This window comes from Mugil cephalus, chromosome 15 (genome assembly GCF_022458985.1).
Source record: "Mugil cephalus isolate CIBA_MC_2020 chromosome 15, CIBA_Mcephalus_1.1, whole genome shotgun sequence".
NCBI lineage: Eukaryota > Metazoa > Chordata > Actinopteri > Mugiliformes > Mugilidae > Mugil > Mugil cephalus.
The window spans coordinates 14702739-14946531 of record NC_061784.1 but is presented as its reverse complement, the minus strand read 5'-3'; the positions used below and the strand labels follow the sequence as shown (position 1 = coordinate 14946531).

The 243793-nt window shown below is 41.1% G+C and overlaps 7 protein-coding genes, 1 long non-coding RNA gene and 1 other non-coding gene across 13 annotated transcripts; 5 read left to right on the top strand and 4 right to left on the bottom strand.

Moving 5' to 3' along the window:
* Positions 1–7929: 7929 nt before the first annotated feature.
* Positions 7930–8003, bottom strand: trnat-agu. The gene has a single exon. It is a non-coding gene; the product is annotated as a tRNA-Thr (tRNA).
* Positions 8004–10675: 2672 nt separating this feature from the next.
* Positions 10676–29187, top strand: LOC125021320. The gene is made up of 4 exons (XR_007114322.1): positions 10676–11047; positions 18009–18066; positions 19521–19720; positions 28461–29187. It is a non-coding gene; the product is annotated as an uncharacterized LOC125021320 (long non-coding RNA).
* Positions 29188–30748: 1561 nt separating this feature from the next.
* On the top strand, positions 30749–96641 carry si:dkeyp-23e4.3 (rho GTPase-activating protein 7). Of its 3 annotated transcripts, none has more exons than XM_047607327.1 (17): positions 30749–30982; positions 81342–81413; positions 81508–81589; positions 82731–82794; positions 83221–83837; positions 83928–84132; positions 85324–85716; positions 86291–86619; positions 86984–87157; positions 90783–90942; positions 91509–91707; positions 92135–92351; positions 94226–94340; positions 94423–94677; positions 94878–95107; positions 95735–95908; positions 96333–96641. In XM_047607327.1, exons 1-17 carry the CDS (start codon positions 30853–30855, stop codon positions 96439–96441), a joined length of 3525 nt encoding a protein of 1174 aa, XP_047463283.1. In that variant the 5' UTR covers positions 30749–30852; the 3' UTR covers positions 96442–96641. The 3 variants fall into 3 exon arrangements, with proteins under 3 accessions (XP_047463283.1, XP_047463282.1, XP_047463284.1); XM_047607326.1 differs by having other exon boundaries at positions 86981–87157; XM_047607328.1 differs by lacking the exon at positions 30749–30982 and adding an exon at positions 73687–73921 and having other exon boundaries at positions 86981–87157.
* A 2982-nt stretch (positions 96642–99623) lies between these two features.
* rars1 (arginyl-tRNA synthetase 1) lies at positions 99624–113718 on the bottom strand. Its single transcript, XM_047607331.1, has 15 exons — positions 113555–113718; positions 112122–112256; positions 110606–110794; positions 109909–110017; positions 109607–109707; positions 109374–109495; positions 108924–109044; positions 108693–108822; positions 107900–108004; positions 107399–107577; positions 106661–106770; positions 106334–106439; positions 101599–101771; positions 100807–101054; positions 99624–99915 (listed from the first exon to the last, which is right to left on the bottom strand). Exons 1-15 carry the CDS (start codon positions 113597–113599, stop codon positions 99806–99808), a joined length of 1983 nt encoding a protein of 660 aa, XP_047463287.1. The 5' UTR covers positions 113600–113718; the 3' UTR covers positions 99624–99805.
* A 199-nt stretch (positions 113719–113917) lies between these two features.
* On the bottom strand, positions 113918–149281 carry wwc1 (WW and C2 domain containing 1). Its single transcript, XM_047607329.1, has 22 exons — positions 148234–149281; positions 140928–141037; positions 140620–140823; positions 139307–139383; positions 138532–138611; positions 134611–134740; positions 131365–131511; positions 130934–131004; positions 130610–130855; positions 128071–128160; positions 126821–127491; positions 125198–125315; positions 124931–125101; positions 124370–124562; positions 123408–123548; positions 122962–123005; positions 122636–122843; positions 122379–122549; positions 121698–121790; positions 119315–119545; positions 119108–119226; positions 113918–117915 (listed from the first exon to the last, which is right to left on the bottom strand). The coding sequence occupies exons 1-22, from the start codon at positions 148350–148352 to the stop codon at positions 117849–117851; spliced, it is 3501 nt and encodes a 1166-aa protein (XP_047463285.1). The 5' UTR covers positions 148353–149281; the 3' UTR covers positions 113918–117848.
* Positions 149282–150811: 1530 nt separating this feature from the next.
* On the top strand, positions 150812–164711 carry arl10 (ADP-ribosylation factor-like 10). Its single transcript, XM_047607970.1, has 4 exons — positions 150812–151133; positions 155456–155639; positions 159135–159310; positions 161741–164711. The coding sequence occupies exons 1-4, from the start codon at positions 150840–150842 to the stop codon at positions 161912–161914; spliced, it is 828 nt and encodes a 275-aa protein (XP_047463926.1). The 5' UTR covers positions 150812–150839; the 3' UTR covers positions 161915–164711.
* Positions 164712–166885: 2174 nt separating this feature from the next.
* nop16 (NOP16 nucleolar protein homolog (yeast)) lies at positions 166886–173141 on the bottom strand. Its single transcript, XM_047607795.1, has 5 exons — positions 172924–173141; positions 171611–171719; positions 170322–170385; positions 169589–169695; positions 166886–168529 (listed from the first exon to the last, which is right to left on the bottom strand). Exons 1-5 carry the CDS (start codon positions 173028–173030, stop codon positions 168404–168406), a joined length of 513 nt encoding a protein of 170 aa, XP_047463751.1. The 5' UTR covers positions 173031–173141; the 3' UTR covers positions 166886–168403.
* A 3612-nt stretch (positions 173142–176753) lies between these two features.
* grk6 (G protein-coupled receptor kinase 6) lies at positions 176754–219265 on the top strand. The gene is made up of 16 exons (XM_047606704.1): positions 176754–176967; positions 182705–182800; positions 195940–196052; positions 198035–198112; positions 198508–198608; positions 202165–202257; positions 205358–205421; positions 207943–208083; positions 209324–209514; positions 209613–209650; positions 212414–212503; positions 212643–212851; positions 212951–213088; positions 214037–214174; positions 214530–214664; positions 215982–219265. The coding sequence occupies exons 1-16, from the start codon at positions 176916–176918 to the stop codon at positions 216030–216032; spliced, it is 1728 nt and encodes a 575-aa protein (XP_047462660.1). The 5' UTR covers positions 176754–176915; the 3' UTR covers positions 216033–219265.
* Positions 219266–222298: 3033 nt separating this feature from the next.
* On the top strand, positions 222299–241990 carry LOC125020989 (proline-rich protein 7). 3 transcript variants are annotated; one of them, XM_047606706.1, is made up of 4 exons: positions 222299–223119; positions 226807–227026; positions 234588–235835; positions 240589–241990. In XM_047606706.1, exons 3-4 carry the CDS (start codon positions 235496–235498, stop codon positions 241152–241154), a joined length of 906 nt encoding a protein of 301 aa, XP_047462662.1. In that variant the 5' UTR covers positions 222299–223119; positions 226807–227026; positions 234588–235495; the 3' UTR covers positions 241155–241990. The 3 variants fall into 3 exon arrangements, with proteins under 3 accessions (XP_047462662.1, XP_047462663.1, XP_047462664.1); XM_047606707.1 differs by lacking the exon at positions 222299–223119 and having other exon boundaries at positions 226712–227026; positions 240589–241171; positions 241487–241990; XM_047606708.1 differs by lacking the exon at positions 222299–223119 and having other exon boundaries at positions 226718–227026; positions 234588–234736; positions 235591–235835.
* Positions 241991–243793: the final 1803 nt, after the last annotated feature.

Below are 243793 nucleotides of genomic sequence, written 5' to 3'. Positions count from 1 at the left end.
CTTTTTTGTTTTTGTCCTGTCTGACTGCTTCCTGGGTCATCATTACACACTTCAGGCAGATAAAGAACACTTATGCCCTTCAACTGTTTTCTAAAAAAAAGTCACTAAGGGGAAAATGTGCGTCAGGAAACACTTTTGGAACTTGCAAGTATACACAAATCGTTCATTTTCTACAATAAATACATGGACAGGCGTAATATTTCTCTCTCATTTGTTTGATTGACTTCTATTCGTCTGCTTTCAGGACTTCTGCTGCTCTCTTGAGTTATTTTTATGCAGAAATATAGAAAATTCTGTCTGCAGAAGAAGCAGTGTGAGGCTAAAAGCTAACAAGCTAGCTTTGTAAAGTAACAGGCATTTTGTTTCGAACGAAGTGAGCTCTAATCCGCGGCCACGTGCGTCTGTGCAGACAGTTTTGTTTTTAATTAGCAGAGGTTGCAGATACGGGAGCGGGAGGACTGAGGAGTGGACAGGATTAACAAACAGGAGGAGTGTTGGACAGATAAAAGCAGAAGGACAAAGGGAGGGTGCAGGTGGGGTGGCGGCTTGCTCTAATAAGCTGCCGCTGAGTCACATCATGCCGCCGGATTAATAATCAGCTCTGGATGGCCTAATTGAGAAATCTCATTGTCTTAAATACGCGAGGAACAGTCAGCGGCCAAGGACACTGGAGGAGGAGCAATTTCCTATTTCCTGCAGCAGAGTTTTCATCAGTTATTAAGCAGCATTGATCGTTTCCTCCGTTGTGCTCTATGGGAGTTGGAAACATTCGGGAAGAATGAAGTTGTAGGAAGCAGCGGTGACTTTGCGGCTAGGAACTTGATTTTATGGCTCAAACTCTCAAACTGAGTGCAAACTGAAGCCCCTTTCACACTGCATGAAAATCCTGTGTTGTCCCGGGTCGTAGCGTGTGTTTTCGGCGGCGTGACAGGGTTGCCCCGACATTTCGTCCCAGGTCAAATGACCCTACAGTTACTGGGAATTTAGCGGCTCGGCTCAGTTCGCCCACAGTGTGCAACATACCCGATGACGTCGATGTACCTGCCTGTGCGTTCTGATTTTGTGCAGCCTGTCAGGTTGTCACTGTAGAAGCTCCAGGGGTGCGAGAGCTACTCACTCAGATCTCAAACCAGAGCAAAGTTTTGATCCACGCCCATAAGGTCAGTCAGTCCTGGTGATCCATTTTTTCTTTTTTAAATAAAACAAATCAAATGTGTACCTGCATCTTATTACGTCATGTTCGGGGAACCCCTGGAAACCCCACCAACTGGGGGATCCTGATGTGAACTGCGATATGCAGCGATATGGCACACCTTTCTTATCCATCATGGCAGCACGCTGGCAAGAACAAGAGCTGCTCAGCACCCGCTCAGTTTGTTGTATACTTACAAAATTGCAATGTACGAAACAACAACGCGTAACATTTGACTCGCTGACACCCATGCTGCCGCTGTTTACCCCTCAGTGTTCCAGCGCACATAAATGTATAATGATGGTGTTGATGTGTGAGAGGGAGGAAAAACCCATGACTGCTGGCTGTCTGGAAAAGCCCACCAAGGCCGGTCGTTCCTGGTCAGAAAATCCCACGACAACGCGGTGTTTCCAGTGTGAAAGGGGTACTATAAACAAATGCCTCTAAATGAATATTTTTTTCCCTGAAGTTTCGCCGTCACGCAGTCATTTCGTCTGTGATTGTCATCAGATGTTTCTGATTTTCCAGCTCAGAGCTCATTGACTTATCTCCACTCGTCTCTGGTGTCCCATGGAGACTATAAATGCGATCACAGTTTGTCTAATTCAACTAAAATGGAAAATGTTTAGAACCATGCGGCACAAACAGACACACACACACACACACACACACAGAACTGGGTCACGTAAACAGGCAACTTGTTTATTGACCTTTTCTTTTTAAGTGAACTGATCTTTAATGGACTCGTCTCTGCCTTTCGAGTGCTGACGAACACTCGTAAACATCCGCCATCGTCAAACTCTTGTGTTTTTGTGTTAATTTTCCATTGTCAGTTTGCATCCTAATCTGTGTTCCACAACAACAAACTCGACTAGTAAACATTAGAGAACTTGAATACGCTCCAGACTTGTGAAATGTGCTGTGGAAACTGTGAAGAACACAACGAATCGCTGCCTGAACAAAACGCTTCCCTCTTTGGAAACACGGCTTTTATGTAAATTCTCTCTGGGGCCTCGGCCTTTATTTCTTTTTCTTTTTTGTGTGTGTGTGTTTGTTCTGTAGGTATCAGGCACATGCACGTCCTTCACCTGGCTCCTTAAAGCAGCACGGACCATTTAAAATGTACCGCAGTGGTTCAAACACCAGGCCTGATTCCTTATTGACTTCCCTGCAGCTGTGTTCCTCAGATGAGACAGAAATAGACCAGATTCTGAAAACCTGTTTTTTTTCCAGGAGTAGATGAAGTTTTTCAGGTGCCTGTAGAAACACCTCAGTGACGCATTTTCAGTGGCTTTAAGGGCCAAAATTCACACAGAATTACAGCCGATACACGCACAAAAAAATCTTTGTGCTTTTGCAGAAAAGCTTGGACATCTGTACACCTCAGATGTGCGCAAAACGTGTCTTTGCTATGCTCTTCTTAATCATTTATTTTATAAATCAAGGTGTCACTTCTTCCCAGCCTCTGCTCTTTAGCATGCATGTCCCTACACAGGTTTATTCCCTGCGCACAGCTGTTTTCTGTTGTAGTTAATTATTTTTTGCCACATTTGAGGTTGTTGCTCATTGGTGCCAGTCTGGTACGACTGAGTAATGAGATCTGTGCCTGCGAATTCCTTTATGGAAAGTTTCTCTAACAACGCGCAGACACGTCATTGGCCTTGTTCGCAGAAGTAATTTTGGCGCCTGTAGTGCGACTGATGTTCAGAGAGAACTTTCTCTGGACTTGTAAGAAGCTCTGAATGTGCAGGTAAAAAAAACAAAAAAAACAAAAAACTGTAGAGCAAACAGGACACCGCGTCTCCACTTCCTGTGTCCCACGGGTTTGGAGCCGGAGTCCAAGCAGCGCTGACCCGACCACCTTCACTGGTAGACTCACTGGTGACGGATTAATGCCTGAGCCGCAAGGTCAGACAGATGCAGTCAGTGTTAAGACGGATTCTTAAATTATTCTGGAGCAGAAAATGAAATAGAAATTGGGTAACAGTGTTACCCAGTGGAAAAAGAAGGCTTCTCCATCATTTTTGTTTGGTAATCCTTGATTTATTTTGAAATCGTGCCTTACCCTGTGTGTTTTAGTTAGTAGTACGCTGTCAGTGTTCCCTTCTTCCTACATTATAATTATATGCACATGGTCTAATTATGCAAATAAGGAAATGGCATTGCCCGTCAAGTCATTGTGGTGTCACATTCTGTTTTTATAGTGTTTACTAATCTAAAACAAAACTTCTCAGAAACATATTTTACGTGTTTTAATTTGGGCCAAGAGGTGGAGCTTACGATCTATACTGCAGTGAACCACCAGGGGGAGCTCTATTTACTTGGGCTTCACTCTTCAGGAGCTGTCATGGAGTCCACTTTCTTTACAGTCTGAGGTAAACATGCAAACCCAAGACTGGAGTTCAGTGTCATCTGTTGCAGTTGGGAACATATCGATGGCATCGACAGGTCCAAGTGCAGCCAAACATCTTTGGGAGATTGGCAGCATGGATGAAACGAAGCGATGAATCATGTCAGTGTGGAGCAGCAGCATCCCAGAGGAAGGTTTCCAAAATCTTGGAGAATCTACGGCACCAAGAGCAGAGGTGACTTTCAGAATAAGAGGAGGCCTGTTCATTTTACTTAATAGTCACATTATTGGGAGAATGGATTTTGTTACACATCCAAAAATATCAGCTTTTATTGGTGAAGTCTTAAAAAGAAGAGACTTTTGGCCTGGAAACCAGCCCAACTTCCCCAAAATTAGTCTTTTAATTGACTAATCCTCTTGGTGAACCGCCTCCCTGTTTGGGTTCAGGAGGCAGAAACCCTCTCTCCTTTTAACCCTGACATGTTAAGCATTTATTCTGAATCTTTATGACCTCTCATTATGCTTTCACTATGATCAGATCTCGTTTCAGACCTCCAATTAACATTCAACCAGATCAGTCTGGTCACATGTAACCAGCTTCAGATCTGGGATTTAAAAATGCGTCTCCAAACAGCTACATCCAAATCAGATCTCAGTTTCTCTGCAATTTAACAATGACATAATCTGGGGCGCAGTCGATTATTTTAAACGCTGCTGCCTCTAATGGATCTCTACTGTAGCTTCAGAACCAGCTACCTCGCTGTGTTGTGTGTGGGTGGATTCATGACTTTCGCACAACTTATTATTTGTTGCTCTGAGCCCTGACATTTAGCTATTTTAGAAACCTGCACAAAACTCAGATTATACCTCCAACCATGCAAGTTTCCATTCTCGCTATAATCTCCCAAAATAAGGAGAAATAAAGACACAATTTACTAATTACTAATGAACAGATGTTTTTATTTTTCTGAATGAATGAGCCCTGTGGAGTAGGTGGTCTTTAATGTGACCCAGGTCTCATTGTGTGTTCACACTACCAAAGGAATAAGGTCATGTGTGTCCCATTCAGACCATCTCCACATGTGGATTGAGACCAGACCTCTCAGATGTTCACGACTGGACCTACAGTTGGCCTCTCGCGATGAGATTCCCCAGGACGGATGTTGATGCAAGCTGTGAACTGGGCCTTAGTTTTAAGTTGTTGCTCTGGCGTTTGTTATGGACCTCTGAACCTAAAGCTGCAGGGAAATGAACCCCAGCTGTTTACAGTTCAGTGTTGATTCTCCTCAGCTCCGGGACCGACTGAACTAAAGGCTCTGGTTCAAACCTAGCAGCTGTTTATTCAACCTACTAATGTTTGAAGAGAAGCCTTCGGGGCAAACACGGTGAAGCACATCGTCTAGTTGTAGTTATTATTCATTGATTCCGTTTTTTTTTTTTTTTTTTTTTTTTCCCCACTGATGTGTGCGCTGTATCTGTTGGAGGACGCTCTATCCCACGACCACCCAGCGTTTGTTACGAGCTAATGAAATGTGCGGCTGAACTTTTTGTGCAGGTCCGTCTGTGGTTTGTTTTCGTCTCCGCCAGGTCGCAATTAGCGCTCGTTGTTTGTCAAACAAGCGGCCGTCAGCGCTGCGGGTGTCCCTGGAGAATGCTAAACAAAGCGTGTCGGCCCTGAGATGGCTCGGCTCAGATTGTGTAACCAGAGCAAAGCCACTGAAACCGTACAAATGGACCCCGGCTTTAATGACTGTTCCGTGTTTGTGCGCGTACAGGAAAGACACAAACGCTGTCGTAAAAAAGCAGTTCATGCTGGACAACACGGCGTGCGAACGCAATCGTTTACAGAGTTTTGTTCTGCTTTACAAGACTAAACACAGCGATTGTGTATTGTACAAAGTGAGTTTGAAATGCAGCAGGACTTCGGCTGATGGATGATTGCGAGATGAACCGTTTCCATGGAGACTAAATGATCAGATGCATGTGTTTGCATCAGAACATCGGTCACTGCACTAATGAAGAGGTTCTGCTGACGAGGAACATCGCATCTACCGGAACAGAAGAACAACAGAAGAAGAAGAAAAGTGGAAAAGAGGCATGAAGAGAAGGAGGAGAAGGATGTGAAGAAGATGCAAGAAGAAAAAGGAAGACTGGACTGTCCCCGAAAGTGTCCCCAATTTTAGCTTTATGAATGGGGAGAAAAAATGTTGAGCACCAACCTTTGAATAAATACATGAATGTCCAAATAAATGAAACCGTAATTGTCCCTGTTTCTTCATTTCATCTTCATAACATTTAATTCTTTTTTTTTTTTTTTTTTTTTTTATGTTCGAGCAGTCAATGTCCCCGGATTTTCACATCAGCAGACAGTACTAACATGGGGCCATGCAAACTTATTTTACCACTAGTGTGGGATTATTCAACAATATTGTCTCATCATCACAGTAAAATGGTCCATCCTTAGTCCATCTACTGCATTAATTCCTCTCTCAACCAGTCGAAAGTGTTGTGAACACGGGATTACAAATATTTATCCCAAGGACAACACCGGCAACACCACGGCTGGAAGATGAAGCCAACATGCAGATTGCAGTTCCTCTAATACCCAGTAGAGGCTCCAAAAGTGAGTCAATCTCCATAAACCGCCAGGTCAAAACCTTTACAGCGAATACAAATGTTTACAGCCTGGTACCAAAATAGTTTTGGTCTCTTTTCTCCTTCCAGTACAACTGACTGCTTTGATTGACAGGCCAGTGTCCTCAAAGGTTGCTGTCTTTTGCTTCAGCTCCAGTGAAACTCTACCATTTTGTTTATAATTGGCTAGGAGCTAGTAAGGCAACACGGTGACAGGCATTGACACCACACTAAGGAAAATCTATGGGTAAAGTTGCTATAGACAGTTCAAAAAAAGGTCACTTGGAGTTCTTGGGTTTAGTTCCTGGTGCTGACTGGTAGAGAAGGACTCAGTGATATGCATAAACTCCTTCTCCCATCTATATTGGCTGTTTAAACACTTTCTCCCCCGGGGTGGAGATACCATACGCTGCTAATGCTGAGCAGAAGAACAAGGTCACATTGAGGTTTTGTTCTCTGTGCGCAAACAGCTCTTATCTCCTTAATATATGTAAAATGTACATAAGCCACCACGGCCACGTTGTAACAGGGATGACAGAAGGCAGCGGGGATGTCAAATGCGGGCGAGCCTATTAAACATGCATTAAACCTGCCGACGGCCCACGTGTCTGCAATTCATTTCGGCGAGATACAATAACACGCGTGCCAGGAGAGACTGAGAAGGTCATCGGCAAACAGAGCTACCACAACAATGCTCATTATTATTCATTGAAACTGGCATGTAAACAGGATGGAGGGGGGGGGGAGAGAAAAAGCAAAAGTGGTGCATGTGAGGCTCCGACTGCCGCAAAGCTGCCAAGAGTTAATGAAGAAGCTGCTAGTCGAGGTAATGGAAAACAGACAGTCATGTATATTGGCCGCTGTGTTCCTGCGGCGCTTCACGCGCTAACCTCAACCTCTGGCATCAATCTGTCCGCATCAAAAGTTCTGCTAAAAGCTGCATGTTACATGAATGGCAACAATTACACCTCCGGGATCTGGAGCCGAGCTCTGATACAAAGGAGCCTCGCGTACAATAGGCAGCGTCTCTTTCCATGCAAACTAAACTTTGGCCAACTGTGGCGTGCAAATGTGAGCACATCCAACATGCTGACCATTGAGGGAGAGCCCAAGGAAGAGGATGTTATAATTCTTCTTTCAAATAAGCAACAGCCTTTGTCAACATTGTGGATGTCGTCCCCTGCCTCTCCAAAGCTCCGACACCACATGTTTGGTGAGGGCGCAAAAAAGCAACCAGCAGGTTCTCACCGGGAGACCAAACGGGCAAGGAGGTTTTCTGACTATAAACTCAAACATGTAAGATCAAATGTAAGAATGGAGCTTTAACAGCAGAACTGTTCTTTTGGATTAAAAAGGTTTGAAGCGCACACTTTTACGAAGCAGAATTAGGTTTTTAGGTAATTATATCTTTTTTAACTGTCTGGAAGCACCAAGACTTTTTCTAAAAGTCCACACGTGTGCTGTTGCCAGATCCAGCTGATGGTTTATGGCCCAAAAATCTGATCAAAGACCAAAAGCCTGTGGAGCAATTATCAAATCTTGTTTTAAACCATCTTTATAACCTAATTTTAAAACCAGGCCAAATTTTAACCCCCCAACTCTAGATAAATAGATAAATTGAACCCTTAATTGTCCTACAAAGGATGCAAATTGTGGATTATTTGTTTGCTCGGGCCACCACAGCCACGGACAGAGTGGGAGGAGGTCCTAGGACCCTTTGGCCTCCAAGCTGCACCTAGAACCTCTGCGTAAAAGGCACTGCTGGGATTTGAACCCAGGATCTCCTGTTTACTAGACAGGCGCTTTAACCAACTAAGCCACAGCGCCCCTATGGTCACCTCCAAACCTGGATTTCCGAATGCCTGATCTGGCCAGTGAATGTTCGACCGCCTTTTTTGTCAAACTTCAGTCTTTTTTTTTTTTTTTTTTTTTGCTTTATACGAAAAGGTTTTTGCTTTATAATCTACAAATGATTATCCACAACCACGGAGTAGGAGTGATAAGGAGTTGCAGAACCCTGTGTAATTCATTCTGAAAAGTTTTGCTGAAGTAGACGTCAAGCTCTGAGAATCCAAAGTTGGGTTATATAAGGAAATAACTCCACCTTCTCTCTCTTTAAATAAAGTCTGAACTGAGCTTATTGGGGGAGGAGAGAAAAAAACCTTTGTACAGCAATGTTCATCCTGCAGCTTCAATTTGAGGAGACAACCTGCAGCGCGTCAGCATTTTAATGATCATTCTAAAGTACACTGAAATATCTGGACTAAAACTTGAGGCTCAGTGAACCGCTCATAATGAAGTATGTTTGTGATGCAGGAGAGGGTGTCCTGCCAGGACATGCTTCATAATTCAGTGACTAACCCTATTTTTTATTTTTTTTTTTCATTAGAGGAGGGTGCAGGGGGCAAATACAAGCAAACGCAGCAAAATAAGCACAAGTGTAATAATAATAATCTTATGCAAATACGGTAAAGGGAAACAAAAAAATATAGATTTTACGAACTGATTTGGGGTGAGTTCCTGCTCTAAAAGTTGAAGAATCTCAGGGAATTATTCCCAAATGAGGATAAAATACAGACGAGTAGATTGATGCAGCGTTATCAGAAAAGCAGTTGTCGTGGCCATAGGTTTCTGAAGTGGGAGCTAAGCGGGAGCTAACTAGTAAACTGCCAAAAATAAATAAATAAATAAATAACGAAAGCTATGACAGCTCCTCAAAAGTGAAGCCAAAGCAAGTAGAGCTCCCCCTGGTGGCTGGCTGCAGCATACGTCATAAACTAATTGACTGGCTCCAAGGAAAGTCACCTAAATAATGACGTCATCACCGTATTTGCATAATTGTAATGTAGGAGCAAGGGAACATATTTTATCTTAAAGCCGGACGTTATCAGTCGTCTCAGTCTAATTTGACGAGGCTGAAAAATAGTTGATGGTAAACCTCCTGCTTTCATGGCACCGTGTCTGTCCTTGCTATTTCAGGTGCTTCGTTATTTTCCGTGTGCGTTCTTCCAGAGGACCAGTGTTGTTCTCTCCAACTGGAAACTCAGCCTGAACAAGCGGGGAGAATGTGAAGAGTTTTGCTGCGACGTGCCCGGGGGAGGCCGCTGATCGTGAAGCCTTTTCCTTCACACTTTGAAAAGTTTCCCGATTTTTATTTCATTTTCAGTAGTTTTGGTCTACTCCTGAATAATTTAGGAATTGCCCATGCTTGTCGTGTGCATGGGCTGTGTGCAACACTGACTTCACACATCTGACCTTGTGGCTCTGTAAACACTGAGACAGTCAGCATGCCTTAAGGCAACAGGAGCTCGGGTGTATGAGACAATGACAAAACAGCCGTGTGCAGTGTGAACCAATGAAATAGCTCCTTGGTTTGTCTAAATCTGTCACTCCACAGACTATTGTGGCATAATGTTGCGGCAACATGCCACAGACAAGCGCAGAAATCATGCAAGACGTCTTCTGAGCAGCAGCAGGGATCCTTGGTTTGATTCCAGTGAGTGCACTGGAGTGAAATTTGTCTGAGTCTTGTTGTGGTTTAAGAAACAGTATAACTGCATCAACCTCATATAATGTTGACACCCTGTGGTGTCCAACTATGCAGACAAATGCAGACAAAAAAAGAAAAAAAAAAAAAAAAAAAAAAAAAAAACAGTAGATAAACTCTGTGCAGATAAACAACAGTTTTGATTTAATATACCAACTTCTGTCATTTTACTGTAAACATTTGAACCTTTAGGGTTGTACTAGGGGCTGCACAATTTCAAAAATTTAAAGTCGACCATTGAGGTGAATTTTCTATCCTGATGTAGGTGACGAACGTATGTACCGTGTATTGTTTGCGGTAGCAATGAGGTAGCAAGAGGTACAGAGTCAGTGTGGAGTTCAACCGTTGAAACCTTGGGCAGGGAAATTACATATAAGCAAACAGGAAACAGGTCGGGAACAGGAGGCTGAAAGGATTTACCAGGAGGCAGATGGAGCAGGTGAGTCGGAGACTAGTGAGGGGCAAAACGTCGGTGCTTGTATCAAGAGACAACTTTCACATCATTGGTTTACAGCTTGAACACTTGAGCGCTTTACTAAGCTACACATGACGTCTCAGTGACGATCCAAGATGTGGGTATTTGAAGGAACCACATCTGGGTAGAACTCTAGATACTCTGAAGTACTGGATGACCAGGGCAGCAGTGTATCCCGACATAATCAAACCAGTACCCAAGAATCTATGCACACGTACACAACTAAAATCAAGCCTCATTGTCATTTGGACACACATACTTAGCTAAATAATCTAAACAAGTTAAAATACTCAGTTAAAGTGCACAGTGCCCTTCCCAGGTTAGGTCAGCAGTCTAATGGCTTGTTGGAGAAACTGTTGAGTAGTTTGTTGGTCCTACTTTTGATGCTCCCGTACCAGCAGTTCAAAGAGTTTGAGAGTTTGAGAGTGGTCTCTGATGATATACCCTCCACAGGACCTTCTCGTCTGCATACAGTATGTCGTCATACAGTACGTTAGAACACTCTCCATCACCCTTCTGTAGAAGGTTGTGAGAATCCTGGTGGGAAATGAAGCACACGAAGAAATGAACAGACTCACAAATATCACAAATGTGGGTTATGTTCGGCCACAGCTTCCATAAACGTACGCCGGGTATCATTCTCCACAAAGTGATATTTCGTAGACGTTCTTGTCGTCTGTCTAGCCACCCTCCTCTGTTCTTTCTCATTCTCAGACTGATCCCTCCCTCCTTCTCTGTTATGGCTTCCACGTTGCCGGGCTTCTTCTGTTTTAACGAGCAGAGCGTGGGATTAATGTTCACCAGAGGAGGATGATGGCCGTCCAGGGAGCTACCTGTCAGGACCCTGTGGTGAGTTGGCCTCTCCGCAGGACAAAGGATGTTACACAACACCGGGAAAGTGTGTGTGTGTGTGTGTGTGTGTGTGTGTGTGTGTGTGTGTGTGTGTGTGTGTCCGGGGGGGTTGTGGAACCCAGACGTGAGTCATAAGGTAATAAAATGGGTTAGTGGATACCTACGCAAAGAATCCCATCCGAATCCAAAATGACCCCTGCAGACTGAAATTACCACCAAAAACTAATTTCTGACTAAAATGCTTAATTTATTATGATCTGTCATTAAGAAAATGTTCAGGGACATTTTATCATACTTTTTAAATGTTGTTTGAGGTTGAATTTATGATTAACTGTCTGCACATCTTCAACAGTTGGTACGTTATGAAACAAGTGAAATAAATGCTGGTTGGTTTTTGACTGAATTGACTCCACTGTTATGTAAAGCACCAGAGGAAAGCTTACCCCCTTTAAATCACTTTTTGCTAGCTGGTAATTAGCTCCTTAAACTTCTGCATTTTAAACCCGGTCTCACAGGAGCGTTTCGGTCCGTGGTGGATGGTCTGGGATCGAAGCTCATTACAAAAGAAAACTGCCTCCGCCTATAAGAAACCAAACCTGAGAGCCGTTCTGGGTTCTGAACGTTTGGAATCAGTGGACTTTGAATCAGTCTCCAGCTCCCTTCCAACTAATGCACTCGCTCCGTCTCCTGTCCGGTAGTTAATAAGTTAGCTCCGTGCTGGTGGGGCTGTGTCGTCATTAAAGTTCCCAGACGTTTGATTCACTAATGAGCAAGATTGTTCATGTTAATGTCCGTGTTCCTCTAGCTGCATGTTTATTAACTTATCTTTTGTTAAACTCTAATGACTCTGATGAGTATTATTTAGCCTTTCAGACTCTAAGAGACAAGTTCCTTGTGCAGATCTCCAGTGTTGTCTTCTTCTTCTTCTTCTTCTTCTTCTTCTTCTTCTTCTTCTTCTTCTACTTCTTCTTCTTCTTCTTTGACACTAAGAACAGCTTTACCGGCCTGTGCATTTTTTTGGGCGGTATTTCAAGTTTACTCTTAAACCAGAAACGAAAACACTTTAATTTTTTCTTTTTTTTTCTTTTTAGATCCAAAAATCTGAAACTAATGTGAAGGGAAAATTATCACTTAAGTACAGAGAGGAGGTACAAAACCTCAACATCAAGAAGACTAAGGAGATGATTGATAATTCTTCTTCTTCTTCTGTTCTATTTCCAGAACCTCTTTATCAAAGATGTTTTACAGTTTTGATGCAAACACATATCTGATCCACCTGATCATGTCATTTTTATTTAGTCTCGATGTAAACGGTTCATTTGTTTAATTCACTCGTCCTCACTATTAAGAGGCTTTCTACGGCATCGTGGCTTCAAGGAAAACAAAAATATCCCCCGTCTACAAGCTGGCCGAGAAAGTCTGTGAAGCCAAATGTGTCTGCTGCACAGAAGGCAGAATTAAAACGCACTTTGACTTGCTTTTTTTTTCCCGAGTTTACTGCCGTCCTCGGTTATCTTCTAAAAATGTAGAAACAACTCTTGAAAACAGGAGCCGTGCAGCAGCGCGATAATAAAAGTTTACTCACTTGATGATTTAATGAGATGTGGTTTTGTCGGCGCCGTTCTGCAGAATCCCTGATGAACAGAGCTGATGTGATTTCGAATGCAAAAGAGAGAAACAGGCTCCAGCAGAAAGCGTGAGCGCGGCGCTCATTAGCATGCAGCGTTCCCTGCCTTAACTTGATTACAAATGACTCTGTCGACAGTGATGTTAAGTGTGCGTACAGTCGAGCTTGTCTGACTGTCTTAACCTTTCTGTCCCCCCCCTCGACATCCTGCGCGTGTTTATCAGCATGAAATATGTCCGGAGCGATTCTGACTTGTGTGAAACTACAGGCTGCACATCCGAAAAATAAAAGGAGGAGGAAGCCGAGACGGACACCACGAAGTCACGGTGGGAGGATTTGATTTGTTAGTGCAGCTCTCGCACACACCGAGCCGACCGGCGGTCCCTGCAGACGGACTAAGGGGGACCTGCGCTGCCGTGGTGGCTTACACTCGCTGAACTTTCAAAGGAGAATCCTTTAAAAAAAAAAGCAGAAAAAAATAAAAGTAAAATAATAATCGGGAATCTTCCGAAGCGCCTCCGTGATTAGCACAAAATTTGTCACTGCAACAATTTCCATTTTTGATTAGTGCTGCGCTGTGCTTCATCACCGCCGGCGGGGAGCTCCTTTACCAAAACACCATCATTTGGTTGAGGCAACATCAACACGGAATCGGCACACGGGGAGACTTTTGGGGGGTAGAAAAACACCCAGCTTGACGTCCTAAATCATGAACCACGGCTGCAAAATAATTCCCTGCAATTTGGATGCTGGTGGTTTGCAGCGTTTGTCAGAATTGATGATTTGAAATGGAAGCTTAGTTCACCGTCGGCTCGGTTAGGATTTCTTTCCTCCGTAAAAGTTCCTTGTCTGGAAGGCCCTCAACCTGGAAAAAAAGGGTTCATTTCATCCATCCAAGTACAAAACTCCCACAAAAGTTTGAATTGTCCCAGACCGGACCACGTTCACGCAGCCGACACAAATCCCACGTCGTGCAGAGTGTCCACTCAATTCACATTCTCTATATGCACTGGAGAACTTTCCTTCTATCTACTATGTCTCCAGACCCACTAGAAGAGCGGCCTGCTCTGCTGCGGCTCCACAGGTGACTGGAAACAAAGTGATCCAAGTGGAAAAGACTGCCTGAAACTCCCTCAAACGAATAATCACCAGCCTTTCGTTCCTCTCTCCAAGCCACAAGCAGGCAGAAGTGTTTGAGCATCCTCCTCATCTAATAAACACTTTCCTCAAATGCTCAAAACAACCTGTGCTTACAGCGTTCAAAACTTTCCACCATCCCCTGGACACATGGTGCGTTGCATGTCAACATGAAACACCTGGTTTATTCGGGAGAGGGGTTGATCAGGACACAGCTTGACCTACCTCCTTCATCCGCAGCCGTCCTTAAGCTCCTGTGACGCTTCTCATTGTGGAAACTGGCTGGCGGAGCCTCCACAGTTTGACTTTGATGAGCGCACGTTGTCGTCCTCCGGGACGGTTAGTTCCAGCTCAGTGATGTGTTTAGACGTTTCAGACATCAGGACTTGTTTAGAAGTCTTTCATTGTAGTTTTTGCTGTTGCAGGTGGAGAATTTAACCAGAACACTGTGTAGTGATGTAGTAATGGGTATCGGGGCCGATCCAGGCATTTTTGTGATCATAGGGCTTCAACCAAGTCCAGTCTTATGTAGTTGTATTTTATTTTATATATATATACACACACACACACACACACACACACACACACACACACACATACACAGATGATGCCATGGGAAAAGTGGTTATGCTAATGTGATGATGGAATATGTAGCTAAATATGAGGAATGTCGCTGTGGTTCTACAATTGTACAATGTACAATTTAGTGACACTCAAATTTACAACAACATAAAACATGGAAAGTCAGCTACTGCTCACCTTTATAACACCTTTAATGATTAACCCAATTGTTTTTCATTTTAGCCTTTACTTTATTGAACGGCTCTGGTAGAGTAATATTTAAAGGTGGCGTCACTAATTGACAAAGACTGTTGGTATTGGCCAGATAAACCCACCACTCCCTGCAGAAGCTCAGCAGTCTAACTTCACATAAGCCCATCGTCAACACGGCGTGTAATGTGACTAATGATGCCTTAAGGTCAAACTTTTGTGGTTTTGACATGTGAAGTCGTGTTCACAAAATACAAGGTGTTCAAGATGATGTGAAACGTAGGTCTTGGGTCTGTTGCTAGGCAGTTGTTGGTTTACAGAAGGCACTGACACAGTTTAGTGAGCAAATGAGCTTAATGTAGGAAATGCAAAGGCAAAAGGACGAGGCCTTTAGGAATATGGCGAAATTACAATTCAACGTTCACTTCCACCATTTTTGGCCAAACCAGCAAACTTCTTGAAGGCAACATATCTAATGCTACCTAGGTAGCAACTTAGGGAACTTTGCTATAGTTGCTATCGCTAAGCTAACACGCAGATATGACGTAACACACATACACTTCTTGGTCAGCTGGAATGGTGATATAGATGTGCACTTATTCACATTTTTGACGAAACTTAGAAGACGTGTGAGGCTAGCTTAGCATAACAGTGAAGGCTGAAAGGGAAGGAAATTTTTGTCCATTTTTGTTAAGCTTGTGTCATCATCTCGATGGACACCAGTACCTCCTGACAGCTAGGGGGCGAGGGAGAGTTTCCCCGACTTCCTTGAGGCATCTGTGCTGCTGCTGCTTCGTCTCGTCAACATTTCGTCACCGTCTTTATCCTCAGATATTAGCTCGTCAAAAAATGGTCCTTGACAAGTATTTTTCGTCGTCGTCTACTCAGCTTTGTACCGTCTTTCTTTTGTTTTCAGCTTTTCTCTTGTCTGTAGCAAGGCCGTTGAAATTAGCCAGCTTCACATCAGAGAAAATGTCTGCTCCTATTTCACGACAACCTCTCACCTGGTTCTCATTTTTTCAGCTTTCGGAAGAAGTTGATCTTTGTCTCGTAGGATTTCTTCGGCAACCGTCCGCACGTCCTCGAGCACACGTCAGCAGCCTGTGATCACTCCGTCCTGATCCTGAATCCCAGAGCTGCTCGGCTCAGCTCTTCCTGAACCGAAGAAAGCGTTGAAGGGAGGAAATGTGTATGTGTGTTTCCGTGTTGAACCACAGAAACATGCCCTTCTACCCTTCCTCCATTGTCAGACATAATCTCGGTGGTTACGGGGATGAGTTGGAGGGCTTATTTGCGCTGAGGCCCGTCCGATGTGGATCCCAGCTTCTGGAGGCATTAAGGTAGACACGATGACATCTTACCCACAACTTTCAATTCTCGACCCTTGTTCCCATCCTGAGCCCACAGGAAGAAACATGATGGATTTCAAAGCGAGGTTGTGTCGAGTCTCTGGATAAAAGCAGGCGCTGTCAGACGTCTTTACTGGCAGACCGTCCTTGAAATGTTTGTGGGGGCATGTAGGAAGAGTATGAAAGCCACAAACAACGGAGACAGGGAGGAAAATGATAGAGTGTCAAAGAGACAAAGGGAAAACGAGAAGAAGGCAGAAGAATTAGCGAGGCAGCGAGTAGGTGTTCTAAAATGTGACTGAAGTATCCCAACGTACAATTTGGGAAGAGATTTTAGGATTTAAATAGTCTTCAAAAATGCTCATGACATTCAAATTCATCCCTTTCCGGTTGTAGAAAATTAGACCTTTTCATTTTTTTGGACTCGTATAATTAAAACAACGTCACACTGACATTTGCAGTGAAGCTTATTACGCCGCTCAAAGAGCTAGAAATGACTCACCGGTTAAACACTATTTCTGACCTCCGAAACTGACCGCCCAGATTCCTTCACACGGTGGAAAGGCAGCGTTGTGAGAATGAAAATCTAAATATTTTACTGATGTAATTTAGAAACGTTATGCCGGTGAACACTGACATATAAATGGGTGCATAATACTTGTAATTATTGCTCTTATTCAAAGTCGTCTTATTACCAGACTAGGAAATAAACATTTAGAACTGGAGGCACTTTTACAACCATTATGAGCTACAGAGAACAAACACGTCTTAGATAATAAACCTTTTTTTTTTTTTTTTTTTTAATTGTAGTAGTGGGGGCGCCAGTAGTAGTCAGCCAATTATAGATGTAGTAACACACAGGTGCCACAGATGGCGGTAGCTACATTTAAAGTGCCACATGAAACCAGATTTTCAACGAAACAGTCTCAAAACAACACAGAGCTTCAGCACAGCGTGACGCAACGACGAAAAGTTGACATGAACTTAAAGGAGGATTGGCCCTCTGGTATGTACGGAAGAATATTAGGACCACCCATGAAAAAAGAAAATGGGGGAGGTAGAAATTTCAAGAAAAAAGTCGAAATACATTGTAACAAAGTAGACCTTCAAACCGACGGTACATACGCGCATGGTACCGAGGATATTTCGCCACTGTTGCCATGCAACGGTCCAATATATGCTAATATATCAGCAATATAACGAAAAAAAATAACCACAATACACCTTTTAATTATTAATATTAATTATTTATTAAGCCTCAATACGCGTACGGTACCGCCGGTTTGAAGGTCTATTTTTTTTTACGATGTATTTCGACTTTTTTTCTCGAAATTTAAACTTTTTTCTCAAAGTTGTATTTTGGCTTTTTTTTTCTCGAATTTCAACTTTTTTTCCTCTAAGTTGTATTTTGTCTTTTTTCTTGAAATTTCGATTTTTTATTTATTTTTTTGTTTATTTTTATTTTTTTGGAAATTTTGAAGTTTTGATTTTGAAGTACACCATGAAAAAAAAATCTATCCATCAATTTTCCCAATAAATGGACCTGTGTATTTTTCAGGGTTCAAACTGACGCAAAAGTGTCATGTATTCGTTCATTCAGTCTGACCACATGTATATAAATATATATCAGAGTAAATGGTAGGGAAAACTGAGCTAATATACCAGTACCTGCTGGTATGAAACAAAGGGAATTAGAAATAAAGGCCTCCATCTAATAAAAGCCTGCCTCCAATAATGGCTGGATATTCTGAGCGGCTGAGTAAATAAAGGCCTCCGGACATGTAGACGGATTAGATAATGAGTTGGTCTGTCTCTCAAATTGAACCATGATACATTTAGCTGACATTTTTATTTTAACGGTGGAAAGACCTCGGCCCTGATAAATGCAGCTGAGTACGGAGGAGCTGCTTCTCCGTCCACGCTGACACATTACTGCAGTAAACAGCCAGCGGCCTCTTCTCATGTCTCTATTTATTCCCTCGTTTATTTATTTATTTATTTATTGTCTCTTCTTCTCCTTCATCCTCCCTGCGTCTGATCTCGGGGCTCCTCCTTGACGTCTCAATTCCTAAAGCCGAGGCGGCCGAGGGAGCTCGACGCAACACAACACAACTCAACACAACACAAGTGCGGTAAGAAAATGTCTTCTTTAAAGTGACAACACGTGAGCTGCAAACAGCAGCAGCAGATACACACATGGCGACAGCAAATACACAAACAAGCTGCAAGATGAAGCGCCAAGAGAAATGTTTCCAAGGGATGAGAGATTGAGTTACTGAGGTTTGCTACTAGTCAGTGGAGTTTTATTTATTTTTTTTGTTCAGGTGTGTTGCTGCGTATTAGCTAGTTAGTTCAAATAATCTGACATCAGACACGATTTATTTGTAGACTGGTCGCTTCAATGAACATTTAAACATTTAATTAAAGTGTTTTCATCTTTTTTTTTTTTTTTTTTGGTTTCCATGGAAACGTTTCTCTTGCAGTTTCTGTGTTAGGTGGTGTGTACAAGTCAAGAAGGCGTTTGTGCAGCAAATACACACGACAACAGCAAATACGACACCAGCAAATACACACAACTCCACCAAATGCACACAACAACAGCAAATACACACGACGATAGAAAATACACACAGCTCCTGTAAATACATGCAACTTCACCAAATACACACAGCGCCAGCAAATACACACAACACCTGCAGATTCACACAACTCCTATAAATACACGCAACTCCACCAAAAGTATTTCCACAAAAGGGAAACGCATTCAGTTGGATCTTGTGTCTGCACTGTGTGATCATGTAATCCCACTCTCCTTCTTCTTCTGTAGTATGTGCCCGTATTTTATTTGTGTTTTGTGCGTTTTGCTGAAACCGTTCTGTTTTTTTTTGTGCTGCTGTCTTGGTCAGGTCACTCTTGAAAAAGAGGTTTTAATCTAAATTAGTTTTTTTACTTGGTTAAATAAAGGATATAAAATATAAAATAAAAATACACACAAAGTGAGCAAATACACACAACACCTGCAAATACACACAGCTCCACAAAATATACACAACTCTAGCCAATACACACAACACCTGCAAATATACACAACTCCACCACATGCACTCAACAGGAAATACACACAACTCCTCCAAATACACAGGGCTCCATACAGAAACGCTGTGCAAGCAGTACAAACGACAACAGGAACATTTCCAGGTGGACTCTGAGTAAACGATGCAGTATTTTTATTTGTGTCGTCAGGTTATTTTAAGTTGGCGAGATAATAAAGATGCTTTGATGAATCTATAAGGATACAAGGATATAAGATGCAGCTTGTTTTCCAGTGTTTTGGACGGATGGATGTAAACTAACAACATATAATGTTAAAACACGTGACGGAGCTATAAATGATTTTATACAAAATGTGCCGGTGACTCAGTGTTCAGGCCTTTCATGGCTCCAAGTCTGCTCACTCCTCTCTGTGTGGATTAAATGCAACTAACACATGTCTTGTTTTTGTTTATTTACATGGTAAGCTGATTTAATTTTAAAGATATTTTAATGTTAACAAGTGTCTTTAATTCCCATTGTTAACGGGTTCTAGGTACGGAGGATGAGGCCATGCAGAGAAAAGAGGAACATCTGTAACATCTGTAAATCGCGCCCACTGCTTCCCAAGATAAAGATGACCCCTGGGAGGTTAACCCTCAGCTCTGCTCAGCGTTTGATCCCCACACAGCTCTGCGCCAGTAAATATCTCTTTCATCGCGTGACCTCAAAGCTGCAGATCAAAGATATCCGCAGGTGAGTTTAACGACCGATCACCACCTCTGTTGATCAGATACTCTGAACGTGAGCTGTTCACTACCTGGAGAATCCACCGTACGTGGTTAAGTGTGGATGCTGTCGACAAACCTACGGTAAACCTCAGACAGATTCTGGTGATCAAAGACCTGCTCTGCTCGACTGAACGCTTCACACGTGAAAAAATACCCGACGCTGGGAGCTGTGGATGCTCAGCGATCAAAGCCTTGGCATCGGGATTTTCCACGCTTTCCCCTAGGTGTAGGTTTATATAGTAGATGATATACCAAATATATGAAATACAACTTACAGTGACAGTTCGGTTAGCTACATATAGGTTGTTAATCCTTAGCTCTTTAACTTAGGTCATGCTTTGAGCTAAATGCTAGTGTCAGTATGCTAACAGCTTGAAGCAACAGCAATGATACAGCATCTCCAAAAGAACGAGCTGAAGTAAAGGTGACAGAAGTTTCTTAAACACGTTTCATCCATGTTGCTTCTTCATTTTTAAAAGACTGGTGGTATCTGTAGGTTGCCACCGTACACTCACCTATATTTGGAGGAAACTGTTTTGATCAAACACCAACTTCCCAACATGCTTTTAGAAGCTACTTGAATGAAACGTCTTTAAGAGATTCAAGTTGTCCTTGTTTCAGCTTTGTTTTTGTTTTAGCTGTACAAGAACCTTCCCAGACATCCTAACACAATGTTTCACCATGTTCACCACCTTCACCAGTTTAGCCTGTTAGCATGCTAACGTTTGCTAATAAGCACAAAAATAAAAGCATGGCTAAAGCTGAACTGGAAAAAAAGTCCTGACATCACTAAAAGTTTCGTCAGTGGGGATTTTAAAAGTCCTTAATATATAAACATATATTTGCTCTTTGCTTTGTTAAAAATAAAGGCATAAGCATTTCATATAAATGTCTCAAACCATTCTGGACTCGGTTTAAGTGTATTTTATCACACATTTACTGCATATTTTTTTTCCATTTTCTTCACACCGGCATTTTCCAGTGTACACGCATAATATGGAGAAATAAAGAAAGAAAGATTAAATATACGGGGAAATTAAAAGGATGTTAAGTGGTAAACTTGTGAGGAGGAGAAGCTTTCTTTCCCCGTTCAGACCTTACATTAACATCTAAAAGTGAATGTCCACCTTAAAGCAAATTGAGGATGCATTCGAGCAGTCCGATGTTAGACCACACTTACCTTCAGTTTAACCTCCAGTTTTTGATTTGTCTGTCAATGAATTGACGACGTGTATGGACATTTTCATGGTTCCAATTACAAAAAAACATGTGCCCTTAAAGAGGGAGCTTTGCAGCTTGTTCCAACATATATTCCAAATATGTATTAACTTTCTAAATTGTTCAAACAGCTGTTTATTGTAGTGATGCAGCAATAGGTAGAGACATTCTGACATTATATGTGCCCCAAATTAGGTCTGTGTTTATTTACACACAGAAAACACTGAGATCAGATCTTAAGAGTTAACAAAAAAAAAAGAAGAAAAGAAAACATGGAATCACAGATTTTGTGGAGTCCACTCAGTTAAACATGTTTCCCAGATTAGTTCAGAGTTAACAGATGGAAGTATTAGCTAGTTGCATTAGCATATGGCCAGACGTCTGCCCCTTTCGAATGCATGTGACCCTTAAAATAAACACTGTGGAGACTTCCTGCTCTGGCAGATAGTCTGCTTTACTTTCTGTTGTTCACACTTGTAACTTTTCCTACTGAATGCTGCTGACCCCTCTTGGTACAGCGGCCATAGAAATATTGGTTTGAGGCTATATTTGCTGCACTCACCTAATTCCCACAGTGCTCATAATATCTAATGGACTGACATGTAAAATTAATGTCACTCCAAAAGCAAAGTGGTGAAAATGTGAATTCTACCTTTGAAAAGCAGACAGAGCCAAGGTGAGCTGTCAAACTAAACTTTAAGCGAGCCTCTTCCTCACCTCACTACACTACTATGGAGATATTGGCTAATGGGCTGATTGACAGTCCTGCACACTGGGAACAGTCAGGGAGTTCTCTTTGGTTAAATATTGAATACATCGACCCATGTGACACATGCTGTACAGGTTATGACGTTGATTGATTAAAAAAAAAAAAACTTGAACATCTAACATCTTGCCAATCCGGCCGTCTTTGACCATCTGTGACCCTGGTTGTGTCCCACAAGAATAAAGCTCCTCCTAGCCTCCTAACGTCTCAGCTAATGGTAGCGCCTCCTAGCTTCCAAGCTAATAGTAGGTCCTCCTAGTTCCTAGCCAGGGGTGGACTGGGACAAAAAATTGGCCCTGGCATTTTGAACCAGACTGGTCCACCACATTTGATAACGCAAACCCTTTCAGTCTTTTTTTGGTTTCTTGAATGTGTAGACCAACTGTGCAACTCTTTAAAACCTTGTATCTTAAGCCATTTTTACATAAGGATGAAATTAATTCCAGAAATATTGGATAAACAGGCACACAGCTGCATTGACATAACAATGAACAATATGAACAAAATTATGTCATTTTTTTGTTGTGGATTATTAACTTCTGTCTATGTCTAAAAACTGCCCCAAAGTCATTTTCCCAGGCCTTAAAAGTAGCTTAGCCTTGGCCTCCCACCTGACATGAACGCAGGAGATATGACAACATAACTGACCAACTCTGGTCTGACTCGTCTCCTTAGTGACTCAGTGGAGGGACTAATCCTCCGATCAATACTAAACACATTCTGTCCTCTGAAGTAACATCAGGACGACATAAAGTGCATGACAGGAAGGACACGTTTTTTTTTATGGCTTTGTCCTCAGAACCTGCCACAATCACTTTTCAAAAAAGAACATCTTATCTTTACGAGCTCTATTAATATTTGCAGAATTAAAACTTTAAAAGTGCTTCACCTGCTCTGATAAATTACGGTGTTCGTATTTCATCCCCCCCAAAAATGCAGATTTGCAGATAATTAAAATAAAATGTAATCAAAGCTCAAGTGAATATATACAAATCAGGCTTGACGATTAGAACATGTTTTTACTGCGATGATTAAACGTTCAAAGACGTATAAAAAGAACATGTTGTTTAAAAATACAAAGCAGCGGGGCGGCATTCATCATCTTAATAGGGACTTTATACATTTATTTCTTTATATATATGTATTTACCTAAATCAGCTTGAATTGGTTAAAAAGAAAGTTTTTAACAAAGTAGTTAGAACGCTTCTTGCAGTGTGATTAAACAGCATGAAGTTAACAATCTTGTTCTGATTAATTTTCTGCAGGAACCGTGGATATATTAAAAGATACAGAACTTAACATGGAAGTCAAATAGATTCAGTCCTTTATGCTTTTGGGAAGTTTTACAGAAACACTTTGGATCAGATTGGGGGAGAGGATAGTCCCGCTGGTTATCTGTACTGATATGGACTGGATAATGTGTTAGGAATGAAAGGATACCACATGGCTTGATGGAAATGGAACTTGCCAACCTACAGTTGTGGCTGAATTCAAAGAAACACACAAAATGGACTAGCTGCTCGCTAGTCCATTTTGTGGAAATTTCATAGCAGTAACTCAAAATTGTACGGCCAGTTTGTATGGCCCCCAGGCCTACATGCATGTCGACTCTCACGGTCCTGGGAACATTTCACTGAGCGGTTGTCATTGGTAACTGTCATTCATCATGATGCCACATACTGTTTCTATGGCGTCAGATAACTAAATTGAAACTTGAACATATATCAACATTATATTAACTACCTAAAATGTTCCAAACCATTCTTGAAAACATTTGACATGTATTTCAGTGTTTTAGTTTGGCCTAGTTTGGCATCCGCTAACACGGACAAGGCTTATGACCTATACTGCAGCCAGTCACCAGGGGGACCTCTACTTACTTTGGCTTCACTTATTGGCGTCCACTTTTTTCTATAGTACAGACCATAGACAGTATAAATATTGAACAATGTAATAAAAAAATTTGTTCCAAGGATGTTTGAATCGTTTTATATTTTTAACATAATGTTGATGTATGCTGAAGTGTCAATTTTATTTTGATAAGTTTCCCTTTAGTTCATTATTTGATGCTATAGAAACCGGTTGTGACGTAATGATGTCCATATATTGCCATACCAGCTGTTCCGTAAAGCAGTCCAGTGGGACTGTGACAGTTGTAAAAAACTGTTTGGTAGAGAAAAGCGCAGTGTTAATCAAACGAAAACATGAGTGGGTCCAGAGGAAGTGTCGGTGGAGCGTCGATATTGCACGGCCCCACAATATCGCGGCTACATACACAACAAACTGACATGAAGAACTACCAGCTATGTTGATAATGGTGATTGTTGTTTTAATCGGACTTCCCAGCCTGGCCTTGATCATATATTTTTTTAATCCTTAATCCTCAGAAATGAATGATGAAAATCTGGGTAATCAGCATTTGAATTGTCATAAACCCCCTGACCAATAGGGGGCAGAATTGAGCCACCACTTAATTCAACCACAAGCCACGACTCCCCAATGTGAGGTCACAGCAACAACAATGGCAGAGTGTTTTCATTCCCCCTCAGGTTCCTGTGGAGAGTTTTCTGAAGCTAGAAGCATGAATAGCCAGTTCATAGTACACAGCTCATCAAGATGAGCGACAAGCTCCTGGGCATGGAAGCAGCAGCAGAGGAAGAGAGGACCAGACTCACAACTGAGTCTGAGCCTGGAGGCAAAACATGTGGAAGAGAGGCTTTTAGTCCTCTTGACAATCAAAGATGTTGTTGGGGAGTTCTGAAGAAACTCAACAGTAGAGGTTTTGGATGTCTCAGTGTATTTTATAACTTAGGGAGGTTTAATATACTTTACTGAGGCTTCAGCATCAAAACTACTAGCAACTCATACTCATAAGTCTTGTTTGCATTCCCTTGGATCTCATATGAGGGGTTGCATGGTCTGCAGGTAGAAGAGAAAGGTGTATGAGTGAGGTGTATGAGAGTGTATGATGCAATTATTGCTTATTATTTATCTTAAAAGAGGCAAGTTTTTGTCTCTGCTACCTTCACAATGACCATTTAAATTTTCAATAATGACCACACAGGAAAAAGTGGGGTTGGACTCCTTGTTGTGGTTGTTTGAACTCTTTGCAGTAAAAGGTTTCTCGCCTGTAAAGTGAAATGTGTATCTCATGAAAAGAGAATCTGGTTGAAACTATACGATTATTGATCATCTACGCATGAATTCTATTCAGAGTATTATTTATCAGTGGTTTCTTCCAAGGGAAGGAAAAAAAGACTTTCATCCATATTTTAAGTTATAAAAATCTCATAGGCTGTGCACTGTACAAAATAAATGCACGAAAGTCTACTTGGACTCTAGTATCAGATCGTCAGATCAGACTGGTGGATCAGACGTAGAGGTCTGGTTGTAATCTGGAATAAATCCATTCTCTCTCAGCATGTTTGCTCCACGCGGGGTAAACATCAGGTCCAAGAGAGACAGATCCAAGAGACAGAAACGTGGAGGTAGAAAAACAACCAGTTGTTGAAACAAGTGTTTGAAAAGCCATGCATGCACCAATCCACGTGGACAGCAACGTTGGAGATGTGAAAACTCTTGGTCGTCTACTCTATTAGTTCAGGACTGGACATGAAATCTAGTTGTAATCCCCCTCCATAGACTGTGGACGCCATGACAGTTCCTCTGTGGACCCAAAGCATGTGGAGCTCCCCCTGGTGGTTGAGCCCTTTTCTGTTTTTCTAGTGGGCGGGGCTTAGCTGGAGGCAAAGCAATCCACAGGAATACGGTAGCTAAATCTGACTAGCAGTTTGTGTTGGATTGTTTTTGACGATGGTGAAAGAAAACCCAGGGTTTTTTTTTTTTGTTTGAATATGTACAGTCATTTACTCTCCAGGGCCGTGTTACTCGACAAATTGGCATTAATTGACAGGACCAGATTGGCACACCCTTACGTAATAACACAATGGGTGGAGGATCTGACAAAATGACTTACTGTGCAATGGTCCAATGTGCAATAAGCTCTATCTCTTTGATGTGACACATCAAATAATTAATTCCAAAGATATGTTTGTCATTTTCATGTTGATATATGTTCAGAGAAGTTTCGTCATGGTATAAATTAAAAAAAAAATGCAAAGATGCAACGAGAACAACTAGATTTCATTAAAGATGTTTCCAAGTCTTAAGTTCTAAAACACCAGTGGAAAGTTTAGGTTTTTCATGAGGAACATCTGGGGGTGATGTCCTCGTGACTAGGGTCAAGAATAACTGGTACTCTTGATACTCGTCTTGATACTTGTTACTCCCCTTGTCACAAAGACTGTGGTTAGTCAGATTTCAGCTTAGATTGACTTCCACTTTTTGATGACTGGTAACCTCCAGAAACAGTTCAGAAGCTGCCTGAGAATCTGTCTGATTTTAGCTTTCCTTCATTGATCAGAGATATGAAGTGTGAGTGAGTCAGTACAGCTCAGACTCTGGCTCCAAAGATGGCACCGGCCATATACCTGAGATACTTGCATCTGTTTACCCAATGGGAGGAAGTGGAGATGTCTTCCTCATGTCCTTTTTCTCCTGCAGTCTGTGGTTTATAGTCCTGCAACCGGTCTATGTGGAGTCTCCATCTGTGGAAGCATTTACACCTCTGCACTGGTGTGTCGACCACTAAAGCACAATATGGCTACCGGGCAACTGTGTCAAGTTTCAGTCTGTTCTTCACTCAGTGTAGTCTAATCGATCGACTCATGTTGGAGTAAAAAATGTGGATCACCGCTGCAGAACATAGAGAGGATGAAAAAGGGAAAACTTTCTCAGCTTGTCTGGCTGCCGACAGACTTGAATAAGGAAATGCATTTTGAAATAGTCACATCTGTTGTGGTCGGTATCACCTTGATACCATGTTACGATTCTGGGAAGACGCATCTACAGCCTTCAGCATTGAAGTGACGTGCGACAGTAAACAAAGCCTTTAGAACAAAACAAATATCTTCTTTATCAGCACAAACTTGTGTGTCACTCTGTATTTGTACGTTACTGAGATGCAAACGTCAGACTACTGTTTTTTTTTTGTTTGGCATTTTCTTTCAATCCACTGCGAGGGGAGTTCAGGTTTGTATCATCGCGGCGTGCAACTGAGCGCCATTTAATTACCTGCGTTTTGAGGACTGCTGGGACCGCAGCTAATTTAGGTCTCACTTGAAGGGTAAACAAATGTGCCAGAAGACGTCTCCTATCGCCCTCCCAGCAGAGGAAGAGGATGCTTCCTATCACAAATATTATAATAGCTGCCTGAGACGCAGTAGTAGTGACACTGAATGGGTTTTACTTTGTATAATACCACAGTGAATTGATCAGGCTTTGGGTTGTGCTGATGTTCGGAGAGCTTTGTTCGAAAACACTTGAGGGAAAAGCTCAGAAACAAAAGGCGGAGAATGAGAACGGGACTTTTCTCCCTTTGAGATCCCAGTGCGGAGTTTCAGACCTGCAGGTGTTGCAGCGAGCCATGTTGACTAATGTGCCGGTAGATACTTTCAAGCTTTGACACTTCTGGTGGCGGATGTTTGATCACGGCGCTCGAGGAAATCCTCATTGTTTAAATGTGTAAATTTAATTCGCTGCTTTTTCTTTTTTTTTTTAACTGCAGCTAAATTAGGAACCAAGGGTCTCAGAAGTCAAGGGAAACCTTTGCCGTCAGGTGCAGTTCAGGTGAAGTTCAGCATTTAAAAAATGCAAATTACAAATGGAGTCATACCATCAGTGCAGGAGCTTCCGGCTAAACTGAACCCAAACGCACTAGAGTTATGTTGATAAAGGAAAACACACGTGAACTGTAAAATAACCTTCATGTAGGTTCAAAAATAGACAGTTTCTTATGCTCGCAACAAAAGATTATTTTTTAACTTGAATCGATCAAACTACTAAATAATGAATAGAACAAATTCTTTTATTAAAAGAATTTAAAAGGAGCGGGATAGTTATGAATCAAGAACCCATTTCAAATGTTTTCTTATATTCTCTCATTAATTAGATAGTGTTGACTATGAGTCGTTATCAGAAATGCAGCTGTCTTATCCTGTCACATGTACCCAATATAACTTCACCAGCCTCCAGTCTAACGAGTAAAAGGAAAATGAACTTGTGTGGTGCTTTTCAGAAGGGACTTTAATGAACGTTATAAAACATACACACTGAATCTTAGGTACATGTGAAGGTGATGCTTTAGGATAAAGTGTGTTAATAAACCAAATAAAACAAAATTAAGCAACATAATAAATTATAAAGCACTGAGAAGATGCAGAGTGTTACCAATTGGTCATTAGGCTGTAGGAAACCTGCTACGCAGTCCTTGTGTAATATTTTACTATGTTTTTAGTTTTTTTAATTCACGTCTACCTTACTTATTGACATATTTCATATCATCTGTTGACATCTCAGGGTTATATGTGGTCTGTCTTTAGTTTGTTTTTATTGATGGAAACATTTGACACTTGTACTTTATTATTGTGAAGAGGATATGAGAGGATAAATGATTAATTAACACATTTACTGTGTGTTAATATTAATATAAAGCAATTACTATTTATTGTGCCCATTAATAACCATAATGTAAAATATATGGAAATAGACTTGTCTTTATAACAAGTAACCCTCCCTGCAACCCTTAGTGTCAGTGTGTGCTACGCATGGATTTAGCATTTAGCTTTAATTAAACTCCATTCCTTTTCCTTTGCTCTTGTAGGACTGGAAGCCAGAGAATTAAGTTAATGGACATAAAGCCACTGGCAGTTAACAGGAAGTTTGTTGAACATCGTCCAAAATGAGCTCTCATGTGACCAGAGGGAGATTCATGAAAGGAGCTCTGGTTACTGTACTCACATGTGGATGAAACTTGCTGATAACAGCTGCTCCTTTACTACTGGACTCTTAACTGTGTGAAGGAGCAGAGTCGACTGAGGAGGCCAGGAGGGTTCTATGCAAGCAAGCTGAACAAAGTTCAGTATCTGGTGCAACATCAAACCAACAAAACCAAACGGGACAATTGAGCATCTGGTTAAAAACAAATCGAGTTTCTTTCTTTAAATGCGTAACACATGGAGTCGTTGCTTCTGATCTGAACCCTCATTCTTCACGCTGCAACAAAGGTTCATCCTCCAGAAAACAAACAAAACCATGACTCACACAATGTAATGGTTTTCAAAAGGATTACATTGTTTCCATCGGGAGAATTGGTTGGCCAAGTGTCATTGTTCATATTGCAGCCAAACATAAACCTAATTGAACAATTGAATTTTTGTTTTGTGGTTGTTCCAAAGATTTCGTGCCAACCCATAGAATTGAGCCGCATGCCTGTGAAGCTCTCACTCTGTACCTTTGAATTCAATGGATCATTCAGTGAGACACCGCCGCGTTCAAGTGTTTACATGGCAGCGGCTGCAGCTGTTCGAGTTTTGTTCCACTGCCGTTAAATCTTGTGCAGACTGACTGTAACCCTAACATCTCTAGCAGGGTGACAGTTTGGTTGAATGAACACTAGCTGGTTATTGTTGTCGTCTTCAAAGCCGCTGGCGGGATTTTTGACCACAGGCGTTCGTGTTCCACAGAGGAAATTACATTTTTCACTTGGTGCTATTGTGAGGTCAAAAACATGTCCGACACTTATCCACTGTTTAGTGGTTTACAGAAAATGTGAGGATGTTAAACTGAGAGAACTGTACTCAAAAAGATCCGGGGTTAAGTTTTCTCACGGGACAAAACCACTTTCCGGAGGACTCATTCATCCATTACCCTTACGTCACCCGCGAAGAGTCCTCCTCCTCCTCTCATTCACCATGTTCCTCCGTCTCTATCTTCCTCCTGCTCTTTCCCAGCACTCCTGACCCGCGCTGTTTATTTAATCTGTCTCCTAAGAGAGGAAGTGTGTTTAGACAGATTTTAGCATTAATGATGATGACGGTGATGAGGCATGGGACTGTGATCTAGCCTGCTGCACTCAATTCTTATCGTAATACGAGTCTGGTAACATCCATCTCGGTGGAAGTATGGGGAATGTTTTTGCCGAAACATTCACCTCTGCGCACAGTTGCAAAGTCCTCCAACCCACCAGAGCAACTTTGTTGTAAACTAATTCAACCAAACGGTCTGATTTGTGTGGTAGATCTTCGCTGGAGCGAATTTAGTAGCAAGTAAACGGAAAGTTGGTTCCTGGGGCGGCACAGTTTTGTGGTGGTTAGCACTGGGTGTTGACTGCCATGGTTGGGTTGTGCGTAGACGTTGCGATGCTCCACCGTGTTTCCCAGGTATCATTGTTTGGAGGATAAAAGAATCAGACTTCCATATCACAGCAATATATTTTCTGAACAGACATAAAGAGTTGTAGCGCCTTCATTTTGTTTGTTTGTCTGCATTTAATAGACTTTGAATTCGTATATCCTATGTTTTCAGATCACGTCTTGCTTTTGCAGCAACTTCCATTCGTTGCTTCACTTGTGACAAGTCTCTCAAAGAGACGCCTCAAACACTTAAGTACAAATTCATATTAAAGTATGTTGACTGTCATGTCTGTATGTGTTAGTGATAAAAAGTAACTTCATTTAGAAAAAATAAGCGTCTTTTAAAAAGTTCTTTCCATACAAAAGTTTCAAATTTAAACATTTAGTGTGTTGACTGTTCAGTGTTTGTGTTTATAGTGTTTACCACTGATGTCTTTAACCCTGGCCAGATGTCATTTCCTCTCCTCGGGCCAGACCTCCCACACAAAAACATGAATCGCTCTCACACATGTACTTCCCTCTTCTTTACACTTACACACATATACACACATTTATATTTTTTTATATTTTTTTTCTTACTGCTTGGTTCTCACTAGAATAGACCCTGTAGGGAGGGAAAGGGCGACTGTTTCACAAATTGCATGCAGCCTTTTTGCATCAAGTGTCAGCCCCCCGCCTCCTCTACATCCTCCTCCTCCTCTTCCTTCTCCTCCTTCCTCACTTTTCTCAACTCTTATCCCAAAGCGCACCCTGTGCATGAGCTGAGTCGGAGTGGAAGCTGCCCACATGGCTTAGAAACCATTCAGAAACTTTTTTCAGATTTTTTTTTTTTTCTCGTGTGGGAATATGTAACTTTTGAACATGTGGAATATGGCTCAGACCCCAGCGGTAAAAACTCCACTGCGAAGATCCTTCAGCGAGCATGTGAAGGACTCCACCAACAAGGCTTGGGATGTCTTCTGGAGGAGTGTGAGGGAGAGGCGGCTGTGGGGTGAGTCAAAGTGTGAAGGTTGCAGGAAAGATGCAGTGAAGGTTCTGTCAGTTTCTGACGATCAGCTCGATGCACTAAATTGCTGTTATGATTGACAGGTATGATTACAATGTTGTTGTCCTTTGCAGTTATGTCACAACATCCTCTGTATGTACACCATAGAGTTCATTTCCTGTTAAATGTCATAATCAAGTCATTACAAGTCAAATTATTTTGTTATCTACTTCTTTTAACATTTTGTTTCCATTACCTTAAAGTTGTTTAATTCTTTTCCAAAAACTCTCACTGCCAAATTTTTAACAGACTGATAATGGGGCAAACACCAGCTAGAGCTTTATGCTAAAGTCGATTGAATAATAAAGAAGTGTAGACCCAATGGATATTAAGATTATTTTATTAACATTTGTCAATTTGTAATGTCAGTTACAGAGGTAAAGTAGAAAGTTTAACTGTCTAAATATCCATAGTTTTCAGTGGTTTCTGGACTCATCAGTTTGGCTTTGCTGGTCTCCAGATGTTAGACATCCCACAATTTATCTTCAAAAGCTATTTGTAATACACATATGAACACAGCTACTGCTTCTTGCTATCCATCATATACTTGCAAGGTGGCGGCGTAAAACCGCCAGTGTTTGAGCTGTGACGGACTGTGGTTTCACATCTCATTGAGTCGAGTTTTTTTCCCTGGCTTGTTGCGTCGGTGGGTGATATATGGGGTTCCAGGATTCCTAACATGCGGTCCACGCTGAGGTCTTAAAAGTCCTTCTCCATCATCCATCTGGAGTCTGGGGATCTGGCCGAGATCGACATTGAAGCAGGTTTAAGTACATTGGACCTTGCGTTAACATCTGACCTGGGCGATCTGAAGAGAAATGACCACCTTTAAGTATCTGTGGTCAAGCATGGCATTAATATGTGTCTCCACATGCGTTCCCGGCCAGCACTTGAGATCTGATCTCATTTTCTCTGTGTGTAAATGAACTCCAACATCATTTCATCCACTGGATCAGAATCATGAACAGCTGTTTCTTGTGTTTGCGTCATGACTTGGGGAGATGAACCATATGTTGGAACAAGCTGTGAAGTCTCTTTCTCCACCCTGATGCCCTTATGTTAGAGAAAAAGTGCACAATTTGAATCCTGGAACAAGTAACTAATCTCCACACGACTCCTTGTGCTTCAAGATGGACATTTTTTAACTGACCCTGACCCTCTGACCCTAGAGCTATTATTACTGATAAATGGACATCCCAGTGATTATTCCTTTACAGGTGATTGTTTATACAAGAAACGCTTGGCCAAAAATTTTTGAGTAGGTGGTCTTTAATGTGACCCGGGACTTTCTGTGTGTTTAGACCAACGAAGGAATGAGGTCAGATGTGTCCTGGACCACCTCCACATTTGGTTTAAGATAAGATCAGTCAAATACACCTGACACCTGAACTTTAAGCTGGACGCTTGTGTTCAAATTACCCGGGCCAGATGTTAATGTAAGGTCTAAACGAGAAGGAAGCAAACATCACGTTTTATTTTCCTGGAGACAGGTTTGTGGTGAGTGTGAGTGTGAGTGTGCTGGCTTGTTATGTGAGCCTCTAACTTGAAGGTTGACTCTCTGGAAATGGCAAAGTGACCCTGAACGTGACACTCGGCCTCCAGGTGAGGAAGTGGTGTCACTGAAAAGAAGAAGTTAAAAAAAAAGCATCCTAGCAGTGGTCGACCTGGAGGTTGAGTCTAAATATCTGTTTTCTGCTCAATGTTTGGATGGAGCATGAGAGGAAAACAAGCAGAGGCCGTGTAGCTGTGGTGTCCGTGGGTGTTGATGTATCTTGCAGATGTTTTGCATCAGTTTCTTTCTTTCTTTCTTTCTTTCTTTCTTTCTTTCTTTCTTTCTTCCCTCCTTCCCTCCCTCCCTCCCTATACTAGACTATTTCAGTTTGACCAGAGATGCAAAGATTGATCAACCTTGATCGCCCACCGTTCCGTCTCAGATTTATCTGTTTGAACAGTAAAGTCACAACCACACATGCTAACATGTTGTCAGTGTGGAAGGCTTCAGGTGTGTTGTTACGTTGGCCTTTTACACCTGTTTTCTTTGGAGATATTGAAACATTTTTGATTCATGTATCGACTTGTCGTTGGTCATATTCCTTAGGGACAAGTTTTGTCATAACATTTATCACATACTATACACATGATGAAATTAAAGATGCAAATTTGTATTTTTTAGGGTCTTTAGTTGCCGAGCTGAGTAAGTTGCTTGAGTGATGTTGCTAACTTGGTAACTGGGTCAGATTAGTGGCCCAAAAAGGAATGAACCAGCTGTGACACGCTTGTTATTCAAAGTTTTATGACTTTTATGAGTTGTTTTGCTACTTGTCAGTGGTGCTGGAAATAATATATATATGTACTGTATATATATTCAATTTATTTATCACCACCATTCCGTAAAAACCTTTTGCTTTTTATTCGCTTGTCAGCTCAGTATTTCTTTTGCAGACTGACGCCAATAATAATATTTAAACATTTATTCAGAGACTTTTCATCATTTTTTTTCCCCCTTGGGTTCCACTGGAAACATTCCAGCTTTTGTTTGTGTATTATTTTTGATGAGGATGTTTTCTTATTTTATTTTTTATTTCATTTTTGAATGTGTTTTCTTCAGATGCGATACCATTTTACTTCTTTTTGTTGTGGAACTTTGTCATTGTGCTATTAGTGTGATAATGAACTCACTATTTAAATCGGCTATTTACTTCTGTGTCATTAAATGTCTTAACTGTGGAGACGCTCCACAGCTACTGATTCTATCCCAAACAGCTTCCTGCAGAGATAGAGATGTTATATGTTAGCAGTCACACTCTCGCTTCTTAGAGCTCAGTGACTACCTCTGATTCTTCTTCTGTGTGTGCCTGTTTTGTTCTGACATCTGGTTCTGGTTTCACACTGAGAACTGATCCCTGGCTCCAGCTGTGTGTACGCTGACATCATGTGTGTTTGGATTAAATCAGCAAATGACGTCGGCGCACACACTGCTCACTGATTGGCTGAGATATTATGTAATGTTGTGGTTAATAGTCCTGCACAAACGGGCCGTAGCAAGTTGTTTCTTTTCTTTTTAAGCTTCAATAATTTTTCTAATTTTAAAAAAGAAGATATTCACTGCAAGTTCTGAACCTCATTAGTCCAGCTGGTTGCGGACACAACGTGAAAACCCAGAAATATGCAGCAGATGGTAGCAACTTCACTTATTGTTCAGGTTGTTCATAAAATGTTTAGTATTTAGTTAATTATTCATTCATTCATTTTCTCTGTTGGCCCTTGGAGAGTCGTGGGGAAAGCGGCTGAAGCTTATCCAGTTGGATGTGGAAAACTGTAAAGGCTTGGTTCCCACCTTGCATAGATTTGTTACATAATTTGTGTATAAACTAAACTAATCCCAGCTGCCATTGGGCCAGGGGTACACTGGACAGGTGTCCAGCCTATCCCAGGCCTGACGCAGTGAGACAAACAACCATTCACACCCACAGATAAACCAACAGGGTCAGTGTTAGGGTTAGACCACGTTTACACAAATCCGAATTTTGGGGTGAAACCGCATAGGTCTTGCATGGTTCTGCCTGCTTGTGACGGATCCAGATCTCCCTGAAACCGGAACCACACCTTTTTGAGTCCAGGTCTCAGGCTGAAAAAGAAAAATATGGATCCTGTGCTGAGGTCTGTATCTGAAATAGTGCCATGCATAGGCCTGGGTTACGTACTACAGCCTTTCTATAACTAGATGCGGTTTCGAAATGGATCAACATTTATGAAGAAATACTCGACACAACGCTAAGAAAAACCAGGTCGTTTTCGTACGTGTGGACATGGCCTTAGAATCACTGATGAACCTAACGAGCATGTCTTTAGGCAGTGGGAGGAAGCTGGAGTACCTGGAGAGAACCCACACAGACACAGGAGAACATGCAAACTCCACACAGAAAGGCCTCAGTCGGATGGATTCAAACCCAGACCTTGCTGTGAGGATTCTGTGCTAACCACCACAATATTCTGCCACTCAGATAGTTAATCAAATATGTACTTGTCCTTGTCTTGAAGAGACGTCCCTTCCACAAAATTATCATCGATATGTTTGCAAGAACATAGTGTTGAGGATGTGTCAGAACCTTATACTCTGATTAAACTGACCTGGCTGAGTGAGACTCCTAACAGATGTACTCTTCCATGTTAACTACTCTGCCATAAAATAATAAGGTAGTCATGGTTATTGTGTGTTTACATTGCAAACCAACTACTCTCTAAATGGGCTCAGCTCAGTTCATCTGTTCTGTAGTGGAGTGTGATGGATAATGGGTAAGAGGAATAAATGCTCCCAGATTCAGAGCAACAACCACCTGGGTGTGAAAGAGCTCTAACTTTCACCCGTTTAATTTCAAATCGTAGTTCTGAGTGTCAGAAAGATCTGATCGAATTAAGTAACTTAACCTCTTGAGAGCCAGCGTCCTGATATGGGGATATTATTTTTAATATAGTTTTAGTTTTATATTTTGTTACGCATTGGTGACTTTGTTGTAACAGACAGTGAAATAATCCCAGTGTCCACATATGAGGACATATATTTTTTGTACTTCTTAGATCCTACTAATCCCAAATACCTTGGAGAAATTAAAAATGCATACCAAACAAAAGGTCAGGTCTCACAATCAAAACTGTAATGTGAACACTAGTAGATGATATTAATGTCAGCGTTATTTCCTTGTCATAATCAAACTGTGTGGGCAGAGCGAGGACCCACGGGAATAGTCGCTCTCATTTGTCTCCGGCCACTAGAGTGTTGTCATCCTAATATTTACACCTCCGGGGGGGAAAAAAAAGGAATTACCATAACCTCTAAACCCAAATATGGCCGTCAATTCCAAACCTCACAGGCGGCATTCTTCCAAACACAGTCAGACACACTCTGTAAACTTTGCCGGTGCTTTTTCCTCACGCCTGCACGGACGGATCTCCAAATGTGACAGCGTGACGGTGTCCAGAAACTCCAAACGTAAAGTCGAGCATCTGATGACGCTGGGCAACATGTCCTGGACGTCCCTGTGGGAAAAAAAAACCAGCTTCAAGATCTTTAAAGGACAGGCTGGAGTTTGTAGGACTGATCTTACAGACCTAAAGGGATATTTCTGAGGGCATCGTGTTTCTGGAAAAGCATATTATTAGAATATTATAAGATTATTACTCCAGTAGAATTTCACATAAAATCGCTAAGAGTTGGAGAACCAACTTCGTAGGAATGCATCAGCAGAGTAAAGATCCCGTGAAGTTTGATCCGACGTTAGACTGTGTCACAACTTTTTTGTCGTAAACACGTTTAATTGTTCACACGTGGAATTTGCAAGAACTTGACAGATGTTAAAACTAAACCTCTCTTTTCATAGTTTGGATTCAGTGTTTAATTTTTTCACCCGGAATAATAAATGATCTTAGAAGATGATTTGAGCATGCACTCCGTTGCGTTTTGACTTGCAAGCGATGCTATAGAAGCCATCGTTGTTCACTTTGCATAAACAGATACCAAATTATACAGCGATTTTACAGCTAAACAACCTCGCATAATGAAGTGCTTCTTGTGGATAAAGATGATTAAAACTGAAAATGAGGAGAGAGAGGAGGGAAGGGAGAGACCAAGGCTGTGAGCCAAATGTGATGGAGAGAATGGATGTGAGGGCTGGTGTTTGTTCTGCAGCGATCAGAGACGGGCCAATGTAAACAGCCGAGTGGGGAAAAGTGGGGTGGGAACACACACTTCCTCCTCATGTCTCCGCGAAGGAGAACACACACGTGGTCGCTCGCACTCTTTATCATCGGCTTTCAAACAAACACACACCTTTTGGTTTTTGGTCTCGCAGCTTGTGTGGTAAATGTTTTGGGGCACGGATGACAGAACAAGGGTGTTTACGAGTGTTATCGTCCGTAGCCAAAGCTGCTCAAAGACTTGAGGAAGAGCTCGGGTGAGGGGATGAACCGCATGATTTAACCCTTTATAGGGCATGGAACCATATATGGTCACTTCAGCGCAAATTGGGTCCCTGTGTCTCTCAGTGAGGTTTAGAACCATAGGGTTTTCATTCAGCCATTCAGAGAAGATCAAGGAAACATTCTCATGTCAAATCCTTGTCAAATTTGGCCTTCAGGGTCCACCTCTGCATGAACACTGAGGGTACCTACCATAAAGAAGTGATTCACAAGTGCCTTAATCAGCACTTATGTTCTAATGGGCTAAATCAGGGGTTTTCATTGTGGGACAGTGAGCCTCCCCTAAGAGAACTCAAAAACCCTTGAGTTTTAAAAATTGTCAGACTTTAACAGGATGGCGTGTGCGCATGCTCCACAACTGCTGCACTGGTGTATGACCCCCGAACAAAAACATCCAAGAAAGCTGGTGTGTTCACCGGTTGTAGAAGAGCCACCTGAGAGATAGCGCACATCTTATTTGCACCATAATTAGCACGCACATTACGTACATTACTCTGCTGCATTAGACTTTGGATTGCATTGACGTAATGGATCAACTGGAAAGGGGGCAATGTCAGCCCGCTGTAAAGACACGTATCGCCACCTAGTGTGGTGGAGGAGGACATGTTCCCCATAAGTTATTCGATTTTCTCCTTTTCTTCTAGTTAGCTAACCAGATGTTTGAACTTTTCTTCAGGTTTATTTTTTCTCACGACGCACCTCCCCTGAAGTCCTCTGGCGCCCCCCAGGGGAGACTTGCGTCACACTTTGAAAACCGCTGGTGTAAATACATGTTTCTATGTGTTTACCACTTAGGAGCACAGAAACATATGTGGTCAATTTATTAATCTTGATTTTCTCTATGAAAATTGGAAAAAAAAGAGAAAATTTTCAGAAAAGTAAAAAAAGTTTTCTTTTACTCTACAGTTCTCTCATGCAGTTTAAGGGCAGCATTTGTGAAGACACAGCTACAAACAAAAAAAAAAATCTTTTTAAATGGCAACTGTTACCAAAACTTCTTTTTCATAAGTATGTGAAGGCTGTTTGCACCTGCAGGTATGAAGAGTTATTTCCTCTTAAGTGCAGAGTATATGTTGGCCCTACTAGGTGGTCGTTGGCTGTAGTGTTGGTGGTGAATTTTTGTGGCACATGATCAGTTCCCAACAGAGAGACGCAATTTCCGGCAAGAGTGATAAGTCGAGCTTATCACATGATCTTTCCTTTTACGTGACAAGCTTCGATCTAAGACACAGACATGCATGCATGTACAAAATAATAATTTGCAGCCCTTATATGGATAAAGATTTACATTAAGATTTGTGGTATATAGAAGCATATTTTTAAATCAGGTTTCACCAGAACCTGCTGTTCGGATAAAAGCACCACACATGGAAGTTCTTAATTTATTTCTGTCCATTTCGGTTCTTTCCTTTCATCTGTTTGTCTTTACTCTTTCCCTCTTTTCTTATAAGATGTCTGTTGTCATAGATGTCTGGATTTCATCAGCAGTATTACCTCACCCTGAAAACTGGGACCACATGCCTTCAGCTGATTTCCCTTACTACATTCGTATCCTCTCCTCGATTTCTACTCTACTATTTTCCTTCCCTGTGCGGCTCTGCTCTTCTTTTCAATGTATTCGTGTGACAGACTTGGGGGGAGGGAGGTGTATGCATTTCATTATTTATTTCGAGTTAATAAAAAACCTTTCCAGATGTGGAATGAAAAACGGATCAGCTGGAATAAAGAATCAGACAATTCAGACGGTTTGTTTGTTGACTCCGACGTCAGCAAAGAGAATATTTGAGAATTGTCTCATTTGCTGATAAGTTCCCATCTGCACGTCTTCCTTCACAGTTCACCATGAATATTTTAACGATGTGGGGGGGCCTCCAGATAATTTTTATCGAAAGTTGTTTCATCGGCGAGTGGGTGGGGGGTTCAGAATGAAAACAGATGATTTTTATGGAAGAAACAGAATAAGAAGTTCTGTGTCTAATGCTGCTGCAGATGAGTCAGCGAGCGGTTTGGTTCGTGGAGCCGTTTAGGAGCCTGTTAACTCTGGTATCGACCACTTCTTCCTGGGCGAGTTAATCCTAATGGCTTCAGGGCCAATCACAGAGACCGTTGTGTTTTTCAACCTTTAAGTACGTCTAGGCATTGTTCGATCAGCAGGGGTATGAAAACCGCAACATTTAAGTTAAACAGTTGCCTCCGACTTGTGGTTGGCACAAAAGGGGCAACGATCGCCATTTTGCTTTCCAGCTATTTTCGCTCATCCGGGTGAACTCGTATCCTTGTCCAGGGAAACATTCTCATATACTTTAATTCTGATGTAGCCAACTTTTGAGACAGCTATTGCAGTAACGGAGGTGGCGGTGGCTCATAAGGTACAGGGGGTTGTCCACAAATCAAAGGTAATGGTTACCGATTCGATATTGATGCTTGGTGCGATACGAATACAAGGCCATTTATCTTTCACAACACCTGCATTTGCTCATTTAATACAAATACCTACATTCACTTATCCTAGAAGCCCCGACCCACAAACATCCTGTGGCGGATAGTTGATCTGCCGATGCTATCAGCATTCGGTGATAACGGTGTTTCTTTGAGGTAAACATTTACGTACTAACAAATATATCATCCGAACTTGTTGATGGCTTAAATCAAGAATCTGTGAGGGATTTGAAATGATCTATTGCTCAATGAAATCTCTCTTAATCTCCTGTTCTAGGATGCCAATTCCACCTGACAGAAAACATCTTGAACACACACATTTCCCACTCTGACACGTTTGGTGTCTTGGTATATTGTTGCTTAAAAGTTTGTTCGTAAGAAGTGACCCACCAACTTCTTGGCGAGGCTGACAAGGTGACTCTGAAGTATAATGGAAGGCGCCTGTGGTTGAATGGAGGCGGCGAAGAGACGGGGCTTTTGAAAAGGACGAGGAGGAAGAGGAGAAAATGTGTAGTGCAGAAGCCAGAGTCCCTCATTCCACAGTATTTATTGAGTTGGTTTTATTATCTCGGAAGAAATGTGCTTTCGCTGCTTCCATAGAGGGCTGAGTGGAGAGGAGGTGGACGAGGCCAACCGAGAGTCACGGAAAGAACCAAAATGGCTGCTTTTCTCATCACCTCATAGTCGATGATCAGAGAGAAAAGGTGTGGCAGTAAAACAGGGCACTGCAGAGGAACAGAGCTCATTTCCTGTGAAAAGGGCAACGGAAAAGTCTTCATTGTCATCAATCCCACACCCCACTGACATGGTTTGCAATCATTTACTAGTGCTAATAACTTCAGTTTGCTCATCAGTGGTAATCAGGAGAGTAGTCAGGTGTCTGAACCACTAACTAACCACCTCTACCACCTCCTTTTCCTCTCTCAGAGCTCTTTAACAGTGTAGTGGCCACACTGGACAGATTGTAAACTGCAAAAGAATTAATATTTAATGATACTAAAGTAGCTCTACAATAGTACTAAAGCATAGCTGCTAAGTTACAGACGATTATGTATTAGGAGAACAATAAATGAGGCACATAAAATACTCCACTGTGCTGCACACTGCCTCAATTTTAATCCAAACTAAAAAGATAACACACAAAACTGGGAGAGGAGCACACAAGATGTAAAGTACTGTGCAATAGTTGGTGTAGTTTTTATCCACCACACAGTTATGAAGGAAGGGAGGTAACTGATGGTGTGATTGGATTTATCCTGCAGCAGGTCGGTGAGCCCACACATACAGGAAGAGGAACAGCCGCAAGAAGAAATAGGAGATGCACTAGATGTTACATCCTCCACAGAATCCTGATCTCACCATCATGGAGTCACACTGGGAATTTAGAAAGAAACAGAACTGTTCACAGAAGAACTGAGGGAATGATGCCTCTCAATGAACTTTTCAGTATTTCAAATTTGGGTTTAGACTCTAAAAATAACGAGTAAATAAACAATAGCTTATTTGATTTTGAATTTAAAAAGCAAAAAACGTTTTTAATCATGATGTTTCCAGCAGTGAGTGATTTTGTAGCTGCTTCTATCCAAAAACTGATTTGATTTGATAAACGAACAACTTTTCCCAACACTGGGTAAGGAAAACAAGATAAATATATATATATACACACACACACAGAGGACAAAATAAATATTGAACACATCACAATCTTTCATAGTGAACATATTTCTAAAGGTGCCATTGACATGAAATTTTCACCAAGCGTTGGTAACAACAAAAGTAATCCATACATGGAAAAAAAAAAACAGAACAAATAAGTTCAAGAAATTAAGTTATGTATTATAATGTAAAATAACAGAGGGAAAAAGTATTGAAGACGTTTACTGATATTTAATACTTTGTACATACGCCTTTGTTGGTAATGAAGCTTCAAGACGCCTCCTGTGTGGAGAAACTAGTCGCATGCATTGCTCAGGTGTGATTTTGGCTCATTCTTCCACACAAATCTTGAAGGTTCCGTTGGCCTCTTCTATGAACTCTGATCTTTATTCTTTCCATAGATTTTCAATTGGATTCAAGTCAGGTGAGTGGCCGGGCCGTTCTAGCACCTCTATTTTCTTTCTCTGAAGCCAGTTGAGAGTTTCCTTGGCTCTGTGTTTGGGATCGTTGTCTGGCTGAAATGTCCACCCTCGTTTCATCTTCAGCCTTCTGGTAGATGGCAGCAGATCAAGCTCAAGAATGTCTCGGTACATTTTTCATTTACATTTAGTTTGCCAGTACCAAATGCAGAAAAACAGCTCCACACCATGATGTTCCCAGCTCCAAACTTCACTGTCGGTGTGGTGTGTTTGGAGTGCCAATGCATACAGGCCATGGCCGTTGAGTACATTCCTTATTGTTTTCTTTGAAACAATTGCACCTGCTAATTCCAGGTCTTTCTGAAGCTCTACAGAAGTGGACAACTCTTCTGATAATTCTTTTCACTCCCCTGTCAGAAATCTTGCAAGAAGCACCTGGTCGTGGCCGGTTTATGGTCGAATGATGTTCTTTCCACGTCGGGATTATGGCTCCAGCAGTGCTCACTGGAACGTTCAGGAGTTTAGAAATCCTTCTGAAACCAATGACATCACAATGTTTTTAATAAGGTTAGGAAAGTCTTGAGACAGTTCTTTGTTTTTACCCATCATGATGTTCCTTGTGTGACACCTTGGTAATTACACACCTTTTTATGGGCCGTCATTTGGACTGAACCAGCTGATATTCATTTGCGCTGATGATGGGCAGAATGGTTTTCTGATCACTGAGAGATTTCAGCTGGTGTCTTGGCTTTCCATGCATATTTCCACCTCCCTTTCTGTGTGTGTTCAATACCCTTTTCCTCTGTTATTTTATATTATTATACATAACTTAATTTCTGAACTTGTTTCTTTCTTTTTATGTATGGATTACTTGGGATGTTACCAACATCTGGTGACAATTTAATGTAAATAGCACCTTTAGAATAGTCAATAGCACCGCTGTATTTCTTTCAAATACAGGTGAATATTTAGTCATTTACAGACTCCAGTCACTTCAGTTCCAGATACATAACGGGCTCAGATGGTCCTGTTTAAACCCCAACTCCCCAGCAGTACTTGAGAACCAAAGACTTGGATGATGAAAGGTCTTTAAGAAACTCTACATGTCCTGTTGTCCTTGTTTCAAAGGTTCCGACTTAACAGTTTAATGGATGCGTAAATAAAATGATCTGCTGGAAATAGAAGAGGTTTTCCCTTCAACTTTCTCTCCAGTCCTTTACTCATCTTTAGGGAAATAAAAATTCACCAACATCTTATTTCACCTGTCGAGCTGCGTCACCCGGTGCCATTTGGTGCCTTTAAGCTGATTAGCTCGTCTTGTTGTTTTAATTAATCCCTCCCGTGTCATTGCTCGGCTTCCTGCCGGGGGCCCCAGCATGATTCGAGTTGTTGTTTTCATGTTAGCTGGCGAGCCTTTGTTAGAATTCTCTGACTGCCGCTGTCGTTTCTCAGTGAGAGCTTCCAGCAGCAGGATGTGTGTCTACCTGAACAGGGTTAGAATCATTTCACATCTAGGAAAACCCATCATTTGTGTCTATCTCCATCTGAATAACTTCCCATTCAGCTTCCCAGAGGAAAAATAAATAAATAAATCAGTTTATATATTACCTGCTACTTTTCAAATCACATGATAACGGCGAGGCGGCGGATCGTTGGGACAATGCAGCACAGCGGCATTGTGCTGTCAAGGCGCAAAACATTGCCCCCAAAACAGACCTCATTTTCTCTTCCGCCTGAGTTGGCTTGTTCACACTTTGCTGCTGGGTGGGATGCTTCAATCTGGTTTCATTCAGTAGATTTTTAAAACTAGTAGCTATAAATATCTGGACTCACTTCTCTGCTCGTTGTTTTATTCAGTTTGGAATTGATCCCAGTATTTTTTTAGAAGGCGTAAAAGACTCAGTTGAGTATATTAGTGAATTAAGTAAACTGTTTGCTTTGCCTCACTGAAATTAGTGAAGGTTTTTAACACCCCTGTGCATTTGATTGGAAACTCCTGATCAGTCCTCCCCCCTGTTGGTGTCTTTGGGTAAACTAACTAAATTCTACCATTGTGCACATTACAGACTCTATTAAAATATTGATATGTCCATAAGGCTGTTAAATGTGGCTTGGAAAATGTGAAGGATATATTTTTTTTAAATTTATTTCTCAACAGGCTCAAAGTATACTTAAGTAATTCCAGGTTTACTTCTAATATAAAACAAAAACATCACAATCTGGATTCCTAGTTTTGATGAATTCTGAATTGGCTATGAGTTAATTGGAGTTAGCCAAGATGGCAGCGCCCAGAGACACCACACTGAATTTCACAGCTTTAGGAAACATTCAGGTCCATTCCTTAAAATACACAGTCAATGGTCTTGGGTTGTTAGTTATGATATTAGCATTAACTTAAGAGTGAAGTTAAATTTGTCCCATCTATTAACGAGTTTTGGACAGGGCTTATCCTCCATAGTGCAACCAGCCATCGGGGAACAATCCAGATGAGAAGTTTTGAGTTTTCTTTACCTCTAATTCCATAATCAGATTAGTTCAGTAGTCAAGACATGCTTTTTTAAATTGAGACTTCTGAGTAAGGTGACGTCTTACCTCGCTGCACATGATTTGAAGAGGATCCATTCCATTTAGGTACAACTGAGGTTGTTTTTAAATGTGCCCTAGAAATAAACTTTGACTTGACTCTAAAACAAGGAAGGACTTTAGCTACTCGCTGAGCAGTCCTTCTGTTTTTCTGTATTGATTTCTGTCATTGGTGCAGTTGGATTTTGGTTTTAATTTGCGTTCATGCGCTCAGTTCGATGTTGTTTTCAAGTTGTGGTCGCCCACAGGAAACTTTGGTCGGCTGCTTTTCTTGTCTTTTACCTGCTCGTCATCAAAGGACACAACACTTTGCTTCAAATCTCTGTTCTGAAACCGCTAACGGATGAACAGATGCTAAATGTTTTGCAGAAGCAAATAAACAAGCATCTAAATTCACCCGGCATCCGACGGTGCGTTTGTGACGGGACTGGTTGTTCGACAAGAGCCTCTCAGCTCGAGTACAGACTCTGTCGTGTCAGACAGCCAGAAGACTTATGTCCCTAAAAGGAGTTGTCCTGTCGGGCAAAGATGTGTCGTCGGGTTTGTGTCTGGACAGATGCTCCCACTGAACCTGGCAACTCCAAAACAAAAGCATCACCCAGAACCATTTCTCAGCCTGAGGGTGACTTTCTCTGGAGGCTGTCGTCCTTCGCTGCTCACAATACCTCACTTACAAAGTCCTCTGTTTTATAAAACAAAAAAAAGAAAAATACATGTCTGCATGCGTTCTTACTGAAGGTGAAGAAATAAAACTTTCTAATTTCCCTCAGTAAAAGTTTGTTTTGTGAGAACCTGTTGGAGATTGAGTTTGGTAACTTGAACAAGAACCAGGGTTCAAATCTCTTTTTACTACGTGATATCGAATCAGTCAACTTTAGTTTTACTTGCAGTTTTAATGTTGAATTCACATAATTTCCCAGTGAGGTTTCTCTCTATTTAGTTTTTTTTGAAAAAAAAAGAAAAAGTCTCACCATTTATTCCCCTAAGGAGACATCCGTTTACGTGTTTATTGCTAAATGTTAAAGAAGACACATGATGGTTTACGTTCCATTCTCGATAGCAAACCTGCACTTTCGCAACTCACATCATCCATCTCCGATAATGAGTTTACTCTGATGATGACAGTAGATTTGTCAGAGTTGCTGTGTGGGGTTGTGAGGTGCTCATTTACCTGGAGGAAACCATCTGCCTGTCTAAGCCCCGCTGGGCCAGACTGATCCTTCCACGCAGAGAACAGCAGCTCAGAGTTTGAGTGGAGGATTTTACTTAAAGCTAGCAGCGCTTTCTAGCTTCCACTCTTCCCAGCTAATACTGATTCTTCCTAACTTCCCACGTAAGAGTAGCTCTACCCAGATCCCTAGCTTCCCAGTTAACAGAAGCTCTTCCTAGCTCCATAGCTTCCCGGCTAATAGTAGTTCTTCCTAGGTTCCTGGTAAAACCCATTTCTGAAAGGAAACTTAAAATACCAAATGTTAATTGCCACCTTTTTGTTTTGATTCTAAACTGTTCTGATCTCGCATCACGGTAATTTATAAGTGGGGGCTCCGCGCCTCCGACATCAGTCTTGATCCAGTGCCTCTGTTCACAGTTCTAAGCCGCTGAGGATTACTTGTGTCCTGCTGCGTCTCTGCCTGCGCAAACTTGAACCCCTCCTCCGATTTGTCTTGACGTGACGTGAATGTGGCTGCTGCTGATAAAACTGAGATGTAGCGCCGGCGCCGCGCTCCTCAGCGGGACGGGAGGAGGGTCTGACTGAGTGATTCAGCACCTCCATCTACCGTGCGTCTCCTGCCTCACATATTTGAGTCCGTTCTTTGAGCCACGTTTTTTTTTTTTTTTTTTTTTTTAAACAGTGGTGAATTTGCATAATTGGTCATTGCCGCTGACCCCAAACATGTTCTGTATGATACGTCATAATCTGCCGTTGTGTTTGTATCCGTGAATAAAATCAAACATTAAAAGTAAACAGGTGAAAGAGGAAGCAGCATGACAGGTTGATTACCGTCTTATTATTATCATTACTCCTCCTGACCATGCTGTTAGGGGAAACTGATAAAACCCTCCTCTGAATTATTCCTCATTTTTAAGTGGGCACCCTGCGGGGCCCCACGAGGACCCCCGGGGCTCCTGCAACTTAGAATTTCCCATCTCTCTCTCTCGGTGTGAAACTTCCTGACATACTACTGACCTATTGATGAATATACTTATTTATTTACATACTTATTGTGTTTTGTGTTACATGGTGTTAGTTGGGTCGATGGAAATATTTTGTGTTTGTGTGTCGTATTTGCATGAATCCAGCTTCCTCCCACCGTCCAAAGTCCAATTAGATTAGTTGGTGATTGTAAATTGGCCATAGGTGTGATTGTGAATGGTTTCTGTCTCGTCCAATGAGAGCTGGGATAGACTCCAGCCCCAGTTACAGGAAATGAATGAATGCTGTCGCCTGTCAAAAGCCTCTTCCTGTTAATCACCTGGAAGGAGGGTGTAAAAGACAGCTGGTTGGCGTAGTCACTGGTTGGTGTTTGTTGGTGTGTTGTTGAATTTTATGGTCTCTCGCTGGAGTTAACGAATGGCAAAGAAAGCTTTGTCATGGAATTAATCCTTAGTCACATGCCTCTTTCTAAAAAAAAAAAACAGATTGAAGCCTCCTCAGGTTAAAGTGACAGTTACAGCGACACCAGTGAAAGCATTTATGATAAAACCCTAACCAACCAATTTCCGGGCTGCTTCTCCATCTCCATGATTTCTTAATTGTTTTGGATTAATAAAAAATTGGTAACGTTAACTGAGGAGGTTTGGAGACATTTGTATGACTCATGTTCAGCGAAATTCTGGCAATAGTTTCAGGAAGTAGAAACAAAAGCTGGCAAAAAAGACACGGCGCCAACCAGCCTTTGGGTGGCATTGTTACAGAGCGAGACCGACTGACGAGAGCACAAGTATAAATGACTCACATCGCCAAAGGCTACGCACAAAGGTTACTGCTTCGTGTCCCACAGTACTCTAAATGTGCCTATAGTAACTATAACCCAAGATTTAGGGTGGGAGAAAATAGAGGAAGAGACCGTGAGACTCCAGCCAAGAAGCGTCGTATCATCCAGGCAGTGGATTGAAACACAAAACGCACTACAAACACAACATTTCTATTCTTTGTTTCTGATGCACCTCTGCTGAACCATGTGAGCCTCTGAGACAAAGAAACTTAAGCATCTCTGATCTTTTGTCCAACTGGAAATTTGAACACGCTCCCTGCAGATTATCCTCATATAATAAACGTTAAGGCAAAGAAGCTGACGCTGCAGTTTTTTTTTTCTTTTCTTTTTTTCCTCCAGTTTGCAGGAAGTCGACCTGCTCCTCTCTGCTACCTTCTCTCGCACACCTCTGTTAGGCGACATCCAATTTGCAGTTAGCTCCATTTTCCATTTGCAGTTAGTTGGCTAAATGTGAGACTCCGGGGACGTGAGGAGCAGCCTGAAGCCGAGCTATTGATAAGGCGATTCATTACTTTCCCCCTTTTGGGAGCCAAAAATTCAGAAGAAGGATTGGGAGTTGAAACTTCTCTCGTAGTGTATCTCCTGAAAAGATTAAGACCGAGAAGTTTCTTTTTCCGCTGGTGGCGTAGATTCGTGTGGTGCTCTGGCAGGACTCCGTCCATCCAACCGCCATTCAACCGTTGTCATGTTGAAACAATTGTTTTTTGATGATGGCAGCCAGAGAATAAAAACTTTTTTTTATATATATAAAATAAATCTTGTCACTGTACTGGCTAGTTCCTGCTTCAAGGAAAGGCTGACCAGTTTATTTAGACGTTACTGACTGAAAGAATGGTCTTATCACTAGCTAACTGGACGCCACAGTAATGGAAATCGTCTCATTTTGTGTCTGCATTTTGAAAAACAATATGAAAGTCTGTGAGAATTATCTGGAGCCACATTGAAATATGGGCCAACAGTTGTCATTGGAAGACGGCTGCGTGTTTCTCGGTGGTTTTGCCACCATCTGGGCTTCATGTGAGAACCATCACGCCACTAAGATACTGTGGTTCACGCTGTGTTTCATCGCAGTAGCGTGTTTCTTGTAGCATTGAGCAACTTGAACTCGTAACCCGCCCCTCTGGCCTTCTGTTCTCTGATTCTGGCTTTTTGTTTTCCTTGTTGCCTGTTTTATTTTTTTCTGCCTCTTATTCAGAGCTGGCAGCGTTCAGTGCACAAACTCCACCCAGCTGCTCCATCCGTCCACCTGGCCGGGAGCCCATCAGCGAGCGGCTCCCGTCCACGTGTGATTGCGTTGCATCTGTGCGGAGTCTCTTTCTCCTTCTTTCAACAGTCACCACCGACACATCGCACAAAGCAGACGTGAGCGTCACGTTATTAACGCTTGTTTATGTGTTGTCAGAGCTCATACCGCTGGATAGACTTCAAACACCCATCATTGTTTTCCGGGAAAGCAAAACAATAATTAAAAATCCAGATTAAAAATAAATAAATAAAAAAACATTTAAAGGAAGAAATGATTTCTGGCATGGCAACACACAACTGAGAAACTATTCAGATCTCCAACTTTTTGTGTGGGCATGTATATATGTGTACATTTAAAAGGATGCAGCTATTTTCATAATGACTTCCATTATCATCAGCCTCATCACCGTCATCATCGTCAGAATGTGTGCAGCTTGTGCTGTAATGGAGGGATTCAGTTGAAAATTAGCCTGAATGTATCCCACCATCTGTTAGAGCCAAATTCTGATTGTTATCATCATTAGTGAATAATGGAAAGCTACCAGACAGAGTTGGCCTCTGTCCAGCAGTTTACTTTTTTTAAAAGAAAGTGGATGCTTTCATCCAGTTATTGTGAATACGAGTTAATACAGAAGTGGAACATAAACAGAGTAAAACCAGCTGCAGTGATTGATTGCTATCATTACCGGAGTACTGTTGGCATCACAAAATTTGGCTTATATGAATAATGTTCACTCATCGGGAAGCCAGTGAGGGATCGTTATGGCCCTGTTCAGACCCCACATTAACATCCGACCTGGACAATCTGATCCCAAATGGATAGTTTTCATTATCTTTTTTTACACGAGGCATCAAAATGTGTCTCCGCATGCATCTTCAACCAATCTCAGTCTTTCACTGTTTCGTTTTTGTCCTCAGTGTCAAGAATAAATCTTTGCACAGCAGCGCTACCAGTAAGAAATAATTCTCTGAAGTCAAGACTGTAATGTACGGAATTTTCTCCGTGATAACAAGTTAATTTCCTCTGTTTTCTCGAGTTTTCGAGTTATTTATTTTGTTGTCTCGGGAAAAGATATTTAATTGGAGAGAGTTCTGTCACACGTGACCTGCCATGCTGACTGACGGATGCTCTTAACGCTAATAATGTACTAATACCAATAATAATAGCCTAATGTAATAGCCTACTGTAAGGTGAGCCGTTTGTTTTGTGCTTTGATGTTTGATAGATTGCGATTAAGAGATCTCGAGAAAAGTATTTCTCAAGCTAACGAGATAAAAAGCTTGAGATCTCGAGAAAATAGGAAATTAAGTCGTTGTCACCAGAAAAAGGGCGGAAATAATAACTATGAACGAATGGCCGCTTAGGACTTCAGTAGTGGAGTTGAGCTGCAATATAAATTAAGCTGCAACAGCTGAAAAAAAAAATAAATAATCCAAAGCAAGTGCCAAAAACTGCAATTCACCTAATGTCCACTAGAGGATCAAACAGTCATTCTCCGTAAACTTCCATGTTAAAAACTTCATTATTTTTCCGTCACTTGCTTTCATTCTAAACCGACTAGCTGCAAAGTTACTGAATGCTAGATGGAAAACTCTGCTGGCACTAAAAGAATTACATGTGTGTGCTGCTTGTTGGGTACATTTCATGTGTTTTTTATTTATTTAAAGTTACAGCCCGTGGGTGGACTGAGATAAGGGAACTAAAACATCTCCAGAGCTCATTTGGGATATATTCTTTTTTTTGTTCTCTTATTTGGTGCTCTTGTTTTGTCTGTCTTTTTTTTTTTTTTTTTTTTTTGGCACCATTGAAGTCTTATTTTTTTAACTTTCCTTCAGTAGTCTGTCTACTGCAGACCGATGAATACATACAAACAAAAAACAATTAATTGATCATGCAGTGAGACACCACTGTCCTCCCCCTGATTGATTAGAGGGAAAATATTTCCCTCATTAAAGTCGCAGTCAGATTCTTGCCGGTGGTGTTTTGGTTCTGGAAAGCTCCCAGTCGATGACTGCCAACCAGAGCAGCGCTGTCCGCTCCATCCATGCCAGACATGTTGTTGGAGGACTGTACAATGCAAATGCTTTGGTCCAGTTGATTTATTTCAGTCACGATGAATAGCTTCATACTGTTAAATTAGTCAGTAGTGCGCCAGAAACAAATTAAACTCAAACTGTTGTATTTTTCTCTTAAATAATTGAACTAAATAAGGAAAAAAAATGTGTGTGTGCTTTGTTAAATTTCTGGAATAATTATTATATTATTATTCTGTGTTTCATGTCGTATTCAGTGGGCTGAAGCAGCAGTCACATCATAAGTTGACAAAGTTGTCAACTTTCATTTGTGAAAAGCAAAACTCACACGGCGTCCGACGCAGAAACTTCAAATCTACAGATTGAAACTTTCACATCGCCCTTTTGGCTCACCGTCGACACATGAATCTGGCTTCTAGGTTGCAGTGTTAAATCATTTAATCTCGGTTTATAGTCTTGCAATGGATCTTTGCAGAGCCTGTGCCATTGTAAGCATTCACTGCATATTTGTACGGTGGACTGTTGCTGTGTCGTTCCATAATCGCAGCACTCGGTTAAGTTTCTTTGCCGACTGGAGCTGATCGGGGGGTCATGCTGCAGTTGAAGCTAATAAATGTTGATCAGCTGTCAGTGTTACTGAAATAATTGCAAACGAAAGCAGAGAAGACGTCTGAATAGATGGTGTGGAAGTGCAGGGGGGAGAATTTTCTCAGCTTGTCCTGATGCTGAGGCCTTGTTCAGACCTTCGATCAGTGTCCGTCCTCTGGGATCAGATCACAAGTCACGTGTGAATCGAAGAGATCTGATTTCAGATCACATTCGGAGACAGCCTGAGACACAGCTGACCTCATTCCTTTGGTATTGTGAACACACAATGAGTCCTGGGTCACACTATAGACCACCTACTAAATATATGTATGGATAATCTTCCCAAGTCATGACGCACGCACAACAACAATAGTTCTGATCCAGTGGCAACTAAACATCCATTGGAGACAGCGGCAAACTGAGATTGGTTCTCAAGTGCTGGCTAGGGACACATGTGTCTTGATGTGTCTTAATCTCAGGTGTGAACACGAGTACTTAAGGCTCTGAGCTAGATGTGTGAATCACTGGGGTCTGCGTAGCATTCCCTCGATAGATACAATTAGTAATTGCTAATTATTATTTGTAGTCTGTCCCCATAGACCTTCATGTTAAAATGTCACTTTCTATGGTTTCTATAGGTATGAAGCTATTTCAGACAAACCACCAACATGACAAACTGTAATCCCTCCTCTGAATGCCAAGAGTTTCTTCTTTTATCTGGAACTTTTGGCGCACTTCTTAAGTTATTACAGGTGCTCCCCTTTTCATCTCCTGCCACCTGATCATTGCTGGTTGGCGGCGTCGCCCCAAAATCAGAATTAATAATCTTTTACACTAATGAAAGGTTTTCCTGGCTCTGCTCTGATAAATTTGATCAACATTGTGTGGATCTAACATCTACATCCCACACCCTGACTTTAATGCTCTTGTCTCTCTGACGTCATAGAAAACATGTGGGTTGTGTTGGCTGCAGATTAATGTCCATGTTTTTGGAATGACAGGAAGCTATGACCTGTGGCTGTGTCTGATTCTGGACGTGTAGAATAAGCTACCGAGGGGCGAGGGAGCAGAACCAAAAGAGTTCCTCCTCCTCTGCAGCTGCTTAATCACTCTGCATCGACCGAATGCGATAGGCTCACTTCCAATTTAGTTCCTGACTCAGAGACAACCCTGACTCTGAACCTCACATGAATCCTTCCACTGGCCGGCGTACGTGAAGAGGATGGGGATCACGGGGGTGAGTCCAGGTTGGTGGAAGCTATTCGCCGTCCTGGTTCTCATCACGTCGGGATGTGGCCCCTTAAAACCTCATTCGTCACCTCATTCGAGACGAGGCGGGAGGCTGGAAAACAATCTGCTTTGTCTGTGTCTGAGGATCAGATTTACAGAGCACTGCTGAAGTGAATCATATGTATGAGGATTGTTTTACTTCATATTTGTTGCTGGAAACTTGGTGGAAACTTGGTAGATGGTTTTTCTAACTTTCGAAGGACCTCTGCAGGACGGACGATGAGATGAGATGATCCACACGGATGATTTTACTTTCGACCACCGGGAAAACCAAGGATGATGTCATTGTGATCAGAGAGGAACTGTTTCCATGGAGACTGAATCAGATGATAAGATCAGATATGTACGTGTTTACATCGAAAAACACAAGTCACCGTAGAACTCAGCTGATGAAAAGCAGCATCACGTAAACTGGAAATAGAACAGTCATTGATTTGTTCTCTCACAAAAGTTTCCTCAGCTTTAAAATGAAACAGATTCTTTAAACAGGACTTCTAAATCCACACTGATTTGATTCACTAATTCGAAATGTGGCGTCCAGAGTGAAGAAGAAGAAGAAAAGTTCAGACTTTTTGATTGCCTGACACGAAGCTCAGGAAACCTAGAGGGTTAAAGTTAAAATATAGTTTAACTGGATTTGGTTCCAGCATGGTCAGAAATAACATATCATTTCTTAGTGTCTGCGGGTCCCGGGCAGGAAAAGTTTGGAGAATTGGTTGTAAACCGAGAGCGCGCCGCAGGAGTTTGCGTGTCAGTTCGACAAAATGAAGATCTCTGCAGCTCTGTCGGTGCTCTCCTCCCAGCCATGAAAGAATCATTTTTTCCCTCTCTGCAGTGGTGGATGGTGCGCCGCTCAGACCCACAACTAAACTGAAAACTCACCATGGAGATTTATGATAAAGGCCTGAGAAATCTTGTCTCGTGTTGAGATATTGCTACAATAACAACCAAAAAAAAAAACAAAAACAAAAAACAGGGCTGCTGTCCCGAAAACAAGACTTAGAAGAAATATCAATGATTTATACAAATGAGCTACGCTGGAGACCAGTCAAACGTCCCCACCCACTAAGTTTTTGTGGAGGAAAGTTGGTCTGGTGCATTAAAAAAAAAAAAAAATGGAAGACATACTCCACTTCCTCCCCTTGGCCAAACTGATGCCACCCACGCGTCTTCTAGACTCACCACCGGTTTCAGTTAATTAACACTGTGCTCTGCTCTATCTCCAGTTGCAAAGGAATGTTGGATGGTGTGAAGTTATTATTTATTGATCTCTGCCCTGACGTTACTTATTTTAGACACAAAACTCAGATTGTAAGTTTCCATGTGCACACACATCTCTGGTAATAAAGCCAAATAAAGACACCAGTTATGCTGATATGTTATTTATGTTAGAATCTCACTCGTATGTAATCTGATCTTTATTTATAGGAAAATGAGGTAGCTCCTTATTGTCTGAATTGGTCAGTTTGGGCGGAAAACATTTGCACGTATAACAAAAACTTCTTGGAAATGGTGAATATCGATTTTATTTGCAAGCAAATAAACACTTAAATCAGCACAATTAAGTGTGGCACAGTTGTGCGATGGTTAGCACTGATGCCTCACAGCAAGAAGGTTCTAGGTTTGAATCCACCGGTCGACTTGGGCCTTTCTGGGTGGAGTTTGCATGTTCTCCTTGTATTTGTGTGAGTTCTCTCCAGGTACCTCCCACCGTCCAAACACAAGCTTTAAAACGGCCACAGGTGTGAATGGTTGTCTGTCTCTCCGTGTTAGTCCAGGGTGTACCCCGCCTCTCGTCTAATGACATCTGGGATATGCTCCACACCTCTAACTCATGCACCTCTCCACGCTCGGCCCGTCCCAGCCCGCCGTAAACCTGTGCGCCGCTCTGTTGCTCTTCATGGATCAGCCTTTTTTCCTCCTTCATGAACATGTGCGGGGAATCTCTGCGAGGTGCCAACCTCTCTGCACCGCTGCCTCCGAGGTATATTCACCGCACATTTATCATACTTGTCGGATGAAGCGACTCTGATTCAGATCTTTGTCACTTTTCCTGTTTCTTCCTCGGAGCTTTTCACGTGGAAACGGCCCATTCTCCTCCTTTCTGCAAAAAGAGAAAAAATAATAATAATAATAAAATATCTGAATGGCCAAGCTTTTGCCACTGCTTCTCGTCAGCTGTTTTCTCTTCGTATGACTCCATCTGACCTGCTTATCCAGCAATATCCAGAGGCTGCCGGAGCAAACTGAAATCTATCACGCTACCTGGGCTTCTTATCACATGGAGAGGGGGATAGGAAAAGAATAAGGGGTGGTCCTGACACAGAGGGGCGAGGAAAGATGAATAGAAAATAGACGAGAGAGGGAGAGAGAGAGAGATCACAGATGCGGCGGGAGGAGAGGAAGAGATAAGAGCAAAGAAGAAGAAATGTGAGAAGCAGGGGAGGTTTTAGGGAGAGATGTAGTCTGAGAAGCAGCTTAGGAGCTGTGGCGGCTCGGATAAGGAAGAGATGAGACAGTCTGGGAGGACGTGAGGAAGATGAGATGGACGATAAGCTACGAGCAGCACAGGGCCAATAAACAGGGCAGAGCTGGAAGAGAGTGAAGAGGAGGAGGAAAAAGATGGAGGGGAGGAGAAGAGAAAGAGGTGGCGGGCAAGAACAAAAGGGAGGAGAATGAAGAGCAATATAAAAAGAAGTAGTTCCTCCTCCATGATAGTGTCCATTCCTGAATGTGTACAGTACTTAGTTATTATTATTTGTTCATCTCACAAATTTTCAGCTACACTTCTCTGGAGCGGCTTCACATGGCTGCAAGGATTCAATAACCTGAACAAGAAGAAGAAGAAGAAGAAGAAGAAGATGCTTTTCTGACGGTGGTGTAAGAGATCAAACGATGGTCTCAGTGTAAATTCAACATTGGCCCCACAAAGTGAGTAATCTGCGAGAGTTTGGCCCCCACAATGTAATAAAAACTCTCACACACACACGGATTTCATTTAAGGTCCCAGCAGCCCTGATCGGATTATCCAGACTCAGCCGAGTGTGATGATACCGTTTTGTTCTGAAAGAAACTCACGTGCAGGCGTTTTTTTTTTGTTTTTGTTTTGTTTTTCCATCTGGGGCGGAGGTAATAGCTGTTTAACAGAGCATCGGGATAAAAGATCTGCGCTGACTTTTACCCACTGCTCAGTTTGAGTCTGGGAAGCTTTTCGGAAACAATATGGGATTTCTGAAAGTGGACAAAAACTAGATCACCAAGAACAGAAACACTGTTGTAGATGTTGAAGAATTTAAGCAAGACTTTATGCTTAAAGCTGAGAGGAGCTGCTGTTGGCTGGGAGGCTAGGAAACAAGGATGAGCTACTATTATCTGGGATGTTAGCAAGTTGGGAGAAGCTAGTATTTGCTGGGAGGCTAGAAAACTAAGAGGCACTACTATTTGCTGGAAGGCTAGGAAGCTAAAAGGGAGGCTAGGAAGTTAAGAGGCGCTACTATTTGCTGGAAGGCTAGGAAGTTAAGAGGGAGGCTAGGAAGCTAACAGGCGTTACTGTTTGCTGGAAGGCTAGGAAGCTAAGAGGGAGGCTAGGAAGCTAAGAGGTGTTACTATTTGCTGGAAGGCTAGGAAGCTTCACAAAGCTTCACTTTGAAAACAAATGGAAGAAAGTGTCGATCTAAGATGGAAATGTAATGACAGCAGCGTCTTTGTTGCCGTTTGGTATGTTTTGGGTTGGTTTTGTGTCTCTTTGAGTTGTTTAGTTTTCTTTTTAACTGATCTCTCTGACTTTCTAACGTCAACTATATTAAGTATATTAAGAAGCTCAGGCTCAGGGATTCCTCCACTAATCCTTACATGCCTGTAGTATAGAGAGGGACGCCAGAGAGCTATCATCAAATACATTTCTTGTAAGATATTTGGAAACCACAGAGCAGTAAAATAAGAGATTAGTAACACATTTCCTTCACTTTCCTGTTTTAAAATACAGTTAATCTATTTTGACTGACGCTGATCTCCAGGGATGATTCTATCATTTCTCTTGTAGACTCTTTGATTTTCTGTCACTTTGTCACCCTCCATCACTTCTCTTCTTGTCTGTCCACAGCAAAACTCTCTGTCCACAGGGACAACAGCAGGGACAACAGGACACATGTCAGTCCACTCGTTGTCACAAGCTTTTAAGGGGAAAAAAACAGACAATTAAGACATTGGCATCTTTTCTCTCACTTTACTTCTTTGGGAAATGTTGGCTGTCTAGTGATCAACTGGAAGTTGATCTAAATTATTGTTAATCTTTCCAAACTTGTTCTCTAAAACCCCTCTGTGACAGAAGTAGATTTTTGTAAGTGCAGCTGAGAGCGTAACCTTCTCCCCTGAATATTGAACATGAACTTTTGTGTTTTATTTCAGAAAACCTTTCGTAATTATCAGAATTACTCAAAACAATCATGAATTTACTTGTGTACCTAATTTTTTGGCAAGTGGGGTGGCACTTTATTAGGAACACCTTTGCAATCTAATTCAACTTCTAACACTCAACACTGAGGTGGCTGTGGGTGTTTGTCTGTGATGGTTCTCAGTCACCCATGTCATTGTGTACCCAAAAAACATTTAAGAACGGCAACTAGACTTGGAGAGAACTAGACTTGTTTTTGAGAACACGCTCCAGCCGACTAGGTTCTCCACTAGTGGGAAGCTGAGGTTTTAATAGGAACATGTAGCCCATAGAGAGAACAACGATTGACGGCAGAACTGCTACTCAAAAGAGAAGCCTAAACAAGTAGAGCTCCCCCTGGTGACTGACTGCAGTATAGATCATAAGCTCCACCCCCTCTATGTTAGTGGGCAGGGCTTAGGCAGATAACTAAAACAATGTAATACACATCAAATAATTCTTTTTCAAAGATGGTTTCTGTAATTTTAGGTAGTTAATGTAATGTTGATGCATGTTCAAGTGTCAGTTATTTGGATAAGTTTTGTTTTGGTTAGTTATTTGACACTAATGTAAGGTAGTAGAGACATTGTCCCTATTTTTAAACAGTCGACGGTGTCAGAAACTTGCTTGACATGTTTCTATTAACAACCAGAAACTGGCACAACTAATGTCCATTGGTAGCTAGATACTTACCTGTTGTTGAGAGGGCAACTATTTGACCCTGTCTTCCATCCCTAATTAATGCTTTAAGGACCCATAATCAGTCAGAGGCTCCAGTTTCAAGACAGAAGTTAGGACCGTACTGTAAATTGCACTTAACAGGATCTGTCTTTGTCACGGTTATAATGTTGAGGATGATGAAAACTCCAAGGATCTTATGGCTAAAAATAATAATTCATTCCAAGACTTGATTAAAAAGATAGTTCATGATTTTTCATAAAACGAGTCAAGATAAAAATATAGTTCATGATTTTTCACATAATAATAATAATAATAATTCATGGCAAGACTTGATTAAAAAGATAGTTCATGATTTTTCATATGTTGCGAAAGTGATAAAAGAAAGGAAAAAGATTAAAATGTTAAAATGATGATTGAGTATCTGCTCTGTGTTCAACTGCTTTGGCCTTTAAGGTATAGAAACTCCAATAGTGACAGTAACCACAGTTACAGATAAAATAGTTTTACTTTATTACATACTTTTTTTTTGTTACTCACCTGTTAGGAAAATACACTTGCACAGGTTGTGTTTTTTTTTCAGTCTGTGGCGACAGTAATCGATTGTTGATGCCTGTTTCCATCTTGAGAGAGAATCATGTGGAGAACTGAAGAGTACTGAATGAAAGCTAACGTGTCGTGTCCGAGTAGTTTTCTCTCTTTATTCTCCGGTATTGAGGCGTAACATCTTGAGTGTTTGTTTGATGTGTTTTTCTTCCTTCTCCTCCTCATTCAGTCTTGTTGGTACAGTGTGGTGCTGAAGGGTTCTCATGACACCTAGTTTGTTTGCCAAATAAGAAGAGACCATCGTACCTTATGATGCACAAAAGTGTTTCCAATATTTTGCCCGTTTTCTTCATGTTGATGGGTTGACCTAATCATTTCCATATAAACGTTTTGTCCCCAGCATTCACAGTCATGGAGCTGAGATTTATTGCAGGGGTGTTGTATTAGGATGCATTTATTTTTACTTGTGTACCCTACAAAATGTCTCAGTTTACAGATGCTCCAGCTTTAATTTGCTTTCTTGTCCGTCGAGTCTGTGCTGGGTTCCTTAATGACGCTGGGTAAAAAGCTGACCTGTCATTTTTTGGCTTTTCCCAGCGTCAGACTCGACCGTATCAGCGGGAAAAATCATGTTGACGTTGATGCTTCACATTTGTTGGGGAGGAAACTCTCACCTCGGCGACCCTGCAGAGGCAGCGCACCTTTCCCTGCAGCACATTTAGTCAAGTGCTGTGCTTAGCTATATGTTTTTTTTTTTTTTTTTTTTACACTTCCAATCCACTCCATTTAATTGGCAGCTTTAGGAACTGCTTACTGTGCAGATGCAAGTGACAATTTCATCATTTCATATTTCTCAATTTGCACTTCTCTCTTTACAGAAGTTTACAGAAATAAATTCTGTACAGAAAAGCCATAAACTTTCAAATGTTTCTGCTGGAATTTGTAGTTTGAAGTCCAGTGCATCCAATCATCCAGCAGAAACATGCTTCTGGATGCACCCTGGCTACTTAGTACTCACCTTCAGCCCGTAGTGGCGTTCTCCTGCCAGCAGGTGTCATGTTTGAGTGAAACATCAGAGGAGGTGAGAGGCATATAAATAAAGTGAGAAGTGTAATGAAGGACTTAATTATTAGTCCTGGTAATTAGACACTCAATAGGAAAACTGATGAAACAAAAAGTCTAGCAGGAATGTTGACGTTATGAAGTAGTGGAGAAGTCAAAGCTGAAAGGATTAAACAGAATACACCTGGTGGTCATTCAACTCTGTGGGTATGTTTGTTTTAGGTCACTCAAATGACCCAAAGAAAGATTTTCCAGCTCCTCCTGGTGGAGGACAGACAAAAAGACACAAATCCACTTCTATAGCTCTTCTCTTCAAATCCGCTTCTGCAGCTATTTTCACAGGACGAGTTTCATCAGACGTTAATTTGCAATAACGTCCGAGGTTGTCTGTGATCTTAATCCCGCGTGAATTGGTCATGTCTGTGTCCAAAGCAAATGTCCTCTCCTGTTTCCGGTAACACAGAGGTCCTGTGATAAAACTAATTTATGCTATATTCTACGCTAGCCTCTTGTCACTTAAGGATTCTGAAGGATGTGTCGTAAATCAAAGTCTGGACAGATGTTAGGGTGCAAAGCGGAGATGTCGCTGAGCCATTCACCCGTTCAGACGGAGGAAATCACTAAATCAAGCATTAGTGACGGTTAAGATGGGGCTGATTTAAATACTGACAGGTCGTTGGTAATTTCTTCTCCGGAATAAATAGTCTCATCACGTCATGCTTTATTTTTTATTAAAAATATATTTTTTATTATCAAGTAGAGCTTGTAAAGTAACTAAAGCTGCCAGAAAGTGTAAAATATCCTCTGACGTGGAGTGTAGTGGAGCAGAAAGTAGCAGAGACATAACTATGGATAGTAAATTAGAGTGAAATACAGAGTTGGTTTATCCCGTCTGAATGTGCCACGTGAAACACGTCTACAGGTAAAACTAATCTAATAAGAGAACCATGAAATAATTAATTATTTGGTTTGTGGCTCAGAGTGACACAAACATACTTGCTGCTTTACCGTGTACATGTCTGACATAAAGACTGTGTTTCTTTCTTATCTGTCTGGGTTTACTTTAAATCAGAGTTGGTTTAGAGTCGGACAAGTTGTGCGTCATTCGTTTCGTTCAGGTGTGATATGTCAGACTCCCTCCTCTCCCGTCTTCCACTCCCTTCATACAGTTTTGTTTCTCCCAATATTGATTCTTTAATGTTTTGTTGATGGAGTGCTTTGTGTTGGTCAGCATTTTCACCAACTGCTGACAGTGTGCTGCTAGTTATTCCCACCACCTGCTCCAGGCTGCACACTCGGCCTTTTTCTACAACATTTCTCTCTGCAGAGGTAGTTTTTTTTTTTCTTTTGTTTTGTTTTGTTTTAGTATTTTTTTCTCCGCTAAGGAACAAGGAAAGGGACATTCACTGCACTCATGCATGAAAAGTTGACAAGTTATGTAAAGGTCATGATAGTCTTAATGTTTAATTGCGTCTTGTGGTGGCGAAATGAAAGCTCTACATTTGTCTGAAAACCACTGGCAGACTGAAGGCGCCCCCAAAGATCCTCCGTGTTCAAGCTTATATAAATCTATGGATGAAATGAAGGTCTCCAGGATGTCAGCTGTAATTATGCTCAGGCATGTTCACAGTAATTAGACACCACCATGACACCGTATTCTCCCTGAAACTGACATTTTCTGCAATCACCCAAAGCTTTTGGACTTATTAAAGTTTCCAAAACAGCTCAATCTTGACATGGTCGTGGGTGGTGCATTTAAAAGTGTTCCTAATATTTTGCCTCCTTTAATATTTACGTTACTGTAAATTGAGTTTAGATTTAGTGCAGGGATGTTATATTAGAGTGTATTTCACCTGTGTGCCTAATGTTTTGGCAAGTGACTGTAGTTCTGAAATATTTCTCTTGTAATTTAACTCACTGAGCACTTTATTAGGAACACCGCAGTTTATCGGTTATTTTCATCATAGTCCACGTCGAGGTGGTACTTTTGAAAGCGTTCCTAATGTTTTGCCTCCTTCATTTATGTCGGTGAAGGGGCCAAAATATCTACATCACTGTAAACAGACATCAGTTATGAAGCCCACATATACTGTGAAACTGTGATTCAGTTTATTCAATACCAAAAAAACTTTTCTTAAACAACATCAGCCAGTACGTCTGAGAGTCTTTATCAGGTTTCAGGGTTTGATCGCAGCGCTCTCTGCTAACGCAAGGTTTAACCGACATGCAGTGAAGTGTAATTCTTCAGCCTTTAGCACGCTGGCTTCGTTTCACTGAGTTGAAAATTGATTTTATGGCGAAACGTTGCTCAGCAGTCTGTGCTTTCAAACCTGTTTTCATTAACACGTGGAGCACTACAGCAAATCCTGCTGCAATGAAACACATGGATGCATGTTGCAGATGTCACAGGGGATTTTTACTTCTGTCTGAAAACGACACCAATAGCTAGTGTCTTTTGCAAATTAATTAATTTAGGATGTCCTGTTGTTTTGTATTTGCTTCAGCAACTTCAGCTGAGACTATTGGGAGCTGTTAAATGCTAGTAAATAATAATATTATCCAAAAGATAAGCTGATTGTTGTTGGTTTGTCTTCTCAGAGAGAGGATGTGCAAATAGGCAACTTTCTGCTAACTTCATTTTCAAAGGGAGAGACCATAAACAACCTCAAACTGACTACAAAGGGATGCAGCACAGCAATCACAAAATGATCACAGAGATAAAACAACCACCTAAATCAATACAAAAAGAGACACAAAAAGACCACACAGAGAAAACAATCACAAGCTGACCCAGACTGACGACAAAGAGAGAAATGAAACAAATGTACTAATGTACTGCAAATATGCAAAACACAAAATAACCGGGAATGGCCACAGAAAGAAACAAAACAATCATAAATTGATTACAAAGGGACTCCTAATGAATACAAAAAGAGACAAAAAAACAGTCACAAAAAAACTACACAGAACAATCAAAAAATGATCTAGAATGACCCCAAATACACAAAACAACCACAAAAAAGACTACAAAGATCAAAGAACCACATAAATTAATACAAAAATATGCAGAACACTCATAATATGACCTACAATGACCCCAACCCCCATACCACCACCACCCACCCAAAAAAGACACAAAACAACCACAAAATGAACACAAAAAGAGAAATAAAACAAATTGACTACACAGATATGTAAAGCAACCACATGCTGAAGGCAAAGACACAAACTGATCAAAGAAAGACACGATACAATCACAAAACTATTACAAAGGGATGAAGAACGAATAAAAAAACACGAAGGTGAGAAAATGAGAGAATATGTGTACTGTTGAAATAAAGATATAAAATAATATATATAAAATATGTTTTGTCTGTTCTTAATGTCACCTATCCTCATTCTTCTCTCTCTTTATCCTCTTTTCCCATCCATCCATCCATCCATCCATCCTGCTCTCTTATGGCCTCCCTGCTCATACCTTTAATGTCATGATCTTTAGCAGCCAATGATTTTCAATAACTAAAGGTGACCTGACCTTTCCGTCAAAGCCTTCTTTCTGAATCCTCCTAATAGAAGGAGACAGCTTGTTGTGAGAAAGGGGCTCCCGGCTTCGGCCCCTGGTGACGTCTGGATGTGAACTGTGTACAAAATGTTTGTAAAAAAAATAAAATAAAAAACGTCTAGAATTATGAACTAAACTCTGTGAAGCTGGATAAAAGTTAAGCCCACTGCCTGATTTATTTATTCATTCAGAAGTGAAGATTGAAAGTTTGAATTTCAGCTCTTAAGATCCCACTGGACAAAGCCTCTGTTGCCCCCAAAGTGCAGATAGAAACCGTTAGAAACCAGATGGTGCAGAAAATAGCAGCTAAAGTCGCAGATAAGGGTGCAGAAAGAATGTCAGACAGTGGAAAAAAAAAATACATTTCTTGAAGACTTTCACAGATGACACTACAAACATGACTGTGTCTGTTGTTTCTTCAAAAAGTAGTTTGTTATATCCCCAGTCTATTGCCTGTCGGTTCTGGTCAGTGGTGTGCACTGAAGTTTTCTTCACAAATATGACTTTGGGTAAAAGGAACCTACTCAAAAGCTGGATGGACTTTCTGCCTTGTGGCTCTCTGACCCATTAGACCCATTAGACTCATTCAACAGATGAGCCTCCACCGGATCTGAACTTCTAACTCACCTCTAACGCTGCAGTTATTTTGGTCTGCTTGTTTGGTCACCAAACTTTGATCAGGACTTATCTGGACTGTGGACAACGGACAAAAAAGAACAGTCTCTATTACCTTTGTTTTTGTTTTATTGTTGGTGTTGTGCTTAATTTAGCTCCTTAGGAAGCTAGAGTGAGGTGTACTCACTCTAGCTCTAGCTGGGTATAAACCCAGGAGGGGCTTATACTTACTTTAAATAAACAACAATAACTGTGAGGACAAAATCTTCACATGTATGAATGGATGACTCATAATCACAGAGAAACATCTCGTTCACTTGTAATATCTGCCCTTAAGGGACACGGTAGTCACGGACCAGAGGACAGGAAACCCCACAGACCGGGAAGTACCTACGCATATGAATCAGACGGAGACTATTAATCTGCAGCGAGTCCGATCTAAATTTGGACATAACGCGGACGGCTTTTGCAAGACGGACGCAGGGAACAATCCTGGCATGCCAGGTCCACTCCAGGAATGTCAAGCTATAATTTAGTAATTTGAGAATATTAATTATTAAATCAATACAAGTCATTTTTTAAATGTGCCCAGTAATTATCGGAAAACTGTCTTGTTCATAATACCTGCTGAGATTTTATTTATGCAGTTTCAATATAGTTTGATAAAGAAGAGAAAGTAAGACAAAGGAGAGGCATCAGGAAGGCGGAGAGTTTACAGATTACTCATCACGGGTCTCGACAGCTGACTTCCAGATGAAGTGATTTCCATTTATAGTCCTGGGGTAGTCACGCTGGGCCTACTGTAGATGTACCGTACTACCGTTTGTGCATCAAACAAGGCAGCAAAAGGGATGAAGACTGGAGGAGAAATGTGTTTTCAAAGTGAACTATGATCTAAGTAGTAGATGCATCATTCCATTGGCAGAGTCAGAACAAATTTATAGAGATGGTTAAAGCTGAGATGTGGTCTGTTTGACATCCACGGACTAGAAACAAACCTGACTTCAAGAGTTCATACTGATCTTTCAGCATTGAGTATTGGCCGATCCGATGTTACATGTCCTAAGGTTCCTTCGCTGTCTGTTCCTAAAGTCTTTTCTTGTCTTCTCCTAGAGTCCACCGGACTCAGTCCAATAAATCTTTCTGTCAAAGTTAATATAGCGTGAGAGTGTAGCTTGTACCTTTTGTTCTTTACTCCACAAATGTTCTCGTCATTCAACGCTGCCTTAAACTCCCTAACCCTCTCTGGAAGATTTTTCTCCATTGCAGGGGACTAACATTTGGATATAGTGCAAAGACACGAGCATCATCTGATCAGTCTTTAAGGAGTTTCCATGACATCCCAGCCTTAAACAGTGTTTATTTCTTCAGAAATCGCCACATCCCTTCAAGAGTTTTAAACTTTATTAAGGTCTGATACTGGGGCTGCACAGGGCATTGATCCACCAGCAGTACGCCAGGGTTCTTATTATTAAGTCTGGCATTAAAGGCAAATGTCAGAGGGATTATTGCCCCAAAGCACAGGTACCGAGTCGCCATAGCAATTAAGATAAAAATGAATGTACTCTTACTGTTCCGTCGAGCTGGAAATTTCAGTTTCCCTTTTTTCATCAGTCTCACTGTGCCTCATTATGTTCACTGTGGTTCATGGAGATTGACTGCAGCTCAAAGAGACATTTCCCCCCACAGTGTGTGTTGCGTAAGAGTGTAACTTGGATGATAGGAGATGATCATCAGGAGATGATTAGGAACACAGCATGTCCTAAGTTCTTGGAGCAAACATCTGAAAAGTGAAAAGCAGTCTGGACGTGGTGGTACTGGACTAGTCCACCAGAAACATCTTCGGAGATTAAAACGTTGACTAAAACTTAACACAAAATAAACCTAATAATTAGTTTGCATTTGCAGTTAGTTGAGTTTACGTCGGTCAGACACATGGATTTGCAATTCCAACCATAACCCAGCTTCATTGCGCAAAAACAAATGTCTAAAAGTTATTCGTTCAGACCTTGGACCGTATACCGGACTAATATCGGACTATATCGGAAGCATTGTCCACATTTATATACAGTCTATGGTTCAAACACTATTATTGGATGGTCCAACCGACACCTGTATATCCCAAAACAAAGATCAAGTTTTCTTGAAAATGTTTCATCAGAGTGTTTTTTTCTTCTTCACTTCTGAATGTCTGCTCCAGAGTTATGGACCCTTTGATGCCCAATAATGGAGGTGAAAAGAAGTCCAGCTCTCAATGGCCTTAATACATCGTTAGGGTTGTCAATTTTTTTTTTCTTAACTCTTCTCTCTTTGGGTTTCAGTTAATTGTTAATTGCAAATAAGCTACATTTGTGTATCACATGTTTGTGAGAGAAAACTTATTATATTGAACAATAATCAATAATAACATGGACTTAGCTTATGTTGTCACTTTGTTCACGACCATTTATAAGAGCTTTTCTCTTTCTTTTACTAGTCCTTATAAATAGTATTGATCCTTACAGTATGGTAACATTCATAATTTATGTGTTTATCGACACAATGAAACAAAATAGTAATTTGGCAAAATGTTGCCAGATAATCGTCCAACTAAAGGTAGATGTACTGAAAGTAGGACTGCCTGGAACTAACTGAGCACTAACTAGAAGGTAAAGTTTATTATTCTGCAGAAATAGTTCAATAACTTTCTGAATAACTTTTTATACTTTTTTTTTTTTTTTAACCATGAAACTAGGTCACCATTAAAAGCAACTCAAACTCTAAAGGCAACTAGAGATCACTGTTCAATATTTAAAGTTTAAATTTAGTTGGAGTAGTACTAATGGTCCAGCACGCAAGACAAAGGGAGTATAGGAGAGAGAGAGAGAGAAACGAGAAACCAGAAGAAGACGGAGAGATAGTCATGATAAGTAAAGCTGAAAAACTGAAAAATAATGAACCCAACGAGAGAGACTAACAGAGAGAGATTGAAAGAGAGATTGAAAGTGAAAGAGCTGTTCATATGTTGTATATCCAGGTGAATTTAAAGTGCTAAGAAAACCTAAAAGCAAAGTTCTGTCCTGGGCAGACGGCCAAGTCTGACTTGTCCAGTCTCTTCCATTAACAGCCCTCCCCAAACCCCCCCAAAAACCTGCAGTAGATTTAGTGCAACTTCAGGAAGTGTATATTAAACATCGACAGCTTTAATACGGCTCCCCGTTAACACCTCAAGAAGTGGATTATGAATCACGGATAATGTAGCGGCCTAATTTTTTCCTTGTCCCCGAGTTATCAGTCATTGTTCCCATCAAAGGTTTATGGGGCCCGCGAGGGGACAACGCTAGAGAAGTCGGCCCGAGCCAAAGTAATTGGAAGTTTGGAGTTGGAGTGGAAGTTAGTTTAAGAAACGGAGTGGTTGTGAAACCTCAGTCTAGCTGTTTGATCTGATTTCTACACCTGAAAAACAATTGTGTTTACGCCTTTTGTAGAAGACTTCTTGGACAGCGCTAGCTTCCATCAAGCTAAAGAGGCATTAAGTTATTTAGTGTCAAGGCAGGGAGTGACTCATCAGATATAGAGTGAGTTTCTGCAGCTAGAAATCTCAGCAGTTTAAAAAATAGTTGTTTAGTGACTGGCATTGATCTACAAACTCTATCAACAGTCTGCAGACGGGGATTCTGTGCTATGGGTGCTGTAAAAAAAATAAATAAAAGCACCGTTTTTTTCTACTTTAAAGCAAAGCAGAAGGAAGTTGCACCAATACAGTCCGTGAGACATTGGCCAGACTGGTTTTCAGACATATGGGCGAGTAGACATTACTGTAGAGACAAACAGTCGGTCGATATAAAAGGCTGACAGGCAGCCTCACAGAAGAGGCCGATTAATCACACAGGGATTTCCTGAGCTGGATGAAGCGTTCGGATCGGCGCGTCTACAGGAGGTTGTATTGCTGGGAGGATCACAGCGTTCTAGGCGGAGACTTCCTGCAGTCATGCTACAATGACAGGGACTGTAGATGTTTCCAGTGTTCAATAATGTCTTCTAAGGAACACTATTAAGGGTGATATGTGTCGTCTTTTAACCACACTATCATGAGGATAGTTTTGATTAATTTTGAGAGGTTGAATGAAATCCAAAACGGTAAATCCTGAAACAGCCATTTCTGCTTATTAAATCAACAATGTTGGAGATGGAGCTTAATGGGCTTTTTGTAAGAAGTTGCTTCTGTCTCTTAGTTTTTAGACAACCTTCCTAATATGCTGTAGGTCTCCCTTGTGGTGACTCATCAGAGAATAAACATGGTCTTTCTGAGGGTGTCCTGGGGTGTCTGGCAATAGAATGCTGTTAGTAGGGGTCTTTGAAGGGAGGGTCCTCTGTGGATCATCCCACAGATGCTTGATCAGTGTGGGATCTAGTGAATGTGGAGGCCAGGTCAACACCTTCCTAAAGCCTGGGCATGGTTGCTGCCATCAAGGAGTATCATTGATATGGGGTGTATTTACCTGGTCTGGCTTAAGTGGGTGGTACATGTCTAAGTAACAGGTGTAATTCGACAACGTATCAACAGTCCAGACCCTAACGCCACAGACAGGCTGCAAGAGCTGTGATTGGTCCGCTCGGTAGTAGTGTGTTTCCACTTCAGTAATTATAGTTGCTTCCCCATTTCTGCAATGTCAAATCATGTTTTTCAGATCAATAGCGATGAAGCACACTAAAGATTCACTGAGGAAGTTCAAAGATACAGGCATTCCTATGACTTGTCTTCAGCGAAACATTCAGTCGCCATTGTTGAAAGTGAACCAGGAAGTAGAAGCACAAGTTAACCTGACTGACAAAAAAGACACAGCACGGACTTAGGTTTGCAACCTTTGTAAAAAGGACATCTCTTTGTCTTGACAACATTTTGACCAAGATCTCTGATTTTGATCTCAAGAGCTGCCTGAGGGTTTAGACTTGGTTCTAAGATAAAGATTTGACTTAAATTTAAGCTTTGTGTTGTGATGGTTCAGGGTTAGAGTAAGGATCTAGGAAATGCAACGAGGGTCCTTGCAAAGACAGAAGTAAAATGTGTGAGTATATGTGTGCGCATTTGACTTTTGAAATAATTATTTTATATCAGATTTTTAGGGGAAATTGGGTTCATTTCAATTAAATTTTTTTCCCAGCGTAAATTTGGAAATTAACTTTCAGTTTATAACACTGAGATTAACTTCCCCAGCTGGAGGCTGATGGCAGGAACTACAGAAGATGATGGCACCATTTCCGCCAATTTATGTAGTATCTTTCCCTCAAGTCTTTTAGAACTTTATATTGCAGTAGTGGTTTGTGTTGTATTTTGATGAAAATGTGCCTTCTTTCGGGCATTGCATCTGTAAACATAACAACAACAAAGACTGAATGCTGCATTTAAATGAAGAGAAAAGTTTCCTGGAGACAGCGTCAAGGAAAAAAACATTCCAGATGAAAAATATGCCAATGCTGAACATCAAAGGCTCAGTATAGGATCAGGGGCCAGATTATGATTGGGCAAGATGCGGGGTACACCCTAGACAGGTCGCCAGTCATTCACAGGGCGAGTGTTGTATTACCCTACAGCCAAAATTAGGAGCTAGCTTATCAAAGTTGCCCGTGCTGTGAACCCCATTTCAAGCAAACAGCTGTTCAAGGTTAGTTTGTTGATGAGCCAAAAGTCGATGATAGACTTTGGGCAGCGGAGGTGGTAAAGCTGGTGCTAGGGTGGGATTTCCTGACGGGAACACTCGGATCTCTGACAGTGACCAGGGAGACCTCTGCCAGCAGACACAAGTTTCCATTCATTCGTAGCTTTGAGCGCAACAAGTAGCCTTTAACATGCTCTGCACTTGGACGTTTGTCAGAAGAAGGTGTCGAACGGACGAACCGGCAGAAGCCAACTGTCGCACTTGATGTTTGGAAGAATCTTTGGAACAATAATTGAACTGAAAGTCTGGTATTAACATCTGTGCCAGGGGCTCTGCTGACCCTTGGCAGTGTCCCTGGTTTTTATCCACAGGCCAGAACAAAACAACAGTATATTAATAGCAACGTGTCAGCAAGTACAGCTGGGTTGGTTGTGGGCTGTACAACCGTTCTCTGCATGTCTTTGGACTTTTTTTGAGTAACCATTTAAAGTTACTGGGCATTAAAATACCCCTACATCACAACTCAAAACCCAACTAAAATACTAAAATACACGTCAAACTATCTTTTTTTCAAGGATGGGTTCAGTCATTTTAGGTAGTTGATATAATGCTGATGCATCAGTTGTTTTGTTTTTGTTAGTTATATGACAAAGTCGCAAGATGGCACCAACTATGTCCCCAGGAAAATAGCGTCACTTTGGCCAATGCAAGGAAGTGGGAGCGTATTTTCCATATTTATATACAGTCTACAGTTTAAACTCAGCTCTAATGAAATCCAGATGAAGTGTTACCAGACTCATGGCCTGTCCTCTTAACTGTTGCAGTTTAATTGACTGTGTGAACATTACAGCTATAAATCCTGACGAAGAAAGCCTACTGTAAATCTTGGTTAACTAAACGTTCGCTGTACTGTTTGACTTGATGGGGTGGAACATAAATCAGGCACAGTCTTCAGTATCCATTTAGTGGGAGTCTTATTGGAGCTGCTGTGTGAACTAATGGACCATCCACAACCAGATCATTTGGAAATGTGTCTTTATGATGACTGCATCTGCTAAAACCTGTAAACATTTGGACAATCTTGCAAACTTGCAAACTTTTTTGGGCCCTCGTTTCCTTGCCAGTAATTTCCAAAATATTCCACTTGTTTTTGTGAAAACATTCTTATCTGGATTTAAAGGAATATGCACATTTACAGGCGTGGAATTAAATTAATTTGTGTGTCCATTTAGTTTTGATTTAGCTGCAAGAAAAGGCTTTCTTTACAGGGTGATTGTTGTAAATGAAGGCATGTTTTTCTGGCTTAGGAAAAAAAATTGTTTATTTAATTTCACAATCGCCAAAGTGGGCGATGTCGACACTCCCTACGTTTTTCTGTAAAACAGAATCACAAAGCAGTTTAGAGTTTGATGTTCAGTCCTTACGTGAAGAGGAAACGGAGCTAACGATGACGCTTGGATTTAATAACAACGAAATACTGAAGAACAAAGCTGTTTCCAGCTGTACCTGTATGGAGGTTTTTCCTCTTGGGATCTAAACAGTCTTATCCACTTATTTTTTTAATAATAAAAATGTGCGTCCTTCCAAAGAATTCAAAAGGAGTTTATCCTGTTGAACTGCACTGTTCATCATGTTAGAAGCCCAGACCTTGGTATTTCTTCTGACATTAATAATGAAAGTCAATACTGACTAGGGATGTCCCATCCAAGACATATTGTCCTCCAATCAGAGTCCTAATTTTAAATGTCCTAAAGTTCCTTCCAAGTAGATTCGTAAAGTCCTTCCTTCCTTCCTTCCTTCCTTCCTTTCATCCTTCCAGTCCAATACATCTTTCTGTAAAAGTTAATGCAGGTTGGAGAGGATAGCTCATACCTTGTGTTCTCTACTCCAGAAATGTTCTGGTCATCCAACGCTGCAATAAACTCCCAAACCCTCTCTCTGGAAGATTTTTCTCCTTGATGCTGTCTCCAGGAAGCTTTTCTTTTCTTTTCTTTTAAATGCAGCGTTCACTGTTTGTTGTTGGTGGATTCTTTCTTTTGTGGTATTGAATCGAGGTTCGATTCTCTACCACCACCTCACCAAACAAACATAATTTACTGACTTAAGTACAGTTCTTCCACACAACAGACATGTCTAGTTACAGGATTTTGGTTCCTCATCTTCTACTTTAAATTTTTATAGATTCCACATCACGCAACAAGTACACGGTTTGTGTTTATGGCAGACCTTAAATAAATAACTACAAAACATCAGGCTTGGTTGAAGCCTGATTTCAATCCATACTGATCATTTTAATGATCATAAAAATGCCTGGATCAGCCCTGATGCTGACTGTGACATCCCTCATGTAAACCAGACATGCGAGGAAACACAGATGAAAAGAGAGGCTTTCAATGACACCCAGGAGAAATGACAGAAAGTCAGGGCAAGGGCACACAGTTCAGGACTTCCTGTTCTGCTCTGTACCGGAAATACCACGACGAAGCTTGGGGGCTTGAATCCAGATTAGACTCCACACTCACACATTCACAAAGTAAACTCGTACACACCCCAGAGAACACACGCAAACAGCAACGAATATGCAGTGAGAGCAAACACGTCCTCACACACTGTAGCTGCCTCCCTCAAACACCAAAACACACAGATGCTGTATGTACACATGAACGCCGAACACACAGAAACTCCCATCCGCTGGGAGTATTGTTGGATTCTTCCTCCTTTGACGCCTGGGAGGCTCTTGCTTGGGAAAAGGAAACGCAGTCTTGTGTAACCTTGTTCACAACAGAGAGCTGGAGTCAGAGAGAGTCTTTGTGTTGGCAGAGCCAGAGGTCGGGCCCTGAGCGCCGCTTTAATCCTCTTCTCTGCAGTCGACACGTTGTCAACTCCAGAACAGAAGAGAGCTTCTGTGAGTCTGGGTCGACTGTTGGTGTCTGAAAATGAATAAATACAGGAATATATAGAAACAATCACAGCACAGAGAGCACCTCAGTAGAGTAATGCTGTTTGATGTAGGTCATAAACATAAACCACGTCCTTGTAGCCTCAAAACTTCTGTTTTAATGGCGAGAAAAAATCCCAGAAGAAGAAGAAGAATCAAAATCTTGTGTCTGTCCAGGTCTGCTCCCTAAATTAAGTCAGTCAGATACTACCACCTTAATTCAACAGCTCCAATAAAATGAACACTGATCATCTAAACAGAATCCATGAAGTCCACTCAGGCAAAGGCTGCACTGAAGGCTGCGTTTCAAAAAGAGAAAAGTTTTCTGAAGACAGTGTCAAGGAGACAAATCTTCCAGAGAGGGTTAGGGACTTTATGGCAGCACATGATGACCAGAACATTTCTGGAGTAGAGGCACGAGCTACCCTCTCCACACTACATTAACTTTGACAGAAAGATTTAGTGGACTGAATCCAGTCGACTTGAGGAGAAGACGAAGAAGGACTTTAGGAATTTTCAGGGAACCAACTGTAGGACATTTAAGATCAGATCAGAACTCTCAGAGGAAAGACTTCCTTACATATTTAATTGTTCGTCTTTTTATGACAGAATACATGACTACTCACACACAGCTAATCAAAATCATTATGAAAAACTAGCTGGGGAAAAAATGCTAGCTGAACATAGTTTAATGAGCTCAGGTTCAACTTGTGCCACAGATCACATTAGATAAAAATCATACGAGTAACTTCATTCTTTGACTTAAGAAATCTGTGTCTGAAAAAAAGGAAAACCTATTAAAACTCATGAACCTACAATGTCCCTAAGGATGAAATTAAATACGTGCTAACATTTGCTCGTAGAACTATAATGAAATTTATCCTATTAAACCAAAACTATGTGCTAAACAAGGCGAAAAAGCTCAAAATTTTCACCACAAGTCTCGGATTACATGTCCCGCTGTGGGTCCTCTTTTTAATAGGATGATCTGACGGTGCAGTCTGAATCCAAAATGTTGCAAATGTTTCAGTAAATCACAGATGTTGTAAAATATCAGATTAAATATTGAGCAATCTGCTGCCCGGTCTGGTCAGAGCAGCTGCTGCTTTCATACGCACATATACTGTGGTTAATTCATTAGAGTTAGACACAGTGACGCGGACCTTTTCGCGTCCTGAACTTTCTGACACGTAAATCTTGCGTTTTTAACCTAAACCTTCTCTTTCTCTCCTGCTTCTCTTCTTTGCTCTTTGTCTCGACAAACTGGGTAGAGTCCATTAGCTGTTTGCATACTCCCACTTTCTCCTCCTCCACTGGTGAATTAATGTTGCAAACCCTGCCGACCGCTCTCCTCTCCTTACCTCTCCTCTGAGGGAGTTATTCACATTTAAAAGCCCATAATCAAACACCTACACATTAAATGGAGGGCCATTACTGCTAATGGTATACCTTGGACTGAGCCGAGATGAAACCTTGAGGAACTACAGACTGTTAGGGCACGGCGAGGACTTTATCCTTCTCGCGTTGAGTCATTCAAATATCTGTCTTTCATTTTGTCTTCTCCATCACACAGTCGCCAAGAGGCAATGAGAAGGTCAGAGATCTGGTGGAAAGTGTTCAGTCTCTGAGTCCGTCATGGAGAGATTGGTTTGCATCAGGCCACTTTAAAGGCATGGGGGAATTTCTAACTTCCTACTGGAAATAAAGAAATCACCAGCCTTGTGCCACACTCCCGGGAGTTCCCTTCCGGGGAGGGTCTGCAACTTCCAGATTTTATCTCCCAAATTCACGCTGCTTATCCATGACTCGTTCCAATTCAAAGTAATCTCAGTCTTCTTTGGCAGGGCGCTCACATGTCTGCACCAGTGTTCCCTTGGGTTATTTTTAGGATACACATGCGCCTCCCCCCTGCTCCCCTCTGGTGTTCAGATGGTCCGGTCCAGGCCAGAGGAAGGGGAGTGGTGGCAAAAGGGAAATCTCCAACAATGACTTCATTAACATGATGCCCAACATGACCAGCAGCACTGGACTCTACCGCTCCGTTACAGCACTGGATATTTGACCTTATTTTTCATTTTTGGATTTAATTTTCTATAAGCTTTGTAATCTGAAATCTAAATCGTCTGATTCTGCATCGAGGTCAAGATGGAAACGTGCTGAAGACCTCCAACGTTATGTTGATCACAAGTGAGTATGTGGGAAGATGATAATGAGACGATCAACCGCTCGGTTCTGTTTTCTCTTTGATGGCATCTGACAGTCTGTGCTTGATGACATTCATTAAGGCGATAATTGGTTGATTAGAGCTTAACGAGGACCTGATTGAGGCCTCATTAGACGGATTATGGCGCCCACTTAAACCAACCGCAGATGGTGTAAAAAACAACAACAAAAAAAGCAAAAGTGAAAATGAAAATATAGTACAATTCATGATTTGCGAGGAATCTGAAGAATTCTAATGTCGACTGAGAGCTCTTTCTTTTTGAGAAAGGCCAGAGAATCATCACGAGCTCTGGCAGGAAGAGCGTAGGATTCAGTCTGAATGTGTGTGGGATACTTTTAGAATTTGAGTTTTTTTTTTTTTGTTTTTTGTTTTTTTTTTTAAAGTAGTGCACCCAAAACTGTGCTTTTACTTTGAAATGTGGAATCTCTTGCTTTGTTTTTACACTTGGTCTTGTTGCTTTCAATATTTATGGACCTCACGCTTTCTCTCTAATTAGCGGAGAAGTCATTTATAACTGGTGAAGCAATTTAGATAAAAGTCCTATATGCAGCGACTATAAAACGTACTCAGTCTCCTCCATTTCTTCATGATGGGTTTAATTGAACTTCAGGGTATGTTCAGTGACTTTTTGTGACTTTTACTTACTCAATAACCTTTTCTCTGAGTTGCTTGGAGGGTTCCTTTGTCTTTATGGCGTAGTTGTCGCCATGAATACAGATTAACTAGTGATTTGGACCTTTCAGACACATGTGGCTTTAAACTACAGTCAGATTCTTGAGACTACCAGCACCAATTGTTCAGACCGTCTTTGAATGAGATCAGATACTTTGAGTGGGATGGATTTTTAATGTTAGTGTGTACTTTTCATCATATATTTATTAATTGACTTTGACATGAAACATTTTTCCTACAAGTTGCATTGACCATGATTTAGTTTGTAGAAGCAATAGAAATGGGGGAAATGTGTAGTGGATGGTTATGAATCCACCAAAAAATGAGTCACTTGTCAAAACAACACTGACAAATATCCAATTTTAGCTTCTTAAATGTCAAGATGTGTTGATTTCTACCGTATTAAATCTCTTTTGGAGTTTTGGTTGAATTAAATAAGTAATCTGATTTATAAATAAAGAAAAAATAGCTTCAGTTACAGGAAAGTGAGCAAACTAAAAACTATAAATTATGTAACTGTTTAGCTTTACGATTAGTGAAGAGGGGCTTTCCAGTGTCAATAAAATAAATTTTCTACTAAGACACTATGTTGTAAATGGACTTGCTGTAGTAAGAACAATGAAGGGTTCTTTATTTGCTGTTAATTCGGTTTTATTTCACCAGATACAAGTCCATGAGAACACGTTTCAGCAAGTTGTATATCATAAATAACAATAATATATGAGCTGAGCTTTTTGTTTTGACAACTTAACCAGAATTTATGTTAAAAATATGCCATCAGACTCACAGAGGACCTTGCTTTTGTTTGTTTTGCCCCTGAAGTTAATGAGCTACCGGCGTTTTTACCTGAATGCACAAGTGACCCTTTAGGTATCAAACAAAGGTTTTAGATTCATTATCGAGGTGAGAAATCTGCAGGTAATTACTGAGAAACTTCTAGACTTTGGGGAAAATAAGTCTTTAAACAAAAGAACAATACACAAAACAAGTTAGAAAGGAATAAAACTTTTAGCTAATGGCTGAAGAAAGTATCAAATTGGGAAAAAAAACAGTAAGAAACTTTTATGGTTTGCGAAGTCAAATCAAAGTAAAACATTAAAAAACAACATTTGTTTGAGTAAATAATGTTGTTGCTTTTTCACTTTCAGCAATTCAACAATGCACAAGACTAGTTAGCCTTTCTACCTAATAGCACCTTAAGCTAACGTGAGTTCAGGTTCCTAAGCTAGCTAACGGAGAATGAAGCTCATGCTAATTGGTGAGTGTATTCTCTATCTGTGACCATTAGAATAAAGAAAAAAATGTCATAGTTGGTCTCTTTACTGTTTGTGTTGGAACCACTAGCTTACTGGAGTTGCTGCTAAGAATTCTCACAATGTACTGAAAAACCACAAAATTTCCATTTTGTAAATACATATTATACAAAGGAACATTTTAGGAACATATATTTTGATGACCAAGGTTTAGTTTGTTGCTGTTTACAGTTTTTTTTTATGCTAAGCAAAGCTAAGCTAACAAGCCATTAGCTAGAGCTAAACTATAGCTTTATATTTCCTTTGAACAGAAAAAATCTCACAAATAGCTTCGAGCCTCTATCCAAAAACAACCATTGCATTTCACAAAATGTCAAACTATTGATTTTGGTCATAACTGCAGAAGCATGGCATATTGTTTTCATCTGGTTGTGTAGATTTCCCAGTTGGTAGTAGAAGCGAGGGATGCTTGGTGCCAGCTAGCCCAATGTTCTAGTTGTATTTTGACAACTCCCTGAATTCAAGTATGTGACGGATTTTTTTCTTAAACATGTGAAAAGCAAATTCAAGAACTCAAAGAAATCTCCTCACCAGTTTTGATGGTTTTGACCTGGGGACAGCTGGGTTTCTGCCTGTTGGCACCTTTCTCCTGTGCTGTGTCATATCTGTTTCTGTAAAATGCCCCCGTAGTCCTTCCAACTTACTGTTCGGAAACCTGAGAGTGTTTATCCAAATTCAGCAAAGCCATCTTTCCACTGGCGTGAAGGCTCAGAGGCAGCAGTGTTGTTAGCAACGGAGGGCAACAGTGTGGAGGAAGGATTATGCTGTAATGCATGAGCTAATGCAGCAGTTCCTGCCAGCAGAAGGTGAGCCAAGGTGGCAAAGTTTGAGAGGCCTGGTGTCGTGAAACGTAATGAAAGTCTGAAATGATTGAATTAAAAGAAAAAAGCAAATTAAAGTTAAAGGTATTTATACTAGTTAATAATGACTAATATTTAGTTTATTGTTAATTTAGTTTCCCAGTCACAACAGTAGACAGACATCAGGATCATCATCATAGTAGCTGACTTTTCAGACTGAATGACGCCTTATGATTTTTATCTGGATCACGTTAAATGTGGCCCAAGTCTAAAGACTTATTCATTTTTTGATAGCACAAAAAATTTGATGGTATGATATTGAAATAAAATTGGAAAATATATTAGGGAGAAGCCAAAAGTTTCAAATGAGGTTTATGATAGTAAGGCATGAATTTTAACTTGTGAGAAGAGTTAATAAGAACAATGCAAATGTCTTTCCCTAGCCGTCTGTACTTTGGGCTCCATGCCCTTGCAGTAGCCTTCCTGTCATTATCCGTTAAATTGAATGTTCCTGTATCACATAATTTAATTTAAGTGTTTATTTTGACAGCCTTTTTTTTTTTTTTTATCTTGTCTTAGTCTTCAGAAGAAAGCTGCTTATTAGTCTCATAGACAGTTTATGGCGGAACTGCTCCTAAACTGTGAAACAGTGAAACTGAAGTAAGTAGAGCTCCCCCTGGTGTCTGGCTACAGTATAGATCATAAGTTCCAACTCCTCCATGTTAGTGGGCGGGACTTGGGCCCAATTAAAACACTAAAATACACGTCAATTATTTTTTTTCCAACAATGGTTTCTGTCATTTTAGGTAGTTAATATAATGTTGAGGCATGTTCAAGTGTTTCGATAAGTTGCGTTTTAGTTAGTTATTTGACGCTATAGAAACCAAAGGCGAGTTTGGCCAAAGTGTCAGTTTGGCCAATGGAAGGAAGTGGAGACGTGTAGTCCATATTTATATACAGTCTATGGTTGGTCTCATTTACATTTGAGTAATTTTATCTTTCATAGTTTTAATCAACATAAAGTTGTTGCAGCGTTTAATTATTAATTATTTAATAATTAATTAATTATTTTGATATGAGATTTATCCTAAGCTTCCACTTGCCACCATGTCGACTGCACTGACAGTAATACCATCATCAGAGTAACAGGAAGAAGGAAATATTGCAGGTTGTCTTGACCTCTGGATTTGTGTGAGATGTTCTTTAGTATCAATGAGAACATCAAACACAACAGCGAGCAACCAAGCAGGTGTTCAGTTAACCAGAGTTATATTATTTATATCTTTCTTTATCTCTACACTTACTTACTTATTCATATCAAAGAATATCCTGATCGGTATTGATCTGGGGTAACATTTAAAAACTACCTGTGCAATATTTAAATCAGCTCCACCTTTACTGAGGTGATGAACACATTAATGCATCTTTATAATTATTAAGTGGCAAGAGGCAGAAAAAAGACAAACAAAACCCTTCAAAATAAATCACCTAAGTTTATTTTTTTTCAGGTAAAACTAGTCCCACTTTAGTGTGTAAGAGCTTTATGGCTTTGGCTTCGTGCAGACAGAAACTGACAGTTGCAGCTTAGACAGTCTGTGTTTGTCCAGCTCTATCAAATGATGATGTGAATTTTGGTTCATTTTAAGCCAGGGTAGCTTTTCCCAGTGCCTCTTGAGTTGAAGTAATATGGAGAAGAAAAAAAAAAATAGCCTGAAGTTCTGGTGAATTCTCATCAATCTTTTAGTCCAGGGCAACCTGCACAAACACCAAAACACAAACGTTCCAGTGATCACGTAACCCGACCGTCCAGAGTTCCTCTCAGCCACCAGACACACACTCACTGTCCAGCTTCCTGCCGCTGGCCCGGGTGGAGTCACTCCAATCAGACATCCAAATCTCTTATCAGGGTCCAGAGAGGCCGAATCACAACTTCCTCAGAGACAAAGTCATTTGGAAAGGGAAGAGGCCATTGCTCGCCGTGGTCGTACTCCAACAGTGCGCCCAGAGATAGCATCACTTACGTAAACGTTGAGTGGAGTAGAAAGGGGCCCTTGAACGTGGCGGCTGAAGTGTTTAACCAAATACGTAATCCGAATATAAAACGCATTGTTTTTTCTGACAGGTGTGGAATGAACTCATAATTCTTTCGATAATTAGGTCAGATGTCGGCTATGTTCAGTCCTGAGCCCATGACGGGCTTAGGTATGCGCCCATTGTGTTGTTGTTTGTCCATGTCTCACTGACGTAAAGTGACCAGAGACCTGCCTCCTGGTTTACACTCTAGTCCTGCTTCTTTTTGTTTGGGGGTGTTTCACCCTCTAATAAATCCTTGGTGACATAAAAAATAGTCAAATTTGCCCCATTATAGGGCCTACAATGGATAAAATTGCATTTTTTGTTTGTTTTTTTCATTTTTGTTTTTGAGAAAATAAAATGCCCCTTACTGTAATTCACTGTTCAGAAAACAACAGAAAACAACATTAATCAGTTATAGCATTTTTTTTATAGCAACTGGACATTTTTGTTATTAATGAATCAAGAAGGTAGCGAATTAAACTGATGCCAGAGGATTAAAGAAGTCACATCTTCATCTTAGGAGAGCGTATCTTTGCCTGTCTCCTGATCTAATAAAAGTGTTAAGTCTGTGGTTGTGGTGATCACAGGATCTCAACGTATGTCTCCAAATAGCACGCACAGAGCAGCTTGTTGCAGCATGTGAGGAATCAAAGAAAGTCAAGTTTATTTCTGGGCTTTGTCTTTTCATCTAATTGACTCTTCTGCTTCTGCTTCGCTTTCTTCTGGCCTGCTGCATTTCTATCAACATCTTGCCCCACCGGGGTTTTGGTTTTGAGATAATTCCACTAATAACAGCGGTTCGGTTTCCCCCCTACAGGCTAAAACCTCAGAATAGATCTTTTCTGCAGAAGCCGCGCCTTTAAAAGCTGGCGGGATATACAGACCTGTTCGCTGGAAAACTGGTTTAAATGTCAGCCGCATTCAACTTGTGACCCTTCAGGTTGCAGAACAACAAACCGCGCTAGTAATGATGGATCGGGATGACACTCGTGCCGAGAGACAAAGTGGGTTGGGTGGCTTTAACTCCAGTATGTCCTCTTTCCTTCTCAAATGTCACATCTCCATCACGACGCTGGAAAATTAACTTTATACGAACAAAGGACAAACCTCCCTGTGCTTTACGTTGTTTAACTTTATCACCTGTTATTATTTTTCTCTTAGCGCCGGTTTCACTTCGCCCCAGTGTTCATATATCTGGCCCATCTGCTTTTATGCTGCGCCGTTGTCCCGATTCATGAGACAAGTTTCCGTATCGCTGTCGGGACAATTTTTAGCACAAGCGCTGAAAAGCCGCATAAAATAAAACGAGAATCGGATTCCTTCGCTCCGTGTCACCCCGAGTGAAAGAGTAGGCAGTTAAAAAAAATACAAGCACCAGACAGGAAGCGTTTGAGGAACCGATCTGTCACAGGCAAACGGCTGTTGTTGTTCTTTAGCAGAAACTAATGTTGGTCATATTTCACGCTGTCTGAATATGAAAACAAGAAATGCCCTTGGCGGTATTATTCTAGCTGCTAACTGCAGAGAGAGAGAAGGGGAACGAGAGCAGCGGTGGACAAATATTGTAAGACGTCTTAGAAAATCCAAATCCTCGTCTTGAGCCGCGGAGACAGGCTGATTTTTCTGTCACTGTTTATTGTAAACATCCCGGATCAGGGGAACGGTTTTAAGCTTCAAGTTCAACATTTTGTAATATTCCTCATCAGTTTTCTCATAAATATCAGAGCTTCAGCTGCGTGTCTTGTGTGTGCACCGGTGTTATGAAGTGAGGGGAAATGAATGTGCAGTGAAACGGTTTCGTGTGAAGCCTCCTCCATCATTTACCGGTGGGTCAGGTGCAGAGGTTCTGGTGGTAACCATGGTAACCTTTAATAGTCATCTACTAATAAATAGACACGAGGTGATGATACCAGCTGGAATCCACATGGACAGTAACGATGGAGACTTGGAGACAACTTGGTCGTCTTCGTTCTCCCCATCCGCCTCCTCCTTCAACCTCTTTTCCTCCTCTTCTTCCTTCCTTCCTCCTCTAATTCCTCATTCTCTTTATTCTTCTCCTTCTCTGTTTCCTTCTCCTCCTCGTTCAGTTCTATTTCCAGTAGATGTGAAGCTCCTCTTCATCTATAAACTTCTACAGTGATTGATGTTTTCATGTAAACTCGTGTTTCCGATCGCCATTTAGTCACCATGGTAACGGCTCCTCTCTGATCAAGCTGAAGAATAAAAACAGCGAAGGCACTGAGGGCGGGGCATAAGTTCCCATCCCCGCTTTCAGCCAGTTAGCAGCAATTAAAATGGTCTCTACCAAGAGTCACAGATAATTAATGACCTGGATGTGCTTCCAATTTTTTTCCTCCTCCTCCATCCATGTTTTTTTTTTTTTTTTTTAATCCAAATGCAAATGTAATTAAACTCCATAAACAGACGACTGATTAAGTGCAAATATTTGCCATCTTAAAGCGGGCGGAGCATGAAATGATAATTGAATCAAACCCTATTTTCGTCTCTCTGTGTGTTTGCAGAGATTGAAGCCAAGGAGGCCTGTGATTGGCTGCGAGCGGCCGGCTTCCCTCAGTACGTGCAGCTCTTCAAAGGTAAATAACGATTTCTGCTCAGGCAACCTCCACAATGTTTCTTCAGACATACTGCTGTCCTTCATCTTTTTTTTTTTGTTTTTTTTTTCCCCAGACGGCAGGTTCCCTGTCGACGTTGAGTGGGCCAAGCGTGATCACCCCTTCCTGGATAAGGATGCCCTTGATTCGCTCTGCAGGTAACGAAGCCACGCCTCCAGACTTATACACCTTTTACTTACACATGACGGCTGAAATATGATTGGATAAAAGCTCTAATGCAAAGTTAACACTGAAAGAAGCACCGCAGCTGAGAGACAGACAAGACAAGACATAAAAAGAGTAGGCTACTGGGAATAATTTAATAATATTAATGGGAAAATATTAAGATGTAAGTCCGAGATTTTGATAAATCACCATTGGCCCTGATGATTCACCACTGTCTTTTAATACCAGTGCAACAAACAAAAACAAAAATACCCTTAAAATATAACTAATAATATGTTTATGAAGTTCATAATTACAAAATACCACCTTATTATGTAGGATCCTGCACAAATTAGAGACTGTTTAGATTTTTTTTTACATCTGTTAACATAATAATACACGATGTGCTAAGAACAAAAAGAGTCCGAAAGAACAAAGCTGAAACTAGAGCAGGTTTTTTTTTTTTTTTTTGGAAGACGTTGCATCCAAGTCTATTTTGTTGCCTGGTCGACTGTGAACGCTGCACCGGCTGAAAATCTTTCTCATGCATGAATCTGAGTGGATACAGGGTCAACACTGACCTCTTTTAACCACTGACTCTTAGACACGGCGGATTTCAGGTGGTTCCTTGGCCAACATCTTTTTGTGCCTTCAGAGAGGACGTCTGGATGCAGGAATATAATCAAAAGAGTTGCATCTGAAGAATATAACTGTCTTAAAATAAAAAAAAACCCAGTGTCAGGAAGATTGAATGTGTTGAAACTGGTCTAGACACAATCCTTCACCATATTCTGCCGTAGTTTGTTTCTGAAAGATTAAAATGGGTGATTCTGTTGCATCCAATTTGATTGACTTAGCAGTACAGAATTTTTAGAGAAGCGTCAACAAGGTCTCTGACTCTTTGACTTACAGTATTTGAAAATTCAGCCATATATCTCTTAATGGATGGTGATTTGGAACTGAATGGACTTTGGCGTTTTGTCAGGTTGAAATGTTAAACTGCACAAACTAAGACAAACGTTTGTTCCCCACAAGCTCCTGCTGCAGCCATATCCTAGATGATACCTGGGAGGTTTGATCCGTAACAAACACAGCAGCAGAATCACTCTCCTCCTCTTCTCCTTCCTCTTGCAGGCGGCTGGTCACTTTGAATAAATGTCTGGAAATGAGGCTGGAGCCACGGAGAGCGAAACGCAGAGTGAGTGAAACTCAAACGCAGCAAGACCCTCGTTTCACAGTTCTTAGAGCTGTGAAATCTGTTCATTAGACATCACCCAGTACTCCTCCTTGTCTTCCTCACCATCAGTTACCATCAGTCACCATAATTATCAGTTTCTAGGCGAAACTAAAGTCTGAAAGGCGTAAAAAAATATATATACAAACATGAATGAAATAATCAAGTGTTGCTTTCTTGTATTATATTTAAAAGCCATTAGGGTAAATATGCAATTCTTAAATTAAGCCATGGAAAATACCGTCTACACGCATTGTGTGACCTCATCGTCCATACTGAAGCAGAAAAGGTTGAAAAATACTGACTTTTGGTCCCATTTCTAGGACAACACATAGAAATCCTACAGTTTCCAAAAAGCAACTTGGTTTTTTTTTGTACATCTTCTTCCAGGGGGACGACTGCATCGAGGAGGACTTCTGCGCCATCAGCCCCAACTGGACCTACGACAGGCGGACGCAACAGTGGCGACGCCTCAGCTCCACCGAAGACATCCTCCGTCTGGCCGACAGCTCCACCGGGCTGCAGGATGGAAACGAGCGCCACGACGACGTCTCCTCCATCCACAGCTCCAGCAGCACCGAGAGCGAGGGCCGCGACCGGCACCACAAGAGTCACAGAGAACCCGCCGCCATCTCCGCAACGCTTACTGGAAACACCACAGACGACCTGGAGACCAGCAGGAGCTCCTCCCGCTCCTCCTACACGAACAAGATCCCCTCCCTGGAAACGTCGTTCAGCGGGCCTCCTTCTCCGGGTGGGAGCGGTGGAGGATCGTCCACCATGAGTCTGGAGGCCGAGAGCTGCTTCCCAGACAAACCTCCCAGGAAGAACTGCACCACTCTGCTGAGGAAGATGGAGAAACTGAGGCTGAGGGGATCGGGGGGCCGCCACCATTTGCATCGAAGCAGTGGAAGTAGTAGCAGCAGGAGTCAGGCTCGGCACGTTACAAGTCGGCCGGATCTGGTCCAAGAGGAGGAGAAGATGGAGAGGCTGCACTGCCCTTCAAGGTGAGTGAATGCGAGGTGATCGTAAAAAAAAACACAACCAGAATCTTGGATCTGCTGCTGGATGTTTTTAAACTCCTTGAATGTTTCCAGTCTGCAGGTTAACAGCCGCTCGTCCTCGTCGCACTCGTCTCCTCACACCATCAGCAGCAGCAGCAGCAGCAACAGCCAATCAGAGTGCAGCAGCACCGTCAGCACCCCCAGCCCCGTCACCAGGGTCAGGAGTAACTGCAAACGCTCCAACAGTGGCGCCGGGCTCACCGGGAGGAAGAACCGGAACAACCAGAACCACGAAGAGGTCAGTAACGTCCTAACGTCTCATTTCAGCTTCACCAGAGGAGGGTATTCAGCAAAGATAAGGACTGAGCTCCTGGGTTACTCAACTGGTTGATCCAGTGTCTGCTAAACTAGGTTGTTTGGTTCTCCAGAGACACATTTGATTTGGGCTGCTGGATTTAGTTCAGCTAAATCAAAATCTACAGATGTTTTACAAAACCAGAGGCTGAAATCCTCAGAGAAAACGCCAAGGTGAAAGTGGCAAAGAAAAAGTTTTAACAGAAGAAGAACCTGAAACTCATGTTGGGAGGCCAGATACGTAGAGGCAGTCGAGGCAAGGGAAAAGGTACCATACACTGTTTAAAGATGGACGGTTGAACTGCTCCTGTAAAGTGAAGCCAAAGCAGGTAGAGCTCCCCCTGTTGGCTGGAGGCTGCAGGATAAGTCATAAGCTCCACCTTCTCCATGTTAGTGGGCGGGACTTCTGCCAAACTTAAACACATATGTTCAAGTGTGAATTGTTTCCCAGGAATATAGTGACAAGTTGGTCAATACAAGGAAGTTGAGACGTGTTGTCTGTATTTATATAGAGTCTATGGTTTTAACTAAGCTAATAACATGCTATGACAGTATTAGCACATGAATGCTTGGAGGCAATTGAGAAGAAATAACTAAGCATAACTAAGGGAACTGACTGTAAGTTTAATCAAAAAGTTTTTGTCCTAACCTTAAAACTAGACAGGGTGTCTTCCTCCTGAATCCAAACTGGGCCCTAGTTCTTCAGGAAAGGTTTCTGATAGTCGAAGGCTCTACCTCACATTCTACTTTTTTAAACTCTAGGAACTACAAGTAAGCCTGAACTTTCAGAGTGAAGCGATCTATAAGGGTGATATGTTACGGGGGAGGTTAAACAACTAATTATAAGCACCAATAGCCATTGATTAGACTGTGCCTATATCAATACTGGAAACCATGCTCAGCAACTCTGTAGGTTTGTTTGTGTGATAAGTGACAGATCTGGTTCACAAGCAAATTGTCAGTCGTTACTTTCACAACCTCAGTTTTTTATTTCTGCTCTAAAGGATCTAAAGCAGCGAGCAAACTGGGTGTAGCTAAGCTTTACAACAAACATTTAAAACAAGATGTTTAAGAAACCAACAGCTCGTGTCCAGCTTTCCTGAAACTGATAAGTCTCATCCCTCTTCCACTATAGGACTATAGGAACCAGATCAACAACAACAACAACAACAGCCACGACAGCCTGGTCTTCCAGATCCCCCACGGACACAAACCGGGCACCTTCCCGACTTCCCTCGCCCACAAGAGCGCCATCCTGTCCCCCATCATTGACAGCACTTCCGTCAACTGGAGGACGGGGAGCTTCCACGGATACCAGCGGCGTCACAGCGGGCCCCGGGGCACGTCCTCCCTGGCCAGCGGCGACAGGAACCCCGCGTCGTTGACGTCCAGCTGTGACCGGGGCGTTCCCAGCCCACGCCCGGCACTGGATCACCGGCTGAGCGTTTACGACAACATGCCCGACGAGCGACAGCTGTCTGAAAGCGACGGCGGCAGCGACGCGGAACGGACCGGCGAGGACTCGGATGTGGGTTAAAGGACGGTTACACCAATGTCTTTGCACTTAGAGGCCATGAGGTGTATAGTTCCAGCCACCAATGCAGATTATTCTATATCATCAAAAGCAGGAATATATATCAGTGTTGACTTATTAGCTTCTTATTTTAGCTCTTAACTCTTGGAGAGGGCTCATCCTTAGCACCGAGATAACATAATATATTGTAAATCCAATAATAATATAAGTATCGATAGTACTGATTCACACAAACATCATAATAAAAGGCTCTTCCCCTCGTTTACTTTCTACAACAATAAAACCTTAAATGACCATAAAATGCCTATAAAAATACAGGTAATTCTGTCAAGGTTAGGTGGAAAAAATAATGGTTATTTTTGACTTACTCTTACAATATCAATCAAAATACCAATTTTTTTCTTGTTTTCTGAAAATGTTCAAATATGACTTAGGCAATTATCTTGTTAAGACTAACGATATGATAAAAATCCATGAAGGCCACAGAAGGAGATAAAGTTAGTGTGTCCACAAAAGACACATTAACGAGAGAAACGTTAATATTTATTGGACACTTTTCCTCTCTCAGGTGAGTCGGCTGCTGGCAGGCGAGGACGTTTTCTCGGCTCTGGACAGCGTCCTGGAGAGAATTGGCAAACTCCAACAACTCGTCTCCTCGTGGTCTGAGAATTTATCCGAGGACGACTGTCAAAAAGGTTCCACCTCGTCCTCCTCCTCGTCCTCCGCCTCCTCGTCCTCCTGCTCTTCCTCGTCCCAGGACTCGCCTGCCCACGGCTCCTCGGCCGCCTCCCCCTGCCCCTCCTCCCCCAGCCACATACACCTGGAGGTCCAGCGTCCTGAGAAGGTATCGGCGAACGAGGAGGAGCCGAAGTCCACGTCGCCTCCGCCCAGGAGCAGGTGAATGTGAAGCGATCGAAGCCAGATGTATTCAAAGAGCACGGCACATTTCACAAACCGTATAACTCCAAGTGTTTCAGGCTCATTAAATACAAACACAAACATATAACTGGATGTTTAAAACAACCCTGCATAATGACATTTAGAGGGATTCATTCCCTCAGGTGTCAAGTAAAAGAAATGTTAATGTGAGGTAGTAAAGATAAAAGAAGAAACCTCGTGCTGCAGATTTGTTTTTATATATGGAGCGGTTATAAAAGCTGTGGGGGATAATAATTATGGAACAAAACAGTCTTTGAGCGTAAAAGCAGAAATGTTAACGTCTTCTTTAACAACGTGTCCTCCGTCCAACTCTGTCCAGCAGGGTGAGCCAGCATCTGCACTGGTCCAGTGAGCAGAGTCTGCCCTCCCTGCCCTCCTGCCCCGGAGTCGAGAGCCAGTCGGCCTCCCAGTTCCTCCTGCTGCAGAAGCTGTCGCTGCTCAAACTCACAGCCCTCATGGACAAATACTCGCCGTCAAGCAAGCAGGGCTGGAACTGGTAAGAAAGGATGATGGGTAAATGTAGGCGGAGGTCGGGGAGTTAGGAAACCCGGTCGATAGTTTGTTTTTAGGCTCCTGACTCGAGAAACTTCTTCAAGGGAGTGGGAACTGGTGAAAGTAAATATTTCAAGCAGACTATTTAGAAAAGTCATTCATTATTCATGGGTCAAGTGTAACCTTGGCTCGGATAAAACAAGAGGAATAGACTCCGGAAAACCACAGGGAGGAGTGAGGTGACTCACCTCGGGCCTGCGTTTGGTTCTGTCGTCCTCTCTGCTCTCTGGTTACAAGCTGAATCACACTAGTTTTATTGTGGGGGGTTTTAAAAATGTCACCCGCTCGACCAGAATTTCATAGATAATACCCCCCTCCCTCCCCAAAAAATAAAAAAAACATGTGCTGTCACTGCACTGGAAAACAGCAAATCCTTCTGAAGCAGCAGCTTTGAAAAACGTTTTCCTTCACACTGAGCTGTATTCAGCAGATCATTTAAATTCTGAAGTGAGTGCAGCTCAGGTGAGGAAAAGTTTGCTTGACTCGAGGTCGTATTTGCAGAAAAACGTGGCGAGCTTCAGTAATCCTCAATCACTCATTTGGTATTTAATTGTCAGGTTTGATCATAATAAGAAATTATCCTTTTAATCACAGTTGTGTGTGAAAGTGTTGATAATTAGATAATATCTTCTAGAGATAACAGAAACCATTTTCTTCTTGTTTTTTTTTTTAAACATTTGACACAGTAAATGCGCAAATAGAGAAAAGGACACCAGACCTTCATACTCAGGTCTGATTTTTTTTTAAAGTGACGATAGATTAAGTTTTTTTTTTAGTTGAACTTTTATTTGAGTAATTATTGTGACGGTGAAGTCTTGTTTAGTAAAGTCATTGTTATTCTTTTTAGAATTCAGCTCCCTCCTGACCAGGGAATAAAATCTTTGAGAGAGAGTATCAGAGAATCTCTACTGATCCTCAACTACGGAGGCTTTTATTGTCTCCTTTTCTTGCATCTTCAGTCTCTACATGACCCACAATCTTTCTTCTTGCTGCTGTATTTTTAAGGAATCTGAACAACTAGGAAAACAGTGATGGTGGTACAGGAGACAATGTCCACTTTATTACTTTTCTGCCTTGAAAGCATAGACTGTATATAAATATGGACCCCACTTCCATGCTCTGACAAAACTGACACTATTTCCAGTCATCATTATGTCCTGTTTCAAGAGCATCAAATAACTAACTAAAACTAAACACACAAAAAAAAAAGATCCAAGGTCCGCCCACTAACATGTAAGTGGGTGGAGCTTATGACCTATAGTGCTGCCAGCCACCAGATGGAGCTCTACTCGCTTTGGCTTCACTTTCGAGGAGCTCTTACTCCATCCGTCTTCATTCTGTCTATGATTCCCATCCTCGTCCGTGCATGCTGTAGTCAGGGTTGAAGTTCTCTGTTTGAAATGTCCAGTGCAGGTACGACAAGCCCATCGGGGACAATAAGGGGCAAATAAGGGAACAGCAAAATTTATCGATGAATGTCTAACCTGCAGCTCGTTTCAGATGTAGAGACGCTCTTATTATTGACACAAGTGGATTTAATGAGATCAGTGCTTTGCCTCCTACGCTGTGTTTTCAGAATAAGCCCTCAAATCCATTTCTCCGTAGTTATAATAATAATAAAACATCCACGTTTTCATCTTGTTTACTTTGCTGAAGGTTCGTATTTCATAATAGAGTAAACACAGCTTGTTTTGTGCTTTGGTAGAAAACCAATTTGATATTTTGCTGAGGGTGTTATGCTCAATGAGATAAGGCTGAACATGGCAACCGAGCACTGAGCAGAAAACCCCACTGAAATGAGTCCTCGTAAATATTCCTCTTCTAATTTCCAGGATGAGATGTGTGTTTGGAGGGAGGTGGGAGAAACGGGCGTCGTACGCCGGCGCCTGGAAGGAATCTGCAGTGTGCTGTGTTTTAGCATTTCTAACTAAGTTTTAACTTTAATAAATCACATGGATGATGAGGGGAAGCGTGTAAGAAGTGACTGATGATACGATGAGTTTATTTTGTTTATTTGTTTGTTGGCTTAAATGAGGTGTAGCTTGTGTTCCAACTCAAATTAGGAGGCAATTTAGAGATTTTTGTCCCTCTGAAAATGTGAATTCCGCTACTGTTTGAAAATAATGGAGTTCTTTGAAAAGGTCACATGAATAGATGGGACCTTTATAAAAACATAGAGTGCTCTTCTCTTCCTCCCGTTGAATAAGGTGAAGCTAGAACTGTGGGTTATGTTTGACGCCATCTTGAGTTTGGACCATAGACTGAAGAAAAAGTGCACACCATACAACTCCTCAAAAGTTAAGCCAAACCATATGGAGCTCCCCCTGGCTGGCTGGCTACAGTATAGACGGTACTTATCCGCCCACTAATTTGAACTAAACATTTTTTTTCTGTCGTTTTAAGTAGTTTATTTAATACTAATGAGTGTTCAATTTTCAGTCAAGTCAGTTTTTATGAGAAGTTACATTTTAGTTTGGCACTGCAAAAAAACAGGAAGTGACATCATGATGGACAGCTGTGATTTGTGTTTGAGTGAATGTAAACTGTGCTAACTCACGCCAAGGATCTGAGGGATCTTAGCAGTTTTTCAGTTAAAAGTTAAACTTTTGTTTTCTGAGATTGTCAGTGAATTGATGTAATAAAGTAGCTAGCTAAAGCAACCGACAACTTGCAACAAAACTGCAAAGATCCCTGAGGTCAGTGAGCACAGTTTGCAGCACAATTACTTATTTAGTAGGTTTCGAACAGACATTCCTACTCTAGGTACAAATCACAAAACTGGCTGTCATGATGTCTCATCCTGTTTTTATAGCGTCAAATAACTAACTAAAATGAAGCTAATCAGAAAACAACATCAACATCATATTAACGACCTAAAATTACAAAAAACATCTTTGAAAAACATTAGTGTTACATGTACTTTAGCGTTAAACATGGAGGGGGCTTATGACAGCAGCCAGCCACTAGGGGGAGCTCAACACGCTCTGGCTTCCCTGTTGAGGATTTGCTGTCATTGCGTCCAATTTTTATACAGTCTATGGTCCAGCCACCGAGACACATCGACAAGTTGTTGAATATTTGTAGCTATGATTTAGACGTGACTCCAAATGAAGCTAGATATTACAATACAGCAGTTTAATTTGCAGCATTAGAGGCTAAAAATCTCTTTCCGTCTAGCTCTGGTAGTACAGAAAAGGACGCTGGTATCAGCTCAGAAACACGAGCAAACTTCCTTCAAACAAAACAACGTCTTTGATCAGCGTCCATGGTTTCTCCACAGTTTTTTTTTTTTTTTTCTGCAGTGCTGATTTGAATGGCATACACAGTGTACAGTGATCACCAGGGGCTTATGTAATCAGAAAATGTTTATTTGGCTCTCCCTTCAAAGGAGAACACATCCAACCACAGCCAAGTGAAGCTTGAGATTACAAATTCCCAGGTTGTCTGCAAAACAGTTTTTGAGTATACATTAATTTCCATAACTTTTCCCTTGGCGCTAGTCCACACTGCTCGACTGCTTCCTGAAACTCTGAGGATTTAGGGGTCTGATTGGTCTTTCTTGCCTGCAGGACTGTTCCCAAACCGCCAAGGAAGACCAAGGCGATGGAGGTGAAGGCCCAGAGGGTGTTCGGTGTTCCTCTGCTCCTCAGTGTCCAGCAGACGGGAGAACCGCTTCCTCCCTGCGTCCTCAGAGCCCTCATTTATCTGAGGACCGAGTGTTTGGACCAAGTAAGAGCACCAGACCTGAATCAGTTTTTTTTTTGTTTTTTTTTAACCATTTTCACAGCATTGTATATCCTGTGATACTGGGAAAGCAACTAGAATATGTAGAGAAAAGAAAAGATTGTTTATTGTTGGTTTTAATAATAATCTAATGGTAATCTAATTTAATCTATATTAATGCACACTGTACCAATCGAAGTAAGCGAAACAAAAGCACACAAACTACTTCTGTTCTCACGGTTTCATTATTAATTTGTCAAATACTACAATCTTAAGTGAAATTAAAATATGTGTGTAAGGTTGTAAAGTCGGCTGGCTTTATTACACCTCCCCTCTTGTATTTAACATGGTACAGTCTGATAACTCCTGCTACAAAGAGAGTTCGAATCTTCCACTTCCTGTATGGATACTTTGAATTTGAACTGTTGAGCACACGCAACATTTGGTAAAACTAACTAAACATTTGGAACCTACGTGCAGTCATTGCTTTCACACATCAGTACAAGACAATACAATATAAACGACTAAATACAAGTTTTAATTGGTTTCATTTGTGTCGTGCCTTCTCTCAGGTTGGTCTTTTCAGGAAGTCAGGGGTCAAGTCTCGTATCCAGTTCCTCCGTGAGATGGTCGAGTCCGACCCAGACGGAGTTTCGTACGACAGTCAGTCGGCCTTCGATGTGGCCGACATGGTGAAGCAGTACTTCAGAGACCTGCCTGAACCCATCTTCAGCAGCAAACTCTGCGAGTCCTTCCTCCACATTTATCAATGTGAGCCCACAATAATCAAATTAAAACATGCTAAAGCTACTAACACTTGTTTAAAGGAAGCATTTCATCTAGTTCTTCATAGTCATAACTGGTAAAACTGTCTAACATGCTAAGCCCTAGCTACCTAAAATGCTAATGGTAATACAAATGTTCGAAGAATTATGCCAGCATTTGGCACATCAGTATCCAATTATTGACAACATTTTATCATGAAAGTCGTAGTACATTGGGGTGCTAACATTAGCTCATTTGTTATTCAGATCATTTTGAACAATACGAACAATTAACATGGTTTATATGCTAATAGCTAAATTGTTGCTGCTTCCTGTTTTATGATACATTCAAATATTTAAATTAATAATAATTATAATAACAACAACAACAACAACAATAATAATAATAATAATAATAATAACTGTGCCTGCAGATTTCCCAAAGGATCAGCAGCTGCTAGCGGCTCAGGCGGCCATCTTGCTGCTTCCCGACGAGAACAGGGAGGCCCTGCGAACGCTGCTCTTCTTCCTCCGGGACGTTGTGGCCTGCGTGGACGAGAACCAGATGACTCCCACCAACATCGCCGTCTGCCTGGCGCCGTCACTTTTCCACCTCAACACCTTGAAGAAGAGGGACGGCAGCGCCACCAGGTGAGCACCCATATCTAGTCCATGGAGCTAAAACTGATCAGGAACCAGCTTGTAAAGAGTCAATAGAAGAAGATGGAAACAGATGAAATTGAAAAGTTGTTCTTGTTTAAACGACTTGTATTTAAGAAATGTTTTACAGATCTTAGCCTATTACGGCTAATTGCTAATGTCATATGTCATGAGTGCAGTTTTTGATGAAATTGTAGCTCGGCACAGTTGACGCTACGAACTCGTTGCTCCACCAATTTAACGTCTGGCCTCAGCTTCACCCCCTCGTAGGAAACATGTTTTATTTTTTACTTGCTTGCTGCTTCCAGCCGAGATTCTGATTCAGAAATGAGAGAAAAGAAACTGAGACGAAGAGATGAAAGAATCTAATGATTGAGACCGTCCAGAAAAATGACATTTCACACGTTTGTCCAGTTTTCTCCTCCTTTCCTTCTTCTTCTCTCTTCTTTTTCTCTTCTTTGCCTCTTCTTTTTCTGCTCCTTTTTTTGTTTCTTCTCTTCTTCATCCTTCTTCTTCAACTCTTTCATCTCCTCCTCGCTTTCTTTCTCCCTCTTCTTCTACTCTTCTTTCAGTCTTCCTCATGCCTCTAAGACATGTTTGGTCTCTTCTTTTCTCCACATGGATGGAGATTGTATCAGAAATCATTTCACTCTCTGTGGTGGGAACGATAATTTCTCCACATATCTATGAAATCCCGTTGAGATTTATATTTTTTTAATGGTCAAATCTCACGTCTCGGCCGGTTATTTCTTGCCATTTTTTCCCTTCACAATCTTAAAACATAAAAGTTGAGGCGCAGGACTTCCTGTCAATCTGCCGGGCAGCGACATCAAAGCCCTCCAGAGGAACCTGAATTTGTCGGCCGCAGTAATTGATTCCTGGAACAAACTGTTGCTCTTCGTCTCTTTTCCTGCCTGCAGCAAATAGAAGAGTATATGGTAGAGAGCTTTAAGACTTTAGGCAAAAAAAAACAGTAGAAAAAAAGGTGATGTGTTACTCATCAAAACGCACTGGCAATCGCTTCTTCATTCTATTTCTAACTTTTTTTTTTAAAAAAAAACAGCCTTGACGAGCAGAGAGACTTTATTCATAAACTTATTTCCTCTTACTTTGGCTCCATTATTAACAACACAGTATACACCCAAATCCAGTTTTTGTTAACTTTCTTCGTTTCTTTATTTCTTTGGATCCATAGTTAGCAGGTATATATTATAATCCTTATTTTCTAATAATGTTGAGATATGTTTTAGTCCTAATTGTAGTTAATAAGCTGCTTGTGTTATATATGCGAACGGTGGACCTGCTCCTCTAAAGTGGAGCCAAAGCAAGTAGAGCTCCCCCTGGTGGCTGGCTGCAGTATAGGTCATAAGCTCCACCTCCTCAGTGTTAGTGGGCGGGACTAGGGTCAATTTTTTTTTCAAGGACTGTTTTTGTTATTTTAGGTAGTTGATATAATGTTGACGCGTTTTGAAGTGTCAGTTATTCGGATGGGTTTCGTTTTAGTTCATTATTATTCCACCATTTGCCATGACAGCCACTTCGTAAAAAGGTCGTGGAACCATGAAAAAAAAAACATAGTTAAAAAACAAGAATTGCAGTGTATTATTCAACATTTTTTTGTAACTGGTGGAGGTGGAGCAGAGCGCCGCCCATATCCCCGAGCAAATACCATCACTTTGGCCCAAGGGGAGGAAGTGGAGATGTGTTGTCCATATTTATATACAGTCTATGGTTTAGTGACAGTGGGACTGATTCTGTCAGTCTCCTGGAATAAAACGCGTGTTCTGACGGGAGCAGCATCCAACAACCAAAAGATTTACAGAACTTCTTGTGGAAATAAAAACTCTGCTGTGTTGTCGCTGCAGGTCGAGTCACAGGAAGTACAGCCTGGGCCGCCCGGACCAGCGAGACCTGAGCGAGAACCTGGCCGCCACCCAGGGGTTGGCCCACATGATCACGGAGGCCCAGAGGCTTTTCCAGGTACCACCGACCCCGGCGACCACAGCCAGCCTCTGAACGGCAGAGTTTTAGTTTTCACATCTGAACAGAATCTTCTCTTCAGCTTCCAGAGTTCTGGCCCGGCCAGAGTTTAAGTTTCCCCACGGAGGATTACCTCTCTGAGGAGTCTGCAGGAAGAGGAGGAGGAGGAGGCCTGGTGCCCCACAGTAAGAGAGGGGAGGAGGAGGAGGAGGAGCAGGAGGAGAGAAGGATCCAGCTGCAGCTTAACACCCAGCAACTCCTGAAGGAGGCCAGAGAGAAGAGCCGAGGCTGGGAGAGTCACGCAGCTCCAGAGCACGTGGAGCTCTCCTTCAAGAAGGTGGAGTAAAAAAATATAAAAATAACTCTTAAAAGCGTTTATTTAGTCAACGAAGAGGAAAAAGAAACAGCTGAACTAAGACCAGACCTCAGTCTTCTTCTTCTGGGGCCAGTTTTGACACTACTGGTTTTATTTTACTGTTTCATTAGTTTACATCCATCAACACTGCTTTAACACTATATTATATCATATCTTCTTAGGTGGACGACGGCCTCCCTCTGTGGATGTGGCGCGGCTCCGTGGAGGTGGAAGCCCCACAGGAGGAGCTGCTCCGGCGGCTGCTGAGCGAGCAGAGGCTGTGGGAGGGAAACCTGCGTCAGGCCGCCGTCGTCCAGACGTTATCAGAGGACGCCGACGTCTACCGCTACCTCCTCCAGAGCCAGGGCCACGGCCTGGGCTCCCAGCCCCTCCAGGAACACCTGCTGCTCAGGTAACCACCGTGTGTTTGTCAAGGTTTGACTCTGAAGATGAAGTAACCGTAAATATACTGCAAACTGAAGAAGACAGTCAAAGGTTTAAATAAGTTTTATTTGTGTATATTCAGTATGCAGTGCACTGAAGATGAAAATGAAGCTGAAAACGTATTAGTTATTCATGCAGCATCTGAGCGTCAGGTTTAATGCAGAGCAGCATTTTCTCTGGTTGATCGGCTTCTTTCTGGTGTCTCAACTAAATTAAAAAATAAAGTTTTATTGCTACTGTTCACATACTTCAGCTTGTTGCTGTTGTAGTAGACGTCTTTTATTAGATTTAGTCCTTAACTGTTGTTAAAAAGCAGTTTGCGTCTAAAGACATAGAGACTCAGTGTTTCAGCTGCGTGTTAATCTGCGTTTGCTCTTTTCTCATTTTGCCAAATATAAAAGCAAGAGTTCAAACTAGATACTAGAAAGAAACTCTCTTATAAACCCTCGTCTTCCCGTATGAATGTAACTAAAGTTATGTTTCAAGCCACCGAAAATAGGAGCAAATTAAAAATTAAACATTGTTGATGCAGGACATTTAAGATCAGACCAGGACTTTTTCCTCATGAATCCTCCTCCTCTTCCTCCTCCTGTAGGACCTGGCAGACGGACCCGTCCTCCGGTCCCCTCTACCTGTCCTCCGTGTCCACGGAGCACCCCGAGGTGCAGGCCGAGGGAATCAGGGTCCACGTCCACTCCTGCCTCTACCTGCTGGAGCCCACGGGAGCCAGGAAGACCAGACTGACCCACCTCTGTCGAACAGACACCAGGTGAGACCGACTGAAACTAAAAACCAACGAAGCTGCAGGAAAAACCGAGTCAGTGTCATGAATCCGAACCTCCCTGTAGACGAACGCATGGAGCAGCTGATTAGAACGCATCCCAGCCTTTTTGCAAAAAAACTAAACAAAAAAATGCCTATTTAGGACAAACCCAAAGTAAATTTGGGGTTGTCTGTTCATGAACATTTTGGAGCTGGTGCATGGTCTTGCATATTACATGTTTCCCATATACAGAATGTTAAAAGTCTTCTTCACATGTCTGGTGTGAATCTACCTGGTTTACTTCAACAAGTCTATAACAGCTTTCATGCTAGCCATTAGCATTACCATTAGCATCAGCTCTAGACTCCACCCATCTGCCTTTTCATCATGAATGCATCTTTTCTTTTTTCTTTTTCTTTTTCTCTTCCAGGGGTCGGTCGCAGGAGTGGCACAGCAAAGTGAGCGGACACCTCCTGGCCTCGGGTCTGTTGTCGATCAGAGATTCCTTCAGAGCCGAATACAAAGAAACCAAGATATGAGCCGCGCTAACCTGGAGCTGCTCTCCTCCTTCACGTTAAACTCCGCAGCCTGCAGGACGTGGCGGGGAGGGGGGGGAATAAAAAGGAACACAGCTCCATATTTTTGTTAACTCTTTGCTTTTTGTTCTTGTTGGTGACCTTGGACGTTTTGATTGGTTGAAAAAAAAAAAAAAAAAAAAAGACGTGGGGCCACGTTCCCATCGTCCAACTGTTCCCTGTAGGAAGAGGAAACGTGTGGAGGACAAACACGGGAAACGAAGGCAGAAAACATCAGGAAACAGACTTTTTGAGGCGGCTGAATGAAACCTGACGACAAAGAAACGTCCCGAGAGGAGGAGGAGGAGGAGGAGGAGGAGGAGGAGGAGGAGGAGGAGGAGGAGGAGGTTAGTCCAGAGTTTCACCTGCAGCTGTTCCTGGGTTTTGTGGTTAATTCTGGGACTTTTTTTCTTCCTGAACTCAACTTTAATCTCCAGCGACGTCTACCTCTCCACTGGACGACGCCACAGCGGTTAATTCTTTTTGTTTGAGCTGTGACGGATCTCCAGCTTTTTTTTTGATATTTATTCTCCGCTCTCGTTTTATTTCTGCCGAGCTTCCTGCAGATTTAGGATCTAACTTAACGTTCGTCTAAATACTAAACGTTATATCCAGACGTGTTTGTGTGCGTGTGCGTGCGTGTGAGAAATGGAAATTTATCAGCCAATTAAAATGTTTATTTCCTGCTGTTTTCCCTCTCTGCTCTGTGACTCGTCTAAGTGCCAAACAGATTAACCGGCGGTAACAGCAGGCAGGTTGAAGACGAGCTGCCACTGAAGCGCAAGAGATTAATAAGTCTAACAAAAATAAATAAATAAATAAAACTAAAAACACAAGACCCTCACCTCTTCCCCCGACTTGCTTCTGATTTGCATAAGGCTCATTTCCATATCTTATGGATTCATCGCTGATAAACAGAGGAAACTAAAGACGGTGAGGACATCACGCCCTGGTCTAAACAGGATTTTAAGGATGAGGAATAATTTATGCAAATTACAAAAAGAAGAACCTGCGGGGCTGTTTCATCTCTGCGCACGTCTGTTCCTTCCATATGGAGCCAAGACGCCGTGACCTGAAATCTGGATGAACTCGAGGTCAAAGGTTAAACCACAGTTTATGGCTAAAGCCTCTGTTTTTTAAAAAGTGCAGACACGGTAAATTAGCTAGCATAGCCCAGCATTCAGATGGTGGAGATGAAAAATGGAGCAAAAAAAAAAAAACGCAGATATTCTACAAACGTGGCTGAAACTGAAGGATCAGCTGCAAGGTCAAAATAAATGAGATCAGAATGAGTCTGCTGCCTCCTAGTGGACAAAAATCAACTTGTATCTGACGTTAAGCTACTGAAGGATTTGAAGAGTCCAATAAATATTAGCGATATTTACAAGCACTTCGATATTGAATATAACCAGTTATTTAAATGCAAATAAGTAAAATGTATTGCAAAAAAAACGTCCGAGCGCTGCTGGTGTCCCTCAAACCGATGGTTCACTAGTAAAAGGAACAAAGACTGAAGGAAAATGGAAAATTCATGCAGAAAAATATCCAGACACCCAAGTGGGTTTGAAAGTAAAAGGCCTTTAATTTAAAGGGTTGGAATAATTAAAAAAGCACCTACACATTTCAGCTTGCGCCTTCTAAGGCCAAAAGTAAAGGCCTTTTATTTTTTCCTCCAACACAACCACTGAGCGTTCGAAAAAGAGGATTTTTACGCATTTTTCCACATTTAATCAGTTGCACAATAAAACATTGACAGGAAAACGCCAGGAGGGAACACTTTACCTGCTGATGTATCGAAGCATGCTGCATTCATAAAAGAAAAAGAAAAATGAATCTCGAAATTTCATAATGAGGTTTAAGAGCTTCTCTCAAATTGACAAATTGCGGATCTTAAGATTTTCCGGTCTGGGCTCAAAATTATTCATATTACAAAAATTTAGGAGTGCAAGGATCTGTGTGCGCCCAGCAAATGCAAAATGTTGCTATAAAACCCAAACCACGAGCCAATAGATGCTAAAAAGACGGTTAGTTTGAACTGTAGTTAATATAAAAATATTAAATAGGGGAAAATATAAAAATTGTACAAACCGTGAGTCGACAACTTCACAAGTGAACCTTTAAGACGTAACAATGCTATATTTAGATCGGTGTTCCTGAGGCGGGTTAGGGTTAGACTGACTGTCTCTGACAGCATCCATTCAACAGCAGCTCAATAATAATAATAAAATATTAAATAAGAAGAAGAAGAAGAAAGAAGCTTAATGCATCTTTCAGGAAGCTGCGGCAAGAATTACTGCCTGAGAACGTACCGGTAGCAGCTCTAAAGTCCTGGGACATTCAAGAAGAAGAAGAAGAAGAAGAAGAAGAGGAAGAGGAAGAGGGGTAGATACTTCAGAAAGTCTAATAGATGGGTCACATTCTTTTTAACAATTACTGAGCAACTCATACAACTTTCATATCCCTGGAAATGCACGTGTACGAGGGTACACGCAACAACTTCAGAACGCCTCGGAGAGTTTGTGATGTATAATTAACTTCATCAAAAGGTTTTGTTTGACTCGTTCTTTGGTTTCACTGCAAACAAAGCCCACTTACCCCGCGGGGGAAGTTTGTTTCTACCTAAAGAGCAGCTCAGGTAAAAATGAGGAAGCAGAGGGCGGATGAATAAGTGCGTTCGAAAATGAATCCACCCCAGGAAAAAAAACCCCTAAACACCAGCCAGGAGGTTCAACACAATAAATACTTGTTAGTGACCTTTGTGTCAGGGCAAAGTCCAGAGGATGTGAAATCATTATCCAGAGAGTTCATGTGTTCACACAGGGTGTAAACGGGGTCTTAACGAGCAGCGACACACGTCATTTTTAATGGAAGTGTTTTGTGCAAAACGTACTTTTACTGACTCATAGATTTATCTATTCCACACAGATTTATCAACACCCTGTATTCTCTGAACGGGTGCGCGCATCAAACCATATGCATTTTATATTCATATATAAATTACATTCCTTCATATTCAGTCTTTGTATAGAAACGTATCAGACTGAACCATGAGGCCGTATTTCATCTCTAGACTAATGTCAGCTGAAACGGCTTCTTCGCAGGAGTCAATCAATAAACAATCAGGAAGTCGTCGACAGCAAACTGGGTTTTGGTTTCATAATGGTTCTTTAATAAAAAAGATCATTACATAACTCGTAAAAGTCCAGTGAGTTTTGTTTTGAGTCGGAGAGACTTTTCTTCATCTTCCCTCTCTGTGGGTTATTCCGGATTCAGCTGAACTGTGACGCAGGCGAAAAAAGGGATGGAGGCGGAGTGGCGGGCTGTGACATCACATCCTGTGGACGGGGTTGATGCCCAGGATGTCGAAGCATTTGGCCATGATGGCCGCCGTGGCTTCACAGAGCAGCATCCTCCACATGTTCACCTTTATCACCTCACCTGGAGACGAACAAAGCATGAAAAATACATTAAAAGAACCTGTCAAGAAAACCTATAGCATTAGCATTCTTTGTTAGCGTGAAAACTATAGTTAAGCTGAGAGAATTCATTTTGGAGGTGTCCCGTCACAAACTGTTCTGAAACTGAAATGCTAAATATTAGCATAATATAATGTACATCACATCAGTCCGCTAGCTTAAATCTCAAAACACTACAGATTTACAATGATAACTGGTGAAATACTAACTGTAATTTATTAGCATTAATTGTGATAATATTAAATAATTTAACTAGAAATCCAGGCAATATTTGCCGGAAATTGGCCAAACAAGTCTCGTGTTTGGTTGGACGTTCTTTTATTTTTCCCACTTGAACATAAGGAGGTGAAGTCACACTTTTGTGCACGTCGTGTGCATATACTTTATAGAAAAATAACATCAAATAATCACCTCCAGCTGGAGCTCCTGCCACAGCGCTAACTCCGAATTAGCATAATTAAACAACTCTAAGTCTGAAGTGTTAGCACTCCAGCACCGCGGGGATAAAATGCTTAGAAGAACAAGTGGAGGGCGACCGGCGCACGGCTTTTAGTAAAAACCCTCTCAGAGTGAGACTCCCTGTTAATTGGACTCCCATCGAGAGGAAGACTCTGAGGAGCCTTTGCTCTTTTGTTTTCTCTTTTGACCTAGAAGTCCTACAAAAGAATCCATCATCAGGAGAACTCTGGATGTAAATGTTTAATAGGTCTACATTTTTTAGAAAGCTTCAAGATCCCAAAGATTAATTGGAAGACGTTGCCAGGACCTGAGAATTTATCAAAACACTCGGTTTAATAATTGTGTGCAGTGCTTCCTGTTCAGCGTGTAGCTCTATGTAGCCACCGTAGCTCACCCGTCTGTCTGTCCTTCTCCACGCAGTAGCAGCTGTCGTAGAACTCTGTGAAGGTGGTGGCCAGCTCGTACAGGTAGTCGCACAGCGTGTGGAGCAGCAGGTCGTCCAGGATCTTCTGCAGAATCTCCGGGAAGCGCAGGATGCACTTCCCCAGTTTCCACTCCTTCTCGTGGTCCAGGAGCACCTCGGTGGTCTCCGCCGCTTTCTTCAGAGTCTCCTCGTCAATGTTGGCCAGACGAGCTATGGACCTATGGGAGGGTCAACGGCGGAGACCAAGACAACGTTAAAGGGTCCGTTCAGTATTAACACATCAATTTATTTAGTTAATCTCTGATTACAATGATGCATCCAGTTAAAAACATGCTGTACATGTAGACGCAGTGCAACGCCTCGATCTTGTGGCTGGAAGTTCAGAGCCTCTGCCTTTCTCTCGTTCTCCTCTGGCTCTTGAAGAACCACCAGTTACTCCTCTATTGACTGAAAGCGGCTCCTCCCTCGTCGCTCGGATCAATACGTTTGATTTCCAATGTGATCAAAAAGAACATTTTAAGAACCATCTCTAAAATCAAAATGCTATTCCGAGAGCGAAGCAGCATCAATTCAAATTACAGCTGAGGCCGACAGAAAACTCAGTCAGTTTGAGGGGAGTCACTTTATAAACGCTACCACCTCTGAAGTGTCTGTGGCTATAAATCAATTCCACTGATATAGAGTTGGACCTGTGACAACGGAGGAAGGCGCGTGCCGTTTCCATGTTCTTAAAAGTTCGGCTTTATGAAAGTGAGGCATCACCTGATGCGGGTGAAGGCGTAGAGGAGGTACGCCGCCGTGTTGCCTCTGTCGTCCAGCATCTTGTCGAAGGAGAAGACGTAGTCGTTGATTCGGTTGTGGGAGAGGTCGGCGTACTTGACGCAGCCGAAAGCCACCGACCTCTGGGCCTTGGTGAGCTCCTCTGGAGTCAGGACCTGCACAGAGATTAAGTTTTATTCATTAAAGATTTCAAATCGTCGCCTTTCTCAGCCAACGCTCGGCTTCAAAACTGTCGTTTTTTTTTTTTTTTAATCAGCTTGTAATTACTGAAGGCACCACTTCTGCTTCCTACCTGTTATTTAATTTAAATAATGAATTTAATTTTCTAACCTCAGGCATAGATTAAACGAACTTATTAAGTCATAGCCTTCCCTTGAACCTATATTAGATGTGTTTGATACCACGGGGAGTAAAGAGGAGGATTAGGAATAAGATTTTATGATAATGCTTTGATTGGGAAACTAAAAAGCTGCAGTTGTCTGTCAGAGTGAAGAGGCGACGAGAATTAACAAATCGTGACAGAAAGTTTCACTTGTGGCGCAGCTTCGCCTACTTCATAGACGAGGAAATGGAATATGAAGAGATGGACAGATGGATGGAAAAACTTTATTAGGCTGATAAGTTTTTGCTTGTGGCCAGACAGGACCGAAAAAATGGAAAATTATACGTGAAAACCCAGTCAAGCAAGAAAACAGACTTTAATCCAAACAGAACAAGTGTAGTAATTATTTACCAAGGATCAGTATTAATTAGGCACCTCCAAATTGGTAATTGGGCCATTTGAGGCATGTTTAAAATGAAGAAAGCGAACATTAAATACTACCAACAGCTACATGTCCACTCAGGCAAAGGCTGCACCTGAACAACGACGATGCGTTCAAAAGAAAAGTTTCCTGGAGATGACGTTAATTAGACAATACTCCCAGAGAGGGTTAGGGAGTTCATGGCAGCGTTGGGTGACCAGAACATTTCTGGAGTAGAGAACACAAGGTACGAGCTACCTTCTCCACACTACATTAACTCTGACAGCTCTATGCACTGGAACACATCCAGTCACATCTAGGAGCGAACAAGGAACACAACTAAAGCTCTTAAGAATCTGCAAGGGAGGAACTTTTGTTTGCTTAAGATCAGAACCTGGACCTGGAAATTGGAAAGAAACTTGACTGTATTAATCTAGATCGCAGGTCTTCAACAGGGGGTCCTGCAGAGCGGTCGCAAAATCTTTGGTTGATTAGACATTTTTTATACATTTTCAATTTTCCCCCACAAATTTTGATTTCTTTAAATGCACATTAACATGAATCCAACATATTTTGGTAAAGGGATGAGGGATAACTTAATACTGAATGTAAAATGATAATAATAAGTAGTAGTAGTAGTAGGTCGGGGGTCACTACTTAATCTCTCCATCAGTTTGTGTCCTTGGCCTGAAAAACGTTGAAGACTCCTGCTCTAGATTAATGCTTCGTCAAAGATAAACCAACAGAATCTAGAGATTTTAGTAAAAGTTACTATTATTCAAGCTTCAAACGGACCAGATTTCAGCAGCACAACTAAACTGCAGGCCAGGAAGTTGTTCATACTGCCAGGCTACACCAACAGCATCATGGAAGCTAGCCCCTTTACCCCTCTGAAACACGGAGAGAAACTTTTTACAGACGAATGCTGACACATGCTTTGCCTGTGCATCAGTATTGTAGTTGTGATGTCCTCTTCTTGACATCGTCTTTACTGTATTTCGTGGTCTCTCTAATGCCTTGGATGTGTTTTTATTGGCCTCGCCCAAGCGATACATTTGCATAAGTTGCTATTTTTAAAATAAATCCCTCAAAAACTTGATGTATTATCAGGAGTGCATAGAGTTTTTCCTATCCACGGTTATGTAAAACATTTGGAATAAACAGTTGCAGGAAAACAGAGACAGCGCTTACAGAAAACAATAAAAACTGGAAGCAGAGCAGTGACTCACTCAAGGACAAATCTTCAATCTTAGATCAAATTTGACAACTCACTGTATTATACTGGCGTAAAGTTTGCCCTGTGGCTTTCAAGGTTTCTATGGTGCCCAGGAAAATCTCTAACGCGGTCCCAAAAAAACAATGAAGACAACCAGATTACGGGTCAAATATCAAAGATAATTCATCTAAAAACGGGACAGGATGAAATGGAAGAGGACAGGAAGCGTGCGACTGAACAGGACGGGGCAGGAACACGACAGGGCAGGAAAGACCAGAACATAACAGGAAATAAAAGTATTGGACACACAAAAAAATAAACAGAAAAATAAGGACATCAGAAGAAGAAGGACAAAACGAAAAGGTAAAGAAGCAGCAGCGTTAGCTGAGGTTCAGGGCCGAGGATAGTTATAATAAAGCTGGGTTAGCAGATGGTAGTCATGGGCATCGACCCAGACGGAGAACAGAGCACTGGGCCAGAGAGGCCTGCAGGGAAACCATGTTGGCACCGGTTCCTCCAACCTTCTCCGAATTAAAATCACTGCAGTTCAACTGGAAGTCAGTTTCTGTTTACACTGCACCTCCAGATATTATTCAACCAGGGGTTGCTCCCTCGCAAGTCCAACTCTCAGATACAACACCAGAAGGTGCAAACAACAGTTTTGCTGGGTGAAAAGAAGAGAACACGTCTAATGATGGCCTCAGGATGGAGAAAGGGCTCGTACACAGAATCCGGGCAGAAAGAAACCAACCTGAGCCGCAGGAGAACTCGTCATTTTAAAAGCTGTTCGGCCTAAGGAAACGCAACTCGTCAAAGCTCTGATGTTTAAAGAACATTACTGAAAGATGATTTTCTGAGTTTAATATCAGAGAAAACAAACATCTTCAGGTTCAAGAAGTTCGTGGCCAATAGACATTCACAACCAAGTGAAAATAATTAAAAACATCTTGAGCTCCATGTCTGTGAAGGTCCTTAGTCATCCAGGATGGGGGTTAAACCAAAAAGCTCAAAGGAGAAACCTTTTAACTCCTAACCCGTGTTTAGGAGATGAAGACTTGGATGAAACCTTCAGAGATGTTTTTGGAGATGTGGTGCGTCACTGGTCAGGCCACAGATTTGGTCCAGAAAAGAAATGACGAATCCCACCAACTCTTTAATATTTTTGTTTATGACCAAATCTAATCACAGGCCCAGAAGTTTGAATTGTCCCTCCCAATCATGTTGTCTTCAAAACCAAGACCAAACCCACAGAGCTACATGTCTACATGAGAAGGGAATCGTAGGTAAAGTGGTCTCCAGCACGAGAGCTGCTGTTATTATTATTATTATTATTATTATTATTATTATTATTATTATTATTATTAAGGCTAATTTGAAAGATCCAATATTGGTTCATAAAATTCTTCTTATTTAATTAAATTTATTTATTTCAAAAAGAAGTCAGACTTAAAAGCAGGCTGGATGTTAAACATATGACAAAAGACGAGACTCATGAAAGACGAAATAAACTAGAGGGAAAAGTTTGTTGAAATATCACAAACCTCTGGAACCAGCGACGACATTAAATTGAGTAAAATTGTTTTGAAACTGAAATATCTCAAACCAAATCAGATGTAACGGTCGTGACCATAGGCCTGTTTCCTGTCATTTAAAGGACATTAAATGTGTCTCAAACTTTAACTTTCTGGTCTTTTGGTAGAAGTGTGGGGGGGAAACAACATACACCGAGGGGCCCTGCAGTTAAAAGCGAGTTTCAAATGAATCATTTTTAACGTCAGCTTCCAGTCTGTCTGAAAATAAACACAGAAAATTAGCTTCCTGTGTAAAATGAGTGTGCGCAAATGAATCTGCAGGCAATTAGGTCAGACGACGGGTATCCGTGGCAGAGATTCCTCTTGCAAATTGCCGTTGCAGGGGGCTAATTTCCATAAGTCTCCTTTTTTTTTTCCTCTCCACTAAATCTCTGCAGTGTGAAGTTGCTGTGACCCACAGAGACAAACTAGACACATTAACTGCTCGGCTGAAAACACTTCTTGCTCTTGTTTTTGAGACAAAGGCAGATGCACAGGTAGAAAAGCTATAGGAAGAAAATAAACAAAAACATGAGGAAAAGAACGATTTCACGAACGAGGAGGAGGAAAACGTCCGGACGACTAGTGAGAAGGATTAACAGCTACTGTAAAAAATTATCTGAGCGCAGGGCAGGAATAATGAGCTGCTCGCCCCCGACCTCTTACTGCTTATCGAAGATTAAACGTTTGACTCAAAATACTCTGATATGAAATCATCATAAAGCACCGTATGCTGGAGGTTTGACCAGATATTGAGAAATGAGAAACACAAAATGAAACGATAAATATCCACCGCAGGCTTGTCCTTAAAAAGTGGGAAGAAAGTTGTGAAAACTGTGGTTTTAGTCATTTTTTTTTTGTTAAAGGAAGTTAAAGTAGAGGAGGAAGAATAATAAGAAAATGAGCAAGAAGAAGAAGAAGAAGTAGGATGATGAACAAGGAGGTAAAGAAAAAGAAGAAGAAGGATGAACAGGAATAATAAGAAGTAGGAGGAAGAGGTAGAAGATAAAGAAAGAGAAGAAGAAGAAGCAGACGGTGCTAACAAAAGGAGGATGAAGAAGAAGGGGAGGAGGACACAGAACTTTATGTGCAAGATGGAGGAGAAAGAGATGAAGGGTGGGAAAGAGGGAGGAGAATATGAGGAGGATGGAAAAAAAAAAGGCGGCCATGTTTTCTTTCCCTCTCACCTTGTCTCTCTCCTTCTCCTTCAGTTTGTCCATGCATCTCTTCAGTCCCTCGTCCAGCAGGTCCATCAGTCTCACCGTGTCTCCGGAACGAGTCTTAAACTTCTTCCTGAGCAGGAAACAATTAAACAGACGGCTGGTTACAGGAGGGCATCCGCAAAAACACAGAAGAAGAAGAAGAAGAAGAAGAAGAAGAAGAAGAAGAGTAAAAGCAGGAAGTGGAGAAGAAGCCAAAAGATGAGGATGATGAGAAGGAGACGCCATCTTTAAACGTCCTGACTCCAACTGATAATTTAATCTCAGGACTAAATAGATAAACATGTGACTCACTTGTCTTCTCCCAGCACCACCCCAAAGCCGGCGTGCTCCACCCGGGTCACCTGGGGATCGTACCAGCCGATCATCTGAGCCGCAGCAAACACCAGCTGGAAGTGACTCGCCTGAAGAAGAGAGCAAAGGAGGACTGGAATAAACAAACTCGTCTCTGAGAGAGTTTGCTCCACGTGGGAGGAAACATCAGCAGAAGAAACATGGAGCTAGAAAAACAAACCGTGGTTGAAACCAAGACGGACTCAATGTGGACACGTCTTCTATGACTCATTCAGTTCAGGACTAAACACTAACAGTCTTCTTCTACTCCTCCTCTTATTGCCTCCTTCTCCTCCTCATCTCCTTCCCCTTTAACCTCTTCATCCCTTTCCTTTTTTCTATTGTCAGTTTCTCTCATCCTCTCCTGCCCTCTTTCACCTGCTCATCCTTCTTCTCCTCATCCTCTTGTGTCTTCTTCTACTGCCCAATTTTCTCCTGCTCCTCCTTTCCCCATTCTCCTGTCTTTTTCCTCCTCATCCTCCTCCTCTTTTTCCTCCTCACCCTCATCCTTTTCCTCTTTCTCCTTTTCCTCCTCATCATCCTTCTCCTCCTATCACTATCACCTTGTACTCTCTCTTTTTTTCTCTCTACTCCTTCAGCTCCTCTCTTCTGTCACCTCCTTCTCCCTCTCTCCTTCCAAGCAGCTGATCAGAGTTTGATGAACTTCCTGTATTCTCTCTATTCTCTCTCTCTCTCTACCTGTCCGCTGTCCGTGACGTAGATGATGATGTCGGCTTTCTCGTCGAAGATGCGCTGACGCAGAGCGGCGAGGTCCGACGTGTCGTAGGTGTAGCCGCCGTCCGACTTGACGACGGTGAGAGGGACGGACTGACCCGGAGCAAAGACGATCTTACGACCTTCGTCCAGCTGCATGAAGCCTGACGTCAGAGAGAGAAGAGGGAAAGAAAGATGGGCGTTATATAGGAGTTATGTGGTTACATTAAACAAAAAAAAAAGGGAGTGGGGCAGTATTTGACAGGAGACATTAATGAGGCAATGTCACCCCCTGGTGGATAAAACGGGTAACTGCACTTTACAATTTGACAGTATACAAGGCAACTTTTGAATGAAGCTTTCAGTAACATTAGTGACGAAACAGAAACTTGAAATATGATTGTGTTTAAGTTAGAGAAATGCATCGATAAGCATTTCATTTCTAAAGTTGAATTAAAGCTCAGAGAAAAGGTTTTCCACTCCGACCTCTCTCCTCAAACTCCTTCACCACCGCCGTCATCATGTCCTGGTAGAACGACTCTCCTCTCTCAATGATCTCGATGTCCAGACAGTCGTAAATCTTCTGAAACTCTGAAACACGCAAACAAACATTTTTTATATTATTATACGTAAATCTCCGACAACTAATTTAACCTCATGGACAAACACTGGAAGCCTCGTCAACCACCTCATTTGTAGCGGATGTCTAGGCTCTGGTTGCCTTGGTAACGCTCATTTGTTTTGGCTACGACGACTCGTCCATTTGAATACGTCTACGTGTTATTATATTTACTAAAAACGTCCTTATCCACACGTCAAAAGTGAGGAAATTCATAGTCTCCACTGTAGAACTAAATTAACCGAAGAGTGACAAATACAAGGTTTTTATCTCTTGAAAGGAAATCTGGCAACAGAATAAGACTGATTCCCACTACAGGAGACAATGTTCACACAATCCAACCTTAGGACATGTTATTCAGTCTATAAATCAGCAAATTCAACCACTGTGCACGCTACAGAATCTATACAAATACGTCCTCATATGGATTTCATGTTACATATCTTTGCAAAGGTCTTGTTCAGTCCAAGAAGGCTGTACTGCGTTTTATTTGTAGTGACCACATTAGCCCACTAGATGGAGACAAAAGGACCAGGTATGGAACTGAGCTACGAGATCAGATTCTGTCAGACGTTGAGTCCGAAGTCTAACAAAGAGCTGCTAATTAGCTTCACGTTTGTTTTCAGGAGTCAAGTCCCGGTGGTTCAACAGGAAACTCACCGCTCCTGGAAACGTCGCAGATGAGGTTCCAGCCTTTGATGAAATCCGGTTCTTTGCTCTGCAGTCTGACAACACACTGGTACGCTCGTTTCTTAAACTCCTCCTCCTCGTCGAAGCGCTTTTTGGACTCCTGACGGACGTGGAAAGACAAACGGATGACAAGTCTGGAGAAAAAGACGACGGGTGTTTTGTAGCGGGTAAAAGATGGAGACAGAAGGACAATAAACTGACTTTGTAGAAGGCCTGCAGGTCACTGATGGGAGGAGAGACGGTCAGGTAGTCAGGAAATTTATCCTGCAAGTGGGCGATCAGCATCCCAAACTGAGTGCCCCAGTCTCCCACGTGGTTCAGCCTGTGAAAAATGAAACAGTTTCGTGTGTCAGAGGAGTCTTTTTTGGCAAACATTTATCAAATAATAACCCATAACCCATCTGTAACCACTTCAGTGAAAACCCAACTGGTCTTTGCGTTAACAGATGTTTGAATGCTAATAGCAGGACGGCCTAGAATCATATTAGCATTATCTGTGAAGTCTCAATCTAGCCAGCTAGCATGCTAATACAATGTAAGGAAATCGCTCAACGTCTAAATGCTGTTTGAAATTTGTCTTAAACGTTTTAATTTCAGCGTATGACGAGACCAGCGCCATTAGCCTAGCTTAGCGCCGTGCGGTTAACTGACCTGAGGACGTCGTAGCCCAGAAACTCAAAGAGTCGACACATGCTGTCCCCAATGATGGTGGAGCGCAGGTGACCCACATGCATCTCTTTGGCAATATTAGGTGATGAGAAGTCGATCACCACCTGAACAACACAAACAAAACATCAGCAATAAGACAAATATTACTAAAATATCGCCAAAGCAACGAGGGTGCTGGGAGTGAAGCTAAAGCTAAAAATATCATGCGGACAAACCTTCTTCTTGGACGCCAGAGGTGGGGGCTGCACTCCGTTGATCAACAGGTTGCTCAATAGTTTAGACACAAAAGTCTTCTTGAGGTGGATGTTGATGAACCCTGAAAGAAAAAAAAACATTAAAACTGTGACATCAAGACTGAATCGCATGTAAATATTTACAAGACAAAAGCAAAACTAAACGAGTGCCAATTAGTTGATCTTTAACTTTTATGAATCCTAATCAATCATTGACTTCAGGAGTACGAGCAAACGGCAAACACGGATCCAAACAACGAATAATAAAAGCCTGTGGCCTCTACCTGGTCCTGCGATTTCAGTTTTCAGAACGAGATCGTTGTCCGGAAGGTTTTGGATTATCTTCTCTGCGATTTCTCTCGGGTTGACTTTGAGCCCTTTGGCTTTCAGCATCTGCGACAAAACAGCCAGTTTGGTGAGAAGCCATGAAATTATCTGATACTTTTGTCTCAGCCTGCGGCCTGATCAGACCTCGCATTGACATCCAACTTGGAGAATCTAAACTCTAAGTGTTCAGTCCAGATGTGGAGGTTTTCTGGATCACACACAATGAGTCCTGGGTCACATTAAAGACCACCTACTAAACCAGGTTATTATGCAGAAGAGGAGTTTAACTAATCCAGAATACACATACACAATTGCTATTATAAATGATCACTTTAAGTACCACAAAATAAAAAAATTCTGTCCTTGTAGATGTTAACTAACCTAATAAGAACTACATCTTAACCACAGCTTGCTCCAAAATCATCTCTCCAAGTCGTTCAACCTGCTTTTTGAGTCTCAGATACAGCGAAATCTACTGAAACACAGAGCGAGAAGCTGAGATCACCTCCCAAGTTCTGGCTGGGGACACATGCGGAGACGCAATATTTTGAAATGGACTGATGTGACTGGGCCAGTAGGGTTGGATGTTAATTCAAGGTTCTGAACGGAGCCTGGGAGAAAGGGCTGTTTTTGAGACGGGAGCTGCAGTCTAACCTGGGACATGGCCATGGCGCTGTTACACTGGTAGTCTCCAAACTTGGCCTGCTGGTTGGGGGTGACGGCCAGCGGAGGGTTGTCCAGCTCGGGGCAGGACGCCCGGATGGCCTGGCCAAAAATCTCCTGGAGCCGCTTGTTGATGTTCACCATGGCTTTGCTGCACTGAGTCGACTCTTCCTCGAGGCTCTGAGGAAACAAGCGAGCGTTCACAGTGATGGTACGAGACGAAGCAGGCGAGGAGACGCCGTCAAATTACGTTGATAATGAAAACACTGATATAAAAATATAGTTTTTTTTCCCGCTTTGGAAGTCTCATTCTAGCTTATTATAATGAAACATGATGAGGACCAATGTATTTCAGCTGAATATTGAGTGGAGGATGGATGAAATTAAACTCATTTTTATCCACTTCATTACACATTTATTATTCTAAATGTGTAATGGAGTGGATTGTTAAGTGGAGAATGGCTGTTTCATACACTCGCCTCACGGAGACCTCCGGGGTGGGCATGTTAAGCCTGAGATGACTTATGAAAACTCAAAACGCTAGTTTGAAATTATTTCATTCAAAAAATACATTCCAGATCACACTTTTTGGCACGTTACCAAATAAGACCAAATCAAATTTTATGTGTATAACCCTTTACAATAACCAAAAGGAACCCAAAGTGCGTCACATCAAAGTCAAAAACACATAAAAACAATTCATAAAAACATAAAAACGTGACACAGTTGGGAAGTGCTACAGTGCTGCAGGGTACAGAAAAGATAAGATAAAAGATAAGATAAGACTGAGAGAATACAACTAAACACAAGACTGCCCTAGTTGGAATTAAACACCGGTCTTACAAAAGCAGGTCTTCAGCTTCGATTTAAAAAGGCCGAAAACAGAAGTGGTGTGAATGTCGGGGGCCGTGCACCAGCGTAATGTCAGTTAATGTCACTTCTTCATTTTCATATTTCATAATGACTTTTTAGTCCATGTTAAATACGTTCATTTTTCATGCAACACAACCGAAAATTATTTTTTACTATTTCCTCACATCTGCTTAAAGGGGCTTTTGTTTTTCTAGTCTGGTCTCAGCTTCTTAAAATGACAATTTCAGTGTTTTTGTAGCGTAAACTCATGTGAAACTGTTCAAAGCAGTCGTCACGTGAAGGGATTAATAAATGTTAAAAGACAACAAATGTGATATAACCAAAAACAGGACGTCGCTCTACAACTAAAGACGATAAAGACAACAAAAAAGAAAACCAGTAAGGAAACCTCCCTGATTGTCAACGAAAGTAACTGGTTGTGATTAATTATCGCTGTATTTATTTTTTCAAGGATGGAAAACACATAGAAGCCGAGCAAAATTTTCCAAAAACACACGTCCGATCTTCTAGAACCATGTTGTTAAAATGTTCAGTGATCTAGAGCAGGGACGTCAAACTCATTTTAGTTATCTGATGTTAATTCCTTTCAGCAACCGCATTTAACTCCCACCATGTGACAAGTGTCATCGCTCACCCTCTTCAGGATGTTGAGTCGATACTTCAGTTTGGCGTTTTCCTCCCGCAGCTCATCCAGTCGTGGCGACAGACTCTGGTTCTCGGGATCTTTTAGACTCTCCACTTCTGCAGAAAGACGTTGGATCTCCTGCTCCTGTAAAATACATTTTGTTTTTCTTTAACAGAGGACGAAGCAAAGAGCCTTGTAGTAAACTTCTGTCGTAACAAACCTACTTCAACACACAACCACTTAGAGGCAACTCATATTTGTGTTGGATGAATAAATGATTAACTGTTACTGTGTCTTAATAAAGGGTAAAAACAGACTTATAACTAAATTTATTTATCAGTTTTTGTGGTAAAACCGTTTGATTAACAGTTACACAAATGTATTTACGAGACTAGGGAGATAAATCAATGTTAGTTTATTCAACATTAAGCCATGGAAGTTGATGAAGGCCATAGTGTTGTTACAAGGTTGATAAATAATGAAACTGAAAGTGGTTCCTACATTATCGGTTTATGGTGTGAACAAAGGTTCAAATTACCGACTGGAAATGTTTTCTGACATTCGTGCAAGCTTTAACTTTAACTGATGAATCGTTTTGGTAATTCTTGGGAGTTTTTGCGCCTTGTGTGAAGATGTTTTTCTGTTCCTTGACATGTATGTTAGTAAATCAAACATATTTGAATGTTATTCCTATGTTTTATACTAAAACATCCAACAGATCAATCATTTGGCCTTGGATATTTTTTATAGGAAAATAATGATCAACTAACTGAGAAGAAGGCATTTAATTCAATCAAAACAAACAAACAAATAAAAAAAAAAACAGTTGAAGCCTTAAGTGATGGAAACCATTGTTTATTTTTCGTGTAAACATCGAATGTCCTTCTCAAGATCATTGTTAGAAAGCAAAATCTGTTCTCTGGAGAAAAATCACGCACGCAAGACTCCATTTAAATATCTCCCAAATTAATAATTTCTTGGATTTCCTGAACATCACACAGAAAATGGCACACTATTTCACATAGGAAATAATAATGACATGTTCTGAGATTTCGGGCAAGAAATTAAACGATAAAGAACAACACAAAGGTTTTTATTAATATATAAGTATAATAGATATGCCGTAGCCCGTCAACGTGCTGTCACCGCACTGCAAAGTCGGCTAGCTTGTGAAATGTAAAAAAAAGATTTCGACTTAAATAATGGGTGTTTGGTGTTAACCGAATTTACCAGCAGAGTCAGTTCAACTTATAAGATTATTTATTTTGTTTATGTCATGTAGCTATTTTCATAATAGCGGAAAACCTTAAATTAGCAATTTGGTGTACCAAGTTTGGCACAGCAATAAAGCGCAGCTAACAGTCTGTCACCGGTACTAACAAACACACATTTAGCCGTGTAACAAACGTTAGCTACTGCATATAAACGAACCGACGGCTGACCTGCTGTTGCAGCCGGGCTGTGTACTCTTTCACCAGGTCTCCCATGTCTCCTGAACCACAGCGGATAAACTCTTCAGTCGGCTGGAGGTTGAATCGCGTGGCTGATGAAACAAACTGAGCAGAGGAAGAAGTTGGGAACTTCTTTTTAGGAAACTTCCGGTATTGAAAACGTCATCTGCGTCTTCTTCGTTGGTGTTAAATGAGGGAGACACTTACAGGTTGACAGCACCACATACAGCATATGTAATATATTGCAATCAAATGTGAAAATAAGTATTTGTGATTCTTTCATGTATTGAAAATTATTTCATGGTTCAAAGTTATAATAAGGCATCAATGGAGTCAAACACAAACAAACAGAGGTAGAAGAGAAGAACTTTTTTTTTAATTTGTTGTGAAACTACAAAACATATCGTTCGTATTTTTTTCTTTCGTGCTGGTGAAATATTTACAACTCTGGTCGACAGTATACAGTGTCTGAGAATAAAATTCACAGCTTTTCGGGACAAGACAGGACAAATAAAAAATAAAAATAAAAGCACACCCAAATCACAAAAGTGCAATAAATACATGCTGTATGTTTTTTCTCGTAGCCGCCCAGTCGTAATACAAACAGATTCATTAGGAAAAAAATAAAAATAATAATAAAAAAAAATTAATCTACATGATGAACAGTAATCATTTGTTTTTTAAATAACTACATTCATCCAGATTTATAGATAGATTTTAAGGTTTCTCTATTATAATGGTGGTAAAGGTCGGACGTTTAAGAAAAAGAGAGAAAAAGAGATTTACACTGTGGGTAAAATGAGATAAAATAAAGATGATAATAGTTTACAGGTTGCTCTCTAAAGGCACACTCTCTCATGTAACTCCAAAAGGATTGCATTCATTTCACAGTGTTCCTGCTGCTGTTAAATCCCCACACTCGTTCAAACTGCGTTCACACTGCATCTGAATACAATACATGTCGTCCTCAGTCTGAACATGCAGCTACGTCAGAAAACGGCTAATGGATCCAGCAAAAACAAGTTCCTCTAACGGCCACTAGAGGCCGGCTCCGAAAGGGAGTGAATCCCCATCGACCTAAACCGTTTCAGTTCTCTGTAGATTAAAGTCTTGCAGAATTAAAGGGTGTAGCCGTTTTAAGTTTCACCCCTTTGACTACTTCTTGAATTAGCTGGGAGCTAGGTAGAGTTAGCCAAGATGGCAGCGGCCCAGAGACGCTACACTGAGCTTCAAAGTCATAAGGTGACGTCCTGAAGGGTTTGTCTAGCTTTATGTACAACGTTGGGATTTTGGCCGAGCTTGTTGGGCCATGTGAGGTGTTGGGGAATATTTGTAAATCGCAGCTACAGAAAATACTGCCGTGAAATGTGTTTACGTTAGTTCAACTAAGGTTTCCTTATGTTTGTAGAGAGCTAAGGTAACTGGATACGTCCGGGAAGGTTCTCCAGGTCATGGTTTATCCAAAAGTTGAACAAAGGCAGCTGGAACTGTTGAGTTTCTTGAAGACATTTGAGTCAGAACCAGTCTCTTAGATGTGACGACTTGGATGAAACGTTTTTAAGAAACCCAACAGGTGCTGTTGTCTTTGTTGCTACTTGGTTTGTTTGGACAAAGAGAATCCCATAAACATAAAATAAATACAGCCAACTTGGCAGGTCAAAGTATTGGCCATAAATCCACTGACTCAACAACATATCCAAGGTCTGTCGCAACCTATAATTACCTAAACAAGGGGACAAGTCAAACTAAGAAAACACTCGAGCGGAAAAATTTGCAGCGTCTTACATGTTGGAGCAAGAGCATCAGGTGTTAAATCTTTGGTTTCAATGTTTCGTACAGTGTTCAGACCGGTACCGGAGACACATCAAGCTGCTTCTGAGCGGAAAATCTGAATCAAAAATTCAGCTCCTGCAGTGTGAACGTCGCCTCGCAGCATCCGACTCCCGTCAACCACAGATAAGGGATAACGTTAGCGATTATGTATTAGTGTGACATTTATTATTCTTAGAGGACGCTTGTGCAAAATAGTCCTAACGCTACCTGACATGGTGTGACTATCTTTACTTTACGCAGCAGAAAACAGGAAGTGGAGACGGCTACCAAGAAAAAAACAGGCAAAAAAAAAAAATAAAAATAATAATAATAATCTACTTCCTGGTCAACTCAATTTACGACACAAGTGAAAAAAAAAAAGAAGAAAGAAACTGACAAACTACTGTTTAGCTACAAACGGAGAAAGGAAATATCTGGAATGACGACAGCAGCAGCAGCAGCAGCAGCAGCTCAGTTTTGTCAGCTACATTCGGGAATGGACACAAAGTACCTAAAATATCCACAATTAGCTTGGTGGCCCAGCAAGAACTCATTTTTTTCCCTCTATAAGGTAGTAACTCTCTTTTAGCTCCATGGTAGGTCTCCACCACGTGGATCTTTAGCTCCGTAAAGCACCTTTTATGTTCACTGGCTAGTCACAAACTAGAAACGTGATAACAAAAAAACAAAAAAAACAATTAACACCAACATTGTGGGTGGCAGAACCAAAAATTTAAACAATTGCTAATAAAACTATATATTGTGGGAATTGCTGGGGCATCAAGCTAACTTGACTATTTACTGAATTTTAGCCGCAGAACGTCCAGTTATAAGAGGATATGGTTTTAAAACGTCCAGTTACAGAGTGAAGGTGGGAAAAGTCCAACATTAAAACCATAAAAAAAAAAAAAAAAAGAATTTACAACAACCAAATGTAGTTTTCCTATTGGCCGACTGCCAGTATATGAATCATACAATCAGTACACAGTTCACAGTTGTCAAAAAATACATTTGATCTTCACTTCTTGTGTGTGTGTGTGTTTTTTAACAATCATTGTGTGCTTTAACAATCAATAATCATTCCAGCATGAGGCAAAGGCTTCTGGATTCTTTCTCTTTTTTCTTCTACTTTCCAAAAACCCATGTAAAGTTTTTTTTTTCCTTGTTTCTTTTTTTTTTTAACTTTTACCTCTTAAAGTGCAGACTATCCGATCAACTACCTGAGTGTTAGTGAGAGTTAGTGCTGTTTCTACACTTTGTTGAATGCGTGTTTGTGTTTAAGTGGTTCAGAGATACGGTTTCATTTTAGACAAAGAGAACTCGCCGATTAAAATAAAAGAAAAATTGTTGTGTAGTGTTGCGTGAGCTGAGTTTTAATCGACATTAGAAAAGAAAAAAAAAACATCTGGTGATGTTTAAGTTAAAGACAACAAAAGTTATAATCCTTAAAGTTTTCAGCGTGGGTAGTTTTGGTGACACAATTTAAGGGGACAATTTAAATTAAGACTTCTTTTTCCCCCTTTTCATTACATGTTTAATGCTTTGTTTTCTATCTAAATCTTCCAGTTTTAATGTTGTAATTGTTATAAGATGCCAGATTCTGGTGTGTAGTTGAAGGGCACTTTGCGTTCACGTCATGTCTACGAGATTTGATTAGTTCATGTTTTTTCTCTCGGTGTGTTACCGAAAAGTCTGATTTAAAACTTAACAAAAAGAAAATAAATAACAACTTCTACCACTTTAATTAAGTTGATTATATGTGAAATGATTTGAAACGCCCCCTCCTTTAAAACATTTAAGGATTATAACTTGTCGTTGGTTAAAAATGAGCAGCTCTCAGATCCATACTGACGCCTACGGAAGAGTTTCACTAATGTATAAATAAAAAAAAAAGAAAAAGAAAAGAAAAAAAAAAGAAAACACCATCTGTGCTTGTTTGTGTATAAAATTTTCAAAACCTTCCTTTAAAAAAAATAAACACTTTACATGTACTGTACGTCACCGTTAAATACCTTTTAAGTGTTGACATTAATTTTTGCTTAATCTTGAGCTTAAATTCTTCTTAGTACCATTTTTCATTTATTTATCTTGTGCGATCAATTAAGATATTTAGTGTTGTTTTAGTACGAGTCTTTCGCGTGGCGGTAGGATTTTGTGATGGAATGATTTTAAACAACTACGAGTCTATAAACATCCAGTTAGTAACAGAAACAGAAGAGTGGATGAAAGTGAAACAATAATAATAATGATGAGAACAATAAAAAAAAAAAGCTCTAGCAGTACTACCACTAATTTACAAAGTCTATCCACATTAGAAATGCCGAGCTCCTGTTTTCAATCTTCTTCTTCTTCTTTTTATTATTACTGTTATTATTACGTTTTTAAATTCTTCATAACACCGCCAAATGTTCGTTTCATTAGTTTGTGAACAGCAGGATCAGACTCGGGAGGGAAAATACTTTGAAATGCTTCTCTACACGTCGTCGGCCGGCAGGTCTGGGATGCAGGACTTTGCTCGTGTGAAGAACGCCATCTTCTCTCTGGAAACAGAACACAGAGTCAGCTTGAAGGAAGAGTTTGGAAGATTAAGTTTATATCTAAGGCACGAGTCTTCAACGTTTTTATTGGTCACGGACCAAACTGATGGAGAGATTAAGTAGGGACCCCCTACCTACTATATGTGTTCCATATTTAACTCAGGCTAGTGCTGTTTATAGATATACATTATTATTTTGCATTCAATATTTAACTATCCCTTATCCCTTTACCAAAATATGTTGGATTCATGTTCATGTGTATTTAAAGAAATTTAAATTTGTGGGGGAAAATTAAAAAAAAAAATAAAAATGTCTAATTAACCCAAGTATTTGTGACCCTCCTGCAGTACCTGTGGGGACCCCCTAGGGGTCACAGACCTCGTGTTGAAGGCATATGATCTAAGTGACAGGACTAGCCGAGACTGGGAAAAGAACTGAACGCATGACAAAGACTACTTATGCACAAGCAAACGGCAACTTAGATTTTTTTTTTGCTCTGTTGAAAAAGCAGTTTAAATATTTTTGATTGACATTGTTGTGGACCAGTCAGGTTTGGCTCAGATTGGCCAATCAGATCAGAACTTTGTGTTGATTTTACCTTGATTTACCTTGTTTTTTTTATTGTATTTTTTGTTTATAGGTTTGCCGGACCAGACAAAAAAAAGACCAAACTCATAATTAACATTTTCAGAAGACCTGACTATTTCCTGAATGGGACCAGGAACTCCTTGGAGTCTCTTGCTGCCTTCCCATTACCCCTAGAAATGCGCACAACCTAAATATCACAATAAAAAACTGGTCATGGAAACACCTACATTTCAAAATAACTCTCAAATGTCACTAAAACACTTTGATGCTCTTATGAGGTGGTTTTTCAGACAAATAGATATAAGAGTTTATCACAAAAGGACAACGGAAACACTTTTTTTTGTTGACATTTTCCCGTCACCGGAGATGACACAGGAGGTCATGTGACCAGTTCACTTGAAATCCAGCTTTCTCCTTCCAGTCTCAAGTGACCAGAGTTACAGCTGATTTGCAAAACGTCTTTTAATGGAAACACGTACATAGCGTAATTTACCAAAATTTCAGAAATATCGCTTTTATTTTGCGTAAAACTGTAAATAATGTTGGTTTACACGAAGCTAAGAAGCAGGCGGAGTTAATCCCCTTTGACAGTACTAGCAGTTTGTACCTGAAGGTCTGGACCTCGGGGACTTCTTTGCGGCTCTGGCCTCGGATCTTGTGGACGTCCTTGGCCGCGGCCCTCATCATCTTCTCCACCCGCTTCTCCTGCAGCTGCTCCTCTCGAGTCTGAAAGTTTAACAACCATGATAAAATGTTTAGATAATCGATGCGGGGCACCACCCCCCTGCAGGACTGACTGGACGGCTGAAGTCACCTGTTTCTCAGCCTGCCTGAGGAGAAGACGGAAGCGCTCGTCTTCTTGAACCCACACGGGCAGCTCCCTCTGGCCCTGCTGCCTCGCCTTCTCCAGCTCCGACTTCAGCTCCCGGAGGACCCGAAGCTCCTGCGCCAGCCGGGTCTTCCTCGTCCGGGACACCTGCAGGTCCAGCTCCAGGTCCAGGGAAGTCCGCAGCAGACCGTCCAGACCTTTAACCGGCATGGGAGGCTGAGGGGAAGCAGGGAGGGACAAGGTTACAAATTATTTATCAGTGAAGAAGTCAGGAGGTCTGGATCCAGGCTTTTTTAAAACGATCGGTATCAGGCTTCAGCCAAGTCTAATGTTTTTATAGTTATTTATTTTATGTCGGCTATAAACATAAACCACAACCCTGCAGCATCAAAACATTGTCTTCATCCTCTTTTTAATGGCGAGTGGCTAGAATCAAAGCAACAAAAATTTGAAAGAAGAAAAGTCACGTGACTAAACATGTCTGTAAATTGTAAATTTGTTCACAATGCTGATTCTGTTCATATTTTGACTACACTGTTTTCCATTTTATCTGAATAGATAATACTTATTTTTTATTTTATTTTAAATCTCATCTTATCTCATTTTTTTACTGTAGTTTTTAAGAGTGTTTACTTTTGTGTGCAACTAAGCTACTGTGACAAGTAATTTCCCTTGTGGATCATTAAAGTCTAAGTGTAAGTTTCGTGGGGTCATCATCAATAGGAGATCAACATTCAATTATTTTAGTGTTGATTTAAAAGCTACAAAAAAAAAAATCTCTAAACAGAACCCAGTGAGTCCATTCAGGTAAAAGCTGCACCCAACAACAGCATCACTGAAGGCTGCGTTTAAAAGACGAGAAAAGGTTTCCTGGAGACAAAGTCAAGGAGAAATATTCCAGAGAATTAAAGAACTAAACAGCCGCCGGCAGCAAGGCCATAAAACTGCACTTATTTTTCTGAAGCAATTTTTTAAAGAATTTATTTTTTCATAAAGTGTTTTGTAAAACTTCTTCGTTCTTGAAATGTCAGTGGCGACGACGTCAGGGCCAGAGAAGCCTAAACTTTATCAGCAAGACTTTTCATTTCGTGGCTCGTCTCTTTAGCATCTTTCAGTGTAACTTTACATTCAAGTTTTAAATCCAATCACTTGTTTTTTCTGTCATGTGCTGCTGGAGTCACAGAAATCTGCCTGAGACTCCACAATTAAAACTACAGGCGACTGAAGCTTGAAACACATAGTTCCTTTAACCAATCACGTTTTAAGTTCTTATTCATACGTCTTCTCTGGGGTCTATAGCATCAGCGTTTTCACGTCCTCTGATTGGACGGTCAGAGAGATGCTAGTGGATCATGTTCATCTACTGGGAGCTGCACAAACAAATCATCTCTGTTAACGTTTTAATAGCTAATTATTGAACTCACAACGGCTAAAGGAGGAGAAGCTATTGATTTGGTTGCAGATCTTCTTGGACATTTTCACTCTGGACTTTTAATGAAAACCTGGATATTGTGAATAAAGCTCAGACGGTGAAAGGTTGTGTCCGTGTCTTTCAGGTCAACAACTATGAGCGCTACCTTTGGTTTACAGGCTAAATAGTTTCTTAAGTCCTGGTGAGTAAAATGAATTATATTTACATATTTTATGTATTTTTGTTATTGTGTCGACATTAATGCTTCTGCTGGATTTGGTAAATGGTCTTGCTTTTGTATAGTGCTTTTCTACCTATTGACACTTAAAGCACTTTGACAGTCAGGGACACTGGCAGCAATTGAGGGTTCGGTGTCTTGCTCAAGGACACTTCGTCCCAATTTAACATATGTGGCTCTGGTGGCTGCAGTGAGTGAAAGGAGACGATTCGTCTCCCTGTATGAGACACCGTCTACGATGCAACATCCTGTTATGTCATGTTTCCATATGATGTTGATGTTTTTTTTAGCAGCGGTGTCGTATTGTCATCATATTAAGACGTGTTTTCAAGAAGGTTGGAGCTCATTGAAGGCCTAGGTGGAAAATACACGTCTGTGCAACAGTTAAACACGACCATCATGTACTTGTACTTATTTGCACTAAAACAAAGGGAAGCTGTTGCTATTCATTAATAGGTTGTTATTATATTGTGTTATTGGTTTCGGCTCCTCTGACATCAAACTGTTCTGTATGTGGCCCTTGTACGAAAATGACTTCAACACCACTGCTCTGAATTAATAGATGTCAAATGTCAGTGCTGCATTAAACATTCAGACTGTAGTTGAATATTAACGTGGCTTTAAGGCTCAGAAAGCAGAGGGCAGTTAAACGTGTCCGGAGAAAGTGAGGACAGAAGACACAGAGAGGTTGGAGGACACACGCGGCGTCTCGTCTCTACCTTCTTCATGCGCATGCTGCGTCTCTCTGAGGCGTTTCTGACGAACGGAGACTTCTTGGAGAGCGTGGAGCTGTCACTGTCGCTCCGGTTAATCTGGGAGAACGAAGACAGCAGAGAGATTTATTAACAGGAGGACAGAGTGTTAGTCCTCAAACGATCAGTCACATCAGACTGATGGATCAGCTGTAGAGTCTGTCTATCCTTTTACTTCTCCCGTTGTTCAACATTGTTGTTCTTCACCTTTATCCTCCTCTTTTCCTTTTTGTTCTTGTTATTCTCCCCCTTTCTTCCTCCTCTTTTTCTTATACCTTTTTTACTTCACCCTCTTCCATATTTTCTTTTCCTTCTCCTTCACTCCACACCTATCCCCCTTTATTTCATTTTCTATTTCTCCTCTGCTACATTTCTTCCTCCACCTTCTTTTCTATTTCTTTTATTCCATTGCATTTTCTCCACCTCCTTTCTACCCCCCTCCTTGTTACATTCTTCTCCCATCTTTCCCCCTTTCATTTCCTTCTCAACCACTTCTTCCTTATTCCTTTTCTCCTTCTTCACCTCTTCCCCCCACTACTTTCCTTCTTCTTCTTCTTCAGTTCCTTGCTGTTTTGACGTTAACACACACATCTGAAGGCATCGTTCTGATTCAGTCTCCATGGAAACGAGTGATCAGGCTGAAGTTACCCTGCAGATGTACTGGCTCTGAGGTCCCGGGGAGAAGGTCTTGGAGCGGATGATGGTGTTCCCCCTCATGAACGGGTTCTGCTGGCGGACGTCCGGGCGCCGCTCCTTGGGCCGAACCACGGAGCAGTGACGGGACGAGGGCAGGCCGTCCATGCTCGTCTCCTTGTTCACCTGGACGAAGGAAACCAGAAACAGGGTTTTAGAGTTCGCACCTTGAGAGCTGACGGACAGCTGCTGGGAAAACAAACGACAACTACCTTCTCTGTCATGGCTGCCGCCGCTGCCCGTTGAGGAGGAGGAGGAGGAGGTCTGGCAGCCATCTTCTTCTTCTCCTCCTCCTCCTCCTCCTTGTCGGCTTCCCATTGGCTGTTGTTAGAATAAAACTCCTCCTCCAGAAGCACCGCCGCCTCCAAGTCATTTACTTCGTCGTCTTCAAATACGTCTGGGTCCAGAGGGTCTTCATGCCTAAAAAACAACCAGCTGTTACTTTAATCTTAAATCACACATTGTGTTTAAAAGCTAAGATTTGATTTAAGCCCGAAAAGAAGGAGGGAATAAGTTAAGAAGAGAAAATTACACTCACCACTCGTCGTCCTCGGGAGCTCTGACTCTGCTGGAAACACGAGTCTGAAACAGAAACATCTTTTATTTTTACTTCATTCAAAACTCACCATAAAACCAGTTGTATAATGTAACTTTTGGATGATTTTTTCAAATGTTGTCAAAGGTTTTTTTTTCTCTTTGCGCACTGATGTTAAATGTTAAATTTCAGCTGTAGCCACCAAACTCTGGAACAGATTACCTCTGCATGCTCTTCTTTGTTTACGCCTTCATTGTCTATGTTTTTGTGTTGACTGTGTTTTAATATGTTTTTATATTGTCCCACGCCTTGACTATTCTGTGCAGCACTTTAGTCAACATTTGTTGGTCTTGAATGTGCTTTATAATAAAGTAATAAAGTAATTTTATTTAAACGTGACAGTGACTGGTAGTTCAGACAGTGTCCACCAGGTGTCTCCTGCTCTGTACCCTTTCAGAGCTGCCGGCCGCTTGGCTGTCTTTGTCCTTGTTATTGATGTCGGGCATGTAGACTCGGCTCAGCAGGTTGTACCACTTCGTCTGTCTCTCCTCCGAACAGCTGACGTCAGCCAGGCTGATCTGGGCTCCGGCCTGGAGGGAGGAGGAGGAGGAGGAGGAGGAATGTTAAAACTGTAACTCAGGACACATAAACATGTCAAACGCTGTCATCACTCTGACATAATAGATGTTAAAGGCTTGGAGACTCTATTTGTTGGCACACGGCGAACTGTTGGCTTAACTCAACTTTATTTATAAAGCATCTCTAAGACGACAGCAGTCGATCAAGGAGCCGTGCAGCAGAGTAAAAAAGATAAATAGATTACAATAAAAACAATTATGGTAAACGATAAAAACTACAGTACTTGTGCTTGTTTAGGAAATGCCAGGGAGAAGAAGTGGGGTTTTTAGGGAGAGTTTAAAAGTCTAGGGACTGGGAGTTTCTAATGTAGAGAGGGAGACTGGGGTCACACACTGTGAAGACCCTGTCACCCCTAGACTTCAGTCTAGTTTTGGAAAACATCCAACAGCTGCTGTTCCAGGACCTTGCGGCTCTGGTTGGGGTGTGGCGACACAGGAGCTCAGTTAGACACAGCGGGGAAAGACCATCGAGGGCTTTAAAGGAAATTAAACAAAAAGGTAAGAACAACCAGCAACCTAGATGTCTCCTGCGTCTGGACCAAAAAGTTGAGCTTGAATGCACCACAAAGACTAGAGCCAATAACCAGCTGATATATTCTGCACCTGAGAGGAAGTAACTCTTCATGCCAGCAGGTGGCAATAGTCTGTATTCATCATTCAAAACGGGAAACAGTAGGAGCTACGATTAGAGTCTAGGAAGTTGAGAGGCGAAACTATGAGCGGGGAGGCTAGGAAGCTAAGGAGAAAATAGTGGGGAAAAAAAATCAGCTCACCAGACACTCTTCGTGGCCCGACTTGGTATTATTGCAGATGTCGACCCTCAGGGTCTTCTGCCGCAGTGCATTGGGAGATATCTGCATGCCGAACACCTCATTGAACTCCACGACGTCCTGAGGCAGCGAGACGCGCGTTCGGAAGAGACAGGGGGTCGAGTCCACGCACGGCAGCACCGCTACACGTACATACCTGGAGGGAATCGATCAGAACAACAGCGACAAAGTTAAACATTTATTAAAGTTTGCAAAATACATCTAAAGAAAACTGCTTTTTGTAAAGTGATTCCATTTAACCTTCTGTCTTTAAAGGAGTCTGGTAAACTAATTAAGCTTTAATTTGAATTCTATGTATACAGCTGATCATTTGTTGATCCAGTTAACGTTTGACAGTGACGCCATCAGTAAACATACAGACACTCGTCTTTGAGCAAATAACGACAGAGGCCTTAAACATGTCACTTAACAAACAGGCCTGAGGACAAAGTAAACCATGTCAACTTGCCTCTGCCACAAAAACACAAACAGTCTTAAACAGTTTTGAAGCTTTGAAGCTCATACATTTTCTGGTCAGCCGGCAGACAGAGGGCGCTGCAGTTGGACAGCTGCATGACGTAGACCGTGAAGCGCTGGTCTCTGGACTCGTAGCGGAAGCCGAGCTGCACCTGAGAGCAGCCTGGCACCAACCTCTCCTCACAGGAGCCCAGGAGGAGATCTGCAGGGAGGCCGGGCCTGGAGGACAAACACACAGAGACGCATATGTTAACAAAAAAAGAAGTTTTACATTTTGATTGTAAGAGGGACAATACAGAGTAGTACAAAAGGTACCTGCGCTCCGACGGCTCATACACGCCGCTATCGCCGGCCACCGATTCATCAGACACCGCAGAGGTAACGCCAATCTTCCTTGCCCCTGCTCCCGTCCCTCGAAGCTGAGGAGGCGCATCTAAAATCAAAAAACAAACAACAGGAGTCAAAACAAATCAAAATTCTGTCTGATCAATGACTGTAATCAGAGATTGTCTGTTTCCATGGAGACAGAATCAAATGATGTCATGAGATACATGTGTTTACATCGAAACATCAGTAACTGTAGAAGTACATTGATGAAGAAGTTCTGATGATGAGGACAATCACATCCACTGGAAATAGAACAGAAGAAGAAGGAGGACGAGAGTGAAGAGGGAGGAGGAGGGACAAAAGAAAAGACAAAAGACCAGGAGAAGAAGGAAGGGGAAAAATAGAGGAGACAACAAGAATCAGAAGATAGACAAAGGTGGACACCGACTAAGGAGGAGATGAAGGAGGAGGAGAAGACGACCAAGATGTCTCCACGTCTCCAAAGTTTCTGTCCACATCGACTCCAGCTTGGTTCATCTTTTCAAACACTTGTTCCAACAACTGGTTGTTTTTCTATCTCCATGTTTCTTTCTCTCCTGGAAACTCTTCACCTGGTGTTTACCCCACGTGGAGAAAACATGTTCAGAAACTACCAGAGGGCAGCCAGACCTCTACACCTGATTGCCTGGGGTGCAAACAGGAAACCAGACACCACCTTTCACCTGCAGTTCAAACTTCAACAGACTCTCACTTGAAATTATTTCTAGTTCCTAATAAGACTGCAACCCTCCATGAATCCAGTGCAGACGTTTCCTGAATGCTGCTTCTAATGTTTGATGAGGGCGATGATGATTTTTGATAGACCAGAAAATAAAATGGACAAATATAATTCAAACCAGTGACCCAGCTCTTGCAGCAACCGGACACCATCCTCACCTTCACCTCTCGTCTCTTTATCGGGTTTCACACACTCAGTATCCAATTTCTCGTCACACACGAGGATTCCTGGTATCGTGCTTTCCAATAAAGAGTTTTCAGTGATGCTGGAGGTGTGACATCATCTCTTTCTCTGATCGTCGCTAATCTTGACTGCAGATTATTTGACAAAATGATCATCTACCTGCAAATAGTAGCTCTTCCAAGCCACCCAGCTAATATTCGCTCTTCTTAGCCAACCAGCTAATATTCGCTCTTCCTAGCCACCCAGCTAACAGTAGCTCTTCCTAGCCACCCGGCTAACAGTAGCTCTTTCCAGCAACCCACCTAATGGTACATTCCCATTGCTTACTATCTTCCAAGTCAATATTAGCCCTTCTTTGCCTCCTAGCTAAGAGCAGCGTTTTCTAGCTTTCTAGGATACTTAGCAACCCAGCTGAAAATAGCTCTCCCTAGCTAATGGTAGCTTTCCCATCTTCCTAGCCAGCCAGCTAATAGTAGTTCTTTCTAGCTTCCTAGTAAATAGTAGCTCTTCCTCGTTTCCCAGCTGATGGTAGCTCAAATTTTTAAAAAGGCTTTGTAAATGTGGGCAAACCCCTGAAGCTAAGAGCGTAATTTTTCCTTTAGGTGTGACCTTCCCTGCTGATGAACAAGATTTAAAAGCTTCTTGTTTACCTTTGCCCTCCTCTCCCAGTGTGGTGTTGTGGTTCTGCTTCTCCTCCAGGTCTCTGGGGCCACCGTCCTCCCGTCGCTGCTTCTCAGAGTCCATTCTGAGCTCCAGCTCTGCTAGCCTGCTGTGGAGCTCCTGATCCAAGCCCAGTCCACCGGACCCCATCTGCCCAGCAAAAGTGTCCCCTGACAGGAAGCTAGTGTCCGTGACCAGCGGCGAGCATGGCGGCGATAGCGAGGACAGAGACGACCGCGGAGATAAAGAGCTCATTGAACGAGGAGTCTCCGACATCCTGAGGGCCTGGATCCTGGACGACTCCACTCCACCTCCTGTACCTCCACCTCCAGCACTACCTGCATCTCCTCCCGGCCCTCCTGCTTTGACCTCGGCAGCCATCCCAGTGTTCCTTCCTGCGCAGCCCGTCACCACCTCATGCTCGTGTATGGTGGTGATGGAACTGGAGGGCCGGTAGCCGCCCGGGCTGCCCTCCTGCAGGAGGCTGTCCAGCTTGTTCTGGAAGTCCGGGTCAGCCAGCTCAGGCTGCTCCAGGTAAATGTCAGTGAAGCTGAGGGAGGAGGTGGAGCCGAGGCTGGAGGTGGTGGCTAGCGAGCCACGGCTGGACGTCAGAGATCCTCGACTGCTGCCAGATGAACAGGACAGGGTGCTGGCTGACAAACTGGAGGAGAAACACAAACAAATGAATGTCAGAACAAAGACGTTGACCCTTTATCCATATCAAGCCCAGTGATATTTAAACTATCTGATATTCCAACATGAGTGCTACATCTGAAACAAGTACCGATGCCCTGATCAGAATTGGGGCCGATCCAGACATTTTTTTTAATTTTAGATCTGCCATAAACCAAAACCACACCCCTGTAGCGTCAAAACGTCTTCTTCTGGTTTAATGGTGGTTGGCTTGTGTCAAAGCTGGCAAAAATCCCAAAAGAAGAAGAACAACTCAACAAAATAATACAAAATAAATAATGTCACTAAACTTGCCTGACAAAACCAATTAAGACCTTACAAACCTTTGTATAAAAATACAGATTTATTACAACTTGGGTCTCCTTTATGTAGCTCTATCTATCATTGCTATCAACATGTCCAAAGACATTTGTTGTTTGGGATATACCATGAGCTGAATGACCGAGAACCTTTATAGACGTAAAGGAGGCTCATATGTACCGAAAGCAGCCAAAACAGGAACCACAGTTGTGTTACACCTTTACTATTCCTAAATAAATGAACAAACCTTTTGAGTTGAGCATGTAGAGATGTGGCCAGTCGAACCATCTCCTCCAGTTCTCTAACCAACTTGTTCCTCTTGCAGTGAAGTCGCAGCCTGAAATGGAAAAAGTCGATCGGTTTAACTTTGGGATTTTAGCAGGAAACCAGCTCGTCTACAGTCGTTAATGTGATAAAACAGTTTGAGGAGAAACCTGCCACTGGTGTTTCCTGTCTCAGTGTGTGACCACATGAACGAACATGATCTAGACTCATGCTTTAGGAGAGGACAGCTATAGATGACAGTTTGCAGCTCTTTCTAGCTACAGTTTGTTGTAGCTCCTCTAAGCTAACTATAGATCTTCTTAGCTTGCTAGCCACCCAGCTAATAGTTGCTTTGACCAGATACAGGAGAACCACACTTTAGCTTATGTTCATGAAAATCTACAACTTTTACAGTTATAATCAGTGCAACAACATCCATTACCCCGTTGTTGCACCCTTACCAAGAATATTTATGAATTTAGATTATCTACAGTGACGTTAACAAGAAAGGAGGTTGTTAAATATAGTGTGAGAACTTGCAACAGATCATGACACCTGGGTGTTTGACATGCAGGCGTCCTTGGTATTTTGGTAAAGATAAAAATTTGGTAAAAATCCACGAACCATGATCCAAGATCCAAATTATAACCAGTTTAACTGAAGCCTTACTGAAAGGATGTGACATGCAGACACTGAATGTACAGTATGTGTGTGTGTGTCTTGAGTTAATTGGGAACAGTGAGTGTGTGTTGGTGATTGCACAGGTGGACAACAAGAGGTCCTTTTTGTGAGCCAGTTCTGTGGCCTCTCAGGTTACAGGAACAGGAGACGAGAGACAAAGAGAGACTGAGCTCAGGTAGAGTCTGACCTGAACAGCGAACAACGAGAGTGCTGTTGGAGAAAGGAGAAGGAGGAGGGAGAAACAAGGAAGGGGAGAAGGACAACGATGATGCAGGATCTTGGTGGTATTCAAAAAGTGGGCGAGAGGAAAACAGAAACACGGTGGAAGCAAAGATGGACAGACAACGAAGCACTGGAGGGAGAGCTACTTCCACATATAAAAGAATACTTGTGTTGTCAACCATCTGTTCATGGCCAAAATTTGGTCCCTAGCGGATGTCCCAAATACTGGTTGTCTAGTTTACCACTTTGTATATATTCAAGTAAGATAAGTTGAAAACTATTATATAAAAATATTGGTCAGCAAATCAGCAAAGAACGACATATCCATAGTGAAGCATGGTGGTAGCAGCATCATGTTTCAGGGCTTCTTCAGCCGGGAGAATCATGAATATGTCTAATATATAGGCAGAGGTAGCTCTCTTCTATTAGAAAATAAAATCCATTCAGTGACACCACCACTCCATCAGGATTCACACTCCTAGCTTCGTAGCATGCCAACCAATAGTGGCTCTTGCCGTTTCCCCTTTTGGATGATGAATTCAAACTGTTGGTGGTGAGAGTCATGAATATTTCTAGTGTATAAACAGAGCTAGCTCTTCTTCTGTTGGAAAAAAAAAATACTGTCAATAACATGAACGCCACTCTACCTGGGTTCACCTGATGGTCCAAGCTACTTTAGGCATTAGAGAATGTTTGTGGTAGGAGCAAAAGTGTTGGACAGTGTTTCCTTGCGTCAACCTCGCCCACTTCACGATATCAACACTCTTTCATTAACATCTCTGGTTGAAACGTTCTTTTAGTTTCTTTAGACCATCATGGTCATCTCTACTTCTCAATAAGAGCTCCAGGTGTTTTTCATTGCCCTCTCTTTATAGCACTTTTATTTACATTTGAACTAAAGCACTAATTAACCACTGAATTCGGTTTCTCTGAGTGTAAGAGTTTACTAAATAAGCTTAATCTAGTTAAATTAGATCAACAAAAACAGCAGAAAACGTACTGAAAATACAACTAAAACAAAGATGATGATTATCTGTCAGGAAACAAGTGTTGATGAAGATGCTGCAACTGATCTAGTTTGCACAAAATGTTAGAAAACTTCACTCTCCATGATCTGATACTGAAAAAGATGCTCAGTGTAAATGTTTTGCTGGAAACATGTGGCACAGACATATTTCTAGCAGCTAATCAATGGATGTATGTCATACGAGAGTACGATTAATTGTTCATTTCTAATTATTTCCAGGTCTACATGTAAACTACAACAGGAAGTGCAGCTCTGACCCTTTTGATCTGATCTGAGATTGAGTCTTATATAAATCCTCTAATAATTTCAAAAAGAAGAACAGAGAGAAGCAGCAACAGAAGAAGATGAAGAGGAAGAAGAAGAAGATGAGGAAGCAGAAAAAGAAGAAGTCAAGACAGAAGAAGATATAGATAAATGCGCAGGAAAAGAGGAAGACGCAGAAGAGTGTCAGCTGACTGTGGAAAAACACGACTCAAAAAACCTTTTACATGATAAATCATTCCCTGCTTCATATGACCCAAAAACAAGCTCTGTCCCTTTGATCCGAGACCGATTCTTACATAACCCCTCTAATCATCTCAAACAGGCTCACCTCTCGGTCAAAGCCTTGCTCTGGTTGTCTCTGGCAGCCTGCAGGTCTCTCTCCAGACGTTTCTTCTGGTTCTCCAGCTTCTCTGCGTCGTTGGGCTCCAGGCGTTGCCGGGGACTCACGTACTGCAGCTCCTTCAGCAGCTCCTCCTTCTCATTGATGAGGATTAAGCGGTCCCGCTCTGGGTCCAGCAGCCCCGGCCACGCCTCGCTGTCTAGTTTGGCGATTTGCACCTCGATGGTTGCGATCCTGGGAGAAGAAAGCGATTAAGTTTGAAGGATCGAAGCCAAGGCGGACGATCAGAAAAAAAAAGTAAGAGACGTTTACCTTCTCTTGGCCTCCTCGTACTTCAGGCTCAGACGAACCTTCTCCGCCAGTTTGTTGGTGCTGGTCATAAACTGAAGAACAACGACATTCGTCAGTTCACCGATACAAAAAACACTGTGGAGTTCTGCTCCTTTGAAAAGTTCAAGTCTCTAGTGCACAGCAAGCATCAGCAAAATTATTAATGTGTATCAATTGATGTCTGAGACAATAAATTATAATTTTTGAGTTGTAACTCCTAACCCTAAAGGGTTTTATAATTCAGAAGTAACTTCACAGAGAATTCTCTCTACAAAGCCAAACTCTAAAGTAGGAAGCATTGAATGCACCACCCAACATGATTTCATGGGCAAGGCGTAAACAAGAGTGTGAAGAAGAAGAAGAAGCAGCAGAACTGTTTACGAGATGAGAATGAGTTCTTGCCCGAGACTCACCTCAGCTGGGATGTCGGTCTGGGAGCCGGCGTCAGAGTACAGCCGAGGGATGGACAGATCCGAGTTGGCGAGTGAGGGACTGCTGCCCCACAGCTCCTGCTGGGAGCCTGAGTCTAGCTGGAAGCCATCCTTCAGCACCGCCAGTTTCTGCACGAACAGAGGTGAGAGTGCATGAGTCCCAGGGATCAGGTAAGATCAACGACCTCTTAAACTGATACAGAATAAGCATAAATATTTAATCATTTAACTTAGTCTTTTTACCTCAGTCTAATCTGAACATACGGACAGGAAACATTAATGCCCTTCGGCAATAAACATCCAAGAGCACGCTTAAAAAACCCTCATGCAGAAGGTCTAAACATGCATTATCTTTACCATGAAGACCTTTGCACCCGGGACCTGATTCAGTGAAAGTTGTTCAGTGACAAATTGATGTCGGTGGCCGTGCTTTCATGTTTTATGGCTGCGATGGATATCTACTACGAGGACAATCGAAGGCAGCTTATCTCTGCTTCTCAGACGGAGCGGAAAAACAACACACACTTTCTCTGACGCAAGTTTCGAAACTTCCATCTCGGTTTTGACAGGTCTTCACTCGTCTTCCGAGCACAAAGTTTTATTTAATTGGGCAAACTGGAAAAAAAAAAAAAAACAACCAAGACACAAAAAGTCTCTGAGGCTTAAAAAGCTGCAGCTGGACTCTTTTACATGCAGCACTGCTGAGCTGTCAGCTGCAGATGGTAGGGGTGAGAGCGGGGGAGGCGCACGGAAGAAGATCATGTTTTATTGAACACACTTTCCTCCAAACCGGTATAAATCTGATGCCAAATAAATCTGATGTTTTTAAATTAAATCCACATGTTTCAATAGGCCTGCGAGTGCAGATGCTGCAGCTGTGAGCTCAGAGTGAAAAATCTGTCTTCATCTTCCTTCACCTGAGAGCAGATTCTCTGTGCCATCTTGGAAATTTAATGCTCTCTGCAGCCGTGGTGGAAATAAGGATGAGCTAACGCTGTAATGCTGCCACATGCAATAAGACTGAAGGAGGGAGGATAACAGAGGAGAGGGGAAATATAAACTATATATCACTTCAGAGGAGGAGAGAGAACTAAATATTAAAGTTGAGCGAGAAAGAAAGAAAGTGGTAATATGAAAAGACTGAAGGATAGATTTAACTATCTTTTATTTAAAAAACTTGTTTTTTCTATCATCTTTTAAGTTAATTTCTGACAGCACGAGTCTCAAATGTGTCAAACAAAAGAACATTATTTAAATATTTCTTCATAAAAACTGTTTGGATATAGATGATGATTTAATGAGTTCAGAGGAGCGGAAGAAGATGAATTAGGACAAGGAGGAGGTGAAGGAGGAGAGGAAAAAGAAGGAGGCGGAGGTAATGGAGTATAAGAAAGAAAAAGAGAAGAAGACAGAGGAGGAGGAGAAGGAAAAAGAGGAAGAGAAGGGGGGACAGGAGGAGCATGAGAATTATGAGGAAATGAAATGGAGGAGGATGAGAAAGAGCAGAACATGGAGGAGATGAAGAAGATGGAGGTAGACAGAGAAGTAGGTGGAGAAAAATAGAAGAGATAAATAAATAGGAGTAGAAGGAGTAGAAGAAATATATTGTCCTCCATGTTTATCTCCAGTCCTGAATGTCTAGAGTAGAAGATGACGACCCAGATGTCTCCACGTCTCCAACGTTTCTGTCCACACTGATTCCAGCTTAGTTCATCTTCTCAAACACTTGTATGTTTCTGTCCCTGCTTGAAACTCCTCACCTGTTTACCCAACGTGGAGCAAACAATGGATATATTCCAGCTCTTAGAAAAGATTAACACCTGATCCACCAGTCTGATCTGATGGAGGAGGTTTTATTCTGATTACTATCCTAGCTCCTCAAAACTAATTTCACTTTCCATATCTGTTAATTTTCTCTCCATCTCAAAGCCTGGCAGCTTATTTCTTATTCTTCTGCTTTAATTACTTTTATTTGTCTCCTCTCCAGATCAAATGTCAGAATCTGGATTATCCATCTCTTCTTTCCTCCTCCTTTTGTTCGGACAATGCCTCCAGCAGCCTCTAAACAGTGACAAGCTTTTTACACGCAGGATCACAGTCTTCCATGTTTGGATGAATGGGACGAGGAAGTGTTTGTCCGATTAATGATTGTCATTGGCGGAAGGGTCTACTTCAATACTCATAATATCCTTATCGAGAGGAAACAAACGTAGAAAGCTGACAAAAGTTGAACCACAATTTCAAGTGATCGTACTTGGTCAAAGTGCACCTTGGGACTTGTATTCTTGGATTTGTGGCTCCTCCGACTTCTAATTCTGATGATTTATTTTTGACAGCTGGTCTCTAGTGGACATCTCAAGCTCATGTTTCAGAGTTAAACAAGCAGAACATATTGGTTTGGTACATTTAAGGCAAAAACCACACAGTACACCCCTAAAGAACATCAAATTCACAATGAAGCATGGTGGTAGTAGCATCATGTTTCAAGGCTTCTTTAGCAGGAACTGGGGTTTTAGTGACGTTGGATTGAATCATGGATATTTATAGTGAATGAATGGAGCTAGCTCTTTCTCAACAACATGAATCTTGCTCCATCTGGGTTCAACTAGCTACCATAATCTGCGATCAACATGGTGAATATGAACCAAAATGACAGTCGCTGCTAGACACTTTCTGTGTGTTCATGCCTTAAGTATGAAGGATAGTAACACTTTTGATGTTCCTTTTAATTTGCACAATGCTTTAAGATGGAAGGTCTAAACTACCAAAAGTAATAACATTCCCTCTTTACCTCTGCTAGCACTTTAACCTGCGGATGGATTTGGTGGAAGGAACCAAAATAGTGGACGGTGTTTCCTTCAGGACAATCAATAGTTAATCAATAGTATCAGTCGCTCCCATTGGTCGTCACCAACATTTTTGTTGTCCACTAGAAACTAACTTCACCACTTTTTATATCCAGTCTATGATCAGGTTTCAGTATAAATGTATGCCCCTGCCTTGGATCTATGTCACTGGTAAAGGCAAACATAAAGCAAAGCTCCAACCTCTTCATCACAGACAACACAGTCTGCTGTGTAAACTTGTAAGTACATGTAGTTTCTGCAGCACAGAAACACAACCACATAGGATAAAGACTCTCAGTGGCGTAGGACCTTGCAGACTACAATATAGATCTGTCGCTGAAGCATAAACAGAGTTTCTGTCCTGTTTTCTACATGATTTTACCTGCATGAGCTCCTGTTTCTCCTTCTCCCCAGAGCTGATAGCGTCTCGAATGGACCGCACCTCGTTGAGGATGGCCTGCGTCTCCTGTAGCTTGTAGCCATATGGGCTGTTGGACACTTTCTGGTCAATCCTGGATGTTTGGAAGAGGAGTAAGAAGAAGAGGGAAACAAACAGGAAATACAGTTTAGTACTGGATGATGATTGTAACCAAATCATTTGTCTCCGATAGCAAACGAACATAAAACTGCTTCTTTTTTCATTGCGTACAGAAAAAATGGATGAGCCAAGTGAAGTGTAGCCAAGTGCATGTATTTAAAGTAATTTCCATACAAGTAAGAGGAAGGAAAAAGTATCCAAAGCAGCCACTCAACAGGCTTCGCTGGAATTATTCAGTTTCCTCATACTGAACATATTTTCCAAATTATAGCTGTTGAGTTATAAACCGCAATACTTTTTTTTCCTCTAATGTTTATACCAAGGCCTGAAAATTCTCAAGCATCAAGGGATGATACTTTCTTTTCTTTACTTATTTGAGCTTAAAACAGCCTCATGGTTTTCAAATAATGGATGTGCAAAAAATTGGAGACCGATTAGAAAACTGTGTCCTTGGCCTTAACACGTCGATTAACGCTGTTTGTATCTGGTCTAAAAAGCTGCACTTCAACGCGCCACAGAGACTACAGCCGATGACCAAAAGAAATAACTCTTCGGGAGGAGCAATTGTTAGCTGGGAGGCTAGGAAGCTACAGGGTAAGATTGGAAAATTTCAGGTGTTGACTTGACTTGAGAAATATGTGTTCAGCTTTCAGGTAAGTCATGGGATGCATTTGTGGCTGTGGACAGAATAGGAAAACCCATGTTCAGGTGAAAAGAGCTATGTTTAAACCCTGTCATCGCCAAGAATTCATGCATGGGTTTGATCAACCGGCCCTACCACATTCTTTTGGAGAGGGAAGAGGGGAGGGGGAAATAAAGTGAGAGAGAGGGAAAGAGAGAGAGAGAGAAAACAAGGTACAGAGAGAATGAGGAAGTGAGGAATTGAGTAATCCTCTCAGTCCTTCTCAAACAGAGATTTATGTTGGGCTATATGAGTCATTTTGTGAGTAAAATCCCAGACAGGAAGAAAGGGATTGATTCAAAACACAGCCACAAAACATTTTTTTACTTGTTTTTCAGTTTTGACATCCCCAAAAACTTAAGGAAAAGACAAAGACATCAAGTGACCATCCAAATTTAAAAGCAGGGCCTCGGACGTCTACATACTGTTTGACCGTTCAGGCCACGTTTTCTGTTCTCTGTCGTGCAGCAGCGTTTTGTGAAACCTTATCTGGAGATGCATTCCAGTCTAAGCCTATTCGTATTTCTGCAAACAGTGACTGGTCGCCGAACGCCGTGGGACGACTGTAACAGGAGAGCGAAAGTGGCGGAGGAATGCCGTCCGACCGCTCAGCCTTCGCCACCCTTTAATCCTCCTGACACTCTTGCTGTGCGACGCAAAGGCAAGACAAACAGTCCGGGCATTCCTGTTCATTTCGGCAAACAGCGGGCCGGCACGTTGCGGCTGCACCTCCTCTCCGCAATTTAGCTGTGGAAGTAGGTCAAACGGGAAAAAGGAGTGTTTCTTCCTCTCAAGTCCACGTTCTACTTAAGCGGTTTGTAGAAGTGCTAGTGTTTGATGATGGGAAGGAATGTGCAATAATGCCGAGGCGATAACCGAAGCGATAAGTGTGCATCACTTTCGAGTTTATGTCTTGAATGCATGACGGGGCAAATTCCAACGAGTTATCACGCTGTTCATGTGATAAGACACCGTGTTGGCAGCAAATAACAACAACTGATGATAAGAGGGAAAATCGTTATGTTGTAATTGTGTTTTAACTCAATAATAAAGACGTGTTTTTTCCTCCCTTAATCAGAATAAAACCTCCCCCATCAAAACAGACTGATCCGTCAGATTTTCGTGAGCGTAAACCTTCGATCATCTCCTGGCAACCATGTTAACACTTGATCTGATGGTTTCTCTTTGGTTCTCCTCCTCTCTTCAATCTTCTTGTTCACTTCTCCCATCTCCTCCTCCTCCTTTTCTTCATTGTTCACCTATTTCTTCTCCTCCTCTTTCTCTCCACCTCTTCTCTTCTTCCTCATTGTTCTCCTGTTTTCTTCCTCCTTCCTCATTTTCCTCCTCCTCCTCTTTCTGTTCCATTTTCCAGTAGATACATGTGTGTAGTAAATGTGTTGTTCCTCATCATCACAGCCACTTTATCACTACTCCTCTACAGTGATTGATGTTTTGATGCAAAACAGACCATCTCTGATCACAACCATTAATCACTTTGAAGAAACATTGATCCGTGTGAATGCAGCCATTGAGGTAAATACAGAATTTAACTCTAAATAGTTGAGCAGTTTGTTTAGCTGTTAATATTTTAATGTCTATAATCCCAAAGCAGAGTTGGTAAAAACCCTTAAGTAGAATGAAAGCGGTTAATCAGTTCCTCAGATATCATCTGGGTCTTTGGATATTCTTCTTCTATTACACCTTAATGGATAAATTGTACTGATTACTACAGAGCTCTAATCAGGTACATGTCGTGAATGTGCAGGTAAAAACGTAGTGTACGAAAACAAAGTACTGAAAGTACTGTATGAAAACAAACAGAAAAGGAACACAAGAGCTGTAGCATAATATATAGATAAAAGTAACATTACATTAAAATACACAACTCCAACTAATCCACACATTCAACCGATCTAGATAACGAAGAGTAAGAAAAATCTGCTTTAAATATAACCTTTAAAGCACATGAAGCCAACGTGTTGACCATTTTAAGAGGGAACAAAGAGCTGTGAGGATGTGAGATTTGCCACTAGTCTTTAGGCCAAATACATAAACGCAAATAAATACTTTCAGACCCTTTAGAAAGCTGATTCCGAATGTTTAGGAAATGGCTGCACACTGCACCAACACATTTCTGCGACAGCAGTAACATCCGACCAAATAAATGCCAACATCACTGCTGTCTCTAAAGGATCTCTACCCAGGGTTTCTGCAGGTTTGAACAAGTGAAGACATTTTAAATTTAAGACCTACGAAAAGTACGAAAAATAAGGAAAATCAGAGACCCAGGATCATTTTCAAAATAATAAAACTCAGGACGTCGCAGGAGTGGGCTCCACTAATGAGGAACAGAAACATAAAAGGCCGGAGCCAGAGGAGGTCGTACTGCAAATGAAGACTAGACTAAATGTAATTTAAAACCTCCAATGCAAAAGCTTGTATTTAAGACTTTTATTAAATTAAACTGGGATTATAAAATTTTTGAATTTTTAAAACGGAAACTCTGTCTATCTGGGTTTGGACCCAGATGTAAAGTCTCTTTGTCTCAGTGAAAGCACACACTTCAAGTAACCTTTTTAATTTATGAATCTCCACCATGACGTTAATCATTTTAGAGAAAGTATCACATGCAAATTAAATAGTTTAATTTCTTCATTCTTGTTTAGATTTATTTTGCCTATTTAGTGAGTTAACATCTACGTGACCTTAATATTTTAAAAGACCATTACTAATGAACAGCAATCGCTTTAGAAAAGTGGTTGTGTAGTTTTCTTTTTTTAATAAATGCCAAGTTCCACTTACACAAGAGCCACTTGTGATCAGATCAACCCAGACGGATGATGAAAAAAGGTCTGAGCGAGGCCTCAGACCGAAGGAAGGTCACACATGCACTTGATATTCCAGTTAGAGGCTGCCTGCTTCGCTTTGCTTGTTAAATTAAAGCCGGGGAGCTAAAATGTGACGCGTCCCGGAGTCGGCTGTCAGCGAATACACCTGTCGATGTGCCCTTCAGCGGGGACTCAAGGTGGACTGGAAAGTTTCCAGGAGCAAATGTGAGACGGACAGAGAAAAGGTGCACTCACTCTTTGAGAGTCTCGAAGCCTTGTTCTTTGTACTGCAGCTCCTGCTTCATACAGGCCAGGTCCCGCTTCAGCTTGTTGACCTGACACACGAGAACAACTCTGTTAAAGTTCACATTACTTTAAATATACCTTATTTGTCCTGTGTGAAGAAAATAATATGTTCTTTGAGCACATTAACAGCACCGGCTTGATCAATGTTTGCTCTAGTATTGAGTCAAAATATAGAGAGAAAAATAAGTAGAGATAGTGAGTTCAGAGTGTTGAAACAACATCTCTACTGGTTTTGAAACAACAGTGGAGCTTTGGGGATTCACATACAGTATTTATTATGCTGAATGTGGGTTTGGATTTTCTCGTAAGAGTTGCAGACCACTACAAATAATTCAGAAAAGCTCCAGATGAATTTCTACAGGTCCAGGTAATAGCGGCTCATCTTAGCTTTTCCATTTTGACTGATGAATACAAACTATTGCCAACTGATGCTATGAAGGCACTGGTTGCAGGTACAAGTGTTTGGTGTGACCGGGCTTTAACAACAAATCTGAGCTTAGTATGCAGTCATGCCACTTTGGACCAATTGCACTGCTGAACGTTGGGTGTGTGACTGAAGTCAGGTGACTCCAGAACATTTTTGAGCCGTAGCCAAGATGAGTGCATGTATGAAAGATGAGATGAGAGATGAGAGTTAATTTAGATATCGGTGCCAAGGTGATCTGCCTGAATGTTACGATGTTCTCTGTTTTACATTTCGTAAACAGGAAGTGGATTTTCTCACCCGGCTTTTGGCTGTGGATATGTCGGCTTTGAGAATATCTGGGTCGTATTTGCTGGAGGATGACGATCTGGAATTCACTGCAATGAAAAGAGAAGAGATGTTTGGCTTGTAATTTTTCGCCCTTAGATGTTCCACAGGATATTTAGTGAGATCTGAAGGGAAATGTGTTCTCAAGCAGTCACAAGAGATTTATCATTTACTTATCTTACATCCATGCTTTGGTAAAACTGAACAACTGGGGATGGATTCTCCCAATAAAGAAGTGCATGAATAAATAAAGTCTGAATTACAAGTATTATAGAGTTTAATCAAACTTTTATCTTGTTCCCTTCTTTTAAACTTTGTCATTCTTTATTTTGATATAAGTACGATCAAATAAATATAAAGATTATATTTTTATATCACACAATATAAATATTAATCTTTAGTTTTATCATTGATATTACATGTATGTATTATGTTTGGTTATTATGTGTTATTAGGTATTGAGGATTTATTTCACATAGATTAATAGATTACTATTATTGCTATTTTTGAATTGCCATTACATTATATATATATTCATATAGTTTTCATTTCTTCATTTTAGTTATTGAATAGTTGTATTTGTCTCATTCATATTAGTTACTATTTGAAGATTTACTTTGTATAGATTTAATTATTTTATTTAATATATTCTTTATCTCATTTAAACTTTATACAAAATTACTCTTTTTTACAATTTTTTTTTTTTTTTTTTTTTTTACTATTTTACTAATATTTTAGTTATCTATTTTCCGTTCCATTAAAATCTACACGCATGTATAAATGTTTCCGTCACTGTTATCATTTTTTTCTGTTTTTTGTATTTGTGTGTCAATGTTTCAGGACCACCTCAGATACAGATAATGCTTCCTTCTTTGTTTTATTTGCTTAAACTCTTACCGTTCCTCTGAGCCGTGTATGGGACAGTATTAGCATTTTTTAGAACCAATCAGAGCTATGTATGTGAGTTGTGCATGCAATAAGTCGTTGGAAAGCTAATTTTCTTCTGATTTCTTTGATAAAGCCGGTATCAGACAGCAAAAAGAAATTCAGGCGAAATCAACATCTTCTTATTTTATAACTGTGTGAGTCTTTGCTTTAAAAAAAGACCAAGATCATGAATTAGCACCAAAAGGTTCATGAACACCATTCAATTTACTTTGGGTTTGTCCTAAATAGCCGTTTTTTTCAAAAAAGCAGGGATGATAGGAGGTTAAGTGGCAATGATTCTAGACAACAACACGCTGGCCGTACTGCTCCCGTTATGTCCAGTCTCCCTCGGTACTCACAGCTGGTCTGAGACGTGGACTTGTCCCTCCAGGCGTCGTTGAGCTGCCGGTACTCCTGCTGTGCCAGGCGGAGCCTCTGCTCCTTCACCTGGTAGATCTCCTTCTGAGCGCTGAGGGCGTCGCTGGCCACGGCCAGGTAGTCCCGCAGCATGGCCTCCTGCTCCCGCTGCCACTGGGCCCGCGGGTCCTCCAGCTGGGTGCTCTCTGGAAGGAAGACGACGATTTAATGTTTTTTTTTTTTTGTTGAAGAGCCGCAAAGGAGGCGAAGCTGAGCAGGAAGAAAGACGAACGGAAGGAGGTGAACTCACTTGTGTTGTGGTCGACATAGTACGCTCCAACCACGGGGTCGAACGCCTCCTCCCAGCCGACCGGCAGCTCATCCCCGATGCAGTCTGCAAACGTCAGAGGCTTCGTCTGCCTGCGGGAGACACAACCAGAGACGCAACGTCTTCTCAGTCAAAGCGAGGACGCAGAATTCAAACAGTCGTACCAGACTGGTCGGTCAGTAGTTATTTTCAATTCACATAAAATCTAAAAACTCAAACTCTCCAGACTTCCACATGAATTTTAAGAATCTATTTTAAATGACTTTGTGCAGTTTCAGTGGTCATAACTCTGCCCTTGAGTTTAGATTGAGTAATTTTTATGTTATTTTTTTTATTATTATTATTATAGGTATTTATTGGACAAACATGTTCTTGTGACAAAACCCCGTATAAACCCAGTTATAAAGCATAAATAAAGATCCCCTCTTGGTGTCCTTCAACCAGACCAGGAAGCGCTACAAGTGTCAGGAGATATAAGTAAATGTGCGTGTAATACGATGAGGTGTCGCAGCTTTTTCATCCATTCCCTATTATGGTAGTTCCTCATGGCCAGAAATCTGGGGAAGGATTTTATGAAATAATATTGGATCGATTTATATCTGAACTGTTCTTCATGGTTCCAGTCCTACTAAATCACGAAAATAAGAAGCCTCTGAGAAGCCCCCCCCCCACAAGCCCTCTCTCTGGGGGTTTCTTCTTCTTGTGTTTTTTCTGAGTGCAGGTACAAACTAAGACGACTCGCCACTCTGAGCCGAAGTGAAAACTGAACTGGGTCCTTTTTCAGCTTATGAATAATGAAAAAGGGGCCCGGAGAAGACCCTCTCAGCTCCGCTCTAAATTTAGCTCAGGAAGACGACATCGAGATCCCGGAGAAAAGCCGACAGCTTGGCTTCGTAGCCATTCACATCCCATTATTTGATTCTGCTCTCTCTAAACCGTACCCTCTAATCTGGAGAAACCAGATGAAGCTGCTGACCTAAACTCTCTCTGTCGGGTCCAGTAATTCAATATCCACTTGTAGAGTTTCACCCACGCTTCACTGTTCAAGACTCCGCAGAAGACGCCAATACTTCCGACAACAATCGTACAATCTGCTGCGCTACTTAATCAATAGTTTATTATTAATTTAGAGGTTGAAAACAAATACGAAGGCACTACGTTTACAAAATAAATCAGTTTATGTCATCAAAACAAAACAAAACTCCTTCAGTCATTAAAACAGTGATTCAGAAATGTGTCCATTTATCAATTTTCAATATGTAGTTTTGATTCATTGAAAAAAAGTTGCAAAACATTATTATAGATTATATTATAATCTACAATGACTTCTGAACTATCGATAATAAATATGCATGCACAGACATTTTTTTTATTCTAGCCTAGAAATTGTGTGCAGAGTTTTCTTTTTTTGTCTCCGCATCGGTGGAAAGTTTTAAAGCTCAGTCTGATGCCTCCAGTTGTCGCCATCTTGGCTAAATCCAGCTAACACCAACCTGTCCTCAAAGCCCCAATTCAGAATTTGCATCATTTAAAGCCTTACTATGTACAAGCAATGGAAATGAATTTGTTTAAATGGCACCAATTAAGGTCACAGGGCCATCCAGCTGCTTGGACTGGGATTTTTTGAAACACGACCCTTTACCCTTTATGGGGCAGGGAACCATATATGGTAACTTAATTTTAAATTGTGTCCCTGTGCCTCTCAGTGAGGTTAAGTTGGTTTTATATTCAACTAATCAGAGGAAACATTCTGAGGTCAAATCCTTGTCAAAGGTGTTTCTCAGGAACACTGAGGTAACTACTTTATTAGGCACCATGAAGAAGTGGACGAATGTTGTCTAATGTCTGAATCAGCACTTATGTTCTAACCGTCTAATACATGTTCACGTTTGTTTACCACTTAAGCGCACAGAACCACATATGTTAATCTTGATTTTCTCCATGAAAATTAAAAATTTTCAACAACACACTAGGGTTGAAATTTGGAATTTCCAAGTATTTCAATAAGTGCCCTATAAAGGGTTAATGAAAGTCCAGACTCCTATCTGTCTGGCTACGCTAAGACAAGTTTTAGCCACAAATTATCCACATTTACAACTTTCAAAGAAAGAAATCGACGTCCTCCCACTTCTGTTCACGTAACCGTCAACCCCGTCGACCAATGGGAGTTCAGCGTTCAAGAGTTTTTAGCGTCACATGAAGTGCTGCACGTTGTTTAAGAAGATTATCCGTGACTCAAGCAGAAAAAAAAAAACAAAACAAAAAAAAAACATTAATTTCTGATGCATCAGAAGTGATGTGGAGACACGGGCTGATATGCACAACCCGCCCCCTCCAGGTTTCACACAGTAAAGGTAAACACAGCGACCAGGGCCTGAGCGCTCTGATGCAAACTGACAAAAGTGTGCAGCGGAGTGCAAACACACAGGGAGGTGAGCTGCATAGCTGAACGGTGAGTCAGACGGCGACGCTCATTCAGAGCATATAAATTCCTTAAGTGGGGTTATGAGGCCTCAAGGTCCAACAGTAAAACTCTCCTTTCACCCTCATTCTTTGAGGCAAATAAAAGGTGAATTAATCATACATTTTTTTTTTTTAAAAAAAAAGGACAACCTGCCCGAGCCTTTCTGCACATTACCCTTCTCATAGCAGCAGCGGTGGTGTGTTATCTGGCAGATAACATTCCTTTCACCTGACGATATGCATACACTGCGTCATGGCAAGGGTTTCAGTGCTCATTTCTAGTCCTCGTGTAGCTCTGCAGAATCATTTCCACTCTGCATTTTAAGCACCCAGGGCCACGGTTTAAATGGGACAAACAGAACAAATCTTGTCAGCTGAGGTCGTCGTAAAAAAAAAAGCGGAATTTAGATTCGCCGAGAAATCAGCACGACAATCCAGGAGTCCTACACACCATCATATATCTGTTCCTCTGGTTTAAAACACACACACACACACAGCTGTCACAAAGGTTTACCGTCTGTCTTCATTCCTGACAGCGATGGGAGGGAATTCAAACTATCCGATTTCCCTTTGTTCGCGTCTCCTCCGGAGAGAAGGCAGACGAGTTTTCGCTGCCATTGTAATCCAAAGCAAACAGCAGGTGTCAATACTCATTGATCAGCTGTGAGACAATAACCAACATAATGAGGTTTTGTTATTTGGCGTGTTTTCCTCACACAGTGAAAGGGTAAAAGTAGAAATCACCAAAGTGGATTTTAAGACTTTCTGAACTGAGCACGAGGCAGAAATATGTTCTGAAAATGTCTCTTTAACTCCTGAATATTTAATAAACGCTGAAGGCTCCGGAGAAGACGCACAATAACAACGTGTGGGTGCAGGAACAGATTTGTTATTATTTTGCTTTTAAGAAGTTGAGAAAAAAAATTAAAACTAAAACATTTTAAGTAAAGTCCGTCACAAAGTTTATTGTTAGTTGAGACTAAAGCTTGATTTATGTTTCTGCGTACGAACAATTAACCCTGAAGTACGTTAACATAAGTGATTCTGACATCTATGGTGTTTGAAAGACGTGGATCTAATCCTAAACATACAGAAAACTTCAGCGCCAGAACAATTAGGTAAAAATCAGGAGTAGCAGCAAGGTTGACATCCACCCCAAATTATGGTGGCACCCAAATACACAGAATGATAGAAAATCCATGAAAAGTGTGGGAAATGTTTAAACAGGCACCTAAAAAGTAAAATGGCACAAACGCTCTTCTCAACAGAGAAGCTCCTAAATACTGAACGACAAAAAAAATACCAGAAACTCCATGTCAAAAGTGATAAAACTGTTCAAAAATAAACCTAAAAAGATGCGTAGCCTACAAAAGCAGCTTTCCAGCATCAAAACAATAAGAAAGCAACATCAGTATTTGAAGTATTCCTTCCTTTTGTTGCTCTTTGTCTGCTCCTCCTCCTTCTGTTCCACTTTCAGATTTGAATAGTAGAATGACTTCATCATCACAGATCTGCAGTCATTGTTTAGATGTAAACACATATCTGACATCAGAATGATTGATCGGGCTGACGAGATACTAAAAACAAGCCTCTCTTTGGTCCATTTAGAGCCGGCCTTCACAGAGCTGGGCTTACTAGCCGACGGATTAATCACTGGTAATGATTTGTTCAGACTTTGTTTATGGTTGCAGGCAGGTTGAATTAACTATTTTAAGACTCTTAAAAGACGCAGGAAAGAAAGAAAACCTCTGCAAAAACAACAACAGCAACACACGCACATTCCTGAAACACACGACGTGAAGGACGGGGCAGCTCGCAGACTCGCCAACCAAAGGCCTGATTCATACCAAATCCTTTTCACCGCTTGCCAAGGTGCACAAGGTCAAAGTGCAGCATGAGGCCCTGTAGACTGTTAACTGGGATCTGAACAGAGGCTGGCTGCCTCAGCACGGCTGGTTTCCTCTTTTTTTTTAATACATAACCAAAATCTGCAACACTTATCTGTGTCAGCCTGACCAGCATGAAGAAAGTGTTTCAGTTTGGGAACATGAGTCTCTTGCTTTTATTTTACATACACATATGGTATTTCAATAAGTACTAAATATTAACCAAAACTTCCCCTATTAAACTTTAATTCTAAGTGAAGCATATAATAATTACCAAAGCTTCTCATATTAAACTAAGTCATTATAACTAAGTCATAAAATATTAACCAAAACTTCCCTTTGCAAGACTTTATTCTAAGTACATCAAACAATAACAACCAAAACTTCGCCTATTAAACTTTTATTCTAATTAAATCAAACAATTATTACCAAAACTTCGCCTATTAAACTTTTATTATAACTAAGTCAAACAATAATTCCCAAAACTCCCCAAATTAAATCATAAAATATTTAAAAAAAACTTCCCCATTAAACTTTTATTATAACTAAGTCAAACAGTAATTACCAAAACTCCCCATATTAAATCATAAAATATTAACCAAAACTTCCTCTATTAAACTTTTATGACGACTAAGTCAAACAATAATTACCAAAACGTCCCATATTAAACTTTTATTATAACTAAATCATAAAGTATTAAGCTTTTATTCAAACAAAACCATAAAATTACCAAAAATATACGGTATTCACATTAAACTTTTGTTCAAGCAACAATCAAACACTATGAACTAAGAAACCATTTCATACTTTTAGCTAATGACACTATTTTATCAATGTTCAGATTCATGCAGCTTCATTAGGAAAGTGTTGTTTACAATATTTTCTGATGAATTTGCATACACAGGGCTGTTTTAAGTGTTATGGTAAAGTCAGCTGTGTTACTAGTTCGTTAAATGTCGCTTCTAAAGTGTAACGTTAATAGAAACCCGCCTGGTTTTAAACACTTCTGACCATAATTGAGGATGAACATGAACATTGTGACTCGTCAACACGTTAATCGTAATCGTTCGAGTCCTACATTTTTTGTTAATCTGCTCTTAAGAAGGGAGGAGGAGGAGAAGGAGGAGAAGAAGAAGGAGGAGGAAAAGAAAGAGGAAGACAAGCAGGACGAAGAAGCAGGGGAGAAAAGTGGAGTGGGAAGAGAAGAAGAATGAGGAAGAGGGGGAGGAAAAGAAGGAGAAAAGGCAGGATGAGAGGAAGACAAAAAAATAGGAAGAGAAGAAGAAAGTGGGGGAGCACGAAGCAGTAGAGGGTGAAGAAAAGGGAGGTGGAGGAGAAAAGTAGAAACAGGAGGAGAAGGAGCAGAGGGAGGAGGAAGACAACAAGGAAAAGGAGGAGCAAGGGAAGCAGAAGAAGGAGGAGGAGGTGCAGTAGAAGAGGAGAAAATATACAAAGAACAAGGGCAAGAACAATAAGAGGGAGGAGGAAGTAGTAGGACGTGAAGGTAAAGGAAAGTAGAAGAAGAAAAATGAGGAGGAAGAGAAGAAGAAGGACAAAAAGGTGTTTCTCCTCCGTGTGTGTGTCCGAAACTGATTTGATAAAAGCAGAAGAAGGTGACCAAGATGTTCTGGACATCTATCATTTGCTCTAACAACGAACTGAAACTGAAGCAGAAAACTGAAAGAATCTGGGTTTTCATTCACTATAAAACTCGGGGAAGGAACAGAAACAACTGGTACGACTTAAGAATTCCAGACATAAGCCATTAAAGGGATTTGGTGTCAAAGTCCGAGGAGTCTTAAGTAACTGGTAAAGATGAAAAACAAGTGAAAATATTCAGCCTTCCCTCCACACCGTGTTGTTTTGTTCTTCTCTGCGCTGCTTTAAGCCTATTACTCTGATGGTTGTTCTGTAAAGCAGCAGTTTCCTTCTTCTGATCCTGAATGAAGAAACTAAAAATGTAGCATCAAAACCAATTATCACTGGATTTGTCGAGGGTATTTAAAGGATGTCGTGAATTTTTACCACTTCAACCTCTAAGATGTGTGATGTGGCTAAAAGCCCCCAATCAAAAATCAAATTAATCCATGTAAGGTTGTTTCATTTAATGCCACTGACTTTTAATTGTGATGTTCAAATTTGAAGGCAGACATTGATTAATTACCGATGAAGAGGTTCTGATGATGAGGACCATCACATCTACCGGAAATAGAAGAAAAAAAGAAAGAGACAGAGGAGGAGTAAGAGAAGGAGGATGAAGAGAAGAATAGGATGAAAATATGAATGAGGAGTAGGAGAAGAAAGGAAGATGGAGGAGGTAGAGGAAAAGGATGAGGAAAGAAGAAGAGAAGGAGTAGACGAGAAGAAGAAGAAATGAGGGAATACGAGAAGAACATGGAGGGCAAAAGAAGAAGGACGAAAAGAAGAAAAACAAAGAAGGACGTGGAGAAGAAGGGGAGTTGTTCTGCTGCTGCGTGTCATGAAATCTATTGGAAAGAGAACATGAGAAGATGAAGCGAAGAGGAAGAGAAGATGATGGAGAAGGAGGAGGAAGAGGAACAGATATGTAGGAGGAAAGACAAAGGAGAAGGAGAAGAGGAGGTAATTGAGGGATAAGGAGGTAAAAATCAACTATTTCTCCTCTGTGTTTTTTGCTAGTGCTGAATTGATGCAGGAGACGAATACGATCAAGATGATTTGTTTACTTGGGTTGAGATATAGGTCAACAACTTGGATACTGAAGCATGTTGTCAATGATATTCAGGATTTTATATCAAAATAAATTCTAATAACTCAACATTAAGCGGTGGTTTATTGTTTTATCTCCCGTTGGGATTTTTTATGGGAGTGAATGGGGATAATGAACACAGTTTAAATTCTTATTTCTATAAACAGAGCTCACACCTGGACACCTGCCAGGGGTCAAAGGTCACCCTTACCTGTCTCTGGGGTCGATCCAGCTGGTGCACTGGTTAATGTGGTCAATGTAATACACCTTGCCATCAAAGTCTCTGGCTTCCTCCCAACCCTCAGGTAATGGCAACTCCTTCCTTGGCATGTCAGGCGAGTCTCCATGTAATTAACTCCTCTCTACTCAGAAGCAGGACGAAGGGAAACCATCGCTTTTCTCTGTCATCACCTTCATCACCATCACCAGCAACAACAACAAAAAAAAAAAAAAATCTGCAAATTATCCCCAGAAATCCCGGCCCGCGGCGGCTCGGATTAGGCCATAATAATAATCCATAATAATCCTCGGATGAACAATGAAAGAGGGGGACGTTAACAGAAACTATTTTAGAGGATAAAGTGGCTCCAGCAGGATGCACTTGTGCACCAATTCATCGCTATAATATGCTCAAAGCATGTGTAATATTGACGGATAATGACTAAAACTAAAGTTGCCTTTTTTTTTCCAGCGTGTTTTGCAACTTTTTCCCAGGGGTGGTTGGAAACTTTTAGGCGGCCTGGTGACAACTTTTTTTTTTTCAGGTACAATAAATCCACGGAGTCGGAGCTGGAGCTGGAGGATCTGGGGGTCAGTCTTAAAAGCCCGCCCGTCGAAGTCCACGATTAAAACTACAAAAATTAAGACTTTAAATTAGTCCCAGAGGCACCGAGGGGAGTTAAAAATCCTCCAAATAAACCCTCGTCTCGTCTCCTTGCCTACAGGCCACCATGTTTAGCAGCAGTTACCGATGCTAGCCGCCGGTCGTTGGGGTTTAACAAACACGAGAAGCTACCGAGCGAAAACACGACCGGTAAAATCCGCTGAATCCTCGTTAAACTTCTCCGGTTTCCGTCTGAATCCTCCCGGTGAAATAATGAAATAAAATACCAGAACCGGAGGGAAGCCAGCAGCGGCGACAGAGGCGGCGGTAAAGTCCCGAGAGATGACTTCTGTACGTCAAGCGCCGTCGGGACACGGACGTGAAACTTCCGGTTTCAAAATAAAATCGATTTGACAACAAAACACGACTTCCTGTTTTTAAAATAAAATAGTTGTTGATAAAACATTTGGCGACAAATAAAATAAAAGCTGGTGCAGATTCCGCAAACAAAATAAGGCTTTCTCAATCAATATGAATGAAATCTTTGAACACATTGTAGCATAATGGACACTAAAAATTTTCAACAATTATCAAAGGGTTGAGGAGCTTTATCTATTTACTCATTTCTTTTTCTTACTAAACAAATAATGTTCATAATTACTTCCTTAAGTTAAAGATTTTATAGACCAAGAATTAGTTATTTTATTATTATGATTATTATGCACATCTTAAGTCAAAATGTTTGTCTTTTTGCGGAAGAATACGTGCTTTATTGCATATTTACCACCATTTATTTTCTCTGTAAATGCGGTAAATGTGACTACTTTATAAATGTCTTGGATGTATTGTCAGTTTTTTTCTTAACAATTTATTTATTATTCTTTTAATTTAAATGTTTGCTGTTTACTTTAAATCCCACAGCGCCCTCTATAGGTCAAAGCGATAAACTGCTTAAAAAATCCAGTCCAAACTTTTTTTTATGGTGATTTTGTTGATTTTTGTTTTCATTTAAAATTATTAAAAAACTGAATCCGTATTCTCCAGTTGACCCATTAACCATTGTCCCACCTATATCTCACTTATCCTTCCTTTAATGTTTGCAATTATCTGCTTAGAAATAACTGAAAGAATTTGAAGAAGCAAATTATATGTAATTAACAATAAAATTTGTATATTTTCTAAATACCTTGTTTCAGCTGTGTTAAAGAATGGATACAATCAAGTAGAGCAGAAAACGTACAATATTCAAGGAAAACAACTTTGAACATTTGCACATTTATATTAATTTCTCAAGGTGTTTCTGTAAGAAAAGAGCGTGTCTTTGTGGGGACTCGTCTCTGGGTGGCGCACTTAACCTGATGGAGGTGAAGAATCCTCTGAACTTTTTCTGTTCAAAAACATGACCACTCCTCTCAGTACTGATAAATACTGATCACCTGAACCTACCTCAGACCTGTCTTCCAGCTCGTAAGAAAATATATGTCATTACTTATTTCTTTTAGAGGGGCGGGGAGGTGTCTGTGACGCTTTCATATGCTGTCGGAAATTCATAAAGTACGTTGATAAAGCCACAAAAAAAATCAAACACCTTAACCGTAAGTAATAACAACAGCAAATAATGATAATAATAATAATAATTTGCCTCATAATATTTGGCAGCTTGTTAATGATTGATTTCCAAATCAATGAATATCTGCAAATGTTTTTTTTTTTGTCATTTTGCTTAATTGTTTTTTTCTTTGTCTTTTATGTTATGCAATATGTGGGTATGAAGATTCTTCCATTAAGATTTTTTTTTGACGCTGTCCAAAAAAACAAAACACTTACAAAACAGATAAAAAAAAAAAACATGTCAATTTTTAGGGGCTATTTCAACACAAATATGACATTTATGGATAAAGAATCAAAAAGAAGTGTGAGGACAGCTACATTTTTACTTCCTGTCAGCTAACTGTCTCTCCAGGGGAGAACCAAAGTTTCCGAGCCGTTCGCGAATGCAACAACGAAACAAAAACAAGGGGACGGAGTCTCGGTCACATGTGGCTCGTCCGGCAGCGGCAGCAGCTTCATCAGAGGTAGGAAGCGGCGACCAGTGCCCAGGATCAGCTTCCTCCCCCGAGGGTCCAGTCTCCGGTCGGCCCGGTCCACCTATGGTTCTCCTCCGGCACATCTCCATCGCCCTGACCGCCGCCGTGGCTGCCCTGGGCTCCGCGCTCTTCATCGCCCTTAACTACTTCTACAAGAGGCGGATATGGTCACCGCAGGCGGAGTACAGCACCATCAAGGAGGTGGGACAGCGTGGCTTTAATTTGATTCATTTTAATTTAATTTACTCAACTGCTTAACTTGGATGGGATGCTGGTTCCTGGCGGTGAGGAGGATGAAGATGAGGCTCCAGGAAGAATAACTGACATGTTAGTGGTGTGATGATGAGGAAGGTGGCGTTTAGTGGATGAATGTGACTGGCAGTAATGGTGAGGATGAAGATGGTGAATGGGATGATGAAGATGATGAATGGGATGATGGATGAGTCTAAGTAACAGTAATGGTGATGATGTTTGGTGGATGATGATGAAGAAGATGATGATGGTAATAATTATGGTAAGGATGATGATGATGAAGATGATGGTGGTGATGGTGACGATGGTGATGATTATGGTAAGGATGAAGATGATGATAATGGTGGTGATAGTTATAATTATTGTAAGGATGAAGATGATGATGGTGGTGATGGTAATAATCATGGTAAGAATGAAGATGATGATGGTGGTGATGGTGATGGCACGGGTGATGGTGATGCTGAAGGTGTTTGGTGGATGAGTGTAAATGGCCATTTTTTTCAAAAGACAAAGGAAACCATTGAATCTTTGAAACCATTGGATTTTTGAAAGTTAATAGGCTGTTTCATTTTTTTTTTAAATAAAAGACCAAAAGTAATTACATAATTATGAACTCAGTTTCCTTCCTACTGACAGAGTCAGAAACAAAGCATCTGAATGATTGATCTCCACAGCTGCAGCCCCGATCTTTGAATGAAATCTGTTTGCGTGTCTCTTATCTCGTCCTCTTGATTCAATCAGCAACAATCTGTAACAGTCTTATCCATCTCCATGTGGCCCAGCCATCATGTTGTCAGTGTCTGCCGGTGGCTTGCTGCACCACATTCTTTCTTTCAGCATTTAGGAGAAGATACACTCTGTGTCTACTTATAAATAAAACTCAGTTTATTCTTCTGCTATGAATGTTCGCACAGCCTCCATCCTTGCCTCCACACAGGTCTGCTGTCAAAATAATTATCGTACATACGGGTCAAAGCTACCTCCATGAAATATTTGCAGTGGTTCCGTTGTGTAAAAAAGTACCACGTCCTTCCCCGAGACCAAATGCTGATGTTTCTTTATCTTTCAAGGTGTTGGTGAAAATGAGGCCACCATTGTTGGTTGTTTTTTATCAGTGGTTTGGAGCTGGGGTGGGAGCCAGCTAGCATAAGGGTCCTTTAGTTTCAGGTGCTGCCACAGGTTGATAGTAATGCTATGTTTAGCATCCCACAGCTTTGTTTCGGGTTGGACTCCATCTACAATTTTTTTGTGGTAGAGAGAAATTGATGTGGGAGTTTGTGAACTGATTCTGATACAGCAAAGATCTACAGGCCGATCAAATTGTTTTATATGAAGAGTAATGTAGTCATGTACAGTGTCTGGGCACCGCAGAATTTTTAATTTCTTTATACTATTAGCTATCTAATAGCTAGCTAACTAATAGTATACCTACCTAGTTAGCGATGTAGTCATTGTATGACGTTTATAACGTTCAGTGAGCGTCTATGACATACCAAGACAGTCAAAATGGCCACCAAGTTATTACTGCTAGGTCTGTTAGCTAACTAATGGTATACCTAGCTAACATTAGTATAGATATAGCTACAGATAGTATAGCTAGCTAGTTAGTTATACTGTTAGGTAGCTAATTTCCATAAAAAAAAAGAAAAATGATAGGCCAACTACTACTTGTAGGCCTATAGGTATGTAGCTACAGGTCAGCTAGCTGTTAGCAGTGATATTTATTGGTAATTTAATACCAGTTAATAACTTTATTTATAAAATAATTTGTAATTATTATTTTAAAGTTTCTCTTTCTTCTTAATTCACATATGCTGTTAAATTCAGTGTTGCAGTACTAGAGGCATACAGTTAGCAGCAGTAAATCATTGACTGAGGTGGAACATTTGGAAGTCAAGCTGCTGATCCTTGACAGAATTAGAGAACTCAGTTTCCTTGACTTCTTTCTTTCTCCATTCAGCTCCACAGACAAGCCGACTCAAGTGCTTTGGCGCGATAAAGCCAAGTGTCCTCCGTGTCAGGGCTAGCGGTGCAGATCTGCAGCACGGAAAGAATAGAAATCAATGATAACACTAAACTTTGTAGGAGAAATGCCTGAAACAGCAGGAAGGAGTTTTAAAATCAAAAAAGAAGAATTGACAGCAGGAGATAAATGGACATTAACTGAAAGGTTCGGCTTTAGATAAACGTCTCCAGGTAATATCCAATCAGGCAGCTGCTAAATGTGTAAGAGCTTTGCACAAAGTCCAGGCTGATAGAAAAAGAAGCTCTGCAGCATCAGCAGAGACAGCAAGGTGTCTGCCCGATCTGGGTTTATCTCCCAGTGGGCCTTAAAGAAGCTTCTCAACCATCAGAGCAGCCATGTTTCTCTGCTGCTACGTCTAACAGATGGCGGACACTGACCAGAAACATGCCAGAAGCAACAAACCTCATCTAAATGTGCTGTCTTATCTGGTAAAGAATCAAATTAGGGCCAAAAGATAATGTAAAAATCAAAAGCCATTAAGCCCTGATCATTAATCAACAAAGTCAAGTCATATTTTTAATAATGAAGCCAAGGCACCTCGGCTGTAAAAGGGCTGATATGAATTAGTAATTAACCTCGGCAGGATCTCAGCACACGGCATGAATAAAGACTAACCCTGTGACTTTTAAATAAGGAGATGACTGACGTGTACAGGGTCTCTGAGGGTTGAATCCAGCTGCTAACCTTTTCTCTGAGTCAGCTGCTCGGGGGCTTGAAGATGCACTAAAACGTGCCCTAAAGACACAGTAATAAAAAACATTTTAGTGATGCTATTTTATTAAAGCAAAATATTGTGAGTTTAAGAGGTTTGCGGATGCTGAACATTATGCACGGAGGATCAAACTCCCAAACATTAAATGATGATCCAATCTTCAAAGGCTGCACATGCACATCAAGTTAAAAGTATGAAATGTTAAAAATCAACAGTGTTCCCTTTACAATTTCCCAGAGGTCAAAGTTTCTGTCCTTACATTCAAGAAGAAAACAATTATAAAAATGTCTGCAGATCAATACTGCTGACAAACATTTAATTTATTGTCTCACCAGCAAGCTCCACAAATAAATGGTTCTCTGCAGCCAGTGTAGTGAATTGTCCCATATGTGGCTCCTTTTTTGCTGTATTAACAATGGTTGTAGTGTACATTTATAGGTGTTGCCTGGTATTCAGTTCAATTCAATTCAGTTTTATTTATATAGCGCCAATAACAATACAAATCGTCCCAAGACGCTTCACAAAAACCAGCCTGTACAATAAAGAATCCGGAGTGGTTTGTAGAAAAAAGAGATTAAGAAAAGGTGTTTTACCTTCCTTACCACTGAAAGTTGTTTGTTTTGTAAATATTTTATATGAGATTTCCAACTTATTTTTTTGTCTTCAAAGTTAGCTTCATTCTACTTTATTCTACTTTATGCTAAGCTAGGCTAGATCTCATCTTGTATTTTAAATCTTTAGCAATTTGATCACTTGATTTTAGCCATTATCGCTTTGTTGACATTCAAGCTAGCTCATTTGATACGACCCTGATTTCCCACCACTTTATGCTAAGCTAGGCTAGTTCTCATCTTAATTTGAAGTTGGTATCTTGAAATTGAGCATGATTCTTGTTTTTTAACTTGATTATAGCTTTTATTTCCTTTGCTACATTTAAGATAGAAGTCATTAAATACAGCCATCACTTTCCAGTTGCCTTACGCTAATCTTTGCTAATTATAGCTCTCTGTAACTATATCACTTGACTTTAGCAGGTGCTATGGTCAAGCTACATACCCATCACTAGATTAAACCCCTAGCCCTAGTTTCTCTTTACATTATGCAAAGCCAAGCTAATCACAGCCTTATAGCTTTCTTCTTAAGTTAAAAGTTGACATTTCTGAATCTTTACCTATTTATACTGTACATGACCCTGTTTTGGATAATACATAGACAACCCAAATGTCATCTATGACATTTTAATTTGCAGAGATTTTCATTGTTTTTCTTTTAAATAACACGCATCCACTAATGCATACATCAAGCTTCAGGTCTGACTGTTTTGGATTTTAATATCAGTGAAACTACTGTAAGCCGGTGCAAAACTCTTCCAGCTGAGCTACGTCTTAGCATTTACACTATTAAATATCCTTAAACGCTCTACTTAAAACTGAGCAAATAGCCCCTAACTCTCTGCTGAATAAATTAACTGTTCGCTTTATGTCTCTATTGGACATTACTGATCCTTTCTGCTGTGTTTTCCTTTGCCTACAGGAAGAGGAAGAGCGTGGGAAGCGCCAGGTCCTGGTCCTTGGGTTGGACGGAGCCGGGAAGAGCAGCATGTTGCAGGGTTTGACCCCCGGGCAGTCGGCAGCTAAGAGAGGCCGATGCCGACCCACCCGCGGCTTCAACTTCATGAGCCTCAACGCTCCCGCCTGTCAGCTGGACTTCCTGGAGAGTAAGACTCCTTTTATGCCTTGTAATCAAACTCTGCAGGCTATCAGACATTCATGTTTTATCAAACAGCATGAAACACTGAAATGGAAAGATGTTTCATCCCCCTGTTCACAACATTGGGTCGTTTGTTTCATCAGACTCCACAGGGAAGCCTGGAAACATTTATGGAAAACGAGGTTGTCTTATGAGGACATTATAGCTTTGTGGGAGGAGAGAATTTGTCGATAAAACAGCTCGGTGGAATAAAGCCACAATGGATTTCATGCATCTTTCACTAAAATAAGTGTGGCTTGTGCGTGAAGGTAGATTTGATAAGAACTCGAGTGGTTTTTCTCAAATTTCCCCCTTAAAAGCTCACAGCATCCATCACTGCCAGCACAAGCAATCACAGAACATCTCTGGAGCTTGTTATATTGTCCTTATTCACTCAGCGACCGAGCCAACGCACTGACAACATCTGTTCAAGGTGAAGTTAAACCCTGATAGTAACTGCATTAAAGTGTTCGGCTGAAGCCAGGGAGGTGGATGGCTTCAGATCGACTGTTATATTTTTACAGACAGGCTCATCAGTCCTGCAAATTAGCACGGAAAGCCGCAGCAGCTGCACTAAAAATAACATAAATGACTCTTCGTTGAGACATGCGAGGCTGCCGTCGGCCTCGGGATCTGTTGATGTTTTGGGAGGAACATCTCACGCTCACACGCTGATTTATTCATGAGTGCTGCAATCAGCCCATGATGGTAATCTTTTTCCTTTTATCTCTGAATGTAAGTGGAGCACACATCAATGCCCATTCGCTCTCTGATGATTTTAAATGATTGTGGGAGGAGAAAATTTGTCATTGAAGAGACTTCGAAAGCTGCTATTTTTCATGTGAGTATGCTAATATATAATACTAATATTGGCATACTCACTCAACTGCCTGTTGACATTGGAAGTCATTCAGACTGCATTTTATCTTGTTAATATTTACCGAGTTACATTGAGCATTAAGCCGGCACACTGACCAACAATTAACAAAAGTGTTTATTCATGATCTGAGCGCTGCAATAGGTGGGTGCCGTTAATCTTCCTTTCCTCATTTCTGAAAGCAAGAGGAGCACACATCAATGCCCACTCGCTCAGAGCTCTCCAACAGCTTGGAGTCAGAGTCTTTGTCTCTGTGACGTTGATGCAGAGGCACGTTGACGGGTTCAGAGCTGCGGTGACGGGTTCTCTTTATGAAGTCCGCCGAGGGAAATCCGGCTAAAAGCCTTCAAACGCTAAACAGTTCCGATCAGATGGAGAGGTAGTTTGAGCAGATTAGATTTAAGGGAACTGGAAGTTATGCAAGCACAGCCTGCCTTTTATTTGAGGAACAAAGAGACAGCTGTGAGCGTGACCACAGTCCACACTGAAGCTGACAACAACAATAAATCATCTTTTAGTTTTGAAATGAACCCAATTTAATTCCAATTTCACGTTTTCTGCTACGAGACGTAACTAAGGTCGTTTTGAGACAGAGCTCAGAAAAATCCAATGATTATTCCTTTGTCACCTACTTGCCAAAACATTAGGTACACTTTGTGGTGCTATTAAACTGGATTGAATTAAACACTTTAGTGTTTCTGTTATTTAGCCTAGAACGTGACAGCTTACTACAAGCATCAGAATAATAGGAGCACATGCCGGTAAAACACAATACATCTCAACAGTGCTGTAGTTCACAGCCCCCCACTGAAAATACAGTTGAATCAAGAGCGCTCTCTCAGTTATTTTAAACTAATGCAAAGCTTCCTGGCTTCCTAGCCTCCAAGCTAACAGTAACTATTCCTAGCTTCCTAGCCTTCAAGCTAACAGTAGCTCTTCCTGGCTTCCTAGCCTCCAAGCTAACAGTAGCTCTTCCTGGCTTCCTAGCCTTCAAGCTAACAGTAGCTCTTCCTGGCTTCCTAGCCTCCAAGCTAACAGTAGCTCTTCCTGGCTTCCTAGCCTTCAAGCTAACAGTAGTTCCTCCTTGCTTTCTAACCTCTCAGCTAACACGTTTCCAGTTTATCCATTTGAATGATGAATACAGACTGGTATGAAGAGTAATATCCTCTAAGGTATAGCATTTAGGTGTAGCTGGTTGTGGCTGTAATATTTGTGGTGAGTTTTAGTGCAGCTTTTTGGTTCTGAGACAATCAGCCTTTCGTGATGTTCTTTGGTTTATTTATGTATCTAGATGCAAACTGCTGCTTGGTAACAGGTTTGTTTCTGAAAAGTTTGCGTGAAGGTCACAAATTAGAAATATGAAAAAGCTTTCACACTCCAAATGCCTAAACTGGTGCAGAAAAGCAATATATCTCCACCAAATGTATTTAGGTGGACGGAGATTAAATCCAAGAGTTCAGAGGGCAAACAGTAAAACAGAAGTTTGTCTCGCATTGATTCATGGCCACACCCACAGCATTCACACCCATATGTGTGTTTTGTGTACACGTGGGTGGGCATCCAATAAACTGTAGAGCGACAGGACGAGCGTCCCGCTGAGATGCCCACCCGTCTGGAAAATGCAAGCTGCTCGCACCATGTCCTCTTGGTACCATACTAGGCAAGCAGGTATTTGTGGCCGCCACATCACATCAGCTCAAGGTACATCACTCCCCTGTTTCCTAGCAACATTCCCCATTAAGTCCAGCACTTATGAATTCAGAGGCAGCGAGGAACCTTAAGTAATAGCCGCCGGAGGAAGAATGGTGATTTGGTTTAGTAGCTGCAGCCTCGGGTCAGTTTGTGGGAAGGTTTTAGTTACTGTGAAACTTTACCTCTTTAAAGTAGTATAGTAGCTATATAGTACCACTTTTTTTATCTTCCAAGCCTACTGGATAAAAGTAGTTTTTCCTAGCTTTGTGGCCTCCCGGCTCTTCATAAGTTTACAGTTTATAGCATGTGTGTATGTGACATAGCTGCTTGACACTAGACACATTTTCTCCCGACACTAGACAATAGTAGTCCTTCCTAGCCTCCCAACTCATAGTAAGTTCATAGTCTTGTAGACTTCCAGGGAATATGAGTTCTTCCTGGCCTCCTAAACGAATCCAAAATATAACCTCAACAGTAATGAAATTAAGCAGAAAACACAATCAAGACAGAAGAAGAAATACTTTGTCATTTTCCACATGAAACAAAACTTCATGACAGCTAGTAATCTCATGAAACAAAACTTCATGACAGCTAGTAATTCAAAACCCATTAAAACAACAAGCAGCTGAGGTTTCATGTCAGCAGACAACATAAATGAATCAGATCAACATTCCCAGAAGGGAAACATTGCTATAAATAATGTCCAAGTACAACCTGTTTCATTAAACAAGATGTCTCTTGGTAAGGATGCAGATCTAAAATAATCTGAATTAACATTTGTAAGCTATGTTCCACCGATCAACATGACTATGAAATCAGGGAAGTCTTGAACATGGGGTGATGAAAGAGAGTTATAACATGATGTTGCTGATTGATGTGTTTCCTGTGGCGCAGTTGGTGGTGGCGAGGATCTGCGGCGTTACTGGTCCGAATACCTGAGGAGGACTCACGTTCTGGTGTACGTGGTGGACTCTTCCGACGCGAGTCGCTTCCCGTTGGCCAGGGATGAACTGCACCGACTCCTGAGGGTAGAGCCCCAGCTGCCTGTGGTCGTACTGGGAAACAAGCAGGTAAAAAACACTAAACATTAATTTCCATTCAGTTCTGTACAGTATAAAAATAAATACAATTACTTGCTTTATTGCGTAATGATGGCTTATATACAATCCAGTTAAGTCAGATATATGCTTTAAATGATTATATATTGTATGTAAATGAATGGAAATCAACAGTATAGCATCTTCACGACAAGTTTTTGAGTTAATCTTTTAATCTTTTGCCATTAATTTATTTACATTAGAAAAAATGTAACAGGAAGACATGCAGGAGTAAATCTGAACAACTATTTGTTCTTCAAATTAAATACTCCCCTGCCAGCATTCAGCCTTTTCAAGGAAGAGCGCACACACAGGCAGGTATGCATCGCTCCGTCTTCATTTATCCTGTGGAGATGATCCATCATACTCCTGAAATAAACATTTCCACATTTCCTGCTCAGCTTATAATTCTTCCCTCTGTGTGGTGGTTGTAACATTATTCATTACCCTTCAAGGGAAGAGGGAATATTTGTCACATTTAATGCTGGAGCACTGCAGCTTTCATGCTCTCTGTGCCACTGTGGGTTACTAGAGACATTAGCAAGAAAAGAGTTTCATTTCAAGTAGACTTCACTTTGAAACATTGGAAATGAACACATTATTACTTCTCTACTGTCAGTACATAAATAGGTTCAGTGGATGAGGATGATGAACGATTATTAAACTGCGTATCTTCACAATATCAAAAGATGTGCTGGTATCCGAGTTACAACTTTGTTTGCATAAGGAGTTCTTCTTAGTTTAGTTGATGTAAATTGTTGTACACCTGCACAGATGTGTTGCCAAACTGTACATTTTTGCCAGATTGTTCCAAAATATGACAACATACATGGCCTCTATTTGTCTCAGCATTGCAAACGTTGTACAAACTATGGTAACATAACCCATTAGTTAATACCAGCAGTAGCTGGAATGGAAATTATGTATTTGGTTGGAAAAATGGCTGCTGAACTCTGTGTACAACTGTTTGGCAATACAAAAAAAAAAAGTAGTTTTAACAAGCACATTGGTTTTTTTTTAGAAACCTGAAATAAAGGGAGTCAATGGCTACATTCATGATAGGAAACTTGCTTAAAATAACTGTTGTTTGATATGGAAAATAGCTAAAATAAATTGTCTGATTAAAGCGAGCCTACAGTCAAAGCATTGTGCTGTGTCCGCGACTCAAAGGCATTCATTACTTCAGGATCAGAGCTCTTTGCGACACCGATACTGGTTCACACCCACCAGCACTTTCTTCTTTCTTCTCAGCACTCCCTTGGTTTTAAAAAAACTACAAAGGCTGCTTCCAACAGAACCTGTGCGTTATGTATGAAAAGATGTGAAAAGAAACGAGGCGGACATCTATAGACTGTAGCCTGCGATGAATCGTTCGTGTAGGAGGGTGGCATTAAATTCACCTACATGAGTTCTGATCGTGACTGAGACCATCTGTGTTTGAAAGTGTGACATGTAGTTATTTGTAATGACACGCTGTGAAGTATTATGTTAAGTTTATGGTAATTTTATTCCTGCGGGTGAAGCTTTCTGTTTTTTTTTCTTTTTTTTTTTTTAGAGATATCACATTTTTAACCAGACTTCAAACTTCGGAATCTGTCCTTGATTGAGAACAGCTTGCATGGCTTGTTTTAAATATGCTTATTAACACCTACACACAGGTTCTTTTTTTTTGAATTGGTGAGTTTTGAATGGCTAAGAAATGCTAACTTGTTGTTGAATATTTCATATTTACTTGAATTTTAAGGTTGTCTATGGTGGTAGCTTTTTGTGGCCAAGCACTGCCTGTTTGTTACTATCGCAGTTAGCCTTTTGAATTGTTGGTTAGCTGTTTGCTAATATAGCAAAGAGAGGTATTGTCTTGGGCTAAACTGTCATTTTCACTACATTTAAGGTTGGTCTTGGATGCTAACTAGCTGTTAGCGTGTTTAGCTTTCAATAGTTAGTTGACTAAGTATGAGCTTTTTGTTAATGACTATGAGCATTGCCTATTTGTTGCTAGTTCAGTTATCTTTTTGAGTTGGTCACACATTAAGTTGATTTATTGTTGTGTTAGCCATTTGCTAACGTAAAAGAAACAAGCAGAAGTGTTTTATCTTGGCCATGTTTTAGGCTAAACTCTCCTTTTCACCTCATTTGGTTAAGCTATCATTTCATTGTCCATTATTACTATGAAGACCGCCGGTTTGCTAGCACACTTAGCATTTTCAGGTTGTCTCACACTGTTGTGTCTGTGTATGTTGTGTCTCATGTTAGAAACAAACAGAAGCATTTATCATATGTTTGGCTAAACTAAAATAATCAACAAGTAAATGGCTTAATGCAAAGAATTTGTTTGCTATACTTAGTCAAACTAAGACAAAAAGCATTTCTGGTTTAGTTTAACCACGTTGACGCTCTTCACAGGATAAACCTGATGCTGTGAGCGTGCCGGAGCTCCATGAAGCCTTGTCTCTGGGCTCCTTGAATGAGGACAGGAAGCTGTTCCTCTTGGCTGCCCAGCTGGACTCTGACGGAGCACTGAGGAAGTCCCGCCAGGACCTGAACACCGTCCAGGACCTACTGCTCCAGCTCGTCTAATCTCACGCCTCCCGGCACAGAGCACGGGTGGGAAGCAAAGGGATGGCTTAAGGACATCCCCCTCCTTCTTTCATGTAGCTGGCAGAGAAGGAGGAGGTGGCAAAGCCTGCAGGACAGAGGAGGTGCAAACACATCAGTTATAGAAATAGAATATTCAACCTCTTCCTAATCTCAATATATCACCAAAGAAGAGGAGGCGCAGATCAAGGAAGACAGAAGGAAGATGGAGTCCGTGACTCAGAGCTAAAGTTCACCTCCTGTTGGTGACTCAGACTTTTGTCCTAAAGTGTGACAGATTTATTTAAGCATGTAGTTTATACTGTGTAGATTATCCGGTTTGTAGTTGTCTGGTTTCGTGAAACGGTGTCTGTATGTATGATCATATGAGATCAGATCAGTCGGTAGAGCAGAACATTTGGTGTCGCTAGATTGGAGCCCAGATTGACCAGGGCGTTATTTAGTTCACAGTCATCCGGGTTAAAAAAAAGGGGGCACCTTGATTTGTAGAGTTCCTTGAAGACGTTTAATCCAAGTAGCTCCTTTGGTTCAAATTGATTGATGAGGAGTTGAGGTTTTAATTTCAAGGCTATGCTAATGACCAGCTAACAATTGCAAATATGTAGCTGGTCGTTGGCATACCCAAGACCCAACCCCAGCTCCCTACCAGTCTTTCAAAAAAAGACTGGGATGAAACGTCTTGAAGAAACCCAACAAGTCCAGCTGACATTGTTACAACTTTTTTCCTGAATGTGTTATTTCTTTTCTCACAACTTTCAACACAAAGAAAAACTTGTAGGTTACTCATGCTTCTTCAAGACAAAACAGTTCCTCTTTGGTTATATTTTGAGTTTTGTACGGGCACAATTGGACGTCATTCAAAGATTTTCTGTCATTGAAGAAAATTTTGGCATCTTTTTACCAGTGGTGGAATCAAGTAGCCTACTGTATTGAAGTATTGTTCTTTAATATTTAAATTTTATGCCATTTCTTACTTTTACTTTACTACATTTCAGTCAGCTCTAGGGATGTCCAAAATTGATCAAAAGTGATTCTCAAAGTTGGTACATTATCAAAAACTCTCTCTGAAAAAGTGGCTAAAACACAACGTTAGCATCTGTTCAGCACTAGCTTACCAAGCTAAATTAAAGTAGTATCCTTATTTTTAACAGTGGCGGAATCAAGAATTGAAATTTTGACATTTATTTTTCTTGAATATTTAAATTTGATTTTATTTTACACTTTTCCTTTGCTACATTTTAGTAAATGCTAAAAAAAAAATGAGACTGAAATTCCATAGTTCTCTCTTAAATTGTTACTATGTCAAAAAATGTAATTGATGTATATTAATGTAAACTCTGTAGAATCATGACATTATGAGCTAATGCTACATTAGCTTTAACAAGGCAATGGTAGCTTTTGTAAAAGTTGTTTAATCAGTAATATTTCAGTTATATTTACAGCTAACAACTAAAATCTGCACACATCCAGATTCCCGGTGTCTCAAGTTCGTCATGTTTCGCACACATTAGCTACATTAGCTTTTTCCTTAACATCTAGCTCCCAGCTAAGTGTCTCCATCCAGGTCATAGGATCTGTTGTTAGAGCTGAACTGTTGTTGGTATTGTCATTTTTATCTCCAGTATCAGCGTGACCTTTGTTATGTACGTTCCTATAGAATAACAACCAGTTATGAGCACACATGCTCATCACATGCCAACAAGACATGTGGCCACCTAGCTTAACGACACATAATGTTTGATCCAGGGTTTAAGGTTCAGCAAATGGAAAATATGCAGACAGCTTTTGTGGAATCTCTCTAGTGAAAGCAAAGTTAGCTTCAATTAGCCACTATCTACACTGGTGCTGGCAAAACCATTAGCATAGCAATTAGCCTCTCAACGGCAACAATGAAGATGTCATGTTGAAGAAAAAAACTGTCAACATGCCATTGTTGGTTTAGTCTTAAACTCAAGGACTGATCTGAAATACATAAATTTAAATATTTCAACAACAAATATGAACCTAATCTACATTTTAGCATCTCTATTTGCATCAACGATGATTACTATGACAACTAGAAACCTTTTGTGTGCCCCCTGAAGTAAACTAAAGCATATTCGTACAACACAAAATAAAGTACATTTTGCAATCAATAAACCAGAGGAAACAAGAAGAGGCAGATAGTGAAGAAAAATCGAACTCATCCATTGATCTTTGTTGGTGTAATTCAGGTTCGACCTCTTTTTAAACCAATACACTCCCACAATATGATACAAAGTATTTCCTTGAATGTATAGGTGCAATTTTTACCTGACTTTAATGCTACATGTACAGATAAACTGGAACAAGCTGGAGTCATATTTTGTGTTGAGAAATGTTCGCTGACAACGCACAGTTTTTACTAATGAATGTCAAGTTTTATTCCTTTTGATGTTGTTTTTCACTGCAGGCAGGAGTTCAGTGGGTGGTTGTTGTACGTACGCTGCTCTCTTTTTGTGCTCTCTTGTTTTTATGTGTCAACCCATGCATGTTGTTTGTAGTTCTCTTTTAAAAAAATTAAGCTTAAACATTTGACATGGCAAACAGGGTTAAGAAGTCTTATTGTGTTGGTTTTTGTGCTTAACAGGGTGCAGATAGCTTTAGATTGTTTTCCCATTAGCGTTTTCAAGTGAAAGGTACATTTGATGAAGTGCAATGTTTAGGTGCATCTGAATTTGATGCTGTTCCACTGTTCCCACTTTTGTCTTTTTCTGACACTGCAAACATCTGTCAATTAAAAATTTGTTTTGCAAATGTTGAACATTGCAGACCATCTTCATTTATCTGCCACATGGACTGCTTGCACTTAGACTTAAACAGGCTGAACGAGGGTAACTGGACTTGCAAATGTTTCATCTGAATAGCTTCTTGAGATCTAACAGAGCAGTGCAACATCTGTGGGTGTTGTCCACATGAAACTCTCATGACTAATGTCTGTTAATGACTATTCATTTGGTATTTGCAGAGTCATAAAATGGAATTATATCCACTGTCGTTTTCACTTTAGCTCCTGCTGCTTCTGCAAGTGAAGGAAGATGGTACTAATTTGGAAGCCAGATGAACCTGCCCCGACTATTTGTTTTGTGGCAGAAAGTTGGTCCGGAGTCTCTGCTTGGAAACTGACTGTCTCTTTAACGAAGACCTGCCAAGCAATCAAGTTGTTCGGGCGGGGCTTTATGTGATTATAGACGGTCATACATGAATGTCACGTGTCACGTGTCAGACTGCGGAGTTGACTTAGTTTACAACTAGATATCTCTGATTGGTTGAAGGATTATCCAGTTCATACAGAGGTATGTTTTTCACTGCATCGGTTGGAACACGCCCCACAATGAAATCCAGACTATAAATGTTCCTTATCACTCTATGAAATGAGTCACCTGTTCAAGTCATTCACACGCCTCCCTGGAGGAACTAGTTAGTCATGTTCAACTTAAAGAAAAGTAAGACATCAGAATTTACTTGTCCTCCATTACAGTCATTTATTGACATATAAACAGACGTTGGGCTTCTTGATGAAACACAAACCCCCAGTGAGCAGGAAACAACATTTTCCCTGGCAGCAAAAGGACAGGATTAATAAAGTAAACACACATTTCTAATTAAAATGTTTCCATTCCCTACCAACAAACACATATCCAATAAAGTGTTAGAAATGATTCAAATAAAACACCACAGAACCTTATCTCTCACACTCGGGCGGAACAAGATTAATCTGTTGGTCTCGCTAATTCCCCTCGCACTGGATCAGGGAGACAAACACAGACTTGCGTTCAACCTATGTGCTCAAAAACAAATTCTTTCTTCCTGAGTCACTGACTGAGCATGTCAATGCAAACAGCAGCAGATAAAACCCACAGGCCTCTACGCTGGGCAATGTTCCCCAACTGGTAGAACAGGAAGTTTGGGATTTTTGCTGAGACGTCACTTTGGCCTCTGGCGAGGAGATCTGAATGAAAGGTCACCAGCTTGTAAAACTGCATAGCACCAAATCAGAAGAATGAAATCATTTATAATGTCATAAAGTGCGTGATGATAAGTGAAGCCTATTAAATTTAAGCTCAGCAGATGACATTTGAGAATTTTATTCGGCAAAACAAAACATTAACGAGTTCTGAGACACATTAACGAGTTTTATTGTCATGATTGAAATTACAGCATGTATGTGCTCACATCAGGTGTAGAGGTCTGGTGGTAATCTTTTCTCAGAGTTGCCAAAGGAGGAGGGGTGGGGCACGGAGAGACACGACGCAAATGCGATGTAAACAGGTTTGAGGCGCTGGCAGAACAAAATGCCCGTTATGTTGTTTCAGAGTTTGAGTTTGACGCATTTTTAGGTCCGAAAAGAGGTCATGTCAAGGAAAAAGAGGACATCTGGTCACCCTAGTTTCCTTGAGGGACAGAAACATGGTGGTAGAAAAACAACCACACACCTAAAAGAAGAGTTTTTTGTGCCATTCAGCTCATTGTTGTTTTTAATCACAGCTTTTACTTGGTTCAGGCCATTGACCCGATCTGATTACGAACGACTGCTTTGTGACGGCATCCATATGCTTCCTGAAGTTCTGATAAATGCCAACAAGCTAAAATGCTAAGGGGCTAAATTACATCAAACGCGACAGCAACAACTGTTGGCGGGCTAATGCTAATATTAATATGAGCACATCACAGCTGCCAACATGAAAAACGTGAGCTTTCCAAAGCTGAGACGCATTAGATCATCATGTTTTCAGGCCTCTCTGTGGAGTCTGATGGAACAAAACGACCAAACACGAAGACGGGGATGAAACATTTTTCCATTTCTACATTTTATGCAGTTTGTGAAAACACGAGCGTCTGACAGCCTCCAGACGGTTTGTTTTTGCTGCTGGAGCCCCAAGTAGATATTTGTGAAGCTGCAGTGTTTGTCTGTTGGAATAAAATTTTCATAAGAAAGAAAAAAAGAAAGCTTTAATGGCCATTAGTAATTAACATACAAATGTAGTCGAGCGTTTAGCACGTTAAAAACCCAGATATTTTACAGTTTTGTTGCACAGGCGCTTATAGCCACGAACAGGTGGCTTTGATCCTATGGGAGTAGTAGCAGGAACACATGATGCTTTCTCATTTTATGGTGTACTAGACACGGCGCGGTCTTATCTCTGGCACAGTTTCAGATGATTAGCCCCTTTTTCCCTTTCCAGGATGTTTTCTCAAAAACACGACTGCAGGAATTTTCGAGCCGTTCAGCGGAACGAGGCCGTTAATGATTGACTGATGAATACAACATGTTGGATGTAGGTCAAGCTATTGTTGAACTTGCGCAGCAGATAACTTGCAACAACAACACCACCACGCAACAGGGGTTATGGGCTGCGGGCTGAAGGGACACAAACACTGAAGGGACATTTAAACCTTCTAGATGGACACCAGTTAACGTGATTTGTCAAACCTATTATTGGACGTTGACATGACAGTTTTGGTTGCAATGGAAATATCTAGATTTGGATTAACTAGGCACAGGTATTCAATGTTGCCAGGTAGTGTTCAATAATCTACCGGAGAGTCTCCCCACCTATTTAATCGATTGGCCAAAATTAAAAAATTTAATTTGGCCCCTTGACATTTTGACTAAAATGACTCAAACCTGATGTGAATTACCGTGAGATTCAGTGCATTTACACACTTAATGATCCTCCGTGATATCACCCTTATGTTTCCTGTGTGATGTCTTCAGCCACTGGCTAATTTAAAGCTAATTTTATTATTATCTATCCCTAACTGTATATATGCAAAAGACTCGATGGTCACTGGCCATAGACATCTTGGCTAATTCGGCCTAGCGGAGAGGTGTTGCATGAGTGGAGCTGAGGACACCCATCCGTTACTCAAACCAGCCACTCACCTTAATTATGTGTAAGTTTAATCCTCGACATAATTTTAACAAGTGAATTTTATAAAAACTCTTCCCGTACATGAATAAAAAGCTATAGAGATGAAAACAGTTTGTTTGGCCGTAAACATGTGTATGTCCGCTGTAACGTTTGAACACAAAGGTAATGGGACCGATTTCCTTTGGAGCCAACTAGAGGCCATTTGAGGAACTGCAGCTTTAAGCAGCGACTGGACGCATGGTTGCTGGTGGTACTTTTGTCTGTTTTTTACCACATATGAAGATACATTTCACTGTGGTGCCGAAAAAATACACACGGAAGATGAGTTTCAACATATTTTAAAACATATTTTTAGTCTTATTTGACTTTTAAAAACACAGAAGACACAGATCAAGTTAATATTCCTGCTACAACATGGAAAAAGTCTAAATAAGAAATCTTTACAAGGAGGACAGGAACATGAGGAAACCCTGGCTCCTCGGTACAGCTCCTCTTCCCGTCACTGTTGGGGTTTATTATCAGCCGTCCAAACGCTGGACGTCCGTCACAGTTCAAAATGTCCGATATCAAGATCCTTCTACTCGGCGAGTGATTTGACGAAGGCTTCGTACTGCTCAGGGTGGCAGCGCTTGTACTCGTTGATTTTCCTCTTGATCTGTTTGGGTGTGTCCTGGTAGTAGTTCTTCTCGTCTCTGGCCATGGCCTGCAGGTTAATTGTGATATTAAAATATGTTTAAGATACATTTCTGCTTTTGGATTCTAGCTTTGGTCAACAGGCCGACATGGTTTGGGGAGTTATCTTCAAATGGAGCTAAAATGTTCCTCCACATTTGCGCGTCCCTAGCTTAGCATTTAAGATCGGACCTCAATTTTGTGGTCTGTATGTGAATAAATGCAGCTGATGTCTCCAATAGATCTCCATCTACTGCTGGTTCAGCTGTAGCGGCATTGGCTGATTCACTGTGCAGTTTAATTTGACTGAAGACCATTTTCAGGTCGGAACAGCAGTGAGGACATCGAATGTGCCCACAACAATAACACCTCCACATTCACTCCACTGTCCACCACAAAAGCTCAACAAAACGGCCGCCGGAGTTACATAATTGAGCGCAGCTTTTCAGAATTTAAAGTCAAAGATAAAGTGTTGCCTTGTGTAAACTCGCACAATTTTCTTTCCCTTGTATTGACCTATTCTGGCTTGCAGCGATGACTCATTTAAAGAAACGGCTGAAAAACCATTTGAAAGACAAAAGCCGTTCAAGTCGCTTGGTGCAGTAAACACTAGAATGAAATAAATAAATTCAGAGTTAAAAGTCTTCGCTCCAAACTTTAAGGACTCTGGGTGAGTTTCAGATGAGTACAACGGTCTGTGAGATCCCATGATGAGCTCCAGCTACTTGGATGAGGGGTAAATCTCCAAAAGCCCATGGCCCTTGTTTCAGCTTTGTTTGCAACATGACCTGGAAGATTTTCAGCTCACATGAAGTTCCCTTCAAATGTAATGGGAAGTTTTAAGACTGAGAACCTTTAACATGTTACTAAGTTGTACTGAGTTAGGTTCAGTTTATTTAAGTTCAGATAGGTTGCCTTAAAAAAAAAAGCTAGGTCAAACCAAGATAAGCTAAGGTAAACTAAGATAAACATGACTCAGGCTTCATCAATGTGATTTTCTTTTTAGTAAAAACACAAAGATTAGTAAACAGAACTTAAAAAACTCTTTTGCCCAGCGGGCGCATGTGGCCTGATTTAAACTCAAGCTCACCTTGTAGTTCTCGTTGTGTTCTCGGATCATGTGCTGAACGTACTCGATCAGGTCGGTCGATAACGTCTTGCAGTCTTTTCCTGGCAGGCTGGCCTCGGCCTCCAGATCTGCTCCAAACAAACCAGACACCAGAACGAACAGAATCAAGACTTCAATCGAATCTCAGATGCATGAAGGGCACGGTATTCAGCTTGAGTTTCACACATGCTCCTATTATTTTGGCAACCTCAGTCCAATCCGGTTTATTAGCAGCACCAACTCCGTCCACAGAAATGATCGTCGCGTTGAAATAACCACCTTTTTGACTCGGTTTAAACGTCAACTGAACATCAGGACAGATGTGAATGTACTCACTAGTGTCCCTAATAAACTGGGAACTCAAGTCTTTTATTTTTGCCGTTCTTTTTCTGGTTTCAATTCGCAAAAGCATAAAATGGTAAATAATAAACAAGCCTCTGGCTCCTGAGTGTCTGTGCACAATAACAAAAACAAGCTGTAAATGCTGCTTTCACTCAGAGAAGTCACAACGTGAATAACATGGAAACAGATGGAGGGAGGGAGGAAAGAGGGAACAATGGAAAGAGGGAGGGAAGGATGGAGGAATGCAGAAAAGAAAGGAAGGAGAGAAGGATGGGAAAGGAAGGGAGAACGGAAAGAAAGGAGGAGGAAAGGAAGGAAGGATGGGAGGAATTTAGTGAAGGAAGGAAGTGAGTTTTGGATCCAGAAAACGCACCGTTGAGGACGTAAGGCTTGGTTACGATGGGTACAGCTGTGGTCTCTTTGTCCTTCCCGAGGAGCTGCAAAGAAAAACACAACAGAGGTCATGCGTCTTGATTCTGGGTTAATCGATTATGTCAACACATCGTCCGTCTTCCTCTCTAATGTGACGTGACAGGTGTGGAACGTCGGGATTTTGTCTGTGGCATTGTTTCTGGGAAACTGTTTCCTCAGAGGATCGAATCATTTACGGGTCGTCATTAAGTGAACGAAATGAAAGCGTGTCAGAGGCTGCAGGAAAACAAGCTGCGACCCAATGGACAAGATTAACTTTAATTACCCCCAGGGTGAAACTGTTACCCGCCGAGCATCAGTAATTCATTCAGCACCGAAATTAAAAATGGACATCAATAGCTTTTCTTCTGCAACATTTACTCCGGTTCTTAGCAGAAAATCCTCCGGGAAAATTACAACAGTTTGATTAAATAGCCAGAAACAGTTCCAGACATTTCAGGCTTGTTTGAAGGAGAGTTGGCTGTGAATTGCCAAGAACTATGTCGCCCCCTGCTGGCTTTAAACTAAACTTCAGATATTTATGTGCAGTAATCATCTATAGATAATTTTCAGAGTAGTGGATTTATTAAAAAACACACCACTAAATAATAACTATTCCTCATAACAACATATTTCAACGTAAATCTGTGCCTGAGTTGACTCAATGGATTCTGTTTAGTGACTTTACTGGAGCTGCTGAATCAAGTTGGTAGCATTGAAGGTTGATCTCCAACTACCTCCACACCAAACACTGTCGTCTGACTTCATTTAACAGAGTAAAGTTCTTCCTTAGACTAAAGTTTTTCTGGTTCTTCTTCATCTTTGATTTTTGGCAGGTTTGACGAGACCCAACTGCCAATTTGAACAGAAGAAGAAAACGTTTTGATACAAGGACATGATTTATGAAAGACCAAAGATAAATAACTACAAAGGATCAGGGTTGGTTGTAGCCCGATACGGATCTTTTCAGTTTAAAATTGCCTGGATTGGCTGACGTCGCTTTTTTTGGTCACTTTTGACAGTCCTGACAATAACAGAAGACATTTATTTGGATCTATCGTACTTGGACTCTTCAGTGTTGATGATGTGTTTGTTAGCCTCAATGCTTTTCCACGTTGGCACATTTTTAAACACCGCTAGTGACATGCCACCCACTTAGAGCGCTACCATGACGCTTCATCCAGACCCGGCCTTGGACAAACTTATGAGAGAACTCATGTTCGGGTGAACGTTCCCTCTGCAGTCACTTACCGCCTGCTTTTTCACTGGCAGCGACTTGTTTGGATCGGCAGCCAGGCCCATCTCCGCCAGGTTCCTGGCCAAGGACTTCCTTCTGTCCCACGCATTCCGAATCTGTGTACTGAAAAAGACGACATGTAAGAGACACCCCAAAAAAAAGTCAGTAATTTAATCACAGCTGCAGATCAATGCCACCAACATCAATGCCTATAATGGCCTTGGTTTGCACGCAGTAAAATGAAAGGCCAGTTTAATTATCTAAACGGCTAAAAACAAAGTCAATCGCGGTTATATTAATCATCCAAGGCTCTAAATTTATATCATTCACAACACTGAGAAAAAAAATCTGATGCTTAAAATCCGCAGGTCCACGTAATGCTTCATGTTTGGTGAACATTTCATCCTTTAATCTTTAATTGTATGAAAGAAACATAAAATGTTCATGGTGAGACTTTATATTATATATTTGGTTACATCTTGTGTATCTACATGGATTAAAAAAAAGGACAAATAAACCAACTGATAAAATAAAACATCCATTTAAAAAAATTAAAACTTTTAAGATGAATTGCACTTGAGGCCTTCCACAGTCAAGAGAGCAACTCTAGCGCCACCTAGAGATAATTAAGGGATTTCAGGGGTCTATCCGCTCACCTACACGACAATACAACGAAAGTTAATAAAACATGAATACTGAAGATGGGGCGGATGAAGCTGTGTGAAACTTTTGTAGTTTCTTCTCACTGATTGAACTGAAAAAAGATTCAAAGCCTCAAAAACAGACACTACCAGTGACGCCTAGTGGTCATCTGCAATTATAGCAGCCACGAAATGATTCACACATTTCAACAAAAAACAACAGTAAAGTCAGTCTTGAGCCGCTGTGTCTTCATTCCGAGAATCATTGTCCACACTTTAAAATGTCCAAACGTTTCGAAATGTCAATTTACTAATAACACTTTTGACTACCTTGCCCTCTTGATGCTTATTACTTAAAACACGGCTCAGATTGATGACAGATTTTTGCTGTGGAGTGAGCTCACAGGTATTTAAACATCAGTGTCTCGGATATGAGTGAGGGTCTCTGAGAAGTTCTTGAACACTGTGAAGCCAGGAGGAAACATCGAGCAATTTGCAACGTGATCACGGAGATTTGATACCAGCCTCGACACAGTGTTTCAGAAAGGTCAGTTCGCTTCGATAGAGTGAAACACTCATCGGTGGCTCGGTGTCAAATATTCCATTTCTAATAAAAACACTCTCAGATGAACCTTTCTCCCCCTAATGTCAACATGTAAACTGTGTTAGCTAACATTAGCACTCACTTTTCAATCCTCGGGTTGTACTTCTTTATAAACTGTTTCTTCAGCTTCTTCCGGTTTTTGTTGTAATCGAATGTGTTTTTCTTACTCGACTTCTTGGCTTTTGGCATATTTGCAGTATTTTGTGATGAGTTTTCTTACGGAACAGCCGCAGTTTATTGACGAGGTAAAGCAGACAGACAAGCGTGCAGCTAGTAACAGGAAGCACGTGGAACTCTCTTCCGGTCATGTGGCAACAAGCCACGCCCATTCTCGTCCCATTCAATTTTAATACGACTCTATTTTTATTTTGCTTATGCTTTCTAATGTATTCGAAATATCCCATGTTCCCGTACATATTATCATATTATATTTGTAATCTATTCATATTAAAATGGATTAGAATACATTTAATTGTAATTTCAAAGGCCTCTCGCTCAATGAAAACTGGGACCAATGGGTTGTAAAATCCAGGCCCCATGACCCTCTAGCACTGGTGTCAAATACAACCCACAGCAGCGTCTGTGTCTGTCTTTGATGCTTTGAAGCTTCAAATCTTTTTTTTTTTCAGTGCATTAATTTCGGTGCAGTAATAATACATTTTGTTTGTGGGCTGCTTTCAAAACACTCAAGGTCACCTTACATGAACTAACAATACATAAAACATCATAAGAATAGAACATACAATGCAATATCATAAAAGCAGATTAAAATACATAACAATGAGTGGGTTAAATGGCTTAAACTATTTCAAAAAGATGTATTTTGAGTCTGGATTTGAGGTCAGACAGTCTATGTTCTGACTCTCAGGTGGGAGATTGTTCCAAAAGTGTGGCGCTGAGCCTCTAAATGTTCTAAAACTCATGGTGGACAGGCGGGCAGGCGGTGCAATTATTTGGAGGGCTGACGAGGATCTGAGAGTATGTGAGGTTGTGAATAATTGGAGAAATTCAGACTGACATGATGGTACTTCAAGGCAAGTAGCAGGGTATTGTATTCAATGCAGGATTCTATTGGAAGCAAGTGGAGTTGGTGAAGAAGAAAGAAACTGTTAACTTTGTTGAGAGTGGACTTAGAATTGATGAGGACTTCTGTTTTAGAAGTCAGCTTCGTAGACGAGTATAGCCGGTTGTCATCCGCATAGGAATGAAAATGTACCTTTTGTTTACAGAAGAAATATTGTCAAGTGCAACAAGGTTGATAATGAACAGAAGTGGACCCAGGACGGAGCCCTGGCGGAGTCCTCTGGTAACAGGTGAGGGGTGGGATCTGAAGTATTTAAACTGGACAAAGTCGCTGCGCTGGGAGAGGTATGAAGTGAGTTAAATGTCCAGAATCATGTACCATGAGGAGGTTGTTAGTGATTTTTCTAAGATCTGTTTCTGTGCTATGGGATGGACAAAAACCAGACTGGAATTGTTCAAATATATTGGAATAACTTGGCCTCTTGGACATTATGATGTGCATTTATTATGTGATGACTTTATGCACCAAATGATGAATGAATCAAACTGGTGGTGAAAACAATTGTTTGCTCATTTAAATTAAGATTTTTAAGCTTCAGTCCTTTGAAGTCCATCATGTGTTAAATCCTATTTGAGAAATTGTTTATTTACACCTTGGCCTGCTCTGTAAATTTTCTATTTTCTGTTTTTTATTTGATTGCATTGTTGTAAAAATGGCATGCAGTTTAGTCCAAAAACTGTGTTTACTAAACATTCATCAGTTATCGGTCTAGATCAAAAATACACAATTAAATCCTGAGTTACTGAGCTAATAAACAGGTTCTTGTCATTAAGAATGCATCAAGTATCCCAATAACTACCAAGAAATTAGTACATGATTGGTGATGACATTTAGTGACGAAATCAAACTTTAGCATAAAATGCTGATATATCTACATTACATTGGAATTTGTAACACATTTTTTTGTTTGTTTCATGTTTCATTAATTTACATTTTGTTACAGGTTGATAAACTGTTTTTGGAACAGTCTCAGTGTTGTGATGGACATGAGGAGGTGTTACAGTTGCTGATTATATCCTCTGGGTGTCAGTATTAGTCAAAAAGTACTGCGGACTCAGTTTGAGCCCATTTCAGTTTGATTCAATTCAGAGACATATTTTCCTTCTGATAAGCCAAGAAAAAAAAATTCAATAAAAGTTCAGAATTAGAATCCTGAGATTATAATAATACAAATTCTGAACCAGTCACACTGTCCTTCTCATCCATGGGCAGCTGAGGAGTTTAAATAGAGAACTGCTTCAAATAAGCTTTGCCCAGGAGGTACAAAAGCTGGTGCATCAATAACACTATCAACTCTCTTCCTGGTATGGAAGCTGCTGTCATCAGTCTGCAGGACAAAACAGTGAAAGTCTTTCTTAATGCAACTTAACATAATGCACCGCGGGGCTGATTTCATTGATCTGTGCAGGGAAGTCCACTTCCCTGAGAGCAGGAGGCAAAACACATAAAGCAGCAACTATAGATAGAAAAGCTAATTAGCTAATACATTTAACTACGCAAATAGGTATGAGCCTCCTATTGGATAATTACTGCATGGGCAATTATCTTTCATCTGGAAACAAGTTATTTAACCACAACTGATGCAATGAGCAGCTTCTTATTTCTTAAGCAACCATGTCGAAAGACACATCCCGTGGTCGTGGAAAAGATGTTAATCTGTTTGTGAAGGGTCAGATCGCTGGCATGCATCAAGCAGAAAAAACAACTTAAGGAGATTGAAGCAGAAACTACTAAAACTATGTGTTGGACTACTAAACTGTCCAACACATTATTAAAAACTAGAAGGACAGTGGAGAAGGAACCTTTGTCTGAGAAATATGGTCAGAAAAAAAATCCTGATTCATTGGGATTGGCGATCACTTAAATGTTTGGTGAAATCAAATCAAAGAAAAAGCAACAGTAGAACTCAGGACCATGTTTAATAGTGAAAGTAAGAACATTTCCACATGTACAGTATACAACTCAAGGGATTTGGACTGAACAGCTGTGTAGCCTTAAGAAAACCACTAATAAGTGAGGCTTCAGTTTGCCAAGGGAACATCAAGATTGGACTCTGGAGCAATGGAAGAAGGTCATGTGGTCTGATGAGTCCAGATTTACCCTGTTCCAGAGTGATGGGACATCTGGGTAAGAAGAGAGGCAGATAAAGTGATGCTTTCTCAGGTTTATTTCACACTTGGATTAGCTAACCAGTCCATAACACCATTAAGAATCTTTGGGACGTGCTGGAGAAGGCTTTGCACAGTTTTCAGACTCTCCCATTATTAATATAAAATCTTGGTGAAGAATTAATGCAGCACTGGATGGAAATAAATCTTATGACAATGCAGAAGCTTCTTATTGAAACAATACCACTTTAAATGTGTAATGTAATAAAAGCTAAAGGTGGTCTAACCAAATATAAAAGTGTGAACTTTAGTTTTTTTTTTAATCTTTTTTTTTGTTGGCCAGACAATGTAGTAAGCAATACATCATAAAAAAAACAAGATGTAACGGGCTGAAAGTAACATTTCAAACTAACTTTAAGCCCACAATAATAGCAATTTCATTTTTTAGGTTACCTTTCACTTTCACCGTTAGCAATCAAGGGCTACCCTCCCATGAGCTAAGGATGCTAGCAAGGATGATTGCTAAAATTATTAGTTATGTTTAATACTTAGTTAATACTAACTTACTTAGACTTTGAAAACATATATTTTATATTGAGTGTAGAGATGTGTTAGCTCGAGAGCTAGCTTAAAGAAGGCGCAGCTTTGGGGCGGAGTTTAAAGGTATGGGAGGAGAAAGAGGAGGAGAAAGAGGAGAGGAGGGGTGTGGACTGTCACCGGGATAGGGCTGCGCGAAATCAGAAACGGAGGCTTGAATTTTAACTCCTTGGCCGGGCGGGTGGAAGAAGAGGTGGCGGACGGGTTTTTTAAAAGAAGGATAGCCGGGGGAGGGAACCAGGAGCTCGGTGTACCGCTGCTGTCTCAACCCGACACGGCTTCGACATGGAGCTGGAGAACATCGTGGCCAACACGGTGCTGCTCAAAGCACGGGAAGGTAAGGATGGAGATGGCCGTTTGACAGCTCCTCTCTCACGGTGTCCTGCCCTCGCAGCACCGGCTAAAACGGTAGAAATAAAGCCCTGGACACACGAGTGCCTCCACTTCCTCTTTGCTGAAAGTCTTTTTTTCACGATTGCCCGCAGGATATTACCGTTAATGTCCGTTTGCTCGAATGACGCTCAGAACCCCATTCACAACTTGCGCAATTTAAAGTTTCTGCCTCATCCGTGACTTAACGCTGTTTGTGCAACAAGCCTGGGGGCATTACTCAACTCTTTAGCAAACTGTGAGCAATTCGGCATTAAAATGGTCGAAGTGAATCTTGTTTAGAGCCATTAAAATATGCACCTTCCCTGTTTAGGCTGCTCACCGCACAAGCTGTCAATAACTGTTAACAGCACGCTATCCACCTTCACAGTAAGTCAGACTAGACATGTATGGAGCTTTACTGAAGTTACTATTTATGTTAATGTAAATAATTACGAAGTGAATTGTAGGAATTGTGCACAAAAATTGCACATTTTTTTAAAAGCGTCTCTGGCGCGGCGGCGAGGATTTACATAAAAAAAGAAGTATGAAGTCCGGAAGGGGTTGTGACTGCAGAGACACATCGGGCTTCCCATGCTGATGTTGCAGCCTCGCTCTCTGCTTTTGCGAAACAGGATGTTGAGGCAGAGCATCTGCGCGCACCGAGGCTGTGCACCACAAAACTGATTCTGGTGCCCCTATTAGATTGGCCACAACTATAAGACAGCCTGCTGCAAAAACCCAGGAAGTTAACAGGCACCACGGTGCAGAGCTGTATTGTGGAAAGCATCATCTGAGCCCTTTGTTATTCTCAGCGAAGGTTGTGGTGAGTCACTGCCAACATTAATTCTGATGCCCTCTGCAGAGGGACGCGAGAAAAGAGTCGTGATCCCCGAGCTTATCTGGAGGACTCCAGCCCTCTGTTTCGGCACACTGCTGCCCCCCCCCCCCAGTTGAAGTGCCCTTGAGAAAGGCAGCTCCAGGCGGGCCTTGACCTCTGACCTCTCTGCAGCCCAAACAAAAAAACTCATCAAAATCCTTGTGCTAAGATTTAAGAGTGGTGCAAATGAGAAAACAAATTAAAGTAGGTACATTTGTTCACATACAAGGAATTTGCCCTGGTGTTTGTTGCACGCGGTTGTATATTTTATGCACACTGTGCTCAACAAACACCAAGGCAAATTCCTTGCATGTACAAACATACTTGGCAGTAAAATCTTTCCTGAATCTCCTGAAGTATTTTCTGATTCTGGTGAGCACTACTCATCTTTAAGATCATCTCTGTAAGATAAACCAAAGCGCTTTTCTCTCCGAGAAAGATCATCAGCACTGTCGGACACCGAAGAAAATTCACATTCCTAACATGTGTTGCCAATTTCTGCATGTAAGCAATTAGACCCACAAGACTGGATTCATCGTCTAAAATAAAGCCCCTTGCGGGGATTTGCTTTGGAGATGGTGTTAAAATTTAAAGGAAACAGGCATACAGGAACCGGGCAACACTGTAAACGAACTGGTTGATAATGATGTTTACCTTTCTGTTACCTGTAATTAGATTTCAGTGATTTATTTGAGGTCTGGTGAACTGATCTAGTGCTGATACACAATGTTACGCCTGTGAAGTAAGACCTCCAGTTGAGAATTAGGAGCATTTGTACGTTTTGTTACCAGATATAACTGAATGTCCTGATGAATATTTTGATAACTCTGCTGTGCTCAGATGACGTGTATGATCATCTGTCGTCACATGAATCCCAAATGACTTGATTGACCCAGCAGCTGGGCAATCAATTTTCAACAGAGAGGCTCCAGACCAACTTTATCTGATATCAATGCATAAAATCCTGTGGTTATGTGAGCGCAAGCCATGTCCTGTATTCTCTTGTTGCAAATCTCACAAGAAAACTGAGAAACGATGAGGAAAATACTGTGGAAACACTATAAATCTATGGAACCAGTGAGACGCGCTGTAAATGCGCAAAACCAAAATATCGCTACAAAAACCTGGTAATGGAAATGCCTGCACTTAAAAACCACTCTTAAATATTGCGAAAATACACTATTACATAAAATTGCAATGGAAACACTTTCCCCATCACCGTAGATGACGCAGTGGGTCAAGTGACCGGTTCATCTGAATTCCATCTTCCTCAAAGCGAAGTCTCGCTTGACGAGAATTTAAGAGAATTACGAGATTTCGCGAGACGACACTTTACGAGAGTTACAGCTCATTCGCAAAACATCTGTCAAAGGAAACACGTACGAGATATCGCTTTGTATAGGAACCTAGTGTTTCCCATACAATTTAATACTACGCCATGGTCTCATAACAAATCGGAAATATTTTTCCATGTCTAGAACAACATTGTGCATGCGTTGTTTTACCTGTTTCTCCCGAAATAACGTCTCTCTTCCCAAAGTTGCCTCCCCCTGGGCCCCACACACAAACCCTCTTGGTCTCTCACCTGCTCTTTGCTGGATTCAACCTGTCGGAGAAAACGTCATGGACAACTCACGTAGCGTGTGAAGTAATTTGTGTTGGCTACTACTACTAAAAATTGACGTTACGGTCACTTTTTGAGACCCTGCGTTCATGCGCTTAATTTTTTAGACCGTGGAGATTTAAAATTAGTTAAAGCCAGTAAATGAAAACCCTAGAGGAAACAACTCCAGACGTCTAAACTTTATAAGCCCTGGCTAGCAAAGTTAGACTGAAAGTCAACAGTTTACTATAAATTAGATTTATTCGCTGATATGACTTTATTTAATCTTATATACATTTGTCCATGGAGTGCCACTTCTCAAAAGCATTATGTTTAATCTTCATCTATATAAACAGCACAGGCTGCTGCTGGTTGTCACTAAATCCAATATTCACGTTATGTCTATTACAGTAATTTAAATACAGACTGATAGAAAACACACACGCTACATGTATTAACAGCATCACTTGAACATACATCAGCATTATATTAACTACTTAAAATGACAGAAACCGTCCTTGAATAAATAAGTGTTTGACATGTATTTTAGTGTTTTACTTTGGCAACTATGTCATGCCACTGTCTTCCTTGCTTTGAAATTGTAAGCTTTGACCTACATTACCACTCTTGTCAGCGTGGGACAATGTTTCCACACTACAAACCGATTAGACTCTAATGTTGTCCATTTTCTGTCTCACTCCTGTAGAATCGCTGTTTGTCTTCATTTACAATTTCACTAATGCGCACAGCAGACATCGGGCATCTATCAGCTTATCTGTGTCTCCGATATTATCGCCCTCGTTTCCCGGACACGAGCACAAGCACCTTGTTTGCAGTGTATCTATGACGATAATCGATTTTTTTGCTCGGATGCTTTGTATTATTTGAATAGCAAATCCTGAAGCATGGCATGTGTAGAAGGCTGGACATCTCAAGGCTGCTGCTGCTGTATTCACAACAACGCTGTGTTATCAGTAAATATCAGTAAATGCGTCAGATCTTTGTCCAGGTCCCGGAGGGCTAGTTCTCCTCCTGAAGTTTCACAGCTGCTGATGTTTTCTTGAGAAATGAAGGACATCCCCCTTTCATTTTTTTCAAACGTTTTCAAACTTTCCACATCTCCAGGTTGTTTTTGTTTCTGCTCTGGCCAATCAGAGCTCGGCAGGCAGCATAGAGAGAAAAAGCTCTTTGGATTAATTTAGTGTTAGCCAAAGTGCTAATCTTTAATATGTTGCCTCAGATGTTAGATTACCCAGTAATGCATAATTTAACAATCTCATGTTTTACGTTGTCGTCTGTAGATTTATAACTGCTGGACAAAGAAAGACGTCGCCTTCGATGGCATGAAGCTTTTTCACATTTTTAATACAAAAAAACCCCTAAAGGAATCGACTCCAGACGTAACGTTAACTAGCTAAATTAACGCTAGCTAGCACAGTTGGAATAATAGTCAACTGATGACTATAAATTAGATTTGTTCGCTGTATTTAATTATACATTTGCCTAAAGAATGTCACGTCTCAAAAGCATTTTGTCCGGCAGAATGTCCAATCTGTTCCGTTCAATTCTTTCAATAAAACTGCTATCTGCAATTCCTAATTTCTCCAGTAGGGCTCACGCTGTTTTAGTAAGAGTTGCAGACTTGGCACAAAACTGAGACCCAGAACCAAACAGCGGATTGCTGTTAGATTGACCTTCTTTTTCTTAAGAAATTTAGTTTAGTTGTTCATGAAATGTTTTGTAAAAGTAATTTAGTTAATTGAATGGCAACATTTTCATAATATGTGCATTCTCATTTGCATTAGAAAGAAGGGAAACATTTGCAGTTGTCATGACTTAAAGGTTATTTTGATATTATGTTACCTGACACCCCTTGAGATGAAGTTGGGCTGTATGTGGCCCCTGAACTAAAATGAGTTTGACACCCCTGATGAAGATGAAATGCACAGACTGCCACTATTTGTCGCTAAATCCATTACTTTGCATTATTACGGTAATTTAAAGACGGATTGATGCAAAACTCATAATCTTGTTAATAGCTGGGATAGTATCATAATTAGGGGAAACACTGAAACATGTCATTATGACCTTTAAATGTTGTAGCGAGTCTCATTAAACTCAGGGAATATTTGGGTGTGAACCTCAATCACCCTGCTGCTGCTTCATTAATAAACAAAAATAGGAAATAAAATTTCCTATTCAGATTGATCTTGATTGGGAAGATCTGATATCAGTTCATAAAATCATAAAATGTGTTGATGCATGCCATTTCCTGAATTGCGTTGTAAATTGCTTCTAACAGCCACTATGGGAGCAAATAAAACGCAGAATTTCAATAAACCAGAACAACAACAGTCAGTGTAAAGTCCCGGTCACCTCTAAGAAGGTTGTGATTGGCCTAGCTTTGCATACAGCAGCGGGAGAGTCAGGACTGTATTTAATGGAGGAGGTGAGGTCAGGAGGTGACAAAGACCAAGAAAACTACAGGAAAGTGAAGACGCAGACGGACTTGAAACTTTCTTGATTTTAGAGCGATAAGGAGCGATTCTCGTCAACGCCTCGTTATTGTGAATGGACTGGCACTAGAAACTGCAGCGTTCTGAATCGATCCACAGACGACTGGAGCTTCTGAAAGGACAGGAACTTCCTCTGGTTTCTCATTTTTGCTTTGTTCTTTGTGCTCTTTGTGTTCGGCCTCTTGCACTTATGAGGACATTCACCGCCTGCAGGTTTGCCACGATTAAAACAAAGAAACACGTCTAGAGAAAAAGAAAAACCTTGTGACCAAAGAAGTTTAGGAAAGAGTTTTGATGATTGTCTGTAGTTACAAACACTCCGTGTACATTATTACATTATTACAACTTTTGAACCAATAAAGACCTTTAAAGCAGCATAAACTGTCTGTGGTTTCTCTTGACAAGTTTGAAGTTTTCCAACAAGAAATCAATGCATCAGAATCTGTTTGTTGTTATGTTGGATCATTTGAAGATTGCACATGCTACAACAAGCTGTGCAATGAAGTGTACGTCCTGGCTTTCTGAAGGTCTCTCACATGATATATCTGCTGTGTACTTTCCCATTTAAGATACCAAATATGCTTCACGTGTGCTGTGGTTTTTTCAGTCGTGGCTTCTTCACTAAGAGAAAATCAATTCTGTTATGTTGTGAAGTGACATTGATAACCACAGCCTTTAAACCACACTCTGTTTTTCTCTCACACAGGAGGTGGCGGGAACAGGAAAGGAAAAAGCAAGAAATGGAAGCAGATGCTGCAGTTTCCCCACATAAGTTTGTGCGAGGAGCTACGACAGACCACTGGTAAGATAACAGCGTCTTCCCACCGCCTCTCAGAGGAGCCTCTTTTAATATCTTTTCATATGCAAACCTTTCTGCTTGATCAGTAGTCTGAGGGTAGGAATGGGAGATAACTTATCGTACATGATGTACCACCAAAAGCAATCCCCATGAAGAGTATTGGCCATCTTGCGATCAATGTGATACACGCAAGTTGACAGACTTGACGTCCTCACAGCCATGGCTTACCTGTGGATAAATGAGGCTCATTAGTATGAATAATATGGAACTGGTTGCGATGGATGTGGATGTGGAACAAACTTGTCCCGTATGCTAGATTTGCAAAATCTAATGGCTAATGATAGCAACACAACAAATTTTTTCCACCACCTCAAGCCGGAGTGCAACGAGAGCCAGCAAATGAGTGGAGAAAGCAGCCACATCCTCCACTAAATTAGGGTGACCAGATGTCCCGATTTCTGGGGACAGTCCCTGTTTTGGATGACCTGTGACTGGGCTAAAACTGTCCCCGTTTAGTGTTTTTTAATGCGAAAAAAAACAAACAAACCCAGCGAGGGAAAGATAGGACCGAAGGGATTGCAGTTTACTTGCCGAAAGACATCTTGCTGTGTTCACATTTCACACTACAGATTTCTCCACAACTTAGTCTACTACTTAAACCAGTAGTTGAGTAGCTTATTTGACTGTGTTAACTGGTGAGTATCATCTGAGAGCAGTGTTTGTTTGAAAGTAGTGACAGATTGAGTCAACAACATGGATAGGAATAATAATTGGCTATATAATAATGGCTGTACCAAGAGTGTTCATCAGTATGTGTTCTTCTGAAAGGTCATCGCTTCCTGTCCAAATACTGTTCCATTTCAAAGTGCCATCTGACCAATAACCGTCCAGATACCTGGAGGTGTTCTTGCCCAGCCTCTTTTATTGACATTGAGATCCTACAATGCATTTCAAGTGCAATGCTTTTCCAAATTAGGAATCACTGTTCTTTTGTCCTCTAGTCCATACTTCGGATCAAACTATCTCTTGGGTGCCTGGTAGTTTAGAACTGATAAACACTCTAATCAGCACAAGTGTATCCAGGTACCTTTAGACCAATAATGGTCCGAAAGCCAGGATGTATTCTAGCCCTGGCCATTTCATCAAAGACCCATCAGAAAGTAATTGGTGTGGACTTGGTACAGCCAAGTACAGCCAATTAATAACAACAAGAAACCTGTCCGGCCAGTTTCATCTTCTGAAGTCAGAACCGTTTTTTAAGTGTTTGTCTGGGTGTGAATCAGTATAGATTAAATATAGAGGGAACAAGCAGACTTTTGTTAGAATAAGAGGATTTAAACAATTAAAGGTAACCTCCTAGCCTTCCAGTCAAAAGTAGCTCCCCCAGTTTCCCATTTGAATGCCATTGAACAAGATGGACATTTTTGATTTTTAATATATTTAATATGATATTCTTTCCAACGTTTGCCATGTTTACTGACAGCTCAACTCTCAAGTTCACACAATAAAAAAGAAAAGAAAAAAATAACGTGGAGCATGGACCTTTCTTATTCCTTGTTTTGGTGTAAATTCCACTTTTTACCACATTTTCTATTTTATTTCTTGCACCAGTCGTCTCTGGTTTACACACAAGGTTCTGTTTCAGAGTATATTTTTATCATCTGAGAGGACCAAATGAACAACATGTGCATTTTATTTGAAATTCTCCTCATTAAGTAGCAGCAGGTGACTCTTCTTCTTTAGAGGGGAAACTCCCCTGAAGACCGTCATATTAATGTATGAATTACTACGCATGACAGCTTCACATACAGTGTGGCTCTGTGTTGTAGGTTTTTATTCAATGCCCTCATTGTTTCACACAGTGACAGTGTTTTTTTTTATTGGGCTGAAGCAACTGTAACTTCACAGCCACTAAATGCCGTGATCGGGTATGTTACGTGATCCGCGGCTGCTGGTATGGTAGTTTAAAAGACTTAAGAAAACAAACCAAATGCAGAACGTACTGAAACATGATATGATATGTCAGTATTTCATATTAAGTTTCACTCTGGAAAGTATGACTAATGTTGATTTTTCATTTCCTTTGTATACAGTAGCATAGGTGGCCTATTCAGAAATAGACACCCATTTATCCAGACCTTAGGCTATGTACACAAAAAAGAGCAAACTCCAAGTATAGATATTAAAATAATATGTCTTGTTGATTAAACACGATTTTCCAGTCTTGTTTGTAGGTGCGTTTTCACACTTTGGACAGAGCCATACTAACTGTTCCCCAGACTGCCAGTCTTTATGCTAAACTCGGCTAACCTTTTCATTAGTGTTTCATTTGTGAAAATTCTTAGTTAGTCCTAATTTTTAACTGTAAATTCAACGACAATTGTGATACAACAGCTGACTACCAGGGTCAACATTTATAATCATTCTCTCGATGTCTGTTTGGTTGCTAATAATGAGTTCTATGCTCTGGCTCTCTAAGTAACTCTCTTGGTTCCCACTCCAAATGTTTCTCAGTCAGTGCATTTACATGCACAGCTTAATCGAGCTATGCTCAAAATTTGACTTTACATGCAACGGAGAAAATTGAATAACTCCTCCTTCACACTAGGTGTGTGTAGATATACATCTTTTCAGTGGGTTAATACAGTCCACTTTCCGGTTGGCCTATTACGTCATATAATAAATAAGTCGTTCATGCGGCAGACTTGCATTTCAAACAAGATGGATAATAGTACAGATTTTTAAATTTCGTATGTAACATTTCTGGGAGCTTCTTCTACGTTGTTGCTCAGGTGGTTCTTCTACCGGCTATGTTTACCTTCTTCCTCTGTGACCGGCTTTCTTGTAAGTTTTTGTGCTGGGATCATACGCCAGTGCAGCGGTTATGGAGGATGCGCACACACGTTGTCTAGTTCAACTCAATATTAAAAGACCTGTATCGGATCGGAGGCAAAACGTAACCAGAACGTCTCTGCAAAGAACACCATATTCATGGTGCCACCGCCGCTCCATCTGGGTTCACCTAACACTCCAAGCCAGGCTGTCATCATGGTCGATATTAGTGGCAGGTATCAAAGTGATGGTTGGTGTTGCCTTCAAGTCAGTGTTTGGGGAACTCTTTGTTTGTGTCACATGTCAGTCTACTGTATCAGTGGCTCCCATTGGTCGACAAAGTAGAGATTAGTTCAACTTGGTACCTGGTTTGTGGACATGTTAGAAATGTTGTTGCAGTTTGCTCAGCAGTCATCACATCAACTTACAGTGGTAATAGACGATATTATTTGTACCTTATCTCTTTTCAGAAACAGTTCTGCGTTATCTGCACTTCATGCAAGGATAACTAAGTAAAAACATCTGTCATTGTGAGAACTTGGCAAACCCTGTCCGCACAGGAAGTTGAGTTTCTGTTGGCGAATTACTTTTTCCAAGGTCAACAATGACCTTTCACACTCCACACATTCCAAACATTAATTATCCATCCGCTTTGGATGTAATGTAAATTTGCAGCTAAAAATAAATGTAGCGCTGCATGAATTCTAATATTCATTAACACCAGAAGGACCTTTAAAAAATGTTTTGCTGGTTTTCATCAATGTCTTGATAATCTCAATCCCAGAACCAACTATTGTGCTTTAGGAATTACGTAAAGCAATTAGTTTTGTCAGTCATGATTACTCGTGCTTTTGTGTTGGCGTAACTTTGTTTTTTATTCTTATTTTTTCATTTTTCTAGTTTTATCTTGAAGATATTCTCATGGGAAAACTTGAAGAATAACCAATACACTTACAATATTCCACACAAAAAGCAGCACATAATTTGTCCTTACTTCTCCTGGCATCAAACTGATCATCTATCCGGTTCAGAAAACGCTTGACGAGTCTGACTACAAAAAGTTGCTCAAGTCATAGCTCACAGGAAACTGTGGCCTTTGCAGAAAGAGGAAGCTGACTGGTGTTTTTGCCGTTTCAAGCAGCACTATAGTTACTTTCACTTTAACAGGTTGGAGACAGAAGACCTCAGATAAGGTTGTGTTATGTGTTACTGTAAATGCACAGTAAATGGGTGACAAAGGAAATCTTATTTATACTACTATACCCTTTGATATTCAAGTCTCAAAAAGCATATGACTATAAAAGAAACTCAGAACATGTCCTGTGAGTAACTGATTTTGCCCCTTTTTCAGAATACTTGGAACGTCTTATATCTAGCAATTTACAATTACCATGCATGTCATAAAAGGGGAATAACCTACTGGGGAAGGTGCAAGTAAAACTACCTTAATGACACCACATTGGTTGTAAAGAGATACAGTAATCCAAAGTCCTCCTGCGAATACTTACTGCAGGCAACAAATTAGCGAAAGGGTTAAAGTAATTTCAATACTCCCACACTAGGGATTGAGCAAGAAATATCTATGATCTGTTCTGTTTTTTACTTGAATCTTGTGTTTTGGAGCTTTGATCTTCTTGCTTACTTCTTGCTTGATAAAACTGGACAGAAACATGGAAATAAAACAGAAAGTTTTGAACAGCAGAAGATTTCTGCAACCTCAACGAAAAAGACCCCCAATCATGATATAGCACATTTTTTATTTTATCATTCTTATATTCGAATGTTTCAAACGATACTGAGAAAAAAAAAAAAAACTCTGAGCACAATTGGATATCAGAGTCAGAATTATTTTATTAATCCCAAGGTGAAATTACTTATGTAAGCATACGTAAAAAAATTAGAATAAGAACACATGCATCAGTGTAAGAAATATAAAATATTCATATAAAAATATGTACAAGTATAAGTGAACCTGTGTTCAGAGTTGTTGCTTTATAATAACATTGAATACGAGTACTGCACAGCGGGAAATTATTGATGGCCATGGACAGGAATGACTTCCTGTGGCGCTCTGTAATGCATCGTGGTGTAATCAGCCTGGTGCTGAAAGAACTCTGACCAGCATGTCGGGGAGTGGGTTGGACACGTTGTCCAAGATGACTTTCACTTTGTGAAGCATGCTCCTATCTGACACCACCGTCAGAGGGTCCAGCTTCACTCCCACTACGTCACTGGCATTGCACATCAGTCTGTTCAGTCTGCTGCCCCAGCACGCAACAGCATAGCAGATATCACTGGATACCACGGACTCACAGGACATTCTGAGCATAGTCCTGCAGATGTTGAAAGACCTCAGCCATCTCAGAAAATACAGGCAGCTCTGGACCTTCTTGTACAGGGCGTCAGTGGTCTCCCCCCAGTCCAGCTTATTGTCTTTGTGAACCCCCAGTTACTTGTAGTCCTCAACGTCATCCACACTGACCCCCTGGATGGCAACAGGGGTCACGGGCACCTTGGTGCTCCTCAGGTCCACCACTAGTTCCTTTGTCTTTGTCACATTGAGCTGTAGATGGTTCTGCTCACACCATGTGACAAAGACGTCCACAACAGCCCTGTACTGTACCTCACCACCCTTGCTGATGCTTCCAACCATCGCTGAGTCATCACAAAACTTGTGGAGATTATCACACAGATGATCTTCTGTGCAGTAGTTGAAGTCTGTGGTGTAGAGGGTGAAGAGAAAAGGAGAGAGGTGAGTCCCACTGTGGGGCCCCAGTGTTACTGACCACCCTGTAACACACATATTGTGGTCTGCCATTTGGGTAATCTATAAACCACGACACAAGGGGGGAGTCAATCTGCGTCGCCTGGATAGTCCCACGGTCAATTAGAGCAATGAAATACGTGACATTAAGCAAATAAGGAAATATGACGTTGAATACAACAACAATACCAATAGTGTTTGTTCTTTAAAGTTGTCTTCTTGTCAGTTTCTTGTACAACTGACTAAAACGAGAAATATAAATCTCTGTTTCTCTGACTCCTGCCATTTTATTGTTAACACATTCAACTCCACGATGCTCAGACATTGTGTTTGACTACGTCACTGTTACTCTTCTGTCCATCACCACATAAAACCCGCCCGAACGATCTGACTGGACCGGCTGATCTTTGAAGGAGCAGAATCAGTTCTCATTAGAGAGACTCCAGAAAACCTTCCACCACAGAAAAAAAATTGCAGGCAGGAGAAGTTGATCTGGCTCTCAGGCTATAATATTATGAGCACAAACTGTAGTTTTAATAAAAAGATAACATTTTGATCCAAAACTGATTTTTCCTGAATATTTGACCGCTTCTGACTAGGGATGGGCATCGATAAGGAGTTTAAAGAACCGAATCCATCTGGTTCAATTCATCAATATCGTGCTGAATCTTAACATCGTCCAGATGATGGCCAATAATACACCTAAAAGTTGTTTGCCAACTGCCATAAAACGAAAAAGAATCTTTACGTCGAAGCACGTCATTCACATCACGTGATGTTCATGTGACAACAAGAAAGACACAATTGCAGAGAGACTGAAAACGTGCCTTCACCTCTCCAGAATGGACTGTAACAGATCAACGTGCAGCTCATGCAGCACCGTAATTTCAAACAAGGGCGGCAACGCCAACAGCACACTGAAGCATTTGTCGACGACAGACGGGATTAACAATTGCAGCTATCGCCAAGTCTGCGCAGAAGTCAGTGCTAGTGAGGATCCAGTGACCAGTTTCCTATTTGTTTTCCTTACACAAGGTCTTATCTCTTGTTTAGAAACCCAATAAAAGTGCTGTTGATAAGGGAACTGATAAAGAGTTGAATCAATAAACAGAATCGATAATGGCATCAGTATCAATAAAATACTTATCGATGCCCATCCCTACTTCTGCCCTAGACTTCACAATATTTAACTAACATGCTGTTACTATGAACTGTACTTATCAGTTATTCCATCCAAATCTATTTCTTTGGGAAGATCTGCAAAAATAACAAGCAAATTTATGAGTAAAACTTGTAGTTGATTTGTAGCAAATCTGGCTTTAAAACTTGAATCCTTGTTATGACAATGACAACGAGATAATGTTGTTTTTGATTGTTGGGAAAGAAGCGAAGGCTCTTTCCTCGATAGGCCTCAGATCCTGAATGTTTATTTAGGACCTTGCACATCAAAGAAGATTCTGTTGAATGCAAGTGTTTTCAGTAAAATAAATGTGAGTTTCAGGACGTCCCTGGAGGCGGCTTGAATGAATTTTCTGTCTAAATATGTTACTCATAGAAAAGACAGTAGCCACAGTATTTGGTATTTGCTCCTAAATTGTGGGAAATCCTCGTGCTGAGACAAAGAGATGATTCTGTTTGCTCTCCTGAAGGCATTTTAATTGACAGAAGTGAAATCGACTCATCTCCGCTCCTTAGGCTGTTTTTAAGCAGTAAACATAACTAGGGTAATTTGTTTGTCTATTTCCGACTCATACTTAATCAAAACAGCTCTGGTAATCTTGTGAACTACACACAGCTACACTTTTGTGAATCCATCTTGATTAGTGTCATTTATTTCCTGTGCTTGTGTGAAGACATTTATTTATATCCAGCCCAAATATCTAAGAAAGATTAAAAGATTGCCATTACAACTGTTTTGTGGTAATAAAAAGGCCATTGTTTGCTGCAGTTAGAGCCTGATATTTCTCTGGGGATGTGCTAGAGACCAAAATCGACTGAATATTAGCTCAGTATAATCAAATTACTGTGTGCTTGTTTTCTTTTGTAAACCAGCAAATGGTTTGGCTTCCCCAGAAGTTTGTCTGTGTTGTGCGACATCAGTATGATGTAAAATATCACTACTGTCAGATTATGCACCTAGCCAAATCATAGTATACATACATACGTGACAGTGAGGTACAACAGAAACACAGGCAACATCGTTAGGAAGTCATGATGACGTTTTTTTCTTTGCAGCGTGGTGACAAAGTATTCTAGGAAGTTATTTAGTTATGATTGAGTAATTTCCATTGCACATTATGTACTTTATACATCTGGTCAACAACACTATTAACAACACTATGGCCAGACTGGATTTTTCTTTTGTTATTCTTTTATTTTCTTCCAGAAATGAAGAGTTGAGCATCTGTATGACGGAGATGGAGTAAACTACAGAGTTAGGAATGTTATGGATGTAACCAAGGTTCTATGAGTATCTTGGAGGTCATAAAAATTTACATAGAACCTAGGTCTACAGAAAGTTTTTTAGTTGCTAAAAAGAAATTCTGAAACTTCAATAACTAAGATTGTTATGGATGTAACCACGGTTATATAAATACTCTGGCAGTCATGAAGCACGATATAAAGTTAGGAATCATTTACAAAACGTTTCTTATGTTCCAGATAAAAAAGAAATTCTACCTTCTAACCTCGACAAACAAATTCCTGTTGATTTAGTTGATTTAGCTAATCTAATTAGCACCAGATAAATCTCTCTCTATTTTTTTGTGTAAAAGAGATTTAAATCCGTGGTGACATTTCTGCGTTGGCATGTCTGTTTGCCAGAAATTAAAACTTGAGCAGCTGTATGACGAAGACAGAGTAGGATAAGAGCATAAGAGCATAATCGTTTATTATGGTCTAGATTAAAAGAAGGAAGGATTAAAGTTGTTGAAAGAAGAGAAGAAAGAAGAAAAGACTTAAATGTTAACTGATTGTATGTAAAAACTCTCATTTCCAGAAGGGAGAGACAATTTTTCTTCATTGTAACTTTCAGTTTACAAGACATTTATAGTTTCTGGTTGCACTTCAGATTAACATTTGACAAATCTAAAGTATAAAATATAAATTATTAACAACACAATATAAATTTCTAAAATTAGCTCCAAGGTAATAATACAGTGCTATACTTTATTAGGTGCCTCATACAAAACAACCACAACCACACTTTCAGTCACTTCACAATAAGAGCTCCCACAGCCTTGATAGAATTTGTATTTTGTTGTTTTTCACCAGACAGCGAGAATAAAACTGAACTTATTCTGAAAAAAAAGTAAATGGGTAAAAATACCATCTTAGTTGGTCAACTTGCTTTCACTAGATGTTTTTGTAACCTTATTATGTGTTAGTCAAAGTTATGTAGTGGTCTTATAAAATAGTCTAAAAAAAAAAAGACATGAAAAGAGTCCAGTGAGGCCAACAGCGAACACGAGGAACAGAATGTTTGATGATGTTCATGAGCTCTTATTCACTGAAGTCAATAACAACACTCACTTGCTGAAGTACCAACAATCCATGTCTGCTTGTCACATGCTAAAATGCAGTATAGATCTGTTGCTCAATTTTCCTAATTTCTGCAGTTTTTGATTTTTATATCATCGATCTACTTTCTACTTCTGGATGGAAAATTATATAAAACCAATACTTTTTTTTTTGGAAACCAGAGCTGCTCTTCTGTTTCCTGGAACGCACCATGCAAATAAGCTTTGATTTGCATGGTTTCTGACAAACATAAGAACACAAACAGAAGCAGGAAGTACAGACAACTTAAAGTACATTTTGAAAATACTGAGACTGTAAACAAAGTAGAAATAACTTTGAGGTTGAAAAAAAGGTAAAAAGATTATAGGTGGGATATACAAAGGTAACTATTTGCCATTTCTCAAACATTTTCTTTAAGTGGCTGTTTACAGTAGTTTTTGTGGTAACCAGTAGAAAAAGATGAGTGGGAGTGAAGCTTGAGAAAGACAGTCAGGAAACGCTCCACTTCCTGGTTTGTTGCACGCAGGTCGTTGTCTCTTGTCTCTTTTGTCATGTCATGTTAATTAAATTCAGAGAGTTAGAGTAGTGTTTGACAAACACAGAATTCCCCAAATGTTTCCCTGAAAGAAACACAGACCAACATTTTGGTTCCTACCACCAAATCAATCGTGCTGATAGCAGGTGAACCCAGATGGTGCATTAGTGAAGAAGAAAGTCCTTGATTCCAGCTGACGCCCTGAGACGTTACTATCACCATGGATATGGTGTTCTCCGTGCACCAAACACACAATATATTTTCACTTTGAAACATTTAGAGAAGGAAATATACAAAAGGGATTCCTAAGCAACTGGATCCTGGAACATGCACTAGAAACCAACTATCAGCTACGAAGAAGCAACGAGTGACTAACATATTGCTCATTCATGTCTCCTTTTTATTTTCCTGTGATGACTCAAATTAAATAGTAACTAGCATTTGAATATTTCTGTATCTGCTCCTGATATCGGTTATCTGCGACTCAACAAGTGCTTTCTTGTTGTTAAAGAAGTTAGAGCAAGTCTGAAGCCTGAAGTACACTTCAGAAAGAAGAACTCCTTGACTTTGCTGCTGTTTTTTTCTATTAGCTGTTCTACTTAGTGCACCTCCGAGACGCATGCAGCAGATTTTCTGCACATGTGTTTGTTCTCGATACAAACTACAAAATTAAAGCGTCTTGTGTTTGGACGGGGCAACCATAACATGCCATTATAGAAACATAATCTAACAGTATAAAGCATTTCCACGACTAGTTTTTAGGGTTCAGCTATTGTGGCTGCAGGAAACTGTTGTTTACAGAAAAGGAAAGAGGTGTATATACTATGTTCTCTAGGGCTGAGCAGCCGGTAGACTGAGGGAACCTATTAACCAGCTAGTATGGTGACATAAATGGGGATGGTTTTGGAGCCCGTACGCAGCTTCTTGTAATGTTTGGAAGAAAAGATACAAACCCTCAAGTAACTGGATGAACATAAACATAGTCCTGAATTGCTACTAAATGTTTCTCTTCCTTAAAAACATTGTAACATTGACGATAATTTATTATAGGCTTGTCATAAAGAGATATGAATCAAAATGAATGTCAAATTGCCAACTATTGCACTTTATGAGTTACGGCAAAAAGGAGGAAAACACTTAACATCTTAGCATCATTAAGCAGACTTACAAATGGAAATCAACCACTTCTTTCTGCTGGATACTCTATACTGTATCTATAAATAGAGGGAGACAGTCAGACGTGCAGAGGCCTTGATCTGGTTTCAAACCCGGGGCATCACCATTTCTCTGTGAGGAGCAGGCAGGAGACCAGACAGTGGCCTCTTTATTTAGGTTCTCTTTGGCTTAATGTACAGCATGTTCTGGTTCTCTGTGGCTTAATGTACAGCATGTTCTGTGCAGAGATCTATTGAGAAAGTTCACTGAGCCACAACCAGATGACGATAAATTCCTAGAACTTGGGGTTTTCACATTTCATGCATGAGGAGTCGGTGTGGGACTGGTCGAGCAGCTTTATGAAATCCAGTGAAGCTAATTTTGTATTTTTCTCTGAATCTACATGTGGTAGACATTTTAATCAGAGTCCTTGATGTACGTCTTCCACAGATTTTTTCATTGTTCTCCTTGGTTCTGCTTCTGATAACTCTGAGGGAGAATGTCAGAGGATAAAGAGATCATTAGTAGAAGAACAAAAGAGAACGTAGCAGTGCAGGGATTAGTAGAGCAGAACGACTCAAAGTGGGATAAACCGAGAGAGGCACCAGCAGACTGATGATATACATCAGTGAAACAACTGAGGGAACACTTATCCCAAGGAATGAACATTTGCTGTAAATAAAAGATTGAGATCGCCGCAAACATTTGACCTGCTGATTTTAAGAGTAATGGTTCCAAAAGCAGGACTAGGTATCAATTTTACATAGTTATGAGCGAGATTCTGTATTACAATTCCTCTAGTTTCTCATATTTCACGTGTCTTTGCTTTTGTCCAGCTCTTCTCTGTCGCCGTACTTTTTAAATCCAATGAGCTTCCAGACCTGATGGCGCTCTCTGATGGCACTCTCAGAGTTGGATCTTCACTACACGGTGACTAATCTCGTTAGAAATCACACAAGATTTTTTGTGTGAAACCCATCTAGCGAGATTTCTTAAGATAGTATGCAGGAAATGGCTTGTATTTAAAAAGTTCCATCTGATAATTTTCTGAATTGATATCGGATCTTTTGAATCCAAAAAAAAATACCCCTCCTGGACAGTCAAATTGCAACTACCCATCTTTAAGTACCTGCTCACACCTGGCATTCAAATTTGTCCCCAGCCAGCACTTGTCAGGTAATAAATGTAAATAAAGACACAAGCCATTATTGAGAAAATACGCATCTCCTCTTTCAGCCCTGAAGGATCAGCCCTGTCGAGTAGATGGTCTTGAATGGGACCTAGGGCTCATTGTGTGTTCACACTAGCAAAGAAATAAGGTACAACGGTTAATGTGACGTCCGAATAAGCTCGGGCTTCCGTTCCCATAAAATCTGCTATCTTTATTTCTGTGTCATTTAAAATTTGTTAAACAAATCAATGAGAGGTCACGCTCACCATTTTGTCTTAAGGCTTCATTTACTGAACATGTACTAGTAATGGATTCATCACTCATAGTAATGATCTGTTAAGAGGTAGAGGTGACTGACCAAGGTTTGCTTTCATTAGAGACATGTATTATCAGACTTAAATACAACTCCATTATTACAATAAGATTTCTGGCTTGATGTGTCACAGACATTTAACTAGTTCACACTTTTAAGGCGTCTGTTTGTTTTCTGTGAAATGTATCTCTCATTTTTACAGATTTATTTATAGATCTTCACAGCTCTGTCCTAATTAATGGTCCATATTTATTGTTTCTACATGTGCTGGATAAAGAAATACTACAGTGTGCAGTCCAAAGTCAGACAAGAGGAAGGAGAATGCTATTTTAAAAAAGGTTGAAAGAGTTTGCAGACCTGTTTGCCCTCTTCTTCCTTTTCCCTCTTGCAATAGTCGCTCTGTGATCTCCATGAATCATATTTGTTTGTGCGTCAAGCGTCCTGAATCGCTTTGCATCCCCATGAGTCACGGATGCAAATCCCTGTTTCCTCGGTGCTGTTGTTTTTTCTTTTTTGTCCCAAAGCACAGCTGGACAGGTGAACTCACACAACCCCAGAAATCAGTCAGCAGTAAAATTGTCCTCTGCATGTGTGTTTTACTTCTTCTTCTTCTTCTTTTGTTAATGCCAAAATTATCAGGGTTATTTATTAAAATTTATTTTGACCAGTGTGAATGATTTATTATTTGTGTGTTTAGAGCATTAAAGTAACTCATTGTTCTCATAGCTGGTCATTTTCTGTGACCAATCACCATCAACAGGCCTGTCGGATCTCTAAACAAACAAATGTCTAACTAATTAACTTGCCTGTAACTTTTCTAACACCTATTGCCTTTCCTTGTGTCTATGTTTAGAGAAGGACTACTGCAGCCTCTGTGAGCGGCAGCCCATTGGACGGTTACTATTCAGACAGTTCTGCGAGACTCGACCCGAGCTGAGACGCTGTGTCAAGTTCCTGGACGCTGTGGTAAGACAAGACTTTTTTCTTATTGCTGGAAGATTCAGACTTGTTAGTAGAGGGTAAAGATTATATGAGGCCCATAGTCCCCCCGAGTACAGACATGCGAAGAGCCACTCAAAGTAGGGCTAAAAGTTATTCAAGAAACCCCTGTGAAACAGCTCTGTTTGAAGCCTTTTCATGCCTCTTTAGTAGGAGTTACTTTAAACAGAGATTCAAGCATTTTCCACACACAAAGCGATTCTCTCATCGTCAATATATATCTGTAGCTGACAGGTGGTCTCCAGTGTATGTTTGAAGCTCTGGTTGCCAGCTCAAAAGACTCAAGTGTTTTGGAGTGAAACGAGCATAACCTAAACATTATTGGTATGTGTAGCATGGTGGTAGCAGCATCCTGTGTCGAGGCTTCTTCAGTTGGAACTGGGAATTTGGTGTATGTGTAGATCATACTCTAAAAAACAAAGCTCAAACAGAGGCATCTGGACTCTTGTAGTTTCTTGAAGACATTCCTCCACTCACTAAAGTAATCTCTTTCAATCCCAAAGCAAATGGTCATAGTGTTTCCCATAGTGTCGTAATGTTTCCTTCAGGTAAATGTTTGGGGAACTATTTGTTTGCATCATACGTTAATCAACCAGATCAGTCGCTCCCATTACTTGTCAAAGTTGAGATTAGTTGCTACCTTGTTACTTCCTCGTAATCACTACAAATCTCTGAATTTCATCATCATTTCCTCTTGTTTTCACGTGTCTAAGTTCTTTTGTAGACAGATAACTGCAAAGAGAACACCACAATAAGCAATTAGCCTAAACTTGTGTTTAGCTTAGCTTAGCATGGAGAATGGGGTAAGTCAGGGTAGCACTTAATGACTGGTACCTTGTTAGCGGTAACGGCTCAAATCAAGTTATCAAGCAGTAAATGTGCTTAAATAGAGAGCTGAAAGGTTGTGATTAGCCTAGCTTAGCATAAAGCAGCAGGAAAGTCAGGGGGCAGAACACTGTCCGATTAGACTAAGTTGGAGGTTCGTGAAGCCCACGACTGTCGGCTCTGAACCAGTGCTCAGCCAAACTGCTTTCAGTCCTCCAGCGGATACAACTCGAAGCAATTACGCTCTCTTTCACCTCACCACTGCTTCCCGTCTCCTCTCCCTAAGAACTCCAGCGAGAGGACGAGATGGAGACGGAAAATGAGATTTGAACCGTCTATGCTGTCACTTACCATTACAGCGTAGAGGAAGCACTTTAGAGTTTTCCAGTCAGGCTCAGTTTACTGCAGGTTGTTGTGAGGGAGGAGTGGAAGTACAATCAGTTGATGTGCTACAAAGTGTAGAGGAGGCCTTCAGAAACTCTTCCCTGGTTTCCTGGTTATTTGAATGGGCTCTCCGTGATCCAATCAGAAGTAACCAGCCGTAAATACTTCCTCCTGACATTTTTAAATGCGTTTAAATTTACAGCAAATGTCTATAATTTATGGCTTTGTATATAAATAAGCATCATGTGCTCAGGAGAATATGGTACCAGCTGCTGTCTCTCTTGGATCTCTACCTACGGCTGGGTCAGAGCCATGAACAGCTGTCTGTCGTGTGTGCATCGTGATTCGGGGAGATGATTTTAATTTTGGAACAAGCTGTAAAGTCTCTCATTCTCACTGAAAGCACAATCAATATGTTATTATTTCTTTCTGAGTCTCTGCCCTGATGTTATTTTAGAGACAAAGCTCAGATTAAAACTGCTCTTAGCCTCTCTCTTTCTCTACCAACCTGTAGTCTTTGTGGTGTGTTCAGCAGGAACTTTTTGGTCCAGATACGGATCAGATCAGATAAAGAGACATGAGGCCGTAATCATCTTTGCTTTGTCATGTCTCCATGGCTCTGTTTTTCAAAATACTCATTCATAAGTGTCAGAGTTATGGAAAGTATTTAAAGAACATGTAAACATTTGCACCAAAATCCAAACCTTTTTTTAATCATTATTATTTTTATTCCTGTGCAGGCGGAGTACGAGGTAACGCCGGACGAGAAGAGGAAGGAGTGTGGTCAGGAGCTCATTGATAAATACTTCAACCCAAAGGTGCGTTCAAGGGCTAGATTTAGTTATATCAAAATGGGGTGGGGCCAGTGTGCAATATGTTTGCAGACAATTTAGAATCAACAATGAACCTAACGAGCATGTCACAGAAAGGCCCCAGTCGGTCAATGGATTAGAACCCAGAGCCTCCTTTCTGTGAGACATCAGTGCTAATCATTACACCAGTCAAAAGTTTGGACACATATTTTCATTAAATTACATAATAAGGTGTGTACAGACTTTTGCCTGGTAGTGTATGTAATCATTTCTGTAGAATTTCTGGTCAGGTTGAAGTTTCACTCAGCAATTGTTTCTTCACCTTCAAACATGTCTCAACATGCAAATTTACTGTCAGAGTTGAATCACTGTGTTTACTTTCTTTTTTATTTTGGCTGCAGTTAAAGGACCATGTATCTGAGGTGGAAGAATCCATGATGGCTCAGTGCACTGAGAGGCTGCAGCAGGAGGCCTGCAAGGAGCTTTTCAAGGACTGTACCAAGTAAGATCACGGGGGTGTTTCGTGCTTGGATTTACATTGCTTTGTCATTTGTAATAGCTCGTCTGAGAAAGGCTAATCTGTAACTGTGGCGGATGTATATGTTCATATAAACATTTTCCCTTTTTCTTACATTATATTAGATTAGCAAAAACCTGTTATTATTTTAACCTCACTGAGGTTGCGGGGGTGGCGGGAGCCTATCCCAGCTGGCTATTATTTTAACCAAAAAACGATATCCAGTTTGTTTCTACTGCAAATGCAGCGGCACATGACCAAAAATCTTTCATTATAGTACAAAAGTCCATCTGTTGTTACTTAGGCAACCAGAGCAGATGTTCAGAATGGACTTGAGCTAGCACGCTAACACTCTAACTAAACTAACTAACATGGTAACCAACTGACAAATTGTTAGCATGTCAGCCTATGTTCCTCATATATACCCATACAGAGTAGCTAGCATAGCTGTTAGTTTCTGTAGGTTTCTGAGGTGTCACAATATGATGTATATTAAGACAAAAACAATACAACATATCACAAAAGAACAACATATCACAGTAAAGCATGGTGGTAGTAGCATCATGTTTCAGGGCTGCTTTTCTTCAGTTCAGTACACTCCTTCAGATTAGCTCCAGATTTTGAAAGTCCAAAAAAACCCCTACAAGTCCAATTGCCTTTGTTTCCGCGTTGTTTTTTGTTTTATAATTGCTGAACAAATTTCAAAAACATTGACACTGTGAGGCATGGTGATTGCAGGGTCATATTTCAGGGCCTTTTAAGCTGGATCTTCAATCAACTGTGTCAGTTGGTGGACCACGAGGAGATTAGTTCAACTTGGTACTGCACATAATCCAAAACAAAAAACTTATCAGCTCATGTCTGAACTCACATGATAATCCTCTAACACACAATCCATAATTTAGGAAATGTCAAAGCTACCATAAGAAATATTATCAGAAGACATACCGGGTTTTATCTTCTTTTTCCATGGAGTCAAATGTCTGTTTTAACAAAGGCTGTCAGTGTTTATCCCAAAATAACCGTGTCCTCATTTCTGTCTGAGAGGTTTCTATTCTGTGATCACTTGAATAGAAATCCAGCAAAAAACAATGCATCAAACCAGGCCCACTGTTGACCCAGTGTCGCCTGTGTCTCCGGTTTGAGTCAAGTCACTCACGTACAACATGTCTGGTGTTGCTGTTGAAGGAAGCAAAGTTTGTTGCTTGAGTCCAAGTCATGTGACTCCAGTCTGTCTGTATGTGTGTGTGTGTGTGTGTGCGTGCTGGGATCTGATTTGGTTCAGGTTAGCTCCAGTGCTAACTAGGGGTTCATTTTTTTACAATTTGACCAGTATGTGGTGAAAGTCAAGTCGACGTTGACTAGTCAGTGACTTCACACGTAAAAGCACAGTCGAAAGTAATGCTTTGCAAGTCTATATCCCTGAATACATATTGTAAAAAGAAACTATAGATGCTTTTCTGCATGCCTGAACATGGGCTACGGTTGTAGCTCACGTCAACACCACAAACACAGTCTAATCTTCTAATATGCTGCTCTCGCTCAGCAAATACGCTGTACAATCACAGCAACAACGTCAACTAATACAACTCAACTGAACTGAAATTAAACGTATCCGCCTATTGTCAGTACTTCACAACGTGTTAAAAGATAGGATAACGTAGCTGGGAAAATCCGTGTATAGCAGCTAAAGGTCTAATAACTTTAGACAATGAAATTTACCAGCAAATTATTCATGTGCAGCCTCCTTATCTCTGTTACAGCAGGATGTTTGGTGAAGTTGGTAATTGACTCCTGTCTAGAGGATTTGGATCATTCCTCTGCTAGCGTGAGTGGATGCCTTTTCAGATGAGTGTGCATTGCAGTAGAACATTTGCTGCATTTCAGGACTTACTGACATATTCTGCATGCCACAGTAGTATGAGCTTCATCTTTAGTGACGTATTTCCACACAGTTGATGAACCACTGCCAGTTTGCTGCTATGACCCAATGGGCTACTCATTTATCTCCGAAGTGCCCATGCTGTTATTGTAACGTGGTCGTGACTAGTTGACTTCCTGCTTAAGGCGTCACGGTAGAGTTGTGAAGTCAATTAGTCATGACCACATTCATGGTCGCATTATGGTGATGACCTTAAGGAAGAAGGGGAAAAGCTGGCCTATCATTTGATTTAAGTTTGCAACCTGAGAGGACTACTCTACCTGCAGAGACTACTCAGGGATGAAAAAAAGAAACATTTTCCAATGTTGTGTTTTTTAACACAACAATTATAAACGAGTTTGTTTCATAACTGTTTCTTGGTTCACCATGTTATACTTTTATAATTTAGCCATATTTTATTTTGTGGTGAATTTTTTTAAAAAAAAACACAATAATCCTGTTGGTTTAATTTTAACACTTTCATCCGATGGTTAAAAGGAAGCATCTGCCTGGTGTTACAAAGTTTGGTAAATCTGCAGCTGTCTCTTTGCAGTCATTGTTAAAAGACAGAATAATGTGTTCAATCTTCTTTTGTGTTAATTTTTGGTCCCTATGAGAAAGTTCAGATCGTGATTGCTGTTAATTGTGTTTGAAAATGACAGAACTAAATCGTAATTAAAGCAAGACAATACGGGATCCAGGAGAGATAAAGAGAAAAAGGGTTTCAACAGGAAGGAAAGACAATTGTTCTGATTAAATTCCCTTTTTTTCTGATAAGGAAGAGTGATTGGACAAAAACGCTCACAGATTGAGTAACATCCTCTAACGGCTCTGTTCGTTCTTGTTGCGAAGGCTCGAGGCTGCACCGAGGTCAGTTTGTTCTTCGACTCATATCAGGTTTCAGACAAGAATATTGACTGCAGTGTTAACACTACAATGCTCTGGGAGTCTGGAGATATTACATGGATCAATATGTCTTCAACCTGATCAATGACTGTGATCAGAGGTGAACTGTTTCCATGGAAACTGAATCAAATTATGTGATCAGATATAAGGGTTATAAGAGATGTAGCTCAAAACATTAATCCCTGTGGAAGGTTCTGATGAGGAGGAACACCACATCTACTGGAGGAGGAAGGCGGACGAAGGAGCAGGAAATTGAAGGAGGAACAGGAAAATGAGTAGAAAGGAAGGGGAAGAAGGAAGAGGAGGAAAAAGAGAACTAATGGGAATATGAGGAGAAGGAAGTGATGAAGAACATGAGGAGTGATTTTGCTGTTGTGTAGCGTCGAATATACAGATATAATATAACAAAAGAAGAAGAAAGAGCGGGAGTATAAGACTAGGAAGGATGAGAAGAATAAGAAGGAAGAAAAAAAGCAAGTATTTTCTCGTCCATGTTAGTGTCTAGTCTCCAATTGATTAGAAGAAGACGAAGACGTTGTCTCCACGTCGCCAATGTTTTTGTGCACATGAATACCAGACCTCTACATCTGATCCATTGGTGTGATCTGATGTGGCTCTCTGCTATTTATTTTTTCGCTTTTTTATTCCTTCCTTTTCTTGGCATAATGTTGATTAGTGTGTCTGATGTAGTGTTTTCCGTTGTGTGTTCCTCAGATTAATTCACGACTACCTGAGCGTGGCGCCTTTCGCCGACTACCTCGACAGCATGTACTACAACAGGTTCCTCCAGTGGAAATGGTTGGAGAGGTAAAGTTTTAATCTCTTTCTGTCTTCACATTAGCTTCGAATGCCACCACAGTACATGCTACAACATGTTGCCTCATCACTTTCCTCCTTCTTCTCCTCGGGGTTGAAAACAATCTTCAGGAACAACGTCACACTTTTTAGGACTTTGAAACTGCCAAAAAAAAAAAAAGAAGAAGATTTCTACAGAGCGTTTCTGAACAGGCTGTAGGCTAAAGGTTACATGACGCACAGAAGATAGGAACACCATTGATATAAACAACTAAAATAGAATAAACAACTTCTGGAGCAGCTGATTAAAAGTTTTGTGCCTGGTTGAGTGCCAACTTTGAGAAGTATAAATGGAATAGAGCCTCCTCTATTGAAATGATCTAATAGGCTTTCAAAGTATTCTACATTATATGGCTTGCAGTAAATTAAAATGCCGAGGACTAAGAGGAAGAAGTTTTCCAATGACTTAGGCTGACTGATTTGCTTTAATAAAAATGAAACACAAGTTTGTTAGTTTGTTGTTGTTTGTAAGCGCCTCAGCTCTTATTTTATTTTCCCAAAGCCAAACTGCTAAAGTATGTCAGACAGTTTCAGTTGTACCTCCACCTCTATCTGAACCAAAATATTATATAATACCAACCTTGGTTTTCTTTTGGCATCCGCTCCAAAGAGGTTTTGTTGTGTCTGAACAAGAACGACGAATCCCGAGTTCTGACCACCAACCAAGTCACTGGAATTGTTTTTGCTATGGTAGGACATCCATCTGGATAACCTGGATAACATTATAGGTTAGAATAAATTGTGACTGAAATTACGTTAGTAATTAAGTTAATCATAATAAGGGGGATTCTTGTTAAGTTCATGCTAATGCTAACCGCTAGCCAAGGCAACATAGTCGTGTAGGGGGTGCCCAAGCAGAAGTTGCATTTACTATGTTACCCTCCACAGTGGTTCCACTTAATCTTGTAATATATTTGTAGGAGAGGCTTCATATGATGAAAACATTCCAGACTTTGTCCCCTCTGTGTCCCTCTTCGGTCAAATCGTCCATCCAGTGAGTGAGAATGTAGAAGTGAGTGAATCAGTCAGAGTCAACTTTTTAAAATAACGCTCACGGTCTTGGGGAGTGAGTGTATTAGTATATTCTCTAAAATATTTTGTCGTCTATACTTGCCAGAACAGTCCGTTGAAATATGCTAACCGATGTTTATAGGCTATAGAGATCTTTTGCCTCCAGCTAAGCCCCGCCCCTCAAAAAACGCCACACTGTTTACAAACTGTGAAGGGGTCTATTAAGCTTCTGTTTTCTGTTGAGATGCTGGTACATCAGCAGACCTCTTGTTTGGTCTCTTTAAAGAATTCCCACAGTTCACAGGCCATTTACGTAAACGTTTTTCTGTATCTTAAAGGAAGGATAAATCAATTCATTCTTAATATGTCTCATATAAAAGAAAATAAAAAGATAATGTGACAGTACTTAAAAATAACCAGTTGCACAGCTGGACCGTCACGGTAGCATGCAAAGACTGATGCAGTTATATGAACTACTGCGCACAGACTCACAAACAAATTGGCTAAAAGTCAAAAGACGTCCGTAGGTTCCCTGGAAATACCAACATCCTGATTCCTGGTATTCAGCAGACCCACAGTGTGGTGGACATATTCCTTTGGTTGTTAATACGTCCGTAGTATAATAAAATAAACAGTTGTTGTTTTAGCAGGGAAATTGATGTGGGATCTTTATGCTTCCCAGGCTGCACTTCAAGGAGTCAGTGATAAACAATCCATTTCTAGAGAGTCTTTAAGATTCTTGATTAAACAGCTCATTGTCAATACATGAAAAAATCTGCAGAGATCGATCTTTATTGAGTTAAAAACATCAGGAATGAATCTGCTGGTCATGATGGAGATGGACTGATAGGTCTCTGCTTACTAGATGAATTAATGTTGGCATTGTCAGATTTCCAGATACTGTTGATGACCTTCTAAGTTTTTAAGTTTGTTCAGAAATGTTTTCCGTATCTATCTATCTATCTATCTATCTATCTATCTATCTATCTATCTATCTATCTATCTATCTATCTATCTATCTATCTATCTATCTATCTATCTATCTATCTATCTATCTATCTATCTATCTATCAATTGATTGCTACCCTTAGCTTCTTACCCTCCTAGCTTTTAATAGCCAGCTAGCTCCTCCTACCTGCCTAGCTTCCCTGTTAGAAGAACACTTTCTGGTTTCTGAGGACTTTTTAGGCAAAGCTTTTGGTTGAGACACAGCCTGTGAGGAGGCAGTCATTTAATGTTTCTTTCTGTGTGTCTGGGCTATAAAGCTCACAGTTCAATACAGAAGGCCTTGTTTGTTTAGTTCTTACGTTAATGTGAGTGTAGACAACAATAATAAAAGGTGCAGAATAAATCCGCCAAAACTTTCCTCAACAAAGCATCTATAATGACAGTTCTTAGTTCTTAAATACATCAAATCATCAAAAGATTAAAGATGAAGAAGATCCCTTTATTCTTGTGACGCAGAACAGCGTTAAGTTATTTCCCCGTGTCAGGTCTTTTCTTAAAAGCTTCTCACAGACAGGAACTAAAACGTAACTGAGGTTGGAAACTACAGACATCCAGTATTAGAGTAATGGGCAGACTGATGGGAGTAATGGCCGGTAAAACGCCGGTAGAGTACAGCCTGTCCAACTTCACTGATCCTTATCTGATCAATCAGTTTCACTGAGTGTCTCCTCCAGAATCAAACATGTCAATAAAGAAGCAAACTACGCAGCTTAATAACACTGAAACCTGAAGTCTTTACTGTCCCGGTTTCCATATGCACACAAAACAATGCTAATTATTGACCAATGTTAAAAACAAGCTCCTCATTAAGCAGTAAGTGACTGGTTTAATGACTCCACTCCCCAAGAGTCCATTTAATTCACCTGCTTGACTGAGCTGGGAGTGCTGATCCCAGGAGAAACTGCAGTTGGACAGGGAAAACTCTCCTTTAAACCAGTGTACTATTAAAATTTGGATTTTATTGGGTTTAGTTGCCTTTTTTATTTTTATTTTTTATGATGTGTTTATTTTTTATTCACTCTATGTTCAACAGGCAACCAGTGACGAAAAACACATTCAGACAATACAGAGTCTTAGGAAAAGGCGGTTTTGGAGAGGTGAGTACTTATCAGCTGTTTTAGATTATTTTTCTTAGATCTTTGTTCTTTGATGCTTTTTTTGCCAAAGCTTGTAATGAAATGTAGGTATATAATTTTTAGTTATGTTGGCTGTTACACTTTTTTTGTTGCGTCCTTGATAAAACATGCAGGGCAAGAGTATATCCAGGGGTTCTTGATGAGTTGCATACTTGATCTGATGGTTGTAGGACTATCCAGTTATTTGGAAAAGGTATGAAATACAGCCAGTAATGAAATCCAAAACTGCGAGTTGCCAGGGTATTACAAATTAGTTAGAATGCTGGGTCAATAATTCAGACTCCCTTCACTGTTTTCATCGTTGCTCAGTGTTGTCCAGAATAAGAGATCATTTAGAGCTAGGATCCTCAAATGACATTGTGCACCTGTGTTTTATAGTATAACACTCTGAGCAAACAATTTATAAAGTAGCTTCTATGTATTTGGCTTCAAAGAAAAGATGTGTCACTGAGGTCATACGAGAACAAGCTCTTTTCTGAAAAGAGAGAAAAAGCCTCAAAGACTTATGAGGCACTAGAGAGGTGCAGTATTTCCAAAGGAGTCTTTGTTTTCTGAAAAGACGGTAGTATCTAAATTCCATTACACACCACTGAATGGTGTCTCTGTGTTACATATTTGTCTTATAAGAAGGGTCTTTTGATTCCATACTGATCTCATGGCGATAATTGATTAAATGTACCAATGTCAGGTCACAAGATAATGAGCGTCATAAAAATAAGTTAAGGTCAAAATAAGTTAAGGTCAGAATTAGCTTGGATGCTTGAGTAGTTGGATTTCATACAAAAGACGAATGAGAAAACTGTGCATTCGAAACTGACGAACTAAGAACTGATTATTAGAAAGAAAAGTATGTCTTGCCAATAAAATAAAAAGAAAAAGAAAAGGAAATACAAACTTTGATAACATAAAGTCATAGAAAGCATGAGAAAGCTACTGGAGATTGCTGCCAAACAAAATTTCATTGGAACTTGTGTGCAATGACATTAAAATTCTTCTTCTTAACTTATTTCTGTCACTAGCTGTGTAGTTAGCTTAGCTTAACCTATGTTAACTAAGTTAGCTTATGGCTTTAGCTGTGTATTTAGTGTCATATGACTTTAGCCGTGTATTTAACTTGCCATGGATGTAGCTGTGTAGTTAATTCTCTGTGACGATAGCTATGTATAAAGCTTGCTTTGCCCTTAGATTTGTAGTTACTTTCAGCTTTGTTCCTTTCTTATTTTAGCTCTGTTGATAGCATTCTGTGACTAGCTGTAATGATCTGTCTTACTGTAACTTTATATATTTGTTGTTAGCTCTCTGTAACTTATGCTGTGTAATTAGCGTTCTATGACTTTATGACTTTAGCTTTATGAATCGGATTTTTCTGACTTAACTGTGACTGTTAGCTTTATTGACTAAATGTTTAGCTGTGACTTCAGCTAGGTAATTTCATTCTACGATTTTAGCTGGAAGGTTTTCATCTTTCTGGCTTAAGCTGTATTGTGAGAATTTGGTCTCGGATCACAGGTAGTTAGCTTCTTTCTGGATTATGGTAGCTGTTAGCTTGTTATGACATGATCTATAATCATACCTTCTGTTTATTCTTGGAATGTCACAGCACCAATACAATTTAAACCCTACAATTACTCATATAAAGTATGGTAAAAAAAAAAAAGTATTTCATGAAATTGTTGTTGTTCCGCACCAAAGAATAGGTGTCTCCTTCTTACTGGATGTTATCAGATGTCCTTCTAAATTGTTTTAATGAAAGCAATGAGACACAAAGACCAACCTTACAATCTATAGCTAAGGCTATCATCCAGTATCCATTATTTTATTAGAAACTGAAAATTTAGGTAATAACTGTCCAAATGCTGACTGCCCAGGCAGTACTCTAAAGATGATAAGGTCTTATTTTTCATGTGAAATATTTAGAGTCAGTGTTTTTACTTGTCTTGAAGGGTGTATCTTGGCTATCAACCAACTTTACAGAAGTCCAGTGTTAAAATATCAGAGTTTCCCTTTAAATCTCAGAGGACACGGAGTACAACCTTCAGGGGTTTTGGCAACAGTTTTCGGAGCTCTCATATAACACAAATAAATGTTTAAATTTAGCACTGAAACACAGATGAGTTGATATATTTCTTTAAGTGAATTGCTGTAAACGTGACATTTTTTGGACAGCATTGATGGCCAATGAAAAATCGTTTTAGCCTGGAAAAAACACATGCACAATAAGGTTTTCTTTCAATCTTGGAAAGACTGTAGTTCTGTTATATTTATTTCTGATTTACTATTGCGATAGATCATAAAAATTTGATTATAACACAGGAGGAAACCAGCCTAAACGGATCCCTTTAATTGTAACTTTCTGTGTTTTTTGCAGTTGTGATGCTTTCCTAAATGAATTAGTTTATTTTAAGAGCGACTTGCATCTTTCATTATATATATATATATATATGATTAAAAGTTTTCTTATTTCCTCCGCCTCTGCTGCCAGGTGTGTGCATGTCAGGTACGAGCCACGGGGAAAATGTACGCCTGTAAGAAGCTGGAGAAGAAGAGGATAAAGAAGAGGAAAGGAGAATCCATGGCCCTCAATGAGAAACAGATCCTGGAAAAAGTGAACAGCAGATTTGTGGTAAGATACAGGAGAAATAAATAACATTGACCATCTTGAGACAATTCAGTGTTCTGCTGGGAAACTTTGGACCTGGAATTCATGTGGATGTTACTTAGACATTTACCACCCACCTCGACCAGACCAGGCACCCCCACCCGATAGCAATGAAACTCCTTGATGACAGCAGTAGGATGCAGCTAAAACAACACGAAAAACAGCTCAATGTGTTGACCTGGGCTCCAAATTCACTACATGTGTCGTTAGCTTTCTATGATTTTAAACTTTGTAGTTAAGATTTCTGTGACTTTAGCTTTATTTCTTACTCAAGTGGTGAAGTTAGCTGTGTAGGTTTCTATGACTTTAGCTATGTAGTTAGAGCTCTCAGCTAAAATCATAATAAAATTATGATTGTTGCTGAATAGTTAGCTTTCTGTGACCTTGCATGGCTAGCATCTTTCTGCCCCATATCTATGCAATCCTTCAACCTGGTGCTAACAAGTTCTACAGTCCACAAATTACAAAGCACATAGAGTACAGGATCACTACACAAATAATGGACACACAAGGCATTTAGGTTTCCAGCTCAGTCCTGTAGTTACTGCTGCTTTAAAATACAGCTGTTCTTCAGTAAACACAGTTTATATGATATCATATTGTACATGTTATAGGCATGTTATGCCAGGCATTCCTAGAATAAATTATTTTTAGATAAACCATGAGTTTGTAAGATCTTTTTGCTCTGACTTTAATTCAGACAGTGTAACCATAAAACTGTCAGCAGACTTGAGCCTTAAATTAATAAAAATAACTATACTAATAAAAAACAGCAGAACAAACAGATAAAATAAACACTGGTTTAGCAGGACTATTTTCAGCAGCAGATTAATTAAAAGTTTATAGCTCCTGTTCTTTCCTTAATAACAGTGTATTCCCTCCTGGGTTTGCTGCCCGCCTGCACCATAGGGACTTGATGTGTTTAACAATTACAACTTGCAGTAATTAAAAGACAACACTGAGGCTTGTTCTGTCCCTGGTGTGGTTTGACTCTCCGCCAGATGGCCTTCGTTCGGCTTATTTGATTTGGACAGCAGTCGGCTCCCATGCCTGCAGAGTCCCACGGGGTTCCCCTTCGTCATTTTCCTACATCATCTCAAAATATTGGTGTTAATGTCTTGACTTGATCAGAGGCAGGAAAGTGTGTAGCTTCGAGTTCAAAACAGACCATTGAACTGAATGCACGATGCTCGTGTGTGTTCAGGTGAGCTTAGCGTACGCCTACGAGACGAAGGACGCGCTGTGCCTCGTGTTGACCCTCATGAATGGCGGAGACCTGAAGTTTCACATCTATCACATGGGCGAAGCGGGCTTCGATGAGAGGAGGGCCGTCTTCTACTCTGCAGAGATCTGCTGTGGTCTAGAGGACCTGCACCGAGAACGAATCGTCTACAGGTGAGTCGTCGTCTTTGTCTTATAGGGACGTCAAAGTCAGACTTTTCAACTCTTTACTGACATTCTTCCTTCGTCTTCTTCCTTCTATGGTCACACAGGGACCTAAAGCCAGAAAACATCCTGCTGGACGACCACGGTGAGTCTGACCTTAGATTTCTTTAGACTCCAGTGTACGGGGATAAAAGTAAATAAAGTCTGCCTAGTTCAGTAGGTACATTAGTGAAAACATTCTAGTATAACACGTCTAAATGTAAATTCTGCAAGAGCAAATGCAAATAACTGGGAGAGTTGTTGATAAAACGTTTTATTGTGAAGGCTGTGGTTTGTCTTCCCATTATTTTGACCTTGTAGTCAGTGGGCTAGACTAAATAATAGAAACACTTGAGTCCTATTATTAAATTCATTTCAGCATTTGGTTTAAATGATAAAAAGGTCGAAAGATAGGAAAGAAAGGTAGAATGAAAGGTCAGTTTTCCTCAGATCATGACCTGTATAGACTCCTTCATGGAAACAGGTTTCCTGTCATCAGATGTTTCACAGTAAAAGACAATTTCTTACAATAAAACAGTACAAACTGCATATGCAAATGATGCTACACTAAAAGAAAAGCATGTATAATCGATTATTTAAATTGCACTATATGTGCAGACTATCTTTAATTCATGAGGTACACCAGTGAAAACATTCCTGCTTTAAATCTTCAGTATTTGTTGGAGGCTCTGGTTTGTAGAACTACTGAACTGTATTGTGTTGTACTGGCACATGTTCCTGTTATTAAATACATTTGTGCATTTTATATATTTATTTTAATGATAAAAATCCGTAGATGATTCTTGAGATGTCATCAGATGTTCGTAGTTTCAAAGTAAAATACACATTTTCACAAAAGGTAATGACGCTAAACTAAAAGAAAACTGTTAGATTTCAAGTCAGGTGCAGATTTTTACCGTTAATATACACTGACTGGGCAGTTCATTAGGTACACTAGTAGTTTACACGTGCACAAAGTGTTGTCTCATGAAGGTTTTGGTATTCAGCATCACTTTAAAATAAGAGAGAGGTCTGTTGGTTCAGCTATGGTTCGTAGTACAACTCAGTTGACACATGTTCCTAATCTCAAATCAAAGTCCACTTCCTGTCTTGTTCCAGGGCCTTCTGTCATATCGTACATACGTTTTCAAAACGACATTTCCAGGGTTCCACGACAATAAAGGAGCCTTGAGTCGAGATTGTTTTATTCAGCTGCTCTTTCAAGGATCAATAATAAACGGTTGAAACAACTAAGACATGGTTCATGGTCACGTTTAAAGCCAAGTAGGGAGTAGATGCTCAACCTCCCATTTCTTCTTCTGTAAACTCTAGGAACCACAAGTAAAGCCCAGTGTGGTTCCTTTCATCTAAATTACAAGTTTTATATCTGACTCTAAAATAAAATGGTTGGATATTAGTCTGTAGTTGAATAAACACCTGGATGAAAGGAAGGTTTTAAGGTTTAATTACAAAAACCTCAAACTTCTTAATTTATACTTTACTTATTTATTTATTTTTTAAAGTACTGTTTTTATTGAAGGGGAACCAATGAGTCAGCAGGCAACACTAAAACACAAATGATATTTATAAGAACTGCCTTTGGGCCACAAAGCTTTATAAAAGGCTTTCTGAAGATGTAATGTGGAAATAATACATTATTGTAGGACTTCCATCACCAGAGGGCGTTCTGACTCTGGCACTGATCTGATCTGGTCTCAAAGGCAGCTCACACTCACCAATTAAACCCCATGTATGAAGCCATTTGAATCCCAAATGAGCTGATTGCAAGAAAAAGAAAATGCAGCCAAGAGAATAAATTCCAGATGAGTCAGAACCGAGGTATACATGTGCATCCAGTTTACTGCGACCTGAGTTTGATGGAAACACATGATGGTGCCTTCATCCTTAAATCACAAGATGCAAAAACCTCCAGGCTTTTTTGACTCCGCTGACACATGACTCTGCTGTACATATTTGATTACATTTAATGAAATACAGATGATATGTTTTTTGCTTAAGAGACATAATTGAGAGGACATTAAAACTACTTAATTATAATGTCAAGCTAAGAGGACAATATTTTTCCTAAAAGTAGCTAGCTAACAGTTGCCACATGTATGTCTCTGCTGTTGAGTTATAAGTTTAACACAATGTAAATGTGATCATAACAAGATGGCAGCTCATATTTTCTGCCAGTACAGTAGGTAAAGTGGTGTCATTCATCTTGATAAACAGTCTTTACAATAAAATAAATTACAGTAGGGGTGAGAGATCAACAAGCTACAGCACATTTTCATTGGAATCCACATTGAAAAGCAGACGTCCAACACTTGCCACTAGGTGCAACACTTCACTTGTTTCACCTGTTCCTGTGTTATATAAACAGTCAATTTCCGAACCATGTCGATGACATTACAGAGCGCTTGAGTGATGCTCCGGCCATGACTCCTAACTGCTTTTGTCGTACATTATGTGATCGCACCATATGACGAAATCCCATGAATCATATGTTTCTTAACCCATTCCTGTGTTATATAAACAGTCATTGCCCATTCCAGACAACCTCATTGATGTCACCAAGCACTTGAGTGACGCTCAATCAGCGGCTCAGTTCTGGCTTTTGTTGCTCATACTGTGAATACACCATAAGATGTAAATACAGCCATGTGGTGCCCAGCCTCCTGAAACTTTTCCCGTTGCTCTGTTGAATTGATGACACATCAACCAATCATGCGTTTGCTAGCAACAAGCGTCAAACATCTGCTTTTCACTGTGTCTTCCAATGAAAATGTGTTTCCTTAGATTCTGATCTGCTCTTGAACACTTTCAGATGCCTTGATTTGTTGAATAAACCTTTGTTTTTGTTCAGGTCACATCAGGATATCTGACCTGGGTCTAGCGGTCCATGTACCAGAGGGACAGACCATCAAGGGACGGGTGGGAACAGTGGGATACATGGGTAAGTATCTGACCTATATTCAAGTACATTTACTGAAGTATTTGTTTGATTTACGTGGTAAAATAATTTGTACTCAGTTGAAACACCGAAACTGAAATCCAGTGCCTACTCACGATGTCTCCTCTTTCCCCTCCTGCAGCTCCGGAGGTGGTGAAGAATGAGCGCTACACCTTCGCCCCCGACTGGTGGGCGCTGGGCTGCCTGCTCTACGAGATGATCGAGGGCCAGTCGCCTTTCCAGCAGAGAAAGAAAAAGATCAAGAGGGAGGAAGTGGAGCGGCTGGTGAGGGAGGTGGAGGAGGAGTATTCCAGCAAGTTCTCTGAGGACGCCAAGTCGATCTGCAAAATGGTGGGTGGATGTGCGGACGAGCAGCCAAATCCATTTGTCTCTGCTTTTACCCATCTGCTCATGTTCTGTCTAATGGTACATGCCATTTTAACCCGTCAGCTGCTGGCCAAAGATCCCGCGGAGAGGCTCGGCAGCCAGGGAGGTGGAGCCTCTGAGGTCAAAGCTCACCCCATCTTCTGCTCCATCAACTTCAAGCGTCTGGAGGCCGGCATGCTACAGGCGCCCTTCATCCCCGATGTGAGTCCACAGTGAACCGTCACAGAGATGCATGCTACAGAGGCTTCAAAATTAGGAAAAGTTTTTAGTCAGCTTTATTGATGAAGCACTGTACACTGCCGCTTAAAAGTATTTGCACCTTTCAGAATTTTCTACGTTTCTCAGAGGCTTTTCACGCATGTCCTGAAAAGGGGGGTGTAACAACCATTTAAGGTTGTAATTTTTTGCAACTTTCTTCCAATTTTGATTAAAAAAAAACAACCTAAAAATGAAAGCTAGACGTTTCAACTTTCTATAACAGTAACAGTTTTTGTGGACAGGTAAAATGTGTTTACCATATTCACAGCCTTGAGATGTTGACTTAATACTGTATATTGTTTTGTTTAAGTTACCCAGTTCTTATCTTGGTGACTGTTAGCCTTGGTTTCTTCTGGGTGCCAACGGTTGCCAAGCAGTGTTAAATGCCAAATATTTTCATTAGCATGACTCAAGACCTCCATTTGAAGGCAACATAAGTCTCACAATATCACTGACAACATGGTTGTTAAGACCGCCAGATGTAGCTGATAGCATCATTGTTGATAAACAGATAGATGTAATGAATGGCTTCCGATTTTAAACACAGAGGTGCAAGTTCATCGCTCTTTCCTCCATTTGCTGGACTTAATCTGATTAATAGGAATGTCACTGAGACACCAAGACGTGACAAATATGCAGTTGTGTTCCTGCACCGGAAGTATCCACCCAGCGAGCTCTGCTATACAACAGATTAAATCTAAACAAAGAGATGCTGCTGTGGTTTGAGGCAATTCTCCACACATGAACTTTCAGCTGACTCACAGATACTTAAAGACACTTGAGACATACCTTCGAGGTATTTACTATCCTGTTGCTGAGATGCTGGAACATACTCAGTTGTGATTTCTTGTCTTGTGAACATGTTGTTTTGTGTGTTTTTTTGTCCTTTAGCCACAGGCCATCTACTGTAAAGATGTCCTGGACATCGAGCAGTTCTCAACGGTGAAAGGTGTCGAACTGGAGCCAAAAGATGAGTCTTTCTACAGCAAAGTGTCCACAGGCAGCGTTTCTATTCCATGGCAAAATGAGGTCAGACATGCAGCCAGAAACGACACACACACATTTCAGGCCTATCATCATCCGTTCTGTCAGTCCATCAGTCCACATGTGGAGGTGGTCTGGTTCACATTTAAGACCACCTACTCAACCACAGACAACTGTTTCTGATTCAGATCAGGGCACTGCTAATTTACAGACAATCTGAGATCACATCTCAAGTGCATTTTAATACTAGGTGTGAGCACAACGCAAAGTTTCGTTTTCAGTTCCATTTAGCACCATTTTACATTTTATAGTTAACTTGTCAAAAGAAAATCACAAAACTAGGTTTTTGAAAAGTTCTCACGCTGGCAGACATCGTCACTCTTGTCTTGATCTCCTGCAGATGATCGAGACGGAGTGCTTTGCAGAGCTGAATGTTTTCTACCAGGATGGGGCAGTTCCTCCTGACCTGGACTGGAGAGGACAACCGTCTCCTCCGCCCAAACAGGGACTCCTGCAGCGGCTGTTTGGCAGACAGGTCAGTGGACTCCCTCGTGAAACAGACATCAGCACCATGAAACAAGTGGAGCAGCCGTATGACCACTGACAGTGTTTATATTAGAAGCAGGAACAATGGGGAAAGTGTTGGGATTTGAGTAACTCTGACAAAGTGATCAAATGTCTAAATTAAGACACAAAGAAGTTTGGATTATTATGAAACGACAATAGCTCTGTTAATGAAGATTAGCAGAACTGATTTTGAAAATTTCGTTTTGGTTTCTTTCATGAATCAGATCATTTAACAGTATCCAGCCAGAGAAGTTCAGACTGATGACAAATCTCATTTACCTTACTAGGAGATTTTCAGCTTGGGACAATATTCATCATATATTAATTAGGATTATTATTAATAATAATATTAATATTATTAATTAAACTCACTGCTTTAATTTAACTTTAGCTGTGGAGGTTACAGGGATGCCATAGCAGGGACTAATTTATCCAATAAACATTAAAATAAAAAGAACAGAAGACCCATTTCAGATCCTTGAGGAACTCCAGGAACTGTCACTTTAGCCTCATTTAACTATCTATAAAAACTCAAAAGATATATAAAAGATAGATATGTTTTTCACCATCTCAGTCTTACTTTTATAACATCTCACAAATTATTCACATACTTCAGTTGTAGAAAAGAAAGAGGACCCACAACTTTCAGAAGATGATGGAGACTGAAAAAAAAAAAAGTTTTAGCTGAAAAAATTCTTAACTGATACAGACAGAGAAAGGTTATCACAGTCCCATGATGGTTTTAGTGCTTTTCTTTGACATTAGATGGTTTTGGTGACAGCATCCAGCAGCATTTCTGCCATTCTTGAATCAGAACCCAGGAAAGATCAGTCTAAGAGAAGTTCAAACTGATGATAAACCTCATTTATGGATGGATTTGAAGATCTTAAAGTCAAAGGATCTCGCAAACTTTCCTTTCAGCTGCAGAAAATGAAAAATTCTCACCTCAAAACTTCTCATCTGATCACATGTTTTTAACATGCCTGTATCTCATCATGTTAATTAATCATGTAACATGATGGTGCATCACATGGGCATCAGCTGCATTGGTGCAGAACATAATTTTCTTTGACACTAGAGGGTTTTGATGACAATAGGTCTGCGCAGGAAGAGTTTTTTTCCTGACTCTAAAAATCTTAAGTTTGTCCAGAATCAAAACCTTCAACTAACCCTCTTTTTTTACTTTGATAGTTTGATGTTCAACCAAGTGGCAAAGATAAATTCATTTGCGTGTAAGGGTGTAAGGGTTTCAAAGTGACTCTGCACTCTTTTCCTCCCCCTACAGGACTGCTGTGGTAACTGCAGCGACAGCGATGAGGAGCCCACCAGGCTGTGACACACAAAAACCACAAACTCACATTTGTTTACAACTTTTGCACATTTGTATTTTTAAAGTTAGTACTATCTCTAAATGTCAGAATGTATATTTTCAGCATAGCCATAATGTTTAATGTTATTTAAAGGTGTGAAGTATCTGCCGTGGACTGGCGAGGGACAGGAGACGGACTCTCTTTAGTTTATCATCGTTGTTATTTGTCACTGAACTGAAGCCGCTGCTGAAACCGAGCAGCTTCACTGGAATAAGCGCCTGCTGTAAAAAAAAAAAAAAAAAAACAATAGAACGAAAGAAAGAAAGTGCCTTGCTCGAGGGCACTGTGGCGGTGGTTACTTTGATTCGCTTTATGCAGGAAAGTCGGCGACTTCCTGACCCATGAACTGTGACCACGTCCTCCGCCCTCCGATCTGCTGTGACCAACCTCACTGCTTCTTTTTTAACTCTTTGTCTTGTTTGTTTGTTTATTTGGGACAAAACCACAAAGTTTTGAATTAAGTCAACAACATTTTTTTCTTGTGAATTTCTAGAGACAATCATTGCATGTGTCAGATCTAATCAAATCGATCATGATTTGAAAGGTCCGATATTTCTGTCTGTTTTAAAATACACCACATTTCTTGTATTCTCTTGTTAGAGATTTTGCAACCAGATTACTCCAGCTCTGAGAGCACCGTCAGGTCTGAAAGGTGATTTAAAAAGTAAGAAGACAGAGAAGAACTGAAGACAAAAGCAAATACAGAGATCAGATATTGTGATACCTCAAATCTCTGGAACCAATGACAGCATTAGTTTGATGAAAACAGGCTGCTTCGGTTACACGTATTGGTAAAATGGCAGGTTTTTGGTACGCAACTTTAAATTTACAGAAACTCTGAGTTTTTTGCTGGTTTGACCCATAGGCAGTACATAAATATGGACAACGTGTCTTTTTCCTCAACTTTTTCTCATTGGCTAAACTGATACTAGTATCTCGGGGATACGAGCAGCGCCATCTTTTGGTGATTTAGTTTGGCCCAAGTCCCATCCACTTGGTGGAGCTTATGACTTATACTGCAGCCAGACATCAGGGGGAGCTCTACTTTCTTTGGCTTCACTTTGAGAAACTGTTCCGGCCTCCATCTTTATACTGTCTATGGGATTGACCCGATTTTTTTTTTCCCTAAACTGACCCATCATCTGTCTCTGTTTCCTCGTTTAACGAGACATGCCTTTTTTTATGTATTTATACGGTAAATAATTATTAAGAAACAGAAGAATTAAACACGTTTAAACAAATAATAATTGCAAACACCACAGCCACTGCCTAATTTTTGCATTTAAAACCTCTAATGTGGTTATGTTTAATTTCAACATCTGTTTAATCGTAAACAATTTGGAGCACAATAGACGATTTGTAATAATTTGAAAAAGAACCCAACAAGAACTAATCTAATTGAGACGGTGGACAGATGTTCTTTGTTTTCAGGGTTTCTGTAAACATGTTCTTCTCTGTCTTTTGTTCATGAGTGTTTGATGGCTGCATGATTTGTGCAGGTTCGGTAGTTTATACAAAGCCTGAGCCTGAAGTTGATCCATGGGTCAAAGAGCATTGCCCTTTGGTTTGAAGTTGTTCAAGTGAAATACCTCTGGGTGTATAGATGGCTGTTATTGATGTGAACTGCTATTTGGGAAACAAATAGACACCAAAGTCTTAAGAGAAAATATCTCGACCAAGTTTGATCCCTGTTACACTGCAGTCCGTCATGAAGGCTGAACCATAACTGATCGTCACATTAAAGGGTCATTTCATCCAGTTTATAAAAGAAATACTGCTTTTCATCAGACCCATTAGTGGCATTTAATTCATATTTGAAAAATCTCTGCAGCTACAATATTATACTAAGGCTTCAGACATGCAGGGAGCTGAGAAACTAGCAGGAGCTACTATTAGCGGGCAATCTAGGAAGTACTACTATTAGTTGGGAGGCTAGAAAGCTTGGAGGAGCTAATATTAGCTAGGAAGCTAGCAGGTGCTACTATTACGTCCACCGAGTGTCGGTGGGCTGAAAACGCATCTTAGCACTACAAGGTCAGGTTTTTTTGTTCAGTTAAGCTAACCTGCTGCTAGCTTTAGCCTTTTCTCGTCTAGCCCTAAAATATTATGACTGAGTGACTCAATGCCACTAGAGGTTTTGGGTAATTTGCATGAAGCAACCCTTTACTAGTGTCTAGCTGCAGGTAGTTAAAGAATAAATCTGGTTCATTTCAGTTTTATCTTGCGGGTTAACGGCCCAAAAAACGACTAAATTGATCGTTTAACTGACTGATAACTTTATCGGAAAATATCAGAAAACTGTAAAAACAAAAAATCCATTTAAATTTTCCTATGGCACTTAAAACGTTTTGTCCAAAATCCTGAATGTATGGATGAATCGCCAACATCTGAATCTAATATGAAACGTCTGTGTTCAGTTCACACTTGGTTGGAAACTCCTATGTTGGTTTTTAATTCTTCTGTTTGGATGTTCATGTTTCTTTGGCCTCAAACCTGTCGAGGATTTTTTTATTTTTTATTTTAAATCAAATCATTGAAACCAAACCATTTATCCACAGAAGATCAAAGATCCTTATCCACGGTGCCTTTAGCTGTTTGAAGGTACTGCTCTGGCCTGTAGTTGCCTATTTTTACTGTATGTGTTCATGTAAAAGACTGCTGCTGTACGAGCTTCACTTCCTACTTTGTGTGTTTGTTGTCCATAAACACCCCGACCTCTAGACTCAACGTGACTTAATAAAAGACTGAAAGGTCAAGAGGGGTCAGTGGAGCTCGCTATGGACTTAGTCCTTCATGTTTCCTTGGCCATTAGGAACATTTCAGGGTATCTTTGTTCTGTTGTTCATCACTCTTTTCAGAAATATTAACTTTGACCAGGCTGATTGCTAAAATAAATTCAAAAAACAAAATGAGACAGTTTTACCTTTTTCTGTGTCTTCTGCTGTCTTACAAGGGAAAATACCAACTGTGCCTTGTAGTAGGATTCACAACTTTGTTAATGGATTTTGTCATATTGTTTTTGATAGAAAATTGGAAGAAATTTGCTCCAGAGACCAAAACAGACTGTAAACATGTTTATTTAACATGGAGGTCTATGGGGATTGGTTCAGTGTATATTTAGCATGTCCATGCTAGCTTTGTTTTTTCATGTTTCAGCCACTTTGTTTGGAATTTCTATTAAATTCTACAAACCCGTCCATTTAGTAGTAATCCAGCTGTTTGAGTTTAGATTAGATAGTTAATAATATGTCTCCTAGCTTCCTAGCCTCCCAGCTAATAGTAGCCCCACCTAGCATAATATAAGATCATATTTATGTTAGCACATCAGATAGCACTGCTAATGAGGTTTTAGAAAAGATGTTGCTTTTTTTTTTTTTTTTTTTTTGATGTTTATTAATTAAGTCTGAGAAGCAGAAGTTTAAGGACACTCCAGACGACCATCTTGTGTCGTACCATGAACGCTCAAAAAGTCATTAACGTGGAGCTGTTTTCGCTAAGCTACCATTAAACAATCCCTGATTAATAATAATCTGGATAGAAAATAAATCCTAGTCACTCCTCAGTGCTGCGTGGCTTCAGTTAATTACACAAGGGGACATTTAAACCTCATGAAGTCAAATAAAAAAGAAAGAAGCATCGTCCTCCATCCCCTGGTTTTTCCCTGTGTTGCCATGCCAACGCAAAGATTTCAATGAAATGAAAATACCCTCACGCCCACACTGACACACAAGTGCTGCTCACAGTATTCGTCTCTTGTTTTAGCTGAGCTCCGAGGACGAAGTGATGCTGGAGAGGAACGCTCCCTGGTTTCATGATTGCACCCCGTGAAGAGGGGGACGAAGAGACTCCGTGTCCTCTCAGCAATCAGTTCGTGAGCTGGGAGGAGAGACTGATGTCAGAATAAGTTCTGGCCATCGGGTCGGTTTCAAGAGGAGTGTTTATGAAGATATTGTCCACAAATTAGTAACCAAAGACACACACAGACTAAATCAGAAAAGAGAATAAACCTTTCAATGTGGCAGGACTCGTTATTTGATGATACATCTTGATTTTTAACAAACTACCACAGACTAAGTGACCAAGAATCTCAATAGTAGACCCTGTTGGCAAAAATGTCCCAACTTTACTTGGTCCTTCCTGGGACCTAGAACCATTTTGCGATGCCAAAGGTCAGCACACTAAGGTACTCGCCGACCCTCCCTCCTCTGGATTTAGGTGTTGCTATTCCCAGTTGAGGTGGTTTCGGCCTTCTGGTGAGGGTTAACTCTTGTGTCCCCCCTTTATTAGGTATTTCAATTTGGGAGAAGGACCTGTGGCAGACCCAGGCCCCGTTCGGACGTCGCATTAATATCCAGCCTGGCAGCTGTACATCTTCTGCCCCGCAGGACATGATCTTTGTTCAGAAAGATACTTCTCAACACATATTACTTCCACGAGTGTATGAACCACAGATTGTAGAAAGATGTATTGAACTAGCTCCTTAAAGGTGAAGCCAAAGCAAGTAGAGCTCCCCCTGGTGACTGGCTGCAGTATAGGTCATAAGCTCCACCTCCTCCACGTTAGTGTGCGCGACTTGGGCCAAACTAAAACACAAATAATTAGGTTTTTCAAGGATGGTTTCTGTCATTTGACATTTTATCTATTCGACACTGTAGAGACGGGATGTGACATAATGACGACCACCAGTTGCCATGCCAACCATTCCATTAAGCGGTCAGGGCCGTGAGAGTTGTAAAAAGAAGAAAGAAAGAAAGAAAAATAAGCACAGTGCATAATACATTTCCTTGTAAATGGTGGAGGTAGAGCAGAGTGTAATATAAATTGAATTAATTAATTTAATAAATTACATTAATTGATTAAATTCCTCTGGGGTTTAACCAAACTCTCTTTAAACAGTTGTAAATGTAGACTGTCAAAATAATCAAGAGCACACACATTGGATTTCAGAGACAAGACAGGGCTACACAAGTTGGCAATTAGTAAAAGCAGCAGAAAGACGCACGGCCAAGAAGAACATACAAGAAAACCCACACGGATATTCAAAAGAACAAAGGACAACCAATCTGTACTGTGAGGGGGCGTTATTTTTATTCAGTAGTTAATTCTGTATCATTCATAATCACCATGATCTGCTTCACTTAAATTCAATTGGCCTTGCCTGTAAAACTGGAATTCATCCCTCTACAACTCGTGTTTCTTTCCTTCATTTATTTATTATAATATTATAGTATAAAGTAGAGCAGCATCTAATAATGTTAAACCCTACGACTTAAACGCCTCTTTCTCAGAGTAGGTCGGGAGTATATCTCTGCAACGACAATGTTCATTTGCATATTTTCTTGTGCTGCATTAAAAGGGAAGATGCAAAATTCAAGATGTTTCATGCCATATGCATAGACCACACAGGCGCAGTTGGAAATTAGATTTTTATCTAATATCTCTTTTGATCTCCTAAATGTCGTGGGGGAGGAACCCAAGCGTCTTTCAGCAGCTCTGCGGTTTCATCCACTCCACTCAGGTCCAGCCAATCACGACTCCTCCTTCGATCAGTTAATGTTTCATGCGCCGATAAAAGACAAGAAGTCATTCAGTGTCTCGTAGCACAAAGGCTCCTCAGTGAGTCCGTGTCACTGTGTCACTTCTGGATCGGACGTCACACAATCACACTTTCGCCCACGCTAACATTTGTCAGAGTCGCATTCAACTCATTCAGGCTTGACCGGGTGACTCGATCCACTCGGATACTGACACAAAGACAAGTGGGCTGGTTGTTGGAACATGTTCCGTCCAGTTGTAAATTACTGATTTGACTTCCCTGCTTTAAACAGGGAACCCGTCTGCGGGTGGAGTCCACCTGAAACTAGATACTCACATGTGATTGGAGGAACTAATCAGATAATTGAGATGAGATGAGACAAGAGATAAATGATTGATTGTCTTTCATTCTTGATTTAAAACACAAGTGTACATCAATAGAAGCGCTAACCTCAGCTAAAATATTTCATAATGAACATGGTTTCCAGGTGATGCTTAAGAATATTTCAGCAGCTATCAAACTAATCACAGCTGATGTCTGGCTTTTTTTCTGTTTCAGCTCATCTCTGAAGTCTTTTCCTCTACCTTAAACTGGAGAAACAGAAGTTCACCGTGACGCCTGAAGTGGGTTTGTAATTTTATTCCTACAATCTCTCACACAATCCACCACTCACTGTGCAGCTTAGCGTGGGCGACTCCAACAGTGGAAACTACGTCAGCTGTATAACCAGTTGAGGAGTTTCCATTTTCCATCCGTCCACCTGCTGGGAGCCAGAAACAGAAACAGCCTGGTCCATTTATAGCTCTACCGTCGGTCTAAAAACAAACTGTTACTACTTGGTTTCTGGTCTCAGCTGGAGGCCGACGGGGGGGCCGGGGGTCTGCAAATCAAACGCTCCCTTTGTTTTGATGACAAGGTGTTGTCAACGGTAACCGTGAACGCATTAGTGTAGAGTGATGGTAAAAGACGACAGGGAAAAGAAGTGTCTGGTGTCACGTCAGAAGAGGGGAGGAAAAAATGAATATGAGATGAGATGAGAAATGAATGATAAAATAGGATATTGCATAATAAAGATAAATAACAGGAGAAATGATCCTGTATAATTGATAAAATAGTATGAGATGAGATGAGATAAATTGAAATGAATGTCTTAATGACTTAAAAGGCTTTATTTTCATACTGAATAAGATTTTAACCTGTTTATCTCCTCAGTCAAATAAAACAAGATAGAAATCCGACGTTAAATGACATGAAACACAGCCGAAGCGCCAGGAAGCCGGCTTCTGAAACACATTTGTCTTTTCTCAACCTTTTCATATGCCCACGACATTTCACCGAAAGGATGAGAAGACGGGGAAAAAAACAGGCTTTTGTTTGAGAGTTCAAAACAAAACTTGAAGGAGACTCGTGACTTCTGTTTCCAGGCATCAGAGACACTTGAACGCTGAGCAGCGAGGTTTCCCCGCTGAGGCCAGGAGAGAGGAACGATGCCAACTTAAATGTCAACTTTGAAGAAGGTTGGTGTGGTCTGAGCACCAAGCGCTCCTCGGTTTGAAGCAGGAAGTCACTCTGTAAAATGAAAATGGATAAAAAAAAAAAAAAAACACGGCAGCTTTATTTTCTTTAAAAAAAGAAAAGAAAAGAAAAGAAAGAAAGTTTATGTGTGAAAAGAGTCCTAGTTATTCAGATCATGGTCTATCATAGACAAGTCGACCTAAAAGTCACATGACTAGTGTCTGTTAACGAGCAAATACTCATCTGTAATTAAAGGATTGTGTTTGTTAAAGTTTAACCTCATGAGAGTTGATTTGTAACGTTATTCTGAGTTAGTAATAGTGACTACATTATTTATTAGCTAGGAAGCTAGGATCTACTACTAGCTAGGAGGGTAGGAAGCTAGGAGCTGCTATTAGCTAGGAGGAGCTACTATGACCCCTTTAAGAGACTGTAGTTGTCAGTAGAGGAATTCCGTCTTTCAGTGTTCTGGGAATTTCCTAAAATCATGATGATGATGATGATGATGATGATGATGATGATGAATTGTCTTGTGACTGACTCAAACATAAAAACGCAGCGACTCTCCTCCAGCTGTTCGTTTCTCAAGGCCATCGAGGCGAACACTGAGTCCGTTGTCTTCGGCATTTCCTTGGTCATAAAGATCAGTCTGTTCATCTGAGGATACACACAGACATGCACACACACACACACACCAGTGTCTAACACTATAAATGATTTAGCTCGTATATTTGCTGTAAGTTGCTGGCAGCAAATTTGCAGCAACTTATTTGAGTTCACACCACATTAACGAGGGTGACCAGATGTCTTTTTTTCAGACATGTTCTCTTTTTGAGACCTAAAAACGTGTCAAAAGTCAAGTCCACATTGTATCTGAGGGTTCCTGTTTTTCACAAACTTCCCCTACTTTAACACAGCAGTTTAACATCTTCTTACTCTTTATCCTAGATAGTCACACTGCATTGTTCTGTAACGTAGATATTAATATATTAGTCCAAATGATGACTTCTAATAATTAGCTGAATATACGTGTAACAACAACACAGAGGAAGAAAACAAGAGAAAAAGAAACAAGAAATAAGAACAAAACAGCTGAAACTCCAACATAGAGAGAAGTGAAACTACAAACTGCTTTCTAATCAATTAAACAAAAAAGCAAAATGTGGAGCATGTAGACTCAGTCGACGCAGACTGATTTGATTTCAGTCTAATGACAACATTTGGAAGTCAAATCACTTTCAGCATGGCCAGATATCTCGTTCAGTGAGGATTATGACTCTTCTGTCTTCACGTCTGTACTCAACGACGTCTCACATGAATGTAAGTCCTGATGAGTGCATCAATATGAAATAAGCAGAAGGTGGGTGGGCTTATGCTCTGAAATCTGTAAATATTTATTTGTCTGTGTACAAGGTAAACATGATATTAGCATGCTAGCATGTCAACGAAGTGTAGCCCTCATAGGCAAATCTAGCTCCACCTAGCTTCCTAGCCTCCCAGCTTCATAAGCTCAATGCTAATAGTAGCTCCTCCTAGCGTCCTGGCCTCCAGGTTAATAGCAGCACTTCCTAGTAGGGTTCTAGCCTAACAGTTAATAGTAGCTCATCTCAGCTTATCTTCCGTACTGCTTAATCCTGCACTAGGGTCGTGGGGGTTGCTGGAGCCTATCCGAGCTGGTATCGGGCAAGAGGCGGGGTACATCCTGGACAAGTCACCAGCCTGTCGCAGGCCTAACACGGAGACATACAACCATTCGCACTCAAACACACACCTAGGGTCAATTTAGAGTCACCAATTAGCCTAACGAGCATGTCTTTGGAGGTGGGGTTAATAGTAGCTCCTCACAGCTAATGAATCAAAGACACATCTTAGAAACCTCTGGGACACATTGTCACTGAAGTGCTTGAGATCACTGATTGGTCATTTGGGTCTTTCAACATCAGATGTCCTCCCTCAGGTGACCCAACCAAAGCTGATCAAGCCCTGGCTCGTGTCCCAGCAGCACTGGCCCACCAATCGCTCCTCCTGATCCAGAGCCATCTGGAGGTCCTCTCTGCAGCCCCCATGGTGATGGCTTGTCCTTTCTCACAGCTTGCCCTCCAGCCTTTTCCTTGGCATTGGCCACCAGTTCCCGGTGCTTAGACCGCTTTCGCTGGTTCACCTCCTCAGTAGAGTGGAACTGTCAGTTCTAGTAGAACTTGTCTTGAAGAGACCAACGAGAGCACAGTGTGTGTGTGTGCACATGTGGTCTGGGAACTGTTGCCTATGTCTGCTCTCAGATCCCAGTGTGACGCTAAAGTGAAAAGCTGGCTGCTCTTTTGGGCTGTGACTGAAGCTGTTCTCCAACCTTGACAAAGGCAATTTTCTTCTTGCCTTGATGTTCCTAGGTGTTGTTGTGGCTGGCTATGGCCTTGGAGATGACTTTTAGTACCTGGTCATACCGCCAGTGATAGCGACCCTCCCCCCAGTGATTTTGGGCAGCTGTTGAGGATGTGCTCGAGTGAACCTTTTCTGAAGTGGGGAGACAAGCTGGAGAGAAACCCACACTCCATAGATGGAAATTTGTTGAGCTGGGTAGAACATCATACACAGCCTCATACTAATAGTAGTTCTTCCTAGCTTCCTACCCTCCCAGCTAATAGTAGCTCTTCCTAGTGCATCTAACAGTAGCTCTTTATAGCTTCCTAGCCTCTCAACTAATAGAAGCTCTTCGTAGCTTTCAAGCTAATTGTGGTCCTTCCCAGTCCAGCTATCAGTAGCTGTTCCTAGCATATCTGCTAATAGTAGCTCTTTGTAACCTCCCAGCTAAAATGAGCTCTTCCTACCCTCCCAGCTAACAGTAGCTCTTCCTAGCCTCTAGGCTAATATAGTAGTTCTTCATAGCTTTATAGCTAATTGTAACCCTTCCTAGCGCAGTTAACACTAGCTCCTCCTAACCCCTCAACTAATATTAGCTCGTCCTATCCTCTCAAGTAATATTAGCTCTTCCAACCCTCCCGGCTTAAAGTAGCTCTTCCTAGCCTCCAGACCGATAGTAGCTCTATCTAGCCCAGCTAACACTGGCTACTCATAGCTTTCTAGCTAACTGTAGCTCCTCCTAGCTTCCTAGCCTCCCAGCTAGTAGCTCTTCATAGCTTTCTTGCTAATTGTAGCCCTTCCTTGCCCAGCTAACAGTAGCTCTTCATCGATTCATAGCCTCCCAGCGCCCAGTAGTTTCCCTTGTGCAAGATGTGCACACTGCCACCTGCTGGTGTGGAGAGTTATTTCTTTGTGATCCATCCGTTTAAGTGCAACTTTTTAATCCAGACACAGGTGAGAGCACATCCTGGCTCCCATAAATATCAAAACACAAAAATAGATATTGCAAAATAAAACAATAATTCAGATGTTCTTTTTTTTTTTTTTTTTTTTTTTTTTTTTTTTTTTTACATCTCCAAATAATAAGGTGTACTGACTGGTTACTGGGAAGCGTATAATTTGTGTGCTCCTCAGCATCGGGGCAAGTCGTGCGTCCTTGGAAAAAACGAGACAGACAGACGGACAGTCACGAAACGCTCCTTCTGCTGCTCCACAGATGAGACAGGGCGGAGGGATTGAATGGAGGAGAGGAAAAGAGAGGACGGAGAGAGGGAGGGAGGGAGGAGCCAGGCTGTCAAGGTGAACTGATAAACCTCGTTTTATTGTCCTAGACGTCCAAAAACACGACGCGCAGCGAGGAGGAGAAAGCGAAAGAGAGAGAGAGACACTCGAGGAGCTCACATCTTGAACCGGAGGATAATCTGAGATTGCACGGACTCTCACCTTTTATGTTTCGTGTTTAATGATAAAAACACATTACGGGCAGAAACTTAAATGGCACGGAGTGAGTTTGGTGCGTGATTTCACGGGGAGGCGGCTCAGGAATCAGTGGTGAGTTTACACCTAAATCCGACTAATTTATTTTTTAATTTATATTATTATTATTATTATTATTATTGTTATTGTACTGTGATCCTGCTGAGAATCTTAATCTTCAAGGCAGCCCCCCTCTGTTTTGTTGCGCAATGTGGACATTGATCAGTATTCTCCATTTGGACACGATTCAGTTTGATCCAGATGTCAACCCAGAGACTTTCTGGAGACACTTTCATTCTCTGTAGGGAATAACTCCCACGAGTGACCCCCAGAAACAATCAACAAGGGCCCCTGAGAAACTTAAAACTGATAAATTATGAGCTTTATACAAATATTTATTTATTAATTGACTCAGTTTTAACATTTTTATTTTACAGGGTTTGTCTTATTTTTTTATCTCTCTCCACCGTTTGAATTGTGACACACTGTAAGCCACGTTAGCGTAATTAGCATTTTTTAAAAACACTTTTTGTCCCTCGTGTAACTTCTGGAAAGCATGTGACCTGTGGCTGCTCTCTTATTGGTTGATTTCTACCTGTGCTTTGCCACTCCCACTGTTGTATATTGTTATTGTTTGTTTCATTATCTTTGTTTACTGCACATTTGCAAGTGATAGTAAGCTAACCTGCTAAGCTAAGATGGTGAATTTGGTAAATATTGTGCTTCCTTCTAATTAAACTTGTGAACTTGTGGCTAGGGGACGTTACAGGCAACACATGAAATATCAGCGACTCGCAAGCTAGTGAATGTAGGAAATATTATCAAAACAGACACAGACTGTAAAGTTACAAACAAAACTCTATAATATTTCAATAAATCCACCACCATTTCACAAAAAGTTGTCAAGCTCGTGAACACCACAAGAGGGCGCAGTTCACGTGGACCATTCTCACGAACACAGCAATTATAGCTTTGCTGATGTTAACGTTTCAGCACAGCCTCTTTGGTGTTTCCTGCCACTCCGCTAGAAAGAAAGTCTGAGAGCATAAGATTTTATCTGACACCAACAAACTCCCTGGATCTGCTGATCATGAGGGATTTTGCTTTGAGTGGAAAGCGGTGACAGATCTGCTGCTTTCAGAGGAGACGCTGCTGTGACCTTGAAGCTAAGCCCAGAGTCAGCCAGGAAAACTTTAGAGTCTTTATCTCTACAGAAGAAATATATGCAAGATGTCTGTCAATCAACAAATCAATAATCCAAAAATTATGCTATTAGGCTAACGATATGCTCTAACCCCTGTTTTCCAGGACATAGTTGAAGGTTATAAAGCTGGAAGATCTCTTAAACGTCAACTGTCTGTGACAGAACCTGATGCTGCAGCACCTGGGCATCAAGTTTAGTGCAGAACTGCATTTCCGGGAGTTGATGAAGGCTCGAAAAGTCTTTAGTTTTGTCCAGAATCAAAACCGTCAGCTTGGAAACTCCACATCACTTTTAAAATGCTCTTAGATTCGGTCTTTATATTTAGAGATGTAAAGTTTCCTCGGGTCTTTAGAGTTCAAACCTCCCTCTGGTGGATTTCCTTTCAGATACTCAGTCTAATTTCAGGTTGTACTTCAGATGAGAGCGATTAAAAGATAAAAGAGCGTGAATAGAGTTGTGCTGTGTAGCTGTGTTGTTGAAGATGTGGGCGTGCAGCGTACGTCTCGCTGATGACTGCCTCGGACGGGCAAGGTAGCGTGGGGGGTAAACAATAGCTCTGCTTCGTATCAGGACTGAAATATCAGCGGTTGTGCGACCTCACGCTGATGAATCACTTCTGCTGAACAGTTTTAAATCACAATAGATGCACGAGCGTGTGACTCGCAGAAGTGATACGGAGGTGGGAGATAAAAAACACTGTAGATGTACTAAAGTACAGTTGTCTAGTGGGTTTGTTTGCAGGACAGAGGATGGATGTCTCATTTCAGGCTTTCTGAAAATGCATTTGAAGGTGAGAGTGGTTCCCCAGGAGTGGACATAATCATATCCTTTATTTTTGTTTTTCTTTGATCTGCGGGGAGTTCTTCAAAGCTTTAGACCTTTGACTGCATTATCCCACTGTTTTATCTGTATCTACTGAGGCGTGATATTGAAGCTCAGTATAGCGACTCCATCTCATTTTCCTGCTGCAGGACAAATACTTTTCCACCAAGGTGCAAACCATTAATCTCTAACCAGGATTCATCATCTCCATCACCCACTGTGAAATGCTGCATTGTCTTCGGCCAGTCCGTTACATTAAATGCAGCAGAACGTTTTACATTTAAACTATAATAATCTCCCCATCCTCAGATAGATGCCAGCGTTGACTCTTCAGCCTCTTCAGACAGGAGCTCAGGGAGTCAGATCTGACCAGATGGAAGTCTGCAGACTAATTATTGTCTGTCTGTCTGTTTGGGGTCATTGACATGAGACACTGCTGTTCTGTTCTGTTCTCCATATTTAAAATCTGTTTTTGGGAATGTCTTGTTCGCATGTTCTTTGTTCTTGTCTTTGCTGTAGAAATTCAAGTCAAACTGAGCAAGTTAAGAAACTAATGAAAATACAGGTTATTTTCATAATATTAAACTGAAGGCTCGAAGCTGTAGCCATACAAGTATTTTTTTTTTTTTTTTTTTTTTTTTTTTTTTTTTTTTTTTTTTTTTTTTTTCTTTTTTGTCTGCATTTGTCTGCATAGTTGGACACCACAGGGTGTCAACATTATATGAGGTTGATGCAGTTATATTCTTGCAGTTGAAAGCTTTATTACTTCAGTGCGTGAGTGTGACCATCACCAGCCCTCCCTGAGAACTGTCCTGTTGATCTTTATTGAGTGTAGTGACCTTGTGTGGCAGGGAGGGCAGTGCTACACCTCAGTGGATAGAGGGGGGGAACAAAGGAAAGAAAAGATGTAGAAGGATGGACAGTGGAGGAGATACATGTGGTGCTAGTAGGAACTAGTGGAGTGCAGGGTTCTGTGCTTCCCAAGTCACCTCACTCAAGTATGACTGGGTACAGTCATCTCTGGAGAGATGAGAGAGTCCAGGGGGGGGTAAGGGCGTCCCAATGGAAGGAGAGAAGTCTGCCATAGGGCACGTAGTGATAGAGTGAAAACAATAATCCAGCCCTTAATAGCCGGGACTCATCAATTCTTTTTGATGTGATCCAGCACGGGCTGGCAGGTGACAACACACATGCATGTGGGCATTCCCTAAATATGAGTGAGACCATTATCAGGGCCCAGAGTCAGGTCAGAAGCCCCAGCACCCGAGAGCCTCCACCCCAGTGTGGGGCGCATGGGTGACAGGACCAGAGAACCACCGTAGCCACGGGGCAAGCCACACCCCAGCGCAGATGGCGAGCGATGACCAACACCCCCAGACCAACCAAGCGAGCACAAGTCGGTGCAGGCCAGAGCAGCCCCCCATACCCCCCACACCCCCCAGCCACCGCAGCCCGTCCACCCACCGCCGCCAACACCCCCCCCAAAGACCCCACCCAAAGACCCCACCCCCCGCCCGCAGGGCAGCCATGGACACCTCTCCAGCCGAGAGGACTCCCCCAGGAGCCCAGCAAAGCCCCCGCAGACGGGCACCGGCCCAGCGCCCAACCAGGGACGGGCCATCCGAGCAGGGGGGCCAGGGAGCCGGCCCCATGCCCCTGGCGCACCCGGGCCAGGGAGACCACGGGAAGAGAGAACCCCCATCCGCCAGGGAGAGACCCCAGCCCCCCATCGAAGGGAGAGGGGAAGCACCAAGCCACCACCCGAACCAGTCGATACCGGAACAACCGGGTACCCAAGGAAGCCGCCACGAACCCGTCGCCACGCAGCACCAGGAGACAAAGCCAGGCCAAGAGGACACCAGAGAACCTAGGTAGATACCCCTACCAACGGCCGTGGGGCCACAGACCGCCAGCCCAAGATCCCCCTGCTAGCGGAGGACCAGGCCCCCCAAGCCGTGCCAATGGATAATGAAAAGTGACAGTGTCCCTATTACTGTGCTTCCTCAGTCCCTGATGAGGAAGCAAGCCCCTACACCGTGACCCTGTGACCCTGGATGTGGTGTGGTGCATTAAGACAGGGGGCAAACAGGAGGGTCAGGTGGGTCAGAGGACTGCAGCACACTACTGTCCTGCAGCCTGCCCTGACCCTGACCGATCCTGGGTGGACCCCTAAGGTGAGGTGCATTAAAAACTTGGGATGGGTGTGTGTGGTGTATCTAGCCTTGGTTGTAATGGGCGACATAGTGTATGGTGGAGTGTGAGGTGAGTGCAATTTAAGAGGCAGGCAAGTGAGGGCCAAGTCCCCGGCAGCAGGGCCAAGGCGCAACAGCTGCCCATGGGACCCACAGACGGGGCGAGGGCCCCCAGGACTCAGGAAGTCCCCCGACCAGACCCCGCCCCCAGCCCAGAACAGCAACCAGGATGCGACAGACCCCCAGGAAACCCCGAAGAACCAACACCGACCAGCCGAGCTATGGCATCAGCTACCCCCCCATCCACCCCCCGGGGTGGCAGGGGTGCCCCCAAGGCGGACGGAGACCCCACCCCCCACAGCCCCCCCAGCCCCAGCGCGACGGAGCGACCGGACACGCCCAGGGTGGTACTCAGGCAGCCCCCCACACCCTCAGGCTCCGACCCCAAGGCGCCGGGCGTGGCCCCGACCTACGGGGCCCCCCGGACCCCAGGAAGGGCCCCCACGACCAGCGAGGGCCCAGCCACCAGCGGAAGGAAGGAGGGGCCGGAGGAGGAGCGGGGCGAAGGGAGGAGGGCGCTGCAGAGGGGAGGGAGAGGAGGGGACAGGGAGCCCGCCAGCCCAGACCGCCAAGGCCCACCAGGAGATCCAGGGAGAGTCGGCCACCGATACCCCACGACCCCAGGAAAGTGAGCAAGCGCCGAAGCCACAGGGAACCCCAGGCAAGTCTCCATCGCCACCCCACGTGGGGAGAGGGAGGCCAGCCGGGTAAACCGCTCAGGGCCGGAAGTCAACCCAGGGATGAGAAGGAGTAGGGCACCCCTAATGCATGCTCAAGGTGTTGTGGTCCGGGGATCCTCCTTAGTGAACCTGGATGAAGAGGGCAATAAAATCTTTTCCATAACGACATTCATCACTGTAAGAGAAATATTATTATAGCATTACAGTAAGTGGAACAGAAGTGGCAAAAGCTAGCAGGCAAAGTCTAGATGTAAATTAAGGTTGAGGGAGTCGCAGAATACGGACCATTTTTTGGCAAACAGAGTCAACTGATTTTTTCGGGTAGCAGATATTTTCTCCAATGATATATAATCGGAAAGAAGGTTCAACCACTGGGAAATGTTTAGTGACTGTTTGTTCTTCCAGTTCATAAGGATTGTTTTCTTGGCGATGGTGAGAGCTACAAGGACAGATTGTGATAGATGGTGAGGAAGACTGATTGTTTCCAGGTCACCAATGAGGCACAAGTTAGGGGTTAATGGGATTCTGCAGTCCAAAATTAAGGCGAGTTTCTGTGTTACAAGTGACCAGAAGTGCTGCACCGGAGAACAGAGCCAGAGAGCGTGGAAATAAGAATCTGAATAGTTTTGGGTGCATTGCGTACATTTGTCGGATTGGGAGAAGCCCATTCTATACATCTTGTATTGAGTTGTGTGTGATCTGTGGAGTACTTTAAACTGGATCAGCTGTAAAAATACAAGTATTTTTAATAATATTTGTATGGCTGAATCCTTATTTGGGTGGATATTGGATGTTATATGACCGTTGTGGATAATTATGGAGCCTGTTTGGTTGGAAGGTGTTGACTTTTAGTTACGAGTGGCTTTAAACTGACACGTCAGATGCAACTTTTTGTTTGTAGTTTTCAATTAATGAATAAATGAGTAAAACTGTGCGTAAAGAGAGCAACAGCTCATTCTTAGTCAGCGTTATTATCCTATAACATCAGGGATCTACTATAGCACCAGCTCCCAGTTCGGGTTCGTGAGACTTAACTTCCTGAGACACTGTGTCCTCATATGTGGACATTAGGTTTTAGGTCTGTGGCAGCTTATTCTGCTTCATTTAGACGTGTTGTCCTCACAAGTGAACGTTTAAATCTGCCACCTAGTGTTAGCCTAGGTTCAATACACTAGCTGGTGTAAGAACATGATAGCGGGTGTTTCAGCAGATTCGTTCTGTAGCGGATAACAAGACAAAAGTGAACAAGGTACGAAGCCTCATTGAATTTCATGGTCGTAACTTGTTTATTTATGCTTCTCTAGTTTGATATAACACAAAGATTTAATAAATTCTACCAGCAGTAACGTCACTAATTAACAAGTACTCGTTTGAGGACATTGGGACTTTATTGTTTGCAATCCTGTTTTTGCACAGCAATGTTCAGGGATTGAAATGTATAGTTTTATATATTTTTTAAATTTTGTTACACATTGGCGTCATTGCTATTTTTTAAAAAAACTACTTCTTGTTCAAAAATAATGCTTGGTTTTTATTCTTCTTCCAACTAATGTCCATCGTCAAACTAATCCCAATTATCTTGGAGAAATTAAAAATGCGTTGCAAACAAAACCTGGGGTCTCAGGGGTTAAGACTTTCCTATTTGATAAAGCTGATAGTTAGGGCTGCACTGAGTCCAGGCCTATAAGCTGCTGGGGGATGATACACGGATGCTATTGAAGGTGCTGAGTTGCTGCGTGTTTTTATACAGGCTATACATATCTGCTGCTCACAGTATATACACCTCATATTCTATTCATAAGAATTTAAACTCTTAAAAAATTAAAAAATGTCAGATCGAGAAAATGTGTTGAAGCAGAGGATATGCAACTGTGTTAGATTTATTTTGGGCCTCCACCGCCCTCTCTGCCTTGCCTGCTGAGGTGTGGGCAACGATTGCAGAGGTCAAGCAGTGATGAGCCAAAGTGTAATGGAAAAGAAACAGAAAGACCAGAGGAAAGAGACATTCAGAGTTTGTTCGAGCTCCTGTCCTCTAATTTCTTATCTAATTTACTCTCTGTTGCTACTCATGCATTTGTGCGCTACTACTGTGTAGTATGTTAATAGCTGTATGTAAATAGGACTGATCATGTTTAAAATGTGTGTAAATTATTGACTCGTGTTGTTTAAACTGAATAACAACAAATCAGTCCTTAGCCTCCACATAATGTTTCACAATCAATTTGATTGAATTTATTTACCTTTTTTTATTTCTTTAATTTTTTCCATGTTCAATCTCAAAGTCAGTCTCTGTAGCGCACTCCTGATCCTGGCTCAACTCGCTGCAACGATGAAATTTCCCAGTTTGGGATTAATAAAGCACCTATCTATCAACCTATGTTAACCAATAGAGGGAGGAGATCGGGGTGGATGGACGACTCAACAAACATTTAATCTTAGTGAATGAGCCAAATCCAACCAAGTTGTATCAGAACAAACGTTTTCGTTTGAGGTTTTAATTGGACGTTCTTTCAGCCTCTTTCTGTTCCATCTCCACTGTGGATGTCTGCTCCACTGTGAGCTGTTCTGTGAAGTGTGAAACTGATACTCAGCCACCCCTCCACCCCCTCCTCGTGTTCTCACTGTGTTGAAAACATTGTCTGAATTTGTCCTGACGACGGTCTTGTGTGTCTTTGTAGGTCAGCATGAGGCTGAGGAGTCCCGCCAGGATCTGACGGGGAAGAATTCGGCGTCCCGACGGTGTAGAGGGACCCCCGACTCCCCCAGTCCTCTGTGGCCCCTGAAGGGACCAGCTGTTTGACTTCACATGGACTGACGCATCACTGCCGTGGGTTTTTTTTTTTGGCGCCTCTGATTGGATGTCATCTCAGTTCATCCTTTTTTTATTCTTCCCCTCATCTCCTGAACTTCAAATATCAGTCAGCGATTTATTTTTCATCAGAAATGAGGAGAATGTTTTCATTCAGGGAGTTTTGTTAGAAAGGTCTGGGTGGATTTAAATGGATGCTCACTGCAAACACGACAGGAGTTCATCTGCAGTCCTGAGGAATACAGCTTGTTCTGCAAACAGTAACTGAAAAGACTGAAGTTTCCAGATTTTTGAACATTCAGACAAGCACAAATGTTTATAGTCAGCATTTCAGTGAAGAAGAAGGATTTAATGAGAAAAGTGACACTGCCACAGAACACAAAACCCTTCAGTCAAACCTCGCAAAGAATCTTTTCTTAATTGAAAAACAGACACGTTTTAACTGAAGATGCCACAACTGCATAATGTGACTGTTTGAACTTTTTCTGAATCTGTCTGGATTCGATGTTTCTTAATTACAGTTAAAAGAATCCTTTTTGAACATTTTTATGTTCGAATCAAAGAGCTGCCTTCTGATATAAAATCAGACTTGAAGGACGGTTTATTTCTTTAGGTTTTTGTCAGGTTTTTTCATTTCTGTGTGAACAACCTATGAGCTTAAACTGACAGAAGCTTTTTAGTTCCAGTTTATCGGGAATATTTTTGTCCCCAGATGCGTCACAGTTTTCAAGACGAATCATAACTTTTCACGGCTTTCACAACAGAAACCTTTGTGCCATGGTGATGTCCCAGGGCACCTACACCTTCCTGGCCTGTTTTGCCGGCTTCTGGTTGGTCTGGGCCGTCATCGTGATGCTCTGCTGTTTCTGCAGCTTCCTGCAGCGCCGGCTGAAACGCCGCCGCGAGGAGAGGCTCAGGGAGCAATGCTTAAGGGCCGTGGAGATGGAGCCGCTCAGCTGCCACCCGGCCGGATACCCGCCGCCTCCTCCACAACCTCCTCCACCTTCACAGCTTCCCAGGGAGCCGCTACAGTTCTGCCCAGCTCAGCCTCTGTCGCCGCCCGTTCCTCTGCCGGTTCCTCATCCCCTGCCTCAGGCTACCTGGGTCAGCATGCCAGGTGAGGATGTTGTTATAATTAATATTCTGCAGATTTCATTTCATCTCGATGCAAAAGGTAGAGGAGAGCGGAAGTGGACCTAAACCTCCTAAATATTAAGTTGCAGGTCACATAAAGCTGATAAATCATCGTTATGTTGTGATAATTATGATAATGATAATTAACGTCTGTGAAGGCTCACAGTCGTCCAGGTTTTGATATATCCAGAAGAACAAAACTATGTCAAGCACAACTTGGTTGGGTTCTTTATGAGATTTTAATCCAAGTTGTAAGGGACAGGTGGGGGGTGAAGGATTATATTAGGACCTGATACTTACCTTTAATTGGACACGCCTCCTAGAAGACAGGTGAGGAGACCTGTGGGTCATTGCAGCAAACTAGCAGCGGTTCATCAAGTGTGTGGAAAAGATGCAGCCCAATCTATTGACATGTCAGTCTTGAAATAGAACAAATGTTCTACTGCAATGCACACTCATCTGAAAAAACATCTGCTAACGCTAGCAGAAGGATGGTTCAAATCCTCTGGACAGCAGTCAGTTAACAACTTCACCAAATGTCCTGTGGTTACAGAGAGAAGGAGGCTCCATATCAACTATTTAATAAAGTTATTAGACCTTTAGCTGCGGTACACGGAGAAGGCTTCAGAGAAACAACATGCTGTGGAGTACTATTAAATGCAACAGATGGTGCTGAGTCGCTGCCTGTTCTTATACAGGCTATACACATCTGCAGCTCACAGTATACACAGGCCATATTCTATGCATCCGAATCTGGACTCTTACAAAAAGACATCAGATCGAGAAAATGTGCTGAAAAAGAAGCAGAGGGTATGCAACACTTTTAGATTTATTTTAGGCCTCCACCGCCCTCCTTGCCTTGCCTGCTGAGGCGTGGGCAACGACTGTGGAGGTCAAGCAGTGATGAGCCAGAGTGAAATGTAAAAGAAACAGGAAAGAGACAAAGAGTTTGTTTGATCACTGACATAAGTTGACCGATGAGATGCTGTGAGAGCTGCTGTTATTCAGTCACAAACATAAAAATTAGACCTGAGGACCACCTTCAAGTGTTTTAGCATTAAATACAGACTTTTAAAAGGCTGGTTTACGACGTTAAACGCTCTTTTTGATGCAGACAGACGTTGCAGGTCACAGTGATTCTGCACGCCCACGCACAAATACCCACAGAGGAAAGTTTTCCTGTCATTCTCAAGCTCCATTAAACTCAAACTGTGCAGCAACACTGTGTGAGATTTGGGGAAATTGTGCTTCACCTCCCTGCAGACATAGCTGTCACTCCAGAAAATCACTTCCACCATCTGAAGTGTGAAGAGTAAAATTGAGCAGCATTAGCATAAAGTAGAAGTTATTTTTTTTTTTTTTAACCAAGTTAAGTTCGTTTTAAAATACATCTGTTGAAAACTGAAGCTAAAGTATACTGTAGAAGTTCTGCATAAAAATGACAAAACAAAAGACAAATACGAATGTCTGTGAAGACAGAAAGCTTGAATCAGTAAAAGAGCATCAGCTGTTGTCAAAGATGGTTAACAAGCAGAGACAGACAAGCAACGGATGAAACAAAAGGTTGCTGGAGTCTTTGTGACAAAGCAGACTGATGAAGGGGTTTAGTATCCAGGCAGCAGCAGAGCTTAAAGACAAGCAGGTGCTGACCAGCTGAGCTCAACAAAGGGAGGACCGAGAACGAAGCCAGGAGCAGAAATCAACATGTTTACATTCTGGTGTTTTCCTCTCTGGAACCAATTTTTGAATTTCAGTATTGGAATTAGCTGGGAGCTAGGTGGATTAGCCAAGATGGAGATGGCCTGAGATGCCATACTGAGCTTCAAAACTTCAGCACTTGTGGGCGTCATGCATCTTTAGATTGAGGCAAATATTAAAATCCATACCCACTACTCTCTGCAGAGAGATAAACCTTACTTACACCATTACCGTGCACTTGCAGTAAACTAGGGTCTGGAATTTGCCTTCAGAAAAAGATTTCATGCTGTTGTCGACACGACACAGCATCTGCTGCTCTGACAGACTTTTGGACCAAAGTCCTGACCCACACAAGATGCTCACAGCCCAGATAAGTCACCGGGTTCAGAGTTTGAGCTCTTCCATCTGCAGTCACAGATTTTTGAACCAGAAAAGGATGCCGGCTCTTTCACCTTTCACAACTTTGTATCAAGCAGTGTCAGTAATTGAGAATCACATGTCCGCAGAGACGTGATTAATTCTTATTCATATCCTTCATATCCGCCACAATTATAGTCTTGTCTAAATAAAGAAAAACGCTGCTGGATGTTGAGGCAAATTGAGAAAGGGATAGCTGATTACACAAATGAAATGAGATGAAATGTACGTGAGATGTGAAGTGAAAAGACTGGAGAGGCAATGAAAAAGTAAAATATGAAACGAAGATGAGAGAGATGAGAAAGAAAGAGAAATAGGACGAGCATTAGAGAGGAGGTGAGACAGTGAGACACAAGGTGAAAAGAATATGAGATAGAAAAAAGAAAGGAGATGAGAGAACCTGAAATTAGAAAAAGAAAATGAAAGAAAAGAAAAACTAAAAATATATAATGCCAGGTTTGACAGAGCAAGTCCTCTTCCATGAAGAAATGTGGTTGGAAAACTATTCTGATTGATTTGATTTCACCAAATGTTTGATCACTCAGGGCTATGTTTAATAGTGAAAGTAAGAGCATTTCTAAACGTACAATGTGTAGGGAACTCAAGGGATTGGGACGGAACAGCTGTGTGGCTTTAAGAAAACCAATAATCAGTGAGGCTAACTGGGAAAAAAGGCTCCAATAGCTCCGTCAATAGATCGTCACTAGATCTTGGTGAAAAATACAACATGCAACACTGGATGGAAATGAATCTGTGGCCTTTTTGGGGGGCCAGGCTCTATAAAGAGATGATAGAGAAGTTGAGAAAAGAAGTAAGATGAGGTGAAGATGTTAGAGATGCGCCAAAAAAGAAAGACAGAGACGATGAGGAGTTCAGAAAAGGCGTTAGATGAGAAAAGGGACAGAAGATGCAGATAGAGATGTGGCTAAAAGCCAAATTAAAAAAAAATGAAAGAGATTAGAGGAATGTTGAGAAAAGTGATAAAGATGTGAGTGAACAGATAAAGTGAGTGAAAAGAAATAGATGATGAGAGTTTGATGAGAAGAGATTAAGTGAGACTTGGAGCTGAGAGATGAGACGCTACATTTACATATCTGCAGTGAAGTCACTCGACATTAGTTGATCCTGGTGGATGTGGCTTCATGTTTCAAACCACGTTGTTTCTGTTTGGTTGATGTTTATTTCAATCATATCAGCTGTTACAGTTCAGTCTGTTTGCCGTGATGGACGAGTGATGGACGAATAATGCACGTATAATGGATGAGTGGTGGACAAGTAGTGCACGAGTGGTGGATGAATAATAGACGAATATTGGACGAGTGGTGCACGAGTGATGGACGCGTGATGGACGAGTGGTACACGAGTGATGGACTGATGCCAGCTACAATCACTGACTGGCTTCCATAAATACATCCAGCTCCATGGCAACGCGTCAACAAAACAGCTGCTGGTTTCCGTCAAACGCTTTGAGTTCCTCAAACACCAACACACATCAACTTCTAGTTAATAATATATATGTTTTTATTTTCTTATATTTGAGAGAAAAACATCAACACTTTGCTGTGGACCGTTATAGGCAGCAGGTTCCTCCTCCTCCTCCTCTTTTTCCTTGTCTCCAACACTGAATTGATTCAGTAGAAGAAGACGTTTCCAGGCCTGTGAAATGCATTGTAGGATACTTGATGTTTAATTGTCAACATCTGTTTCCAATGACCGAAGGCTAGAAGTCTAGTGTTGTTTTTTCTTGGTTAAAGTGTTTAAACAGATCCAGAATCTGATAAAACAAACAAACAAAAAAAATCAGTTAACAACATTTTCTCTACATAAAAAAACTCCCATGAATCATCGCTGACACATGCGGCAGTTGTGTAATTCTCACGTCTATGACATCCACATGATTGTGGGCTTGTTGGCATCTGCTACTCTGAATGAGAGTTTAAGCTTTACGTACGTTCTTTCTCTTTATCCATGTTCGTGGTTTAAAAAAAGCAGAACAAGACCTTGTTTTTAAGTTGAATGAAATTAAAAAATGCAAATTCTTCAAGAGAGAATCAGTTGTGAGAAGAAAAACATGAAGTGACGAGAGTGAACATTCATATCCAAAAATATTTGATGATCTAGAAAAACTAAAGCGGAGATCAGTGTAGAGACACCAGCTCTTAGCTTCCGAGCCTCCCAACTAATAGCAGCTCCTCCTAGCTTCTTAGCCTCCCAACTAATAGCAGCTCCTCCTAGTTCTCTAGCCTCCCAGCTAATAGCAGCTCCTCCAAGCTTTATAGCCTCCAAACCAATAGACGGCTCCTCCTAGCTTTCGAGCCTCCCAACTAATACTAGCCATTCCTAGCTTTCGAGCCTCCCAACTAATAGCAGCTCCTCCTAGCTTTCGAGCCTCTCAAATAATAGCAGCTCCTCCTAGCTTCCTAGTCTTATTGTTGGCTTTAGTCTTTGTGGTGCGTTTGAGTGCAACTTTTTGGTTGAAACACTGGAGACGTGAGGAGACGTCACACATCTTTGTTGCTCAGGCCATTTTTTGACCCAAGTGATATTTAAGTGCAGTACAGCTTTTAGCCTGGTGGATAAAATGGTTTTATCTTAACCCAGTCCTCTTCTTTTTCCTCCAGACACTAATATATTTGGGAAGCCGCCATGTTACGAGGAGGCTGTCCTGATGGAGGATCCTCCTCCGCCCTACAGCGAGGTTTTGGCTGACCCACGAGGGGGTACCTACCAGAAGCCCGGCCCGCCCCGAGCAGCACCACAGCCACCCTTAAGAGAAAGCTATGATCCTCCACCTCCTTCATCGTTCACATTCGAGACTAGCAAGATGCCTGCTGCGACAGTCTTCCCTGATCGAGGGTACTCCTCCCTGATTCGCCTGCCCTCGTCTCAGCGCTGGGACTCGTTGGGTCACCTCCTGTCCAACATGGATCTGAACCACAACAACATCACCCCACCGGGGGGACGCTCACTCCAGGCTGCCTCCGTCATGGCTACCATGCCCCGCCGAGAACCCAGAACTCATGACAGACTGGGACTCCGAGGTGGAATACAAGGACTTCATGGCGGGATACAGGGTTTCCAAGGAGGGGTGCAAGGGCTTCAGGGGGTTCATGGACTAGTGGGGTTGGAGTCCAGCTGTGGCATGCCAACAGCCTTCCCCTTGCTTGGTCGCAGCACTGCAGTCTAGATCTTGATCCTAAAAAGGTCTGTTGGGTCAGTTGTAGAGTTTTAATCAGGCGACAGATTTCCTGTCTCTGTCGGCCTTCTCCATGTTTACCACAGTAACGCTGCTACAAGTAGATATTTAATTCCCTCGAAGGCTGAACGAGGGTTGACAGGCATTTCATTCCCTGAGCAGATCTGTGGGCGACGGGTGCCACTTACCCTGCCGGGATTGTGCCGTTCAGCTCTATGTGTGGGTGAAGGAGAAAATTACACACTGCTTCAGACTAGTATTGTTGAATCACAGAGGTGTGCTGGTGTCATGTCGAAGCTAATTTGAGTCAAATCTCTTTTGAGGAGCGAGGACGGGGACGTAACGAGGTAGAGGACGAGCAACAAACGAGCAGCTGTCTCTCCAACCTTTCATCCAGACTCCCTTTGTTTTCATTGCCCTCTCATTCATCCCTCATCTCCTCTCCTGAGCAGCACGTTATACCAGCCTGCTGTTGCCATGGCTTCCAGGAACTGTCTGTTGCCCACGACGACCTCTCCTCTTTTATCTCGCTTTGAGTTTTTGAACATCGTGCTCACGGCTTGTCCTCCTCTCAAGGACCAAGCGCTTAAGGGGGAACACGTGTGACCTTCGTCAGGGACTCGGCCGCCATGTTTGTGATGTTTTGGGCCGGCTTTCACAATAAGAGTCGAGTGAACTCAGATTTCACTCTGTAACGTGTTACGTGTTCCATTGTGTCCTCTTTAGTAGAAAATGTTGGACTATATTTTTCATGTTTAAACTTCTTTCAGATTCTTCAAAAAATTGTGACTAATGCCATGTTAAATAAAAAAAAATGTCTTCATCAGCTTCATTGCCTTCTAGATTGGTTTAAGAAGTAAAAAGAGGCAGCATTTTGGTTTAATTTTTGTCAGTGGAGGTTCTCATTTGTCCAAGTCTTGGTAGATCCAAAGAAACAAAGTTGAAACTGGACTTTCTTGAAGACTGGTGGGGAGTTGTGACAGGATTCAGCTGTCCATCTACCCGGGATCACTCCCACAGGACTCCCCAACTATATTTATCACATTTGGTTTTAAATGAATGGTGTTTCCTCTCATTTCTTAAAACAAACACAACCTTTTACTTATGAATATAATGCAGCATTGCTACTTATTTTATTTAATTTTTTACTCACTCAGTTTATTATAAATTATTCAGATAAATTATCTCTGGATGCGACCTTTGCTTCTCTCAGGAAATAAATCGATTCTGAATGTGCCCAGTAGGAAGGTTTTTTAATTTACTGACTTCATCAGTTAACCTCTGGATTACTATTACACTCGTTTCTTTATTTCCTTCCAGATTCTGTCTGCATCCTACATTCTTACTAAGTTCTTTTGTTATCATGCTATTTTTAAATTGTCTCCAATCACCATGCTTTGTCACTACCAGCAGATTTCTTTTAATCTCAGCCTGAATCATTTTTGCAGCAGGGGAAGTGGTTTTCCAGTGGGATGATAATAATAATAATAATCATCACAAAGTGCCGTTGATACGAAATGGCTTCATATTTAAAGCCTGTATTTCAAACAAGTTAAGATTTTCCTCCTTCCTTCCACGTGGCATTTGATTAAACTCCATGGTGTTTCACAATGGGAGGTTCGTACTCCAGTGCCTCACAAATGTACTGAGCAGTTAAAGTTTAGTCAAAAACATGTTGACAATTTCCTGCTGTTGTTTAGATGGACTGGAAATATTACTTTTACATAGTGGGCAAGATGAAAGCACACACCCACAAAACATAATAACACATTTCTACTTTTTACAAGTGATCCTAATCATATATACAGTGCTCCACATTTAATGGACGAAGGAACTCATTGAACTATTTCATTTATTTATATTTCATCACAGCATTAAAGCCATGGAACTCTGACTAAGATTTTCAGGACGCACGAGGAGCTTTAGAATGAACCATTTGACTATTTTTGAATTAGCATGGAGCTAAGTGGAGTTAGCCAAAATGGTGGCTGCCAGAGACACCACATTGAGGTTCAAAACTTAGGGCAAAATATGATGGATCTAGACACCACATGCCACCCACTACAAGCTGCTTAAAGCGAAAAGTATTACTCTCCATAGATAATTTCCCCACCCAGGCTTCACCTCTTTGAAAGTTTTTGAATTAGCTGGGAGCTAGGTGCGAGTTAGCCAAGATGGCAGCGGCCAAAGACACCGCACTCAGCTTCAAAACTTCACAGGAACGTCAGCAATGGTGCATCCATTTCTTAACACAGTCAACAAATACTGACTCTGTTTCTTGTGTGAGCCAAGTGCAAAACAGTTCATCTGGAAACGTGAGGAAACGTCATCTGCTTCTATATATACTCATCACTCAGTGACCGTCTTTTTTAGCTGATGACACCTGATGCAGCAGCTTGGACGCCTCAAAAGTTGTCATCTGTCGTAAGTAGAAGTGTAATGTTTGTCTCCAACTCACCACTATAGAGTCATGCTGCAAACGTCTCCGATTAACAGTGACAACAGTGTTAACAGTGTTATTTACTGTTACTGAGCTAGAGACCTTGTTCAGACTGAACTGTATCCTCATCACTGACACTAAACAGTCTTGTCAGCGTTGATCAGAGATGCAAGTTAATGTCTGTGTTTTC

What these genes read in the sequence shown, in the direction of transcription:
- si:dkeyp-23e4.3 (XM_047607326.1), top strand. Translation starts at nt 30,853, where the DNA reads ATGTGGAATATGGCTCAGACCCCAGCGGTAAAAACTCCACTGCGAAGA. An exon ending in GCCCTTGATTCGCTCTGCAG is followed by an intron (nt 81,590 to 82,730) that starts GTAACGAAGCCA and finishes TTCCTCTTGCAG; the next exon opens with GCGGCTGGTCACTTTGAATA. An exon ending in CACGGAGAGCGAAACGCAGA is followed by an intron (nt 82,795 to 83,220) that starts GTGAGTGAAACT and finishes ATCTTCTTCCAG; the next exon opens with GGGGACGACTGCATCGAGGA.
- rars1 (XM_047607331.1), bottom strand. Translation starts at nt 113,599, where the DNA reads ATGGGAGACCTGGTGAAAGAGTACACAGCCCGGCTGCAACAGCAG. An exon ending in CTGGGCTACGACGTCCTCAG is followed by an intron (nt 109,045 to 109,373) that starts GTCAGTTAACCG and finishes CATTTTTCACAG; the next exon opens with GCTGAACCACGTGGGAGACT. An exon ending in ACGTCACGGACAGCGGACAG is followed by an intron (nt 106,771 to 107,398) that starts GTAGAGAGAGAG and finishes TCTCTTCTTCAG; the next exon opens with GCGAGTCACTTCCAGCTGGT.
- wwc1 (XM_047607329.1), bottom strand. Translation starts at nt 148,352, where the DNA reads ATGCCAAGGAAGGAGTTGCCATTACCTGAGGGTTGGGAGGAAGCCAGA. An exon ending in CTATGTCGACCACAACACAA is followed by an intron (nt 140,824 to 140,927) that starts GTGAGTTCACCT and finishes TCTTCCTTCCAG; the next exon opens with AGAGCACCCAGCTGGAGGAC. An exon ending in AGCAAGGCTTTGACCGAGAG is followed by an intron (nt 128,161 to 130,609) that starts GTGAGCCTGTTT and finishes TTTCCATTTCAG; the next exon opens with GCTGCGACTTCACTGCAAGA.
- arl10 (XM_047607970.1), top strand. Translation starts at nt 150,840, where the DNA reads ATGCAACAACGAAACAAAAACAAGGGGACGGAGTCTCGGTCACATGTG. An exon ending in AGTACAGCACCATCAAGGAG is followed by an intron (nt 151,134 to 155,455) that starts GTGGGACAGCGT and finishes CTTTGCCTACAG; the next exon opens with GAAGAGGAAGAGCGTGGGAA. An exon ending in TCAGCTGGACTTCCTGGAGA is followed by an intron (nt 155,640 to 159,134) that starts GTAAGACTCCTT and finishes CCTGTGGCGCAG; the next exon opens with TTGGTGGTGGCGAGGATCTG.
- nop16 (XM_047607795.1), bottom strand. Translation starts at nt 173,030, where the DNA reads ATGCCAAAAGCCAAGAAGTCGAGTAAGAAAAACACATTCGATTACAAC. An exon ending in TGCCAGTGAAAAAGCAGGCG is followed by an intron (nt 170,386 to 171,610) that starts GTAAGTGACTGC and finishes TTTTCTTTGCAG; the next exon opens with CTCCTCGGGAAGGACAAAGA. An exon ending in AACACAACGAGAACTACAAG is followed by an intron (nt 168,530 to 169,588) that starts GTGAGCTTGAGT and finishes ATTAACCTGCAG; the next exon opens with GCCATGGCCAGAGACGAGAA.
- grk6 (XM_047606704.1), top strand. Translation starts at nt 176,916, where the DNA reads ATGGAGCTGGAGAACATCGTGGCCAACACGGTGCTGCTCAAAGCACGG. An exon ending in ATAAATACTTCAACCCAAAG is followed by an intron (nt 198,113 to 198,507) that starts GTGCGTTCAAGG and finishes TTTTGGCTGCAG; the next exon opens with TTAAAGGACCATGTATCTGA. An exon ending in CGAGAACGAATCGTCTACAG is followed by an intron (nt 209,515 to 209,612) that starts GTGAGTCGTCGT and finishes ATGGTCACACAG; the next exon opens with GGACCTAAAGCCAGAAAACA.
- LOC125020989 (XM_047606706.1), top strand. Translation starts at nt 235,496, where the DNA reads ATGGTGATGTCCCAGGGCACCTACACCTTCCTGGCCTGTTTTGCCGGC. An exon ending in TACCTGGGTCAGCATGCCAG is followed by an intron (nt 235,836 to 240,588) that starts GTGAGGATGTTG and finishes TTTTTCCTCCAG; the next exon opens with ACACTAATATATTTGGGAAG.